General features: G+C 31.7%; 29 protein-coding genes, 1 long non-coding RNA gene and 6 other non-coding genes across 54 annotated transcripts; 15 read left to right on the plus strand and 21 right to left on the minus strand.

Annotated features, from left to right (window-relative positions):
• Positions 1 to 6717: 6717 nt before the first annotated feature.
• Positions 6718 to 12181, plus strand: LOC103486418 (probable hexosyltransferase MUCI70). The gene is made up of 9 exons (XM_008444377.3): positions 6718 to 7515; positions 8057 to 8332; positions 8503 to 8716; positions 8951 to 9060; positions 9134 to 9333; positions 9588 to 9691; positions 10387 to 10574; positions 10655 to 10854; positions 11711 to 12181. Exons 1-9 carry the CDS (start codon positions 7284 to 7286, stop codon positions 11939 to 11941), a joined length of 1755 nt encoding a protein of 584 aa, XP_008442599.2. The 5' UTR covers positions 6718 to 7283; the 3' UTR covers positions 11942 to 12181.
• Positions 12182 to 14395: 2214 nt separating this feature from the next.
• Positions 14396 to 17656, plus strand: LOC103486411 (uncharacterized). The gene has a single exon (XM_008444364.3). The coding sequence runs from the start codon at positions 14632 to 14634 to the stop codon at positions 17452 to 17454; it is 2823 nt and encodes a 940-aa protein (XP_008442586.2). The 5' UTR covers positions 14396 to 14631; the 3' UTR covers positions 17455 to 17656.
• Positions 17657 to 17942: 286 nt separating this feature from the next.
• On the minus strand, positions 17943 to 24201 carry LOC103486403 (callose synthase 11). The gene is made up of 2 exons (XM_008444351.3): positions 18613 to 24201; positions 17943 to 18297 (listed from the first exon to the last, which is right to left on the minus strand). The coding sequence occupies exon 1, from the start codon at positions 23933 to 23935 to the stop codon at positions 18626 to 18628; it is 5310 nt and encodes a 1769-aa protein (XP_008442573.2). The 5' UTR covers positions 23936 to 24201; the 3' UTR covers positions 17943 to 18297; positions 18613 to 18625.
• On the minus strand, positions 20904 to 20982 carry LOC127145038 (small nucleolar RNA J33). The gene has a single exon (XR_007816818.1). It is a non-coding gene; the product is annotated as a small nucleolar RNA J33 (small nucleolar RNA).
• A 6320-nt stretch (positions 24202 to 30521) lies between the features above and the next one.
• LOC103486394 (probable 2-carboxy-D-arabinitol-1-phosphatase) lies at positions 30522 to 34160 on the minus strand. Its single transcript, XM_008444340.2, has 7 exons — positions 33812 to 34160; positions 33463 to 33614; positions 31831 to 31950; positions 31637 to 31736; positions 31146 to 31285; positions 30979 to 31058; positions 30522 to 30830 (listed from the first exon to the last, which is right to left on the minus strand). The coding sequence occupies exons 1-7, from the start codon at positions 33975 to 33977 to the stop codon at positions 30704 to 30706; spliced, it is 885 nt and encodes a 294-aa protein (XP_008442562.1). The 5' UTR covers positions 33978 to 34160; the 3' UTR covers positions 30522 to 30703.
• Positions 34161 to 34893: 733 nt separating this feature from the next.
• On the plus strand, positions 34894 to 37832 carry LOC103486365 (protein LOL2). 2 transcript variants are annotated; one of them, XM_008444313.3, is made up of 4 exons: positions 34894 to 35127; positions 35643 to 35756; positions 36458 to 36567; positions 37410 to 37832. In XM_008444313.3, exons 1-4 carry the CDS (start codon positions 35025 to 35027, stop codon positions 37479 to 37481), a joined length of 399 nt encoding a protein of 132 aa, XP_008442535.1. In that variant the 5' UTR covers positions 34894 to 35024; the 3' UTR covers positions 37482 to 37832. The 2 variants fall into 2 exon arrangements, with proteins under 2 accessions (XP_008442535.1, XP_008442544.1); XM_008444322.3 differs by having other exon boundaries at positions 34916 to 35127; positions 35646 to 35756.
• A 102-nt stretch (positions 37833 to 37934) lies between these two features.
• On the minus strand, positions 37935 to 40709 carry LOC103486349 (uncharacterized). 2 transcript variants are annotated; one of them, XM_008444278.3, is made up of 8 exons: positions 40487 to 40709; positions 40310 to 40399; positions 39843 to 39902; positions 39697 to 39736; positions 39470 to 39563; positions 38868 to 38927; positions 38670 to 38761; positions 37935 to 38568 (listed from the first exon to the last, which is right to left on the minus strand). In XM_008444278.3, the coding sequence occupies exons 1-8, from the start codon at positions 40612 to 40614 to the stop codon at positions 38482 to 38484; spliced, it is 651 nt and encodes a 216-aa protein (XP_008442500.2). In that variant the 5' UTR covers positions 40615 to 40709; the 3' UTR covers positions 37935 to 38481. The 2 variants fall into 2 exon arrangements, with proteins under 2 accessions (XP_008442500.2, XP_008442507.2); XM_008444285.3 differs by having other exon boundaries at positions 38230 to 38568; positions 39470 to 39545.
• Positions 40710 to 47363: 6654 nt separating this feature from the next.
• LOC103486320 (E3 ubiquitin-protein ligase RMA1H1-like) lies at positions 47364 to 50224 on the plus strand. 5 transcript variants are annotated; one of them, XM_051079885.1, is made up of 4 exons: positions 47474 to 47615; positions 47732 to 47790; positions 48038 to 48099; positions 49353 to 50224. In XM_051079885.1, the coding sequence occupies exon 4, from the start codon at positions 49400 to 49402 to the stop codon at positions 50120 to 50122; it is 723 nt and encodes a 240-aa protein (XP_050935842.1). In that variant the 5' UTR covers positions 47474 to 47615; positions 47732 to 47790; positions 48038 to 48099; positions 49353 to 49399; the 3' UTR covers positions 50123 to 50224. The 5 variants fall into 5 exon arrangements, with proteins under 5 accessions (XP_008442466.1, XP_050935841.1, XP_008442488.1 ...); XM_051079884.1 differs by lacking the exon at positions 47732 to 47790 and having other exon boundaries at positions 47462 to 47615; positions 48038 to 48136; XM_008444266.3 differs by lacking the exon at positions 47732 to 47790 and having other exon boundaries at positions 47462 to 47615.
• A 350-nt stretch (positions 50225 to 50574) lies between these two features.
• LOC103486303 (pentatricopeptide repeat-containing protein At2g20710, mitochondrial-like) lies at positions 50575 to 53409 on the minus strand. Its single transcript, XM_008444212.3, has 2 exons — positions 53026 to 53409; positions 50575 to 51981 (listed from the first exon to the last, which is right to left on the minus strand). The coding sequence occupies exons 1-2, from the start codon at positions 53269 to 53271 to the stop codon at positions 50860 to 50862; spliced, it is 1368 nt and encodes a 455-aa protein (XP_008442434.1). The 5' UTR covers positions 53272 to 53409; the 3' UTR covers positions 50575 to 50859.
• Positions 53410 to 53482, minus strand: TRNAV-UAC (transfer RNA valine (anticodon UAC)). Its single transcript has one exon. It is a non-coding gene; the product is annotated as a tRNA-Val (tRNA).
• A 2192-nt stretch (positions 53483 to 55674) lies between these two features.
• On the minus strand, positions 55675 to 58442 carry LOC103486307 (pentatricopeptide repeat-containing protein At2g20710, mitochondrial-like). The gene is made up of 2 exons (XM_008444226.3): positions 58053 to 58442; positions 55675 to 57055 (listed from the first exon to the last, which is right to left on the minus strand). The coding sequence occupies exons 1-2, from the start codon at positions 58296 to 58298 to the stop codon at positions 55907 to 55909; spliced, it is 1395 nt and encodes a 464-aa protein (XP_008442448.1). The 5' UTR covers positions 58299 to 58442; the 3' UTR covers positions 55675 to 55906.
• A 1192-nt stretch (positions 58443 to 59634) lies between these two features.
• Positions 59635 to 66860, plus strand: LOC103486296 (pentatricopeptide repeat-containing protein At4g21705, mitochondrial). Its single transcript, XM_008444200.2, has 3 exons — positions 59635 to 59978; positions 60426 to 61668; positions 62405 to 66860. Exons 1-3 carry the CDS (start codon positions 59736 to 59738, stop codon positions 62473 to 62475), a joined length of 1557 nt encoding a protein of 518 aa, XP_008442422.2. The 5' UTR covers positions 59635 to 59735; the 3' UTR covers positions 62476 to 66860.
• On the minus strand, positions 62472 to 66541 carry LOC103486284 (uncharacterized). 2 transcript variants are annotated; one of them, XM_051079886.1, is made up of 6 exons: positions 66054 to 66541; positions 65097 to 65809; positions 64849 to 64994; positions 64235 to 64759; positions 63282 to 63743; positions 62472 to 62931 (listed from the first exon to the last, which is right to left on the minus strand). In XM_051079886.1, the coding sequence occupies exons 1-6, from the start codon at positions 66539 to 66541 to the stop codon at positions 62614 to 62616; spliced, it is 2652 nt and encodes an 883-aa protein (XP_050935843.1). In that variant the 3' UTR covers positions 62472 to 62613. The 2 variants fall into 2 exon arrangements, with proteins under 2 accessions (XP_050935843.1, XP_008442410.1); XM_008444188.3 differs by having other exon boundaries at positions 64849 to 65809.
• Positions 66861 to 67428: 568 nt separating the features above from the next.
• LOC103486263 (allantoinase) lies at positions 67429 to 79842 on the minus strand. Of its 2 annotated transcripts, none has more exons than XM_051079887.1 (15): positions 79561 to 79842; positions 78872 to 78945; positions 78447 to 78567; positions 77938 to 78011; positions 77513 to 77589; positions 77315 to 77351; positions 77150 to 77235; positions 76677 to 76736; positions 76407 to 76555; positions 74881 to 75007; positions 74442 to 74597; positions 74250 to 74360; positions 68698 to 68808; positions 68245 to 68340; positions 67429 to 67818 (listed from the first exon to the last, which is right to left on the minus strand). In XM_051079887.1, exons 3-15 carry the CDS (start codon positions 78503 to 78505, stop codon positions 67684 to 67686), a joined length of 1278 nt encoding a protein of 425 aa, XP_050935844.1. In that variant the 5' UTR covers positions 78506 to 78567; positions 78872 to 78945; positions 79561 to 79842; the 3' UTR covers positions 67429 to 67683. The 2 variants fall into 2 exon arrangements, with proteins under 2 accessions (XP_050935844.1, XP_008442380.1); XM_008444158.3 differs by having other exon boundaries at positions 78872 to 78956.
• A 2299-nt stretch (positions 79843 to 82141) lies between these two features.
• On the minus strand, positions 82142 to 85229 carry LOC103486276 (sphingolipid delta(4)-desaturase DES1-like). The gene is made up of 2 exons (XM_008444178.3): positions 84384 to 85229; positions 82142 to 83266 (listed from the first exon to the last, which is right to left on the minus strand). The coding sequence occupies exons 1-2, from the start codon at positions 84537 to 84539 to the stop codon at positions 82448 to 82450; spliced, it is 975 nt and encodes a 324-aa protein (XP_008442400.1). The 5' UTR covers positions 84540 to 85229; the 3' UTR covers positions 82142 to 82447.
• Positions 85230 to 88793: 3564 nt separating this feature from the next.
• LOC103486255 (CBS domain-containing protein CBSX5-like) lies at positions 88794 to 90720 on the minus strand. Its single transcript, XM_008444145.2, has 2 exons — positions 90203 to 90720; positions 88794 to 90039 (listed from the first exon to the last, which is right to left on the minus strand). The coding sequence occupies exons 1-2, from the start codon at positions 90541 to 90543 to the stop codon at positions 89184 to 89186; spliced, it is 1197 nt and encodes a 398-aa protein (XP_008442367.1). The 5' UTR covers positions 90544 to 90720; the 3' UTR covers positions 88794 to 89183.
• Positions 90721 to 97854: 7134 nt separating this feature from the next.
• On the minus strand, positions 97855 to 104097 carry LOC103486246 (uncharacterized). 2 transcript variants are annotated; one of them, XM_008444133.3, is made up of 12 exons: positions 103667 to 104082; positions 103471 to 103555; positions 103272 to 103402; positions 103075 to 103177; positions 102885 to 102899; positions 102174 to 102319; positions 101833 to 102031; positions 100634 to 100708; positions 100348 to 100464; positions 99975 to 100019; positions 99633 to 99734; positions 97855 to 98551 (listed from the first exon to the last, which is right to left on the minus strand). In XM_008444133.3, the coding sequence occupies exons 1-12, from the start codon at positions 103948 to 103950 to the stop codon at positions 98531 to 98533; spliced, it is 1323 nt and encodes a 440-aa protein (XP_008442355.1). In that variant the 5' UTR covers positions 103951 to 104082; the 3' UTR covers positions 97855 to 98530. The 2 variants fall into 2 exon arrangements, with proteins under 2 accessions (XP_008442355.1, XP_016899912.1); XM_017044423.2 differs by lacking the exon at positions 99975 to 100019 and having other exon boundaries at positions 103667 to 104097.
• Positions 104098 to 107525: 3428 nt separating this feature from the next.
• On the minus strand, positions 107526 to 118690 carry LOC103486239 (mediator of RNA polymerase II transcription subunit 16). 4 transcript variants are annotated; one of them, XM_008444120.3, is made up of 17 exons: positions 118093 to 118690; positions 117748 to 117816; positions 117293 to 117381; positions 116213 to 116325; positions 115907 to 116008; positions 115271 to 115358; positions 114326 to 114922; positions 113281 to 113899; positions 112811 to 112890; positions 112601 to 112683; positions 112010 to 112246; positions 111396 to 111567; positions 110516 to 111036; positions 110102 to 110278; positions 109357 to 109734; positions 108519 to 108966; positions 107526 to 107928 (listed from the first exon to the last, which is right to left on the minus strand). In XM_008444120.3, the coding sequence occupies exons 1-16, from the start codon at positions 118332 to 118334 to the stop codon at positions 108820 to 108822; spliced, it is 3714 nt and encodes a 1237-aa protein (XP_008442342.1). In that variant the 5' UTR covers positions 118335 to 118690; the 3' UTR covers positions 107526 to 107928; positions 108519 to 108819. The 4 variants fall into 4 exon arrangements, with proteins under 4 accessions (XP_008442342.1, XP_050935846.1, XP_050935848.1 ...); XM_051079889.1 differs by having other exon boundaries at positions 115244 to 115358; XM_051079891.1 differs by lacking the exons at positions 117748 to 117816; positions 118093 to 118690 and having other exon boundaries at positions 115271 to 115353.
• A 6904-nt stretch (positions 118691 to 125594) lies between these two features.
• Positions 125595 to 135598, plus strand: LOC103486231 (putative serine/threonine-protein kinase). Its single transcript, XM_008444106.3, has 7 exons — positions 125595 to 125979; positions 126301 to 126402; positions 126847 to 126959; positions 127751 to 127961; positions 128230 to 128467; positions 134562 to 134712; positions 135057 to 135598. The coding sequence occupies exons 2-7, from the start codon at positions 126327 to 126329 to the stop codon at positions 135381 to 135383; spliced, it is 1116 nt and encodes a 371-aa protein (XP_008442328.1). The 5' UTR covers positions 125595 to 125979; positions 126301 to 126326; the 3' UTR covers positions 135384 to 135598.
• A 2978-nt stretch (positions 135599 to 138576) lies between these two features.
• Positions 138577 to 146696, plus strand: LOC103486205 (wings apart-like protein 1). 6 transcript variants are annotated; one of them, XM_008444071.3, is made up of 13 exons: positions 138577 to 139372; positions 140448 to 140547; positions 140659 to 140998; positions 141717 to 141829; positions 142714 to 142809; positions 142933 to 143026; positions 143120 to 143248; positions 143349 to 143956; positions 144202 to 144467; positions 145198 to 145345; positions 145801 to 145898; positions 145987 to 146068; positions 146247 to 146696. In XM_008444071.3, exons 1-13 carry the CDS (start codon positions 138849 to 138851, stop codon positions 146328 to 146330), a joined length of 2682 nt encoding a protein of 893 aa, XP_008442293.1. In that variant the 5' UTR covers positions 138577 to 138848; the 3' UTR covers positions 146331 to 146696. The 6 variants fall into 6 exon arrangements, with proteins under 6 accessions (XP_008442293.1, XP_008442299.1, XP_050935849.1 ...); XM_008444077.3 differs by having other exon boundaries at positions 143367 to 143956; XM_051079892.1 differs by having other exon boundaries at positions 143120 to 143230.
• A 3643-nt stretch (positions 146697 to 150339) lies between these two features.
• Positions 150340 to 153652, plus strand: LOC103489316 (lysine histidine transporter 1-like). Its single transcript, XM_051079895.1, has 6 exons — positions 150340 to 150482; positions 150895 to 151278; positions 151859 to 152358; positions 153158 to 153249; positions 153401 to 153469; positions 153554 to 153652. Exons 1-6 carry the CDS (start codon positions 150430 to 150432, stop codon positions 153650 to 153652), a joined length of 1197 nt encoding a protein of 398 aa, XP_050935852.1. The 5' UTR covers positions 150340 to 150429.
• Positions 153653 to 157006: 3354 nt separating this feature from the next.
• On the plus strand, positions 157007 to 158735 carry LOC103486194 (uncharacterized). The gene has a single exon (XM_008444064.3). The coding sequence runs from the start codon at positions 157340 to 157342 to the stop codon at positions 158579 to 158581; it is 1242 nt and encodes a 413-aa protein (XP_008442286.1). The 5' UTR covers positions 157007 to 157339; the 3' UTR covers positions 158582 to 158735.
• Positions 158736 to 161287: 2552 nt separating this feature from the next.
• LOC103486188 (uncharacterized) lies at positions 161288 to 163481 on the minus strand. Of its 2 annotated transcripts, none has more exons than XM_008444059.3 (4): positions 163290 to 163481; positions 163033 to 163150; positions 162290 to 162489; positions 161288 to 161774 (listed from the first exon to the last, which is right to left on the minus strand). In XM_008444059.3, exons 2-4 carry the CDS (start codon positions 163117 to 163119, stop codon positions 161519 to 161521), a joined length of 543 nt encoding a protein of 180 aa, XP_008442281.1. In that variant the 5' UTR covers positions 163120 to 163150; positions 163290 to 163481; the 3' UTR covers positions 161288 to 161518. The 2 variants fall into 2 exon arrangements, with proteins under 2 accessions (XP_008442281.1, XP_016901058.1); XM_017045569.2 differs by having other exon boundaries at positions 163395 to 163443.
• Positions 163482 to 170619: 7138 nt separating this feature from the next.
• LOC103489307 (polyphenol oxidase, chloroplastic-like) lies at positions 170620 to 172334 on the minus strand. Its single transcript, XM_008448416.1, has 2 exons — positions 171769 to 172334; positions 170620 to 171709 (listed from the first exon to the last, which is right to left on the minus strand). The coding sequence occupies exons 1-2, from the start codon at positions 172332 to 172334 to the stop codon at positions 170620 to 170622; spliced, it is 1656 nt and encodes a 551-aa protein (XP_008446638.1).
• Positions 172335 to 186483: 14149 nt separating this feature from the next.
• Positions 186484 to 186583, minus strand: LOC127145030 (U6 spliceosomal RNA). Its single transcript, XR_007816810.1, has one exon. It is a non-coding gene; the product is annotated as a U6 spliceosomal RNA (small nuclear RNA).
• A 1482-nt stretch (positions 186584 to 188065) lies between these two features.
• LOC127144224 (uncharacterized) lies at positions 188066 to 189306 on the minus strand. The gene is made up of 2 exons (XR_007815799.1): positions 189157 to 189306; positions 188066 to 188295 (listed from the first exon to the last, which is right to left on the minus strand). It is a non-coding gene; the product is annotated as an uncharacterized LOC127144224 (long non-coding RNA).
• LOC103486180 (polyphenol oxidase, chloroplastic-like) lies at positions 188362 to 192020 on the plus strand. The gene is made up of 2 exons (XM_008444052.3): positions 188362 to 189893; positions 190973 to 192020. The coding sequence occupies exons 1-2, from the start codon at positions 188993 to 188995 to the stop codon at positions 191800 to 191802; spliced, it is 1731 nt and encodes a 576-aa protein (XP_008442274.1). The 5' UTR covers positions 188362 to 188992; the 3' UTR covers positions 191803 to 192020.
• Positions 192021 to 198115: 6095 nt separating this feature from the next.
• On the plus strand, positions 198116 to 198189 carry TRNAN-GUU (transfer RNA asparagine (anticodon GUU)). Its single transcript has one exon. It is a non-coding gene; the product is annotated as a tRNA-Asn (tRNA).
• A 5713-nt stretch (positions 198190 to 203902) lies between these two features.
• TRNAF-GAA (transfer RNA phenylalanine (anticodon GAA)) lies at positions 203903 to 203975 on the minus strand. Its single transcript has one exon. It is a non-coding gene; the product is annotated as a tRNA-Phe (tRNA).
• A 10432-nt stretch (positions 203976 to 214407) lies between these two features.
• TRNAF-GAA (transfer RNA phenylalanine (anticodon GAA)) lies at positions 214408 to 214480 on the minus strand. Its single transcript has one exon. It is a non-coding gene; the product is annotated as a tRNA-Phe (tRNA).
• Positions 214481 to 224176: 9696 nt separating this feature from the next.
• LOC127144225 (polyphenol oxidase latent form, chloroplastic-like) lies at positions 224177 to 226038 on the plus strand. Its single transcript, XM_051079897.1, has one exon. The coding sequence runs from the start codon at positions 224196 to 224198 to the stop codon at positions 225885 to 225887; it is 1692 nt and encodes a 563-aa protein (XP_050935854.1). The 5' UTR covers positions 224177 to 224195; the 3' UTR covers positions 225888 to 226038.
• A 2669-nt stretch (positions 226039 to 228707) lies between these two features.
• On the plus strand, positions 228708 to 230411 carry LOC103489300 (polyphenol oxidase, chloroplastic-like). The gene has a single exon (XM_008448404.2). The coding sequence runs from the start codon at positions 228708 to 228710 to the stop codon at positions 230409 to 230411; it is 1704 nt and encodes a 567-aa protein (XP_008446626.2).
• A 4554-nt stretch (positions 230412 to 234965) lies between these two features.
• On the minus strand, positions 234966 to 239975 carry LOC103486167 (uncharacterized protein At4g04980). The gene is given in 11 exon segments (XM_051079898.1): positions 234966 to 235371; positions 235648 to 235800; positions 235929 to 236093; positions 236187 to 236352; positions 236478 to 237126; positions 237129 to 237986; positions 238067 to 238193; positions 238278 to 238373; positions 238635 to 238829; positions 239201 to 239260; positions 239401 to 239975. Coding segments are annotated over 11 exon segments (2742 nt in total). The 5' UTR covers positions 239467 to 239975; the 3' UTR covers positions 234966 to 235164.
• A 6030-nt stretch (positions 239976 to 246005) lies between these two features.
• LOC103489293 (TIR-only protein-like) lies at positions 246006 to 246936 on the plus strand. Its single transcript, XM_008448391.3, has 2 exons — positions 246006 to 246552; positions 246687 to 246936. Exons 1-2 carry the CDS (start codon positions 246056 to 246058, stop codon positions 246775 to 246777), a joined length of 588 nt encoding a protein of 195 aa, XP_008446613.1. The 5' UTR covers positions 246006 to 246055; the 3' UTR covers positions 246778 to 246936.
• A 10626-nt stretch (positions 246937 to 257562) lies between these two features.
• LOC103486161 (NAC transcription factor 25-like) lies at positions 257563 to 260169 on the plus strand. The gene is made up of 3 exons (XM_008444030.3): positions 257563 to 257871; positions 258375 to 258748; positions 259567 to 260169. Exons 1-3 carry the CDS (start codon positions 257667 to 257669, stop codon positions 260095 to 260097), a joined length of 1110 nt encoding a protein of 369 aa, XP_008442252.2. The 5' UTR covers positions 257563 to 257666; the 3' UTR covers positions 260098 to 260169.
• Positions 260170 to 276903: 16734 nt separating this feature from the next.
• LOC103486144 (serine carboxypeptidase-like 31) lies at positions 276904 to 281451 on the minus strand. Its single transcript, XM_008444008.3, has 10 exons — positions 281097 to 281451; positions 280335 to 280442; positions 279878 to 279973; positions 279614 to 279706; positions 279373 to 279455; positions 278162 to 278452; positions 277933 to 278063; positions 277475 to 277570; positions 277262 to 277367; positions 276904 to 277170 (listed from the first exon to the last, which is right to left on the minus strand). The coding sequence occupies exons 1-10, from the start codon at positions 281413 to 281415 to the stop codon at positions 277024 to 277026; spliced, it is 1470 nt and encodes a 489-aa protein (XP_008442230.1). The 5' UTR covers positions 281416 to 281451; the 3' UTR covers positions 276904 to 277023.
• Between the last annotated feature and the right edge of the window lie 6907 nt (positions 281452 to 288358).

A 288358-nucleotide genomic window follows, 5' to 3' on the forward strand; every position in this document is an offset into this window, starting at 1 on the left:
GATAAATGTTTTAACAATGTTGTCACTTAATTTAAATATATTTGTTGCGATCACTTAGGGAACCACCAAGGGTTCTTTAATTTAATACATTTAACCAATAAAAACGTTTACGCAATGACATATATGAAATTTTAGAATGTGGTTTTTTCACATTGAATTTGAATGTCGCACAAGACATCCTAACAATCACATAAACATTAACAAATCAACAAAACTAGAAGCAATAATAATACATAGGAGCTAGTAACCTAAGTTTGATGATTATAAACCTCCTATGTCTCTGAGGCAGTGTGAAAAATATCACTAATATATTTAAGTCAAATGATTATAACATTGTACTTATATATAAATGATTGAATATAATCTCACACTAAAGTCCAACTTAGCTAAGCACCTAGGCTCCCCCTAAGTATGTGATATTAATCAACAGTATCGAAGTACTTAGGCTCTGTCCCCAAGTGTATGTGACTTCCTCTCATTTGAGAACATATCTTTCCTTCTTATTTTGAACTTCCTTCGCATGAAAACTTAGGCTTCTTCAAGTGTTTTAGAACCCCCTTATTGATGATTGGTACCTTAAGATCTCTCTAAGGTTGAAAAATCCTATCACTTTTGCTTTAAGCTCACTCTAAGATCGAAAAATATATACTTCTTGAAACATAAACGTTTATTTTGAGAATAACATACGTAATTTGTCATCACGCTCAAACAAGCACACTAAAAAAAGTAATCTATATATCGAACTCCAATGATATCACAAAATAATATATGTGGCAACCCTAACAACGAAGATCTTTTTGGCTTAAATAGCATAGCAACTTGAGACACAACCTCCAAGACAAGATCTCACCTAAACAAACTCTAAGACAAACAACAAAAGGCCCAAATATCATAAATCTAACAATATTGAGATATAATTTTTAAAAAAAACATATTTTTTTTTTTAATTTAAAAATGTGTGATTTTAATTTTAGTTCAATAAACAGATTAGAACCCTAAACTTACAAAGAAAAATCAATATATTTTAATATTGAGAAAAAAGATCATTTGAAGTGAACAGTAACAATAGGAAATAAAAAACAATAATTAAAATGAAATTGTAGTTTAAAAGTTATTAGATTACAAAACATGGTCTCAAATTATAATTAAGAACCATAAACTATGGTTTAGATGTTAGTTTATATTTAAATGTGGAAGAAGTTGGTCAACCCCACTAGTGAAACATGAATCACAAAATTCAGAATCTTTCTTTTGGGAAAATTTTTCAAATTTGGATTAACTCAATTTAATCTGCATTTTTCCACTAGAAACACAGAATCTGAATTGCAATGAAATTGCTAAGATTGCATTTTTGAATTTACTTTCGTTCGTTTAGACATTACAATTGTGGGTACATGTAGAGAGAGAGAAGATATAGAATGATATATGAATGTGATTGTGAAGTGGGGGATTGACATTATCATCATAAGCAATGAACACAAAAAGCTCAACCGATTGCTTCAAAAGCAAATCTTTTTGGGTTTTGTTTTGTCAAAATCCACCGACGCCCCAAACTAACTTCATATATCTTCTCTTTTATTTTTATAATTGTCTCAGTTTAAATATTTTCTTTTCTTTTCTTATTTCATCTCTAAATTATAATAATTTGTATTTTAAATATTTAATATTATAAATCAAATTAAAATAATTTACGTCTCAAATATATAAACTATTACAATTTAGATTATAATAACTAATTTCATGCTTCAAAGTTTTTAAGTTCTCATTTGAAGAGTAAAAGAAATAGAGGTCTATATTCTTTAATTTTTTTTTTTAATTGTCTATGCTAACATTTTAATACTTCTATCTTTTAAAATTATATTATCGTATTATAAGTTAGGGATGACATAAAAAATGATAATGAAGAGAACTTAGATCATACTTATCAAACCGTGGTAGAAATTGATATAATCGTAATGAAATTTTATTGATGGATGGGAAAATGATAATTAATGAGTGTGAATCGTAAACACAATTGAATTACTTTTTGATTGTGTATACTTAAAATAATGACTTTTGTAAAATTTATTGTTATATTATTGTTATGTTACGTCTACCTTTGATGATCAAATAGTGTCAATATAAGTAACAGTAACAATAAGAATGACACAAAATAAAATAAATGTAGATGTAACAGAAACAATAACAATAATCATAATAGTAACTATATCAGTAACGGTAATATAGTAGAACATAGTTCTTATGCATAATTCGATTAAACACCCTCAACTCATGAATCGGATTGCATTATTTCATTTCAGATTTGGATGTCTGTTACAATTTCTTAACACAAGTAAAAAACACAAAAGTAATCAAATGGAGCTCACTTTTTTATTCTCATTGATCTATTACGATTTCATTGGGTAAATATGACTTTAATTCAATTAACATAAATATGTGTTATCAATAAAATAGGTAAGTGGTTTGAATTTCGCATTCCCTATTACAGAAATAATGGACTAACCAAAATAAAGAGATCATTAAACCGTAAACTTTAGTTTTGAAATTAACTTTAACAAAAATCACACACATATTATTGATCGTAAGGTCTCAAAAATTCGATTCTTTCGCTATCTATATTTAAAAAAAAAATCATATTAATTATTTTAAGTTGTTAAAATATGCTTTATTCTATTAACATAAAATTCATAGAAATCATGAAATCGTAAAAGCTCTTTTCAATATCTCATATATCGTCAAAATAAAACAAGTATGAGTTTTTTTAAGTATTAGTTATTATTTTTAATTATTTTAATATAATTGTCGAGCTAACCTAGTTTAACTATAATTGATAAAATCTTTCGTATTCATAAACTCATTGAAGAAATTAAATAAAAATTAACTCCAATCATAATAACTTGGTTTCTTTTTTTTAAAAAAATAGATATTTTGAATAAGCTAGTTGAATATTGAGCAGTAAATATCAAATTGATAAAAAAGAATGATTATAAAAGAATGTAATTAGATCAAATATTGCATATATTAATTAGACATTTATAAATAATAAAGAACTACTTACTTCAACGGTTTGTCTTAATCCTCATAATAAACGGAGATCCCAACTACAATATCCCATCAAATTAAAACTAAAATTGTATGCTATTGCTCACATTAATAAACCCCCCATTTTAATATCTTCAATCAATCCAACCCAATTAAATTTCTTACTAATTTTCTTTTACAAAATAAAAATACAAATTTTGTTATTATTTAATAAATATGACCAACCAATACTCCAAATTAATTTGCTTGTTTATCTTTCATTCACAAGCCGGCAACTAACCCCATTTATAATAAATAAAAATTAGGACTCAAACTTATAATTTAATTTTTTATATATAAAAAAAAAAAAAAAAAACTCAATTTTCTTATCATTTTTAGGTACCGGTAATTAATCTAAGATTTTAATTTCCCTTTTTTAAGAATAGAAGTGCTTTAGGTGAGTATATCATATTATTAGATATATGGATAAAATATTAGATATTGAAGTAAATCTCGATTTTAGTTAAAATTATGAATAAAAATCTGATCAAGACTAAAATATTTTTTATGACAATCAATTATTACATTTACGAATTAACAAGTTGGTTTTTTTTTAAATGGTAAATGTAGAAAAGGTGATAGATTTTAAAAAAAAAATAAAGATGATTGGGTATCAAATATAGATGAAATTTTCCATTTTCCGAAAATGAAATGAAATAAAATAAAATAAGATTTTCCACATGGAGAAGTTGTTGAAGCATATTGTATTGAAAGTTTTTCCTAATTCAAATACTTTGTAATTGAAATTAGTTTTACCCAATAGGCTGTACGTTTGCCTAAAAAAGCCAATAGTCTATGAACATTAATCTTTGGTTTACTTTGCACAATAAATAAATTCTTATATACATACATATACATCCCATAATTTACTAGGGAAAAAAATTATATTCAACCCAAGACATAGATATGGATTCACTTCCCACAATTATCCCAACAACAATATTATTGTCTCTTCCATTAAAACTAACATCTCATGCTAATATTAATTTACACATACCTACTTATGACTTCAATAACTCCCAAACATGGGGTAGAACAAAAAAAGGACATATTTCTTCGTATCAAACTCCAATGTGATCGACTAGGCTTTTTTTTAAGAAAAAAGAAACTAAAAAGAACGACAATTAATAGTTAATAAATAATTTATATGTGGATGTTTTTCATCAAACTAAATGATATATAATGTTTTCATACATGAGCACCATGTTCATGAGTCACAAATATTATAGTGGGTGCTTAACGAAATAGGAAAAAAAACATTAATAACACTTTAACGTTGTAGATTGTGATTAGTTTATAATTTAGTGAAAATAGGTTAGTTACTGATATTGATATTATTTTAATTTCGTTTACATATATTACATAAAAGCTTCTTTGTACCTATATTAAATTTGTCGATGATATGATTGAAGTATAAAGAAACTACATATTAACTCAATAAAAGAAAAAGATAGATTTTCATTAAAAATAATAACACGTTTTTAGTTAAAAGAAAATAATATTATACTTTAGAGTTTCCATTTTCTATTAGAAGGAAGTAAAATAAAATAATATCTTTAAAGGAAAAAAAAAATAAAATATTTAGAGATTGTTATATAATCTGAACTACCAAATTATTTTGGGATCAAATCAACTACAAAATAATAATAATAATAATAATTATTATTATTATTATTATGTGTCCCTTTCTAATTAAATGAAAGACTGCCAACTATATTATTCTAAAAAAGACTACTAAGTATATGATGAGATACTAATGTGAAAGATTTAAAATTTTAAAATATCGTAGTTATATAATGTCTAAATTTAAAAGGATATTCATTAAGTCATTTTCAAAAGGTATAATTAATCAATTAATCAATTCAACCACATTTGGAAGTCGAATTGAAACCATTTTCTTGGTGCATTTTAAAAGAGATACCGACAAAAACTTTATTACTATTACTATTATTATTTGATAAGGTAAGATACTAAATCATTTCATAATAATAATATTACTTGATATGGTAAGATACTCGATTCTTTAAATTTTAAGAATTAAAAGTATATGTTATTATAGAAAGAGTTGTTTTCTAAATATTTATAATTATAGTAAAATATTTATTTTTTCTAACATAAATTAATATCATTTATACAGAGTAATAAATGTTTGTTGGTAGGTAGATAAATCTATAAATTTCTTTTATATTTTAAAATATTTGGTAAATATAGTAAAACAAATCAAAATATTTATAAAATATAATAAAAATTTATATTATATTAATATTGATGATAAAAAAAATAACGTTATTGTTAATAAAATTTGAAAATTGATATATTTTATAAATATTTTCAACAACGAATCATTTATAATAATTTCTCATTCTTATACTTGGAGAATTTAAACTTTTATGATAACATGGTTGTATCATAGAATTTGTGTAGGTTTGCATAAATTATTGTGCACTCATAGTTCTAAAAAATTCAATACTTTTAGTTCAAGGAAAATAATACATGTCAAAGTACCAAAAGGTGGTATTTTTTTTCGAAGAAAAACTAATATTAAAGTTAAACAATACGTGTTGATATTTACTAAAATTGTTATTCTTAGAAAAATAATAGTTTAAATCTTATTTTGATCTATCAACTTCGCATCTTGTTCGATTTTGGTCATTGAATTTGAACTTTTAAAAGCATATGTTTTAATCCCTAATCTTTTAAAAAGTGCATATGTCTCTACTTATAACTAATGACGCGTCGTTTCTATATTATATTTGCTCTTAATAATTTAAGATTTTTACTTTTAATTAAAGTCTAAATAGTGAATTCATATTTTATTGAATAACTACAAAAGTAATTTTAAGATTTTGATCATCACCATTTACTTTACTTACTCGACTCATATACTAGATGCAAATTCATCTACATACAATTTTCTTTGTGATTCATTGAGGTATTTTTTTTCTCTCTTCCTCTCCATTATTTCTTTTTTTTCTTAGCATTTTGCGATTCATTTTAGGAATATTTATCTATTTTATATCCTTTTATATTCGTGAGTGATCGGGCTAGCTTAAGGACACCTCGACTCATCTCATGGACAAACCGTATAATCTTACAACATATGTGTTTATACTTATGATGTACTTATTTTATTTTTTTGTCGTAAGCTCAATATTATTGTTTTTATTGTTTCAACGTTTTTCTCTCCATTTATCTCAAAGATTTCAATTTGAAACAATAAATAGATTTGTCTTTAAGATTTTAATTTGAAAAAAATAAATAAGTAAAGAGGGGAGAGGGGAAGGTGAGAGATTTAAGATTTTTTTGGGAATTCATGTGTTGAATATTATGTTTCTTTATTGGTATGAAAGATCATTCGAATAAATTGCTCTAGACTCTCTTTCATATTCAGCAATGTAATTAATACAAGGAAGTATAAAGTTTATAGATCATAATATAGAATAATATAAACATAAGTTTGGTGACAGAGTGTGACGGCTGACAATTAGGACAGATGTCAGTATGTGAATGGAGGTAGGACGGTGTAACCGTACCTCATTAGGTGAGGACTAGAGGTCAAGGTATGATTTCCCACATGGTGCACGTTAGCCTATCAAGGAATTTCTTTCCATTAAAGAAAAAAATTTAAAACTTTATTTTTTTACTTTTTCATTTTCTTTTGTAATTTTAGAAATTATAATTTATATTTGTAAAAAAAAAACATAAAAATGGGATGAATATTCAACCGCTGGATCACTTCCATATCAAATCAACGAAAACCAAATTTAAATTGAATGCCAAAGTTGATTAATTTGGTATTGTGATCCCAGATTATTCTCGATTTCAAAAAACCTAGATTCATTCATTCATTCCCTCCTTCTAATCTATCTGTTTTCCAATCTCTCCCGTAAAAAACAATTCCTCTTTTTCTTCGTTTATTCCCAAGCAACATCGCCTTAGATATAGGGGATTTGATCCTGCTGCTACCCAAACTCAGAACTAGTATTGATGTTGTGAAATCTCAAACTACATTTGGGTTTATAAAGACTAGCGTAATTTTGAAGAACCCAGAGAGTTTGGGGTTGATTTTGTAGAGGTGGGTATCGAAATCTTTGAGCTTTGAAGCACAAATTAGAGAGGTTTTGTTTTTCCTTGGTGGGTTTGTTGTGAAAGAGATTATAAAGGGGGGTTATGAGAAGAGCACATGTTAGTTTGGAGGAACAATGACTGGAGGGTCATTGGGACTTCGCTCAGGGAGTTACGGGGCATTGGATAAACAGTTGAATAACGTAGTTTCGCCGATCCAAACAGCTCGTAAGCCCTCCAAAATGATGAAGGAGAAGGATTATCTGTTTCCTTGGATCTGTAAGTTCGTCGGTAGAAAGAAGGTTGGGATGCTGCTTCTTTGTGTTGTTTCTGCTGCGGTTTTCTTATGGGTACTCTACGTGGGCAAAGGTTCGAGTCTCTCTTTTGCGTTTAGATATACAATCCTTTTTGTCTTTAGTTGTTAGCTGCTGCTGGAATCTTGGAATTTCTGATTGTTTTAAGAAATTAAATTGGTTCTGGCTTTAGTGTTTAGCTGAGAATTTGGATGTTGAAGATTTTTTTTGTTTCGACATTCATCAAATTTATATGAATATTTTACTTTTTTTATGTTTATGAATGTGGGATGAAATCAGTGGATTTAGTCACAACGTTTGTGATGTTCTTGTTGAATAAATTTGAGCTACATTGCTTTCTACTTTTTTTTTCTTCTAATAATAGCATTCGACTTATTTCACTTCTGTGGTAGATTTGTGATTCGGATGGTCAGATCACCGAATGTTAGTAGATTGATGCTGACCTTTTAGGATTTTGCTGTTCCTGCCTATTCTTCTACACTATTCAGTATTTGCTCTTTTCTAATTGCTGGACTTTGAAGATTTTTCCATCCTTTTTTCTTTGTGCATGTTTGCACGAGGTAGTCGTATGCTTAATTTTGATCATGACTCTCCAGGTGAGGATACTCGAGAAGGACAGCAAATCCAACGTGTCAGTATCAACAATAGCATAGTTATGAGTTTCAGGGAATCTTCAGCTGAAGATATTATGGATAATAGTAGTAGTTCTTTGGCAAAGGGGATAGAGACATCTTCATCAGCACCTCCTCCTCCTCCTCCTCCTCCTCCTCCACCAGCACTTTTCCTGGGCTACACTCTTCCACCAGGACACCCATGTAACAATTTTGCATTGCCTCCCCCACCTGCAGATAAAAAGAGAACCGGTCCGAGGCGTAAGTTTTGTTCCCTTCTAACAGATTTATACTCTTGCACTGTTGCAATATTCCACACACGTTATCAATTTTCATTTCTGTTTGATGTTGACCATATAATTTTTGGGCACCAATGGATTCTCAAGATAAACTTCCACCTTGACCGAGAATTTTCTTTTTTTATGCTTCAGCATGTCCAGTATGTTACCTTCCCGTGGAAGAAGCTGTTGCCTTGATGCCAAATGCCTCATCAGATTCACCTGTTCTTAAAAATTTGGATTATATTTATGAGGAAAATTTAAGAAGAGAGACAGAGTTTGGAGGTTCAGACTTTGGTGGATATCCTACTTTAGCACAGAGGACAGATTCTTTTGACATAAGGGAGTCGATGAGGGTCCATTGTGGGTTAGTTATTTTTTGTCTCTATCCTTCTTCTTTCATTTTACTTCAACAATTTTCCGTTGCCCAATGTCTACTTGGTATGGGTTGCCCATATGATATTTTAGGAATACAACATTTTACATATTTATCCCGCTCTCTTGTGGTTATCTGTTATTTTGATGTATTGATGATAAATATTATATTGCTTACATTTTTATTTTATCTTGGATTTATGTGTTCTTTTATGCTTGTTATTAGGTTTGTTGGAGGAATCAAACCTGGTCGCAACACAGGTTTTGATATCAATGACGACGACCTTCATGATATGGAACAGTGTCGTGGGGTGGTTGTTGCATCTGCAATATTTGGTACGATTTTGCAATTTTGTTTTTAACTGTTAACATCTATCATTTGTTGCTCATCAAACTACTTATTCTTCAGGAAATTTCGATGTCATAAATCAGCCATCGAACATTAGTGATTATGCCAAGAACACTGTTTGCTTCTTTATGTTTATTGATGAAGAGACAGAAGCATCATTAAAGGAAGCTGGTATCCTGGAAAGCAGCAAGAAAATTGGGTTGTGGAGAATTATTGTGGTCCATAACTTACCTTACAAAGACGCAAGGCGTACTGGAAAAGTAAACTTCTAACTTTTAGTTGATACGTTTCAATGTCTATGAAACTAAGCTCAGTCAGATAATCATGTCTTCATGGTAGTTCTCAGGGGTCCTTCCTTCTCCCTTTTTCATCTTCTTGAGCAGAAAGACATTTCTATCTGGTCATTGCTCTTGGTTTCATTTTGTGTATCATCACTTTGTGCCTAAAACTGGATGCTAAGATGTATGAATTATGCCTTAAATGTATATTTTGTCCTGTGTTTTTACTGTTGCAGATTCCAAAACTTCTGGTCCACAGAATGTTTCCTAATGCTCGATATTCTCTATGGCTTGACGGCAAACTTGAGCTTGTTGTGGACCCATATCAACTTCTTGAAAGGTACATCTGATTATTTGTGAACTTGGCAAGTTTATTGAGGGGTTCTGTTCTCATAATACTGCATTGAACATTGTGATGGCAGTACTCCGAGTCTTCAACCATCTTAATCCCTTCTGTTGTGCCACTAAAATGGATCCAAATTTCTTCCATGATACTCTTATTGGCAATTTCCCACTGTCAAGATAGTTATTGGTCATGCCAATATATTTGGTTGATTAAATCTTGCTCAATATCTTGGTGCTCTTATTTACACGAATGAGCATTAGATTATATTGATCTTTGACTACTTGTGTTTAAATGTCTTCTTGCCTCTCTTTGTGGCAGTAACTGAAGACTGAAGGGTTGTATTGATGGAAAGGCCTAGAGCCACTCTACGATCCTTTACACAAGAAATGATAATGGAAGACCTGAGTTTCCCCACTCTGAAGTTCCTTCATTTTAATGTGTTACAGTCAGTGGCCTGTTAGTCTTTCGTTATTTCTAATTATTAGGAAGTAAAAAGGTTAATGCTGGAACTCAGAGTCTATCAAGCAACTGTAGTTTGGCCTACGCTATAAATCCTCATTTATATAGTAATAATAATAACTACAACTTCAAATGTCTAAATGCATATTAGTTACACTGTGACTATTGAATGGTTGGAAAGTCTCACACTACCTTTTCAATTTTTAACCCCAAATTGTCCCTAATTTCAGGTTCTTATGGAGAAAAAATGCTACATTTGCAATTTCTAGACACTATAAACGCTTTGATGTGTTTATGGAAGCTGATGCAAATAAAGCTGCCGGGAAGTATGATAATGCTTCTATCGACTTTCAGATTGACTTTTATGTAAAGGAAGGTTTGACTCCATATTCCGAAGCCAAGCTTCCCATTACAAGTGGTATGTTACTCCCACATTCTCCGTGAAAGAAATAAGTTAAGCCAGGGTAGTAAGAGTTGTCTGTTTTGGATTTTCTGCAGATGTTCCAGAGGGATGTGTGATAATAAGAGAGCATGTACCCATTAGCAATTTGTTCAGTTGCCTTTGGTTCAATGAAGTCGATCGTTTTACTTCACGAGATCAAATTAGTTTTTCTACTGTGAGGGACAAAATAATGGCCAAAACAAATTGGACAATTAATATGTTCTTGGACTGTGAAAGACGCAATTTCGTGATTCAGGTAGATTTTCTATACTGCATTTATGCTTTCTTGTAGTAGAAATCTCCCAATGATACTATTGAAAGCAATTAACAATAACCCGAGGCTTACGTGGAAACCCGAGAACCAGGAGAAAAACCACGATACTTTAGTTTTTATTATTTCTCTTATGAATGAATACAATAGGTACAAATCTCTTATGAATGAATACAATAGGTACAAAGGGAGAGAATAAATAGAGTACAATAGGAGTAAGAAAGGAAAAGATCTAAGAAATATTTAGGAAATAAAATCCTCTATATTATTCTTTTCAAAAATGCTCTGAGGGCAAAACCCTACTAATTCTAACAGATACATTACTATTATTATGTAGCATTACTATTATCAAATAACCGTACATATTTCTCACAGTGATCACTATATCAAGGTGCTCTGTATATTCCTACTTTTACAAGAAACCTTCATTAGTAACTGTACCCATTCAACCTTCAATCACATTCCAAACATTAGAAACAAAACAATTGTTGAAAATGTAGCCATTCCTTCAATATTAGAATATCAGATTTTTTTTTTTTTTTTTGTAATTCTTCTCCTGTTCTTTATCTTCCATTTGTCTGATTGATTTATGGATAGCCTTCATTCAATGAATGGGAAAACTTCTTGTATGGAAAGACTTGAGTTTTCTTCTTCTGTTTGAAGAGAATTTAAAAACGTTGTGAAATTTTGTATCAAGTAACTTGAGAATGTCGAGCTGTTGATAAAGTTGTGGAAGCCAAGATCATTGTCTTCAAGTTTTAACTGCATGTACCTACATCCATGACATTACCTCAATTTTTAAGTTTCTATTTTGTACGTTATACTTCTCTTTGGCCTGCAGAAATATCATAGAGATGTACTTGAACAGAAGGCTCAATCTGTTCCCATGGCTGTCCATCCCCCACCACTTCCACCTTCTCCACCATTTGCTGTACTTAATCCCGTCAACGACTCATTGTCCGATAGAGTTTCAAGTTTACCAAGGAAGGCTTCCCCAAGGCGTAATCGAGAGAGGAGGTCTAGGCGCCATCGTAAAGTCGCTGCAGGTACAAAGGACAATGATTTGAGTTAAAGTTTTGTTCAGAAGAGTTACTTTTATGCCTTTTCAACAACCCCATTTAAAATATATATATATACACTGGGGCTAGGATGGTTGTGCAAGATGAGTGCTCTAATTCTATTTCTACATAGTTCATTGTGTCATTCTTTCTTTCTTCTATTGGACTTTCCATTCATTTTTCATGTATATAGAGCAGACCAAACTATATCTAATAATAATTGTTTTATGGGTTGCTCCCAAAGTCTACTTATATTTCACCCCTCTTTATTACTTCCTTCTTTTCCAATTCTCTTATTTCAGGCTTTACTAGTCTTATATATGTGATTATTATTATTATTATTATTATTATTATTATTATTATTATTGATGTTGTTGTTGACAAGTGGGCAAGTTTCAAATTCAACCCTCAATTGGGACCTTCATTGAGAAGAAAGGCAAGAATTGACTATTGAGCTGAGTTTCCAAGCTTCCAACTAATTTCCAGCTTTTGTCCCTTTGAATGTTATTATTATAATAATATTTGATTGTTGACAATTGTGTATAGTCTATTTATTATAATAATAATATTTGATTGTTAGACAATTGTTTGTTTTCTTTTATCAATAGTTCTACCAATTCATACGTTACCACAAATGATTGAAATTCAATTTCTTTATTTCTATCTTCCATTTTTAATGGAAACTTTGAAGGTTCATCTGTTTACCCTTGATCAATGACCTACAAAACCTTTGTAGTGGATGAAATCTATGTATTTTCTCCCCAAAAAATTTATTTATTTGCATTTTCCCAAATTCATTATTTGCTTATTCATCATAAAAGAAAATTTGGTTACAAAAGAAACTCCTTTAAAAATCTACATAAGAGCGAATATTGCTTGAAATGTACATGTTTTACTTTAGAATATCATTTGCATTGTATGTGATTTCTTAAGTTTCTTGAAAGGGACCATTCAATTTTGAAATTTCATAATTGAGCTTTTATAGGAAAAAAAGAGTAGAAGATAAATTTTCACAAATAGAACAAATGTCAAACTATATAAAAATTGTAAAAAGAAAAAACATCGATAAACTTTTACCAACTTCTATCGATGAGACTTATACTAGTTTGCATTGTTGAAGAATATTAATGATAGACTTCTATCTCAAAGTCTATAGCTTTGTATCAGTTTTTTTTAACAACGATCAACGTCTATCAAGGGCATATTTGTAAATTATCATAAATGAAAGAGAATATTACTTACTTTTTCTGCTTTTCATTTTTTGAACTAAAAGAAGAAAAATACGTTTCTTCGTTAGATAGTGATATTGATACTTTATATACCTAAGTTAACGATAATGAGTAATGACAAACAATAAAACAACCTTTCCATTTTCGTTTATTGGTCAAAGAAAATTGTTAGGGAGGAGGACAAATTTAATATATTTTGACTAAGTCCATCGAATTTTTAAAATCATTAGTTCATTTCAAATCAAATGTAATATTTGAAGAGCAGTACTCACATGGACTAGTACTTCTACATTCGACTCTCATCATACATGTTATGTGCAATTATGTATAGGTAAAAAATAAAAATAAAAGTAAAACAAAGAAGTTACCTAATTTCAAAGAACATATCTAACCATGGCAAAAAGTAAAAGTGTTCTTAACATAGGAAGGAAAGACAATTAGGCAATTGGGTGAGGTTGAGGTCAATTGGACTTTCATGGCTTACCGACCTACTTTGGTAGAGGAGCTAGAGCATGGGCCAATTGGGTATTTACAACCCCCTGACCCTTTTTTGTTGAGACGGTTGAGCCTAGTAATCTCATAGAGATGGCTGATCTGAGTCGACTATTATGATAGGAAACATTCTGAGTGGTCCAAACCTACCCCTGAGTATATAGTTTTTCTCAAATAGGAAAAGTAGATTTCAAATTTGGAAGAGAAGGGAAACCTCTTAACCTTATTCTATAGAGTATGACATTTGTCCAAGATGTAAGCTCAACTCCTTCCTAAAAACTATTTTCTCTCACTTTTGGTAAAATATTAACTTAAGTATTATAGTGTTTGTAGCAAGTATCATATCGATGTGTTATCTTTTCTTGAATTTATTATATGACGATTTGAATGACCAACCATGTGGTGCACTATATATAAACTCTTTAATTCTATTAACACTTTCAATCGTTTAGAGAGCTAGAATGTAATCAAGATTACTAGAAATTAGAGAAGTGTTAGAAAGCGTGAGTAATCGACAACAAAAGTAAAAAAAAGCTTGAAACTAGTAAGAAATGAGATAAATCGGATCCAAAACGTCCGATCCAAACATAGGTTTTGCATTACAATATAATAAAATTCATTTCTTTATCACACACTAGTAATAAAATTCATCTTTGCCTTGTGGTTAACACATTACTATTGAACCACATAATTTTTTATTTCGTAATAAAGAAATCTAAAATTTTTCATTTCACAATAAAGAAATCCAAAGAAAATATGGGTCTAAATTATTACCCCTCAAATTTTAGTGATTAAAAGTTAAGAAGATGAAGAAATTAAAACGAAAAAAAAAGAGGCACTTAGGTTCTGGCTTTGCTCACCTCATGTCAGCCGGCAGGGGCTCGGCCTAGCGATCCGATTCTGCAGCTTTTTATGGAGTTTGACCGATCGGTACTAATGGAATAACTCTTTCCGCCATAACCCCATTGCAGTTTCTCATCATCATGTTCTCTCGTTTCTTCACTTCCCAATTCCCATGGATTTCCCTTCCCTTCTTCTTCACCTTCTTCCTCCTTAACATCCCTTCAACCACTTCCATGGTACAATATCGGAACTCCGGCACCGATGCCCTTTACGATCAGCATTGCAATCAAATCGTTCCCAAATCACCTTTAGACATCGACCCATCTTCCTTCGCTGCTCCCACTCCCAGGCTACAGTTCAGGAACAGTTATTTCTCTGGTGGCGACAAGATCATCGGTCAAACCCCAGGTTCGGCCGCCCCTGTTTCTCCTCGATATGTGTTTCTTTATACCCTCAATGCCCATAAAACCGTCACCCCTGGCGTGATTAAACTTCAAGCTAGTTTGGCTCTTCGAGGCTCCACCTCATATTTTGGTTCTTTTGACAATTCCAAACACCGTGGTTTGCGATTGGTTCGGTATCGAGGACCGAAGACTCAGCCCTGGAGGCGGAGAGTGGGATTTGGGCTTGATGGGTTTTGGTCGGAAACATCTGGGAAGGTATGTATGGTTGGATCAGGTACGAGTTTAATGAATTCAGGGGATTTACAAAATTTGAATGTTGTTCTAAAGCTGGATTATCCGACAAACGTTACCATTTTACATAGTTTGATTACTGGAACTTTGGAAAGTTTGAATGACAATAGTGGTCCGCAATTTTTTGAGCCTGTTTCAATCTTGAGTCTAGCACAGGGTACGGATTACAAGTATACCTTTATAGATAAAGGAGTTGAGGATTGCTTGAGTGGGAATCTTAGAGGTTTAAATCTATCTCAAGATGTATGTTCTGTAATTGGTATGCTTACTGATACTTTTGACTTGGAGTATGAGAGTGACTGTGATGATGTGAACTGCAATCCTTTAGGTAAGAATGTCAAAGACTTGCCTGTTTCAATGAATTATGAAGGAATTGAGTGCACACATGAGGGAAAATTGCGAATGTTATTGCACTTTGCGAACTCAAGCTATCATGTCAATAGATATTCGTTGGTACCTAACGACACTTTGATTGCTGAAGGAATTTGGGATCAGAAGGAAAACCGGCTTTGTGCTGTTGTCTGCCGAATTCTGAACTATACACAATCGTTAACCAATGCTTCTGTTGGAGATTGTTCAATAAGGTTTAGTCTGATATTTCCTGCTGTTTTCTCTATCAGAAACCGAAGTACTGTTGAGGGTCAAATATGGAGCACGAAGTCTGCAAATGAGCCGGGTTACTTTAAGAAAATTTGGATTCGCAGTTATAATGAAATGTTTTTAGATCCTTCTCAAATCAAATATGAATATACTGAGGTTGGAGCACAAAGTTCTTGCCCCCAAAGCAAGAACGTTCATGGTAAGGGAAAGACATACCCTAGTGTTAATTCATCTGACATGAGGTTTTATGTATCCTTAAAGAACAGCGAAGGGCAGATTGCAAGGGGTTATGCATCACCATTATTTTATGGTCAGCGTGCTTATCGACGGTTTGCTAACTTTTCTCGATCTGAGGACAGAGAAACTCCAACGGCACTGGACGCCAATGGAAATGGTCTCCTGAACATTAGCTACAGGATAAGTTTCAGGTCTCCTGATTTCAAGTTAGCTGGGGAAAACTTTTCATCAAAAAAAGTGTTGATTTCTGCCGAAGGAATTTATGATAGGAATACTGGTTCTTTGTGTATGACAGGATGCTGGCAACGAGAGTTGATGAAAACTCGTATATTGGACTGTCAAATTGTTGTCAAAGTTCAATTTCCATCTCTAGACGCGAGTGGGATGGATCATATTCAGGGAACAATTGCAAGCAAAAGGTCAAAGTCAGATCCTTTTTATTTTGATGATCTGGAATTATCTTCAGTTTCACTTTATAGAAAGCAAGCTGAAGAATCCTTATGGAGAATGGACCTTGAAATCACCATGGTTCTGATTTCCAACACCCTTGCCTGTCTTTTTCTAGTCTTGCAACTCTTTTACGTAAACAAACATCCGGAGGTGCTTCCGTTCGTTTCGGTTTTGATGGTGATAATTACGTGTTTGGGACACATGATTCCTCTTCTGCTCAACTTTGAAGCTTTGTTTGCAGCAAAGCGTAATCAGCAAAGTGTATTTCTTGGCAGTGGAGGATGGCTTGAAGTGAATGAAGTAATTGTTAGAGTAGTAACAATGGTGGCTTTCCTTTTGCAGTTGCGTCTTCTCCAGCTCACTTGGTCATCAAGACAAGGGAATACAAGTGAGAAAGGCTTGTGGGATTCTGAGAAAAAAGTTACTTATCTGACTTTACCATTGTATGCAGTTGGCATTTCTATCGCTTGGCTAGTTTACAAGTGGAGAAGTTCTTACAATAGCTCATACAGGCCATTTTTCCAACCAATCCACAAAGGGTATCGATTTCTTCCTACTCGGCAGTTTGGGTACCAGCAAAACTCTTTCTGGGAAGTTCTCAAATCCTTTGCTGGTTTAGTCTTGGATGGTTTTCTGGTTCCACAGATCATATTCAACTTGATATTTGATTCTAAGGAAAAAGCTCTATCATTCTCCTTCTATATGGGAACAACATTTGTACGTCTACTACCTCATGCTTATGACCTTTACAGGGCTCATCATACCAGCTGGTACCTTGATTTGTCATACATATATGCTAATCACAAACTAGACTTCTATTCCACAGCTTGGGACATCATCATCCCTTGTAGTGGTATTCTATTAGCTCTTCTCATATTCTTGCAGCAGCGTTTTGGTGGTCGATGCATACTTCCAAGAGTATTCCGTAAACAGGTTCCTTCATATGATCAAGTGCCAACCATAAGCAATGAGGAATTGTAAGATAGGATGACAGTATGTATTTTTATTATTGCAAAGATTCCTTGAGTTTTGAATCATACACAAAAATAGCAGGTTTTCAATAGGTTTTTCTCTGAAATATTTGGCCTAAATTGTATTTGATGGACTGGAGAAAAATTGTTAATGTAACTTCCAGGTAAAATATATAAAGAAAAGGTGTGGGATGGTGACATTTGGCAGAAAACCTATGAATAATTGGTTTTACCGGGAACTCCTCAAATTGTAAATGAACTATAAGCTCAAAGCCCATATTGAACTAAAAATGATTTGAGCAAATTGCAAAAATAACTCTCAAGTATATAGTAATAGTTGCAACTGAATTTGTAAAAATTGATTCTCAAGCTTAAGCGTGGATCCTTGTGTTAGACCCCATACAATAAAAACTTATTTGATCATTCAATTCTTATTAGTTGAAGCCCTAGTATAATCCGTATTTTTTAAACAAGTTATTCAAATTTGGACCAAGAAACTTATTTCAATTACTCAATTTACTGAATCTTGAACATCATAGTAGTCAAAACTCAAAAGTCATACAACAGAATACAAAAATAATGAAGTATGTCAGCGTGTACAGATAGAGGGAAGTTCTATCAAAATTAGTTTTCAATAAACAATACAGTTACCAAGTTGAGGACTGAAAATTTAGTCAGGATGCCCTCGATATGGTTTGGTGATCAACAATGATATAATTCGTGGTCTACTACATTAAATATGAACAGTATGTACAAATCTTGAATGCGGAATTCCCGAGTCCTTTCTTGTGAAGTAGCTGAGGTGTGAATCTCATGGTTCCCAGAAATGCATCGACGATAAAAGCTAGAAGATCTGAGATATTGACAATGGATGAATAAGACTTGAGAAATATTTAGGAATTGTTGTAGAGTTCTGTTTAATAAGTTGGTAAAATTCAGGATGAAGTGCTAAAAATACATGATATGAACAGATAGAACCAGACTTGTAATTTAACCGAATCAAATAACGCAAATGAAAAGATATCTACAAGACTATAACCAAAAGCCAAAGAAGAAAAATGAAAAAACATGCAACGACTACTTTGCACTCAGTTCCAAGTGGGGCCAGTTGGTTCAACAACTAGAGATTGAAAATGAAGTTCGAAGAAAAGATTGATGCGGGGAGTACCTGAATTCACATCTCATACAGTCTTTTTGCCAGCAATGATACGAGATATCTGGAGGCCTCGGCTGAAGGCTTCATTGAATAAGATTCTTGTTTGCATTGACTGAAAACCAGGCAACCATGAGAGCAGTGCCAAAGGGGCCATGACAATCATTCCAAACAATAGATCATACAACCGGGCCAACGAAACGACTGTATCCCATACGACGGTGGTTTGCAAAAAAGGTCTAAGCACCTGCGCTATTGATATTATGCCCCAGCCAGTAGGAATGAATGCCAAGAGACAGGTAACAAGATCGCCCACATTAAACGGTGTAAACTCCATCAATATAACAATCACGAGTACTGTAATCACTATGACTATTAATTGAACCAGTCGATAATAGATATGCTCCTTCGCAGCATACTTGTCCTGAGCATATGCAATAACAATATAAATCCCAACAAGTGCAATCATGGATACCCAGGAAATAAAATATACAGCTATACTGGTGTTGTTGCCGGTAATATTAAGGTGATATACAATGGCATACTGGAAGAAGAAGAAACGAAGATCCAAAATGATCTCTAGAAGTTTTCCCCATAGACCTGTTGATCTCAGATGGCTGTTCTCCTCAAGCCACCATGCTTCCCAGCTCTGTTCTGCTTTAGTGAACACTCCACCAGCACTCCATAACCAATTAATAAAATCATCAAAGTCGTATACTGTTTTCAACCAATCAAATCCAGAAGGATTAAATATGAAGGGGGCCATTATCCACGAAACAATGAGAAACCAGCTAGAGATTGACAAAATGACAAAAGTAAAAGTACTTGTAGCCAGAGGACTCCGGGAAGCATACACTATTAAAATAACCCCAAGCTCAATTGCCTTCACAAAGTGACTTCGAGCATATAGTCTGTAGTTTTCAGCAAAACTCTTGTGCTGCACCACAAACCCTCGTCCTGTTGCTCGGTACTTAGCTCCACCATGAAGAATAGTGCGTCCAAAGAAATGGGTACGAGTTCCCAAAGAGAAAGTGTAAAAAAATGAAGCTAGCTGCAACTGCATTGTCAAGAAGTTCCAAATTGCTGGAAGGAACCCGTGCTCTAGGCTGTTCTCCACAATCATTGGTAATGCAGTGAAAAGACCAAGTTGGATTATAAACTGCTGATTCAATATTGCTCCAAGGGCCCTATTGTTTCCAGTACTTGATGCTATTGCTGCATCCTCAACCCCACTAAGTGCAAGATAAAGTCGTCCCCATAAAAACGTATACACAGACAATACTACAAGCATTGTGTTGAAATAGTACCCGACAGTTGTGTAGAAAACAGAAAGCACACGAAAGAAGTCCAATCTATGACCCAGCCGGTAAATATCCCTGCTCAAAACCTGCTCACCATTGCCACTGGCCACCTTGGCCTCAAACATAGAGATTTGATTAAAGCCAACATCTCTTCCTTTCCCCACCTGTATATATTCATGGTGTGTCACATTGCCCCCTCTAAGTGTGCAATTGAAGCCAGCAAATATATCCTCGCTAATATTGATCACCTTGGAAGCCTTGCTGATTCCACCACGAGTCAAAAACCAAAATCTGTCAAATACATCAGGGTGACCATAATGCATTCTAACCTTTAAAGGGTTTGCCAGAACTCTTTGTGCTAGGGTCACAAAGCTGGTCTCTTGTGCAGACATGAACCAAGCAAGAGAGGACACTGAACCGGTGAAGACATTCTCACGAACACCTAAGATGGTCGGCTTCCTAATACCATAAGACTTGTTGAATTCTTCCAATAAATTGCGCATCTTGAGTGCCTCCTCAAAATAATTATCTTGGTTCATGTCAATGGTCTGAATAGCATCGCCTCGTGTAAAGATAATTGCATGATTCTGGTTTTCAGGTTTCCCTTCTCCAATCTTTAAAGGACCAGGTAACTTAATTCGATAGATCACAACCTCCTTCTGTAGCTCTTGATCATACTTAACAAGAACAGAGTAAAATTCAACCTCATCCCTCCCATGATGAACTTCATCAACATAGGCGACTCTAAGGGATTCATTATCCTTCATTAAATTTAGGATCTCCTCTGCACGAGGGTCTCTTTTTGCTTTCTGTAGTCCGTAAACTTGGCAGGTAACCACATAGGTGAATTTCATAAGGGCAGTCCCGTATTCAGATCTTCTATGTAACCATTCTCCAGTAGATGCTCTATTCAAATCCCTGGAAGCAGGTTGTGTTGAATGTAAACCATCCGAGGCATGCTTTCGGGTAATTGAACCATGTGAAGCAATCTCTTGCGATCCCATTCTGATGTCCATCTCAGATGCAGTATCTAGAAATGAGAACATTTTTAGTGCCCTATGATAATACATCATTCCCCTGACAGTTCGAGACAATGTCTGACCCCTATATGATGCCCAAAGACGAAGGTCTCTTGACTTTTTCGTCCATATGTCATCCTCATGCTCCAAGCCCTCTTTACGCATTCGCTCCATAAAATTCCTCCACTCATCTTCATAGATTCTCTGCAGATAGAACAAAGTTGAAACACCATCCTCATTCTCACTTCTCAACATTTCTTTGCCATACACAACTTCTTCATCGTAGTAAGGGGTCAGAACGCTGAAAGGCATCATTTTTTCTACATATGGAGCACGGGGCATGTTCATAAAAAGTGAATTGCTAAAGAAAGCTATTCGTCTTCTAGCCTCAAGATTAGAAGGGACGTTATGCATTGAGTCTCTAGATGTAAGGATTGTATGCAGACGCTGGACATTCCTATTAAAAAACTTGTCCTCTACACTAGGAAACACAACTGCATTCTCAAAGAGGAATTCTTCGTAAGTGGCTGGATTCCGAGGCACCAATCCTTCTTCTCTCAACTGCTTGGTGGATTTTTTTGATCTTGGGAACTCTCTAATAGAAAGTTCGTACAAGGCCTGTAATATATCAACTGCCTTACTCAAATCTTTCTTAGTTCCAATTAGAAGCTCAACAAGTGAAATTAACTTGGCGTGAATTTCTGGTAGCACATTTGGGTTGTAAGCCTCCATGAACTTCCCCAGTCCAATAGCATTATCTAAGTCGATAAAAATTTTAACAACAATTGAGTTTTCTTCTGAACCATATTTAACAATACTCAAAAGCAAGGCTTTCACACTATCATATGCTTCAATTACAGCACATCTCTGATACTCATTCTTGCATATCTTTAACCAAAGATCCTCGTCAGGTTTATTTGCAAGCTCTGTTGCCTGACTTAGAGCAAGGAGCAGCTCGTTGCATAGGAGGACACATGGCCAACGAATTACCCTAATACTCCAGTAATTGGGTGGAAGCTCCAAGAGATCGAAATCTCTATCGCTGATGAGATCTTCTTCCCTCATAGTAATGAGAATCTCATTCCAAATCAAAGCAAACTTGGTGGTATCTATCCTACTCGATTCAATCTTTTTGTAAGATAAGCCAAGTCCATACCGCAGTTTCAATCGATGGATGGCATCACGAATTTTCTTCAGACGTGTCAGTTTAGGGGTGAGCTGCTGTACCTCTGGCATGAGATTAAACTGCATTGCACTAGCAAAGAACTGAAATCTAAGCCTTAACTGACCAATATTCCGAATCTCACCCAGATGCAAAAACAACCCAACTATAGCACCAACAAACGATGAGAAGATAGAATACCATATCTGCAAATCCATAAGATATATTAGGACAACGGGAGTCCATAACAACACAACAGCTACAATATTAGTGCTACCAAAAAATTCATGCCATTTATATGGACCCTTGAGGTTCAAAAGTCCCTTGGTTGGACCAACAAGGGGCTGAATCTGAAAGAAGTAACTAAAAGAAAACTTGGAGGCCAATACTGCTACCCAGAAGATCGTGTACTTGATATTGTCTATAAGCCCTTCACGCAAGCCACGCCCAACAAAAATTCGAGTATGAAACCACCATGTAAATAAATACATCACTTTCCAATCTAATCCCTCGAGTCCATTCCGAATCCATGGAAGAACAAAGAATATCAAAGCCAGCAGCTCAGGAATGACAAAAGCAAAGACTGCCCGAAGAAAAATAAAAATCTTCGCATTTGCCTCATCTGACCAAAAGCCATCTGAATTCTTCTGATTCCAAATACGCGCATAAAACACTGAAAAAACTATAATCCAAGCAACGGCAGCCAAGCCCTTTAGCAGCATTCTGACTCCTAGCCACATGGTTTCCCTCGAAACCAAACTATACTGAGTTCCAGCATCGAGCACAGCCTGAAAGAACCGCATACCGCTCCAAGTGATGAATACAGTGAGCAACTCCACCTGCACATCCCTACTCTTCAAAGCAATCCATGGATACTGATGCCCCTGCCAAGCAACAATGATAGAAGCTTGTAAAAACAATAATAACAACACCCAAATTTTGTCAAAGCTCCTAAATATGTTCCAAAACGACCTCTGCTCCACAAAACCTGTCTTCCCCACTCGCCTGTTTTTATCTGTCGTGGCAAAGAAATTACTACTTAAATTCAATGGCCACCCAAGACTGCGGAAACACCTCCTACTCCAGAAATATTCATTGATATCGTCGTAATTCCGCCACGCCGAGTGTGGTGCTGAACCATTTCGACTACTCTCCACCTCAATCTTAATAGTCTGGTAAATGGGCATTACTACACTCTTCAAAAATGCACAATCTCCATGAATCGCTGGCGAATATGGCCGACCCGTATCGGGATCTATGTAATCGTCGAGAATCTGGTTAAGTTCCATAGCCATGAAATGATAGATGTAACTTAAACATTCAGGAAGAAATCGAAGATTAGCAGCCTCTCCCCAGATTAAAAGGTAAAGTGAAACATACAGCAATTCTCGTCGCTCCTCGCTCTGGTCTCGACTTGGGAACCGTACATTGGACTTTCGGCCTAAATAAGAGCACCACAAACTGTAACTCCGAAGAAGTTTCTTGCGAAAGTTGCGAAGCACCGTGCGGTCGAGTACATCCGGCTGTTCGGGAGATGAACGAAGCCGCATTTGGGAATTAGCAAGGTGAAGAACCAGATGCTCCCGTTGGTTCCGAACGTTATCATTCTGAAACCCAAAAAATAGTCCAAGCCAGTCCAATAGGTCGTACTTAGGGTTCCATGGAACAAATGAAGGCCTCCTGAGTTCCCCTACAGTGCGTAAAGCGGCGGCGGCGGCGCGTACCTCCGGCAACTGAAGTGAAGGATGGTCAGTGAGAAGATCATGGATAGGGATTATGTTGTATGGCTCCACCGGCGGCGGCGGGTTCGGAAAGCCACCACGACCAGCCGCTTGAGGACGCTGCCTCATATTCATGATAACCAAACTCTAATTTCTCTTCTATCAAAGTTTCTTCAGTTTCCAACAAGCACAAGGTTTCATTATCAGCTTCTTCAATGCCCCGTAACCGTTAGCACCGCCGATGGATGAAAAGACAACGAGTTTCTCGGGGAAGACCGATAAAGATCCCCGGAAGGATAGGCTTTTTACACTTGGTGAAGCGAAGAGAAGAAGGTTAGAAAGAGAAAGAAACTGCCATCTTTTTCCGACTTGTCGTTTCATTTTCCTTAATAATCTCTTTGGGGGAAGGAAGAAATTTTGGAGAAAGGAATTAAAAGCTAATTATTTTTTTCTCTCTTTTTTCTTTTTTTTGTCGATAAATATTCCCAGAAATATCCATCATTTTCAAATATTTATTGTTGAATTGTAAATCAAATGTCATCTGAAAAACAAAGTGTACTTTTAGAACAATTATAAAATGATTTTAGTTTGTAAAAATACGCTTTTTTAAAAAGGAAAAAATATTAACTCCACTTTCTTCCTTTATAACTTATTCTAACTATCAACCTTGAAAGTATGCACTTTGGAATAAAAGGGAATTTGAATCTATAATTTACCGTATTGTTTCGGATATCCATTTGACATTTTTAAATATATCAAAATGAACAAAGTTATTACAAAATATAGTAAAATAGAACAATGATATTGGTAGACACTCACCGAAGTCTATCATGATCTATTAGTATCAATCATTAATTAAACATGAAATTTTGATATTTTTTTGCAAATATTTTCAAGGTATTTGTTATTTATAACAATTTTTTAAAAATTCATCTTACTAATAATTACAATTATTTTTTTCAAATATAATATAGCGTAAAAGGAAACCTATTAGTTTGCGGTGAAGGTATAAATCAAAACAAAATCAACATACAAGAGCCTACGACTCAAAACTAAAGTACAAAGGTCAAGGCTCACATCTCTAGTCAAAAGAAACTATCATAATTTATTTGAAAAATCAAACACCAAGAGTTTAGACTCATTAGCCAAAAGGCAACACCCAACTGTCAACACCACCAAAACATACAAGAATCTTCACTATGATTAGATAAACACTAAATTATACCCAAAAACACAACCCTAAGCTCCTACCACAAAACAACATTCAACTACAGCAACTGTGGCTCTATGATAAAAAAGAGAGAAAACAACCATTAGCAACCCTTGTTAATGACACTACTTCCACAAATCAAAGTTTTTCTTTTTCTTTTTCTTTTTTGCAAATAAGACAAAAGGAAAATGAGTATATATATATATAAAAAAAAGAAATACTAATAATTAATAATGAGTGTTACTTTTGAAAATTACTTTTGCTTTTGAATTGGAAAAGAGTGAAAAAAGGGAATTGGACAGGTTGGCTAAAAGGGCAAGGTGGGGAGGGGGGAAGCGTATATTCTCTTCCCACATTTTCATCAAAATAAAAGGGAAGTATTCCTCATACCCATACATACGCGCAGCACACGGTCGTGGAGGTACGACCACCCATTGGCGTTACCTATCTGCGTCTGACCCACCGCTGATTCATGAAGACAACAATACGTTTCTCTTTTCTCCTTTTTCTTTTTTCTACTAAGTACGGCAATTGAAATGTTATTTTATAAGTTTATATATTAAACACTTCTTTTAACTTTTATTATTATTATTATTATTATTATTAAAGAAAAATTAAAATTGATTATTTCATTAATAACCTATTTACTGATAATAACAACAATAATTTTAAAGTTAAACCATAGTTTCGTAGATGGACAGAAGCATGACAAGGCAACCCTTCCTCCCCACGTGCATCCCACGGTATTTTTGTAATTTTTAATTACCTACCTTCAACAATGTTATTTTAAAACTTTCCTTTATTATAATATTTGTTAATAGTTTTATTTATTTTTTATTACAATATTTATTACTTTTTTTAATATTGAAATTGTTTACCCTTCAAATACATATCATTATAATTTAAATTAAAATAATTTACGTTTCAAACAAAAATCATATAATAACTGTAATAATCAAACTATTTATTTTAAAGGGTCTTTAAGAAATTATTATTATTCAACGATCATCACATGAAGATGTGTAAAAAAACGAGTTCGGGGAGGAAAATACTAGAAGAAAGGAGGAAATTGGAGCAAGCGGCTCAAAGTACTCATTTTGTCCTTGACTTGTTACTGTTTTCTCTTCCGGATGACCTATTTGATCATGTGGACCAAAGAAAAGGAAAAACTGTCATACGACGTACATTTAAAAGATATAAGTAATAAAAGGAACAAATTTATAAAAAATATAGTAAAATATAGTAAAATATTATTTTTATTAAGTAATAAACCACAATGGTCACATCTAACTATAAACGATAAATACCTACTTAGATCTATCGTCGTCTATTATAGATAGAATATAAAGATATATTATATCTATATAAATATATTGATTCAATCTATTGTATTTAAAAATATTTAATTTAACCAAAACCCCATAAAAGAAATAGATAAGAGTAATTTATTGTGTTCATAAATTTGTAAAGAAATTCTTGAAGAACAAGGAAAAATTTGACATTCTTAAATGTTACATTAACTACATATCTTACGTGGCATATTTGTCTGCATGTATCCAACGGTAACTGATCTCTATATTTTGGATCTCCAAGAATGTTCAAATGGTACATTAATTATATATATACATTATATGTCCTTTTTTGGGAAAATAAAATTAATTGTTTTTGGATTTCTTAGATTTTGGAGAAAAAAAACTCTAATTAATTTAATACAAAATCATTGTTTATTTATTAGACAACGAATCTGACTGCCCTAAACCCAATTATTTTAAATCCATTTGCCATGATGGAAACTTACTTTAATTCGAATCATTTATAATATCTTCAAATACGTATAAAGAAAATGTGATGATTTAACTATATTGTCTAAGGTTACATAAATGGTAAAAACAACATTTATGACATATTTGGAGGAAGGATTGTAAAGAGAAAGGGTTGGGTTATGTAATCCAATCCTTTTTGGGAAGAGTTATATAACACTAATTTTAGCAGCTTAAATTTACTTTAATCCTTCTTCCACTATTTTTCAATCATTTCTCAACTTTTTCTTAATTTTTTTTTTCTTCATTTATAATTTTTATATTTATGAGTTTTGTTAATTTTAATTTTTTTTAAATCATAATTTGTTTTTAAGTTATGAATTTGGTACAATTACATTATTAAAATTTTAATTTTTTACTTTACTCTTGAATTAGATAATTTATTGTGATTACACAATTAAATTAATTTAATTACCTTCATTCAGCTTTATGTTTCAATTTATATCGATATATTTGTAAAATTAAAATTTTGATATCAATCTCAACTTTATTGTATTTTGTTAATTAGCTTCAATATCTAAGAAATTTCAATTCAATAAACAAATGGTAACATTTTAACAAACTATAGCATAATTTGATTACAACAATTAGAAAACTATATGGACTATTTGATTAAATTTAAAATTAGTGGGGCTGTAATTTCAACAAACCTATTATTTATAAGTGGTTTGTCTATATTTTTCCACTTTTATAATTTTATTTTGGTTATTAAATTAAGCTTGGTTAAATTAATATAATAAATATGTAGTTGGTAAAAGCGTTGATTGTTATTTTTTAGCTCCGATACTTCGTATTTTCAATTGTTATTTGCACTTATTTACACGTTTACGGATTGCATGCGTGTCACATTCACAAAAACCAATTTATTGAAACGTAACGTATACTTAAAAAATGTTGAAAATAAACATTGTAGTTAAATAAATTAAGGCAAATTGTTTTATGAAAACTAGAACGATTTGGTAAAATAAATATACGGTATTCGTGTATTAGATTTAGAATATGAATTTTAAAAATAAAAAAAACTTATTCACACATAACGATTACTTGAAAAATGCTAAAAATGAACGTTGTATTTAAAGAAATTAAAGCAAATTGTTTTACGAAAACTATGACGATTTTGTAAATTAAATTTACGAAATTTGTGTATTGTATTTATAATATGAATTAAAAAAAATGTTTATATATATATAAAAATAAATTTTATAACACTACCTACATAATCCTTCCCCTAAACACATTTTATCATAGTATTAGGTAAACTTAACCTCTCATAATTCTTATCCAACCCTTTTTCCAAACGGCCAATTAACTTTTAGTTATACTTTCAAACCCTCCACAATAACAATTAAGTCTATAAACTTTTAAAAATGTTATAATTGGACACTCTAAGCTTATAATAACCGTAAAAGTTGAATCTACAAATGATGTAAATTGAATTTTTCAAACTTATACGTCCAATACAAATTATATAATTATAAATTTAATGGTTCAATTATAAAATTTGAATAAATTTGGGGCTTTATTTTTAGGAAATTGCGTCAGATGACAGAAAAAATTAGGAAAAAAACCCATAGCACTTTTTTTTTTTTTTTTTCATATTGCGTATGACAAATATGATAAGTAATTAATGATATCATAGGGCTATCATAAGGCTATCAGAGGACTATCAAAGAGTTATCCGCTTTTAAATTTGCTACTTTTGCAATTTATAAAATGTAGTAACATAAGCGTATTATTATAATTTTTTATTATTATTTTTGCAAATGCCCCTGAATCTTAATTTTAAAAGTTTGAAGGTATAATTGCAACTACAATTATACTTAATTTAAAGGGTCTTCTAAAAAATATAACAAAACGTCAAAATATTTATATAACAATTCTAAAAACGGAAAAAGCCCACAAGCCCATCATGAAAAATACAAAAAATATCTCATCAACAATGGGCGTAATGGTACACTATAGTTTAGATTTGTTTTTTCAATTCTATTGTTTAATTTGGTTACATGATGGTTCAATTAAATTGGGTTACACGATTAGATTTAGTTATACGATCGTGCCAAATCTAAACAATTTTTTTACGATTGTTCATAATTGGCGTCTAAATGATTTTTTTTTTCCAAAATTGGGTAGATTTGACTAAACGAATTTTTTTTTGACATTCTTTATACACGATCTTTTATATTTGGTTACCCCAATATAAATGTCTAAACCATTTTTTTTCAATATTTCTTATACACGATGTTTTAGATTTGATTACCTTAATCTAAACAATGCACGCAACGAACCAAATAAAGGAAAAAAAGAAGAAAAAAGAAAAAAGACATACGCAAAAAAAAAAAAAGAAAAACAAGAAAGACTATCAAAAGAAATCAAATTTTGGTTACCCAAATCTAGCAAGAAAAAGAAAATGGAAAAAAAGATGAAAGGACAAAGCTAAAATATTTAAAATGACTAATTTTATGAATTTTATTAATGATCGTAAATATTTTAGTAGTTTGTTATATTTATGAAAGTTTTACTAATTTAATTGTGACTTTTGTAATTTGTTCTTGAATTTATATAGATAAAAGTTCAATTTTTTTTGGTAAAAGCTAGAAGTTCAAATTTCCTAAAATTTTCGAAGTAATTTAACTATTAGAAGTTTGTTTTCTTCATATTTTTTTTAAAATTGTATGAAGGCTTCCTTTTAAAAAATTATATATTTTTTTGTTAAAAAATTAAGGGTAATTATAATATGTAGCAATTTTTAGAATAATTATTAAGTATGTAGAAATACTTTAAAAAAATTGCAAATATAGCAAAATCTATCGGTAATACATTTCTATCATTGATAGACTCTTATGGTTTATCAGTGATAGACCAACATTTGCTACATGATCTATCGGTGATAGATTCTTATCATTGATAGATTTTGACAGAATTTGCTATATTTGCAATTTTTTTAAAATGTTGCTATATACTTAATTATTTTGAATATAATTGCTACATTTGCAACTATCCCAAAAATTAACAAAGAAACTTTTATTTAAGTAGGCACAAAAATGACACTTTCTAGTGAAGTTTTTTTCACCTCCTCAATACATTCACGAGTCATTCATTTTCTTTCTACTCTAACATTTTCTAACTCTCTTGGTCACATCTCTTGTTTATACACGTGATATCTTAAAGTTCAAATAAAATGAGAATTAATTCTTGAATTCTATGAACATTCTAAATCCATACTTTTATGTACTTCAAACATAACTCTTGAAAACTGGTCTACCCATGTGTTCAAAAACTTTCTACATTAATTAGTAATAGTAATACTTTCTATTTTAACATTTTTGTGCAATAAGTATCATGCGATAATTATCGGGGGCTTCCATTTCCTAAGAACACAAAAATAGTATCAGAGAAAGAGCGTGGGAGAAAACATTAGAATAACAATAAGGCTAAAACATTGATTACACAAAAATCCTTAGTCAATGTGTAAAAAGAAGAATCATAGTGGACAATATTTTCAAATTCTTGTTCAATAGGGGAAAAGTAAATCTCCACCAAGTGGATGATCTTAAGACAAAGTTTCACTCTCAATTGTCCAAATCATCGCCCACCATGCTTGAAAAAAAAAAATCATTATGTTTTTAAACAAATAAATTATATTGTTTTTGAAGTTGGGAAGTTATTACTTAAATTTTGGACTCATTAACAATTATATGAATAAAAACTCAACAAATAATTTATTTAAGTGTATTCATGTAACGTTTGAACAAAGTGGGGCAGTACAACTCTCATTTTTATTAATTGAATCCCCATCCCATTTATTTCATTTTCATGTATATAATAATCATCTTTTATAACTCTCATTTCTAATTCTACATACTTATCTTAGTTTCAGTATAAATAGGTATGATCACTGTACATATGTGCTGTCATATTCAAAGATTGAAGCATTGCTTCTCCTCTTTCATTGAACTTAAACACCGATATTCCCCCGTTGTTTATCTCGATTGATCGGAACCTGAACCATGAAACACATTGACCACACAGTTGTCTTCAAGATTTTGGAATTTGGACGGTGTTAAATATTAACAAAGTATATAATTCTTTTAAGAATTCCAATATTAGTTTTGGTTCGAATGGATATTATAAATGGCAGCATAACATACCTCTCAGGGCCAAGCCCCAACGCTGTGCAGATGAGTGCTCGCAATATAGACTTGTGAGTGACCACCACAAAATTCTCCCCCTGATTATCAACGAAAGACTTGTTAAAAGGCAGTCAAGCTCAAGCAAGCTTGTCATTGATATTATAGATTATGTGAAAACATCTCACAGGTGATAATAAGATTTCCTTCCAAGCCTCTCTTGCTGTTCCCCAAATTTTTCGAAGAGGGTAGACGCCATTTACGCAAAATTCAGCAGGATCTTCTCGCCATGTTGTGTACTCCTTTGGATAAATCTTCTTAGCATCCACTGCCTCCAAATTCTAATCATGATTTCTATGATCGAAACAGAATGTATAGAATGATGTATTCTAAGCAATATTTTAAGATCTACTAGAATTCTAAAATTGCAAACTCAGAAATCGGGTTGTGAGATAAAGAAGTTCCGAGAGAAAAAAATGTTTGTCCTAGAATTTAAAAAGGAGAATTCTCCAAAAACATTCTTCAATGTGATTGTAGATCATGGCGTTTAGTGTTTACTAGCTTGTTAGAACGTATTTACTGATGATAAGTTCAACTTCAAGTTGTTTCCAAACATAATCTTCACGATTATTAGCAAAATGGTGATCATAATTCTAGTATGCTCAAACAGGGGGCAGACCATTTTTCATTCCTTCGAGGAAAAACAGATGGGCTTCCTTCAGAGAATCAAGAAAAACCAGTTCTTCTTCTCTTCCTTGCCATAGAACTTCAGCAGTTGACTGCACTCAAGGAAAGAAATGCAATTGGATATGGAAATAACAGTAAATTATAATGAAGAAAATATATATATATAATCTTTGGATCCCTCTCCACCTTGGCGCGTGATATTGGACTTGCGAAACATCTATCAAAATTTATGTTTGCCAAGGCTCTTCTGCATTTTTCTGCTTGCTGCACCCCTGTTTGTGTTAAGACAGATAAGTCCGAGCTTCCCTGCATGTTAGTTCAACAAAAGTAGGCTAAATGTAAAATAAAATCCATGTGCCAGAACAAGAATGGGATTTGTACATCAAAGTCCAAAGTAGTTGCTACCTTAACGGTCTTCTCAGACATAGAAATATCAAAGCTTCATATTAGTAATCAAATTCAAGCAGGTATTCTTCAAAATAAATTGAAGTCATCTTAAGCGTGGATATTAGCAACTACCTGCATAATTTTCGTATTCATCAAAGAATAACACTTCAGACTTGGCAGCAAGATTAATGTTTTTACAGAGAGTTGAACTTTCCAAGGGAAATATTTGTATAATAATCTCTCTTTTCTCTCCTTCACTCTCCCATCTGTCAAAAATTTTGTGGTGGGATGTAGAAATTTCTTGTGGCACACTTAGCAAGGAAGTATTCTCCTTAGCCAAATATGGGGCATACATTATTTAATCAGGCACCAAATAGTCCAGCATGTTGCTAACAGCTTGTTAGGATATTTCCTAACAAGAATCAAGATCTAAAATATATTAAGAATTAAAGAAAAAATTACAAGATAACCCAAGTACAAAGGAACTTGGAACCTCCTTTTTAAGTGCTCTCACCCAAGCCCTCGATCACTCCACGAAATAGCCCAACTTTCAGTCTTCACTCACTCACCCTCTTGCTATTTATACAACGTCCAGTAAATAGCTTTCCATCTAATGGCCATTGTACCTCTTAATACTAACATACTAATATTCTTATCTAGGTACCTAAAATAGCTCCAAACGTTTCTCTTAATGAATAACTAAACCAGCAAGCCCAAGAAAAGTAGATGGAAACTTGGCTGTTTTAGTCTGATGCAAGTCTCTAGAAGCACTTACTTTTCAATCTTGAAAGTTAGATCAAGAGGTGTGACTTTCCTTTGTACTTATAAGGCTAAACCACCATAATCATAGTAATTCATCCTTGAGACTTTCCATCAACCAACGTCTTCTTTGAACCAATGTGAGATCAACCAACGAGTTTTGAGATGATCCCTTATTGCAAACATTGACAGGGAAAGTCCAGAACAAACTAAATAGCTCAAAAACACAAACAAAAGTACATCCAAGAATTAAACAGACAGCACAAGGCAATTGATGTCAAGCAACCCGAGGACTATTTCGCATACGGCCAAGGTTGAAAAAGCAATATATACAGATTTGGTGTTTGTTTGTTAACTCATTGTCCGACCCAAATGGGTAAATTTAATATTGTATTACTCAACACTCCTCTCATTTGTGGACTTGAAATATGTACGATCCAACAAGTGTAAATCACTACCAATTAGAGAGGAAATAACGGGAGGAAATAATGTTATAGGAGTTTGAACATAGCACCTCCTCTAATATCATCTTAAATCATTGATTGACCTAAAAATTTAAATCAATTTTTAATACTTTGGAATGATTTTCTAAGTGCTTAAAAATGCTATTCAATTACAATTGCAGTTAAAAATATTTTTTCATGCATCCCCTGGAGAAGAAACAAAACAAACCTGTACTTTACTTTCTTCATTCCAAGTGCTAAGTCCATGCCTTACAAGAGTAACCTTCTTTGACGTAGAGATTGACCTTTCAGTTAGCGACGTTGTGGCTTTTCTAAAATCAAACGCTCCTCCAGTCATAGCATCACCATTTCCAAGCTTCTCTGCCATAAGTCATCCAAAGCAAGCCAGCAATCAGAAGCCATTGATATAAATAAAAACTCCACAACTAAGTGAAGCAACAAATAACTGCCCAGAGTAAAATCCGTGTATTTTATTCATCAAAATACACAGATTGGGTTGTGAATTCATGGAACGAGAGAAGAACAAGAGCAGTAGACAGAGGAATCGATAATGTTACCGGTAGCTAGAGACAAATCTCGAGTGAAATTTGAGCAGTGAACAACAGAATTCCCACAGGAGACATTAAGTAGTAAAGGACGACTCCGACGGTAGGATAAGCGGGAACTGTAACTTGAAGTGGAAGTTAGAGGAAGGATGGTCATGGAAACAATCCCAAAAGCCATGTTGTTGAAGGAATGGGAGAGATTAGAGATTGAAGTGGTTGATGGGGTAGTGAGATTTTGCAATTGTGGTGGTTTAGGGGCGTTGTTAGTGGCGGTGGTGGAGCAGATTTTTATGGAAACAACGACGGGGGAGTGGTGGGGAATAGTTGAAGAAGATGAATGGGTTTGATTATATTTGGGTTGTCTATGGTTCAATCCAAATCGCGGGAAGATCTTTTTATCCTCAATTGGGATCTTTTTTTCTTATTAGATTTCCCTTCCTTAAATTAAATATTTTTGTTTAGCCACATCATTCACGAGTTGGAGACCAAACCTTTGACTATTAACTATAACTTAGGTCGCATGATTATGATAACAATTACTTCATTTGCTTCAATGTTTATCTATCAATTGCAACATCCATTTGTAAACGAAAAAAATTTGTGTCTTTTTCGTGCATGTTTGGTTTAATCCTATTTATTTTCTTTCAATACAACTGTAGTCCAACGAATATAATGCTTATATTATCAATTTCGAGGTTAAACGTATCAAACGCTTTAATTACAATATAATTCCAAATAATTTAAAAAATAAGTCATTTTTTAAATATTAAATGGTTTGACAACAATTTGAAATATATATTTTAAACTATTTAGAACTTAAATAATAATGACATTTTTCAATACATTTTTTGAACCCTTAATTTTTAGACACTAACTTTAATATCAATTATTTTAAATAAAAATCTTTTAAAAAAATCATAAATATGACAAAATATTACAAAGATATTGAAATATAGCGAAATCAATCTAAAATAGGGCAAACTTTTACATTTTATTAACGATAAATATCGATGAATTCTATAGATATTTATAGTCGATAAAATTTGTCGTGACTATAATAATAGATTTTAATATAAGAAAATTATTGAAAATATAAGATTTATATTAGATATTAAACCTAAAATGGCATAAGGGGAGAATTGAGAAGTTAGGGAGCCAAAGCGCGGGACGCCGTTGTCCATGGAAACAACAACATGACCGATTCTTAAGGCGACAGATCGAGAGAATGGATGTCCATGAAATCGAGAAAGACGAAGATGACGGCCCTCCTCCTGGATGGGAACCCATCACTCCATCCTTGCCTCTACCGCCGCAGCCGCAACTTTCTCGTGAGTACTTCCGAGGGTTATTTCAGATTTTGTGTTTCCGAATCTTCGTCTTGGTTCTGAGATTCGATGCATTTAATTTCTTCCCCATCTCTGTCTCTTTATACATTTAATTGAACTTCTGCTGCTTGACTTTAAAAACTTAAGCTGACATTTTCCTTTTGTAATTTTTGGACAATATTTTCTTGTGTTCGTGTTTGTGAGCGAATTGATTTGGTGGTTTCTTCCCACTGCTTGTAACTGGCGAATATGTTAACTTAACTTAGCAGGAAAACTCTTTCTGAAAATTTTCCAATTCGAATCTATGCAGTGTGAATGGACAGTTTAACTTTGGTTATTGATTTGCTGCGACTTAAGCAAAATGTTAGTTTTCATTGTTTATAGAATCAATATCATTTGGTATTAGTGCAACCAAATTTCGGTCAAAGCCTCATTCCTGTAAGCATGTTCTGTTGCAAGTCCCAAATATTGTCATTGTATGTATTTAAAAATCTCCTCATTGGAAACGTTTTGATCAGCAGCTGACATGGCACAAATGGTCTGTGGTACATGCCGTCGCCTGCTTAAGTATTTAAAGGGAGCCAGATATGTTCAATGCTCTTGGTGTTCAACAGTTAACTTTGTGTTAGAAGGTTCCTTCTCTTTCCTTCCTTCTTTTTTAGGTTTTACTATCATTCTCTTTCTTAAAAATTATCTTGTTCATATGCTATCAGCTTTTTGCTAAATTTTCACCAATTCCGAGGCATGTCTATGTTGGTTCTAAGATGCACTTGTTTATATGCTGTTTTCTTTCTACTGCTTCCTATTTCATTAGAGGGTTGATTGTTTGGCTGTAGTTTTGAATGGTTGTTTCATGTGGTTGTGCTGGCCTGCTGGGTGGTGCCTGTGGATCACTTTCTTTTGAGCTATATGTAATTATTGAGCTATACATTATGTGATTGCGCCTCCAAACATTAATGGTCTACATAAAACCAAGTATTGTAGGATCTACAATATTTTTCAGATGGGGCATAGATGAGTTTAGCCACCTTACAGACATTCAAATCTAAATAAATTTCCCTCATTTGTGCATTCAAGGTATCCGCACCCTTGTTATCGGTGCCACCTAGTATAATTGTTGAATTCCATCGTCTTAGCCTTGGGACAAGCCAACACTAGTATAAATTAAATAATTGTTCATAGCCTGAAATCCAATGGATCATTACTTTGTCAATTTTTTTTCATGCTTTACTATTCAGCATCAACTCAAGAAGTCTTCATAACGACTTGCTGTCGATGTCTTACGATTCAACTTTTCCTTTTCTTTTATTAATGCCTTGCATTCTCTTTCCAGCTCACGAGGTTGGACAAGTTAAATGCGGTTCTTGTGCGGTGTTGCTTATGTACCCATATGGAGCATCATCAGTTAGATGTTCTTCGTGTACCAGTGTGACAGAAATTGGGGTATGTCAATTTATATTCTGGCAAAGCTTTTTCTAGGAAAATATTTATAGTGGAGTCGAAATCTTTCTGATTGTCTCATTTATTCATTATGTTGAAGCATGATTTGCTGGAAATGCGATTTTTCTTTAATCATTGGGTGAGTAGTTTGTTCCTTGTCTAAAATAAAATCAGTAAGGCATGGATGTGTTGAAACTAATCCTTCCCATCACTCAATGTGTCGGCAATGACCATGGAGCAGAAGCCATTTTTCTACAGTCGTCTTGTTTGATGGAATTATATTGTAATGTGCAATATGTATCGAGGTAGATACTTACCAAATTCATGCCAATTGATAGCATTAGAACTCTTTGAATATATATAAGTTTTAATACTACTTAGGTCCAAGAACTTTCAACATCGATTCAATTTGGTCTCTCTATTTTCAAAATGTTCAAAATAGTCTCTGTACTCTTAAATTCAATTTGATTCCAATATTTTCAAAATGTCACTTTTGGTTCTTGGTACTTTTTGAAAAACGAACATTTTGATCCCTATACGCTAAAACTTAACATAAACAAAAAGAGCTAAAAATAAAAATTAAGATTTAAAAAATGATCGCTTTTTGTAAGTACAATGATCAATATGAAGAGACCAACTTGGACTAAATATGAAAGTATACGAACTAAATTAAACCAAACTGCTCTATATATATAATCTCTTCATTTTCTAGTGAAACAAGGGTGATCATTTGGGGTAATTTCAACTTTTCTTGGCTTTGATGAAGCTTGATTGTTTGTTAATTGTATGAATGAGAAACCATGACAGTAAATTTTAGCCTCTGACGGATTTAAATGGGTGTGCAGGTTCATAATAGACGGCCACCGTGGTCTGTTCAGCAGGGACAAGCAGCCCCTCCTACCAACTTTGTTCAATAGAATTTGTTTTTCTGAGTTTCATTTAGGAAAAGATGTTCCATTTTCTGAGTTTTTCTTTTCCGTTGCAGCCTTAATCAGCAGGCAGAGAAAGAAAAGAGAAAACTATCAATCATTAGTGCCACTTTTATTTCCTTATTATTAGCTATTGAGTTTATGTAAAGAAACTTAGGAACTCACCTTCTTAACTTCCAACATTTTTTTTTATCTTAAGTTTTTTTGACTTGTGACTTGACTTGTTGCTTTATGTTCATTTTTTATTGCTGCTGATTGGAGCCCTTATTAGTTGCTGCCAATCTCTGGGGTGTACTTAATTGTAATTTGTAAATGGTATGAATCTTTTTTATTGTCAAATTGTTGAGGTATAATTTATTGAGATGAACCGTCTAAATATATCTATGATCGTTAAGTTTGATGATCCTTTGAGATATTGGGCTTAAATTTTTCTCATTAGCATTTTCTTTTTTCGTTTGAACTTTAATAATTTAACTTTGATAGATGAGGACTGATTGGGTCTATAGTGTAGATACAGAGTCTAATAGCATATAAAGAAACAAGATTGTCAAATATGCCTTAACAGACAATGCAATTGTCCTTCTAGCATTCATACCTTATTGAAAAGTTGAAATTTCGGCTCTTTGGCATGGGGTGACTTAGAGTTAAAATTCTCCACACGATGTTTCAAATTCAAACTTTCGTTTGGAATTCTAATAGGTTTTTCTTAAAGCAATTTTAACATTACAATTTGTAGAACTACTTTTTAAAGAGGCAGAGCTGCTATAGCCATAGGCCAACCACGACCCTTACGACTCAAATTTGTATTTCAATTTACAATCCAAACTATAAAGAAAACTAATCCTCAAAGAGAGGATCAGAGAAATATGTCTACTAGTATGTATACTAGATAATTGCATCAAATAGTTTGCAAAAGAGAAGAGCGGATCTATTTTTGAGTAAAAAGAGTGATGCAGAGTAATAATATTTCTCAATTCATTAACACCTTTCAATCATCAGCTGGGAAGTCCTCATCTGAGCCAGTATCAAGAAATGAACCAAGAGTCTTCCTCAAAAGGCTGAAAGTCTTATCATCCTATGTTCCAGATCCACAAGTGTTTAATTAAAATTTCCGTTAGCATAAAGGTGGAAGGCGTTAGTTGAGTTCTGATTTATGAATTACAAGTCGTACTATACCTGCTTTTTTCTTTTCAAAGACTCTTCCAATTGAGCAATCTTTTCAGCACAAGCTCTCTCTTGTTCAGATATCAAGCTCCTTTCTCTCTTTCCTGTTACATACGCGAAGGGAATTGGATAATAATCATAATCATAATCATAATCATAATCATAATCATAAAACGTTTTGAGCTGATTGATCAATGACTTCTTGCTTACTCAGTTGTTCATATTTCGCGAACAGCCTTTCTTTCTCCTCTTCAAATTTTGAAATGGTATCTGCCAAAGTCAAACGGTATCTTGAATTACGAAAATATATTTAAAGAACCGCCTTGAAGAAGAAAGAGGTGGCTTTTCTTAGAGCTTCCAAGGGTTTGAGATCATAGGCTCATAGTGAATATACCAGAATATCTGATAGATTGGCAGTAGATAAATGAAATTGACTTGAAATTTCAACCAAATAGTGAAAGGTTCTTCAATACCAATATATCATACACATTTAGTAAGGATTCCAAAAGGCAAAGCAACTAGTATCGATGGAACACACATATTGTAGTTGAGGACCTAATTCCATGGTCAAAGCCTTCAATTGCCACTCACCACTATGATCAGTCTCTCAGAGATTGAGGATTCTTCTATGCTATGGAATGAAACCTAACCTCATGAATGCGATCTTGGAAAATTGTAACGTGGTAAGGATTTACTCATGATAAAGGTCTTGCTCCAGTTGATATTTTATAAATAAAATGAAAATTAGTCAAAACAGTAGTAAATATTAAATAATGCATACTTCTGACTATAATACTCGAAGTGGATGTTACCTTTTATGGCCTGAAGATGTGTAGCTTTCTCTTTTGTGAATTTCTCGTAAAGTGCTTGGAATTTAGCAGTTTCGTCCTTCAAACAGTTTTCACACTATAAAGAAGCCGTATTGATTTTAACACAACATATGGAAAATGCATTAATGGAACGTAACTAGAAACGAAATATAATGACTTCAAATTTGAGCTTGGATGGCCTCTATTTCAAGTCGTGGTTATCCACCAACCTCTTTTGAGCTTTTCGATAGAGCTTTTGCAAAATTTTGCCTGAAATTGGTTGGAGGAATTAAATTGCATTCGTTCGTTTATAACTAATTCAACCAAAATTTGAAGCAAGCAACATCTGAACTCTCTGTATAGTTCTAAAATCTACCTGTCCTTCTCAAGTTTAGATTTCACCTCCTCAATCATTGTTCTCATCTCAGTCGCTACACTGTCAATAACATGAAATTAACATTTAGAACATTTTTCTAGTGCAAGACAAGAAGAAGAGTATCGGCTCAGAAAATAAATGAACTCCTCAGTCAATAAAAACCGGCATGGATTGAAGTTGGAAAACGGTAAAATGTTTGACAGAAACGGTGAGACGAAGCAAGTCTGATCCAGTAAACTAAGTTTGAACAGGCTGTCATTTCAAGTTTAAAATTGAATCACATCAAACAAATCATAAAATCAAACTACGAGTGAGGCCAGGTCAATTCTACCAGAAGAAGAAAAACGAAGGTACAAATGAGTAGCCGTGTACAGAAATTCGAGAATCGGAAATAAATTTACAAGAATACAAAATTTCAGCAGCTCCAGTCAATAAAAGTACCGATCGAACAAAACCACTCAAATTACCTTGAGATCGTCTCTTCATTCTTCTTCAGGTCGTCCTTATGAGCTCTCTCTTTGATCTGATTCAACGCCGACACTATTCCTTTGAGATCGCTGCAAACCGTAAACATCATTTTTAAGCTACTCCAAAACATCACCAGAATTAAAGCGGAACAGAAATGGAAAAAAAACAGTACGTACTCGGAAAGGTCGAGATCAAGGTCGATATCATCGTTGGTTCGCGTCCTTTGTTCGGAGCTCGTGAGATCGGTGTCGGAGACACGCTTCCTGGATCTTGTTTTAGCGGTAGGAATTTTGATGTTCACCATCTAGATGGAGGTTGAAGGAAAAACTTTGGAAATGAAGATGGAGAACCGTTCTGTTTCGAAGCGTTTGGAAATTTTGAATTACTAAGACTTGTAAATATTTGGCGCGCCAGTAGCGCTTCGTTTAGCTGTGAATTCAAATTCTCTTTTTTTTTCTTTTGGAAGGACCAATCATTTGTGTCCACGTTGATACCTACATTACATTTTCTTTTCTTTTTAAGAGTAAATGATGTGGTGATAGTCTTTATAAGATGTAGTATCAACACGAGGATGATTAACTGATATTTGCTTATATTATCGATTTCTAAGTTTGAGATTTAATTCAACACTTAACATTACTTAAAACTCGTTTAAAATCCATGCGAGTCTCAAAATCAAAATTTGCAAAACGATGAATTTTCAAATACAAAAAATGGTCAGTAAAAAAATATCATATTTGATGGGTGTGGTTTCTTTCCTATCCTTCGGTATTAAATGTCCAAAGAATAATTATGACTCAATTTCTCATCTAGTAAACAGTAAAAATATTTTTTAATCATTTTTTTTAAGGTTAAGACTCTTAATACAACCTTTTTTTTTTTTTTAAAATTTAGGGATATTTTTAAATGAACTACTAATTATCTTTTTCATATATACCAACGATGAGTATTTTTTGAACTTTTTGTGGTTTAATGGATTTTTAAGAGCCTTGTTGGTCCTGGGGATCTCATCACCTAAATCCCAACCAAATGACTTAACCATATCCACCATTACTACAAACTAGCTTAAAGGCAAGATCGGGTTGACCACAAAAAGCACGTGAATTTCTCAGTTAAACAATTTAAAGCCCGAGGGTAACTAGAGTGGAGAGTTTGTAAAGGTTTGTCGCAAACTAAACTAAATGGCATGAAATAGAGGCAAGAAAAGAATCAATACGAGAAATTCTAGTTTGGGTTATCATGGAGTTTCCTTATCCAAAATATTTGATTACATAAAATTTCATTATAGAACTAATTGTTAGTGCCTAACCAATTTAATTAGAAAAGCTAATAAGTTACAAATTGAAAAAGAATGAAAAGCATGCAATTCTAATTATTCTTAATTGCAATAGGATCTACAGTCAAGTTCGGTTGAATGTCTAATTTTCAAGGGCCTAATTTAATATTTGATTGGTTCAATTCAAAATTGGTTAGAACAACGCTTATTTGATTTGATATTAGTGAGTTAACCTAAACTAACGCTTTTCTAGATTAGTATGAAACTTAACAACACAAATCAAACATCAACTAAAAGCATCAATCATACAATCCACAAAAGCTAGACATTTTGAAAAATATTCATCAACCACAAAACTGATAGTGACAAATCAATAAGTTTCATTTGAAATCAAACAAATGCATTGAAATAAAGAATAACTCCTAGAAACCCAAGCTAGAAACAATACCATAGCACATAATAATCATAATGAACACTAATTGGAATTGTCTTGATACACGAACAGACCAAAAGAAAGAAGAAACTAGAGAGAAATTGTATCGAAATTCAACTGAAACAACAAATGAAACGATCAAGTCAGATAAAATTGTATTTACAAAAATCATGATTGCATCGTGACTCTAGGACAACGCTCCAACGTTGACGGAAATCATTGCGTGCCTACACTTTGTAGCTTTGTGATGCTATGTACATTTTGCGAATTTGGAGAATTATGCCTTACAACGTCAAGGAATGTCATAGTGCTACAAAGTAAGGGCCAAGATAGGTCTTTCTTCACTCTTTCTTCATTGGTTGATGTTATTAAACTTTGCTATATTTAAAAAATGTCTTTTTTAAACTTTTATAAAAAAAATGAAATATTCATTTATAGTTAGAAAAATACATTCTATTAAAATTCTAGATACCTATATCCTTATTTGATAAAAACTCGTGTATCATGTACAACTATTTGTTAGGGTCGTCCTACGCCAGAAAGGAAAATTATTAAAGGGGAAATTGGGGCCATGGCATTAACTATCTTCATCATACTAAATTGACCGATTTTGATATGAACTTTAGTTAGGGAAGGAGAAAAATATGCAAAAACACTATATTATATATATGACTAAGCCTAAGGTTGTTGTCTTTATTTTATTACACGACCCTACCGATTAAAATCAGAGTCTGGTACTATCCTTGTCCTAGGGAGTAACTTCCAACAATAACAAAAAGAAAAATGTTTCTTTGTGTAGAAAAAAAATGTATGTGCACATTATACGTCTCTCCATAATTGACTATTTTGTTTTTATTTATTTTTAAATACCATCTTTCTATTTTTAAGTTCATTTTATTTTATTATTTATTTTTTTTACCAATGCTTTAAAAAACTAAGTTTAACTTTTGAAAATTAAAAAAAAAAAGTATTTTCTTTATGTGTATGTGGGTATTTTGAAATTTGGCAAAGGCGAATTCAATTCTTGTACTTATGAAAAATAGTAAAAATTGCAAGAAAATGAGAGAAAATAAGCTTAATTTTAAAAAAACTATAATAAAAAATAAAATAGTTATTAGAGAGAGTTGTACGGTTGTTGCTTCGGAAGGAAATATTGATCACAAGGATATTGGTTCACAGTTGTATCCTTTTCTCTAGCATCATTCTTTTGGTCTAGTGAATGTTCTTGTAATAGGACCATTGACAAATATTGATGCTTGTTGCTTTTTTGAAAAAAAACAAATTTGATTTTTGGATGGATCGATGAATCAATAAACTTAAATGTTTTGATCAACCACTTTGAAGCACAATAATTTAATTGAAATCATTGCTTTTATGGATTTTGAATTAAGCGAAAAAGAAAGTTTCTGAATGCAAGTATCATTTATGAAGGATGACAAGTGAATGAATGTTTGGAACAAGTTTTGTGATAATTTCAGATAGAGTAGCGACCTTAAGATTAATTAGTTGTGAAAATAAGTTGGTGATAATGTGGCAAGGTACGTAACATGAAGTTCAAAAACATTATGAAATTGAAGAAGATATCGTAGGATTTGAGCTAATTATTTACGTCTAATTAATGAGTGTCTGTGTGTGGTAGATTAAAACATTTTCTTGTGCATGCATGTTCTAAGTACATTATAACCTTTCTCATGGGTCATAATGCCATATAGGTTGTGTTGTAATTAAGGCTTAAATCTTCTTGTTGGATCAAATTATGCCTATTGCTAATATTTAAATTCTATTTTATCTAAATCATAGAGACCAAATTTTAGCCTCCATACTTTTAATAAAACTTAAAAATAATCTCTATTATTATTAAATCATTGTTATAAAGATAGATGAGTTATTGGCAAAGAAAATTATTAAATATATGTCAGCTGGGACGAAGAATGGTTAAATATCAATGAGTTGGGTTAAAACCCAATGGGTCAAAATATCAAATAGCTAAGTTTCAAATCCGACTAAAATGTAAGCACAAAACAATTGTTACGGATTTTTCTGAAAAGGCTATTCAACATCCATTAAATATGAAGTTCTTCCAACTGAAATTACGGTTATCAAATCATTCTTCATCGTCGTTGAACATCAATTCCATGGGTTCTTTTTTGATTCAATTTCTATTGACCTATGGAACTAGCCTTCAACGACAAAAATGCGATGATGAAAAATAATTTGGTAACCAAAGTTTTAGTTTAAAGACCTTTATATTTGGAATGATGAAGAATCTCTTTAAGAAAAATCTCTAATTATCATTTTGGCCTAAATTAAGTTAGATTTGAACCTATTTGATATCGTGATCCATTTAGTTTTAACCCAAACTCGATTCACTATTTGTAACCATTCTCTATCAAAGTTGGCATATATTTATTAATTTTCTTTGCCAAACTCATCTATCTTTGTAACAATATGATTTAATAATAGGGAATATATATTTTTCAGCTTGGACGTGGACTTGTCCCTTCCACTCACAATAACCCATCTAACAACCTTTTCCAAATTTCTTTTCTAGACCACTGCAGTTGAGGGTTTAAAGTATGTTCTTTTTAAATATAATAAAATTAATTAAACTATTTACAAAAATAGTAACATTATATCGATAAACAAATTTATTAGTTTCTAATAGTCTCTATCATAGGTGCATTTTAAAATTTTGCTATATTTTACTAATAAATTGCCAACAAGTCACACGAGAATCGTTGCTCATCAAGTTGGCTTGATCGTAAGCAACAAAGGAAACCTAACTAAAATACTCATTGTTTTAGGAGAGTTAAAACACCTACGCATGACAAAAACTAGTGATTTGATATTTGAGAAATAATTTTAAAGTTGTTATTTTGTTTTTAGATTTTGAAAATTTTAAAATGTATATATTTAAAATTTCATGTTTCGATAATATAGAAAATTTTAGAAAGTTAACCTAATATGAAATTTTAGTTATGATTCTTCGGCCAAAAAGATTTTGTTCAATATATATCTTTCTTGATATGTCCTAATATGAGATATGGAGTATGGATTGAAATACTATATTGCCATAAAAAGAAAAACCTTCTTCTTTAAGATAGATATTAGTATAAAAACGATAGTTCGAATTTCTGTTTAACGTGAGAAATGATTAAAATTGACGATTGAAAATAAGTATTTGAATGTTTTTATCCATTCCATTTTGATAGTTATTGTAATTACATTTCATTTTAATATCTATCCATAATAGGTTATATAATATATCAGTTTTACCTCTTTAGTAATAGTGATTCCTAGATAAATGTACTTAATGAATTGAGATTTATATGCTTACATAGTTATTTCAAAATTTCAACAAAATTGGTTGAATATTGTGAAATGTAATATATTGATATAAATCTTTTTTATTTTCCTACCAATTTCTTCATTCTTTTTTCCATTTGAATGCAGAAATAGGAAAAAAAAAAAATTACAATTATTTGAATACCTAAATATATGGTGGTTAGTTGTTTTTATTTGCAACTCTAATGTATAAATAATTCATTACAAAGAGACTTTAATGTATAAATAATAAACCATCAATGAAAAGGTAATCAGCTATATATACATATATCATATTGAAATTCTACCTCCTCATCATATCTCAAGTACCCATCAAAATCATATGGACTTTTCTCATTTAAAAACAAAGTTGTGTTTGCTTGAGTGAATTGGAAACCATTGTAGTTTGAGATTAGGTTGAGAGTGTAAAAAGATAGGGTGAGTGTGGAATTATTAAAATTGGGTTGAAAATAAAGAGTTAAAAATTATGAATAAATGTGAATAAATTTTCAAATTTTTAATATCATCTTCTAATAAAAAGTGAGACATCAAACAAATCCAAATATAATATAAATTAAAAATGAGAAAAAAAATATAAATGTATAACTCTTTTAGTTTATAAATTTAAAAATTAGATTTTAAAAAAATAGTGTCACATCTATTCGAAAGAAAATAATATGAGTTGTGTTAATGTTGTATTTATGTTGATTTGTTATTGAAGGATGGTCGACTTCAGAAATTGGGAGCTAAATTCTCTTTAGAGAACTCCTCTATTTATAAAGTTCCTTGGTGTGGTTTTATGACTTGGTCTGTTCAGACCATATCTATGGGCTTGGATTTGGTTCATATTTAATTTTGGGCTAAATTAAACTTATTTTTGGGTTTAATTGAATTTTATACAAATAAATAATATTTAATTAAAATAAAGACATTGTTAGAATTGTTAATTTGTGTCTCAACTTTTAATTAATCCCAAATACAATTATTTTAATAAATGACGTAAAATTTATAATTGGTTCCAAAATTTCTTATTCAACAACATCAACTCTACAAGTAATTAATTGACGATAACCAATAATAAAAGGTTACGAATCAAATTTGATGAATACAATTATAGAGTTTGAAAACTCACAGACTTAGCCAAATGTAATGTAACTCAGAATGACAAAAAGTGTATTTTTCTAAATTTTATCTTTTATGTGAAATTTAAATCTAGGAAGAAAATATAAAACAATCTCTTTGACACGTTTAATAGACTCATAAATTTTAAAATATCTAACATTATTTAAACTATCAATCTAAATTCGTGTGGTTCTCTCTAACGTTATCTTTTAAAATATATTAATGTATCAAATACAAAATTAAAAAAAAAAAACTTAAATATAATTTGCATGCATATATATAGGGTATTATTAGCAACTAATTCTTTTTTAAATATTGAATATGTCAAGAAAAAATATTTGATACAAAATAAAAATTGGGAGATCTAATAAAAATTAAGAAATATTAAAAGATAAGGCATTGTATTAAATTTTCTTTGATATACAATTATTTTCGTATTTTCTTAGGTTCAATGTCTATATTTTTATTTTAGACTTAAAAAATTAGAAAAAAAATATATTACCATTATAAGTATATTAAAATTAATGTAAGTGAATTTAAATTTTCACTTTCATTTCGTATGTTATCTATAAAAATGTCTCTATAATAATTAATATAAACCCTTGGGTATTAATTTATTATTAAAATTATAGACTCTTTAGTCGTTTATTTAAATATATATATATTGAATTATTTGCTTTTATAAACATCAGAAATGTTGATCAACTTCGACCTTTTATATACATTTTCATCCCCATTTTGAACTTTACCTATTATATAGGTTTTAAATTTTAGGAATTAAATCAACATAAACTCCAAGATTTTAGTGATTAAACTAATAATTTATAAAAATCACTCATGAAATATCAATTTAAATATTAAAAATGGAGACCTTTTAAATCCAATTTTAACACTCGTTAAAGTTTGATAGCTCAATTGAGAGTTATAATTATAAGTACCAGATTTTTTAGCAATTTGGGTAAAGCATAAATAATAAGAATAAAGTTCGTGAGATAGGCTTTTGGACTGGGATACTATAATTTTGTCTATAAATTGATTCCGCCTCAAGAGCACTCATTACTCATTACTCCACTTTCTCTTTTACATAAATTCACGATAAACATTTGTGTCCAAGCTCCTCAAATTCACAGCTCTCCCGCTACACCTCTCGGTAACTCAACCTTTCTTCTTTTAACACTTTAAGCAGCTTCCCTCTCATAATTCTCCTGTAAACTCGGTTTTCTTTTTCTTCACCATCTTTGGATTTCCTTCAATTATTGATCGTAGGTTTCGTTTCCGATTTCCGCCTTATTGAGCAACTGTGACTAATTATTCGAATATGACTGGTGTGTCTCTTTGTCAAATGCATTATTTCGATTTATTTTTCAGAGTTGGAACTGTTTTGGGATTGAAATCCGTGGCCGTTCTTTACTTTCTTTTCTTTTCCTTTTTTTTTTTTTACTGTTCGTTCTGTTTCGATTTGGTTTTCAGTTCATCGATCTGTGTGGATTAACATTCTTAATAGCGAAAAATATCAGCCGCTCTTGTTCATCTATATGAAGCAATCAATCCTCTGTTTTTTCTTCTTTTCAGAAATTCGATTCTAACTTTGAAGATCTCGTTTGATATTAAGAATGGCGATTCTTAAATTCTAGGTGTTCACATTGACAAGATTGGATGAAGAAATATCAAGTTCCTTTTTCATTTTTCTTTTAGTGCTTTAGCATCTTCAAACTACTTTCTTTTTCGTATTTGATCCGCAGATTTTCTAGCTTCTACTTAACATTTCTCTTTTCCAATAAAATAATTAATTTTAAAATTGGCATCAATAAAAACCCAACTTGACCATTCTCTCATTCCAAGAGAGAAAAGAGAAGAAAAAAATGAACCTTGACATTTCTCTTGTTCATTTAACAAATGTCTAAGAAATGGGGTTTTGAAGTCAAAGGTTAAGATAAATCCAAAATTTTATGTTGAATTGATTTTTAGAAATTGAGAGTTTGAATTATAGTTAGGGTTTAGTGTTTGTGTTTGATACAAATCTCATCACGACTGTTTATGAGCTTTTTATCAAGTCACCAGTGAATATTTTTTGAAGTTCAATCAAACTACACAATTTAAATACTAGCCTTTAAAATTATTTGAGACTAAACTTGTTTGGTCTAAGAAGTTGGGTATGGGTTTTGCAATTAGAAAATTCTAAATTTATGGTATCAACCTTCCCAACTTCTTAGAGTTAACAATTTTACTTGTTCAATATAACTTTTTATTTTTTTTTTAAATTATAGGAATCAAATTGGTAATTTAACTTATTTTTTTATTAAATATTTGGTAGAAAAAAATATAGTTTTTAAAGATAAACTTTTGCAAAAAAAGTTTGAAATTTACGAGGTAAGAGATCAAAATAGATTAAATAAAAAACTTAAAAATTAAGTCTGATTTAAACTTATTTTTGAAATTATTTCCACTAATTCTAAGATTTTTCAGACTAATATATATTTAACTTTCAGTCAGATAATTGTACATCAATAAATCATAACCATATTAGTTCTAATTATTTTCTAGAATTGGATGGATATATCCTTACCTTCATAAAAGACACAAACTTTTGATCATATTAGGATCTGCCAAAGATTTTTGTGGTTTTGTACCACTTGGCCTGTCAATCTAACCACATTTAACATGGTTGGGCCACGAAAAAGACAAGATTGAAGGCTGTAAGAAAGAACAGTTCCTTAACACATTATGAGTCCGAAATTGTAACTCATTTTTCTTATTTTTTGACCTTTCCTATGTTGAAGTTTCTCATCAAAACGCTTCAATTATTTGTAGATCAAGACATGTTTCATATTTATTCTTCCAAACCTTATTTATTTCTTTTTTCTTTATGTGATGTTGTCTTTTTCAGGTCCAATTTAGTGTTAAGCTAATTTGTAGAAGGCTTATAGAGATAAAATGGCCTTTGAGCACTACTTTTCCCATGGATGGAGGAAGCAAATTCCAGCTTCAATGGCAAATTCTGAGAAGTTTAAGCCTTGTTTTGATTGCAACATTTGCTTAGACTTCGCATCTGAGCCTATAGTTACCCTCTGTGGCCACCTCTATTGTTGGCCTTGCATTTACAAGTGGCTTCACGTCCAGAGCGCTTCCCTCGCCCCCGACGAGCCTCCGCAGTGTCCGGTTTGCAAGGCCGATATTTCCCACACGACAATGGTCCCTCTCTATGGCCGTGGTCAATCAGCCGAACATGCTGAGGATGATGCCAGAGGGACGCTCATACCTCCTAGACCATCAGCTTTTGGCAACAAGGCTCTAGCAACTATCAGATCTAATAATGCTTCTAGCCAGCAGTTTGCTTATGGAGACCTAGATCAAAACCAAAACTACAACTTTGATGTGTATGATAGCTATGAAGAGGACTCTGGCAGCTCGTTGTTTAGCCTCGAAGACAACCCGGTCGGAAGCTCTCATCATCCTACAGCTGGGTTGCTCGGAGGGACAGTTTATGGTAGGCTTTATGGGGACTCGGAGAACGTATACCGACACCCAAATTCTTATGGTTTAAGTGGGAGTAATAGTCCTCGGTTGAGAAGGCAGGAAATTGTGGCTGAGAAATCACTTAACAGGATATCTTTTTTTCTTTTCTGTTGCTTCATTTTGTGTCTTGCTGTATTCTAATTACAATTGGAGATTTGTGTAGCTTTTCATTTGTAACCATTTTTGTAAAGGGATATGAAACTTTGGTACAATAGATTAATTAAACACACCACATTTTGTGTAGCCTTTGATTTTTCTTCGAATAAGGAACTGCCGGTTTGCCGGTTAAAGGTACTTCATCAGTTATTCATAGCAAACAAATCATTAAATATTTGTGGGCTTCTTGGTCGACTAACAAAATAAATTTATAAATTTAAAAAATTATGTTCATGGTACAAAACCCACATTTATACACTTGATACCTCATATACATATTTGATATATTCTTGATGTCCACTCTGATACTCTTACACACTTGATATCCTTTTAAAAGACACTTGATACTAATACAAAATTGATATACACTTGATACATTTGCTATACACTTGATACATACTTGATATATCAAAATTTGAAATATAAGTTTCTAAGTCTAGTCTTAAATCATGCTGATAAAGATTAATACAAAATTCAGTCTTAATACAAGATTGATACAAAATTAATACACTTTTAAGGATAGCCTTAAAAGACACTCGATATACTTAATACCAAATTTGTAGATTCATGGAGGTGCACTTTTCATTCTTTTTCTTTATCCTTTTCTTTTTCGTTATCCTTTTCTTTTTCTTTTCTTTCTAAGAAACAAAATAATTACTAAACACCCCTTCAGTACTTCACTGTTCTTTTAGAACAAAAGTTAAATTTGGCAGATTCAGTCATCATCGCTCTACCAATATATCATGAGCACGAGCAGGATTAAGGTTATCTTTTTCCCTCAACAAATTCACAACTTTCTCAGCTTCTTCCACATCTTGCTTTCCATCCGAAAATGCTGCCAAAATTTCCTTGACGTAGTTCAGTTCTGATGGACACAAACTGGCTGCTTTCTTCAGTGTCTCAACTGCCTGAGGAAGTTGATCTTTCTGAAGATATCCACTTGCTAAATAGCACCACGACTCGACCGAAAACTTGCCTCTTACATTCACTATCTCATTTACAAGCTCCTCAGCTTTCTCAATTAGACCAGCTCTACAATACGCATCAACCAACAAGTTTGGAATCCGCACGTCGTAGGACAGTTTCTGGGTCTCCCATTCCTTGTAAATATCCTCCGCACCTCTGATATCGTCTAATATCAAAAGTGATCTTATCATGCTGATGAAACCTTTGTTGAAGATTTTCTCTTTCTTATAGAGATTCCATATGCGGTGTACCTCGTCTTTCTTTCCATTTCTGGCATATAGTTTAAGGTAGACATTAAATGCATGACCTTTCTTTTTGTCAGTTGCTAGGCGACCTTCTGATTTCTTCAGCATGGAAACGGATTTGTCTATTAAGCCAACTTTATTGTAAGCATTTGCAGCAATGACATAACAGTTCCAATCTAGAACAATACTCGTATTTGATTCCATTTGTTCCATCATCTTTTCGATTCCCGTACAATCAGATGCAGCAGCATATGCACTTAGTCGGATGCTATATGTGAATCGATCGTAATAAACACCCTTTTCTTTCATTTCTTTCAACAGAGAATCTAATCTCTCAAATTCTCCAATTTGATGATAAAGATTCATCATGATATTGTATGGGAGAGTACTTTTAGCATAACCCATTTCCTTGATCTTCTGCAGGAAGGCATTGGCTTTATCCACACACTTTTCATGGGCATAGCAATTAAGAAGAGCTATATGAACATGATACCTTTTCAACTGACTAGGCATGTTATTGAAATAATCTTCTACTTGTTCCAACCCATGAACTCTTAAGATCAAATTCATTCGCGTAGCGACATCATCAGTCGATAAAGGAAGGTATCTTTTATCACTCATCCACTTCGATATCTGAAGATGAAAGAGGGTTTCAAGAGATGGGTCAAAACAATAATACTGGTTAAAACATAAGGAATAATTCAATTTAATATGAAACCAATAAGCCAAGAACTCTCCACAATGTAGCTTCTTTGATAGGTCAGAAAGAACAACATGGAAAGCAAATCACTCTCTGATGTACTCGTTATTCTTGCAAGTTATAGCATTTCAGCAGAGCTAACAAATTACATAGAGAAAGATTTGAGAGGAAAAGCAAGCTAGTTCCATGAAAGTGAACTCTGCAGCACAAACAAAGCAATGGCAGAACAGCAAGACAAACTATCAATGACAAAAGAGAGTTATCAGACGTGAATTTGAGATCAAATGAAGAATCACATGTAATCTAAGAGGAAATAGAAAATAAAATCATCTCCCTCAAGAGTCTAGAGTTGTTTCCTGACGAACTAATTTCATTCATTACTTCTACATTGGTTAGAGCTGATATATGAATAATATTAAAAAAAGAGGAAATAAAAAACTTGGTTGACTTAAGAAACAATGTTACTCACTCTAATGCATAAGTTTCATGAGTAATTGTGTGGAAGGAAAAAACAAATTACTTTTTTATAGAGGCAGCGCATTGTCCACAAGATTCAATGGACGATACTTTGTGAAAATAAACCAAGCTCGACAAAATTTACAAAAGGCAGAATGTTTTACCGGCGAAAAATATTTGGGAAGAAAGGCATATGTATAGACTATTCATCACCATTTGAATAGCCATATCCCTTATGGAAGTTGGTTAATTACGAAATACATTTATGCATGAGACAACGCAACTCCACACCAATTATCACATACTGTCTATTTCAACAAAGAAAACAAAATCCCGGCGGTTTAGCAAGTTCATAGGAGAAGAAACCATGCTGGAAAATAGATGAACACATTATTCATTTAAAGAAATCAACAATGCCAAATCGTTTGGACCCATTTACCTCAATCAACAAAAACATTTCACATGAGTAAATCAAATCAAAACCATCATACTTTGACGAAGTTATGAATAAGAAATCAAACCTCAAGAGCATGTTTGAACCGCTTGTAAACCCTAAGCTCCTTAATGATCTTCTGAAGTTCTTCTTTCTGAACAACCCTGCCTTCTAATACCCACTGATCAAGAACTGGAATTACAGAGATATTAGGGTCACCCACCGGTGAAATCCTTCTGTAAAGGTTATCCTTCACAAACGTAGAGTAGAAATTCACCAATCCTCTCCTTAATGCAATCAAGTTCGTTGGTTTTACAGATTGTAAGAGCTTCATTTGGACAGCCAAAAGAGAGGACAAAAAAAAATGGAGAAACTAGGCGCCGCCCAAGTATCGAAGGACAGTGAGCTCTTCAGCTGATGGGAAGAAAAACGTTTGGAGAAAAAAAAAATTAACAAAAATAAAAAATCAAAATGTTGCTGCCCAGGATCGAACTGGGGACCTTTAGTGTGTAAGACTAACGTGATAACCACTACACCACAGCAACTTTGGACATTTCAATTTGAATCTATTTTAGTAGAAATTTGTGATCACTATTCAACTTTTTGAATTTTATTTTTTAAAATTGTATTACATTCTAAATGGATGATAAGATTGTTGATATACCAATTTATTATACTTTAGCCCGCAACATGAAATTGACAATGTGATAGTTCAAAATTCAATCTCCAAGATAGATTTTATCAAGAACGAAATAATGTTCATGTCTAGAAGGTAAATAAAGTCATAACATCTCGAGTTTGTTGCTTCTCCAAGTTGAGAATTTGTTGTATTGATGGGGTTTTCATAGTTTTATGAAAATTTTATAGACAATACATTTAGCATCTAAAGTAAGTTTTTTTTTTGTTGTCAAAATTTTGCATAGGACACGATTTCGTGGTTTCTTTATAAGAGAACTAAAAATTTTTAATTTTCATTCATTGTTTAAAGATTTTAATTTTCTTATTGAGAAAGAATTTCTAATGAATCAGTAACATCGATATATGATACATCTAGGGTTTATTTACTAATAAGATGCTTAATCTTTCTTGTAAGAATGTTAATACACTTGATTTGTTAGACAATTGACATATCTCAAAATATTGAGTGATAAAACTAAAACAATAATAAAAGAAGTCATATTTTATTGTAAAAACAAGGCACGACAGAATTACAAACATCGAACAAAAAATAGAATTTAAAAATAAATAAAATAAAATAAGGAAATTCTCCAAAACTCTTCACTATCTCCAAATTTCTTTGAATTTTCACCGATGTGTGTTCTCTCGAGATCCACTGAGTGCCTCTATTCATAGGTAAAATGATAATTAGGAGGTAACTTCACAAAAACACTAATAATGCATAAGAATAAGATATATGGATAATACGTAGAGTGAGACATAAGACAGAAAATTGACATTTGGTTTTGTAGCACATTAAGCTTCGACATCTGTCTTACAATATTTTAAAATATTTATAATAGATTTCAAATATTTTGACTTATTTTCAAAAGTAAAAAATAAGGATAGTTGTAAATATAACAATTAAATACAAAATATTAACATATATAATACTTTTTTGTAACTAAATTTATCAGTGATTGACTTCTATTGCTGATAGTTTTATGATTTATTAGTGATAGACAAATACTTATAACATAATCTATCAAAAGTTGTTCTCCATTCTAGTTACCCTACAAACAATCTATAGGTTATAATTTTGTTGTCAATGGCTCAATATCGAGCCATTTGTACAAGACCCATATTCCATCGTATAATTTTAACAAAGCCCATATTTACAAAAATGTTACTCAAATGTCAATTGACATGTTTACTTGATTGTCATTAACTTAAAATCCTTTAATATTTTGTTGTCTTCAATATTTATGTATATAAATGTGTATAAGATGTATTGTGTAACATACTCGCAAATGTTTAAACTCAAATTTTCACCCAGTACAATTACAATTTATTTTCAAGGAACTTAGTTTACTTATAGATTTTGTCCCCATGTTTTGAAAAATGTAGAAATTAAGTAGAAATTAATCCTTACTTTAAAAGTTAGAAATTAATCTTTATGGATTGATAAAGTCTCATAAATAACCTTTATCGTTTGATAAAATCTTCACACATAAGTAATTAGTGTTTTATAAGGTATGTCTTTTCTTTTTTTAATTATTTGAATCATATTTACAATAACTAAATCTTTTCTTTTTTTAATTATTTGAATCATATTTACAATAACTAAATCTTCTTTTTTTAATTATTTAAATCATATTTACAATTTGACCTAAAAGGTATGTCTTTTCTTTTTTTAATTATTTGAATCATATTTACAATAACTAAATCTTTTCTTTTTTTAATTATTTGAATCATATTTACAATAACTAAATCTTCTTTTTTTAATTATTTAAATCATATTTACGATTTGACCTAAAAATACAGGTAGTGATTGTTTGACCAAAGGAATTAAAGGAGTAGAGTTGTCAATTTTACACTTTTTGTAAAAAAAATTTGTAAACCTACAACTAAAAAAATATTAATTCTATATTTTATTAATTCCTTAAACGGTAGCTAATACATTTACATTGGTATTTCTTTCATTTTTTTATCCTTTTTTTTTCTAAGAAACACAATAATTACTAATAGGGGTGAACATGATAGACCGAAAAACCAAACTAACCAATCAAACCGAAGTCGATTGATCAAAAAGCGAGAGATCGATTTCGGAAAGCTTCACATCGAGAATTTCCAAAAAGTATTTTAAAAGTTAAAACGACCCGACCAATCCTTACTCATCGATGTTGATGATGGTTTGACACTTTACTAAACCAACTACGATTAGTTCGGTTAGTTTTTGACCTGGTTAAAGAAAAGAAACTAACCCTTAATTATTACTAAACATCCCTTCAGTAATTAGAATAAAAGTTAAATTAGGCAGATTCAGTCATAATCGCATAATCATGACCACGAGCAGGATGAGAGTTATCTTTTTCCCTCAACAAATTAACAACTTTCTCAACTTCTTCCACATCTTGCTTGCCATCCAAAAATGCTGCCAAAATTTCCTTGACGTAGTCCAGTTTTGATGGACACAAACTGGCTGCTATCTTCAGTGTCTCAACAGCCTCAGGTAGTTGATCTTTCTGAAGATATCCACTCGCTATGTAGCACCACGACTTGACCGAAAACTTGCGTCTTACAGTCATCATCTCATATACAAGCACTTCAGCTTCCTCCATTAAACCAGCTCTACAATACGCATCAACCAACAAGTTTGGAATTCGCAAGTCATAGGACAGTTTCTGGGTCTCCCATACCTGGGTCTCCCATTCCTCGCAAATACGCCTCGCACCTTTGATATCGTCTAATATCAAAAGTGATGTTATCATGCTGATGAAACCTTTGTTGAAGACTTTCTCTTTCTTGTAGAGATTCCATATGCGGTATGTCTCGTCTTTCTTTCCATTTTTGGCATATAGTGTTAGGTAGATATTAAATGCATGACATTTGTTTTCGGCAGTTTTTGCTAGGAGTTCTTCTGATTTCTTCAGCATGGAAATGGATTTGTCTATTAAGCCAACTTTATAGTAAGCATCTGCAGCAACGACATAACAGTTCCAATCTAGAACAATACTTGTATTTGATTCCATTTGTTCCGTAATCTTTTCGATTCCCGCACAATCAGATGCAGTAGCATATGCACTTAGTCGGATGCTATATGTGAATCGATCGTAATAAAGACCCCTTTCTTTCATTTCTTTCATCAGAGAATCTAATCTCTCAAATTCTCCAATTTGGTGATAAAGATTCATCATGATATTGTACGGGTGAGGAGTGGTAGCAAAACCCAATTCCTTGATCTTCTGCAAGAGGGCATTGGCTTTATCCACACACTTTTCATGGGCATAGCAGTTAAGAAGAGCTATATGAACTTGATACCTTTTCAACTTACTAGGCATGTTATTGAAATAATCTTCTACTTGTTCCAACCCATGAACTCTTAAGATCAAATTCATCCGTGTTGCAATATCAGCAGTCGACAAAGGAAGGCATACTTTATCACTCATCCATTTTGACATCTGAAGATGAAAGGAGGTTTCAAGAGATGTGTCAAAACAATAATACTGGGTAAAACATAAGGAATAATTCAATTTAATATGAAACCAATAAGCCAAGAACTCTCCACAATGTGGCTTCTTTGATACGTCAGAAAGAACAACATGGAAAGCAAATCACTCTCCAATGTATTTGTTATTCTTGCAAGTTAAGAATTGAGAGGAAAAGCAAGCTAGTTCCATGAAAGTGAACTCTACAGCATAAACAAAGCATTGGCAGAACAGCAAGACAAACTATCAATGACAAAAAATAGTTATCAGACATGAATTTGAGATCAAATCAAGTATCACATGTAATCTACGAGGAAATAGAAAATAAAATCATCTCCCTCAAGAGTCTAGAGTTGTTTCCTGACGAACTAATTTCATTACTTCATTGGTTAGAGCTGTTATATGAATAATATTACCAAAAAACAGGAAATAAAAAACTTGGTTCACCTAAGAAACAATGTTACTCACTCTAATGCCAAGTTTCATGAGTAATTGTGTCGAAGTTAAAACCAATTACTTTTTTATGGAGGCGGCACATTGTCCACAAGATTCAGTGTAAATGATACTTTGTGAAAATAAACCAAACTCAACAAAATTTACAAAAGGCAGAATGTTTTACGGGCAAAAAAAACTTGGGAAGAAAGACATATGTATAGACTATTCATAACCATTTCACTAGTCATATACCTTCTCGAAGTTGGTTAATTACGAAAAGACATTCATGAAACAATGCAACTCCATGCCAATTATCAAATACTGTCTATTTCAACAAAGAAAATAAGATCCTGGCGGCTTAGCAAGTTCATAGGAGAAGAAACCATGCTGGAACATAGATGAACAAATTATTCATCTTAAGAAATCAACAATACCAAAACGTTTGGACCCATTTGCCTCAATCAACAAAAGCATTTCACATGAGAGCAAACCAAAACCATCATACTTTGACGAAGTTATGAATTAGAAATCAAACCTCAAGAGCATGTTTGTACCGCTTGTAAACCCTAAGTTCCTTGATGATAAGCCGAAGTTCTACTATCTGAACAGGCCTGCCTTCTGACACCCACTGATCAAGAATTGGAACTATAGAGATATTAGGGTCACCGACCGGTGAAAGCCTTCTGTAAAGGTCATCGTTCACAAACGTAGAGTAGAAATTCACCAATTCTCTCCGGAATGCAATCAAGTTGATTGATTTTACAGATTGTAAGAGCTTCATTTGGAAAGCCGAAAGAGAGGAGAAAAAAATGGAGAAACTAGGCGTTGCCCAAGTATTGAAGAACAGCGAGTTCTTCAGCCGATGTAAAGAAAAACATTAGGTCGAAATTGTTTCAATGTAAATAATAATATATTGGAGACGAAAAAATTAACAAAAACCTGAAATTAAAATGTTTCTGCCTGAAACTTTATAATAAACTATTATAACCACATATCATTATAACATATTTTTTCACCCCAAATGCCACCTAAGGTTAATGCAATAACCATTAGACGACAGCAACTTTATTAAGAAGTTTTCACATTTTACTTTTATCCATTTTTTTTAGAAATTTGTGAAATTAGAGAACATTATTCAATTTTGTGATTTTTTATTAAAATTGTATTTCAAAATGGATGATAAGATGGTTGATATACCAATTTATCATGGCCTAGATTTATGAAAATTTTAAAGAAAATATTTATCGGTTAAAATAAGTTTTTTTAATTCTCAAAACTTTTTCTTGTTTTTTCGTAAAGAAATATTTCTTTTTAAATTTTATTTATTGTTTAAGGTTTTTAGGTTTCTTAGAGAGGAAGAGTTTTTTAGATTATTGAATGAACCAATAACATTGATATTAGATACACTGAGATACCTAATATTTCTCGTAGGAATGTTAGTACTCTTGATTTATTTGACAAATGACATATTTAAATATGTAGAATGATAAAACTGAAAAATAAAATCAAATTTTGTTGTAAAGTTAAGGTACAATGGAATTACAACTATCGAAAAAGAATATAAAGTTAAAATAGGATAAGAAACTTCTCCAAATTTCTAAATTTCTTTGAATTTTCACTAATATGTGTTATTTTGAGATCCACTAAGTGTTTATGTTCATAGGTAAAAATTAAAATGACAAGTAGGAGGTGACTTCACATGAACACTAATGTCATGTAAGAATAAGACATATGGATAATAGATAAACAATAGATAAATGAAACATTTGACTTGGGAATATTGACATTTGATGTGGTGGCATAGTAAATTTGAACATCTTACATATATTTTAGAACATTTATAAAAGATTTCAAATATTTTACCTTTTTTTCTAAAAGTAAAAATAAAAATAATTACAAATATAACAATTAAATACATAATATTAACTTAAATAGCATAATTTCTTAAAAATTACAAATATAGTCTAATATACACCAATAAGAGATGTCCAAACTTAACTCTGTTGTCCTTTAAAGGCTCAATATCGGGCCATTTGTACAAGGCCCATATTCCATTGTATAATTTCAACGAAGCCCATAAGCCCAATGACAAAACCTTAGTAAAACCTTGAGCCTCCGCCCCCGTTGGGTATATGATTTCTCACTCTGCTTTTCTCTTCTTCTTCTTCTTCTTCTTCGTCGTCGTCGTTCCAAGACGAGCTCTCTTCGGTTCTCATCCATGGATCAGAAGCTCTTCTCCAAAGCTTTAACACACTACGCTCTAGCTAGCCGATCTTACCACACGACTCGATTGAAAAAGGCGACTTTGTATGCCAAAATTAGTCCACTGGGCGATCCTAGCATCAGCGTGGAGTCGGAGCTCGACGGTTGGGTCCAGGAGGGGAAGAAGGTACGAGTCGCTGAGCTTCAGAGAATCATTCGCGACTTTCGCAAGCGCAGTCGTTTTAGCCAAGCTCTTCAGGTTCGAATTCTTCTTTTCTTGTGGTTTGAGTATTTAGATGTGGAGAAAGAAATTAACTGTATAAAATGATGCCTCGAGAGAGAACAATGTGCCTTTTAGACAATTCTTCGAATTTCGAGATTACGGTGAATGGGTTTGTTTCAAATTATCGATAGATTTAGTTTGGAGGAGAAATGGAAACCACGTAGGTTTTTTATGCTAAAAAATCCGAAGCTCCTGCCTTACGTTCTTTGATTGAGTGAGCTTGTTTGAGTAACTTAGTGAGTTCGCAGAATATGGACTTTTCAGAATGGAATTATGTCATTTCTTCCCTATTAGATCAGGAACTTGATTTCACTTGCAAGGAATTTAACTCTTTGTAGATAATGATATATGAGCTAGAAGTATGTGGATTTGAACATTTTTTTCGTGGAGTTTCATTGTAATTGAAGATGAGTATTACTGCAGGTGTCCGAATGGATGAAGAAAAGTGGTGCCTGCATATTTTCACCAACTGAGCATGCGGTGCAATTGGATTTGATTGGCCGAGTACGAGGTTATCTTTCTGCTGAAAAGTATTTCAATCAGTTGAAGGAGCAAGACCAGAATATTAAAACATATGGTGCTCTTCTGAATTGCTACGTTCGACAGCAGCAAGTGGACAAATCCCTCTCCCATTTGCAAAAAATGAAAGAGTTGGGCTTTGCAACTTCAGAGCTCACTTACAATGACATCATGTGTTTGTACACAAGAGTTGGCCAGCATGAGAAGGTCCCTGAGGTGCTAGCAGAGATGAAGGGGAATAATGTTTCTCCCGACAACTTTAGTTATAGAATCTGCATCAATTCGTATGGTGCAAGAAAAGATCTCGAGGGGATGGAGAATGTCTTGAAAGAGATGGAATCTCAACCTCATATCGTAATGGACTGGAACACTTATGCAGTAGTTGCAAACTTCTTTATAAAAGCTGGTCTTACTGATAAGGCAGTTGATGCCTTGAGAAAATCAGAAGAGAAACTGAAAAGTAAGGATAGAATTGGCCATAACCATCTGATCTCGCTTTACGCGACCTTAGGTAACAAGGAAAAGGTGCTGAGAGTGTGGAATCTGGATAAAACTGCTACTACGAGAATCATCAATAGGGACTACATCACAATGCTTGAGTCTTTGGTGAGACTAGGTGAACTTGAAGAAGCTGAGAAAGTGCTGAAAGAGTGGGAATCATCTGGGAATTGCTATGATTTTCGAGTTCCTAACACTGTCATTGTTGGATATATTGACAAGGGAATGTGCGAGAGAGCTGAAACACTTCTTGAAAACCTGAACCAGAATGAAAAGGCTACCACACCAAACAGTTGGGGTGCTGTGGCTGTTAAATATCTGGACCGGGGTGAGACCGAAAAAGCCTTAGAGTGTATGAAGGCAGCCCTTTCTGTAAACACGGATAAAGGATGGAAGCCTAATCCTCGGGTGATCACAGGTGTATTGAATTGGCTTGGTGATAAGGGCATTGTAGAAGAAGTAGAAGCTTTTGTAAGCGCATTGAGGTCTGTCATTCCAGTGAATAGAGAGATGTATCATGCCTTATTAAAGGTTTATATAAGAGCTGATAAAGAAGTAAATGAGGTGTTAAATAAAATGAAGGCTGATAAAATAAATGAAGATGAAGAAACCAAGAAAATTCTTGGCACTTGGGAAGAAACAACTGAAGGTAAGAGCATTGCCTGATTATTTTTCTTAATTGTATCTCATTATTGATGGTGTCCATCTGCCAAATCTTGCTAGGGTTTCAACAATGCAAAAGCTTGTTTATCAAATTCTTCACTTGAAATGAGTAAAAGTAGCTGATTTCATTTCCAAGTTTGCTGCTTTTGCTTCGCTTAGTCTTTAATTAAAGTTTTGTGGGTTAGTGAAGTGACGTTGCGTGCAGGGATGATTATGTATTTCACACGTACGGGGAAAAAACGTTGAAATGATGATTTTCAATTATGATTTTAAGTTAGATCCTGTCGGGTAATGAATTGGACAAATAGAATAGGTTGAAGTTGCCCAAAATCATCCAATGTGTTGGGCATGATTGACAAATTGATAACCTATCAGTGATAAAAATAGGTTTAATTATCAACTAAGTCGTTTAATGAAGCAAGTCATTACAGATTCTTAAATTTTAAAAATTTCACTTACTAAATCAAAAAAAGTAAAAATTGAATTAGTTAGCTTATTATATATAAATTTGAATTTGTGTTTAATGAAATTTTGAGCTAATTCTTAGTTTAATGAAATTTTGAGCTCACAATTTTTTGTTTAGTAAACTGGTAACATTTTGGTTTTTGTTTTTGAAAATTTAGTCTATCCTTGTTTCTTACAATGATTTGTACTTGATTGAATTTTTAGTTTTGCACTTGATTGAATTTTTAGTTTTTAAAATCCTGTTTGGTTCTTTAAAGGATTGATAGAAGGTAAACAACATAAAAAAGACTTGGAGAAGGAAGAAGAGATCAAAGAACCAAGGAATTAGAGCATGTGCTTCCTGTATTGTTTTGGTTCAACTTCCTTGATCAATAAATATGTACATATACAATTTATGTGATTAGTTAGTGTCCAAACTAAAGAGCAAATGGATAGTGTACTTACCATGACCAAATGAAATCGATATCTACTTGAGAAAAGCAACTGTACAACCATAATTCATGGGACTCTCCTGATCATACTTCGCAACACGTGGATGGTTTCTCAAGGTCTCGAGCACATGTTCCTTGACAGCCCCTGTGCCCATTCCATGTATGATAAAAAGAACTGAATTTGGTCCTCTTGAAGAGATAGCCATATCAAGGTGGTAAGAAGCTTCTTCTACTCGCATACCACGTAGGTCGACCGTATTCTTCGACATCTGCACGACAGGGCCATAGGAATCTCCATCTTTACTATCTTTACTTTCATCTGGACGACCAACAGATTCTCTGCTCTGTCGACCCTACATTGACAACCATGAATTCAAGATGATTTGCATTTGTGTTCATGCATCACAGGACAAATGGTATTGGGGTTTAGAAATTGTTAAGCATAGCAGCAAAACCGTTTCCAAGAATGAATGTTATTGCGGTGTCACTGATGAACTATTGGGAAAGAAAACCTCAACGTCAAAATAAAATCACGGGGAAAAATGAATAAATATAAGGTAAGGTTGCCTAAATTCGGGAATGATTCAATTGGATAACGTTGGAGCTAACTCGGCCAATGAGTAGTGGCTTAATGTGCAGGCAATTAAGATTTACAAAAGATGGTGCGTGTTTAGAGAGTGGCTGTTAATAAAAGATATGATACCTGTTTCTTGGAGTATGGAAGGGTGTTGGCTGCAGCTTTCTTTCCACTATTTGGAAGAGCTTTGACGCTGCTTTTCTTCACTCTGGCCTTAATTTTACCATATTGCACAAGAATCGTTTCCTCATCATCAGACACTTCAACAACAGTGGCTAACTTATTTCCGAGACCACTTACGAACACTTGTTCGCCTAACTGGGGTGTATAAGAATTTGTATTTGCTACACTAGGGCGGGAATGGTCAGTTGGACTACAAGCTTCACAAATTGAAGCAATTGCAGATTCTGCCTTTTTAATCAATGAATTTATTTGATCGGTACCAGAAGTTTTCAATTGCTCTTCGAACTCCTGCACAACAGTTTCTATCTTGGACTTAATTGCAGCAGCTTCTTGGTGAGCTCTTTTAGTTTCAAGAGCCATGAGAGCTCGCTCTCGCTTATCAAGATCTTTTGCCTCCTCTTGAATCTACATCAATGAGTTAAAAGACAAGATGAGTAAGATATGTTCCTATAAATTGATGGATACCATAAGGTTTTGGATTGCCGTTGGTTTTGTAATTCTTTTTATTCGAGAAATTGTATATATCATGCAACCATTCAAAAATTTGCATTCTCTAGAGACTGAAAACTGAATGTTAAGATAAAAAAATCATGTCACGTGGGATCAGCTATCACGATCTGCACAATGAATAGTGCACCCATCAAAACTTTAACTTGATCGCATGGCCGATACAACCAAGACAGACCAGTTGACGACATGAAACGGGGTGAGCTAATACTCAAACAACATAAAGCGCTAAGACACATATGGTGCACACAAGGTATGAACTACAATTGGCCTTTCTGAGACAAGCTTCACTAGTCAACAAATAAGCGACTAGCGAGCAACTGATGCAGTTGGGGAAAAAGGAAAAAATGAATGGATGCCTGCAGATTCACAAATTTCTAAAGACTTACCTCACAATAAAGTGCCGAAATTTCAGCATGAAGAGATGCAACTTTCTGCCTTTGAGCTTCCAATTTATCTCTTTCCTCTATTAGTGATTTGAAGAGTGAACCTTTGCGTTCATCCTGCCTTTCTGGTGTAAGATTCACCATCCATTGCTTTGCACGTTCTATTATGGCGGGATCAAATCCAATACTTTCAGCAATAGTTAAAGCATTTGATTCTCCAGTACTCCCCCAAAGGATCTTATAGGTAGGTTTTAAAGTTTCTAGCGAAAATTCCATAGCTGCATTCTCAAACGAAGAGTCACTATCTTTTATGCAACTCAAATCTGCATAATGAGTAGTCACAATAGCTAGGTTAACACAATTTTTGAGATATCGCAAAATGCTGGTAGAGAGAGCCACGCCTTCTGAAGGATCAGTTCCACTGCCAATTTCATCAATAAGGACTAGGGATTCGTCCGAGGATACTTCTAATATTTTACAGATCCGTGAGATGTGCCCACTAAAAGTTGAGAGATTTTGTTCCAGAGACTTCAATAAAGAAAACAATGTCAGACTTAAGTTTAACTCAAAAAGCTGATAACCTATAAGATTACAGTGGGAAGACTAGAGCATTGTACCTGGTGATCTCCAATGTCAGCCAGAACAAGATCAAACCATGGAAGCTTCGGGTGGTTCTTAGCAGGCAAGTACATGCCAGCCTTAGCCATAAGAGATGCTAGGCCCAGAGTCTTAAGGGATGCAGTTTTACCTCCTGTATTAGGCCCTGAAATCACAACCACTCTAGTTTGATGCATAATCTTAATTTCTATTGGCATTGGAAAATCAGGGACGCTTCCTGAAAATTCTTCACTGACGATCATGTTACCTCTCTTGTCAAATTGACCTACATTTGCAGAGTAAGATAAAACATTATCTGGGGAACTTTTCAGATAGTTGCTCAGCAGCAATGGGTTCTGAATAGCATCAATATCTACGGATAATGTATTGTCAGTTATACTAGAATTTAAGCCTTCATACCCCTTGGCTGAGAAACATGGACAAACCCCACTCATCCATCGACCATATGCAGCCCTGGCCAAAGCAAGATCAAGTTCAAGAATTCTATCCAACAAGCATCTTATATGATTTTCTGACTCTGATATTTCAGTCGAAAGCATACTCAAAATGGATATTTCCTCGGCCTTCTCAGAATTTGAAAGCCTAACTTCCATGTTGTTCAAATCCACTGCTTTCTTGGGTTCCATAAAGTATGTTGCACCAGAACTGCTGGTGCTCAAGAGAATACCATCCGAAACCAAATTCTTGTGAGTTGCTCTAACAGCAACGCACATTCTAGATCGTCGCTTTGTTATAAGAGGACGATCAATCCCACCTGCCTGATAAATCTTAAAGGACACTTCCTTTAACAGAGAATCTAACTCTTCCATATTTCTCTTCTTCTCCAAGCGAATGAGCTCCAAGTCTTCACTAGCTCTATCAAGAATAATTGAGTAATTGCAATCGATACAAAATTCAATTTTTCTCTCCAACTCCACCAGGAAATCGCAATTCTGAAGTATTTCAATCAAGGGCAGGAACCTAATGAATATGGTCAGACAGATTAAGCCGTGTTAACTTCTACCCATATTACCATTTCATGTTTCATTTCATCCAGTAATTTTTCAGTGACAAGAGCAAAAGGAATAAGGATTTCTATCAAGGTTCAAAATGTTCTAAACTTCTGAATATTTATTCTTCACTCCTCTTTCTTGTTTCTTATTATCTTTTACGAAAGAGGGGGGAAAAAAGGCAAAATGTTTCTCAAATTTCACGACAGCATTACCTATCTGAAGAATGGTTACCAACATCCAGAGCCTGCAGTTCCTCAAACAACTCCCTAGCAGCTTTCAAAGTACGCCGCACCGAACAAAGTTCAGCCATTGTAAGCAATTTTCCCGAAATCGCCGAATTCAAAATTCCAGATACATCTTCGATTCCAGAAAAATCCAACCGTCTGGAAGTGGAAACCACAGCTTCAGCAGCGGTCGTCTGATCGAGAAGCTTCTGGCTCTCCTCTCTCGTCCGGCCGAAGCGAACGTCAGCCTTCTGAGCTACGTCAAAACCCATAGAGGTGGAGGTAAACGCGGAGAGTTGCTTACAGATAGAACTCCATTCTAGAACTCTAAGAGTTTCGTTCTGGAGGGTCTGTGAAGTAGCGATTCGAGAGGGCATCAATTCATGAGTGGTGGATAGTGAGAAGACGGGCCTGAGAAGTCTAGGAAAGATGCGAGGAGTTTTGGTAATGGTGACGAAGCTGTAGGTGATCTCCATTGGAAGGATGAAGATGGTGTTGAGTGGATTTCAGAGAGGGCATCTTATCCAGTTCAATCCTTGAGTTTTCTCCATTCACGTTGGTATGAGAAGCTCCAAGCAAATACCAGCGGAGCCATATTTGTTAGAGTTAGCCAGTCCGAGCGCGAGATTTACAAACTTTCGACGACATGTGTTTCGTTCGCAATTCGAAACGATATGTCGTTCTTCCCTTGCAACCAAAAATTGCGTTGGCGGGGGATTCTGAATGCAGTTTTTGTGAAGGGTGAAACTTTGTAATGTAATAGTAAACACATTTAAGATTATTTCTTATTGACAACTTAAAGTGCAATGCAAATGAGTAAATATATCATAAGATACATATAACCATCATGAAGATAAATAACCACCATGAAGATAAATAATTCAACCGTTGCTTTCACAATCGTTAAACCTAAAGAAGAGGTTAGTTTCTCACAATTAATTAGTCAAGATCATCTTGGTCAATTGGTCATAATCAAAATAGTAAAACAGTTAAACTTAGAATTATCTATCATCACACAGTATATCGATCCCATGTTTTTATATCAATTATTGTTTTACAAATGATAACTTAATTTTCTTTTACTTTTTTTTTTTAGTTTAGCAAGTGATAATTGAGATTCGAACATCTACTTTTATCGTCAAAAGTCTAAATTGGCAAATATATAATTGATAATCGGTGTGTTAGAGAAGGTAAGCCTTCCAGATCTCTTGCTCGATGCCTGAGTGCCTCAATTAACTCTATTAAGCAACATTGGCAAGTTGAGCCGGATAAAAATTGAGAGCTTTACCTCATTTATCGAAGTTTGGTGGCTAAGGCCAAGGCTAAGATGTCTATGTGAAAGGTGACACTACAAGCAGGAATCTTTACGAAATAGGGTACCATTGATTGGGTCAATTAAGTTTGATTAAGGAATCTGCTGTCTCCCAACAAAAGAGTGCAGTCGCAACATCCTAGAGCTGATATTAATATGTAAATGAAATCGAGCACAAACTTCAGTATCCTTCATGCTTTTACGATTTTTAGAAAGTATGACCTTTTATTCTTTACAATGAAAGCGCATGGAGGTACTAATGGAAGTCATAATAACATGAAGATTAATGGATATAATATCAGAGTGCTAATCTGTTACTGTTGCAAGGATTGGAGTTCCACAAGCAGCAGGAGCATGCTTCTCTTCGTATACGAGCTGTCCTCTTACAAAAGTGGCCAAAACTTTTCCAGACAGTTTCATTCCCATATAGGCTGAAATGCTCTGAGTTAAAAGAATGACAAGAAAAAGCCAAGTCAGCAGAGTTCAAGAAAAAGCCAAGTCAGCATAGCTCAAGAAAAAGCCAAGTCAGCATAGCTCAAGAAAAAACCAAGTCAGCATAGCTCAAGAAAAAACCAAGTCAGCATAGTTGGCTGCATAACAAGCCAACTCAATCATTTTTGCAACAGAAAACTTGTGACAAATGCCGGCCTATATTGTAAGGAGATTTGGGTTTAATTTCAACGAAAGCAAACTCTTGTTTCATACAGCAACAAGAGTTTCAGTGCTTGGAGTATGCATAGTTTATATTTGATGTTTCTGAATCGGTAGAATTAAAATGCTGGAAATACGATTCAGTTTGAGAAAATTGCAGCTTGAAAATGGATACATGAAGAGGAAACAGTGGTGAAGAGAAAAAACCGGACATACGGGATGTTTCAAGTATACAGGAATGTCATTGACATCGTACTCCTCATCTGGTGCCCATGCAACAATATCTGCATGCTTTCCAATAGCAATAGCACCCTGTAAGATAAAACCAGGCTTTCTTATGTCAACAAGATAGGGATGATAGCCAGTAGTCAAGTATCTCCACTAAACATGGTAATATATACATATATATAGATATATAGAGATAGAGATATAGATATATATTTGCTTTGAAGGTGCAATCAAACTGGCTATAATGTCAGTGTTTCTACATTTATAAGCAATTTGTCTACCGTTAATGAAAACAAGTTATTTAGACTACTTATTGAGATACAACTCGTGATAGATTCATAACATAACAAGCTCGTGAAGAAGTTAATAAAAGTATCTCAATCTACTCTGCCAAAAAGTGGTAATGTAAAATTGACAACAAAAGTATGACAATTTTGTGACCTTTAATTCTAGACCAGCAAGCTTGGCAGGCCGCTCACTCCACCACAAAGCAAGTTGCTCCATTGTTACTCCACGTTTCTTTGCATGTGACCAGGTTGCAGAGAGATCAAACTGCAGATTCCCAAGAATAATTGATGTCACTATTCGTAATTTGGTTGATGGTTAATTTTCTTATCTAAGCATCTATCAACAGCTAGCACAAGGAATCCAAGTCTTTCTATCAGTTTGTCTTTGTACCACGCAGGATATAATTTAAATGCATCTGCCGGTGAAATGTTACGACTAAGGGACCAACCCCATTTCAAATCTCTCAAAGGAAGTCTGCTAGGCCTCCAATCACTCAAGTTTACAAGAGAAGGGGTAAAAAGGGGAATTCCACCCAGACAGCTTGGTAGTTAGGATGGCCAGTGGTCCTCATGACACATGGCAGCAGGAGCACAAGAATGTTAGGAATATATATAGGAGCTTTTGTATTAGGGTTGGGGTATCTTGATCATTAGGCATTTTGGAGTGAACACAGTTCATGGTGGAGAGTACAGCCCTCTTATTTGGCTGAGTGTCTTGTTGGTTTTGTTACTCTTTTGTGGCTGATGAACTATTATCCATACATCAATATAACTACAGCTTACTCTCCTGTTATATAAATTTCTCTGTGAATTCTGCTGGAGTATTAGTGTGTAGTGTGTGCTGTTTGCTTAATATTATTGCAGGTAGAAAGGAGTCCTAACATTGGTATCAGAGCCATTCGACATCCTGGGGAGGTGGAAGAAGATGACGCAAAAATTAATCGAAGAACGATTGGATGCGTCGGAAAAGGAGATTGAAGCCATCAAAAAAGAGGTTCAACGCATACCTGTCCTAGAGAAGACGATGGAGAAAATGCACGCCATGTTAACCGAAATGTACGAGGATCGACAAAGACAGCCTGGCAGTTCGGAACTGACCGGAGTGAGTACGGGTAAACGGAAAATGCGAACGGAAGATGTGGTCGACGGAGACGAGGAAGGGGAAACATCTCTGAGTTTAGAACCGGGGGCAGGGCAGGATCGCATAAAGTTTAAAAAACTGGAACTTTGGTACAATAGAGAATATGGAACGGGTTGCGCGCGATTCTTGGAAACGCTTTCGTTGGGCGGAGAATAGGGATTTTAAATCAGCCCAGAAACCCGCGCCAAAAAATGTTGAAACCCCTTCGACGAAAATAGTGACTTTGGCCGAGAGAATCCCTGCGAGTGTGAACCAAGCAAACAACTCACAGAACGGTGCGACAGGGATGGGCGGACGACGGGATACCGGTTTTCGAAGGTGGACGGATTCTGAACTGCAAGCACGACGGGACAAAGGGCTGTGTTATCGATGCGAAGAACCATTTAGCAAAGGCCATCGCTGCAAAAACAAAGAACTTCGCCTCTGTGTGGTCGTGGACGATCTAGAAGATGTTGAAATGGTGGATAGTGCGTACGAGGGAGAGATGGTGGAAGTTAGCCCGGTGGTAGAGTTGTCCCTGAACTCCGTTGTGGGGTTGACAGCACCGGGTACGTTCAAGCTAAAAGGAACGGCGGAGAACCAAGAAATAGTGATCATGGTGGATTGTGGGGCGACCCATAATTTCATCTCCCTGAAGCTGGTCGAGAATCTAAAATTACCTATGGCGGAAACAACGAATTACGGAGTTATTATGGGGTCCGGGAAGGCGGTGCAAGGCCGCGGAATGTGTAAGGGTATCACAGTGGGGCTGCCGGTGATATCCATAGTAGAGGACTTCTTGCCGCTGGAACTGGGTAACATCGATATGGTGCTGGGGATGCAGTGGCTGCAGAAACAGGGAGCAATGACAGTGGATTGGAAAGCCCTCACCATGACCTTTGTGGTCGGAGATACTAAGGTAATCCTAAAAGGGGATCCTTCGCTGACCCGAATGGAGATATCCTTGAAAGTGTTAGTTAAAACGTGGCAACCGGATGATCAGGGATTTCTAGTTAACTTCAGAGCCATGGGGATTCCCAAGGCAGACCGGGAATTAGTAGTGACAGATGCTGTGGAGGACTATCAATCAGAATTTGCACAGCTACAGCAGGAATTCGGTGATGTATTTGAAATGCCTGACGGTCTGCCCCCGATGCGACGAATCGACCATAGGATCCAGTTGAAAGAAGGTACGGATCCGATTAACGTGAGACCATACCGCTACCCACATGCCCAGAAAAACGAGATTGAAAGATTGGTGAATGACATGCTGGCTTCAGGAATCATACGACCGAGCACCAGCCCGTTTTCCAGCCCGGTTATCTTGGTAAAAAAGAAGGATGGGGGATGGCGTTTCTGCGTCGACTATCGCGCTTTAAACCGAGCAACGGTACCGGATAAGTTCCCTATACCCATGATCGATGAGCTGTTGGACGAGTTAAGTGGAGCGAGTATTTTCTCCAAAATAGACTTGAAATCCGGGTACCATCAAATCCGGGTACGGGATGAAGATATAAGCAAGACAGCTTTCAGAACGCACGAGGGTCATTACGAGTTCTTAGTCATGCCCTTCGGACTCACCAATGCACCTGCAACATTCCAAGCATTGATGAATCAGGTTTTTCGGCCTTATTTACGCAAGTTTTTGCTGGTATTTTTTGACGATATTCTGGTGTACAGCAGGGACGTGGAAACACATCTAGAACATCTGACCATGGTGTTTCAGCTATTGAGACAACATTGCCTCTTTGCTAACCGGCAGAAATGTCATTTTGCGAAGGACCGAATCGAGTACTTAGGCCATTGGGTGTCGGCAAAGGGAGTGGAAGCTGATCAGGAGAAGATTAAGGTCATGATAGAGTGGCCAATACCGAAGAATATACGGGAGCTTCGGGGTTTCTTAGGGCTGACCGGGTATTACCGTCGGTTTGTGGCAAATTATGGCGCCATTGCTACACCACTCACGAAACTAACCAAGAAGAATAATTTTCGTTGGTCGGAAGAGGCAACGAAAGCATTTGAACAACTTAAAAGAGCCATGGTCACACTCCCCGTGCTAGCATTACCTGACTTTCAGCTGCCCTTTGAAGTGGAAACCGACGCATCAGGTATCGGGTTAGGGGCTGTGTTAACGCAGAACAAAAGGCCCATCGCTTATTTCAGCCAAAAACTATCAGAAACGGCCCGAGAAAAATCTGTTTACGAGAGGGAGTTGATGGCCATAGTATTGGCTGTGGAAAAATGGCGGCATTACCTTTTGGGGCATCGATTCGTGGTATATACGGATCAGAAAGCATTGAGACATATTCTGGAGCAAAGGGAAATAGTACCCGGTGTGCAAAAGTGGCTGATGAAGCTGATCGGATTTGACTTTGAAATACGCTATAGAGCTGGACCCGAAAACAAAGCTGCGGACGCCTTGTCCCGTATGCCATTTGAGGCGGAGTTAAATGCCATTACTGTCCCTTCTTTGCTGGACATTACAGTGATCGAAAAAGAGGTACAAGCGGATGAAAAATTGAAGGCCATATTTGATAGAATTGTGGCGGATCCGGACTGTGTTCCCCGATATACGATTCGCCAAGGTAAGCTGTTTTATAAGGGCAGATTAGTTATTTCGAGAACTTCGAGCTTCATCCCGACTATATTACACACTTTCCATGATTCGGTCCTTGGGGGACATTCCGGACAGCTACGCACTTACAAAAGGATAGCAGCAGAATTGTTTTGGGACGGGATGAAAAAGGACATCAAACAGTATGTGGATCACTGCCATGTTTGCCAGCAAAACAAGATCCAAGCGTTATCTCCGGCCGGACTGTTACAACCTCTTCCTATTCCTAACCGTATTTGGGAAGATATTTCCATGGATTTTGTGGAGGGCCTCCCACGTTCCAAGGGATTTGACACGATATTGGTGGTAGTTGATCGCCTAAGCAAATATGCTCACTTTATCACCTTGGGTCACCCATTTTCGGCTAAAGTAGTGGCTTTGGTGTTCATCAAAGAGGTAGTGCGCCTCCATGGATATCCTCGCTCGATAGTATCCGACCGTGACCGAGTCTTTTTAAGCCACTTTTGGCAAGAGTTATTCCGCCTACAAGGGACTCAACTTAAGCGGAGCACGGCATACCATCCCCAAACCGATGGACAAACGGAGGTAGTAAACAAATGCTTGGAACTCTATTTAAGATGTTTGTGCCAAGAAAAGCAAAAGTCATGGAGTGATAAGGTGGCATGGGCTGAATATTGGTACAATACAAATTACCAATCGTCCATCAAAAATACTCCTTATGCGGTAGTTTATGGTCAGCCTCCTCCCCCCATCATTTCGTACGGTCAAACCGGGACAACGCCGAATGATTCAGTGGAGCAGCAGTTGCAATCTCGAGATGAGATGTTGAAAGTGTTGAAGCGACATTTGCAGCACGCCCAAGAAAGAATGCAGAAATTTGCCAATATCCATCGTCGGGACGTGGTGTTTGACATTGGGGACAGGGTATACTTAAAATTACAGCCTTATAGACAGCAGTCAGTAGCGAAAAAACGCTGTGAAAAATTATCACCACGGTATTTTGGACCTTATACTGTGTTGGGACGAGTAGGAGAGGTCGCCTACCTGCTGGATCTTCCGGAAACTGCAAAAATACATCCCGTCTTCCATGTATCGCAACTTAAGAAAGCAATAGGAGACAAACATCCAGTTTATCCGGACGTCACACTGATAAATGACCAAATGGAGTTAGTGTTGGAACCGGAAAACGTGCTCCAACGCCCCTGGAACGAGGCTGAACGTGATTGGGAATATTTGGTGCAATGGAAAGACCAACCGAGCCATGAGGCAACGTGGGAGTCATACGCGATGCTTCGACATCAATTTCCTAATTCCCACCTTGAGGACAAGGTGGCTCTTCTCCGTGGGGGTATTGCTAGGCCTCCAATCACTCAAGTTTACAAGAGAAGGGGTAAAAAGGGGAATTCCACCCAGACAGCTTGGTAGTTAGGATGGCCAGTGGTCCTCGTGACACATGGCAGCAGGAGCACAAGAATGTTAGGAATATATATAGGAGCTTTTGTATTAGGGTTGGGGTATCTTGATCATTAGGCATTTTGGAGTGAACACAGTTCATGGTGGAGAGTACAGCCCTCTTATTTGGCTGAGTGTCTTGTTGGTTTTGTTACTCTTTTGTGGCTGATGAACTATTATCCATACATCAATATAACTACAGCTTACTCTCCTGTTATATAAATTTCTCTGTGAATTCTGCTGGAGTATTAGTGTGTAGTGTGTGCTGTTTGCTTAATATTATTGCAGGTAGAAAGGAGTCCTAACAAAGTCAACCGATAAATGGCAAGTAGTTATTAAGGGAATGGCTATAAATGTCTGAAAACCTAACGATCCAAATCCAAATAGAATTCGATGACTGTTTTATCAGCAACAAGATTATTCATCCTCATTCATCAACTTGAAGTATAATTTTCAGTGTGCATACGTTGTTTCTCCAAGCCTACGAGTGCAAGGAAAAGAAAAAAAGTGGCAGATGGTACTGACGTGAGAGAATCTATAGTAAACATTGAATTCTGACCTGCAAAGATGATATGCCGCCCCAAGCCTTTAAAAAATCCCCAGAATCAGGTAGCTTTAGATCTGGCACTGTGGGCGAATGATCAGAACTTAACATGTCAATATGTCCTTCCTGTAATGTTAGTTGAAACAGATGCAATTTCAGAGAGGACCTAAGAAGTATGTAGCAAGAAAGATCTACAAAAACACCGACCATCAAAGCATCCCATAGTTTCTCTTTGTTGGCTTTATCACGAATTGGCGGAGCACACTTGAAACGAGTATCTCCATCTTTTATATCTTCTTCTGAGAAAGCTAGATAGTGGGTGCACGTCTCAACTGACACACTATCTCCGCTCCTTTTGGCTTCCTGTGAAAATAACATTCTCTGGGTGTTTCATTTTTCAGTCACTTTAGACATTAGATTATAGCTTTTGGATACAGTGGCATAGTACAAAATATATCAAAGCTGATATGTATATTAAATCAAGAGTCAAAGAAAAGACTATCGGACGACATTAAGGAAATCCCACTGCAAAATGCAGACCAAAATTACCTCAAGAGAGTGAAAACTTAAGGGTTAAATACCCAATTTTTATATGCTCATTGGGAATCAGGAACATACATGCATTTGTCAGAGTAGTCTAAAGTACCTTAATAAGTTCTAAGGTAGAACCTGAATCAGACAAATGAGCAACGTGAATATGAGCTCCTTCTGCCGGGCCACCTGGCCTTGTATTATTTGTCACCTTTAAGAGCTCTCTTACAGCTGCCTCTTCCCTGTTTAATGATACAAGAGAAGAATATTACCAAGAAATTGAGTTCGCAAATCAAGTTAAACAGAGTTTTTTCTAATAGAACAAAACTTGAATCTGTAGTTTCTAAGATTTATGATATCAATTATGTAAACATTGTAATGTAAAACTACAATATTTTCTCTCTTATTTGCATTGATGGCAACAAATGATGCCTCCGTGGCACATTTGGGACCACTAAAAAGCGTCATGAGTTTTGAACTTTTGAGAAAAACTAAAGTATAGGAAACATCTTTTATCTTATCAACCTATAGACAGGGAGTACTCGTGGGTTTCCAATCTAGACAAGGAAGGCTATTACACTACCAAATCTGTGGTCAACAATCTTTTGGTGGGATCCTCATCAAGCTGTATGACTTCAAAGAAAAAAAGAATCACTGGAAACTCAGCCACACTCGCCGAAACAACCCAGATCAGTTACAAAAAAAGAAGACACTGGATGACTCTATCTCCTCAATGCTGCAGTTTGTGTAAATCAGATAGTGTCCCAGAAACATATATTCATTTACCGCCCTTTCACTTCAAAGATTTGGTCCCATTTCCTCACAGCCATTTATTGGACATTGACCATCCTTTTGAGGTGCAATATTGGTTGTCTCAAATTCTAACCGATCATCCTACCAAGCTTCAGAAGAATACTATACAGCTTTAGATCAATAGACCTTCCATATGCATTGCTTGGAATGAGCAAAAGTCAAAATGCAAAGATATTCTGTGACAAGGAGAGATCCATCAAGGTTATAGTTGAACACGTCAATTCTTTTTTCTTTTGTTGGCTTTATATCTCTGTAAACTTGTTCCTCCTCTCATCAAATATAGACTAAACTCTTTTATATCCAATTGTAGACTTTCTTTTTGTAGCATAATTAAGATAAGCTTTATTTTTTCTTTTATTTTTGTTTCAATATTTCATACCATCAACAAGATTGTTTCCTATTGGCAATAAATACAATATTTATGAAGTTTCTTCTAAAAATAAAAAAGAATACTGAAATGTTACAAATCAAAGTCTCCTCTTAAACCACTTCTTCAAAAGTATGCTGTAGCAGCTATAATTTTTTTTAATCAATGCAATAAAGAGGAACTTATTACATCATCCCTTCAGCTTGGCCGGTTTGATAGCACAACACGATTGTAACCTTCCATTTTATTAATTATTGTGTTATGAAGAAATATCTAGGAATCAGAACCAACAATGCAAAAGACAAATGTGTCTGCATGATTTAGTGAATTCGGTACACGTTAATACTACTAAAGCTAGCACAGTACTCAAATAGAAAGAAACAGAAGGAAACTAATGATTAAATTCTTGGATTATATCAAAATGCAAACACGAAAGAACGTAGGAAATTTTAATATCTTACCAAGAAGGTGGTCTGGTTGTAAGATATGTTGAGTAAGAACGAGGATCATCTTGACTACCTTCACGTTGCACAGGGCTTGGAGAACTTTGTTCAATCTCTGAATGCACAAGCAAAGGTCTTTTGTATTTTGCTAAAACTGACAGTCCTTCCTAATAAGCATATATTTTCATGCATATGGTGGTGTTAATTTGGAAGGAAAAAAAAAGTGTTCAATCATTCTTCCCGATCAAACTGATGATATGAATATTGCAACTTAAAATGTACATATACCTTGATATGAGTAATATTTGTCATAGGAAAGTCATTGATCCCGGAAGGACACATAAATGACTACAAAACAATGATAGAGGAACCTGTTACGTGGTAGAAAATTGATAAGGTAATAATGATTTTCTGAAAACATCAAGGTTCCCTAGAATTCGTCCTCAAGAAAGGACCTTCTACAGAGGAAAAACCCCTCACTAGGAGTCCCCTGATGAGAAAGTTTGATGGAAGCAAGACATTTACCCTCTCCATTAGTTTGGCATTGCCAATTTGCTAAATACAATGGAAAAGCAATATTTACAACCACACTGTAGTAAATTTTAGATAATGAAAACGAGGGTTTAGAAAGGATCTAAAATTTGAGTTCACTTTGAATTAACATAGGAAGTTGCCTTGCCGCTCATGTGCATTGCATAAGGCTGAGATGTCACTATCAACTATGTAAGCACCAAATTACGAAGAAAAACTATCAAAAATACCTTTAGGCCGAGAGCCCCTGCTTTTAGGAGATTTTCCAGAGCACTTGCGTTGAAAGCATTCTCAGGAACAAGACCTCCCCAAAAGCCTTCAGTTAATATTTAGTAGAATGGAATTAGTCCTTAGATTAAAACAACTGAGTTAAAAAAGTGAAGTTTTGAGTATACCAACGTCAACATAAATTCTTCCTTCAGCAGCCTTAATCTATTATAGAGTAATACACATTAGTAGAATCTGGAAGAGCACTGACTAAGCAGAAAACGAACATGGAAAAATTTATATATGCTTGTGAGAGCGAAGATCATTTGATCGATGAACTTACAACAGTCTAAAATATTTCCAGGAAAAAACAATAAAAAACGAACCTTGAGTTTTAGAGTTTCTTCAGACGTAGTTGATGGAAAATTATTTAATGGCATGTCAACCAGAGTAGTTACGCCACCTATACAAACATATCAATACCAGTTTCAAAGGTTGTCCATACGGCCTAAAGTAAAGTTCATATGAACACATTATTAAAACAAAAAAACAAAAAATTGAAAAAACTTAGAGAACTTATGGCACTAAAATATTCTAAATTCAATAAAAATGAGTCTAGATGGTCAACTAGAAGTCATAAACATTGAGTTGGGACTTAAAAAGAGTCAAAAGACTACGTTCTGTTGGTGGATGACAGAGTCTTCTGGTACAGTTATTCTATTTCTTGTTGGCGAAGGCTTCTAAATGAGGAATTCTTATTAAAAAAAAAAAAAGCAAATACATGAAGAAATGACAAAGGAAAAAATCATACCAGCAGCTGCAGCTTTTGTTCCAGATGGAAACCCTTCCCATTCAGACCGTCCAGGATCATCAAGATGAACATGGCTGCCAAGAAATCGATAGCACAATTACCAATATTCTCATCAAGAAATAGTCCGTGTCCACTAGAGAAAACCCCCCTCAAATGGATCAAACTAATTTAAGGAGAAATATAGACCTAAAGTTATTCTAGGAACCAGTTCCAGTCAAAAGCTCATTTAAATTTCAAATTGCTGTCAATTTAAAAAAAAAAACAATATGATCGTACAGTTGAGATTTCTAAATCATAGAACTTGAAATTTCCAACTAAACATGGAATCTTACTTCTCAGACAAAATCTATCTAATGAACTTTTATCCTGAGAAATATATAGCAGAATGATTGCTGTAGTAATAACTATTTTCATTTTAGTATCATGTAATTTTACGTAATTTTACTTTCTACCAGAAACAACAAATCACATTGATATTCAACAATTGAAAAATGAGTTTTAGGTCTTACACATCAACCAAGCCAGGCATTACAACAGCATCTGCGTAATCAACCACATGATTACCCATAATCTTCCCATGCCTTTCTTCCTCCTTAACAATGGATACAATCCTCCCTCCATTTATCTCAACTGCCCAGTTTAGCATTTGATAAAGAAAATCCATAAGACATCAAGAAAAGAAAGATACAAAGCCATGATTGACAAAGAGACACCTCCTGATTTGTTAGTAATGAACTGATTTATCAGAGAAAAGTGATATTCTTGAATATAACATAGAGGGAAAACAAGATGTTGTCTCAACAGAGTAGAGCGAAGCCAACTCTATGAGAGTCAAACATAAGCTATAGTGCAATAAATGGATAAAGCATGTGGAGTAGACTCCCTAAGATAATATTTCTTTTCATGAGCCTACAGCATTAACCAGTGTACTAACCAGCTCCAGAAATTACTCCTTGTGGCGTAACAATGCGCTTGCTTGTTATCCAAAAGTGCTTGTGAGGAAGGAGGCTGCATTCATTCTGAGAGGGTTGGAACCAAGATGTAAAACTCTTTTCACATGACTGACAAAATTAGTCATACCTAAAACAGTATAAACCCAAAATACATAGGACCCCATCTATGATTGCAACATGAAGTCAACAACTTCCATAACAATAGATATATTTGTAATGTTCTTCTAAAATTAAACATCAGTAGATTCATTCTACCGAACATGTATACAAAACGAGTCCAAAAGAACAACATTGTCATGTCTCAATTATGAATTATTATTCTAATTCCCCGTGAAACTCCTAATTTACTTAAGGACTTAAGTTCCTAGTTAGAACCCATTTAATTCCCAAAATTTCAAGAATTCGATTTTCGAAATTTGATTTCCAACACAAGCGCAGGAATAAAAACATCAACAAGTCATATGCGATATGTAACGACGTTCTTTCTAAGTCTAATATCGTGAAGAAACAAAAGAAACCTTAATCACACAGGAACCAATATTCATCTCTTATGAAACCGAGTTCTTCATAAAGATCACTGGATGGTAGACGGTGCAGACAGTGGTAGATAGCAAATAAGTCAAAAAAGAAAAACACATAACTATACGTATTGAAAATCACTGAAGCTTACCTCGGATGGATCCTTTAAGTAGAAAACTAAGAAAACGGAAGCGAGCAATGTTAATAGAGGAAGTAGCTTCCACTGCAGCAAATTCATCGTAATTCTTTCCGTCTAATGCGATTGGAGTGAACGAGCATGTAGTTGATAGGAATTTGAAGTATCTCAGGCTTCGGCTTAGGAATTCAGCTTATGGTCTGACCATTGATGGGGAACTACGGTGAACCATTTCGCTAATCATATGATTAAAAGTCAAATCAGACGATTATAGTAAAATTACCGATGCTCCCTTCTCAGCTAAACTTTGATTAAGAAGCTCTTAAGGAGGGATTTTTTTAGTACGGCGGGAAACATGTCAATTACTAACTATGCTTCAACTTTTTTCTATTTTTAAATATTTAAATTTATATTTTGTAAATAGTTTTAATTTTCTTTAAAATTTCTTTTAAATTTATCTATAACATATCTAATATGTCACCCGGATATTTAATATAGGTAAAAGATCATTAAATATAGTAAAATTTACAAAATATTTATAAAAGACAAAATTGTGAAGTAGAATTTTGATATTCTATAGTAAAACTTGATAGAAAAATCCATAATTTTAATATTTATTGCAACTTTTATACAGAGAAAACATTATTCCTAAAAGAAACATAAAAATCTACGAATTTACCAAAGTCTAAAGGAAATATATATATTAGTTTATTAATATATATGGAGAAAGTTAAACCCTACACAATGCTCATAGTTCATGTTGTCAGATGGTTTGGATTTTTTGGTCATTTGTTGAAGCAGTATTACTAATTTATATTTCAATTTATTAAATTAAGTAGACTGATTAAGTCATAGTATTAGGAAAAATAAGATTACAAAGTTTATATTCATTTGTCAACATAAGTATGGTTGAATTAAAATCTCAAGGTTCTACATCAAACATTTGTCCTTTGATATCTCTTTGTAAAGTTTATGACAATTCTTGTTGCCTCCAACCGTGAAGATTGGTAGGTGAAAGATTCTTAATGATATTATTCTCACGTGAATGAAATTGTTGAACAATGGTAGATTATGTTGAATGTCATGTGCCACTTATGTGATTGCAAGTCAGAAACGACGATTTAATTTGTCTCTTCTAATAGTTTCATGTGACTAAAATCATTTAACATTATTTTGTTATGGTTAATGTTGTACCTTTTCTGTATGCAAAATGAACAAATGGGAGACCTTAGATCATTTTTGTTGGATGAAGGAGCATGTTAATGTAGATGATTTGGTAGTCTTTATTGTATTGTGGTGTTGTGGAATATTTGTGAACTTCGCAAACAGTGCAGTTTTTCATGAGATAACAACTACATGGGGGCCGTTGTTTGGTTCTATATGATGGTTCATTGTGAGTTATGGGAGGCTGACTTTAATTGGACTTGAGGTGGCTGGCAATTAGGTTGGTGTCAAAGCTAAGGAGCAGGGTAGATGTCGGCCAAGAAGTGTGAGGCTGACCTCTGAAACAATGATTGGCATTATTTTATGATGCTACTTGGGATGCTTCTGGCAAAGAGGATGTAGGTTAGGTGCTTCAGAATCATATGGTTGTGCTCATTGCTCTTGATGGCCGATATATGGAAGAGGCTTCTGATATGTTGTTTGTGGAGATTTATGCAAACTGGGGATGGGGTTCAAGTTTTTGTCACCGTTGAGTTGTCGCCTTTGGTGCAGGAGTATGATATTGAGATAGCAGTTCAGTGGTTGGGTAAAGAGGAGGAAATCTTAACTCCAATCAAACCAGTGGAGGATGATCTTTTAATCATGGGGTGCATCGATTCGATTCAGACATATTCGTCAGTCTCCTAATATAGTTGTTGATGGTATAGCTCATTAAATAGCATATGGATCTCAATCCCGAGGTTGGTGGGATGATTTTTCTAGTTGGTTGAAGCAAATGTGGCCTTGATATCTTTGTGTAATGTTCTTCTGAAAAAAAAAATCTTTATACATCCATAATGTACACTCCTTTTGTTCTACCAGTTTTCTATCCAAACCAAGAAATTTCCAACGCACAAACCAAACCAGACCACACAAACACCACAGTCCAAACCAAGAAAAAAAGATCTGTCCCAAATTGAGTTGAGTCAATGAGTTGTGAATTAGGGAGTTGGAGAAAGAACAAAGTTATTAACTACACTCCTTTAGCCCAAAAAGTTTATGATCCACACAACTTGTATTCCACTCTTTCTCTAAACGCTACATTAATTACACTTTGACACCTTTCCGAGCATTTATTCATTTTTTAAAGAAAAAAAACAGCCCTTTCAACATTTATGCAATTTAATCAACTTGACATATAAAGTAAGAACCAGTAGTCTCTTTATTGCGAGTGGTGACCTGATTTCAAATGTACCTGTACATTATTAACTCAAAACAACATGCCCCACCCACATGAAACAAAACGTTCTCATGATTCATTAATAAGCATATAATTTCATAGATGAACATAGATATATGCTTTAAATGGTCTTCATTCAAAAATTCAAACTTGATAAAAACGAAATCGCATCTAGCATCACGGCTTTTTTCATCTGGGATTTCCGAAACAATGTAGATAAAAATACGTAGGTACAGTCAGCACTAAATTTATAAATTAACCAAAATATCAAACATATGAATCTAGGTTCGCTAATTCTTGGCACCTTTTACAAACCAACCCCTCAAAAAGCCATGAAGAATCGAATACAGTACAGTGAACATGCCTCGCTACTATACAATCTAAATAGAATAAAGAAAACTCTCCACATGTAAGTAAATAAAACAAGGGCACAACCAGCTCAAAGAGAATGATCCACCAGAAAAGATGGAGAAAGAATCGAACAAAAAATATCTAAAAGGGGAGAGGAGAAAGGATCAACTACTCAGACTTCCTTGGCATTCTCTTCATCCTACTGAATGGCCCCACTGTCTTGTCCATAATGTACATGTATATCACCTGGCTCCACGATTTGTATGAATCTAATTCATTGTAGTATTCAGGTGCAATCTCCTTCACTTTGTAAAGCTTGCTTCCTGGAATTCTGGGGAAGTCATGGTGTTCATTGTGGTAACCTACACTCCATGTAAGAAGATTAAGTGGACCGTAGTAAGAATATGTCTCCTGTTTGGGATTGAAGACATAATGTTCGGAAATGAAGTGACCAGCCATTGGATGCATCCCACCACCGACGAATGTGGAGAGGATCAGGTAAGCAAAAGACTTCCAACTCCAGAAGTAAACCATGGCAACATCAAGAGCTATCTGAATAATGAAGTTGATGAACTCCCAGTGACCTGGGGGCTTTGGTTTGAGAAACAATGGGCGGAGTGCATAGAAGAAGAGTTGGAAGATAACCCATATAGCTTTCGAGACAACATTAGTCACCAGATGAGCTTCGGTCTGGCTCGGAACGTCCATATCCATGCCATCCACTCCTTGGAAGCGATGGTGCTCGAGGTGATACTTTTGAAATGTGATGGACATGGGCACTCCAATGGGGAGATTAGCAAAAATCCCGAGCCACTTGTTGTAGTCAGGTGTTGAGAAGGCAAGGTTGTGACTGAGCTCGTGAATGGCTAAAAATAGGTTGTGGTTGAGAAAAGAGCCAAAGAAGTAGGCTATTGCCAATATCTTTAACCAGTCTGCACTGTGAAGAGTCGTAGCAGTCCATAACTGAAGCAGAACCACCATAGAAATCTGCAAGATTGCGAGAATAAGAACGAGAAGTAAAAAATGACCAACTTTTTATACTGTAAGAATAAATTAATGATTGGTTCTTCAAACTACAATAGTTAATTTGAACTTTATGACTACAAGGTCATGCTCGTGAATGTATAAATGGCTGTTCACACCAAGTTCTCATTCTTCGTGATCATGACTTTACTTTTTTCATCAAATGAATCAAAATGCCAACGCAGTTACAATCAATTGCCCTTCTTAACAAATACAACAAGCAATAAAAAAAATCAGCCTTCCCTTTACAACAGCAGGAAGCATTAGTCTAAATACTTAACTTCAACAATTATTCTTCTGATTTCATAAATGGTCTCATTTGAAACTATACAAGCCCTAAACTGCTGCAATGGACTACCCTAATCAAAGGATTAAACATCTGCTAAAATCAGATATTAGAGCCAGGCAACCAAGAAAATAAGGGTCGAGGGCTAATTTCCTCCCTAAACATTTACCAAAAGTCGAGAGAGCAAACAACAAAATTCATCGAGTACTACTAAACTTTACCATTTCGTAGTGAAAAAGGTTGAGGGTTAATTTCCCTCCAGGGCATTCTTTTAAATTCCAAATAAGAAAAGAAGGGTAACTTTAAATAAAGTTTAAACCAAAACAATCCTGAATCAAAGCTTGCCTAATAGTTGAAAAGGCAGGAAAGTTTAGACAAGCGTTCGTACTACAAGGAAGGAAGAAAGGAACAAAAAAACAAACAAATAAATAAACGATACAGGAATGTAGCAAAAAAAAAAAAAAAAAAAACTGAACCAGCGCAAAAAGAACAGCGAAGTGGACAGATCCATCAATTACGAGTGTTCCGAATCTCAAATGTAGATTTTCGATGGATGCAACAAATACGAGTAATCAGAATGATAAAAGAAAAACAAAAACAAAGTAAAACGCAGCAATGTAGCAGAGATGAGGTTCAAAATCAAACATAAAAACAAATATACACAAATCAAATTCAGGCATTGACATGTGTAGAGACCAGCAATACAGATCTAAACACGAAATCAAAACATCCTGACAAGAAAATAACCACAACTCTCTACATTCTCAGAATCAAGAGAGAGAAGAAATGAAAAACCTTGAAGAAAGCCCAGGGGTCAGGACCGAAGAGCTCCCGGATCTGAGGGTACTTAGAGAGAATTTGTCGTCTCCTGGAAGCGTGAGGTTCATCGGTGTAAGACCAGAAGAAGTCAGTGGCCATAACGCCATCATCTCTCTCTGCACCACCTTGCATTGTGTATGTGAGTGATTCCCGGTGGTCGTTGCTCCCAGAAGATGCCCGGAAGAATTTGCGTCTCCTGGGGTGTGGTGCTGATTGGTGAAGATGAAATTGGATGGTGATTGAGAGGAAGAGAAAGGAAGGGATAGTTATAGAGGAAGGTTGTTGAAGATTTAGGAATGGGCGGAGGATTGAAGAAGACCAAATATGGAAAGGAAAATGGAAACGAAGGTGACTCCTAAATTTAGAAAAGGACGTTGCGTTCGACCGGACGCTGTTTTATACGTCGCCGTCTTCGTAGCGTTGCCATTGCCAACTTGCCGCTGGTGGGAATGGTATCTATCTATATTCGATTCTATTCTTTTCTATTCGACCCTTCCTTTATTTTTTATAAAAATATCTATTTTCACTTCATGGCTTATAACTTATGCACCACTAAAAAAAACTTCTATACAATAAATAAATAAAAACAGAATTTAAATATGATAAAATTTGATTCAACAATTTTAAGAATTTCTTTCAGAACGTGAGAACATAAAAATCATACAGAGAAAAAAGAAAAGAAAAACCAACGTAAATACACCCTTTTTTTTTATTATTATTTGATTTGATAAGGGAATTATTAATGGGGTTTTAAAAAAAAGTCAAAAATCAAACTCTTTTTTTTAAAAAAAAATCACCGAGGACAACAACTGCTGTTCTTGATTTTATCATATAATTAAGAGATGCTATGTTGCAATTAATATATACTTATACAGGAGTTTGTTTTTGGATGGTTTGGTGTGTGTTTTAGTAATTGAAAATGAAATCATGGGACTCTTATTTTGAGATCTATTTTTGAAAAATGAAAACATGAAAAATGAAATAATGTTTATTATTTATGGAAGAAAAAACTGATGGTCACAATTTGGCTGAAAACAGAAAATTGATTTGACAATTAACTAAAAATATTCAAATAAAATCAAACTATCAACCCTCTGTTTCTACTAATCAGATAAGAAAACTCGAATGATTATATAACATTTTTAGTATAAAGCAGATTTTGAAAAAACTATTCAAAATAAAAAGAGGCTAAAAAATTAATTTTAAAGTAATGATCACCTATCAACACAAATTAATAAAAGTTTGATTTAGTTGATTTTGTCATTTAATGAACATTAATTTGCTACAATGTAATAAAAGTTTGATTTAGTTGTAAAAATAATCAAATCAACTAAGTTTAAACTATTTTTTTATTTGTATTTTATAATTACAATTTGTGGAAGGTTGTTAAGCTAAACTTACAAAACAAACGAATTGGGAAGTCATGTTAGGGAACAAAGTTTCTAAAAGAAAAAAAAAAATCAAATGCTCGATTTGTAGGCTAATTATGACTCATTGTGTTGAATTAATCATTAAATAATCAAGTCAAGTTCAATTCTGACACTCTATAATCTTAGAGGTTGTTCATCAATGTGACACTTAACCACAAGTGGGCATAGAAAAACGTATCACTTGATATTGATCTGAAGTAAGTAAACTCTAAAGGAGGATTCTAACCTTACTCTTTGTGTTTAGCTACATTATACACTCTATATAGTAGTTTGGTATTGAAGTGTGGTTATCTCGACAATACATTCCTAGATCCAACTTAATTGTTCGGGAAGTACGTCTCTTCAATCTAAATAACTTTTATTGAATAATGAATTCAATCCAATCCAACTAGGAAATTTCGTGCTTCATAGTTGGCTTTGGTTAGAGTTAGTCTCATAACTTATTCGAATTTTTGTTCTAAATTAAGTAAAATTTTAGCATGTAAAAATTTTACTTAATTATTTTCGTATATTAAACTAAGATTAACCGGTCAATCTCAACTTATATTACGAATAAATTTCTTTATCTAAAGTCTAAAAAACTAGTTTTAGCAATCATTGGAAATTTTCTAAAAAGACTCATAAAAATTAAGATAAATAAATAAATAATAAACTCAAGTTTGATTTGGGTTGTTTTTGTTAGTAAATTCATGGATTAACCCAACCTACAATATTTTAATTTTTTTTAATACGATTCAATCGGGTTGGATTGATCAAGTTTTTGGATCATCGTTTTTTTAACTCCCACTAATAATTACTTTTTACAAAATATAATTTGACATGTTGTTACATATCTTGACTAGATTCATAAAGAATGTCACATAGAAAAAAACTTATATGGTTGGAAAAAATGAATTGAAACCTTACGAAATAAAATTTAATAATCTAAAATCTAAAAATAAAACTGAAATGAAACTCAAAATAAATTAAGGACTACAGGTAGAAAATTTGAGGGCAACACTTTGAGATGAATGAAATTAAATAAATAAATATATATATATAAAAAAAGAACTTTGAGAAAAAAAATTCCCCTAAATTTAAACATATACTTTTCATTTATTGTTTATTTTTTATTAAATTTTGGTGCCACCTTCACTTTCATGTTCCAGAAATCAAAGTGCGACAGCCTAAGAGCACAGCCCCACCACGTGACTTCCACTTTCAATATATACACACATTAGAAATATATTAGATTTTTAGTTCAATCATTTTTATAATCTATCAGGTTTCAGATCTGGTTATGGGCAGTACTTAACTTTTAGGTAGGGATCACCATCATTCAACTCTCCTTTTAGTTATCTAGTGAGATTATGAATCTTTCTAACTATTAAGCAACTTATGAAAGATAATTTTGAATTTTGTTTTTTTCTTTTCAAAAGTATTCCTAAACTTTATAGTTGCAATATTACTTACTATAAACGTTTATAACTATTTTTAACATAGAATTCAAATATTTTAAGTTGAAATGATGTGGATATCTAAATTATTGTGTTTGTTTTGCATTAATGTCAGAATTATGTGGTGTACTTGTCGAGGACATCTTCACGTTTTGTATGCACTATTTGAAATTTGAATTGTAGTATGATCTTACTATTATCAATTAAAGATTTTTTTTATAGTTGCAAACGTAGCAATTATATTCAAAATAATTAAGTATATAGCAACATTTTAAAAAAATTGCAAGTATAACAAAATCTGTCAAAATCTATCGATGAGTCTATTAGTGATAGATTATGTAGGAAATGTTGGACTATCACCAATAAACCATAAGAGTCTATCAACGATAGAAGTATATCACTAATGGACTTTGCTATATTTATAATTTTTTAAAAATATTGCTATATACTTAATAATGATTTTAAAAATTATTATCTATTGTAATTATCCTATTTTTTAAAGATTATAAAAACTGTATTAGCAAGCAATAAAGGTAAATATAAATAAGAAAAATGTTGGAGTTTCCATTTAACTTCAATTTTATAAAGATTTTGATAAAAATATAGATAAAATATCATTGTGATATTAAAAATTTTAAATTTATATTAATGAGGAAACATTTAATAATTGTTAAACAAGTATACTGGTCAAATTACATTATAGTCACATTTAATAAAATTTTATTACCTATTTTATATGTAAGTTATTTTTTTTAGTGATATATAATGAGAATCACAAGTGATGTAGTATAGTTGAAAATGTGACAGAAATTTAATCTACTTAGTAGAAGTTTCCAATGTAATAATTAGCCGCCAAATAATTAATGTGGGCAAGTATATAACATTCGACCCATAAATTTCAAACCCTAAATTGACCCAATTCAAAGACATATCCTATCATACTCAACTCGACTCTACCTTCAAATTATTTCAATCATGACACAATCATAAATAATACTATAATTACATGAATTCACTATCACAATAATACTATACTATAGTTATATACATTCTCAATTTATTTTTAAATATTTGGTCACTCCTATGGTTAAAGGAACTTATTTCCTCCTTTCTAAATTTAGCCGAAAGAAACTAACGACATAATCCTCAAATCCAAATTAATCTAAAGAATATGAAAGTAATGAATCTAACCCAAAAATAATAATAATAATAATGTTTGAAGGCATCTCGAACATCACTTATCTTTGTGCATTTTTTTTCATCTCACTTTACTTTAAAAATGTAAGAAACAAAGGTTGTCACATTACACCTTATAGTTAAACAGTTTGATAAAATGTAGGCTAAAAATTGTACCCAAGAGATGAACCTAAGCATTTTTTTAAAATTATTGAATGTTGCACCATACAAATTTGAAAAACTAGGGAAGTATACTTACTTTTCTTGTGCTTCCTATATAACCACACACAAAATCAAGATTATTTCGAAAGTTAAAAGTTAAAGTAAAAAGAATTTGAAACAAATTATAGTAAAATGAAGTTCATATATGTAGATGTGTATGTACATGTGTGTATGTGTATATGTACATGTTTGTATATGTATAATGGATGTACTCAAGGGACCATAAAATATATAGTCGCCATCCTTCGGGAGGGAGTGTTCCCCAAAATATTTTTTTACGAAACGAAACGGTACTTCCTAGTTCCTATGTTGATTGCTTTTTCGATCGGCAAAAAATTGTTATTTTCTTTGTTTTTCTCAAATCAGTTTTAGATTTTTGCATTGAGTTTCAATTTGGAATTTGGTTTTTTTTAAAACTATTTTCGTGTTCAATCTCCAAAAGCCAAAACCATTTTGGGTTTTGGATGATCTAGATTACTCCATAAGCTTTGAAATTTTGTGGAAACGTTATACTATAGAGATTTTAATCTATCCCGGAAAACGGCCAACAATGAAGCGAAGGTGACTGTTCCGGCGAGAGTTCCGTCGTTTTGAATCACCCACACATAGCTAACTCGATGAGCTAAAGCTTGAATCATCACTGCAACCAAAGAATTCCATGGATAACAAACAATCGCCTCAGATCTCCTCATTACTCTCGCTGAATACCCACAAATCCTTCCACTTCTCCCTGATCCAGTACTACTCGATCCACATCCAAACTCATCATCTGAAGAAGAACAGATTGAAGAAGATGAAGATGAGATTGTTAATGATTCTTCCTCCACCCACTCCAGAACCGCCTCTAAGTTTTTCTCTTCTAATCTTTCCTTTACTAATTGCACTAAATCATCCGGAGGACCACCACAGTCTATATAAGCCATGAATTCACCGGCTGTGAGCGTTGCTATAGCCGCCACCACCGTTTCGTCGCAGAAATTGAGCGTTAACGGCGAAATTTCGCCGATTAATTTGTCGTCTAAGTCAACAATGGCGACAGAGGATTGGTGAATCAGCGCTTGCGAGATTAGAGGAAGAATAGACAACGCAGATTCGTCGTAACGGACGGCAAGAATGTTGTTGGTATCAATTATGTTCAAGGAATTGATAGGATTCGCGGCGGTAGAGCTGAAAAGTCCGATTGAGTTGAGGAGGTAACGGATTATATCCTCCGGAGCTAGCCAGCAATATTCTTGATCGTTATGGAGAGAGGAGATGGAATTAGCCGGTGATTTCTTGAGGATGTTTTTCCTCTGACTTGTGCTCATTTTTATTGGGATAACAAGGTTATGTATTCCATCGTGTATGAGGTCAATCGCCTCCATCAAACTGAAAATTACAAAAACAAGATACATTAATAACAATCCATCACACAGAACAAACCTAATATCACAATTCCACGAAAACAATCCATTACACGATTTCAACAACACCAAAACATATAAAAATCCAAATCGAAATCCAGAATGTCTACTATTTGCAAGAATCAAACCTGGCATGAGGTTCCAAATGCTTAACGAGTTCAAATCCCTCAGGAATCAAAACAGAGATCGGAGATTGAAGCCCAATCGCCGGTTGCAACAAATTTTCTTGTCTACAAAGAAAACAGATTATATCCACCATGCATACTTTACCGACGCAGCGACAATGTAAATCCGAATCCGCCTTAGAGGAGGAATGATCTCCACAGCTCCAGACGCTTATGTAGCCTTCGTCAATCTTCGTCAAGATCGATAAGGCATCGGCGACAGTGGCGGAGATGGATATGGATCGAAGCGCAGGTTTTCCAAGGCATAGGTCAGATACCTCGCAGCCCAACAAAGTTGCTGCCATACAAGAGCAATTGAGATTGGAAAATGGAAGAGAAAAAATGGCGGTGAGGAAGAGAGAAAGAAGACGAAATGGGGTCGGGTGGAGCGGAATTTCCGATACGAAAGATTGAGGGGGAAATGTGTGAAATTTATAGGGCGTGATATGTGGTTGGTTACCCTTGGGGTGGCGCACGCGTTTTTAGTTTCTCTTTTTTGATTGTTTCAATTTCCATGACTATTTATTTTAGTAAAAAGTGTATTTATTTATTTTTTTTATATAAAATATTTTATTCCCTAAATTTTGGTCAACCAAACAATTTGGTTTCTAACACTTGTAATGAGATTGAAATGTACGGCCTTCCTTCTTTTTACTTTTTATCATTTCATTCTTCTAACACCCTTTACCTCCTTAGTTTGTAATAATTTAATCTCGTTTATACAAAGTCTATTATGTAACAGTCAAATTTGTAATAATTCAGTTCTTAATATCAAAGAAAAATCAACAAAATTACATCTTAATTAATATTGTTTTATACTAATTTCTATCATAGGAATTAAATCATTACAAACTTTAAGTCAAGATGACTAAATTATTATATAGTAAAATTTAGAAACTTAACAATATTAAAAGTATATGAAATAAATCATTACAAGTCAAAGTTAACTAAATTGCTGTATTTATAAAAGTTTAGAGAATAAAAGTGATTTTTTTACCGGAACAAGAAAATGTGTTTCACTTTATTTTCAACTAAAATGTATGGTTGATTATGTGCAAGTTTTATGCTAATGTATTACAAAAGTTTAAGTTTTCCTTTAATAGATATTTTTTCCTTCTTAGATTGGTTGCCCAAAAATTTCCCCTTTCCCACTTTTAGTGTAAATTCTGGTTTGGATGGGGACTCACATGTTGTTGAAATAAACTTTATTTGAAAACTTAATTTATATTCCTATATTTGGACATTGAATTAAGTTATGACGTTTGAAATTAATGCGTTCGAGATAGAAAGTTTATGTTTGACGTGTTATACAATTATTTTTTATTAAATATGTAAAAAGAGAGAAAAAAAATCAAATTTTTAATAAATATGCAAACTTTAATTATAAGTATTACTACAATTGAGTAAGTTATTTAACGTTAAGTAATGATATTTTGTTATAGTTAAGAAATTAAATTGTTACAAATTTAGAAGTATATTGACTAAATCGTTGCCTCTTACAAGTGAATTCATGAAAGTTCTAAAAAAAAGTGGGTTTTCACTTTATTATTATCAGGTTAATTTATAAATTTAATTCTCCAACTTTAAATTTAATTTGTTTCTACGTCTATTAAACATGAATTGAAAAGTTTAAAATTTTATTATAATAAAATAAAATTATATCTCATAGATTAATGAAGTCTTTTAAAAAATATAAAAAAACTGAAAATATTTACGCTTTATAAATTTCAAAAACGGAAAAATCCTAGAGGTCCACCATGTAAAATAGCAAGAATGCCTCTTCAACTACGCCGTCAATAACGCGTGCGTAATATATTTGTGATTTATATGCGATCGTTTAGATATAGTTCAATATATATGCGATCGTTTAGATGTGGTTCAATATATATACGATCGTTTATATATGGCTATAATTTATACGCGATCGTTTAGATATGGCTACAATTTATCTTTTCAATTATATCGTTTAATTTTGTTATACGTTCGTTTAGATTTGGGGACTCAAATCTAAATGATTTTTTTAAAAAAAATTGGTACACTATTTTTTTAATTTTTTTGCCACACAATTGTTTCGATTTCTTTACACGATTGTTTATTTTTTTTACATTGATCGTTTACTTTTTTTACACGATCGTTTACATTTGGCTAATACAATCTAAATGATTTTTTTTCAATTCTTTATACACATGATCTTTTAGATTTTGTTTTTTTTTACACATAAGATTTTGCTATTTTTTTTGTACACAATCTTATACAAAGTCGTTTAGATTTGGTTACCCAAATGCAAACAAGTAAAAAAAGAAAAGAAGAAAGACGGTGGAAATAAATCGCAGCAAAAAAAAAATATAAAATAGAAAGACGATGAAAAGAAATTGAAGCGAAAAAAAAAGTGGAAAAGAAAAAAAATGATGGAAATTAGATTAAACGACGTAAATAAAGAATTGAAAAATAAGAAAGATAATGGAAAGAAATCGCAGAAAAAAAAGGAGAAAAGAAGAAAGACAAAATCGCAAGGCAAGATCGGAGAAGATGAAATAGAGGAGGAAGACGAATAAAAATGGAAAGGCAAATCTGAAATATTTAAAAAATAGCTAACTTTATGGGCTTTGTTACACGACCAGTAAATAGTTTGGTGTTTTGTTACATTTATAATATTTTTCCGAGATTAATTGATTTTTTTAAAAAATAAAAGTGATAAGTATCTATATATTTAAAAATTAAAATTAAAAAGATCTATAAACACAAAATTAGGAGTTTTGTAAAAAATACTTAATAAACTGGCAAAATATTTATACTATAGAACAATTTCATGAAAAACCCACAAGTCGACAATGAAAAATACAAAAAAATCACGATCAATAAGGGAATGGCCACTCGCCCGCGTAATTTATTTGGTACACGATCTTAAAAGAAAAAAAGTTGGATATTAACACACGATCGTTTAGATTTAGTTACACAATCGTGTACCAATATCCAACGATTCTTTTCAAGATCTTTTATATTTTGTACAAGATTTTGTACTAATATCATTTAGATTTAGCTACACGATCGTGTAACATGATCTTTTATACTTGGTAATATTTTGTGTTTGTACCATTTACATTTGGTATCCCAACGATTTTTGTTCAAGATTGGTTAACAATATCTTTTATATTTGGTACACAACTTTGAACCAAATAACACCTTAAACAAAATAATACAAGATTTATAATTGATTGAAAACAAAGATTATGATTTCAGAAAAACCGTAAAAAAAAAAAGTGGTAAAGAAGAGCAAACCTAAAATATTTTTAAAAAATGGTCAGGGACTTTTTGATTTTGTTATACAAGTGTAAATATTTGAGTGTTTTGTTATATTTATGAAAATTAACCAAGTTACTAAATTTATTATAAATTTAATGAGTAAATAATTAGCCTTTTAAGAATGGTAGTAATAATTAGCCTTTTAAGAATATAATAAATATAATACATTTTTTTAGAATATTGCAAATACGGCAACATTATTACTCTTTAAAATCTTCTTCCTTTTTAGCCTTATCATCTTTAATTCTTCTTCCCTTTTTATAACTCTAATCAACCTTTCTTATAAAGAAAATGATTTGTGTATGAAATTGGTAAGGATTTTTTCAATATCATTTTTTCCTTTTTCTTCTTTTTGTGCCAATCACTCAAATGAAAAATTTTAAGTTTGATTAATTGTTTTGTAGTGGGTGTATTGATGTGAATAAGAAATTTTGGAACCAATTACAAATCGTCATGTCATTTACTAAATAATTGTATTTAGGATTAACTAAAAATTGACATGTGTCCTAAATTAAATTTAAAGACAAATTGGACGATATCACTTAATTTAGCCCAAAATTAAATATCACTCAAATACATGTGATTGAGCCCATGGGTATGGTCTGTGGACCAGACTAGACTCAAGTTCATAAAAGACCATCATAGAACTCTATAAATACTCGGATACAAGCTTTCTTCCAAGACTCCAACTTCAATAACACCCTCAAAGATTGAAGCTCCTTTGAAAATACAAAACTTTCTTTCAAGACTCAAACTTCAAGAACATTCGAAGATTGAAGCTCTTTTGAAAATACAAGCTTTCTTTCAAGACTCTAACTTCAAGAACATCACATGCTTCGATTCCTCAAATCAAGCATAAGCATTCAGCCGAGAGAGAATCAGACGATCAAATTCTAGAGATCGAACCACACCGCATCAAATTAACGTAAATACAACATCAACACAAGTTCAACTCCACGAATCAAATTTTTCTGGAAATCTCGTGTGAACAATTGTAATTATGCATCCACGAATTCTTCTCTTTTATACTGTATTAATCTTGCAATGATGCATTAATTGCAATATGAAATATAGTGGTTGTTGAACATAGTAATTTTTTTGTGATTTTTCTCTACTTTCTTAGATTGTATTTTGAAGTTAGAGTATGATTTCAACTGATTTTGTTTTATTTTTCTATGTTGGTTCTGTTTTGATTCTACTTTCTATATCCATTCTGTATATTAGTGTTGTGATGCACTTATATTATATGTACTTTAGCTGACTTATATATTTATTACCTATTTTTCATTTTTTTCAATAGTTTTGCAGTTTATTATAATTATGGTTAAGGATGCAGTAATTGTTTTTCATAGTAGTTTCAATGGGATGAGCCACAATTCTACGTGGATTACAAAACAAATTGTGTGTTTGGTTGATAGAGTGATGTAATTGTTTGATTCTTTTGTGAACTTGATACATTCTGAAATTCAAGCTTGACGATTGAATCTATTATTATCAACTTTGCATAGTAAATAATTTTATTTTCAAGATTCTCTTCAACATTAACCTATTTAAGTAAATTTAAAATGATTTATTCAATCAAGTTGATCATGTATACAAATCAATGCATCATCAACATGATATCAAGTGTATCAAACATATAGTAAACCAAAGTGTACCGGCAAAGTATATTAAAGTGTATCAGCAGAAAATCAAGTGTATTTAATCAATCGAATGTATCAGTAAATAAAGAAATTGTACCAACAGTACATCAAAGGTATCAAACATATGAATTACATCAAATGTATTAAATCTGTCGAGTGTATCGTACAAAATGTTTATCAGTAGTGTATCACATGTATCAAACTTATTAATTGTATTAAATCCATCAGATGGATGAACAAACCATGACAAGTGTATCTACCATATAACAAGTGCATCATGTTAGTGCATCAAGGGTGTATTTACAAAGTTTAACAAATGTATAAACAACATATCAAATATATCAAACCAATGATATATATCAAATGTTATTTAATTCATCGAGTGTATCAGCAAAGAATAACAAGTATATAAAAAATGCATCAAGTATATCAACAACATATCAAATGAACGCGTCAAAATGTTTATAATTTAAGAGAGTATGTTTATAATTTTGCATTTTTTAAATGTGGATTGGGCTTATATTTTGCAATTTTTACAAGTCTAAAAGTTGTGTGTTATGTACCTAATTTATCAAACTAATTTTGACATATTAGTAAAAGTCCCAAATATTAAATAAAGTATACTTTTTTTTTAACGAACCATATAATTAAACTTATAATTTTACTATTCTTTCAATTTAGTTTGAGCAATCTCATGACTTAAGAAGGCATTTTATTGTGATATTTTCTCTCTTATTTTATTTTGGTCTAAATTTCGACTTTCTAATTTCTAATTGGAAGTATATTCCCCCCCCCCCCCCCCCCCCAAATTGGAACTAAATGTTGTTTGTGTAATTGGATTTGGACATCTTCACACTTTTATTCTTTTTTTATTTATTAATTGAAAATAACATCTTTACACGTTTGGTATTGAAGTAATGTGGTGATTGAATGCACGTCACCAATTAGTTGCCTTTTTACACCATCTTTACCTTCTTTTTCATTTACAATATTCTCTGTATGATTTTAAAGCTAAAATGGTAATTCAATTAAGTAATACACCAAATACATTCTTAATATTTACAGATATAACAAAATTTTATATTACATCGATAATAGATATTGATAAATCTATGAATATTTATAATATTTACGAAATATAACAAAATTTTAGATTCTACCGATGATAGATAGAATTAAAATTTTATTACATTTTGTTATATTTAGTTTAACTGAGATATAGATATATATCAGCACGACTAGTTTATTATTTTATACATATCTAGAAAGATGGTATTTGATATTTTGACCGTGATGATTATAAGGATAATGAGATGATGTAACATTATATTTTAATTTGATGGAGAAAGATATGTATAATATAAAGTAATATAGTTGGTATTGTGTTTCCACAAACAAACAAACAAAGATTTGTGGAAAGGGATGAAACCGACCCATAGGTGAGTGTGAAATGAATTCGGATAAAATGGGATTTATGTTTTCAAGAAATAAGTGAAATGTGATAAAGTGGAGACGTAAGCATATAGGGAGGGTGGGAGTGGCAGGAGGAAATGAGAGAGCGGTCCGTTCGTAAGCCCTGTGTCCGCCGTGTCTACAAGTTGGACCCCTCAACGCAACTCGTGACCAATTATATATTTCACCAGCCTCCCTTTTTGATGGTTTACTAGATTGAGTTAAATTCTTTTGAGTCAAAAAGATCTAAATTTATAGTTGAGATTTAGGAAATCTATGTTTGAGGTTTTAAGTTGAAAAGAAAGATGGATTACTTCATTAAATATGCAAAGAGAAAGAAGAAAAGATAAGTTCTTTGATTAATGTTTGTTATTGAAACTCATATAATCAAGTTATTTAATACCAATAAAGTCGATGAATCAATCATTCATAGATAATTTTTTTAGTTCATATATTTAATCGTATAGTTTATTTTTACATTTGTATGTCAATTAAAGCATATAAAATAGGTGAGCATGATAGACCAGAAAACAGAAAAAACATCGACAACTAATCGAACCAAAAGCAATCAATCGAAGAAGGGTGATCAGTCACTTTTGGTAGGGTGTACATTGTTTGGGTTGGTTTTCGTTAAGGTAGTATCCTAGACAAACTCGAAAATTCAAGTTGACCTTACACCCAAGTGCGTTTGTTATAATTTGTACACATATTATGTTGGTTGGAAAAAGTCCAAATTGAAAATTGTTTTTAAAAATTTTAAAGAAATAAATTGTCTGTTTTTACTCGAGAGTCAAAATCGATTTGAACATATACTAAACCAAACCTAGTCAGTAGTTGTTTAGTTGAAAAACTAATTTCAACCAACAATTGCACACATCTACCCACTTTAACCTGATTGTATAGATTTGTCAGCCACATTGGTATGACTGCACTAACCTTGAGCTTGAAGTTTAACATTTATAATGCCCATGCTAATAATTTTTTAATGGTATGATTAGTAGCCTACTACTTATTCCCCCTATTAAAGCCATCTCTATCTTCTTTGTTTTCTTTTCTTCTTAAACTTTGAAGACCAAATATTAAATATTAGATGCCAACTTCAAACCTTTTTAAGTTGTTTCCCCTCTTTTTCTCACTTGAGAGTAATTTAAGTAATACTAAATAAGCTAACAGTACAAAGAAAAGAAACATAAACAAAAACAGGAATTAAAGAGTTACTAAAGATAAAAATGAAATGTTTTGATAGAGATTCTGATTAGGATAAAGTTGCACGACAATCATTTAATGAGAGACGATAGCAAACCAACAATCACAGCTATGCCAAGGAATTAAGTCCTATTGGCCAATTGTCTATTCATCAATGATTCTAAACAAACCCATGTGCTCAATTAGGTCAAATTAGGATTTTCTTAGGGACCCAAAAATATATATTTGTTTCGTACGGCACCGTGCGGCTATATGAAGTATATCCGTCTCTTCATAACAAGGAAAGGTCACTTCTGACATTTCCTTTTAATGAAAGAAAGGCCATTTCTTTTTCTTTTTTAATATAACACATTGTTACCAACATATCCTCTGTATTGTTCCTCCTTCCCATTTGAAGAAACAATACCAAGGAAGGATCAACATTACTACCCATTTGCCTCTTTTGGAAAGACCATCTTTGCAATAATTTGCAATAATTTACCAAAGAATGAGAATGGAGTAGATATAGGCATCTAATGAGAGTGTTTCTATCGTGCATACGCTTGCGAACGAGTGTCGGGCTTGATCGTTGGTTCCATGAGACTAATTGAATTTCAGGAAATGCAGATCATGGGATGTTTACTTCTGCATCCTAAACAATGCGGGAAGTGAACTCTTGAGAAGACCAGATCAGTCAGAGCCGAGACGTTCATTCCAAATCGACATAAATCTGCAGCCAAAAATGGATTTTGTGAATTTGGCAGTGAAAGTTTATGATTCGAATAGCGTTTCTCAATCAAATTAGGAAATGAGTTAGGCTCACAAACAGAAAATCCCCCCAAACATTAGGAATACTTTCCAGCAAGTATCCCACCTAAGCACCCTATTGCATTGAGATCTCAGCAATATCTAATAGCATACTTCTCTTCTTTCCTAACTTTACAATTTTGATTAAATTGTGTAAATTATAGTACTGCCACAAACACCAAATTATGTAAACGATCTTAGAGATGCAACCTAAGAAGCAGAAACGTAGTACTGCCACAAATACCAAATTATGCAAACGATCTTAGAGGTCCAATCTAAGAAGCAAACGTGGGGACAAGTCATTTCTAAGAACATTAAACAAGAACGGGGCCTACAGTAAACCATATCGTTGAAAATAATTTTAATACTTTTACTATTAATGTTTTGTAAAACAATAAATTATGTGCTGAAAATAATTGTACATCCAATTCTGTCCTTATCGATTCGATTTAAAGCAAATTTAAACATAAAGTGTATCTAATTTCTTTAAAGATATGATACTTTTAAACCAGAAAAGAAATTCAAGTGTTTCACAAAACGAAAAGAATTTCCTTAAGAGTAATTGGCTACTCAAAACATTATTTTCACAAATCCCCCACTTTATTGAGGTTAATCAAGTGAAATTATCTATTCCCTAGAGCCGAAAAGAAAAACCCATCACTTTTGTTTCCTTCTTATTTTATCCCCACAACAGGTTCCCGCGTCTTAATGGTGCCTTACCCTACGTGTTTCCTCTGCATGTACAAAGTTAATGAAATAAAAAGGACACTCCAAATAATGTGTTTTAACACATTTCCAACACCGACACTAGTCGTTTAGCATCAATGCTTCCTATTGGCATCTAAACCAGTTCATTCAGAGCATTTTATCAATAATAGGTATCTCTTAACGTGAACGTGAGCACCTAACATAGAAACTGCAAACGTGTTCAAACAAGATATTAAATTTGTTCACGTGCAAGGCAATGAAAATGATGTTTCCAAATAAATGAGATAAATTTAAACCTCTAGATCTGGCAAAGGGTGGTCATAGGCTTTCTTCTCCTTAGTGTCAAAGACTTTAATGCCTGCGATTCTCTGCACTCCGGGCTTAGTGGCAATGAGGTTCTGGTTGAACAAAGGCAGAAGTCAGAATAGTTTCAGCGGTTCTATATAGAAAAAAAAGTGTCAACATGATGGAGAAGCTCAAAAGGCTATAATTTGTTTCCATCTCAGCCGTCCTGGTTTTTAATGGTTGAACAATACACATGCATAGAATGGCATAACAAATGAGGAATTTTTTTTTTATTTAATAAAATGAAATCACTATCAGAGTGACAAGCCATCATATAAATTTGTCAATCATACCAGGTGAAAATCTGTGGAACCATATGGCTCAACTCTTGGTATGACCTGTTGAAAATTTCAACTACAAAATCAGAAACACGTTTACAAAACGGATGCATAAAGAAATTCTAGTTTCGGCAGCTTTTCCAACATGTCATCCCTCACCATAACACGGTGTTAAGGAACAAATTAATCGGTCAATGTTGGAAAAAGCGAAAGTTCCTATATTTCAAACACAAGTTCAACTGGAAAAGATGCTTGCGCTCGTGACAAACGGATTGATCTGAGCACAACAAAAGAAATTACACCAGCTTCTAACATACGAATTATCAGAAATGACGTATTCTAGTAGAAGGATAGTATACCATAATTAAGACAGAACGAGTGAACATACCACTGTCTGAAGACCATTAACCATAACAACCTTTTCCTCATCCGAACCGTTAGGTAACATCCAGACCTCAAAAGGGCCCAATTCCCTCTCAATCTGTGTTGTGAGACGCATATGTAACTGAAGAAGAAATAAATAAATCAATTCCAAAATATATCTGGGAAAATGGTGAGATTAAGAGGCAGAATTAACGCAGAATCAACCTCTACTGGAGAATGACTAATTAATTTGATTTTATCTACCTTATTAGATGAACTCTTCAATTAAAAAACAACAAAAGGAAAATTACCGTAAAAGGCCTCTCCAATCTGATAACATCTGGCATCTCAACAACATTCAACTCAAGCTCCTTACGAGTAATGGGCTACAAAACAAATATAAACGACCAATGAGAGAAATATAGGCTACTAAATCAGCAAATCAACCCAAGGCTAGTTGATCGGTTATAAAAAATTTAATTTTTAAACACCCTTTCCCTCTTCCTTACTTGTGTGGACTTAGAAATTAGCACAAAAGCCAACAAGTTGGTGGAGATGAAATACCCTGAACATTCAAACACACGAACTCATCCTACACTCGTTTTGATACCAACTTAAATGTAATTCAAAAGCTTAGACTAATAGATCAGGTAAATTTAGTTTCATATCAATACTTCAACAAAATATTAAAGCAACGGGTCATCTTAAATCTTTTATCTCATCTAAATGCATCTCTATTAGAAGTTTCAGTTTGACACATATTAGCTCTAGCCTAGCTATAATTATCCAGAGTCGTAGATGTCATAAAAAGAACTATTAATTGTAGTTTCACGGTCTAAATTAGTTTATACTATACTAAATAGCCAATAAATCCAAAAGTTTAAAGCTCGAATAAAGGAAAATTTTAGTTTCTTAACTCAAGGTAAAAAGTATTAAACATTCACACCAACTATAATAACATGTAACCAATAGATGATGTCAATATCAAATTTTGTGCATCAAAAGTTCAAAATTTATCAAAGTAAACAAATATTAATATTTTTCTTTCCTTATAGGAAAAAATACGAGTGAACCCTACGCATAACTATGTTCTAAATATGATTTTGACAAGACTCAGTTAACAATCATCCGTGCATTTATCAACCATATAGTGGGTTTCATATGAGGCATTCGAAAAGAACAGCAGGGTAATAAACATGGGAGATCAAAGCAAGGTTTTAGAGAAATAAAAATTCTTGATATCATGTGATAAACAGTCGTCAGCAAAATTTCAGACATTGCAAAGTAAAATAATCGCGTCACAATTGGAAACCATTTAAAGAACATACAATGGACACCAGGATTTAAACACTGTTTATTCTTAACATTCCATTGGCAGTAATCAATTGATAAAACCAAGATAAATCTTCCGCAGCACATGAGAGGTTGCTTACCAATAACCAAATCATCAACAAAAGTACCATATAATTGAATTTCTTTTTAAATTATTCTATGATATTAAAACACTCACAGAACCCAAAATCTGTTGTGTTTGCAGTCGTCCAGGTTCACCCATATTTGTACGCCATGTTATCTGAAGTTTACCAAGAATATTACTTCCCTCAACTTTCAGCGGAGAAGAAGGACCGTGCGTTGAACATTTCAATTGATAAAGAAAATTATGGATTCCTCCACCTGATCTGACCAATACAGGAGGCTTGAAGACCTCTCTGCAGCACAAAAATCAACATACGCTTGAATATGAGGGAAGAAATCAATAGCAAAATACTCAACCATGGAACGATAAATTCATGACACGAATTAGTACGATAATCAATTATTTAATATCACTGAACTGCATATGATCCATACCTTGTTGTTGATTTATGTTCAGAGTGATGTTCATCAGCATTTATTATCACTGCATTCCAGTTTGGAGAAGGTTCAAAATCAACTTGGTCCATAAATAGATTTGCTTTTGTATGATTTTCAATGCAAGCTTCTAAAAATGTACTTTCCTGAAATACAAAGATAACTATCATATGATAGCTCTTAGTGAAATTTCCGAACACAGGAAAACCGGAAATCGGAAAGTACAGTAGCATAGCAATAATCACCACTATTGATGCTTTATACAATCAAGATCAAGAATCTAGCATAACTACAAAGTCATAGCACTAAAAACTACTAAGAGAAGGAGCTGAGAGCACTTCACCACATCAACACAAATCATCAACAAACAATCAATAATCAATATGAGTTATAGGCAAACAATTCCTCCCTACTCGAGAAAATCATATAACTTCAACAAATTTTAAAAAAATATATAAAAAAATATGTCCCTAAAATGAAACGAATATTGGCCAAAAATTACCGTTTCTTTTATGGTGAATGTAGAGGAACAAAGAAAAAGAGTTTTCAGAATACCAAGATAAAAACGATTACTTCTATGATATAAAACAATATGCTACAATTGAATATAAGGATTTACTTTGACATCTAAAAGCAATAAATATACTCTAACTTCAATACTTATGAGACATTCTAAACTTACGTTGACTGCTTTTAGTCAGCAAAACATACCTTCACAACTCGGACCTGCAGATGAAGTAATTCGAAGAATATCAGATATCTGATAATAAACCCAGAACTAAGCAACGAAAGCCACTGAAAGGTTTCAATAAAATTTACCAAAGGCGAAAAGAAAAAGGCCACAAATTTTGGAAAAGAAAAGTTGTATGTCGATAATTGTAAGATCCAAAGAGCATATTACCTTTGTTCTGACCGAAAGTGGATTTGCAACCATGAACTTGAAAAACTGTGGAAGATATTTACGCTCACCATCACCATCATTGTACAATGCAGTGCAGACTAGCCTATAATAACGAAATGAAGCATCATTTAGAAGTACTTAATCAGCAAAGAAACCACTTCGCAGGCATAGTAGCCAACTTTCAATCTCAAGCTTACGTATGAGCTCCGAGTTCCTTCACATCGTGTTCAACAATGAAGTCGTAACGGCCCCCAGCACGTATAGTTTCAACAGGGGATTTTGATGAATCCAGAAGAAGAATTCTCTGCCTCTCCGTTTGAATTTCTGCCTGCACAGAAAGCTCTAAATTTAACAGCAGAACGCATTTCGTAATGCCTAAAGGGAATGAAAACCGACCTTGATTATAACGTCCCTGACTTCAAAATTGGAGCTATTATTCACACTGATATAGCTACAGAAAGTTTCGCCCAAATAAATCGCCCTGGGAGATGGTTACCATACATACAGCCAACAGTTAACAAACGAAAGACACAAACAGATCAATTCATCCAATTGGATGGAGGAGGTAGAGAAATAGAGAGAGAGAAAAAACCCGAAAGCTTGAGGGAGTACGAGGAGGCCAGTGAGACCCATTGCATCAGAGGAATCATGAAGAAGGAATCTGGAACTGTAGCTGAGATCGGAGTCGGAATCGTCAGAAAACTGTGCTGCAAGGAGGCGAGGGAGTTGGTTAGCAGCCACAGGATCGTCTAAGATGTCCTCACCGACGAGTAAATCAACGGGATCGATGCGGAGAGGAGGATCAACTTGAAATGACGGCCTACAGAGCCTCATCACCCTGAAGGCCAGGGAGTGGGATCCCTGAGTACTGCTCATCTTGCTCGTTCTCCGTTGAACGAAGAATCTCAAAGAGGAATGGGTAGTAGCTGAAGATGGCCCAAGAACTCAGCAATGGAGATGAAACGAATCGACAAAGGACGACATGTCGGCCTTCTTATACAACTGGTAGATAATCAATTGCCACTGGTCGACTCGTCGTATCGCTCGACAGTTGAGTTGAACCCACAAAGCTTTCTTTTTTCCTTAAAAGGACTTTTTTCTTTTTTCCTCCTAAACTTTTGTTTGGTTTGGGACTAAACATATGCATTATAACCCCATTCACCGAACCATTATAAAAGTCGACCAGTAATTAAATTGCTTTTGATCGTGTTTACTTAAAGTTATAAATTCTTTTAAGTTTTAAGTACAAACATAAGTAGTATTTATGCTCAAAATCTTTTGGTTCTCTTAATGACAATATTTTGATTTTCATTATCTTTATCTTTACCCACAAAACAATGATAATAATAAAAATGTCAAAATTGATAATTTTTCCAGCTAAAACAATAATAATAATGAGATACAACACATTTTCAAATGTAAAAGATTGAACATTTTCTATAAATAACAAGTAAACAACACCAAAAGTAATTAAACGATGCTCACTTTTCTTGTTACTAATTATCTATAACGTTTTTACAATAGTAAATGTGGCAAACGTGTAACTTTAATTTGATTTTTAGTCTTCTAAAATTTTTGATTTTATGTGTTATATATTGAGATCCCCCAATAGTTTGAACAAATACACCTACCTTTTCAAAAAACTATAAATATAAAAAATATATAGTATTGATACACTTTACTTCTGATAGGTTTCTATAGTGATAAACTGTATCACAAACATATTGTTATTAACGATTTGGTACATTATTGACAGACTATAAAACTTATATTTTTTTGTCTTGTGCAAACTCTTTTGACCTCATTGTTATATTTGTAAATGTCTCATATCTCAACGAGTTGAATAATTGATAAAAGCGTCAAAAGAAAAATTAAAGGACAAACTTCAATTTGTATCTTTAAACTTTAGGGATTATATCAATATATACATTTACCTTAAACTAATAATTGAATTACTTTAAACTTTAATTTTTGGAGGTTATATCAATTTAAATCCTAAACTTTTAGTTATATCAATTTGGACTTTTAACTCAAATGGCATAATTGTTATATGATATTATACAATGGATCTTTCTTCTTAATATATTACATAAAAGTCCTAAATGGGCCAATTTATTTCACAAAAGGCTAGGTGAATTTATGTTAATACCCATATTTTTTTAATGTAAACGAAAAAAATTGAAAAGAGAAGTTTTTGAGACGTTGAAAAGGGGGCCGGGTATCATTGCACGTATAAAGAAATAACATTTCGTCTAATGAAAACTACAATCCGCTTTTCATTCTTCGTCTTTCCCAGTCCTTTACAATCAACCATTACGAGCTCACGTTAGGGTTTTCTTCTTCGTCTCCAACAGTTCCATCTGAGCATGAGTCATTTTCCATCACTTCTTCCATTACGGTGATTTATACTTCTTATATGAAATAAAATGGGGTATATTTGCATCAAATTGTATTTCTTTAAAGTCTTAAACCGTCGTTTTCCTACTATTTTATTTAGAAAATGAGACTGTAGAAGCATTTAGGGTTTATTAACATTCATGATTTATACTATGAAATCGATGGATGTAAAGTGTTGTCTCTTAAAACCACAAATTGCAATATTTATATATTTCGTTATGATGTTTATATTCTTAAACTGTTTGGTATGATGTTTTTGAAGTTCGGCTATGTTTCTACTTAAAAATTGAAGTTGGAATCTATAAAACTCATGATATCGTAAATGGTAGTTTATATTGTATCATAATCTGTACATGCAGTTGAAAAAAAATGGTGCGTCAAAGCAAAAGATTCCTAGGATCAAGGTTGAAACATATTAAATCAAACAAGGATGATCCAATTCTGATTGACGATAATACAAAGGTATATTTTTAAGTTTTTGAAGGAAATGGTATAAATCGTTAAACAAAATATAATATGTATATATATGGTAGGAGAAAAATAGATATGAAGAATCAATTCAGTACGAATCGCTACAAACTATATATCATACGATAATGAACAAGAGTTAAGAGAACCTACAGGTACACAAATTGTGGTGTACTAAAATCAGAAATTTGTGAAACCGAATGTTGTCTTTGAAACACCGGAAGCAAAAATGTCAACACATGACAAGAGGAAACAGTTAAAACCAGTAAATATATTATAAATTTATTAAAGTATATATTTCATTTGCTATATGCTAATGTTTTTATTGTATTTATATGTAGATGAATGAAGGAGAAACAACATATGACGTACCACTTAACGATTCATCAAAGTCTAATGAGGTTTATTTATGTTATGTATGGATTTAAAATGATTTATCATACAAATGATGAATTATGATGATTTATGCTGCTGATGAAGAATTAATCTAGATCAATTTTGAAAATTATTTTTATATTAAATGATATATTATTTGATAATAAATTAAAACAATTTATATAAGGTAACTTTTTTTTCATTAATAATTAAAATTTTATATTAATTAAGATAATAATTAAGGAAGTTATAATTTAGATATTAATGATAAATATAATGTAAATAAGAAAAAATATAATTGAATTACCTATATAATTGATATTAATGATAAGGTAAAATTATCCTAAAAACATGTGAATTCCTCGTCAAGTAAAAAAAAAATTATTTTAGCATATTTATAAAATTTCTTAGTTAAATTAAATATTCTCTCTAAATCTTTCTATCAATTTAAATCTTAAACTTTTATAAATACATAAATTTAAACTTGAACTTTCATACATATACCAATTTAAACCCTCACATTAACATAATTGAGAGTTTAAATTAATACATACATATACATGTTCATGGTCTAAATTGATATGCTTGTAAAATTTTAGAATCTAAATGGATGCGATAATTAATTTGGAGTTTTAACCGATGCAATTCATAAAATGCATAGTTTAAATTGATACAATTATCAATTTAAGATTTAAGTTAATACAAACGTCAAAATTCTAAAAGTATATATTGAAATTTTCCTAAGATTAAAAGCAAAGAAGAAAAATGAGAGTAGAAAAACCATATTTTTACGAGGGTATAAATAATTGTCGTTGAATAAGCATGGATTACATTTTTTCGGTCAAAAGTTCAAATGCTCCTATCCCAAATGATAAACCCAGTATCAAACAAAAGTACAATCCAAAAAGTGTCACAAGCCCTTTTGTTTTCCACTCCCATACCATGGGACCCCAAACAAATGCCAACTTCAATGGGGAATCCATGTCCCTCCTCTAACAGTTTCAAAGAACAATAAAGTCGTTCACTTCCCTACAATGAAACAGAAACATTCACCCATCTTCCATTTTGAGTTTCTACTTCTCACTGCATTCTTCCCTTTCATCCCACACCCACAACCTTAAGCCAAAAGCATGCATACTACTAGCTTTTTAATGAGGATTGTCAATCTTTCTAATGACTCATGAGGGTTAGCTTGCAAATGAAGACATACATTCCAGTTCAAAATAATTACTGTTCAATTTAATTTATAGAGTATCCATTTTTATACAAGTCATGTCAGCCACTGTCATCTAGGTGGTGCATAATTATCACTTGTACAACTGCAACCTAATGAAGCCTTCAAGCTTCCATTATCTATCTCCATGCTCAACTCTATTACATAACAATGGGCTAATATGTACAAAACTAAAAGACTGCCTCAGTTACATGCTCCACTGCCCCTACCTCCCCATTTTGATGGCAATGAATCAGGTAGATAGATACGTTCATAGGGGGAAAAATCTTTTCTTGCCTTCTAAGCCAGACATCCTTCTCGTTATATTGGTCACTGTAGTGTGCTTTTTATGAACAAGATAATGGTACTCGTCAAGCTCCCCACGCATGAGGAACTCCACACTGTAATTTCAAAGAGGTACAAAAAGGGTTGAAGACATAAGTAGTACAAAACAACGGTTGGAAACAAAAAAAAAAACCAAAAAACTGTAAGCGCATATCTGTAGTTAAGCATTTCTTAATAATCATAAAATTGCGAATTGGCAGGAGAAAACAAGAAAAAGGAAGTCATGCACAGCTCTAATTTGAGCGTCAACAGGCATAAAACACACGTAGAAGATGACAATTAAAATCATTTCAACTATTTCCATCAAGAGTAGTTTGAAAATAGAGCATTGAAGGAACAGGCTTCCATATTTCATCTCTTAACCTACTAAAGAAAAACGAGAGCCATAATCATTTATTTTCAATATGCGCTGCTTGAATATGTTAAACCTCATGGCACGTTTTCTATTAAAGAACATATAGAACAGCTGCTCAGTTGAAAATAATGACTTCAGTCAATGAGGCTCCCTCTGTCTCTTTGGTATCAATTAAACTAGCTACACTCGAATTAGTAATTCTTTCTGTTTAACTTCTTTCCAGAGGAAGAATAAAGAGTTAGAAATTCCAAATCATCAAATTCAGATAACAGAAGATCGAATACAACATACCTCTGGTGGGCAGCACATGCAGTGCCAAATAAGGTAAAGATGGGGTCCATCCTCCAACTCGTGTAACTGTATTCCCTATCTCATGTAATTGTATCGCTAGTGTAACCGTACTTTATCATATGAAGCAATTTGATTGCATGAACTTGAGCCTTATTTCAGCATCGAGGAAAGGATTTTGAAAATTTGGTCTGATGGTAGCTGAAAGTCTGCAAAATTATAAATGACACAGCAAATATCACTGGACGAAAGTGAGCATTGCGACCCTATTGTTGAAGCCAGGGTTGTACACGGCAATGCATAACTATACAACTCGAACCCATGTTCCACCACACATTGGGCATCCATAAGCCCACCGGCTAATCCACCAAGTCTCCCTCTCGTTTTGAGTAGTATCATTAGTAGCACCAGGTGAAGCAAAAGCTGATGTCTGCCTCAAACATCTCATACACTGCAAATCATAAAGTCACAAGATTCACAATCAAAACAACACAAAGAATAGCAATACATATTCTGCACTAGTCAAATCTCTCTAAATTTATAATAAGTAGTACACTATCAATATGAGGCCAATTAAATCTAGAAACATGTTGCACTAAACTGATATTATTGCAAAACAACTCATTGCCATCTGCTTCCTAGAGTTGAATAAAATTTTAATGTATTGACACAAGTTGTATCCATTTTATTGTCCCAAATATGTAGTGAGATTTTGGAATCTAATTTGTACTGTCTTCAACCTATCAATTTCTCTCAAGTCTCAATACTTGCAAAACAACATCAATGTACTAGAATCATTGATAGAATATGTGAAAAGTGACAAGGGAACTACACATCAGACCTTATACCAAACCCCTTCGAGACCAGTCTTCCAGACAGCAGTCACAACATCTCTACGAGATCCCATTATGCCTAGGAATGCTCCAAGGCCAATGGACGTATTCAAGCCAAAAGCAGCATCTCTTTCAGACATCCTACGCTTCCTAGGCCACAAACCATTAGCTCCATAATAAACATTGCAATTTTCCAATGAGTTGAGATCAAGAGGATCTGATGAATTACTAAGCTTAGAACTATCGTCATTGGGACCCAGGTCATCTACATCAGACCAAGGCCCACCATACATATTCCGCCTGTGCCATTCTTCAGCTGGAGGGTGGAGTTCTAATTCCCGTAGCAACAGACCAGCAGCATCTGCACCTCTAGGCCGGGGCATATTCTGCACAGCCAGGCCATAAGAAGTAGAAATTAATTAGCTCTAAGGTAAATGTCAACTGTAGGACTTCCAGTTACACAGAAGATGTTAGGCCAATATTCAATGTCAAGTCCTACCACCATCAATGTTAGATGTTATATTCAAATACAAATACCAATATGACCTCTCCGCCCATCTCAAGGGGAACGATTAAGTAAAAGAATCAAAAGAGCAACTTCTCTTATAATACAGTAACGCTTCAATGTATTATTAGCCATCCAAGATTATAAGATAATAAAGATCAATTCCTTAAGACATTGCCAACAAAAAAATTTATGGAGAACATACGATACGATCTTCATAATCCCTAAAAGCAACAAACATTATATACCTGCATATGTGGACCAAGAGAAGCTTCCACAACTTCGGGTAATACAGTATAGTTGCCATCAATGTAATGCAGACGCACTTGGATATTACTACTCCCAACCTGGGAAACAGGTAATGGATGTGGAAGACTAGCAGTACGGCGGCAGAGATCTATAAGTATGAGGAAGAGGACTTTCACCTGCAAAGTAAAAATTAAAGCAGTTCAAGCCTTTTTTTGTATAAAATTATGAACTTGCCTAATTAACTTCTTGTCAAATAAGGATCTTTCCTTGCAGATAAAAAGAATTCACCCAACTGCCTATACCATAAATGGTAAATACCACCAACTAGATAGCTCAGGTAAACTGGGAATTATCCCAAGAGGGCTAAAACAGAGTAAAGGTAGATAAAATTTGGAAAAAGTAACTTGTTCTACCTCCTCAGAAGTATATCCTTGACCAGCATTGCCTGTACCAATTCTTGACCTACCAGCAAGCCCTTCTTCAGCACCTTTAGCTCCAGTTACAAGCTGACTAGCTCGAACTATTTGACTTTCATCAGGCTTAACTATATTTTGCACAGGCTTGACAGAATTGGAGTTGATCTCTTCCACTTTTCCAGGAACAGCAGGTTGAGGTTTTTGGATGTTTGCATCAGCATTTCTTTGTGAATTACCAATATAACGGGGAAGCTGAGTTCGGCGAAAGAAGAAACAAAAGAGCAAAAGTTGGCATAATCGGTGTAAGAAATGGCAGTCCCCAATAAGTCGGACAGCTGGGGTTCCAGGAAAAGTTCCAGTGTTGATGCTTATTGGCATAAAGGTTGATGAACCACTAATCGGGTTTGGTGTTGAACTGGTTACTCCATCAGTTGTGCTGCTAATCTTGGCAATTGCCCCTTGTACCCAAGCTTGCATCTGGGTGCTTCCTGTAGTACTTGTTGTACTGCTTTGAGCACCTAGAAACACATAATAAAAATTTAAAATTGCAAGCAACCTAGGTTAACCTAGATGTGGCATGCCTCTATTTTTGCATGAAGCAACCAAGGAGTTGTCTAAGCATCATCAAAGGAAATGAGCCATCTTAAAGCTGCGTACTAATGTATAAATAAAATAAATTTTAATCATAAATAAACAAAACTATTGTTTAATAATAAAAATTTAGAGATAAAAATAAACAAAGAAAAAGGAAAAGATAACGGAACAAGCAAGAAACAATTTGATCGAATTTTGAAAACTTGAAAATTTTCAATGTGGGACAATAATCAAAGAAATCCCTTTCTCAACATTTATTGATAAGACAACAAAGTAAACTCACCCTGGCTTGTTGCAGGAGATGCAGAACTCGGAGTAGGACTAGCCACTATATTACGGTTGCTACCAGTTCCAGCTGTAACAGCATGACTTGCCAAAGTGCGGCAGAAACTAGCATAACGTCGCAAACGTGTAATGAAATGTGAAGCAAGATCAAGCACAGCATCAACATAAGCCTGCATCACTTTGCAACTCTCGAAATAAGTGAAAGAGATGATTTTAATTGAACATAAAAGTAAAAGAGAGAGAACAATTAAGTAATGCCCTTGCCCACAGTTTAATAATCATTAGAAAGTCATAGCCACTCTTATCAGCTTAAAAGTGGCTAGGCATGTTTGGAGGCCATATACCCAAGCCATCGTGATGAAAGACAAAAGCACTTCATATGTTCTGATTGCATTGACTCTAGTTTCTTTACTGTAATAAATATAAAAAGTACATGATATTTCAGGTCTTGGATAAATAGGGATATCTTGGACAAAGTCTTAATTGATTAAGATTAGTATTTGTTTCCTTAATTAGGATTAGATTTACTTTTCTTCATCAATTAGAATTAGCCTCTCCTTTCGTCCCTTGGGCAAACATCAGGTTCCAAGTTTGAAGCTAGACAAATCAAACCTGAATGCTGGGAATCAGTGCTGGTTCTACAGCCATTGCTTCGGGATCAATGCCAGATAATGTTTCACCAGATGCATGCCATGGCTCAGATAGTAAAGCAGATGGGTTTATTAAAGCAGATTCAATTCCTTTACCCAACATATCCAGTAACAACCTTGCTTGCATATCTAAAACCATTGCCCTGACTTCTTGGGCATTAGTGCCTTCCAACAATCTGCATTTTATCCTGTCCAAGCTCTGCATTGTGGACAAGACAGAAAAAAAAAATGAAAAGAAGCTCATAGGCAGTTGAGAAAACAAGTCACGATTCTCTAAAATATGAATAACCAGCTCCAAGGATGAGATGAAGGTCGCTACAGATATTTTTTAAGGAAAAAAAAACAATTCCAAACCTCCAATCAGATGAAAGTAAGAAAGGCACAAGTAATGGGTTCATAAGGTAGCTCAAAACAAGGAACGAAAACAACCAGATACGCAAATGAAAAGCAATAGATAACATGCACTTTGAGATCTGGGGAGTTGAATGTAAAAAGTAGTTTGAAAAGATTTAAATTGCTACAGGCAGTGATAACAAAACAATGGAGAACTTACAGGACCATACTGCTGCCTGTGCTGGCTAGAAGGAAGTGAATGAAAATCAGCATCCAAAACTGCTATGACGCTATTTGGAGAAACTGAAATGACATATTCATCAATTAGAGATGCCTTTTAAAAACTGTCATGTTCTTTAGACAAATCTTGATCTCTCACTTGCACGGTCATTTATGTAGTGACAATAACACAAAACTCATTCATGCATACCAATGCCATCTTCAGCAGCACTCTGTGTACAGCCAACAGCATCCCACCAATCAACACCAACAAGAAGGCTCCACCAAAATCTACAGAAATATAAATTATTCAGAATAACCATGATGTTAAAATTATTGATATAAATAGATCTACTATAACCCATCAGCTTAAGCTTTTGGGTTAATTGGTGATTTAAAATTGTATCATAGTCGGAGGCCTTGGGTTTGAACCCCTCTTCAGTTAATATTGATAGTCACTTGTTTGTTCTTTTACAAATTGTGAGTCCACAAGTCTAAAGGAGTGTTAGAAGTATTGATATAAGATAATTTAATTTACCATAACCCATCAGCTTAACCTTTTGGATTTATTGGAGATTTAACACGACAGAGAAAAATCATCCAACACTTCAGCTGAGAAGTAGCATATAATAATTTCATTAGAATACAAGAAATACCAAAGAATAGCCACCATCAATTCACCTTTCAGCAATTGCACGCTCCCAAGTTGAAGAGTTTGCCTTCAGCTGATTGCTAGGAGCTGCAGGAGGAAGAACACGAATGATCCTCAACATGGTGCAGTCCTTATTTACATCATGCCAAACAGATGCTGAACAGCAGCTAGTGGAAGAAAAAGCAGGGGCAGCAATGGCTGGTCCAACATTGATCTGGTAGTTCTCAACAGGAGCGAAGTTCGGACCAGAGAAAACATGCACCCCACCACAGAGAAAAGCAACAGCAATCTCACCACCATGAGCAGAATACACTATTCGAGCAAGTGTTCTGACATCACTGGGAAGATCAAATGGATCAAAACAAACTTTTTTTGCCTTATCAATATAAGCCCCAGACAGCTTCCGCAGATCAGAGTTTGGCCCCGATACTGCTGATTGATTAGATTTAAAATCGCTAGTTGGTGAAATGCTTGTGTCCACTTTAGATAACCAAACTGTTTGCGTGGGTGCCTGACCACTGAAGCTGGCAGTGGGACTTCCAAAAATTTGATGGAGAACAACAGGCTGAAGTGAGGATTCCCAGCGTTGTACTCTCCAACCAGAAATTGAAGGACCTTCATCTGGATCATAAGGAGACATGTACTGTCCTGCATGAGTAATTAGACCATCATCAAAATCAGATATACAAAAAGGGCTAATTAAAAGAGGTATATGTGTGTAGGTATACGCATGTATTATGTATGTATGTATATGTATGTATATGTATGTGTGTGTTTACATGCGCATGTGATGTATAGCTTGCAGCTACCAAAAGGAAGGGGGCAAAAAAGAGGGCAATTGCAAAAAAAAACGACGAAAGTTAAAGCCCATGGGAAGGTACTATTAAGTTAAAATCTCAACCGAGCCACATCAGCAATCCCCTTTACATCATAATAGAGGCATCTATTTCTATAGGTTCAAACTTCCCACCTAGTGAAATAGTTCCTCTCACAAGAAAATAAACCATAAACAGCAGTAAAATTTTCATGATATGAAAGAGAAGCTAATTGAAAATTCATTGTACAGATAGTTACCCTCAACTATAACAATCGCTATAACAGAGCCACCCCGAGTTGGGTCAAAGGCAACAGCAGTAACTCCAGAACCCCATGTAGTAGTTGTGGCAGATTGAGCCGCAGCCTCAGGGGAGACATATGCAGAAAAATTAGAAACTGGTGAACAATGAAGTGGAATAGTATCATTAACATCTTGATCTGTCTGCTTTTTTCCTTGCTTTAACTCAGATAATAAAAACTCTTGCCAGCTAAAAAGATATGCAGCCAATGGGGCAAAACCAGACCAATTAGGAGGACTGAGTGGGGCAGGGACCCCATTGCTTGTGTTTGTCTTCGGGGTGGCCTGAAACCCATTTCCAGGGCCAGGAGTAACCTCCCAGACAACAACAGTGGATGGATTTACAATTGGAACTCCTGCCACGTGCATGGCACCACTATCTGTTATGATAGCATCAGCAGCCATGATTCCACTTGGTCCAGCACCCAAAAGTCCTTTGCTTGTGCAGAACCATTTTGGTGGTGAGCTATTTTGACTAGGAGGCCACTGGGACCAATGAAGTTGAACAGAGCCTGAAGAGAAAACTGAACAAACGCAAAGAAAATTTGGCCACCTAGCTGAAACAGAAGCAAATTACTTCATTAGACATTTCTTAAGAACATTTGACAAATTCTGGACATATGTCTTTGTGTTTATAATAACCACGGTGTCCAAGGAAGGGCACACATGCCTTGGGTAGTCCCCATAAGACAAACCCCAACTCAAAGAAACTTAAATTTTTAGTTTTCCCTTTTGATCATTGGCCTAATTCAATGTGGACATTTAGGAACATTGGAAAAAATACATATACTTGAAACAATTTTATAATCAACAATGAAGTAGATATGTGATCCTGAACTACAAATCTGCAGAATCGGATATATGTAAAAGTAACTCACACGAAAAAGATTTAAATTTGGAACAACCTGACGTTTGTGACTGCTGTGGAAGAAATTTTTCCTCAAAATTTGGCTTGGAATTTGATGAGTTGGATTTTGACGAAAGCCACCTATACTGATATTGTAAACATGTTAAAAAAATGATTAAGAAAACACCCTAGTTACCTGAATGAAAAAGAAGACAAGTATATGACCTAAGTACAAGATGGAATGAAACTAAAAGAAATGATAAGCACCACCAGAAAAGGAAATCGAGGTAATGGCATAGTTAGAAAATGCAAATGTATGAGTAAACCTCAAATTAAATATTTAACATAATGGAGAAGCTCAGACCGATCACTGAAAACCGAAATGAAACTTCAAATACATTATGCTTTACTTTGTGTACTTGAGCATCAATTACAATTGCTTAGAAGTTTAGTAAAAAATTTGAAACTGCAAATCTAAAAACATTATTAGTATAGAACTTAAGTCTAAATCTTAAAGTAACTTAACTAAGTAAAAGATATGAAGAGACAATTATATCTTAAAATTTCCATAGCAGATATTGGCCTCACACCAAATGCTAAAAAACAATTATTGCAAGCTACAAACTTAACATAAATTAAAAATCTAAATAAACCATTAAAAATGTAAGACTATGTATCATAGATTATAACATACTGCAGACAACCCTGACAGCCACTTTGTAACAACTGCAATATCCTGTCGCCATTCATGCTCAAGCTGCCAGCAGCTAGCATCCCGAACAAGGTTAGCTGGACCCTGGAGGAAAATAGAACGGTAAAACAAATCAAAAGAAGATAAGATGTATGCTCATATATAGTTTAAGAGCATATGCAAGACCACTAAAAGGTAAAGCTTGTGGACATGAACCCTTGATTAAAACACTAATTATTAGGAAATCTTGATTTTGAAAGATAGAAACTACCATTACATTTGTTGAGGAAATATATAATTTGAGCTTACTCGAGAAGGCTGGGTCCAAATAGTTGTCCTCCCATGGAAATTAGCTATTAGCAAAGCACGTGGACAGGAAGTCGGGGACCATTCAATAAATTGAACAGAATCCCGAGGAGAGTCTGCAGAATGTGAAATACACTTTACTGAAAATTTCAAACAAGGAAAATAAAATGCATCTGGGGAAAAATCATGACAAAAAAAATTCCCCGAAACAATGGTGCTCTACCAGGTACCCATTCCTCTTATATCCAAAATGAACTCAACTTTCTCCCAAGTTCTACATGATTTTTTCATGACTTTTCCCTGATATAATGGTATTCTGCCGATACCTCTTCTATCCAAAACTCAACTTTCTCCCGAGTTTTGCATAATTTTTTCATGATTTTACCCTGAAATAATGGTGCTCTACTGATACCTCTTCTATCCATAATAAACTCAACTTTCTCCCAAGTTCAACTCGTTAGACTAAGTAAATAGTCACCAAATCCTATATGACAAACCAATTCAAGGGGAAAAATGTGGAGAATGATTATCGAGAATATACAAATTAAAGTCAACCAAATTATTAGACAGTAAAACTCTAGGATTTTCTTTATACTTTCGAGTGTTCAGGCCAGCTCGCAAAATTGACTATTCTCAAGGAGCAACCATGTATCCCTACTACATTTTTTTGCCAAGGTAACTTGTAGGAAATTAAATCTTGCATTAGTGCCCACCATGGTTTGATTCATTCCCTCCAGGCCATTTACATTTACATGGCCTTGACCACTAGGCCAACCAGTTTAAAATTAGATGTAAATAGCCAAAGCCGAGAGAATGTTATTGAAAACAAGCTAACCGCCTAGCCACCCAAATAAGTTGGGAGTAAACTGAAAATCCAAGATACGGTTGTTACAACTGAAATAAAAATAAAACTAACAGTTGCAAGCTAACAAAGCAAAAGAATACTCATAAAACCAAAATTCTAGGCTTATAGGTTCCCCAGTTTTACAAAATGACATATTAAAATCTCCCAGCAGTAAAATATCACCATAAAGTTAAAGAGTGATAGAACGAGATATGTAAGCACATTAGCACACAGTATACCTGCAATGACATTGAACACAGCACACTCTGTCGGTCGCTCTGGAATCACAATGTGAATGGGGATCCAAAACGGTGGGTTTGCGTTGGAACTAAAAAAAGATCAAAACCATGATGTAACTAAGAAGACAAATTTGACACAAAAACGGTTAGAAAGAAAGTTTAATCGAAAGGGTAACACACTAGAACTCCCTAATTGTTGCACATATTAGAGAAGGGGAAAAATTACTTAGAATGGATTCACCAGCCGTTCTTACATAAATAAGAGTAGCCGTAAGATGAGCTTTAATTATACAACTAAAGTCCTTCAATTCTTGGCACGTATAGAGCAAACAATTTCTAGAAATGAAAATAGCCCAAGATGGTATATGATTTATTTCATCGCACCTTCGTTTGAAATGAAACCACAAACTCACATGACTCATCCAAAACATGATCATAAATAAATGAAAGCTAACCTCGGAATTCTCGCACATGTCTCGGATGCACAGGCAATAGCATTCAACTTGCCACACCAAGCAACAGCACTGAAAAATAAAACCCAGGAGAGAGATGAAATTGAAGCTCCCTGAAGTAAGTAAAACTCAAAGCATAAAACCACCAAACTAATGTTTAAGCCAATTGGGTCCAATTCCGCCCAATTCTCCACGTGCAATAACCATTAGACTAATTAGCATATCCAAATTTATCCCTCAAAGTAATAATCACAAAATTCCAAGTTTAGGAACATGAGCATTAATATTCCAATAACAATAAAACCATCCAAAGCAGATAAAACCGAAAACCCACGAAGCAAAACTAACCTAAAATTGCGACAGAGTTCAGGAACGCTCATTTTATGCTGCAAATTGGATCTTGGCTGCTTAAGCTTAATTCGAAAAACAGTAGCAGGAGTGACCAAGTCCTCGTCCATTGAATCATCAGGCTTTTCCATAACCTCCTCCTGAGCAGGCAAAGGTTCAGTTTTGTCGGACACTTTGGGAAGCTCCAAAGGCTGAACCTGGGGTTGTTCCTCCCCTTCCGTAGCGTTGGAAACTTGAGTCATTGGACAGGAAAGAGAACCCTAATTTATATAGAAAGAGAGAGAGAAAGAGAGAGAGAAAGAGAGAACGCAATGCAAGTGGTGGAAAGTCGCAATTGAGGATGACAGGTATCACTGTTGAGAGAGTAGTGGGGTTAATGTGGGTGGCTTTGGATTTGGCTTTTCTTAAAATATATATATAAATAAAGAAAATTGGTGAGTGGGTTTGTCTTTCTGCTTTGTGCTTAGGGTTTGGAGTTGGCCGAACATCCAGGAAGCAGCAGATTCCTCAATACAGTCGACAGTCGTTTCATGGCCCTTCAACTTCACGCTTCGTCTTCCTCCTCTTTCTTCCTCAATCCCAATCCCAAAACAACAAGTTAATCTATATTCTATATATACTGAGGAAAAGCTTTGATTTCTTTTTCTTTTTTTCTTTTATGGTCATGAGGTTATATAATTTTACTCTAAAATCACATTTTATGTCTAATCTAATTCACGTTAAAAATCACATTTAATAGCCAATAATTTCTACTCCATGTTAAATAAAGTGATTTTTTTCTTTTAATCATATTTTGCTAATATCTTCGTTGGGTAGAGTCAAAGGAATTCCTATATACTAAAAGTCTACAAAATAGTCAAATAACAACATAACATCTTAGAACAATCTCAAATTAAGTGGGATTAGACGGTGCATTACTAGTGCTATCAATATTCTTATTGTTTATAGATACTTTCGGTATTTGTGTATAATCTCGTTAAAACATGATGTCTATAATCTTATGGGTGCTTCTATTATTCTTTTTTGTCTTATTGTACACTCTATATACTCTAATCAAGGTTGGCGATCTTTATTTACTTATGTATTGTTATTTGATAAACAAATGTCACACAATTAACCAAGGAAGTAAGGAAGCTTTTAAGAATAGAGGGGAAAAAAATAGAGAATATTTTAGGAAGAGTATTGTACCTAAGGTATCTTTTTTTTAAGTGTATGTGTATTTTTGAAAATTTAGAAAGTTCACAGATATTGTACCTAAGGGATCTTTTGTATAATTTAGCTTAAAATAAAAGTAATAATTGTTTTAGCATAAATTTGGGTAATGATTATTTTGAACCACATACCTTTTGGTGTTCATTACACGTTTGGATATCTCCGTGAAACCCTTTCAATTACCAACAAATATCTACTTGTAGCACATTTGGGTGGACTGTACAAAAACACGTGGGAAATGCATTCTAGTTAATTTCTAAAATAAAAAGGTTAAAAAGTTAGAAAATGATATAGTTTTAAAGGGAAATGATAAATATAGGTAGTTAATTATATGGAAAAAAAAGTATTTTAATAGTAGAGAAAACGTAAAATTTTGGTGTAAATATGAAAGCTATTCAAGAATTTGAAGGGGAGATGTTTGGCTATGGTTTGTAATGTAATGTATTCCAAAACTTATGTTTAAATTGAGCATTTTGGATCTGATTTGTTGTATAAAATACAATCCAATCATCTTTCTCACCGTTTTCATGTCACACTCACATTTTTATTATGTTTTTCGACTACGCATGTTTTCCAACTCTCTTCGGATTTTCAATAATCTTGATTACATTCCAACTCTTTGAAGAACCTCAAGTGACAAGGTGTGTGTTGCTTTTTTTACTTCAAGTAGCCAATACTTTATGTGCATAGAGGTCACTTTAATAACTATTAATAAAAATATTATAAAATACAAAAAGAAAAAAAAAAAAAAAGTTTAACTATCACATGTGAAATTTGATGGACAATTGAGTATTTCATACTTATCCATATCGAAGAAGACCATAAAATTAGGAACATAAAAATGTGAGAAAAAATAAATTTTCTCCATGTGATAAATTATTACAAGCAAACATATAAATATTTCTTAAATTCCAATTATAAAAAAACACTATTTCGAATCACTAGATTACTCACACATCTGATCAAGTATACTAAGTTTTTAAGTACTTTAAATTTGAATGATTTGAAACTAAAAGCATATATTACGAAAGGTGTGAAATAATTGCTCGTCTAATGTTTTGTAAAAACCCAACAAATTGCATCTTGTCATGATATTTTAAGAACTCACATCTTTTGTAACAATCATGGTTCACCAATAATCAAAATTTTCAACTCCGAGAATTATAGTTCATTCACAATAAAATATTGGATCACTTGGAGTATGTCACAAGTCAATAAATGTTGCTGAAGACTTATGGTGCAACTTCCACAAATTTGGCTCACCCCAAGACTTTTTCACCATCGATACAATTTTCACCATAACCCTACATTATCATCAAGTCAATGTCCGTATGCAAACTTGTGGAAATATGCTAACATTGCATCATGTGTCAAGGTAAAGCAAATATACTACAAGGATGAATTTCGTTTCTTTTCAAACAAAGTCATTGGCTTCTCAAACAAGAAAGACAATCATAGCATTCGATTAGAGCCCTTTATTGAACCTTTTTGTTTTTCATGTGTCAAGACTATTTGCAATCCTAGCAACTTATCTTGTGTGCTCAAGACTATCTTCTTTAAACCTATGATAAAATCATTTATGGACTACACTATACCACTTTCATCGTTTAACTTCCACTCGTGTAATCCTTATTATATTAACATATTCTAAACTTTCACTTTCCACAAGCCAAAATTCATCATTTCATTAAATATCTCCACACTAAACATCGTTTAACTCATAAAACTTGCCACACGTCTGCTTCACTTCTAAAAAACCAACAAAAACATGAATTTCCACACTATTCACAATACCGTAGTACATTTAGAAAATCTTATATAATGTGAAAGTTCTAACAACATTACAACCAAATAACATTCTCATTTAATGGAAAAAAAAAATCATTACAATCACATAAAATTTTATCCCTGACCTCCATTATAAGAGCGCTATCACCAAGCATCATATCACTTGCACAATTGAGCGAGTATACCAAGTTAAAGTCATTTATATTAAGATAATTGGAAAGCAAAAACATTTTTTTAAAACACATTAAACTCATCATTTCTTTAACCTTTTAAACGTAGGATAACCGATCTTCTAATATTTTGACAAATTTTAATACCTTTAAACTTATTACTATAAAATATGGGATACAAATATTCAACTGAATTATTTTTAACAAAAAAGAGTCGCATGTACAATTTATTTACTAGAACTATAGGGATATGGAAAGAAAATTTGTACTCTGACCTAAAATAAGAGGTCCAAATGAAAAATCGATACTTTCTTTAAACCAATGAAAATTGACCTCCTACTCGTGTCATCCTTGGTAAAACTACCACTTTAATATAAAATGCATTATTTTTTCTCTTTTCTTCGTTTTAAAGTTTTTCTCTCTCTTTTTTTTTTCGGTTTTTTCTCTGTTTCTTTTTATTATCTTCTTCTTATTATTATTTTATTTTATTTTTTGCTGTTTTGGAAGATTTATTCTTTTCATTTTTTTCTTTTGCATTTCTACTACCTTTTTCCTTTCATTTGTTTTTGTGTTTCTTTTAAGTATTGGGCATTAAGTCACAAGTATATATAGTACAAGTAAAACAACATCAAATATTGGATCATTGAGTATTGAACATTAGGTAGCGAGTATCGAGGATTTAGTGTCTAGTATATAACATAGATCATATAACATCAAATATCAGACATAACAAATTAAGTGGTATTCTTAGTTGCAAGCGCCTTAATAGTTTTCAAAGACGAATCGGTAAATTTACAAAGTTCATATAAAAAAACCACTTTTTATTAACTCTGAATAATTTTTCATTTAGACCTTGAACTGGGAGCAATCCATACCGATCCTCTCATATTTATTACACACTTCCAATGTGATGAGTATTTTCCTTTTTGAGTTTGACACCATCGTAGTTGTGGTTCTGTTCCCAACAAAATTAGGCTAATTAATTTTTATTTGTTTTCATATGCTTTGTTTGTTTGTTTTTCTTTTTAAGGAAGAGGGGAAATCAAACCATATAACTAGTGATTCATAATGCACATTTATATATGAGTTGCCCTATATGTTTACTTTTGGTTATGTTTGATCTTGTTAAGTTAGTTTCTTTTACTGAATTAATAAATTATTTGAATCTATTTTCCACACTTGATTGAAAATTATCATGGACATATTCTGAAGAGCATTGGCCACTTGTTTGTTCAAAAAGCAGAAAAAAAAAATGGAACCCAATTTTAGACATTTCGGTTACTATAAACATAATTAATAAATACGAGTGTGCAGTGACGTATCCATAAATTTTGTATAGAGAGCATTATATAATAAATACATTAAAAAATGTAAAAAAAAAATATTAATAACTTCAAAGATTAATTAATTTAATATGTATTACAACTGTCCTCTACAAATTTTCATGTTTCCACTCTCTTTTTTCTTTCAATTGGAAAATCCTTCACTAACAAAACATTTCCCTCCTGATTCTTCACTTACTTCTCGTTTGAACAAATAGTAACATAAACAAAATGCAGCATCCTTAGAAATATATTCAAACTAATTGAGATATTCTTTAGACCAAGCTGGATTAATTAGTCTTGACTTTGCCCCAAACCTCTTAAATGGAAAGGTATGATTTCGAAGATGACAAGGATCTTTTTGTAGATATGTTCTACGAACTTGATCTTGAATATTATAATTATATTTAGAAATTCTAGTTTTTTGTTATGAATTTGATAATATTATAATCAAACAAAGTCAAATGACAAGATTGAAGTCATTAGAATTTGTGTTTCATATTTTTGTTATGATTTGATCAATCGTTCACAATTGTCTCAAGCACATCAACTACTGAAGAGAATATTGTAACTAAACTCGTTAAAGTGTTGTAATGTGATCCCCATCGAGTATCTTCTAGTATTTTAATCATTATCTCTTGATTTAATCCTTGTCCACTTGATATTTCACCAATATTTTGCCATTATTTAAAGCTTAAAATTTTTTCATGCTATGTTTTTATCGTAGAATATCTCGATGTTTCGCTGATACTCCAACAACATTCACTAAATTTGTAGCAAGAAAAAAAAGATCAACAATTTCCATAGGGGCAGATTGGCCCTTAACAAATCTGCCCCTGCAAGTGTGTAGTCCATGTTGTCTGCAACAACAAACATCTATCAAACACGTTTGATTAAGAATGACAAAAAGTAGATATAACTTAATTAATATGTACATGCATTTTAATCTTTGTTTGGTAAAATTTTGGTTTTTAGTTTTTCGTTTTTAAAAATTAAGTCTATAATATGATTTCTTCCTCTAAAATTCTTGTATTATTATCTATCTTTCATTAATATTTTAAAAGTCAAGTTGGATAACTTTTAATAAGTTATTTTTATTTTCTAAATTTGGATAAAAAAAAGAGGTAAAACGTGGTAAATAAACTTAATTTTCAAAAAACTAAATAGTTAACAATTGGAGGTCTTAGCACCAAAATGTTTGTAGTCTATTAATTAGTACTTCATCAGCTCCCTTTTAAATATAATTACAATAAGATGTTAAAATCCGTGTTCGAATAAAATACGAAGCATAAAATCAATGAAAAAGATGTTTAATTCAAAACAATAGATAGAGAGTGTAATAAGAGTTACAGTCAAAACCTAAAACCCTCAATCTAAACATAAGTTTAAGATCCTAATTTCTACATGTCGAAAAGTATCATATCAATAAAGGTTAGATGATCCAACCGAGATGAAATAAAAAAACGAAAAAGAAAAAGAAAAAATAGTCCATGCTTAAAGATTCAATTTTTCCCCCTCTCGTATTCAATAAAAATTTAGTTGAAGTATGAATGCAAACAACATTGAAAAGACCATATGAAAACATAATTTAAAAAATAAAATAATGAAAATCAAAGGGCACCAATAACCTCTACTTCCTTGACTTTTTCTTCCTCGCATGTTTGACTTTAATATAACTAATATATTAATAACATGGACCTTCAAAAGTTTTCAAATAGATCATTCACGCATACTCTTTTCAAGAGTTTCCATTTCTCACCATTAGCATACTTTTTGTTTGGTATAATATATATATATATATATCTTTTTGTTATCTTCCATGGGGTTTGACTTTGAAGTTTGAATAAAAGTTTAACTATTCTTTGTTTCACATATAAAGTAACAAAAATTTAAACTTTTAAGTGATATCTTGAGTAGAACGAATAACAAAAATGTTATGTATATTGATAACTTGCGCTTCAAAATAGTAGAACACTAATATTATGACCTAATTCAGTTGACATCAAATATAAATATCAATCTCAAAACTAGTTTCAATTCTTCCTCGATTTTGTTGGTTTGGAAGAAAATGGTTAAATTATAAAATACCTTCCCCAACTTTATGGTTTCTTTAAAAAATAACTTTAAATTTTCGAAAGAATAAAATTATTAGAACTTAAAATAAAAACTAAAATTTTAAGTTAAAACCGTAGTTTAAATTTACATTTATATATCGACATTTCTATTGATATTTTTCACTTTTACGAGGGTCCGATATCAATAAAAGGGTAAATCGATTTTTTCATTACATCATAAAAAAGTTCACGAATCACCAAAAATAAATAATAAAATGACATTAATATAAATAATAAACATGTTTACTCATTTACAATAATAAAACATTTATTTACTAATTTAAGTTTATTTTTGAATTTTTTGTTTTTATAATTTTTCTAGAGATATACATGGAATGAATTCGATCTATCCATCATTGTTAATATTTTAAAGGTTGCTTAAAACATAGAATTCCAAAAAATCTCACAAAATTACAAAATATAAATTTCTCCTTAAAATATACTGAAACAATAATTAGTCAAATAGAAATAATTTTAAAATTATGATTTTAACTTAAAATTTTGATCAGTGAAAAAATTGACGTAGAACTTCGGTTAATAAAAGTATTATTTTGTTGCTAACATAAGCGTTTTTATGAAATTTTTTAAATAGTTTAGATGTATTTTTTAAACAAAATTTTATCCATTTATATTCAAAATAACGGTAAAAATATTTTAAAAATTGTGAGAGTATTTTTATTTTTAGTTCAAGTGTATTTAGGAAACCTTTTAAATAGTTCAGATATTTTTTAAACAAAATTTTACCGATTATTCTTTAAACTTTCGAAAATTTGAGTGTAATTTTTTTTACACAAAGGAGTAATTTATTTTATAATTAAAAAAAGTGGCCAATGAGGATATTTAGCTGTTCATATTAGAGTAAAGTTTTTTTAAGGGTGTCGCTTTCGCTGTGAAGGGAAATGAGGGGTTTGGTCATCCGAGTAGGTGAGAACACGCAAAGAGGAACAAGACGATCTGGCGAGATGAATTTTCACTTACTGGTCGAATTGGGTTGGTTGAATTTCGAGCCAAAAGACTCCACAGCGCCCGCCAATCTTTGTCAAACCAAAAAGGGGAAGAAAATTCTTTACAGCAAAATCTCTTGATCGTCTCTTCTTCCTTGAAATGGGAACCATTGGCTGCAACCACCGATCCCTCTATTTTCTGTGGTGCACTTTGCTTCGAAAAATGATCATCGGTTAGGGACGATCCCTTTTCACTATCGTGGTCTATTTTTCTGTGAATTGGAGAGAGAGAAGGCTTTAAGCCTTCGATGGAGTATTGATTTTTGTTCTACAGCAGGTAATTCTTGTTAGTCAAGCTGTATTTTACCTGCTGAGTTGACTGCATTTCTGGGTTTTTGGAGTTTTCTTATATTATATGCACGATGGGTCTGTAGGGTGATTATTATCATTGTCTAGTTTTTATAGTTTTTTCCCACTTCATTTGATTTGATGGTCTGGATTCGATTTGGTTACTCTGAGCACGAGATTAATTCATTAGTTTAAAGATTTTGTTAAAAGGTTTTCAAATTTTATGTTGGCGGTAGAAATACCATGGTTGCAATAGTCTCAATCTCTGTGTTATGGTAATCGATCAAATGAGACCATTTATTTCCTGCAGAATTTTACAGAATTACGGCCCCAAGTATGAGTTGCACCTGCTTCGGTTCCTCTACTTTGGAGAAGAAACGAATCTCTATACGTGCTGATAAGGAATTGGACAGTAAGGATTGAATAAGCATAGTTTTTTTTTTTGGTTTATGCAAACGTAGATATAGAAAATGCATCACTTCAAAAGTATATCTGGGGTATACAAATGAAAGAATTTAATTGATTAAAGTTGTGAATACAATAGACAAATATTTTATTTATAGCGAAAGCAAACTAATCCTAATTAATAAAAGAAACTTGATCGTAATCCTAAATAATAAAAGAAACCAATCCTACTCCCGATAAACCAAAGAAACTAATCATAATCCTAATAATTTAAGGATTTGACCATAAGACCCTATTCTTACTAGTCAATATCAGCAAATTTATGGATGTATTTGGGTTTCAATTTCCTGACATATATTGTAAAGAATATTTTTGCATGTTTTGTGTTTATTGGGCTTACTAGCGTATGCTTTATGTGGTTTTTCTTTTTGCTTTGTTTTCTGTTGCCTAGTCGACTTGCCTGAGAATGTAAAACAAATCTCCTTCAATGAACTAAGATCTGCTTCGGACGATTTCCATTCGAGCAATAGAATTGGACGAGGAGGTTTTGGAACTGTTTACAAGGTAAAAAAATTTATTGATATTGTCAAGAATGTTCAATCGTCTGGTGTGATGTCTATAATGTGCTGGGAATGGGGCATGCAGAAGTACACTGGGGATGGTATTGGGGGCAGAGTGCATGCCCAATCTCTATGTATTATTGACATACGTTAAGGCATTAGATACTTAAAATCTTCCTACGGTTTCTTTTTTCTTTTTCTTTTTGGAACAGCTGCCTAACCTTTCAACATTTAGGGTCAAGAAAATTTTTAGAAAATTAATTTATAGGTAGCTGACTACCATGGATTGAGCCATTCACCTCTTAACCTTTTATGAGACTATTTCTCCTTACTACTAAGCTAACCCATGATGGTTGATGAAACATTTTCCGTTGAAAGTAACGTTTGACTACCGACAGTTTTTTATTTTTATTTAGTTTTTTATTTTTTATTTTCTGTAATCTACTTTTGAAGATGTTTTTAAAATCATAGTCAAAATTTTTGAAGTTAGAAAAGCAATTTTAGAAAATCTATTCTGGATTTTGACACTTGGCCAATTCTTTTAAAATTATACAAAAATTTTAAAGTTAGAAAAACCACCTTAGAAATAAACCATATCAGATGTAAGCTAAATGGTTGACATTTGTTCTAATTTCTACACAGGTAGGTGATTGTTTGGTGCTTGATATGTTTAAAAGCACTTTGATTTAATGAGAAAAAATATAAACAATATATTGTACAATACCCTCATAATTGGTTTCTTTCTCTTGTTCCTGCATGTGTAATGAATCTTACCGTAAGAACATTTGTTACCAGGGCACATTAAGGAATGGCGTACAGGTTGCGATAAAGAAACTCTCTATAGAGTCTAAGCAAGGCGCTCGCGAATTTTTGACTGAGATCAAAACCATTTCAAATATTAGGCATCCTAACCTTGTTGAGTTGATTGGATGCTGTTCTCAAAAAGCTAACCGGATCTTGGTATATGAATATCTGGAAAACAACAGTCTCGACCATGCTTTGTTAGGTATTTAAGAAGATTTTTCTAATTAAAAAGCACGTATCTTTGCACTTCTTTGTAATTTATTTCCTTGAGAAGTCTCTTTGAGGTGGGGTGAGGCTGGGGGAGGGAGGACCTGATGGGTCTGTTGATTGCCCTTAAAACACTTTCCATGTGGTTTGAGAGGATGTTACCTCTTCCTACCCTTCCCACTTATAGTATGAACTTACAGCTTTGTAGTAAATGCAATACTCTTGCAGCAGTAATAATATTTTCTTCTATTCTTTCTGTGTAGATCCTAAAAAAACAAGCGTCCACCTGGATTGGGGGAAGAGGTCCTCTATTTGCATTGGTACTGCTAGGGGTCTTCAATTTCTTCACGAGGAAGCCGTTCCACATATTGTGCATAGAGACATCAAGGCTAGTAATATACTCCTTGATAAAGACTTCAACCCGAAAATTGGTGACTTTGGATTAGCCAAACTTTTCCCAGATGATATTACTCACATTAGCACAAGAATTGCAGGAACAACGTATGTCATATCACAATCTTTTATCCTGTGTGTTTTTCAATTTGATTATCCGTACTCTTTTTTACGTTGTTTTCATTGTGGTTATGCTACACCATACTTCCCTATTGCATTTTATTAAATTTTGCAAAATCAAGTCTGTTGTGGATAAATTGCCTCAATTTGGCTTAAGGATCCCTCTTCCCTCATGCATTTTGGCTGTGGTTCTCTCTCTTTTGTTTAACATAAAGTTTCTTCGTTTCTTATATAAAAAAACCCTCAACTTGAATGTTGTTCATTTTTCTATTGTAGCAAATGTGTCACCATTGTTCATGCCATAGCATAGCCTAGAGCATAACATTCAGTCATGATGCTAAGTTTATATTGTCCGAGATGCTATCAGCTTTTTATCAACATTAAACACTGTAACCGTTCCAGCTTCTCCAACTTAATTGGCACGTTCTTTACAAGAGGTCTTATAAAGCTAAATTGCACGTGAGTCTATTTTGGTGGAATCGTTTTAATGGCTTTAGTTTTAGGTTAAATTTTTATTCACTAACTTGAACAAGATCTGTTCTATAGGTTGTAGAACTATTTCCTTGAGTTCTATCACCTACGGTTTTACTCACTGACTTAATGCAAGATTCAATGGTCTCTCTTTGGTAGCGTCTTAAGGAAGAAAGATATAATCATTTGGCTTAAGAAATAAATGGAAAATAGAAATCAAATTTACAGATCTCTATCTTCTATTTCATTGGCAGAGAAATAAACTTTCCTGCATGTTTGTGTAGGAGGGTACGGTTTTAGGGGAAATTGTTATGTGGGGAGTTTGTCTATGGAGTTCCTTTTGTTTTGTTTTGCTTTTTGTTTTTTGTTTTTGTTTTAATATAGAAACAACATATTTCAATGAGAAAAATTGAAGTAATACATACAAGAGCATACCGAAAAACCTAACCGATGTAAAAAGGAAAAAATCCTTTACTAAGTAAGATGTTACCTAGAGTACTAACAAGAAGTCTTCGAAACAGATACAGAAACATGGAATCTCACCAAGGACCAAACGTCACCTTGGGTCCTTTTCACACCTCTAAATACTTTGTTGTTTCTCTCCTCTCAAATATGCAACAATAGGGACACACTCCGACAAACCTTAAAACGCAGTCTTCTCCTTGAAAGGTGGATGAAGGAGGAAATCCTTGATCGTTTCCCGAACATCTTTTTGGTGAGCTAACTCAAGATCAAGCTCTTGATTAAAATGGTTCCATACGGATCTCACAAACTAAAAACTCCTAAGAAAGTGATCTAGGTCTTTCTTTGCCTTCCGATAAAGAATATAACAAAAAGACACCATAAGCATAGACATTTTTCTCAGAAGCCTATTCATAGTGTTCACGCGACCGAGTAAAACTTGTGTCGTAAAGAACTTCAATTTCTTAAGGATCTTAATCCTAATAGCACATCAAAGGCTGCCTCTGTAGCAGGAGTGGGATCCAACAAGAACGGAGAAAAGACTTTCAAGAAAAATTCTCGATAGAATTAGGATTCCGAGCATGAATATTCGTTATAAGAGTTTTATAATTGCTTCCTCTTTCTTGTTCTTTGTTGTAGTGCTTTTCTGTAGCTCCTTCGAGAGTTTTTTATAATTTACTTTTTCTAGTGGTTTGTCAGTTCGTTATTTAAAAACAGTAAACACCAATTTCTGACCAATTTCTCCGTTGGTTGAGGTAAATTTACCAATTCTTGAGAGCTATTGACCTACCTCTAGGGCTCTTATTTTCTCCTAAGTTAGTATTCTTTCACTTAAAAGTTACTGTAACACCCTGTACATATTTTAGGAGACCTCAGTATTCTCTAGGTTGGCATAAAGGTTGTTTGATATGCCAGGACTAAACTCTCGTAAGACATAATAGACGAATTCCTAAATCCGTCAAGTCAAAGTGTAAAACTTCGAAGATATAATGGTATGTGTATGTTCCATGGCTTGAGGATCAAGATCTTAGGAGCGTTGGCAGTGACCATGGCCACCAACTAAGAATCTTTTGCCTTATATTATCTATCTTAGTAGGTAGTTCGTACATATCCCATGTTTACTCGTATTATTTCTTCCTTAAGAATGCAATTCATTCTTGGACCTTTTATGACATCTTTTGCCCTATTCTTGATCTCATAGGCTAAGAGATAAGTGGAGGAAATCTTTTGACCAGGGACATTGCCCATGGAATTGATAACCTAAAACATGATCGTAAAGTTTCTGCCTGTTGATAGAATCTCTCCTCTTTTATGCTTTGAAATTTTTTAGTACCAATTTAGTTACCAAGTTTTTATATCCAACAGAGATATATTTCATCTATTAGTATTACAATGTATTCAAGCCAGGGAATTTGTTGAAGCTATTCGGTGTGGTAAGTTTTGATATTTGGTCAAGTGCTTCTGATTATTTCAGATTTCTTTTGCATCTTTGTTGACAATTGCTTTTAGAATTCGCCTTCAATAATTCTGCTTTAGCAAGTAGATGTAGTGTAACGGACTTCCTAGGATAGAGACAACAGTTTTGGCAATAAAGGTGAAAGAGAAAATGGTTGCCATTAGGTAGGGAAGGAACACAGGTTTGGAGGGGATTTGATACCATGAAATTGGTCTTTGTATCTTTTTCTTGTAATTTAAACTTGGGCAACATACACTTTTGGTGTTTGAGGTTTGAGCTTATGTCGATTTAGTCCCTAGAGTTTCAGCCTAAAAGAAAACTTAGAATTATCTATCTCATATTTTGTAGCCTTTTTTTGTCATGAAGAGAATAAAATTAAAAAGTCTAAACCTAAAAGAAAAATATGAAATAAGAATAAAGTTGAACTGGAACAGAGGTAAGTGATGAGTGAGGCAGCAGTGGTGGGAGGCGAGTGAAGGAAATTGGCAAAAAGGATGGTGGTTGGCGCTAGGTAGAGATGAGAGGCCACAGTGAGGCAAGGCCTCCCGGTTATAAGAATTTCCACCCAGGGGGTAAGAAGGTAAATGGACAATAGTAAGTTATTTTGGCAGGAGGGAACACGTTGAACAACCTGACCTGTGGGGGGCTGGGGTTTATATGGGTTTCTTATACGTTGTGTAGGTGAATGTTTTTAGAGACCTGGAGAGCCGAGTAACTTTGTTATTTCTTATTTGCATTTTTGTTTGTTATATAATAGCTTGGAACTCTGTTCTTGATATTGTTTAGTGTATAACCTAATGACCACATAACCCTAAATTGAATATTAATCAACAATTATTTCTAGTCAGCAAGATATTATCACTGACTCAAGTGCCACGTCATTTTCCTTTTGGACTCTGTTTTTGTGTTTTTCTTTATGAAATCAACAACTTCCATTGAGAAAAAAATGAAAGAATACAAGGGCATATAAAAAAACCCGCTCAACAAAACTGCCCCATTAGAAAAAGGGACCAATTAAGTAAAATATTGCCTACGGAATAGGTACAAAAGTTCTTCGAAATCGAAGCCCAAAGAGATGCGCGAATTCTAACCAAGGACCAAATCTCACTATGCCCCCTCTCCCTACCCCAAAACACCTTGTCGTTCCTCTCGCCCCAAATGTCCCAAATAATTGCACACACCCTAGCAAGCTAGAAAAAACCCCATTTATCTCTAAAGGGCGGATGGAGGAGGAACTCGTTGATTGTCGCTTTGACAATCCGTATACCAACAAAGCTAAGATCTAACTCTTGAAGGAAAGAGCTCCACACGGCCGTCGCAAATTGGCACTCCTAAAAAAGATGATCAAGATCGTCCTCCGCTTTCCAACACAACATGCAACAAAAAGGCTCAACAAGTGAAGTTTTCCTCCTAACAAGCCTATCAACTGTATCAATCGGATCAAGCAAGACTTGTTAGATAAAGAACCTGACTTTCTTAGGAACCTTAGTCCTCCAAACCACATTAAAAACCAACTCCTTAGGGGGAGCAGGATCCAACAACAGACTAAACATAGACTTACAAGTGTATCCCCGACTAGAATTAGGGTTCCAAACTCGAAAATCCTTTCTCCCCTCTCTAAAAGATCACCCCTCAAGCAAGGAAAGAAGATAAGCCACCTCCATTGTTTCCCTAGTCAAATTACGACGGAATCCAAAAGAGAAAGACACGGAAGTCTCAGATCTCACCAAAAGATTCAAAATAGTACAATTTTTTAAAGAGGATAAATGATACAGATGTGGAAAAATCGAACAGAGGGAATTCTCCCCAACCCACTAGTCCTCCCAAAAGTAAGTGTCCTTTCTATCCCCCACAAAACAACAAGCAAACTATGAAAAGGTAGGGAGCTCAAAAGAGATATCTTTCCAAGAATTTCGGACCGTGCTTGCTCGTAATAATCCTATGCCATAAAGAATCAATTCAAGATTCAAGATAAAAGCTCCAAAGCCACTTTGCCAACAAAGCTCTGTTACAGATTCTAAGATTACCAATCCTTGATCCCTCTTGACTCATAGGGCGCCCTACCACATCCCAACTATCCATATGGGAGCCGTGACCTTAATCCACTCCCTCCCACAAAAGATCTCTCATGTATTTTTCAATGCTCTTACACACCAAGCTAAGAGCTCTGAATAACAAAAGATAATAATACATCGGGATACCACTCAACACGGATCTAATCTAAGTTAATCTACCAGCTTTAGAGAAGAACCCTTTCTTCCACGCTGCCAATCTCTTATGAATTTTCTCATAGACAGGATTTCAAAAGGACACAACTCTCGAATTACCACCCAAAGGGATCCCAAGGTAAAAGGACGGGAAAGAACCCACCTCACAACCAAACACCTCCGTTCAAGGTTTTTGTGTTGATTAATTCAAATAAAGCTGCTCGTTGTTCTTGTTATTGTGTAGTATGAATTTGCAGGAAATCTTGTTAGATACCTAACAACCACATAACCCTTAATTGAATATTAAATTAATAAAATTTCTAAGTACAACCACTAGCTATTGTCAAAATGTGTTTAAGTAACCATTTAAAACTATCTTCCAAACATGTTGAAGTTTTAGGGACCCACATGAACAACATTAGGACCAAGAATTTATTTTTCTTTAAACTTCATACATTTCGTAGTTTTATACATGACACAACAGCCATACACGATAATATTTAAAAAGAAAGCAGGGAAAAGAACAGCAAGTCTGACCAAAAAGAAAAAGAAACCTAATCTGGAACATTACTCGGGTGCCTTCAGGAAAGAATTATGAATTTATGAGCATTCTACTGTCTGGGGTTCATCTCTGAATCTTATATGTGCTAATTTTTCAGAAACAAATGACTATCAATTCCTTCATATTGATACATTAGACAAGTCTTGTGTACACATTATGCCTCGTATATGGGCTGGTTGAATTAAATTGTAGGAGAAGCAGTATATGCGAATGGAAGGGTCATTTAAACCAGTCAAAAGATTAAAACTCAATACCAGAGAATTTTAACCTGGGGATTGATTCTCTTTTGCTGATAAATACAGTGAGTTTGTTATTTTTTTTATATGTTTTATTTCTTTTCTGTTGGAAGAGAAAGTTATCGGCCAACAAATTAACGATTATATGTAATTTTGTGATAAGGCTATTCAATGAAAACATTACAAATGAGTGGGGAATAACTAGAATGAAATAAGGACATTGAAGAAAGCATATAGTACAGGAATAGGAGTGAGCATGTGGGAGCTGATTAATAGGAGGGGATGTTTGATTTCTTACACTTAGTTGGGGACATGCATTTTAACTGAAAAGAGCTCGTTATGCGAGGGAAATGTCCATGCAAATAAAGAAAAATTGTTAGATGAGTGAAATTACCCACAAGTTATTCCATAGACTAATATATTATACAAGGATCCGTCTTTTATGTTCCCCCCTTGGGAGTTGACACTCAGAACTATTGCATGGTTTGCTTTGTTAAACAGGTTTAATTCAGTCTTACTTTTTTTGCCCATATGTCTTTGTTATGCTGGCCCTTGGGCAGATCTCGGCAGATGGAGAGAACGTTTATCATTTAATATGTTGTGTTGTACTGATGTTCTTAAAGTACAATTTTAAAGAAGAATTGCACGAATACCATTTCTTATCTTCTTGAAACATTGTTTTCTGCAGTGGTTATTTGGCTCCAGAGTATGCATTGGGAGGTCAACTAACTCTGAAGGCTGATGTGTATAGCTTTGGAGTCCTCATCCTTGAAATTGTTAGTGGTAAACGTAGCAGTACAGTTTTTGGGGTAGAAATATCAGTACTCTTGCTGGGAAGGGTACGTTTGCTCATATCCAAATTTATAGCTTCCTTCGTTCTTATGTACCTGCTATTTTCGTTTTATTGGTACTTCACTGCCTTAGCATCGCTGTTGGGTTGGGTACAGCATATACTGATGACACACGTGAAATATGTGAATTTTTGTATTCTCGTTCTGAGTTTGAAATTCTTGAGCATTGAGTGATTGTGCCCCGCCTTAAACCTGTTGAAAGAAATGCTCAATAGATCTATCTAGATAACAGATACCATTTTCTTTTGTGTCTTTCCTCATATGGAATCTCTCTTCTATTTCTTTACCGGCTATCCTGTTGCTTATTACCATCGGTAATTGTCATGAAACAGGTGTGGGAGTTATACGAAGAAGGAAAACTCTTGGATATAGTGGATCCCAGACTAGGAGATTACCCTCAGGAAGAAGTGCTTAGGTACATGAAAGTGGCTCTTTTTTGCACACAAGCAGCTGCAAATCGACGGCCAGCAATGAGCCAAGTCATTGACATGCTCACAAAGAATATCAAGCTGAATGAGAAGCTACTTACTGCCCCGGGGTTCTACGGAGGCTTGGGGACTAGTGACATTCCTTCAGTGAGCAAGAAGACCTCGAACGCTTCCACTAGCAACGAGATGAGCTTTGCAGGCATCTCCATAACTAAAATCACTCCCAGATGAAGAAGATTGAAGTTCAAGACTTAGGCAGATTATAAAAGGTTGAGTTCATGAGTATTAGTTAGTTTGATTTGGTTGGAGCATCTCATTGTTAAAATTGGGTAAATAGTAGAGCTTTATTTTGTTGGGGGTATCGAGTTGCATACACAAGTTGCAACCTCATGATCTTTTATCAACTGGTATGATGTTAATACAATTCATATTTTTCACCATTGAAATGAATGTTCCAATGGCTCTTATCTCTTCTCAGTTTGCTTAGATCCTGCTTTCAAATTGTCTCGAAGGCAGTGAGCGGGGGAAATTAGAAGAGCATTTGATAATTTTGTGTTTTTCTTCTATTTAAATAAACACAACATTCATTATCGGGGAAAAGTAAAAAAAGAGAAAAGAAAAAGGAGGGAGGGCAGATGAGATATTCGCCCATACCAAATATATATAAAAAAAAGGATTACAAAATAATTCAGAAGTAGAAGAGCAAGTAGAAAAGAAAAACCAATTCTAAAAGGTATCATCACTTACTTTCAATATTTATACACCATAATCACTGATGTTTGTTTATAACCAATTAGGTTTTTGCTAAGTAAGTTTGGAAATTAAATCTGTAATTTAACCAATCAAGGCAGTGGCCTACGAGATTCATAGTATGACATATTTTATAATCCAAACTAATCATTTGGACGTAAGTTTGTATAAATTATATCATTTTCAGTTTTTGATGGAGGGAAGAACCAATTTAATATATGGATTCTGTATTTCTTTTTTTCTTTTGTTGGTTTGAATTATTTCTGGAGATTTTTGTACGAATGATCTATGATAACCTATTTCTTGAAAAATATGAATTCTAACATTTTGATTAGATCCTATCAATACATTTTTACAATTCTATCTGGATTTTAAGTTGACAACTTCTCTATCAGTTAAGATCACAATTTGTTAGTATTTTCATTAAAGATGACCATGTGGAGCCCTAACATTATACTAACCCTATCATGATCTCATTTTTATTACTGATTTTCAAGTGAAAAATATGGTAATACGGTCATCCTTTACGCCTAAATTAAATAAAAGTGTCATAGTGAGATTCGACGTAATCTGATAGAAATCTATTTTGTAAGGAGTGAGTTGTCAATCATAAAGTATTCTCAAATAAATCATGGTAAGAAAACCATGCCTTTCGTGTCATTTTTAATTATTTTTTTCAACTACTTTTTTTGTGTGGGTGTATTTTAAAACTTCCATGAACTACACAATACTAATTAAAATAAAAAGAAAAATAGAAAGACCGGAGTTCGAAGACTTATTTACTATTATCTCTTGATTTTATATTCTATTTGTTTTGAAAGGGATTTTATATTTTAAAATATTTAGAGGAATGATCACAAATAGAAAGAAAAAAAAAAAGAGAGAGACTATTTATAAAATATATAAATAAAATACTTAGATGTGCTAAAAAATCTGAATAGTTTCAAATTTTCTGTTATATTTGAGAATGTTTATTAAAGTTTATTTATTAATTATTATTATTTAAATTTCTTCATTTTTCTAAAAAACAAATGGATGGAGATTTGAAACATGACATCTGCATCCTCTTGAATGACACAAATTAATTTATTGAGGATAAATTTAAGACTTCGTCAGTTAAATTATTATTATTTACAAATTTTGAAATAAAAAATCTGTCCAAGTAAAAAAGAAATATACAGATACTTCATTACAAACAGAAGTATTTTTTTAAAAATTAAAATTAATTTTTTGATCTAAATGTTTGATTGATTTTGCTAAAACTAATTTCTGAAACTTACACGTTTTCAAATGTAGTAAAATGTAGCAAAATATTTATAAAATATAACAAAATATATTAATGATAAAATTGATATCTTAATAGGCTTATTAGTGTTTACTGGTGACATGATATATACTAATAGCAATATCTATCATTGATAGGATATGAGTTTTACTATATTTTATAAATATTTTCGATAGCTTTGTCATTTATGATAGTTTTCCATCGTTTATACCGAGATTAACTCAAGTGAATCTAATAATTTGCTTTTCCATTTCAACGATCATCCCAAGTAACTTTTCCCTTCATTTGTTGACAATCAAGTAAAAATTAGTCTCTAACATTTTATAAATATTCGTTTTTTTTTTTGCAAAGGTATTGAACTAAAAAAAAAAACTTAGAACATGAGGTTTAGACACTATGAAAACACAAACATAACTCAAAGGAAAAGGATCCAAGGAAGAAAACACTTGTAAGTCTCTTCAATAGAAACCTCATGCCATTTTGACAACGAAGAAAGATTTAAAGATTTAAGACCGCATAACTTGACTAACCAATTATGGAGGGTTTGGGTAGCCCTATGGACCCACATATAATGCTTACACTAAATATTATAGATAATAACAAATCAAACAACTTTTCAAACCTTAAATTCTCAATCGATTACTCATACTAAAATAACACATCAAAATGAGCCCAACGAACAATCTCGTGGAAGCACGCTCCACTATACCACATAAGATGATGTCTTCTCACCATATACTAATATGATCATACCTATGTAATCAATTATCTCCAAATTAAAAGAGGTTAAATCAAGTCACACATTATGCTTAGATTACATGTATCCTACACACTGACGATTAAAAACACTCTCGAGTGACAAGGAAGCTAGATCACACAATCCTCTCTATCAATCTAAGAATCCCAATCACAGAATCTAAAAACCAACTTTAGAGAGCTAGTTTATCTAATACAATCAATGTTTTGTTTTTAAAAAAGGAAGTTATATATAACATCAAAGCGAAGAACCAAGCACTTTTGAAAAGGATTATCTTTGTCTAAAGCGGAAGATAACAACCCTAAAAAGTTTGCTCACTGAAAAACCTCATCTCGTCTTCCATAGAAAAAGATCTGTTTAGCTTAACAACACCTTCCATCCCATTAACAACAACAACTCGAATAAGGTTACAATTACAAAAGGGAAAAAACATGCTCAAATGTTTGAGCCAAGAGAAGAGAATGGATATCTCAAAAGTTTGTAGACAATTGTCATGAATACTCAATTGGGAAGCGAATTGAATTAATTTAGATTAATTAGAAAAAGAAACATACAAAACCAAAAACATAAAATGACCATATTAGCCTTAAACGCATCACGCCATTCGGGAGAAGAAAACATCTTCCTATTTCCATCCAAAAATCAAAACCCTGAACGGAGAAGGCCTTCAACCAAAGAAATTGGCTTTAATCACACCTAATAAAAGGATTTTATCGAGACCAAGTCTTCGATTGTTCTCACTTCCACCAAACTCCGTTGGATTTGTTTCTCCCTCCGACAATTTCCCCCCGATTTCAAATCTTCTCTTTCCCTCAAAGCTCATCCCTTTTCTTCTTCCAATGTTACGCTCCAGAGCTCGAAGATAAGCTTAAGCAGCTCGCCAATTGTCGTCTGGGATCCAGCGATGATCGTCCGGACGTACGGCCGCCGGAATCGTGGTCTCTCGAGGACTTTCTCCGACTCCTCTGCCGACGCCATTCACGATTCTTTTACTGACTCTCTTTCTCAGGAAAGTTCTCAGGACCCGCTATTTGGCATCGCTTTCTCTTCACAGGACTCCTCAACTAGATGGTCCACTTTCGATTCTGAGCCCTACGGTACGAATTCCTCTCAGGGTTCGTTTTCAGCAAACCCTATAAGGTCCTCTTTTGACGATTCGCTTAACGGGGGTCACAAGAAATCCAAGAAAATCAAGATTGAGAAAAAGGAACTAGAGGTGCTTAGGTGTTCTCAGCCCGCGATTTCCTCTACATCGACTTTGATGGAAGCTCAGGAGTTTGGGGAGATGATGGAGCATGTAGATGAGGTGAATTTTGCTTTGGATGGACTGAGGAATGGTCAGCAAGTTCGGATCAGAAGGGCTAGTTTGATATCGTTGCTATCTATTTGCAGTACTGCGCAGCAACGGCGGCTTCTACGGACTCATGGGTATGTAAAAATTTGATTGTTTTTTGGTTACTCATAGTTATGCTTGAAGATACAAGACTGGAAGGCTGCAAATTATTCTAAGTTCTTCATTTGTTTTGTAATGTTTGAGTAATGCAAGGTTTTCTTCCTCCCATAATTATATTGGAAGTTCTTCTTGTTTCTTATCCCTCCCAAAGAGGGGAAAAAAATAGTAGTCTCTTAGAAGACACGAATTCTTTAGATTTAAGGAGAATTATAAAAGTCTGTAGTTAAAAATTGTGACGTTATCAATGACAATTGAAAAGGTTAATGCGTCCTTAAATTTGAATTTTACTGGAGTTCTCTCTTAAGCTGCGGGTTAACATCTGCTTAGGACCATTCTTGTCCATTTTGACTTTCGTGACTACGTTGGGCATGAAATCTGCTCGAAATCTACCATATTCTTGCATCTGGTTATGCATACAACTCAAAATGTTGAATTTATAAAACGAATATTTAGTGCCTTTTTTCATATTTATCCGTTGTAGCATGCGCGCATATATTGGGAAAGGAAACAGACCTTTCTCTGAAAGTTTCAATGGATAGGTATATAAGAGAAGGAAACAGAAATGACTTAAACAGGAACTCCAATTAGTAGCAGTAAAAAACGTATTGTAAATAGTAGTATGTAAAATTATAAATACAACATCTGAGTCATTGGTCCACGACCCAAAAAAAATACCGTCAACTTCCAAATCTCAGTCTCTCTCTCTCTCTCTCTCTCTTTTGTTGCTTGGGTGGGGGGCGGGTGGGGGGATGCTTATTTGAGGATATTAAAACACGAGGACGTAATGATGCCTTAACTCAGAGCTTGATAGTTTTTTGAACATTGTGTGCATGCAAACTGAATTTAATGTTGGTTTTTATATTTTTTGACAGTAAAGACTTTCAACCTCCATTTTAGGGCCAGTAGGCACCTTGAGTACTCTGCATCCCATGTCGCTTTTCTGATTGCCACTTAGAATGCATTGGTTTCTTTATTTTATCATTTATGTTCCTGCAATTTTTAGTTCTAAATGTTGCAAATTTGTATCTGAACTCAAATATATTCTTTTAGGATGGCAAGGACTATAATTGATGCTGTTTTAGGTCTTAGCTTTGATGATTCAGCCAGCAATCTAGCTGCTGCAACTCTTTTTTACATTTTGACGAGTGATGTAAGTGATCTACCTTATAATGCTCACTTCTTTTGTATTAAACACGCTCAAGCACAGTCTGCTTTATGATGATGATAAGGCTCTCAGAAATATTTCATTTCATAATCTCAGGGTCAAGACGATCACCTTCTCGAATCACCAAATTGTGTTAGTTTTTTAATTAAATTGTTGAAACCAATCCTCTCTATGGCTGCTGAAGCGAAAGGACCGAGAATTGGCCATAAACTTTTAGTTCTTCGAACGGATTCCGATATCCTACCAAGTACAACAAAAAAACTGGACTCCAGTTCTTCTGCAATTTTTTCAAAAGTTGAAGAAATTCTTGTAAGTTGCAAGGAAATAAAATCAAGAAGCATAGGCATTGGCGTGACTGATAGACCAGAATTGTGTCCAAAATGGATTGCATTACTGACTATAGAGAAAGCTTGCTTGACTACCATTTCTCTTGAAGGTAATATTGATGTTGATTCCCATATCTATCTCGCGTTAAAAGTTAATGCATTTTTCATTACCTTTAATGTAAGGATCATTGATCCCATATCCATGGAATTTCAAGCCTTGTTGATGTTAAGTGAAGAACTCATTAACCACGATGAATGAAGCCTCCACATATGGGCATGTGAAGTCTCCCAAGTCCTGATCAATGGGCTTGAGTGGATATATGCTCAACAGTTTTTTAGTCTTTAGATACTTTTTGCATTCCCTCCTGCCAATATTTGAAGAGTTTATTTTGGATGTTTAACTTTGAACATTTTGTTATTAAGAAATCTTTCTATCCCCCCAATATTTTTGTCAAGTAACATCATGTCTATTCTCTTTTGTTGAGACAAGGGGATTGGCTTATTAAAGAATATGCACGCAGTTTCAGTATGTGACCTAACAACTAATTTTATTCAATCAGCTTGCTTTTTCTGGATAGCTAAAATTTAAATTTTTCCAAAAAAGTGAGGGATTCAAATCTATAACTTGAATGTTATGTTTTCTTGCAATGTGAAGTTACTGAAGATGGTTTAAATAGTCCGTGTTCATTCTTGCTTGACAAGCATACTATCTTTCTTTTTGGCTTTTGTTTACTTCATATGTTAGCTGCATGTTCATATGTCTGAACCATGCCAACTCAGTGTCCTTCTGTATTGCTTATTCTTGTGAATCTCCCACAATCCTCTCAGAAACATCTGGTGCTATAAGGAAAACTGGAGGCAACTTCAAGGAAAAATTGCGAGAGCTAGGAGGACTTGATGCTGTCTTTGAGGTTGCCAAGGATTGCCATTCCAATATGGAGGTGTGAGCCTGTATGTTTTTTTGGGATCTCATTATTGTTTTTGTATAGATCTGCAGTAGCAAGCAACGTGGAGAGGGAGATATGGGGAGTATCCATGTTCTCTCTTTTTTCTTTTGTTTTCGTGGGGGTGGGTGGGGGGTAACTTGTATACTTGGCCCATGGAATTTCCTTTTCTTTTCTTGTTTGTTGTAGTTCTTGCTTAAAAGAGTAAAAAAGAAAAAAAAGAATAATCATGTAAATGGGAAAGCATTAGCACTAGGTTGATTTATTTTGCTGGGATGTCCTGGGAGGGATCTCGGAGAATGAATAGGAATACCTTATTGTTGGCTTATTTATTTATTTATTTATTTATTTATTTTTTTTTGGGGGGGGGGGGGGGGGGTGGTTCATTATCAGTTTGCTTCATTTAGAAAACTTAGTTCCGAGTCTATGAATGATAGTGATCTACAAATTTTTTCTCCTTTCTTTCTGTATCTATTGCCACAGTAATTGAATTAGATTTTTCTTTGTTGTTTTGCAAATATCAACGAACATTTAAATCATTGATTGCATAATTGTACTCCAAATTTAGTGCCTTTGATTTTCTTCTGCTTTCCTGCAAATCATAGAAGAAAAAGGAGAATTGTTTGTGGCCATATCATTTTTTTTGGGCCCATGGTTTAAAGAGACGTGCTAGTATGCTACCAGATGATACAAAACTGTTTTTATTTTGTTCAATTTAAACATGATTAATAGCTACATTTCTTGGTATATGATGACTTTGTCTCTCTTTCATTTGCTTGAATATCCTTTTAAATAAAAAATTTGTGGCATACGAGGAAGATTGGCTTTTGGACACATTTTATTTCAGGATTGTGTAAAAATATATTTCACTGTCTACACAGGATGCAAGATATGAGAATTTTCTGCAGAGCCTGATGCTACTTTTGAAGTGCCTAAAGATAATGGAAAATGCCACATTCCTTAGTAAAGAAAACCAGGTATGCAGAAAAGTGGTCTCTCTTTCTCACTCCTCTTCCCCCACCTCTACCATGACATCAAATTTAACGAACAAAATTCTTAGGATTACTTTTCATTTTTTAACCCTAATTTAAAATATTCAGAGTCATTTGCTTGGAATTAAAAGAAAATTGGATGGTCAAGGAACAACACAATCTTTCACGGCAATCATGCTATGTGTCATCAAGATTCTTTCGGGTAACTAATAGCACAGTTTTTTTTTTTAATCTCATCCACTATGTTATTTTTCATAGTCATGTTATGTTGATTGACACCATTTTTTTTGAGTAGGTCTCTATTTACGCAAAAGTTCTGCTGCCGGTTTAATTAATGAGAAGTCAGCTCATCTTCTTGATGGGTCTTGCAATACTTCCAAAGAGTTTGCAGAGGCAGATGGTGAAGGCAATGTTTTTCCAACTTGTACATGCTGTTTTTATATCTCATAGTACAATATTTTATATGTTAAGATTTCTTTTCTGGACACAGCATCTCATATTCCATCATTGTCTTTTACATGTAGTTTCTCTTACATTTGCAGCAAACAGAAAGGTAATTCTACCAAGCTGCAATTCGAAGACAGGGTGCAACACCAAGAGTACCTTGTCTGACAAGAGCTCCATTATATCCCAGAACATGAGGAATGCCACAGCTCGGTTAGACAATTCTCTAACAGCATCTGGAACTACAAGCACTTCGTTGGCAAATACCAGTTTCTTCAAGATGAGACAGAGATGCTCCACATCTGGTTCATCCAGTGTGACATCAAGAAGTACTGATAATGGAGCGACTACATTGAATAATCAAGCCGCAGGGAAAACTAATCTTCCTGATCCTTTTGGTTGTGAGCTTAGCTTTTCAGAGGACCAAGATCCTTTTGCTTTTGACGAAGGGGATTTTGAACCCTCTAAGTGGGAGGTACTTTCACAGAAAGAGAAGAAACCTCGAGCCAAGAAAGGGATGGTCAAATTTAGAGATCTTGAGAATGGGTGTAATTCTAAGGTGATAACAAGAGAGAAAGAATCACTCAGTGAAGAAAGCCATCCCTTCAACGAAACTTCAAGCTTGACATCCTTTAATGAGGAGGAGGGATTTGGTCTAGTAGCTGACTGCCTTCTTACTTCTATCAAGGTTTAGTAATATTATTTGCTCTCTATCTTTATTCAGTATTCTTACGCATTTTTTCTCATTTAGTTTTTTGAAGCCAATTTATATTGACAACACGTATGGGGCCTGGGCTATGATTTGTCCTTTGAGGAGTATGATTCGCCTTAATTTTAAATCTATGACAGTTTTGCTACTCCTAGGATTTGGATGATGTTTTGTAGTTATTTTGTGTTAATTTTTCCCGTCACACTCTTATCATCTGTTTCCAGGTTCTGATGAACTTGACCAATGATAATCATGTTGGCTGTCAACAAATTGCTTCGTGTGGAGGACTAGAAACTATGTGTTCACTGATTGCCAACCATTTTCCTTCATTCTGTTCTTCTTCATCCACCTTAAATGGATTAAAAGTGCATACATTGAGTCTCGAATTTGAGTTTCAGAATGAAAAGCATCTAACTGATCAAGAGCTTGATTTTCTTGTTGCAATTTTGGGCCTGCTTGTGAACTTGGTGGAGAAGGATGGTCATAACAGGTCGGTGTTACTTCAGTTTTTAATGCAGCAGTTTACTGTTTTGGTACATAAGGTTTTCAGGAAAATTCATTGGGTTCTCAATCACTTTTCCACTTTCTCTAACTTTGTTTGTCTTATGTTTAAATTGATCCTACATTACTATGTAACTAGGACAACTGTGATTCCTCTCATCATAAGCACTTGTATTGAATTGCTTGATTGTTCCTGCATTTAGGCATCAGCAGAACGGAAAAGAATTTAATTGCTTGCTAATGCATTTGGTAATTTAACGCTAATCTATATTGTCTTCCGAGGTCGTATGGTGGTATCTTTATATGTGCTAGAATGCCATGCAAAATGGGAAATACTTATGGGGCTTATTTTATTTTTATCAATTAATTATATCCGAAATCCTTTTCAAAATTCTTTTTAGGGACATTTACTTGAAATATCATATGCAACTATTTGGTTTTTCAAAATTCATTTGGTTGAATATATTTTTTTAGGAGTATTTTCCAAAATACAAGTCAAGTTGCTATAAACAAGAAAAAAAAAGAGTAGTTTTCAGAAACTAAGTTTTTGTTTTTGAATTTGGCTAAAAATTCAAATCTTGCCTTATGAAAGATGCAGATCATTGTGTGAAACCAATGGAATTTTCAAACATAAAAAAATCTAATGGCTATTCAAATAGATGAATAAATTAAAATTGCAGTTTTAAACCGTATTTAACCAAATGCTATATCCATTGCAGATCACGGCTTGCTTCCGCTAGTGTTTTGACACCTAGTGTGCATGGACCAGAAAAAGTTCATAGCAACGTAATTCCATTATTATGTTCCATCTTTTTGGCCAATCAAGGAGCAAGTGACGGAGTTGGAGAAGGGGAGTCTGCGCCATGGGTTAGTAGTATTATTCGAGCACTTCTCTTTTTGTTTGTTAACTGGGTGTCAAAGCTCAAAGCTGAAAACTTTAACCTAACTCGAGACACTTGTTGGATTAGACTGCTGCTCTTATATTTAGCTGGAATAACTAAACTAATTTTTACTCACGGGTAGATTATTTGAATATATATTTCATTTCACTTATTGCCTCTTTGGATTTTCTTCTCTTCACCAAGTTATACTTGCTATTCAGTTTAGCCTCTTTGAAAAGAAGGCAAATAAAATCTTTCAAAATGATTTTGTATGTATTTATAAAATCTGTACTTACCCAACTTGCCACCTGAAAATCGAACTTGATGGATTTATTGAGGGTAAGTATTGCAGTGATCTCATTAAAGGATAAACTTTAAGGTTATAGTTTTGGAGTTTACACATGATATCATACCAAACTATACATTTGTGGCATTGAGCAGAATGAAGAGGTAGCTCTTCTGGAAGGTGAAAAGGAAGCTGAAAAAATGATTGTTGAAGCTTATTCAGCGCTACTTCTAGCATTTCTTTCAACTGAAAGGTTAGTGTCTTTCTCTTCCTATATACTATAACCGAATCAAGTTTTCTTCTGGGTTTGTTCAAGGGGTTTTCGTTCTTTGTTTTCACAGCCAGCGCATACGTGATGCCATTGTCGATTGTCTACCAGATCACAGCCTAGCAATTCTTGTTCCAGTTTTGGAGCGATTTGTGGTATGTATTCATCTTGACTTCTCAGTCCTAATGACCACGACTCAAAACCGATTTATGAGAACTTGAAATCTCTCTCGAAATGTATTGATTTTTCTTGGGATGATTATCTGATTGGATGTTCATCCACTTTATGATGGCGATCTGTTCAATCTAGTATTTGTTTTATCTTCTTGGCCAGGCATTTCATTTGACGTTGAACATGATTTCTCCGGAGACGCATAAAGCCGTAACTGAAGTGATTGAATCATGTAGAAGTTCCTGAGAATTAAAGCATGAAAACCCTGTAAATTCTTCACCTTCATTAGTTGGATTGCTTATCCTTCCTTAATTGATACCATAGAAATAGAGAAGCTTCAACATACAGAAGAAGCCATAGGGCTTATCGCTAATGTTGTTGTCTGATTGACCATTGTTCTCTTCTGTCTCCCCATCAGTTGGGGCTTTTTTCATAAAATTTTCAGAGTTCTTTTTCTACCCATTTTGAGTTTTTGTTTTTGTAGCCTTTCTTCCTTCCATTTTATCTTCCTTTTCCTTCAACACCACCATTGTAGCTTATGATAAGATGCTTGTATACGAAAAACTATAGTGGAATGAAATCATTATTCATTTTCGAGTTTGTAATTTACAACTCATGTCTTCCTTCGTCAGTATCAATGTATTTTTTCTTTTTGTTTTTCAATCTCTAATTTAATGTATAACTCTTTCTTCAACAACAATCTACAATTTTGACATTTCATTCACCAATTTTCCCATTTTTGAAACTGCATCAATCAATGTTCGTAGGACTTCGGTTCCTTTCCATTTTCTCTTCCAAAATTTTATGATTTTTGCGTCCACAAAGAAGTAATTTTTTTTTTTGTTTCTGTATTCAGTTCAAAAGTGGAAAAGAAAAATACAAAATTCTTAATTAATATGCCTGAGTCCCACCCCATTGCCTAGAAGTGTACATAAGTTGGGCCTAGGGGTGTGTCCGAGGAAAATTATGTACAAACTTAAAGTTACAAAGGATGTTGCAACCCAATTTAAATAATTTGGGTCATCTCACCGTAATTTAGATAAATTTTTATATTCTCAATATGTAAATAAATACATTGTCATTGAAGTCGTGCGTATGTATGTATATATAATTAAAATCGTGAGTTTATAATTTCTATTCAAAAGGTTTACTTTTAGATTTATATATATATTATATACATAATCGAGTTGAGTCGTGTCAACTCGACCTCTCACTTGCACAACTAAACAATTCGACTCAACTTTTTTTCTTCTTCTTGAATTTTCTAATCCAACCTAACACAAAATTTAACCCAACCGGTTTGGGTTGGATAATCTAGGTTGATCGGGTAATTGGTTTTTTGAACCTTGCTTGCTTCTTAATAAATCAATTCCACTCAAAATGAGTTTACCCTTTATTGTCATTGGCAAAATTGATTCGATCTCCTATTCGTATTATTACAGTTATACTAAAAAAAAATCCAATTGTTAGTAATATTACATTATTGATGATTTATTTAAAAGGAAATGATCAATCAACCAATTTAAGAGGTACAGTTGATAGTTGAATCCCTTAAAAGGGAACTTGAATCATTACTACGCTGTGTTAGTCATTATGTTTAGTAAGAAATGTGATGAGAAGGTGATTGACTTGTTTTGGGAATTGCTCTTGCATGAAATGAATTCCATCAGCCAAATCTACAACCTCCAAATCAGCCATAAATTCCCTCATTTTCTCAGTCTTGATATAGTCTCCAATCCCTGGAATTTTCATAAGATAATCTTTTCCACCCATCATCAACAAAACTTGAGCTTCAACCTTTGGATTGCTCAAGCCCAGCTCTTCATGTTTTCTCCTAAAATTGAACCAAATTTCATCTTTAACGGTGAATCAGGAAAACTTCATACCTGTAAGGAACTTGCAAGGCAGATTCAAACCCAGAATGCATAGATGGAGAGATCTTCATCGGTCGGCCATGGCGGTCGAGGGGTTTATTCATCAACCGTGTCCATAATCTCTCGATCGATGTTTCTTAGCAATGGGTATTTCACTTCTAGAGAAGATAGTGTATATTCTACTCAGAACAGTCTTCACATTATATCTCCCAAAGTCTGCCTCAGCTCTTCCATTTTCCTGGAAAATCATTTGAAAAAGAATCAATGCTTTTAAAATCATGAATTTGGTATAGATAATGGTTTTGTAAGACTTAATTAATTTTAGAGGTTTCATTTAGAAACAAGAAAAGAAAAGGAAAAAAAACAAAAACAAAATCAAACAGGGACTAAACTTTTAGAACCACATCTATTAATAGATTCTTGATTGCAATTTTTAGTTTTTATTTTAGAAATTTTATGATCGTTTTACTTTATTTTTATAATCCAAAGTTTTAATCTTTAATTTTTTGTTCTTGAAAATTAAACTTAATTTGACCACTAACTTATTAATTTTCGACTATATTTTAAAAAATCAAGATAAATTTTGAAAATTAAATTATTTTTTCGTTTGTGATTTTAGAATTTCAATAGAAATTCAAGGATTTCCACTCTAATAGAGAATTTATGGGAGAAAAAGAAGAAAATCGGCCGGACAATACCTTCCACCGACCACCGGAGAATGTAGAAACACTCAGGAAGATCCCGGCACTGTTTCGGATTAGGAGGCAAGAAGGGGACACAAAGAGACACGATCCCGGCGACCGTCGCCGGAAAAAAGAGAGAGAAAACAAGTAAGCAACTCAAGATCCAAAATCCTTTCCGACCAAAAAAGCCGTTGGAATATGAAGAAAATCCAGGATTCCAACAATGTCTTCAACAAAGTCTTCGAATGATGCGTTCTGAGGATGTGAGTGTGGTTCTGAAAAGCCGTAGCTTCTTAAATCGGGAGCAATTGCACGATAGCCGGCCGCCGCAGCCCCAACCATCTGGTGGCGCAATGAGTACCAAATCTCAGAGATCCCATGAAGGAAAACGACGGCGGTTGACCCTGCAGAGAAGAAAAATGGTGAATTGTGCAAAAAAAAAAAAAGCTCAATTTATTTAATTTGAAGCTTCACTTCCTTGATGGTAATGAATTTGGGATGAATTTGATCTATGATATCCACATAGGTTCGTTGACGTTTCTATTTGATTCTTGGAGTTGTGGTAAAGCACCAACAAAAAATTTGTTTGATGGCCGATAGGATTGTAACCTAATAAAAAAACTTATATTTGAATTTCAATAAGTTGTATCCGATTTGTAATATAGATTACATTATCTTTAGATCATATTTAATATGATCATCCAATTCTTATGCTTTGATTTTTATTTTCCATTCATTTATTTTCGAAGATCACGATTACATTTTAGCTCTCCAAACAATTTTTATATGTCGATTTTTATATGATCGTGTTGAATTATCCTAAATCTATTATCTAATGCTCCAAATGACTAAGTACTAAAATGCTTTATCATTTTATACGTGGATATAACTAACACTGTCAATAAATTACTCAATTTTTTAACATTATTTGATAATTGATCTCTGAACTATTCTATCACTCTTTCTCCAAGAAGATGAGAGTGAAAAAAACGAAAAAAAAAAAAAAAAGACTATACCTGTAGTATATTTTTTATTTTGATACTTAAACTCCATGAATGTAACAATTTTGTCTAAATTTTAGTTAAAGAGAGCGGCAATTTTGTCTAATAGTAATAATTTAATAAAATTTCTCACATAAAAAACCAAATATCATTTATAAACTCTAAAAACTTCAAGTTGTTGCATAATAAAAATTAAACATAATAATTTTAACAAAAATTTAAAAGATTTGAAATTTTAAAATTTTTTAACAAACACAAAATTAAACAAAATAGAAACAAACAATTAAATTTTAATCTAAAATAAATTACGAATAACACTTTAGGCCACAAAAAAGATATATATATTTCTAATTATTTATTTAAAACAAATGAAAGTTGACACGTGTCAATTTTTCATTGGATACAACAAAAAGTAAATGGAAAAGAAAGTCTTTAAAATGATAATTTAATTAGTTTCGTAATTAATAAATCAGAAAAGTAGAAAATCTATTCCTAATAGAGAGGGCGTTCGGTTATAGCGCTTTTTATAAATAGTCTTTCACTTTCAACTTCTCCATCTTTCCACGAACAGAATTATCCTGAGCTCAACAAATACTCAAATTCTGAGAAACAGACACATATTGACAAAGGCATTACAATAATGGAGATCAACAACAATGGAGAAGATCGACAGCAGATCAAACCCACGACGGATCAGGTCAAGAAAGTTGATTTAAACGACTGGCTTCCGATCACCCAATCCAGAAAAGGAAACTGGTGGTACTCTGCTTTTCATAACGTCACCGCCATGGTCGGCGCCGGAGTTCTTGGTCTCCCTTACGCCATGTCGCAGCTCGGCTGGTACCCAGCTCCAGCCGCCTTTTTTTTTTCTTCCTCCTTTTACTTAATTCTTCGACTGCACTGATATGTGCATACCACTGTAAACCTACGTGGAATGATTTTCTTACTTAAGATTTTTTTAGGGCAAATGGGCAAAAGCACTTATACCCTTAATGATAAAATTTGAGCCATACATATTACAATTGGGCCCTCGAGTTATTAGAGGGTTTAATTTTTTTTTTTTCATTTACTTTACTTTAATTTAAGGGCAATTTGCTTTAATAACTATATACTTATTACTGATTGATTTTGTGATATAATCTTACGTCATTCAATATATCTAATTCTCTAATCATAAATTACTTCGAAACAAATGATATATTATGTCTTATATTCACTAAATTAATCTATTGTACTGTGTGTTTGGTCTCAGGGGACCGGGAGTGGCGGTGATAGTATTATCATGGATAATAACGTTGTACACACTCTGGCAAATGGTGGAGATGCACGAGGAGGTACCAGGGAAGAGGTTCGACAGGTACCACGAGTTAGGGCAGCACGCTTTCGGGGAGAAGATGGGTCTATGGGTGGTGGTGCCACAACAGCTAATGGTGGAAATTGGTGTGAACATTGTGTACATGATTACTGGTGGCAACTCTTTGAAGAAGATCCATGACTTGGCTTGCCATGACTGCAAGCCCATCAAGACTACTTACTTCATCATGATCTTTGCTTCTGTTCACTTCTTTCTTTCCCATCTCCCTAGCTTCAACTCCATCACTCTTGTCTCTCTTGCTGCTGCTGTCATGTCCTTGAGGTACTTTATTAACACCCTTCTTGAATTTCTGATTCATTTAAAAACAAAAACAAAAATACTCAGAATGGATCTTGAAATGATCAAATCATAAGTAATTGTGTTGAGTTAAGTGTAGTTTGAACTGCACCCTTTCAATGTACGTGTGTACATATTTTCTTAAACTCCATCGTCCAATCATATAGTATGTCATATGCACTTATGAACATTTTTTTAAAAGTAATGAAATATAAAAATGCATGTAACATGAGTTGTGAGCTATACTTATTTTTTTTTTGTCACATCTTTAAAAAATGCCTAAACCATTAAGGTTTAGGGTTACTTTTTAACTTCGAATATTTTAAAGACTAACGATTTTGATTATATAAAGTTCATTTTAATCCCTATATTTCTAGAACCTAAACATTTTGAAACTAGCTAGAGATACCAAAATCAACAAAAATAATGATGATAGAAAAATCAAAATCAACCATCAAACTAAACAAAAACTAAAGTACACAAGAACCAAAGTGTATTTAAACTTATGAATAAAAGACAGCATGTAAATACAAATGCATAATGTTATGAATTTATACAATTGCAGTTATTCAACAATAGCATGGGTAGCATCAGCACACAAGGGTGTAGTTCCAGATGTTAGCTACGGGCACAGAGCGACAACCACAGCAGGCAACGTCTTCAACTTCTTATCAGCCTTGGGGGATGTGGCCTTTGCATTTGCAGGCCACAACGTGGTGCTTGAGATTCAAGCCACCATCCCTTCCACACCGGACTGCCCGTCTAAGAAGCCAATGTGGAAGGGCGTCGTTGTCGCTTATTTGGTGGTCGCGCTCTGTTACTTCCCCGTTGCTTTCGTCGGCTACTTGGTCTTTGGAGATTCTGTTCAAGACAATATTCTTATATCCCTCAACAGACCTGTTTGGCTTATCATTGCTGCCAACTTGTTCGTCGTCATTCATGCTATTGGTAGCTACCAAATCTTTGCTATGCCTGTTTTTGATATGTTGGAGTCTTTCTTGGTTAAGCAAATGAAGTTTCAGCCCTCTCGTTGCCTTCGTTTCGTCACACGAACTACTTACGTCGGTACGCACAATTCATCTCTTCTTTCTTAAATTGATATATCTATTTGAGTAATAATGGATTGAAGTCTACATGCACGTAAGTATTTTTTTTCTTTGGTCAAGCAATCTTTTTATTTTTTTACAATAAACCTAGTGATGTTTAGAACTAGGTGGTTGTATCATAAAATTAATGTTTTTATATATTTTGATACGAAATCCCTAGCCATTGGAATCAGAAAGTTCTTACAGGATAAGAACCCTAATTTTTCCAATTACTAAAACTCCCAATTAATATGATTTCAACTCTAATGATTGAGTTAGACGTAGATCGTTCTTTGTCCCAAGATTTTAACATTCCACACATAAGATGATTAGTCTCACTCGAATGTTCTCACACAATTCAAAAAACGTTAATGCTAGTCTTGAAAATAAGCATAGAGACTGAATTTGATTCATTATAAAAAATTAATTAAAACAACCTAATAGCAAAACTTCATCCCAATCAAAATCTAATACATAAAAAGAAAACTTACCCCTGCATAAAATGTCATACTAGAATAAAACTGAAAACATATTAAAATTACATCGAAGTTATTTAAAAAAGTGCAAACTTTTTTCCCACCTTAGAATTGAAAATGTTGGATTCTCTCAATGGAAAGAAAATTTCTTGGTCTGCACAGCTAAATTGCGGTGTTCGGTGTTTGTCAAATCATATAGTAAGCATATAGTCAAAACTCTTAACTAACATTTATATATAGCATGTGTTAGTAAACTAAGAGGGGGGGTTTGACAATGAATTACTTTATTAATTGTTATTGCAGCCCTCACGATGTTCATTGCTATGACGTTCCCCTTCTTCGGCGGACTTCTAAGTTTCTTTGGAGGCTTTGCATTTGCCCCCACAACTTACTATGTAAGCCTTTGTATTGTAAATCTTTTATATTCTTTATTTATATATGTATATATGTATGTATGTATATTTAATTTCCTTTTAGATGCCATTGCTAATATATACATACAATCCCTTGTAATTTGTGTGTGTGTGTGTGTTTTCATACTTGCAGCTGCCTTGCATTATGTGGCTTGCCATCAAAAAGCCAAAACGTTACGGCCTTTCTTGGTTTATTAATTGGGTAAGAGCTTATAACCAAATCCCCATTTCATTTTAATTAACCCTATAGAAATCAATTAATGATTTTGTAAAATTCCAATTTCAGATATGCATAATTATTGGAGTGTTATTGATGGTGCTGGCCCCTATTGGAGCATTAAGGAATATCATTCTTCAAGCCAAGACATTCAAATTTTATTCTTGATCATATCTCAACTTAAAACCTCTTAACTCTTGGGCTTGATCGAGTCCAATCAAACAGAGTTGTAAATGCTTTTTAGGCAGATTCTCTCCATTAATTTCTTCTTTTTTTACTGCCTTCTTGTTGTTATTGACGGTGCTGGCCCCTATTGGAACATTAAAGTAGCGTTGGAATTGAAATTAAAGTTTCACATAGATTAAACGAGAGACAATGATTAGTAGTACAATAAAGGACAACTATTTTCAATGATATGATACCTTTTGAGTAAAACGATACGTGAAATCATGGAAACCCACAAAATTCATCTTTTTGATTGCAAAGCACATAAAAAATGTCACCTTATGCTTATCAACTATGTCCATCAAGGAAATCAGGCCATATAAAAAAAAAACCTATTTATTTATTATTATTTTTGTAGGGCTTTCAACTAGAATGGCCCAAAATAAGTAGTACTCACATTCAATATTAATATTAGCAAAAAAAAAAAAAAAAAAAAAAAAATACAGAAAATTCATCAAATTATATTCTAGGTAAATATGATAGGTAATTAATAATTAATTCAATAATCTAATCAAAAATTTTCCTCAATTATTTTTATTTTGTAGTCAAAATTCTTTCTAATATACTCTCTCTCCGTCGATGTATGTTTTAAATAATACTTGTACATATTTTAAATAATGATATAATTATATTACATCAATTTCTGGTGAATGCATTTTAAATAATACCTACATGTATTTTAAATATTAGAATGTATATCTACAAGTTTTATGTATGTATGTATGAATCTATTTGAATTTCTCTCCCTATTCCTCATTTCGCTCAATTTGCTTGTTTTTCCTTTTAGTTTCCTTCTATCTTCATTTAGTTTCTTTGTTTTCCTACATTTTGATATAAATTTGTACTTTCACAAAATGTAAAATTTGTTACAAAATTAAAATATAATGTAAAATATGCACACATACATTGTTATCTAATTTTATGTTAAATATATAAGCTATGGTATATAATGATCTATTTAAATTGAAAACAATTTTAGTCACGGTAAGATTTTACAAATTAACTTCCAATATATGAAAATCAATGCAAATTTGATGAAATATAATAAGTATATATAAGAAATTATTAAATTACGTGGTATATATGAAAAACAATGCAAAACAAAAGAAACTGACGTGATATATATACTCGACTGATTGTAATTAATACGAGTATATATTGATCTATTTAAATTGAAATCAATTTCTGACACGGTAAGAATTTATCAAATTAACTTTTAATGTAAAATTGATGAAATATAATTATCATAAATTATGAATTAGTAAAGTAGGTAGTATATATAAAAAACGATGCAAAAAGGAAGAAAATTACATGACATATATATTTCATTCACTGTAAATTTTCTTTATCGAAAAAATTCATTGGAAAAATTCATCAGTAATTTCACAATTTCAATTTTCATACACATAATTAATAATATGAAACAAATATGCACTCACTGAAAAAATTTGAAAGAGATAAACGGAATAAGAAAGAATGAACAGAGAGAGATCGAAAAGTGCGAGAGAGATCAAGAAGAAAGAATTGTTTAACAAAATCACCGAAAGAAAAATAATTAAGAGATAAATTTTGATTACAATTTTAACCTAATATAATTAACCACATACCATATTTACATAGATATCTAATAAATGCAAATCTTAATCACATATCATATTTACCGATATCTAATAAATGCAAATATGAAAATTATATGAAAGTAATTATGTCAATTAATTAATGGACTAAATACATAAGTTTTAATGTAAATAATAAATGTGTAATAAAATATTTATGGTAATAAATTATATATGTTTTGGAAAATATGTAATATTTAAACTTAATGTGAAGGACAAATCGGTCAATACAAATCTCGAAATCTTATTGATGAAAATAAATGAGATTTTATGATATTTTTTTTTTAAAATCATAGCAAAATTAGGTGTTTTCTCTAATTCTTTCTTTTATTCTTTGTATGGTTTTGTCCATGAAGAAAGGGGATGTCCATCAAGTATATGACAAAAGCCAATCAAGAAAACCCTTTTCATTGCATGTACTGCCCATCAACCATTATTCGTATATTGATTGTTTTTTTTCACGGTTGACGTTTTTTATTGGTCAACTAAACCAATTTTTTTAAAATAAAAAATATGGATCACTATGATCGTCAAACAAATCGAGAAATAATCCAGACACCTAGTTCTTTACACAGATACACAAATGACAAAATATGCATCATCCACATACATACCAACTTCAAATAACTCTTACAAAATATCAACAATTTCAAAAAAATCACTCAACTCTGCCACAACTCATGCAACTCCACAACTTCAAACAACTCATACAAAATATCAACAATCACAAATATAAAATCGATATACCATTATACCATATGATTGAAACACAAGTAACATATATTTTATAAACTTACTAAATATTCATTGAATAAACTAAGTAATTTTAACTAATAAACTACAAACAATATTTGTACAAAAAAACATTTAAAAAATAACAATAGAGTTTCTAAAGTTTATAGTTATAAGACAACAAAACTAATGACCAAACTTTGGTTAAGTTATTTACAAATAAAGTAATTACAACTAAAATATTAGAATTATCAGAAAAAAATATATAAATAACTTACTTGATAGGTTTTCAACTTGCTTGAACGAGTTTATGCAAAGACCCAAGACTACAAAACAATTCATTCTAGATGTAAACCAGTACATAAACATTCACTTTTAATTAACGCCAAGTCGAAGTTGGTCTACTAGAAGTGCAAAGTTAGATTAGATGTTATAGGTAACCACTAGAGATAATTCCATATCGTCAAAGTTAATTGCCTTAGTTTGGTGTTGAAGTTGATTAGGGGTTTAGGGTTTAGGATAATTCCATGTCGTCAAAAACCATTCCTTCTAGATGTAAACCCAATACATAAACATTCACTTTTATTACATATTTACACTCAAAACCTCGAAGCGAATATATTCCCATAATTAACACCAAGTCAAAGTTGGCTTACTGGAAGTGTGGAATTAGATTATTAGATGTTAGTTGTCAGAGGTAACCATCAAAGATAATTCTATGTCTTCAAAGTTAATTGCTTTAGTGTGGAATTGATGTTGATTTATTTAATGACCTGAAATGAATATCGATAAACACTAAGGTAGATTTAAAATAAGGTCAATTGAAGTGTGGCCAATGCCATGCCCCCCAAATAAAAAAGCAAACCCAACTATGATGGTCCAAGAGTTCACATAGCAACATCAAATACTCCAAGGAAGAAAAAAGAAACAAAATGCAAAGGCTAAAAAGCCTGCCCACTCCACACCAACAATTCCATCCCTTCCTTTTCACAACTTTTTCTTTGTTTCCTCACAAGCACATGCACATTCCCCAACCAATTCTCTCTCTCTCTCTCTCTCTCTCTCTGTTTTTTTTAAAAAAGAAATCCCATTTTTATTTCTTATTTATTTCACCATTAAAAAAAAATACTCTCCAACTTTCTTGTGTTTCTAAACTCTCAAACACTCACTCACTCACTCACTCACTCCCATTTCTTCTCTTTCATTTGTCAGTTCCTTTCACTTTCTTCAAACCAAAATCTCTTAAACTTTTCTTCTTCTTCTTCTTGTTTCTCCGTTTCCAATGATTGGTAATTTCAATCCTCTCAAGGAATCTACTCTCCATTTGCTCTCATCCCTTCCCACTTCTCTTCTTTCTCTTCTCCTTCTCTTCCTTTTGGCTTACAACGGCCTTCATGTTTTCTCTATTTCCCCACCCTCACCGGAGAAGACAATTTCTCATCCCGCTCCTTTCTCGCCCCAAAAACGACCCACTGCCGATTCCACTTCAACCCATCTTCTGTTTTCCATCCATGAAAACCATCCACCGCCGGTCTTAAAATCAAATTCCTCTGTTTTTCATCATCCCCACCTCAAATCCCGCCCCGCGAAGAGAGTCGGGAAGCATAAGCGCCGCCTGCGAAGTCTCCGGTCGGAATTGAAAGAAAACGAATTTTCAGCAAGGATTGAAGAGTTTTTCGCGGCGAATTCATGTAAGCTTAGATTCTTCATGACTTGGATTTCGTCGTTGGATTCGTTTAGTGACAGAGAATTATGGGCTATACAGAGTATATTCAAAGTTCATGAAAATGGAAATCCCTGTTTGATTATCGTCTCAAATTCCCTCGACTCAACAAAAGGGAAGCAAGTTCTTAGCCCATTTTCGGAAATGGGATTCTCCTTACTGGCAATTTCGCCGGATTTCGATTCGATTTTCAAAAACACGGATGCAGAGTCATGGTTCAATCAACTCCGGCAAGGAATCATAAAACCTGGCGAAATTTCTTTGGGTCAAAACCTCTCAAACTTACTCAGATTAACTCTATTATACAAATTCGGCGGCATTTACATCGACGCCGACGTGATAATCCTAAAGAGCTTCACAAATCTCCGAAACGTAATTGGGGCTCAAACCATGGATTTGAAAACAGGGAATTGGAGCAGATTGAACAACGCAGTGATGATATTCGACAAGAATCACCCACTTCTTCTTCAATTCATCAAAGAATTCGCCACAACATTCGACGGAAACAAATGGGGACACAATGGACCGTATTTAGTATCGAGAGTAATTTCAAGATTGAATCAAAATCCTGGGTTTAATCTGACTATTCTTCCTCCATCGGCGTTTTACCCTGTTGTTTGGAACAAAATCAAAACTCTTTTTCAAGGTCCAAAAGATGCAGTTCATTTGAAATGGGTAATTGCAAAATTGAGACAAATTCAATCCAAGAGTTTGGCTCTACATCTATGGAACAGCCATAGCCGAAAGCTTGAAGTTGAAAAGGGGAGCATTGTTGATATTATAATAAAGATGAAATCATGAAATTATACCATAGAATTCAAAACTTCTTAAGTTTAATTTTCTGGAATTTGGTCTTTTTTTGATTTTAGACAACAAATTTTAATATCAATTTCAAAGTGGAATTAAAAATTGAAAGCGAATTCTCATCGGCCAATCAATGGAAGCCACCTACTACTATGGTTGTGTATTTATAACTTATAAGCCTATGGGTTGTGTTCTTATTAATTACAATATTATCTTCAAACTTTATTTTTGAAAGTGCCAAATTTGTTATAATTTATTGGCCACAACCATTTTATTAGAAAAGATCTTATATTTTAGTATTCAATTTTGTAAAATCAATATTTAAAAGAATTCTATTCGTGTTTGAGAATTGATGCATTAATAATTTTTAAAAGTAATCCTAACCAAATGTCTAAATTGATTCAGGCGTTTAATTTTAATTTACTCAAACTATAAATTCACACTTCATTTAGATGTGTATGTAAATTAATACACTTGTCAAAATTCATCCAATTATTATTTCATGATAGAACATTTTTAAATATAGAAAAATAAATTAAAATGTTTATAACATATAGCAAAATTTTGAATTCTATCGAGGATAGAAACTAATAAACTTTCATTACTGTCTATCAATATTATCGATAGAAACATATTAAATTCTATTATTGATAGAATATGAAGTTTTGTTATATTTTATAAATTGTCAAATTTGCTATTTTTGATAATTTTCCTAAAGAAAAATTATAAAAAATAAAACATTTGACAAAATATTTACACTTTATAGAAAAATCAAATATAATTAATTATATCTTTTTTAGTGGTTTTGTTCTAAGAAGTGTAAATAGTTTGTCTAATTTTCTATTTTTGAAAAATTCATTCTAATTAATACAACTTAAATGTAAGAGTATAGATCGATATTACCTTATAATTACAAGACTGAATTTAAATCTTATTGAATATACATGAACTAAATCTAGAGACGTTTTTAAAAGTACAGTAACTATAATATAAATAGAATAAAGTAAAAAAGTAGTACAATCAAAAGAATAATTTAATGAGAAAAATGTCTTATGATATCTTAAAATACATTTTCTCTAACAAAATATATGCGGAACATATGTTTTTAGGTCACTCGCAAAAATATCAACCAGATCATATAACAAAATGGAAAAGAATTGATAAATATGACATATTTAAATTAAGTTTTTGGAGTTTATCAACATAAATCGAAAGAATTCTATCAGCAATAAAATCTATTATCATTAGATCTTACTGTACTGACAATATTTTTTAAAATGACTGTTATACACTAATCTTAAAAATGCGACACATACCCCTTTAATTTCAACACTGAATAATAAAAAGATAGTGTAGTTTGAAGAGTTTGATTAAGTAGATGAGTAGAACTCAAGCTCCAAGCAACTAGTGAGTGTAGTATCTACTTTAGGACAGTTGGTTTGGATTAATTTAATTAGATAAGACATAAGTTTGGTGTTGATTGGTCTTCTTAAAAGATGCATATTCTACATGTGTTACCTATCAACTAGGCAAAATAAGCATTTATATGAACTTATTTTAATTTCATTCCATGGCAGTAAAATACACTTTCAAATATATTAAATTCAAATGATCTATGAAATTAATGAACAAAAAATATTAAAGGATTTTTTCGTTAGAAAAGTTTGAATTTGAGTGATCTTAAGTTGAGATCACATAGAGGAATATGCTATAGAAATTCAAAGTTTGTGTAACTTGTGTTTGGTGTGTGAATTTTCAGTTGGGTAAATATAAAATAGTATAAAAGATACTTGCAGGTGTCTTGAAATGGAATTTGATGGATTAATCGTCATGAGCCTTAATTTCGATCGTAATTAGATTGCTTCTTGTCAAGTGTATTTATGTGTTTTACAAATGTAGTTTAGTTAAAATTTTCTCCTAATATTTTCTTCTTACCTTGATTGTTATTATTTTTTTTTAAGGTCGATTAGTAGCGGTAGCAAAAATTGTGACTAATTCATAATTTTCCTATCGTAACAATTACTCTTATCCACATAATTTTGAAATACAATTGGATTGATCACTCTTAACTATGCAATGGGATTGTATTTGTTGATTAGGAAGTTGACCGTAAGTCTTAACATTTCTTTACGATTATAAAACATAGGTAGATCTACTTTTCTTTTTACCCAAAATGAATTACGGCTGAAAATGAACATGACCAATATTTCAATTTACATAACTTTAACCTATTAGACATTTAAGAGCAAATAGGCCATTTGGAATATTGTGATCACCGTTGTTTTTGGACTTTGTACTCTCTCATTGATATCTCCCTGTGTTTTGTGGGAAATTTGTTGAGCCCAAACATAAAGTCCAAAAGCAGGCAACAACCAGAGCACGAAATAGGTGGATCAAATTCGTAAATGACAGTCCAAACTGTAGTCAAGTTGTGTTATACTTTTTTACTTTCCTGCTGACTTGTTTGACTCTTGTTAAGAAGAAAAAGGTAAAATTTCACTATTCTTACTTGTTCGGTAACACCCAAGACAAAACTTCAAACTTCCCAACTCAACAAGTTACAAGTTACAGAAAGGATTAACTGCACCCTAACTTCAGTTGCAAACTTTCATGATCTCTAAAGTTTCCAACATTAAGAGTTCAACCTAGTCATGCAAAATGAGGTAGTGAGATGGGTGGTCACTATGTCGATCATGACGATAGTAACAACAACTGAAAAAGGATTCGCTTAGTTATACTAAAGGAACATAGTCATTGACAGACAGCATATACCACAAACCACAATATGAAATCTTCACTCAACTATCTAATCATATTTGTACATCTGTATTCAACATGCAATGTTACTCCCACTTCATTTTTCACATCAACAAACCACACATGTTTGACAAAATCCTGTAAACCCCCAATTCTGGTAAAGTAGCTCCTCACCGTCTATAGGCTTGCCATTCTAATGCCAGTGTCTTTGGCAAAGGAGTTAGTCTCGATATGAGCCTTGGAAAAGCTAACATAGAACAGCTCTGATGCTACACATGTGAAGACGATAAAAGCAGCCCCGGCCCCAAAGACTCCCCTCCTCAGCATCTTGCATGAAATTTGCTCATTCATAATAGAACTAACATATTTGGTATGATAGGCATTTCGCACCGATGCAGCTAGCAGACAGATCTCAGCAATGGCAAAACATATCCTGAAATGTTCAAGCAATACAACCCACCACAAAAATTTTGATCTTCAGAAATTGAAAAACACACAAATGACTGTCTCATATCATAACCAAGCATTGAAAAACAAACTCTAGTTCACATTCTACAGGTAATCAATGAGCTTCATTGATGTTTCTCTATACATTATAACGTGTTCAATGATCTTGACTAACATAAAGTAAGCATTTGAAATCAGGTTATAATGATTATTTGGCTATTTATGTATCACATCGAAGAGCAAGTAAGGACCCAAATGCCTCTAAGAGATCTAAACAAACAGGGATCTTTGTCTAAAACGCCATTTTATACTCGAATGCATGTTGTGTTGGTTTCTTTTCCCACTTCATGAGATATCATATGGGGGTCTAGGCTTAGACCTATCAACCTCATCCTTTAAGAGGGAAGAAGGTGGTTTAAAATCCTAAAACAGAGTAAACTCATACTCAAAGTCAATCACAACAAAATTAGTAAAATTTGAAGGTCGAACAATCATACGTACCAGCAAGTGATGAAAAGAGTAATTGCCCAAGCCCTTGAACCGCCGGGTCGCAACCCTCTCCCACAGCATAAACATCGACTTGCCACCATCAAAATCACTTGGCTAGCAAATAGGATCAGAAATGAACCCACACCTAATCCAGTTGCAATATCAGAATCATAGGCACAGAATCTAGAATTGCCTGATTGAGCGACCGTGGCCTGCCAAAGAAGAATCGGCTTTTAGGAACAAGATACACATTTTATGAGCCATAACACTTCCTTCTTCACATCCAAATAACATTAGGATCAGAATCACGAGCCTTAATATCATAATATCCATTTCCCTCGTGATTAGAAACTTAACATACCAAGCTGTTCATGGATGGTTCAAATTAGAAACACAAAAGAAGAACACAAAAATGGGATTCCTAAGTCTTAAAAACTACTTCAGGCCACAGGGTGCAGAAACAAAAAATCTAATTTGTTTGCTAAAAATTCCCACTACGTCTCCGGTAGATGACATTTCAAACATGTATTGGCCGTCTGAAGATTTGTAGAGTTCATCAGAGTTCAAAATTTCTTCTATTCAGTCACAAACTGGTGACCTAAAGCATTTCTATACAAAACCCACCTACATATAACTAAACCCAAAAATCAACAAGCCATTTCAGCACAATCAATATGAAAATCACAAACCCTTTCAAATTCCCAATAATACTTCTTCTCATTAATAGAGAGTAACAACAAATACACATAACTTACAGTAGTTCTTCTCTGCTCTGCAGCAACAGCAAGTGCAAAAGCAACGAGATCAAAGATAAACACCACAATCAAAACCAGCATACCCATGATTGAAAGATCCAGCAACCTAAAGAAAACCCTACAAACAGAACAAAATTCCTGTAATTACAACGAGAAACCCAAGAACGAAAACAACAAGAAAAACTTTGAAATCGTCGAACGAACAGAAATTTCAAAATTCAGTGAGAAAAAAAAAGGAAACCAACTTCGAAACTTACAGCTGGAAAATGGGTTTTAGTTGAGGAGAGTTATAAGAAGAAGAAGAAGAAGGAATGGGAAAATCAAATGAAATGAAATCAAAGGGCGATGAGCTCTGCAATAACCTTGTGCTTTATTTTAGCGCGGGTAGAAGAAAGGAAAGTGAATGCCATTTTTTTTTTATTATTATTATTATTTTATTTACGATTCTTAGTTTTTGCCTTTTGAATCAAAAAGAAAAGTTAAGGTTTTGTTTTTGGGTCGCGTGGTTGACACGCTTTCGAAAGTGAGTCAATTAAGTTGATTAATGGTAAAGCGTGAAATGCACGTGCAGGAAAAAGTGTGTGGGTTTTGCTTTTGAGTTAAGGAATTGATTCTGAGCCGTCGATTGAGATGATTGATGAACGTTAATTGGGAAAACACAATTTATCACTATCTGACCCTTAATTGGACAAAACGTTCCTTCGCTTCCAATTCTATAACGGTTTCCGTTTCCCTTTAACAGTTTAGCTATCCATTTTTCGAAAGCTTAATGTGATTTTTGTCACTCATTTCCTAACTAAAACGGTTACAAAAGCCAAAGGAAGTAACTGAAACAACAACACTAACACTAAGAAATTAAATTAAATGCAAACTCACCTTACTTTCAAGGTCATCCCCAATGAATTTGTATTTTTGGAAAAAATATAACTTGCAAAACAAATAGAATAACACATTGATGTGATGTTTATGACGAAGACTCAAAGGTTTAAATTAATGTTGAACGCAACGGTTGGAGCAACAATCTAAGATGGAGCTATCGTACTCTATGTATTTAGTTAGGCTAAACATATGGTTTTCTTCATCTTTCTAGCTACAAGAATAAGATTCTAGTTGGAATAAATTTCTTAATGATTAAATTGAGAAAAAGATGACAACATATAGATCTACTAAGAATAGGCTCCAAATAATGAAATAAAGTTGATCTCGACCCTTGAATTCTAAGGTCAAGGTGGGTGGGCCAATCGGCTTTTTCCCTTTTTTCTTTGGCATCCATCAAAAGAAAATGGGTGAATTAGCCCGATCCTCTTCGATCCCTAATTGGGCCAAGCAACACATTAGTTCACCTTGTCAACTTTGGCATCTCCCAAAATGAAAAACAAGATGGCCTTGACCTCAAAGAAGATGAGTTGATTAGACATAACAGTATTTGCATATATAACTAGGAGTGTGTATGGATTGAGTTGGGTTAGATTTAAAGTATTTTTGGGACCAACTTAAAAATTTGAATCAGTTTTGACAACTCAAAAAACACAAATAAAGTCTTCAACCCAACACAACACAACTTTTAAAATTTGAGTTGAGTTGGATTGGGTTGTTAGGTTATACTTTATTTTTTTCTTTTTAATTTTAGAAATAAGTGTATTAATAAGGGTCTCTATTAATAACACATGATTAATAATTAAAAGCTCAATAAATTTAAATATAAAATACCAAATATTTATGATATTTAATACAGAACTTTAAAAAGACAAATATCATAACAATTCTAAAAGAAGAATATTAAAATTTCATAAATTAATCAATAAAAATAGTCAAACTTTAAAGCTGAACGGACAAACCGTTGGATTTATTCTAAATTCATCGTATTAATTTTTTTCTAACAAGTTATCATATTCTTGTTTATCAATATATCATAAACAACGAACATACGATCTAACCAAATTAGTACTTAAAAGTAAATTTTTTGAAAATTGGTTTGTATAAATATATATATTATGGACCAAATGGTATGTTTTGATATAAATTTTATATTCATTCAAATTATATAGTAGATAATGTTTGGAACATCATCATGCAAACATATTTGACCTTTTTCATAAGGTTATTTTTTTTTTACTTTAGGAATCTCATACCTATAGGAAAAGATAAGAAAATAATGAATTGTACTTTCCTTTTTACTATACCTTTTGGGAATCTTAAATTTTCATTTAAAGCTTTTATATTTATAATCCCTTTTTGTAAGTAAATCTTACTAAAATAGGTCTTTTCTTTTTCTTCTCTCTTCCTCTTAATTGTTACTAGACATCACAATTTAAATCATGACACACAAGATAATATATTGTTGTAAAATAATTAAACTTCATTCAACTCTTGTCAAATTATGATCATATCACATGCATTTGATTTAATTTTTATCTACCATAAATGTTTATGATGAACTCGTTATATGATCTAATTGGGTTCGATCATGTTTAATTTAACAATCACAGTAAATTAAAAAATGGCTTTCTATACGTTTTTAATTTTTTTTTTAAATTGTTAATGAATATTGGAGTAAGGCGGGAATCATTTAATTTGACGGAAAAAAGAAATGTAGAGTGGAGATTTTTGTTGGGAGACATATTATTGTTAGATAAAATATCAAACAAATAATTTTGTAAGAACTAATTAAAATAAAACTTTAAAGGATAAATTATATCCAAAAGAAGATGATGAATTTATGAAATATAAGACAATTAGTCGAGGACAAAGTTAAGCCAATAATTCATATGATATTTTGTGCATATATAATAATAAAGTGAAGTGATCACTAATTATCTCTATCCATGTTTTGTGGATTAATTTATATTGAAAATCTATGCACTGAAATTTAGAGTTTGTATTAATAAAACAATTTTAAATAAAAATGGATGATAATATATTAAAAGAAATTGGACATCGATAAACTTTTTGACAGATTGATGTTTACTTAGTTATTTTGAATCCAATCTTTAATACAAATAGTGTGGCATGGTATATGTGTAAAAGGGAGTTGGATTGGTACTATGACTATGAGGCCCAAGTCATTTTAGTTTTCCCTTTGTTCCTAAGGACCAACTCAAGGCCCAAATTATAAAATGCTCCTGTCCAAAAGTGGACATATGTGTGGGATGCCTTATTACTCTTCAAAATTTTTAAAATTACATTTGAATTCACTTTTAATTTAATTTAACAACATCTTCAAATATAAAAAATAAACAAAAATATTTAAATTTTTAATAATAGTCCAGAATTAACAGATACTGATATATATTATTAATATAAGGTAAGATTTTACTATATTTTATAAATATTTTTCTATTGTCTTTAATTTATTACCATAATAAATAAATTTTCAAACATAATGTAGAAATATAAATTAAATTAGATATTTTATATCTCTTATTTGTAAATAATTAATTTTTTAATTTTTTTGTATTTAATAAAAAATTAGCACATGTAAAACCCTCATTTTATTACATATAAACTATCCTTTTATTTTTTTAATTTAATAAAGGATAGTAATAAATAAATGTATTTTTTTAATCAGTTAGGTCAATTAGTATAATATTTTAACATCAACTAGGGTTTGATTATTCCTCACACCACAAATTTTAAAAAATCAATTCATATTTAGCAAAATAGCATTTATTACTTTACTAACAAGATGATTAATTAGCATATAATTATTATAAAGGGAACTTTTTTGGGTTAAAAATTACTTTGGTCTTAGAAACTTACAATTTGTTTAATTTGTGTCATTGGTTTCAATTGCACTATTAATAAATCATAAATTTTATCTCAACTTTTACTTTATTATATATTGATATTTTTAATCTTTTCCTATTAAATAGTAATTTTTTCTACGATAATGTTTGTAATATATTCCCAAAATATATATTCATAAGAATATTATTTATTTTTTTATAATAAAAATTAAGAGCCAATTGCGAAAACCACTACAAATTGTAAAAACCATCTCTAAAGTAGAGTGGTAATTATAGTTACACATTCGAACTATTGATTGTAAAAATTAAACCCTTTAACATCTGCAAGTTAAAATTGGACATTCAACCTCACAATAATTATAAAGTAGATATGTTATTATAAAATTGAACCCTTAAATTTATAAAAATGTTATAATTTATACAATTACGTAAGTATGAAGATCCAATTTTAACACTTACATAAGTTTGAGAGCTCAATCTTTAAAACGGTAAGTTTCAAAATATAATTGCAACAACATCGTACTTTAAAATGTAGTTTTTGAAATTTGTCCAGAAATTAATTTTGAGAAATCAATTTTAACATAATTTACTTGAAATATGTAAAATAAATGTTAATTTTCATAAACATAACAAAACACTAAAATATTTACAGTGTGTGTAACAAAATAAAAAAATCCATGAAGTCGACCATTTTTGTAAATATTTCAAAGTTTACCCTTCTTTTCCATTTTCTTTCTTCTTTTTTACAATTTTTCTTACATCTTTCCAATCATCTTTCTTCTCTTCTTCAATATCTTTGTTTTCAATCAATCATAAATCTTGTATTTTTTTTTCAAAGTGTTATTTAGTTCAAGATCGTGTAAGCAGACAAATGTAAACGATAGTGTACCAAAGAATTTGAAAAAAAAAATCGTTTTAGATTTGGATAGACATGCAAATCTAAACGATTTTGTAGTCAAATGTAAACTATCGATCTTAAAAAAAAAATGATGTTAAAATCTAAACGATCGTGTAACAAATATATTACGTGCGAGAGGCCAACTAATCGCGTTTTAACTAGAGCAACTTTGGTACTTTTTATTGTGGGTGTGGATTTTTTCCATTTTCAAAATTGTTCTATTCACTTGAATACTTAGCCCGTTTTGTTATTTTTTTAGAAAAATCCCCAAAATTAAAATTAGATGGATAGATGAACTGAAATAATATTTTGATTGATTAAGCAATATAAGTCAATTGGACATTGAAATATAAAATTAAATTATATATTAAAAGAGAAATAATTGCACAATTGCTATCAGATGTTAGTAATTAAGAATAATTAAATAAGCACATTGGTCACGATGGAGATTAAGAAGAAAAAAAAAAAGAAGACGAGGTCGGTGAATTAATGGAGAAAGATAGAGATTAGTTTTTGTTTATATCAAAGAGTATTCACGTGGAGAGTTGTCTGCCTACATCGATTAGCCCATGCAATAAAACAAATTAAATACTTCTCCATATTTCAAACCTATAAGTAAATAAAGTGTTGGAAAATTTTTGCTAACTCTTGGATCCATATATATGTATACTAAATTAATTTTTCATTATTTTGTTATCAATAACATCTTCATTTCAAATGAGGTAAAAGTTTACCTTAAGTATTTAAACAATTGAAAACAATACATATAAATGGTTAGTATATTAATAAAATTTTGTTGATTCATGTTCTTCCTACAAATTTTAAAGTATTAATTAGAGAAATCTTGATGAGCTTTTTTGAGCCGGAAGTTTGAGGAAATTCGTTGTGTTAAATTAAATAAATGATTGTTGGTCTAGAAATGATATTTGTTTATTTAAAATTCTTGTTTTTCGTAAGTACAACTGCTCTATTAAGATGATGATAAAGAGAACATATGATATGAGTGTTCATTGGTTTACATTTTTTTTAGTTTTAAGGTCAATCAAGAATCAATCAAATCAATGATTTTTTTTTTTTTAAATAGGAATCCAAACTAATGGTTCGGACGTTCCATAATGGTGTATATATTTTATTTAAAGAGATCGTATACACCTTCTTAGTTCAATTAGATTTTGATTAATTTTTTTTTTATTAGAAAACCAAATCAAACTAAATTAAACCAATGGGTCGATCTGGATTCAATTGGGTTTTTTTCCGTATTTTACCATTCCATTTTTATATATTTAATTAAATAGGCTAATTGTTAGATTTACTTATATTTGTGAGAACGATAAATCGAAGCAAGTTTAAGTTAAAAAAATCATAGTTTTATTTTATAAATTTAAAATCTATTATATGATAGATTTCAACTTTAAATTTCACACAAGTTAGCAAGAAAGTTCAATTTTTTTTTAATTTAACCGTTTAACAATATGTAAAGTGGGAAATTCAAACTTTTAAAACGTTTGATCGATAGTTTTTTTAAATCAAAACTATGATCGTGTTGATATTTCGACATTTACATTAATTATTGTTTTATCTCTTTGCACTTTATTATATTTCATAAATACAATATTTAATATGATTATTAACTTAGTTAAAATATTCGGGTGCTATCTATTTATTTCCTCTTTCCTAATTTAGGTATATCTTCTTTAAAAAAAAAACTAATAGGATTATTAATACATATCAAAATTGCACATGTGAAACCTTAATTAAATATATTATCTCTAATTAGAACAAAACATTATATAATATAAAAGCCACAAAATCTTTTTTTTTATTATTCAATAATACAACACTATTGGGAATATTCTAACAAAAACAAACCTAATCTTTACTTAGTTCAGCTCATGTTTAAGAAGAGACCCTTTAATCATTTTTAATATGTATGATTCTATAATAACTTTATTATTACTGATTAATTTAAAATAATAGTATAGTTAATTATGAATATTGATATGTGTGTAAAAGCAAATATATATAAAGTTTTGAAGTCCTAAATAGATTTGAAAGGTAGAAAAATTAAACGAAGCATCAAGGAAATGAAAAATATTTCGTTAAAAACTAATTTTTGGTCCATTTCTTTAGAATTTGTTTAATTTTATTTTTATGCATGCTATCATTTGCATTTTTAATAATCCATAAATTTAGTTCTTTTTTAGTGACAATTTTATTTATTTTGTTTTTTTTTAAAGATTGAGTTTATAAATACACTACTCCCACCTTTAAAATGTCTTACTATGTTTTCTAGTTTTTAAGAATTTGTTTCTTCCTTCTTGAGTTTTGTCAAATTTATCCTTATGGTTAATCATAACGATAATGGTAACATAATAACTGTAAATGTGTCGTCAAAATTCATAATTTTCTTTTCTATAAAAGTGTAACAATAATGGTAACCATAGTCAATGAACATAATGATAATGGTAATGGTACAACGTATTTTTCGGATGCAGTCAAATTGATCACTTTCCGCTCATCAATTGGATTGTGGCTTTTGTTTATGGAATTGGACATGGGTCCGATGTATAAGTACTTATCCAGAACACAAGTAAACAACATCAAACGTAATCAATAACTGAAACTCATTTTTTAATCACCATTGATTCATTCTGTTTAGACTAGGGTAAACATGGCCTAGATGAAAATAAACCTCTGTGAACGGTAGAAAGAAAAGAGAGATGTAAAAATTTTGATGGAAAAATATGTTTATGATAAAAAACTGATTGTCAAAAAACACAAAATGCTTGACATAGAGAAGAATATTTTACATATAGCCAAACATAACCGCAGTAACCAAATTCATGAGATACAAAACAACAACAAAGCGCACAAAACGGGAATGGTGAATCTCGATCAGACACACCAAATTATTATTCAAGCGAACACTAAATTAAATCAAGTTTATTCGATAGGTTCAATCTGAATCTTGATCCCTCCGACTTTAATTTGATCTCCATTAAGCTTAGGGTCAATCCTCACAGCCAACTTCCGAGCATCATGCAAACCCAAAGCTTCAATTGCCTCAGTTAACACGAAACGCAACGAGGACTTCGCTTCGTGCTTTGAACCGTGTGGGATGTTCTTAAAGCTTCCCAGAAACTCAACATTCCCTGGACAAACATCATCCCCTTCATCAACAACGTCAACAAGCACATTAAAATGCAGATTCTTAGTTGGATCATACTCAATATCTTCAATCACCAAAACTTCTTCTTCATTTTCCTGTGGCTCTACACCACTTGGCCTTTCCACTGATGTGGTTATGGCCGAGCTCAGAGTCTGCGGGAAGTTAATAACCGGCGGCTCGGGTTGGCCTGTACTTCGTTTAGTCCGCGGGACTTGCTTGGTGTTCAACCATGGAATCTCTACATCTTGATAAACATAACCAAGATTTTCACTGTCCAGACAATCAGAAACTTTGATACGTACAGCGTTTCGGTGCTCGTCATAAAACACAAACGTCGAATTCAACCAATCTTGCCTGTAAATGTATGGTATACGTCCAGAATTCATTTTGTTCCAAATATACCACACACGATCCACATTTGCATGGTGAGCATAAAATATGGGATCTCTTGCTGCGGCATAAAAAGCTCCCATGTCTTCACCGTTAGGAGTTATCGGATAATTACCGACCCAATTGTGAACGTTATTATGAGGAGAACTTTCAATCGTACCCATGCCGTCGAGAGTTGGAGTTTCCCCAAGTTTGCACACTTTTCCAAGGAACCGAGTAGGGGTTTTTACACTCATTTGTTTATTCATCCAACGGAGATTGCAATCCACCACATCATAAGGAGGGTTTTCGGTTGATCCGTCATAGTTAAGATCAAGAACTTTTGGTGCTTTGTGTAGGGGGTTACGATTCGCATCGTAAAGTGGTGAATTTGGGTTGCCGTTGTAATGTATAGGCATGTGCATGCCAATGGGTGCATCCCAATTCCAAAAGGGTATGGCAAAATCAGGGTCACCAATAAAATGGCGTAAGATTCTTTCAAAGTAGTAAAGGTAAGCACGGTGAAATGGGAAGAATAAGGCATTGAAATGAACAGGAAATCAGTTTGTTCAGAGCCTATTTGTTTATAAGCACTATCACAATAAGCACAGTGAATTTTAGCTTGTTGATAAAAGTTACGAGGGTCGTCTGGTTTAAGGTTTTTCATTATTTCGATGCCTCTTTCGAAATCGGCGAGTTGCTTTGGTGTTAAAAGTTGGACTGCTGGTCGGACATGAAGTTTTGGGTTGATTGGCTTAGTGAAATCGATGATTTTGTTGATTTTTGGGGGGCAACAGTCCATCGGGCCGACAGGGGTGTCCGCCGGTCCGCAGTTTTGAACATCCGGTGACAATGACAAATCATCATCAGCAGCTAACGCAAATTTATTGCTGCCGAGAGTGGTGACGCCGTAAAGACCTCCAAGTCCAAACAACACATCTCTTCGATCAAATTTGATTTGAGAGTCTCCTTGAGCCTGAGGGTTTTGGTGATTTTTCTCCTTTTGAGGCTTTGCATGAGACATATTAATACTTAATGCCTTGTATTTTGAAGGAATGGAGGACTGGGGTTTGCATTGAGAATATGGAGAAAGTGATAGAAGAGAAGATAGAGAAGCCATGGTGTTGGTTGGAATATTATGGGATGTGTTTCTTGAGTGTTTGAGTTCTCTCTTTAAATAGGAAAAAGGACAATCTCAAAGTTGTGCACGTTGCTAACTTGCAAGGGTGTCCAAGTTTAAAATATCAATGTTCACATGCATATATCTAAATCTTGATTTTACGCCAATTTTGATGAAATGTTAAGTATTGGTAAAATATCAAATATATATGTACGAATATATGTTTAGTAAAATTATAAAAAATGTGTTTTCAAATATATTAAAATCAACTAAATTATTTATAAAATATAGCAAAATTTTCAGATTGGTCATTCATAAACACTCATCGACCTCTATTAATTTAAAATTGATCCATCAGTATCTATCATTGATAAACTCTGAAATTTTGCTATATTTCGTAAATATTTTTAATAATTTTGTCATTTACAATAATTCTCTAAACAAAAAATTTTAAAAAATAAGTTTAAATTAAGGACATTTTTAAATACAGTAAAATAAACTAAAATATTTACAACACACAACAAGATTTTTAATCCTATTAATGATAAACACCGATAGACTTATATTATTGTGTATCAATATGATTGATAAAAGCATATCAGTATTTATCAATGTCTATCATCAATAGAATCTGAAAGTTTGCTATATTTTATAAATATTTTGTCGAATTTACTATTTTTTTTGACAATTTCCCTATATTTTATGATTTTCAAATGAGTAAACGTATCTATTCTTTATATTAATTGTATTTTGACGATGATTGTTTTCTTTTTTTTTGTGTTTTATGGATTTTTTATTATATATATAATGAAAATATTGATTCACTGTTCATGTCAATATTGAACCCATAAGGACGCGTGAAGATATCAACATGTATGTCAATAAAAATTTAATACTATGGGTACAGATGAATCATCTCTAATCTCTCGAGTAATTTGTAAAGGATTAATTTTGGGTGAATGCATCCTCTCTCATCTCTCATACCAAGGGGAAATCAAAATATTTTTAAAATATTAAATACAAATAATTTGTCACGTGTAAAATTATGGTTGGACAATTTGATAAAATGCATAAAGATAGTTAGCTTGGTGATGTCCACGAGGGACTTAAGTATTATTCATTTTTTAATCGACCCTTTTTTGTTTGAAATATCCATTCTACTTGTTTGTACTAAAAATTATCCATATGTCCCTTCGACTCACAAATAAAGATAATTAATATTTTAGTTTAGAGAAAAAGAGTATGAATATATTAAAAAAATACTTAAAAGGCACGAGTTCAATCCCATGATAATTAGAATAACTATAATAGGTAAAAATTTTAAAAACAATAATTGAGTATATAGCAACATTTTAAAAAAGTTGTAAATATAGTCAAATTTATCCATGATAGACTTTAATTGTTAACAAACTCTTATGGTCTTATGGTCTAAGTAATAGACTTTGACAGATTTTATTGCTAAGTGTTAGGGTTAAGACTTTGACAGATTTTATTGTGTTTATAATTTTTTTAAAGAATGTTTCAATAAATTTGCTAATATATATTTTGAACCTAACCGCTATGTTTGCAGCTATTCTATCTTTTTAAATATAGCAAACTTGTTTACGAATATAGTAAGATTTTACTTTTTCTGTCATAGATTATGATCGACATTTGAAATCAATCGCGATAAGTACTTTTAATATTTTTACAATTTAAGATAATATTTCTAAAAAATAATCTTATCGGGGAAATAAATAAGTAAATAAAAGCCTCGTAAGTGTCTAGTAGAGAAAGCCTCGTATCACTCAATGGATAGAAAAATGCCAAGAAGTCACGTTGCACTATACTTTTCATATAAGATATTAAATTTTTTGTCTCATATATATATATTAAGTGATTCCTTGTTGGAAATTATGGGAGGAGAGACTATTCTAGAAAGTAACTAAAAACTCTCATGGGCTATAAAAACACTAAGTTATATAACTATTGTTTACAATACGATGAAATAGTGAAACAGTCAACAACTATAGCTGAATACTTATAATGCTCTTAATTACAATAAATATAATAGTAGAGATAATAACAGAGACAGTAGTAACATATGATATTGTTTATCCTATTCGATGACACAACATCTATCTCGGGGGTTCTTAAGATTTTATTAATTTGATAATCTGATCATAAGCATAACCTTATTATATACAATATTGTGTTTTTTAGATCTTAAGAAAGCACATTAACACTTACGCGTAATCACCAGTTTACGCACAACTCAACTTACACAATCTCAATTTTTTTGTTTCGAACTTCAGCGGCATTGAACAAACGAAAACAACCTTATAAATATACCTCTTGCAAATTCTGATGGCATCTTAGATCTCAATCTCCATATATATCGAAACAATAAAACCAAACGACCATTTAAAAGTAAATGTGATGATGCCAACCATATCCTAATTATAAATAATTTCTTCAACTTCTCACGCATATATTTTCTCATATTTTCAAGATCACAAATAACACGGGCCAATACAGAAAAATCAAATAAAATTTTTATTAAAATAAAACAAAATTTCATATATATGAATAATAGACTTTTATTAAGGTTAACTTTCGTAAATATAACAAAACAACAAAATGTTTACATTTTTTTTAAACATTCCAGGTTTGTTCTTGCTGCTTTTGAATTTGGCGCGGTTACAATTAATTTCTAGCTTCCTTCTTCCTTTCCATCTTCTTCCTACTATTCTTCTTTTGCAATTTTTCTTTTATATATTTTTTTGAAATCATGAACATTGTTCTACAATTATTAGTATTCTTTTTCGTTACACTTCTGCTATTATTATCTTTGTTAATTTCAATCAATCATCAATTTTGTGTTATTTTTTTCAGACTGTTATTTGATTTAAGATCGTGTACCAAATATAAAACATTTTGCTACACAATCTTGAACAAGAATCCTTTGGATCTTGGTACACAGTCATGTACCAATGTCTAAACGATCATGTATCAAATTTAAACGAATGTACCAAATATAAAAGATCTCGGTATACGATCTTGAACAAAGATCGTTTAGATTTGGTACACAATCATGCATCATTAATGATCGTGTATCATTCATACATGATCGCTTATCATGATCGTTTAGAAGAAGATTTGCATGCGCGCATATGGTCGATTGGGGAGTGTAAACTAAAATTTTAATTTTTTAAAATAGCTCAACTCAACAGAGAAGATAATTTTGAAGATCCCGATTCCATTAAGGTACCTCCTAAACCCTACTCTCCAATTATTTTTCTCTAGTGATCCTTTCCACTTTCAGTTTGGCTCTCCTTCGACAACTCCCTCGCTCATGCTCAATCAAAAAGAAAGACTTTGTCCACTTTGTGGACAATCAATCCAGAAATCTGAAGCTACTCATTACTGAAGTGGGGCCATATAAGTCATTTTCCAATGATGTTACCCCTCGAATCTTTAGAATGACTTAAAGCTACTTTCAAAATCCTACTTGATACCCCACGGATGACAAGATACTTCTTGGAAAAGAGATTTGAAGTGTATTGTCTGTGGGTCCAGAAGACATACAACAGAAAAAGGTATATAGCAGAGATATATATAGAGTCGACGACAGAGGTAGAAGATGCCGTATACTCGTTCCTGAAGGTACAGACAAATCTGGATGAGCCTATTTTACAAAGATGTTGACTGTGAAGAAAGAAACAACAACAAAAGACAAATTGACTATAAAAAATCTAGTTAAAGGTAAAAACTCAAGAAGCTCAAGTACAGATACTGATTCAAATGGTAAAAAAAAGAACATATACTAATGTGGTGATAAAGGGCAGTTCATTTGAAGACGACTCTCTAATTTCTTTCAGAATAGAGACAAAAGGGAAAAAAAAAGATGATGTTTAATTAAGATGTAGAGGAGAATATTTTTGTTTGGAACAAAACAATCATTCTTTCAAGGAGATATTTCCACGATGACTGGAAAAGAATTATTGCCAAACTCAGGGAACAACTTGACACTCTCTTTACATACAAACCCTTTCATGTCGTTAAAACCCTAGTGACCTTCGAAGAGAAAAACCAAACTAAACTGATATATAAAAACATGGGCTGGACCACTGTTGGTCGTTTTTATGTAAAATTTGAAGAATGGAACCAAGTAAACATGCCACTCCAAAGCTAGTTCCCAGTTACGGAGGTTAGGTTAAATTTAGAGGAGTTCCATTACACGCCTGGAATATGGGTAGTTTTATGCAAATCGGGGATGCTTGTTGTAGGTTTATTGATGTAGCCTGTGAAACAAAAGACATGACTGAGATTATTGAAGCCTCGATTAGAATCAAAGATAATTATTCCGGTTTCATTTCTACATTTGTTTGTCTGTTCGACAAAAAGGGAGAAAGCCATACTATTAAAACTGTTGTTCAGGCTGAAGGAAAATGGAATTTTGAAAGAAATCCGAGAATTCATGGATCTTTTACCATAGAAGCTGCTATCAATTTCGATGAGTTCAATATGGATTGCAAACAATATCAGTTTAAAGGAAATTTGGCCATTTCTCCAGACAGAGCTTTGTCGGAAAAGCCCTTGTCCGCTATTGATAAACACAACCACCAATCTGTCTCTTCAGGAAAAGGTAATAAAAAATTCAATGCTATGATGAAATTTTTGAATTATGATGTGACAGTGACACAAGGGAGACAAGACAGGGGGATTTTGACAAGAGAACTAAACTTTTGAATAAAAAGAGGGAGAAATTTTTTTAAAAGGGGAAAGTTCAAAAAGTGGGGCCCAAAAAATGCAAAAAGAAAGGTTTTTTTTTCAATTCCCCAAAAAAGATTTTTTCCTTTGATCCGAGAAGTGCTCCCACAAGGTCCATCAGAATCAGAAGCCCAGATGGAAGCCCAAACATAAATCAAAGGGCCACTTTCGGTGTTGTGGATCTGAAAAGAGGGAAGCAGATCTATAAACCAAAGAGCCCAATTACAAATTCTGCCTAGATGAAAAAGAAAAATAAAAAGTAGATTGGGCTTAAAATACAGCTGAACGAAGAATCCAAGAAGCTAGCTGAATTAAAACTAACAGTAGATTTAGGGCCCCTCTCACTAAGATGAATTCATTTCAAGTCTAGAACAGTTCTCCCCCTCTCCATCACTAACTTCAGCAACACACTCAGATATAGTAAAAGACAATGTGGGTCCAATGATGATTAGTGATCAAGAGGAGAAGAAAAAAGAAGAAGCAACAAGAAGATGAGGAAAATACCTTCAAGCAGAAACTAGTGGATTGACTCAGAAATAATAATATGAAATTAGCTCCCGTGACAAATGATGTATTTTTGAATGGTGAAAATGTTGTAACCAATAATAACTTTGATATGGGTATCATTGATATGAAGCAAAATAGTTCTTTATGAAAATTGTGAGTTGGAATACTAGAGGGTTTTGCTCACCCTAAAAAAGAGCACGAATAAAATGCCTACTTATCTGTTATCATCTGAACTTTATTATACTTGTTGAAACTAAGTTGAAAGCCGTCAATAAGAAAATTGTTAAATCTCTATGGAATTCGATCAGTATAAAGTGGCAAGCAATTAACGCAATTGGAAATTTGGTGGGTATTTTAATTATGTGGGACAACCTTTGTTTTAATGTCTGACTTTGTGTTTGGCCTATTCTCGGTCTCTATCAAGATTAATTTTTCTAATAGTCTTAGCAACAATAACTGGTGGTTATCTACCATATATAGCCCAACAAGTAGAAGAAATAGACTAAACATCTGGGATATATTAGAGGACTTAAAAAAATATTTGCATTCCAAATTGGCTGTTGGCAGGGGACTTCAATGTTGTTTGATTTTTCTTTGAAACTTCATCAAATAACTCTGACACTTATAACATGAACAAGTTTAACACCTTCATAAGCAGCTGTTGTCTCATTGATCCCTCTCTCACAAACACCAAATATACTTAGTCTAACCTTAGAAGCCAATTCTTTCGAGAATTGATAGATTTCTTTATTTGGCCAATTGGGAGAGACTCTTCACGATGCATTACTCCAGAACTCTTTCGAGAATTACCTTGGATCATTTTCCACTTGTTCTTAAATTTGAAAATCTTAGTTGGGCCCCCACACCTTTCAGATTCACAAACCACCTCCTTGTCGAAAAAAACTTTCAAAAATTATTTGGAGATTTGGTGGTCAAACACTTCACAAATGGGCTATCTGGGGTATACTTTCATGAGAAGGCTTAAACAGTTGTCAACTTCCATAAAAAACTGGAGCAAAAGTATCAAAAAATGGAATGAAAATGATAGAAAGGCCTGGATCAAGGAGATTAACAAAATTGATAAGATTGAGGCGAAAAATAATCTCAATAAGACCCTCAGTTTGCGCAGGCTGGCGTTAAAAAATGACCTCAATCAATATAACTTTAAGAAAGCTCAAGTCTGGGTACAAAAGTGCAAAAGACTTTGGAATCTTGATGGCGATGAAAATACCTTTTTCTTTCACAAAATTTACTCGACTAGACAAATGAGAAGTCATATATCAAGCATTACCAATTCAAAAGGGGCTTTATGTACAACTAATGAGGATATTGAAAAGCTTTTACCAAGTACTTTGAGGATATTTATAAAAACAATAACAACAACATGTGACTTATTGATAATCTTCAATGGAATCCCATTTCTTCTCTGAAAGCTGATCGTCTTTGTGCACTTTTCTCTGAAGATGAGATTTTTAGAGCTCTCAAATCTTTCTTAAACAATAAGAGCCTCGTCCCAGATGGATTTACAGTGGAATTCTTTAAATATGCTTGGAACGTCTTAAAAGCTGATATTTGCAATATTTTCAATGAATTTCATGAATATAGTATCATCAATAAAGTTGTGAATGCCACTTACATAGCTCTTATTTCCAAAAAAGATAAATACTCCATTGTGTCTGATTATAGGCCTATCAGTTTGACTACTGCACTCTACAAGCTTTTGGCAAAAGTTCTTGTAGATAGGCTTAAAAAGACTCTCCCCAATACCATTGCCAAAAACTAAGTGACTTTTATTCGAGGTAGGCAAATCACTGATGCCATATTGATTGCAAATGAAGCCATTGATTTCTGAAAAGTTAAAAAAAGTCAAAGGGTTTGTGATTAAGCTTGATATTGGAAAAGCTTTTGACAAAATAAATTGGCACTTAATTGATTTTATGCTTATGAAAAAGGGCTTCCCTCTCAAATGGAGAAGATGGATTAATTCTTGCATCAGTAGTATCAATTATTTTGTCCTTATTAATGGCAGGTCGAGAAGGAAAATCTTCCCCACTTATGGTATTCATCAAGGAGATCCTATTTTCCCTTTTATTTTTGTGCTTGCTATGGATTATCTCAACCGACTGCTATAAGCTCTTGAAATTAATAATAAAATTAGGGGAATTTGACTAAATGACAATAAAAAAATCTAACCCACTTGCTATTTGTAGACGATATTCTACTGTTTGTTTAAGACCATGATGAATCTATTGAGAATATGAGATTTCTGATCCTTCTTTTTGAACTTGCTTCTGGGCTTAGGATAAACCTCAACAAATCCACAATTTCTCCTATCAATATGGCTTCTGATAGTGCTGACAAGGTTACTACTTTACGGGGTATCAATGTACAATTCCTTCCTTCCAATTACTTGGGAGTTCCTCTTAGGGGTAAACCTCTCTCCAAAAGATTCTGGACAAACATCTCTGATAAAATTCATAAGAAGATGAGTAGCTGGAAATATTCATACCTTTCCAAAGGAGGAAAAATCACTTTAATAAACTCCTCTCTTGTAAGCCTTCCTATTTACCAACTTTTTGTTTTCAAGGCCCTCGTTTCTACTTACAAAGCTATTGAAAAAACTTGGAGAAACTTCTTCTGGAATCACTCTGAAGAGGATCGAAAAATGCATCTCATCAGATGGTCGGTGATCACTTCTCCAAAAGATAAAGGTGGACTCGGTATCAGTCGAATTAAGGATACAAACGTGCATTATTGAGTAAGTGGCTTTGAAGATTTTATACAGAAGACTCTCCCCTGTAGAAACGTATCAGACTGGCTAAATATGACAACTCTTTTTTGGGAGATATCCCTTCCAAAAGCAGATATAGCAGTAGCAGGGCTCCTTGGCATTCCATCACTAAAGAGGTTGACTGATTTCAATCTCAAATTATGTGGACGATTAGAAAATGGATAAAATTTATTTTTGGCACGGTAAGTGGCATATAAACAACCCCTTATCTTTACACTACCCTAGACTTTTTGCCATCTCCATAAAAAGGGATAGTTTAGTCAAGGATACGTGGATATGTGGAATTGGGATGTCTGTCCTAGAAGACCTCTTCGCAGCTGGGAATTGGATCTTTGGAATGACCTGAAAGGCTCTTGTGCCTCCGTCACAGATGATTCTTGTTGTGACAAACCAGTTTGGAAGCTTAACACAAATGGGACCTTTTCGGTAGCCTCTGCTAAAAAAGCTGTTCATTCAGGTGATCCTGGAGGAACCTCTTCTTTGGGCCAATCCACATTCCAAAATCTTTGGAGGGCAAGTATCCCTAAAAAATGGAAGTTTTTCATCTAGTCTCTGCTATATGATTGCATTAATATTGCTGATATATTGCAAAAAAGGCTTCTTAATCATATTTTGAGACCAAACTGGTGTTTTCTGTGTAGATGAGAGAAAGAAGATAGAAACCACCTCTTTACGACATGCCCTTTGCTTTATTCATTTGGGACAAAATTGTATTCCTTTCAAATAGGTTTAGCTTGCAGCAAAACACCACTTCCCAGCTGTGTTCTTTCATTTGCGGCTGGAATCAGAAAAACAAGAAGAATATCATCCTGGTTGTCTATTACACTGTTGAATGTTTGGTTTGAGAGAAATAATAGAACTTTCAATGACAAAGAGAAGACTCCAACAGATGTATGGGAAGATATAAAAGCTCTTGCCCGTTTATGGTCATTAAGATCAAAGTTCTTCTCTAGTAATTCTGCATCGAGTATAGCTTTGAACTTACATTCTTTTATTTAGTTTTTGTAGGTTGGTTTGGGCTTGACTCTAGCCCTTCTTTCCGTTTTTCCTTGCTTCCTGTACTATTTTCCATATATTAATGAAGCGGGAATGATGAGGGTGTTATGAGGTGTTCACCTAGTGGAGATGTCCAGATGCACTTACTGACCCAATGTATCTTTTTCAAAAAAAAAAAAAAAAAAAAAGAAAAAAAAAAGAAAAAGCTACATTGTAAATAAATCCCTATTGTTTTACTTCTTATATTTTAAATTATTTTTCGATTCCTTGTTTTTTGGAATAGTTACAAATATAGCAATTAGATTCAAAATATTTGCATATACCACTGATAGACTTTGCTCTATTTGCAATTTTTAAAAAATATTGCTATATATTTTATAATTATTACTAAAATCGCTAGCTATTAGGATTTGCTCATTTTTAGTACATGTGCCAATTGAGCTAAGCTCTTGTTGGCATTTCTCCCTCCCTTTTCTAATCTTATTTTATATTTAGGGCAACACCAATGTTATGTTGAAAACACCAATGACGATCCATGTCAAGAATTTGATATTAAATACAAATTTCCTAATATATATTAGGAAAATTATAGTAAACGAGAAAACTACTAAAAATATTTACATAATATAACAAAATTTTAAATCCTACCAATGATAGATATAGATAAACATTAATAGAGTTCTATCGGTTTATATAATAGCATTGGTAGATACCGATAAAAGTGTATCAATATCTATCGGATAAAATCTAGAATTTTGTTATATTATATAAATATATTTAGTAGTTTTGCTATTAATATTACTATCTATTAATTTGATTTTCTTTATGCTAGATTCTTAATATGTTCTCTGGAGATGCTGTCTCACTCCTTGAATTCATTAAACTCTGATCGAATCTCATCAATTATAATGGTTAAGTTTTGATATAAACTTTGATACCATATAATTTATACTTTAGCTACTCAATCAAGAGACACAGAGAGAGAGAGATTTGAATTTCCTTTCAACTCAATGTTGTAAAGCTCAAATAGAAATTTCTATTTTTCTATTCAAAATCTTTCACAATAATGTATCTATTTTTTAACTTTTAATAAAACAAATTTTTTCTGTTCAATTACTTTTTCTCACAATAATGTATCTATTTTTCTATTCAAAATTTTTCACATGACTAAGTCACATATTATTTTATTTGATGGATCAAGACCATTTTTTCAAAACCAACCCATATCATTTTTTCTAAAACTAACCCATCCATACTTAGGGAAAACAATCATATGGATTTGTTTTAATCTTTAAGGGGGAAAAAAAAATCAAAAGGGTGCATACAAAACAAAGAAAACTGATGTGGATCTACTGTGTCAAGCCACCGACGAAACTTACGCACTCAAGTCAATCGAGTTGGAACGAGTATTGACAAGAGAGGGTATTATGGAGTGTTTGATCGAAACAACCTTTGCGAATGAATTTGTGAATAGATATTCTCTTTGAATGAAAATTGTATTAGAAATTCTTTGAAAAATATTGCTGTCTATGGTTGAAATTATATTTTTCTTTCAGAGAAACAAGTGAAAATAACTGGAAGACGATTGAGATGAAGATTTAAATGGCTACATCAGTTCGTGAACATCTGTACCAAAGTTTATCGTCAATTAATATATGTCGTATCAGTACTATGCAATTTTCTCCCTCCAAAAGTCATATCAGTATCAGTACATGCCCACAAAAATCTCAAGTATTCATTAATATACACATAAATACGACACTTGAGTCCTTACAATAAAACACAATTAGTTAAATAGGTTACTAAATAAACTAAAAAAAATATAGACCTAAGCTGTAATCAGACGTAATAATTGAAGGTCATGTTTGGTGTTCATAATGAAGGAGTAATGTAATCCAAATTCATTTTAATCCAACCCTCTTTAATTTCTCACATCTTTGTGTTACTTTTGAAAAAGAAAGGTGAATAATGTGTGATTAGGGTAGGCAGGAAAGGACACACTAGAATTACAAAATTTTCAAACTTTATTGCACGTTGCAATTAATATTCAACTCTAAAATTTCTCTCAATTTGGATTGCGTACACAACTCTAAATATTTTAAAAGGATAATAAAAATTATAGCTAGCGATGAACATTCAACTTGGCCATGGGGAGCTTCCCTGTTCATTTCCACCACCACGCTACCTTTTTTCCTTTTTCTTCTTTTCTCTTTTCCTTTATTATTTTATATGAAAACTAAGCTTACAAACAAATTTTTTTTTCTTACCGTTATTTTCAAAATATAGTAAAATGAACAAAAATATTTTTACAAAATATAATAAAATACTACAATTTATCTATAATGAACCACAATAGATCGAGATAATAGACATATATAATAGTTTATATTTATTTATACCACAAATAAATTATGATATTTTACTATCTTTGTAGATTTTTTAAAAGTTTTTGCTATCTAAAATATTTTCTTCCTTATTCAAATCAACAAAATTATTCACTATTGATATTAATTATTAGAGCTCTCGATGAAATAAACTATAAAATTAGGGATAGTTTTAAATATAGTAAAATAAATTAAATATTTACGACATATAAAAAACTTTTGGATTTTATTTAATGATACACCGATAACATTTTATTACTATCTATCAATATGATATGACTGATAGAAGTATATAATGTCTATTAATATCTACCATTTATAGAATTTGAAATTTTGCTATATGTTGTAAATATTTTATAAAATTTGGCATTTTTGACAATTTTTCATAAAATTATGATATAGAAAATAAACAAAAATATCTAGGTAGAAGATTTATGTATTATTATCTGAGAGGTATCATTTGTCCACTTCTAGCCATTGTTGTGGCTACAGAAGGAAGATGTGGGCAAAGTCAGTACTTCTAGCTAATGAAGTGAACACATTTGTCATTTTCCAGAATCATACTGTTCTAGTATAGATGATGACCATTTTTTTTACTTTTAGTTTGATTTAGATCCATAGATCAAGATGTCAAGCACCAAGTTACAAACCCAATATCCAACATACGAGGAAGCAAAAAGGAAAGAACTGAACATATGAATTATTTACTCAGTTCCGTGTACCCTTCACCAACATCTGGAGGACTGATAAGGGGCTTGAGAAATAAAAAGTTTCACTATGATTCAAAATATTTACATAGTGTGGATATGAACAATAGATAAACAAATCTGACGATCAAACAGATCATCAGAAGACTTAAGCTCTCCTTAAATTAGAAAATGTTTGGTTTAAGATCATCAATATAATGTTTAGGGTTCCCTAAACACAATGCTAACTACTTTCTGATTTTGATGGTCTAGGCTCCCCTTGGACCAACTACTCCTTTTTTAAACTGTTTTTCTTTTTCAACCAATGATTTAAGATAGTCGAACAACAGAGTAAAAACAAGCTTCCAAAGTATATGCCCAACACAATGGCGACTAGGTTAAAACCAGAGGTCAGGGCAACACCATCAAGGAAATAATTCATCAACAGATCAGCAGAGAAACCACAAAAGATAACAAGAACAGCAAGGATGCCAAAGAAAAGGCCAAGATACCAAAACAGATGCCAAGGCCAAAAAAAAAAAAAAAAAAAGAAAACCAACAAGCCAATAAAGCATAATTGAGATGAAACTTCATCATGATATCAAAGCTAAACTAAAAAACAGTTTCGATAAAAAATTTGGTCAACTCAAAGAGACACTACAAAAATATGTTTTAATCTTTATATGATATCTTATGGTTACTCTTATTTATTTATTAGTTTTGAGATGAAACCTCTCTTAAGAATCAACATAGAGGAAGATAAGTTCAGAATCCTCCGTTAGAAGAATATATACATCTCACACAAATATAGAATTGAATCTTAGGTCAGATATATAATTAATTAAAATAGAATTCATATCTGACATTTTTATTTATTTATGGTGTATTTACAATTATAATTCAAGAGAACACACTATATAAAGTATCTAAACAATTTGAAGAAAAGATACATAAATAATGTTTTAGTAGGTTTATCAAAACATCTCAATTATGTGTCCTAAATCGTAAACTCGCAAACTGTTTAGAGGAGTCAAAATTATGTATTTCTATAACATTCTCGTTAATAAAATAGATTCAATTTTTAGATACAATATTAAAGTTTAACATGGTTTCTATTTTTCTTTTCAAGTAGATTTTGTTTTCTAACAAATTTTCTACTATTGCTTTATTTTTTTAATAATTAACAAAACATAAAAAAAGCAAAGAACTAATGCTCTTAAATATCTCAACTGACATATTTGCAACATCTGCTGGTAAAATTAAATTAACTATTATTGTGTCTTTTTACTAATTGTTTTCAACTTTCTTGATTAAAAACTCAATACCAAAAGGGTGTTAGATAATATGGATTAAATTAAATTGAATTACCTTCCTCGGCTAACTTAACTTTTAGAAAATAGATTTTCTTTAAAATGGATTGCAAAACAAAAGAAAATCCATTTATGGTATAATTATATATATACCTATCAATCATAATCGTAGTCGTAGGAATATTTTTAAATAGAGTAAAATAAAAAAATATATTTACAAAATATAACAAAATATCACACGGCCTATCTATGATGAACCACAATAGATTAAAATAGACTACTACATATAGTCTATTTTGGTTTTTCATATATAGATTATATATTTTGTTATATATATGAATATTTTTAAAAGTTTTATCATTTAAAATAATTTTATTATTAAAACAACTCTAAAGTTAAATAAAAAGAATAAATCAAATCTAAAAATTTAGAGACAATCCAAATAAAATCTAACAATTTTTTTCTTCTTTTCCTTCCTTTTGTTTAATTTAGATAGTTTTTCTTTTCATATTGAATTTTGATAATTTTGAAACTCTTTCTTAGATACCGACTTTATTTATTTATTCTTCGACCTCCAACTATTGTGATGGCTGGGAAAACGATGTGGGCAGACTCAATTACTCCTATACCCAATCATATTCACCAAAATTTTATCCATAAAATTAAAAATAAAAATAAATATAAAAGAAGGTATACCTACAGATTGTTTTCTTTTTCTCAAAAACAAAATTGGACAATTTTTCGATTCGTGCATGTCATTCTTGTGTAGGGGCCAGACTAATCGTTCGTTCGTTTAAATTTTATCGAATGTCCTCGAAAGAACAAAAACATAATGATATTATCAAAATTTTATGGAAAAAATGAACTTAGATTGAAAATAAACAATATGTACTCTTCTCTTGAGGTCCGAAATTCAACTTTATTCTAATAATTATTGTACTGAAAATAAGGTTAAAATTTTAAAAGTATACCATTATTGTTTTTATATTTTTATGTTTAGGTTATGTAAATCTAAATGAAAGAATATATTTCCTTTGTGGAGAAAGTTTGTCTCGACATTAGAGGAGTGAAATTGATCGATGTTATCGACTTGAAAATTGTTTCATAATTGGATCTTATAATACTTTCAATGGAAAGTGATATGGTCCTAGCAAGCATATACATGGCCATGGAAGAAGAAAAAGATTAATAACGAATCACTTTGTAATTATTTTTTAAGATTTATTTTTAAACTAGACTGTATTTAAAACACATCCTTAAATGATATATAGATTAAAAAATTAACCAACCGGATTTTGTAAAGCTGCTATATTGGGAGAAATTATACGACGTTCTGGTAGACAAAATGGAGGGAATAGATAGTAAAGTTTTGTTATATTTTTAAATATTTTTAATAATTTTATTATATTTGAACTAACAATGTTATTATATTGGAAAACAACGTAATCATTTTCGACAAATTACTTATAGAATTCTTTGTATATAGTTTTTATTGCAAACGTTGACTCTAAAATTATTTCTCTATCTCTAGATTTGCATAATAAACCTCTCTTGTTCGATGAGTTGTGAGTATTTTGTTAGTAATGCATACCAACTTGTTGAAGTAAATTATATTCACTAGGTATTTATCATACCTAGATGAATAACATAAGGCATTTGTAAACAATCGTGTAGAGGAATTTGATTTATTATTAGAAATTTTAGGATTTTATTGAACAACGAAACATTTTCAATTTCGAAATTTATTTAAAATATTCAATAACTTGATCGATAACAATGAGGTTAATTTATTATTTATGACTTTGTGCGCCGTCCTATTATTTGCACATGCAGTACTCAATACGTATGGTTACCAATATTATTAACTCTTTTTCTAACTACCTTTGCCCTCTAGTGGGAAGGGGAAAAACTCAATATCTCCAAGAACTTCTTTCTATATAAGTTTAGAAATTTATATGATCTAAACATATAGCTTCCCTTCTTTTTTTACATCCTCTTCTTCTTTAATATCTTCGGTACAATAATTTTAGAATAGAAGATTGAACTTTCAATCTAAAAAAAATGTTTAATAAATAAAATTATTTTTTAAATATAACAAAATAAATTAAAATATTTACAAATTAATTGTGATAAATAAAGATAGACTACTATTTATTTGTATCTATCTACAACAAAAATACATGTTAGTTATATTAAACTATTTTACTAAGATAAATTATTATTGGTAGCTATTGGTAGCTATATGTATTAATACATGTTAGTTATGTTAAATTATTTCAATTGAGACCAACTCCACTCCTTCCTCTTCCTTTAATGCGATGAAATAAATGACTATGTAATTATTATATATTCGTACAAGATGACTACATATTAATAAAGTAATAATTGATTTTTTTTTTCAACCTTTTATTTGCGCACGTTGGAGGAAGAAAAAAAGTCCCCAATCTATCAGAGAGATTTCTTACAAAGTTGAGTGTTGAACCAGATAAAGTCGAAGAAAAGTCCAACCCCACAAATCTTCTTCCTGAACATACCCTAAAGTATGGAAAACAAAAATATAAGATCAAACTTGATAGATAATAACATACAAACTTGGTTTAAAACATTTTTTTTTTCATTTAACTTTTAAATAAGCTTTTATAAATCTTTTCAATTTTCTTTCTCTGTACCACTGCTGACAACGACACAATGCTCCCTTCTCTATATTTTTCATCTAACCTCGATAACGATTAAGCAAATAGCAAAATTATTTATTCTTCTTCTAACAAACCACGATAGTAGGTGTATCACACAAACTTTTTTCTGACATCAAACGAACCAAATATAAAGAAAAGATCGTAGCAAGAGGAGTTAAAAGAGAGTATGAGGGGAAGAGTCAAACTGAACCGATTATGGTTTGTAGATTTAAACCTTTGAAATTATTTTACATTGTTATTAATTTGGACTTTTTCTAAACCAACGCTAACTGAATTCTCATTATTTAAAAAGAATTATAAAATTTTATTACGAAAAAGTTATTCAAAATTTTTATTTTTTTCAAAAAGATTTAGGTAATTCGTACGAGAAAAAAATAAAAGAAATCCAATCCAACTTTGACATTGACAAAGCAGTTCAATATTTTATTTCAAATGAAGAGAAATCCTTTTTCTTTTTTCATTATAAATATAACACAAAGTATTGACATTAGAAGAAATAAACCAAAAGCTTTTTGATTCAAAACAATATCAAACCGATGGCTTTTCTATCCCATCCACCATCTCTAACCCTAACCCCATTTCTCCACAAAACAAAAACAATTTCCATTACTTCACGAATCTCATGTAAAGCTAGCAATCACAATGACCAAAATACTTCCAACCCCAAAATCGATAGAAGAGACATTCTCATCGGCCTCACCGGTCTCTACGGCTCTTCCACTCTCTCCCAAAGTCCCCATTTTGCTCTCGCTGCTCCCATCCAAACCCCCAACATCAGCAAATGTGGTCCGCCAGACCTGCCACCTGGTGCCGACCCAACCAACTGTTGCCCGCCACCGGCCACAACTATCCTCGACTTCCAACCGCCACCACCCACAAAATTACGTGTCCGACCAGCTGCCCATTTAGCGGATCAAAACTACATAGAAAAATACAAAAAAGCGATTGAATTAATGAAAGCACTTCCCGAAGATGACCCACGTAGCTTCACACAACAAGCAAATGTTCATTGTGCTTATTGTAATGGGGCGTACGACCAAATAGGGTTTCCGGTGGAGGTGCAAGTTCATAATTCATGGCTGTTCTTTCCGTTCCATAGATTTTATCTTTACTTTCACGAGAAGATATTGGGAGAGTTGATTGGGGATTCGAGTTTTGCTTTACCGTTTTGGAATTATGATGCTCCTGGTGGAATGAAGATGCCTCGAATGTATGCAGAAGAGAAATCTTCGCTTTATGATGAATTACGAAACGAAAATCATTTGCCGCCAAGATTGGTGGATTTGGATTTTGGGGGAGTTGATGATCCTAACATTGGTGATGATGCACAAATAAGGAGTAATCTTAGTATTATGTATCGGCAGATGGTTTCTGGTAGTCGTACGCCTTCTTTGTTTTTTGGTAGCGCTTACGTAGAGGGTGATGAGCCTTCACCAGGTATATATATTTTGCTCTGCCTTAGACTTTTCTTCCTTTTTAGAAAATGGTAAAATGGGGTTGTCTTAATATTTGCAAAGATATTGTATTGATTTTTTTTTTGTCTAGTAACAACATTTTTTAAAATTAATGCTACAAATATCCTGTAAGATCGTTTTCAAATTCAAAATCAAAATTTGAAAATGAAGTTTTTTTTATTGTTTTTTAAAATTAGCTCGGAATTTTCAATTGTTTATATATGAAATATGAAAACAATATTTTTTTTTTTTAAAAAGGGTCATTTTCTTTTCAAATTTTGATTTAGTTTGTAAAAACTTTAATAGAAAATGAATATAACAATAGAGATTCTTATGATTATTTTAAAATATAGAAAATATCTTAAAATTTCAAATGTGTGATAGACATCTAGAAGTTTTCTGTCTACATATAACATGAAGTTTTCTGTCTATATATAACGTGAATTTTTCTTATATTTAATAAATATTTTGTAAAAGAGAGAGAGAAAAAAAAGAAGCTTCCTGTCTATATAGAACTTGAAGTTTTCTTATATATATACTACACTAGAAAATCAATTAAGTCGTAATTGGGCAGGGACAAGTTTGCGGATCTAGAAAATATATTGATGGGGCTAAAAGAAAAATAAATTAATTACATAGGTAAGATTTGGGTGGGAAGAGTGTCACGGTAACCATTAAGCTAATGATAAATATTAATAATTAAGTAGTTTTCTTTATACATATTATATAAGGACAATAAAGTTGAGGGGGCTCGAGCTCCCCTGGGCCTATGCTAAATCCGGTGGACCTATTTATTTCTTTTCTTAATTTGTATTTGAAAAAGAAAATTGAAATATTCAATGTATTTCTTTTTTTCGTACACTATGGCCATCTTTTCCATTGGGAGGTAGATGATGAATTATTGAATTAAGTACTATTTGTCTACTATACACAAAAATACGAAGGGTGAGTTTGCTCCCGTAATCATTTCGTTTCTAGATCTTTTTAGTTTTTGAAAATTAAACCTATTTTCTATTTCGTTTATCTTTTTACTCACTGTTTAGTAACACAATAATACAACAGGAGGTGGTTCAGTAGAGAATATTCCACATGGACCGGTTCACGTATGGTGCGGTGATAACGACCAACCCAACTTCGAAAACATGGGAAACTTCTACTCCGCTGCCAGAGACCCCATTTTCTTCGCACATCATTCCAACGTCGATCGCCTCTGGTCTGTCTGGAAAACCCTAGGTGGGCGACGAAAGGACCTTCAAAACCCCGAATGGCTCAACGCCTCATTCATTTTCTACAACGAGAAAGCCCAACCCGTCCGAGTCCATGTCCGTGACTGCCTCGACTCCAAATCCCTTGGCTACACCTACCAACCCGTCGACCTCCCATGGCTCCAAACCCGCCCCACTCCTCGCCGTGCCCAAAAAACAACCGTTGCCTTTGGCATTGCCTCCGCCCTCGCCGCTGGCCCATCATCCAGCCGCGTCAAACCAGCTAACATCAAGTTTCCGATAACCGTGAAGTCGCCAGTGAGTGTGGAAGTGAAGAGGCCAAAGAAATCGAGAAGCAAGAAAGAGAAAGAGGAGGAAGAGGAGGTTTTGGTAATTTACGGAATTGGATTTGATCCTAACAATGGCATAAAATTTGATGTTTTTATAAACGATGAAGATGACAAGGAAATTAAACCGGATAATACTGAATTTGCGGGCAGTTTTGTGAATGTACCACATAAGCAAGCGCACAAGAAGAAAGTGAAGACCGGGCTGAGGGTGGGAATAACGGAAGTGCTTGAGGATTTGGAAGCTGATAATGATGACAGTATCATCGTCACTATCGTTCCTAAGATTGGAGCTGGGTTGTTCTCCATTGGTGGCTTAAAGATCGAACTTGACGAGTAAACTTAACCCTTTGGGGATGGGGTTATTAATAATATAATTAGGGTTTAATTTATTCAAACCTTTGTTTATTTGAATGTGTTTGAGTATGTAATAATTTGGGATATGTGTGTTTTTACAAGACTTTTTGTAAGTTGTTTTGTTGAATAATTATTACAAAAAGGAAAAAAAACGTGAAACTGCTGAAAGTAATAATGAGATTACCATTGAAATTGTTAAAATTACTTTATTTATATTTAATATCACAGTGAAATATATATACCTTAAATCACTTAAAATCGACCCAATATTTTTTAATTAGCAAAATTCTATATTTTAAAATGGTTTTTTTTTTTTTTTTTTTTTTTTGTATTGATGATTAAAAGAACAAAAACAATAAATTCATAATACAAAGGGTCGTGAAATGTGACATAATAATAGTGAAAGTTGTAGAATGGGAGTTAGGTGTGAGAACATATAGTATAATTAAAATCTACTCTAAAATTTATGGACATTTAATTAAAATTAAATATGTCAATGCATGTGTGCAACTATTTTTACAACTCATACCCATATTTTACATTTCCTTTTTTATGAAAAAGTTTTGACATAAGGATATATTTCAAACATCTAATTGAAGAATTTAAGACAACAAAATAATAGGCATATTGAATGTTTTTGTTTTCTTTTATCCATTTTGAAGAAGAATATTCACATCAAAGTGACTCATTTTTAACCAACCAATCCTAGGCATAATATCGAGAGGTGCACTGATACCTCTTATCTAGTTTCTTCATATTTTCAAAAAGAAAAAGAAAAAACTCTTTTCTTATGTTTTATGAGTTTCTTTGAAAAATAAAATTGAAATATTATTTTGATTTAATACTTCGGGACTCGATATTTTTCATTCTTATTATATTTTCTTTCTATCATTTTCAATTCAAGCTTTTTTTTTTCATTTCTTTCGCGAATAAACTTTTAGAAGTTCATCAAAATCTTAAAAGCATTCTAGTTTTTTCAAATAAATTCTTAATTTAACCAAATAAAGGTAGAAAATAATTAAATAATTATACTATTACCACGAATGGATAAATATTTTGAGGACTAAGGTGGTTTTCTAAATTTTTTTGTTCAAATACAATATTTTTATAAAAGATTCGTGTGGCCCATATTTATTGTAGGTCACTTCAAAAATAAATATCTGTAATAGTACTACATTAAAAGTCTATTCTCTCCAGCAAAATTTCCTTTACTTTATTTATTATATATGTCACTTCAATTGGGATTATCTTCTACCTTATTTTTTTTTTTTAAAAAAATTATTCTCCTTTTCATTTAAGGTACCTCCTTGTTTTGCTCTCTTTAATTTGGGGCAAGTTGAAAATTCAAGGATGTGACAATAATTACAATTATACTTTTAAAATTTTAATTATAAAAATTGAGTGTTGAAATTGATATGAATATTGAAATTAAACTCTAAACTCATAAGTTTGCATTTGAGGTGCATAATATTTAGTCACGAATCATGATTTATGAGAGCATTTGAAGATGACAGAACTTTGAAGATGATGAGAAGCCTTAAGTCACTCATGAGAGGATAATACTAAATCTTGCAACTTTTTGAAGTAGTAGATTAAATATCTTTTATAATTATAATACAACTTCTATATAGCTCTCAATTGGATGACTTTTCTCCTAGCATATTCTCTCTTATGATTGATCAATCTTTATATACTCTTTAGCCTTGTGCATTATTTATTGATATGGTATCCTTTTGGACCAGACGTGATAAGGGACATTAAAAATGTGCGTCAATCCTAGTTGAGATATTTGGATGCACCTATTGATCTTTTAACATCGATTTCTTAAAAAAAAAAAAGGTTTGGTTTATGAGATTGATCATGTATACCTCTTCTTAACTTTCCCTACATCTTTTCCTAACCTCTCCCGGTCTTTTAGTCAAACTTTATTTCAAAAGTCTCCTAAGTTTTTAAGTTTATGTTCGAGTCAAGAAAAACTTTGTAGAAGCCTTGGAATTCCACTAAGTTCTTCGAAGTTGGAGTAAAAAGATGAAACATGTGTAAATAAAATTAAAGAAGTTTACATATATTCCTATCAGTCCTTTTCATTTAATATGTGGAGAGATTTTAAAAGTAAAAAGTCACAATATAATTATTATAGAAAGTGTACTAGATTGAATATAATTGGACAATATTTATTCTTCAACTTCGTTTGTGCAAAGTTGGAAGAAGAAAAAGAAGAAAAAAAGGTTTTGAATGTCGACAATTACGTTTGTGTCGGTAGCAGAAGTGCCGAAGCATATCCACAAAAGTTCCACCAAAAGATAAAAGGAAAAAAGTCCAACCCCATCACCATATATATATATTTTTATTCTAAATTTATGATTAATATCTTTTAATTTTATTTTGATTTTTCCCAATACTTTGAATTTTTCTTTACAAGACTACAAAACTTTTCGGTAAAACACCTCTTTCCCAAACAGAACAAACAACCTTGAAGAAAAAACAAACGAAATATCTTTTTTGATGTAAATGAAAATATATCAACCAAGTTTTTTTTTTATGAAAAAGATACTTTGTGTCAGTTGAGTGTACTCGGGTATCTCTACTAAGTGGACATTCTTATAGCACCTTCATCATTTTTACTTTTTTAATATAACAAACATAATACAAGAAGCAAGGAGATAAAGGACTAGAGATAAGCCCAACAGAAAATTAAACATACCAACTAAGTTTGACACCATGGTTAATTAGTACAAAGGTTATAGAATTGGGATTGGAGGCGTTATAGAGGTATCTTTCCCGGAACAACAACCTTCGCAAGAAATCTAGGTTTCAATAATGTTGGTGGAAACGTGACATTATAAAGGTATGATATTGATTGTAAACTGACAATGAAGATTGATTCCGAGATCTTCTGCACGACTAAAGACTGGCCTACACAACGATGAGCTGAATAATCCCAACTCTCTCACCATGATTGATCGACAAACGATGAACACAATGGAGGATGGAAGGGAATGACAAGAGGATTTGGAGGGAAGTGAGAAAGGAGAGAAGAAAGGTAGAGAAACGAAACGGAGTAGATATTTTAGTAAAAGGAAAAAAATAAATGGGAATCTACAATGTCCATTCTAAACCGATATTGTAGTCTGATTAAAATATTTATTGATGCGCACTATTAAACAGACATTAAGTATCTGTTTTTTCTAAAAGATTATGTACTTTAATTACATGTATAATTTTATTTCTCAAAGAGAGAAACCTTCTCTATTTAATATTGAATTCAAATTAGAACGTTTTGGTATTGAATTCATACTAGAATTTTTTACATGATAGATGTTTTTAAGCGACATATAACTTTTTTAAAAAAGAATAAGAGAGAACTATTAGATGAGAGGATTTCTTTTTTCCTCAAACAACAATTGTTAGGTGAAGGCCTAAACCTTCGCCCTCTAGAAATGAATAGGCATGCCAGTGCGTACTAAATTATGCTTCCTAAGTTTTGTTGGATGTGAGGATTTTCATAATGACTTTTATTGTCCATTAATTATTAATTTTCAGTGGTATGGAAGAATGACCCATTTTTTTTAGGAAAAAAAGTTGGAGAAAGAAAGAAGAAGATGATGGAAAGAGAGAATTAGTTTACGTAATTGACCCAAACTTGGAAGATATTTGTATGTTGCAGTTATTTTAATTAAAATTGTTAAAACCATTTTCTGTCAAATGTAATTTTTACATTATTAAAATTGATTTTAAATGATTAAAAGCATTTATCACGTAATTTTAAGGTCGTCAAAAAGTTATACTTTTGTAATTATTTTAAAAGCAATTGGAGATATGTTGATTTAATTGAGATATTCACATGTACTCATCGATTCCTCATCCAATTTCGTCGTACATTTTTTTAAAGGAAGAAATCGGTAAATAGAGAGATATTGTGCAAAAGTTTTTAAATTTAATTTCGATTTCAAGCTTTACTTATTGATAAAAGTTAAAGTAGAAAACAGAAAAACTTATGAATAGAAGTAATGTTGATAAAGTTATTTATAAAATACTAAAATAAAATAATTATCAAACGACTAAAATTTTTCAAAGTTAAATGTACATTCTAAAAGAGATAGTGTTAGTTTTCAGCTAAATAGCCTTTGGGCATGTGGAAACTAACATATTTTTTAAAAATTAGTTTTAAATTTTGAAAAACTCCATGAATCCATCTCTTATCCCTTTCATCTCATTTAAAAATATTATTTTTGTGTTTTAGACTGATGAGAAATATTTTAGATACGTGCATCTCGAGATAATAAGATGCACCTAATCACTGCTTTTAAATTTGGATAATTATAATGAATAGCAATTTTAGAATAATTATTAAACATGTAGATGTTTAAGAAATTACAAATATACGAAAATTTACTCTATCGTTGATAGACTCTAATGGTTTATTAGACCAATATTTATTACATGATCCGTCATAAGCTCCTATCATCGATAAATTTTTCTATATTTGTAATTTTTTAAAAAATGTTACTGTATACTTAATTATTTTAAATTTAATTTTTATATTTGCAACCATCCTTTTAAATTTTGGTTGGTATCGAGTGATGTTACAAAAATATGCATGTGAAAAGCAACCAAAAAAATAAAAAGAAGAAGAAAAATCTCTTAGCAATTTGAAATCCTCCTTTTTATCGAACCTTTTCAACTTTATTTGATATCTGGTAGGACTCTATAGGGAAAAAAAGAACCTTTTAATAGAAGGGAGATTTCAAACAAAATATAATGAACTTTTGTTGAAAGCCTCTGGATCGAGAATCTCACAAGAATTCATTTCCAAAAAAACAATTCCTTTGAAATGAAGTTTAACATTTTAGTATTTAAATTTGTTCTTAAAAGTTAGTTTTTTTTTAAGAAATCAAAATTTCTATAAACTTCTCTCTATTTTCCCGTAAGAAATTAAACCGAACTTAGTAGATCGACTTGGATGAATGTGATTTATCAACTTTTTCTCTATTGCACTCTCGTAGTGTATAGGACACAACTCAATAAGTTTATGGAGGACTAATCTTGTTAATCGAGCAAACATTATGGTGTTTATCTTCTCCAACAGAAATTCAAACTGCTTTCCACAGTTGAATAGGATTAATATGTTGTACTAAACGGGAGCCAAAGTTGTAGAAAACATTCCGCACCATCCAGGTCACCAGAGGTGCGGCAACAACGAGCAACCTAGCCAACGGTAAGAACAAGGGAATTAAACTTCTACTCCACCGCAAGAGACCCAATCTTCCACACTCATGACTCTAACGTCGATCGCATTTAGTCCATTTAGAAAACCTTAAAGTCAAAGAAACCCTATGCCCCCACTGCCAGCATTTTCCCCTTTGGTAGCATTCAACCAGCAATTGCCGAGACAGACCCCATGATGTTCCCCCAGACTCTTGACAAAATCGTCAGCGTCAAAGTGAAGAGGCCAAGGAAATAGAGGAGTAAGAATGAGAGAAGGAAGAGGAAGAGGAGGCTTTAATGGTTGATGGGATTGAATATGAGACTAACAACTAACAAGGCGGTAAAGTTCGATGGTTTTTGATTAATGAGAGGATGATAGAGAGATTAGAGCAGATAATACAAAGTTTGCCGGGAGTTTTGTGAACGACATACCATATTTGGGAGGGAAACATAAAACGGAAAAGACTTGTTTTAGGTTAGGGATTAGTGAATTGCTTGAGAATTTGGATGCAGATCGATGATGATGATAGTGTGGTTGTTACTCTTAGTCCCTAAGTTTGGATTTGATAAATTCATCATTGGCAGTATGTTAGAATTGATTTAGAAGAATAGTACTTTATGTTTTGAGATCAATATATATTGTATTTTAATTTTGAAGTAAAAGTATTTTGACAAAAAGAATATCTAGAAAATTATATTCTCACATCTTGGCTCTTGGATTTTTGGGCTTTTTTTTTTAAAGCTATCGAATAAAGATGTCCCAATCTAGATATCATTAATAAAAGAAACGATATAGAGAAGCATGGAAAAAAATTGCAAAGAGTTCCCTATTGATGCTAGACAAGGACAAAATATCTTTATGCATCGAAACAGAGTTTCATTTTAACCTTTGATTTTTGAAAAACATTGTTCCAAAAAACATACTTAGAAATCTTTATGTTAAAATGATTTAAGGGAAATTGAATTAGCAACTAAAGTATGATACAATTGAAATTGAAAAACATACATGACATTATAGATACCGAGTATTTTGTTTAAAAAAAACATAAAAGAAAATTAGAGGATTAAATTTTATGTAAAAAGCATGAGCTGGAATAGCTCAGTTGGTTAGAGCGTGTGGCTGTTAACCACAAGGTCGGAGGTTCAAGCCCTCCTTCTAGCGATTTCTTTTTAAACATAAAATTTAAATTGAAAACTATTGTTTTGAAATATGTACAAATATAACAAAATTATCTATCAATTATAGATAAAGTCCATGGAGTTATCATCAATGTCTATCAACATTGATATTTTGTTATCTTTGTAAATTAGTATTTTGGATTATTTTATTATATTTGACAACTACAAAAAATTCTAATTAAATATAAAGAAAAGTGCAAATATTAATATACACCAGAGGTTGTACTAATTAATTAGACCATTAACTAATAATTATATCAATTTAAACCCTAGATTTTAAGGTTTGTATCGATTTAAACTTTAATTTTTATAAGTGTGTCAATTTAAACCTTGCATTTTCACAAATGCTATCAAATGAAACCCCAAACTTACATAAAAATATCAATTTAAACCATAAAGTTTCATAAGTGTATCAAAATTAAGTAAAAGTACATAATGGAGGGTTTAAATTGATACAATCACGTAAAGTTCAAGGTTTACATTGACACATTTAGAAAAGTGTTAGGTCTAAATCGATATAATTATTAGTTTTGGATTTACATGAATATCATTCCCAATTAAAATGATATAATTATTAGTTCATGGTCTAAATTGAAACAACTTCTATAGTTCAGGATGTAAATTGATACAATTATTAGTTTAGAGTTTAATTTGATACAACTTCTAAAACCTAGATGCATTATTTCTAAAGAGAAACTATATATGCTAAAAAAAATTTGGAAAAAGTTTTTGCTATCCACATATATATTTTCTAAAATAATGTACTCTCCGTATTTTTAGTAAGGTTGATGGTAGATTTGAAAGTTTCGTTGGGACATATTGTCAGTATGTTACACCCTAGGATTAATAGGGCAAAACTTTCCTAATAAATTTTTAGGGTAAATATAAATTTACACCTTTGAACTTTGAAAATTGTATCAAGTTAAACCATAAACTAATAATTGTATCAATTTAAACCTTGAACTTTGGAGTCGTTTATCAATTTAAACTATGAGAACTAATAGTTGTATCGATTTAAACTTTCATACGAGAATCAATTTGAACTCTCAACTTTTCTAAGTGTCCAAATAAAACATAATATGGTACATTTATATAATTAGTTTGATGTCGAAATTAATATACTTGTAAAAGTTTAGGGTTTATATCGATACAATTATTAGTTAGGGTTTAATTAAGTTGGACACTATAGCCACGTAATTTTATCCGACATTATTTAAAATTAATTCAATTGCTAGATTAATTTTAACCTTAATTTGGCTATTTTATACTTTTGTGATTAACCAACTTTTGTAAAAAAATATATGTTATTTAATTACTTTTAAAGTTTTGTGAGTAGTTTGATTAGAGTAGCTAAATCAATTAGTTAGTCGAACTAAGATAGGTGGAGAAACACCAAATATGATAACTTTTTTGAATTTGATTTTGATTATTAAAGACTCCATGCTATTTTGATATGAATGCTAAAATTGGTGTTATTTTCAAATTCAAAAAAGGAACTAGCCATTTTGAATTTTTAGCCATTTAAAGAAGCATTTTTTGGTTATAAATAATCCCTTCTTCTTCATAGGGAACAAATAACAACATAAAAGAAAAGGTCACACAAAAAACCCTATAAATTTTTACAACTTTCATATTCTCTCCTCTTCATCTAAATCTCTAACCCTCCATATCCTCTATATCTTCTAAAAAAAAAAAAAAACCAAAAGATCTACGACATCCATTTTATTTTCTCTTCTAGCAACCACCTAATCTTCATCTTTCTCCCTACAATGCCAATAGTCCAACACATAAAAAGCTCTAAGTTACTTGGAGGTGTATAGTAGGACTTTGACCCTAATGATTCACACCTCAAACAATAAGTGAGTTTAGTGTGTTAGGATTTCAATATTTCTTTCTTTTCTTTAGGATTTCAATATTTCTTTCTTTTCTTCTTCAGTTTCTTCTTATTTTGTTTATTTTTTTTCAAAGTTCTTTATTTTTTTCTTATTCTTACTATTCTTATTATTTTATTTATCTTTCTTCAAGATTCCATAAAAAAAATGCAAAACAAAAAAGAAAATAAAAGAAAAGAAAGACTAATTGATTAAATTTTTGCTTATTATTCTTGTTCTTATTTCTCTTATATAATTATTTATTTATCATCTTGTAAGTTTCTCTTTTATATTTTTTTATTTATTACCTATTTCTTCATATCTCGTTGTTATCTATTTTTTATTTATTATTATGTCTTTACTTTGTTAATTTATTAAGTTTTATTCTCTATATATTATATCTTAATTACCTTTTTTATATATATAATTAACATTTTTATTTATTTAATTTTTTTTCTTATAGCATTGATTATTGCTTCAGTAGTATTTTCTCATCTTAATTATTGTCATCTTGATTATTACTTTTTTAATATGTTATCGTCTTTTATATATTATTTAATATTTTATTTTTCTCTTCTTCTTTTGTGGTCAATTTAATATGTTAGCAATTGTTTAAATTTGTTAACATTTTAAATTATTTTTCTTTAAAAACATCCTACGGAATCTAGGAAATTTGGGAGTTCGATTTCTTATAATGCTTGAGGTGAGGAAATCGATTATTTGGAAGTCCGAGATCGATCTCTAATATGTTTTTATTAAAATTTCAATATGTTATTTTATGTTTGCATAATATATTATGATGCTTCTTTACTCTAGCTTGTTTATTTCTACTTTATCTGATTTTCTTATTAAGCCTCGTTTTGTTTTATATTTAAAATTTTAAACTCTTTCTAATTAAAATTTTCAATGTTTTAAAATCTTTCTAATTAAAAAATTCATTCAAGGTTTAAATGGATATAATTATTAATTTAAGGTTTAAATCGATAAAATTAATTCATAGGTATAATTGAAATTTAAAATAGTTCACATTGAAAATAGCAAAACTATGCGGTGAACGTGGATCGAAAACGTGACCTTCAGATCTTCAGTCTAACGCTCTCCTAGCTAAGCTATCCCCCCTACATGTCAATAAAAACTACATAAATATATTTGTACACTAGCCAAAATTCCCTACTTTCGACTTGTAAACAATTAAATTATAATCAGAAACCTATACCGATAAGTCATTTATTGACTTTGTTAAATTGTCATATAATATGTTACCATGACAGGTAATAAATAATACTTATTGTTGAATGCATTGAGAAGTGTTAGGAAACAGCCAAAATAAAGCAAAAAAAAAAAAAAAAAAAAAAAAAAAAAAAAAAAAAAAAAAAGGAAAAGTTGCAAATATAACAATTATATTCAAAATAATGAAGTATATAACAACATTTTAAAAATATTGCAAATATAGTAAAATCAGTCAAAATTTATCAATGATAGGAGTATATCATTGATAGATCATGTAGCAAATGTTGGTTTATCACTGATAATCCATAAGAATATATCAATGATAGAAGTTTATCATTAATAGATTTTGCTATATTTGTAATTTTTTAAAAATATTGCTACATTCTTAATAATTATTCTAAAAATTGCTACCAATTATAATTACCTAAAAAAGAATTAAATAATGTGGCCCATATTTATTTATTTTCTTTAAATACAATATTTGGCCCATATTTATTGTATGTCACTTCAAAAATAAATATCTGTATTAGTACTACATTAAAAATCTCTTCTCTGCAGCAAAATATCCTTAATTTATTTATTATATATGTCACTTTTCAAAATCTTTTTAAAAATAAAGTGAATACAATGGGGTTTTTCTTCTACCTCATTTTCAAAAATAATTTCTCCTCTTCATTTGATACCTCCTTGTTTTGCTCCCTCTTTGGAGGTAGAAGAAAATCTGTTGAGAAACAACTACAAATATCCTCTTAAATTTTTAATCGTAAAGTTTGAGTGTTCAAATTTATATAAATATTGAAATTGAACTCCAAAAGCTTACGATAGCAGTAGAAATTCAAACCCTAATTTAAAATTTTGAACACTAAAATTTAGTCATTTGTTACTATTTTTTATAATTATGTGTAACGTTCATGATCTAATTTTAACACTCAAAGGTTGTTTGAGAAACTATATTGATTTCTAAAGTCTTAAATTAATGTAATTGAAGTTAAGAAGTGTGTTTGGGATGCATAGTATTTAGTCTTTTTGGTAGGAAAGTGTGTTAAAGGTTTGTATAGTTTAATTTATTAAGATAAAAGTACTTTTTTTAAGAGATACGATTGGGTCAGAAGTACTTAATTAGTTTAATTTATTTTTTGAACTCGAGACCCATTTTTTACGATTAAAAGTTTGATTTATGAAAAAAAAACGTTTAAAGATGACGAACCTTTAAAGATGGATGAGAAGCCTTTGGGTCACTTATATGGGAAGAAAATACTATATCTTGCCACTTTTGAGAGTACTAGATTAAATCTCTTCTATAATTATAATGCAACTTTTATATAGCTCTCAATTGGATGACTTTTGTCTAGCATATTCTTTCCTATGATTGATCAATCTTTGTATATACTCTTTGACCTTGTACATTAATTATTAATTGATGGATCCTTTGGACCGGGCCGTTGATAAGAGACATTAAGAATGTGTCCATCCTAGTTGAGATATTCAGATGTACCTATTGATTCTTTGACATCAATTTCTTAAAAAAAAAAGAGAATTTTGATTTATGAGATTGGATTATGCACAACTTCTCCTTTAATTTGACAACTTTTCCTGCATCTTTTGTCCTTCATCTTCTTTAACCAATCCAACACTCAACTGTTTATGGAACTGTACAAACGAAAATATGAAAGAAAAAAAAACAATATTTTCAACAATGAAGAAGGGCTCTCCATACTTATTTTAACAGTAGTGTTGGACGCTATTGGAGAGGGAAATGGAAAGGGAGAGGACTGAATATAGAGTAAACAATTCTTCTTTTAAAAATCTATAGAGAAGAGATGTCCCAATGTATAGATATCATTACTAATGAAAACGATACAGAAACGCATTGACAACTCTAAGAAGTTTTGTTTTAACCTTTGAATTTTGAAAAGAAAATTGTTCCCAAAAACATTCTTAGAAATCTTTATGTTAAAATGATTTAAGGAAATTGAGTTAGCAACTAAAGTATGATACAATTGAAAGACATAAATGACATTATAGATACCATATTTTGTTAAACTTATATTTTAATTTTTGTATCCTCCTCTCAATTTTCTCATGTGTATTTAAACTAGCTTAAAAAAAAAAAAAAGGAACATTATAGGCTATATTAAATTGAAGACTATCTTTATGAAACAACACTGTCTCTAATTCTCTTTCCCTATTCTTCCATATTCATTTTCTCTCCACCCTCACCATCTCTCACATTCTCTTTAAATTCTCAAGGGTCTCCATGTTTTTCTTCTACATTTCCCCTATTTTCTATTCTTTGCTATATCTCTCCATGTCCACATTCTCTCCTTTCTATACTTCCATTTAGTATATCTTAGTCCGGACAATGTTTTTCAAAACTCTTGTAAATCAAGATGATATACAAAATGGAAAATTGTTTTAAATGAAAAAATAGCTGAAAATATATACTTATAAATATAGCAAAATTATATAGAATAGTTTTGTTGGGACTTATTGTTGTATATTACACCCTAGGATCAATAGGGATATAGGGTTTTAATTGATATTACCTTGACTTTGCTTCACATCAAGAATTTATCGTAAAATAGCAAAAATTTATGCGGTGAACGTGGATCGAACACGTGACCTTCAGATCTTCAGTCTGACGCTCTCCCAACTGAGCTATCCCCGCTACATATGAATGAAAACTATATAAAAGGTTTTGTACACTTTTTTCAAAGTTCCATACCTTCTGCTTGTTAACAATTAAATTATAATCAGAAACCTATACTAATAAGTCATTTATTGACTGTTCTATAATATGCTACCATGATAGGTACTAAATAACAATAAATAGTACTTATTGTTTAATGCATTGAGAAGTGTTAGGAAACAGCCAAAATAAACATGTTAGAACTTAAAGCCAGAAAAACAATTAAATAATGTGGCCCAGATTTATTGTATATCGCTTCAAAAATAAATATCTGTATTAGTACTACAATAAAAGTCTCTTCTCTGCAGCAATACTTTAATTTTCAAAATATTTTTAAAAATAAAGTACTGAATACGATCGGGTTTTTCTTCTACCTCATTTTCATAACAACTACGGTAAAAATTGAGTGTTCAAATTTATATAAATATTGAAATTGAACTCCAAAATTTATAATAGTAGTAGAAATTTAAACCCTAATTTAAAATTTTGAACACTAAAATTTAGTCATTTGTTACTATTTCTATAATTATGTGTAACGTTCATGATCTAATTTTAACACTTAAAGGTTGCTTGAGAAACTATATTGATTTCTAAAGTCTTAAATTAATGTATTTGAAGTTAAGAACTGTGTTTGAGATGCATAGTATTTAGTCTTTTTGTTAGAAAAGTGTGTTAAAGGTTCATATAGTTTAATTTATTAAGATAAAAGTATTTTTTTAAGAGATACGATTGGGTCGGAAGTACTTAATTAGTGCAATTTATTTTTTGGACTCAAGACTCATTTTTTACAATTAAAAGTTTGATTTATGAAAAAAAAAAAACATTTAAAGATGACGAACCTTAATTTAATGATCGACGAGAAGCCTTTGGGTCACTTATGGGAAGACAATACTATATCCTGCCACTTTTCAGAGTAGTAGATTAAATCTCTTTTATAATTGTAATGCAACTTTTATATAGCTCTCAATTGGATGACTTTTGTCTAGCATATTCTTTCCTATGATTGATCAATCTTTGTATACTCTTTGACCTTGTACATTAATTATTAATTGATAGATCTTTTTGGACCGGGCCATTGATAAGAGACATTAAGAATGTGTCAATCCTAGTTGAGATATTTGGATGTACTTATTGATTCTTTAACATCAATTTCTTAAAAAAAAAAAAGAAATTTGATTTATGAGATTGGATTATGCACAGCTTCTCCTTTAATTTTGACAACTTTCCCTGCATCTTTTCATAATCTCTTCCAATCTTTTAGTCAAATTTTATTTCAAAAGTCTCCTAAGTTTTTGAGCTTACGGTCAAATCAAGAAAAACTTTGTAGAAGCCTTGGAATTCCACAAAGTTCTTCGAAGTTGGAGTAAAAAGATCAAACATGTGTATATGCATACTAATTAGTGTAGTTTTTGTATAATTGTGAATAAATTAAAGCTTTCAAATTATGGTTTTTGAGTTGTAAAATATATTAAATAATAAAAGTTTATTAATTTCCAACTCTTATAAAATAGTACAATGATTGTCATTCATAACAAATTATATCGATTGTAAACTGACAATGAAGATTGATTCCGAGATCTTCACGACTACAACTACAAGACTATTCTACACGACGATGAGCTGAATCCCGACTCTCTCACCATGATTGATCGACAAACGGTGAACATAGTAGAGTGAGAAAGAAGAGAAGAAAGGTAGAGAAATGAAATGGAGTAGATATTTTAGTAAAAGGAAAAAATAAATGAGAATCTACAATGTCTGTTTTAAACCAACATTGTAGTCTAATTAAAATATTTATCAATTAATGCAATTTTAAACGAACATTAAGTATATGTTTTTTTTTTAAAAAAAATATTATGTACTTTAATTATACGTATAATTTTATTTCTCAAACAGAGAAATTATCTTAGTTTAGTATGAATTCAAATTAGGAGGTTTTGGTATTGAATTCATATTAGAACTTTTTATATAGATGTTTTTAAGCGACAGATAACTTTTCTTAAAAAGAATAAGATCGAACTATTAGATGAGAGGATTTTTTTCCCCTCAAACAACAATTGTTAGGTGAAGGCCTAAACCTTCGACCTCTTGAAATGAATAGTCATGGAAGTGCGTACTAAATTATGCTTCCTAAGTTTTGTTGGATGTGAGGATTTTCATAATGACTTTTGTTGTCCATTAATTATTAGTTTTCAGTGCTGGAAGAATGACCCATTTTATTAGGATAAAAGGTGGAGAAAGAAAGAAGAAGATGATGGAAAGAGAGAATTAGTTTACGTAATTGGAGCCAAACTTGGAAGATATTTGTATGTTGCAGTTATTTTAATTAAAATTGTTAAAACCATTTTTGTCAAATGTTCTTTTTTATATTATTAAAATTAATTTTAAATGGTTAAAATCATTTATCTTCGTGTAATTTTAAGAGGGTCAAAAGTTATATTTTTTAACTGTTTTAAAAGCAATTCAATTCAAAGATCGTAGATATGTTGACTAGTTGAGATATTTCCATGCATTCATCGATTCCTCATCCAATTTTGTACATATTTTTGAAGGAAGAAGTCGATAAATAGGGAGATATTATGTAAAAGTTGTTTTTAAATTTAATTTTGATTTCAAGCTTTAATTTCTCTAGCATCCAAAATTTGTAGAAAAATTGTTTTAATGACAAGACCATTGAAAATATATACAAATAGTAAGTAGATCGCAATCTATTAAATGTAAAACCAAATTGCTATATTTATAAATATTTTAGTTTATTATAGGTTACATTTGAGAGCATCCTTCAATTTGTTATATTTTGAGCTATTCTCTAGCTCTTCCTCTATCTTAAAAATGAAATAAATTATAAAAAATGGCAAAATGACTATTTAACAAAAAGTGTAATGAATTTTTTTCATTTACTTGTTTTTTCATAAGGCGTAAATAGTTTGTATTTTTTTATTATTATTGAAAAAACCCCTTCCTCTAAGGATATTATAAAAAATGATAAGTTGACAAAAATATTTATAAAGTATAACAAAATTTGGAAAGACCTGATGGATCTATTTCTTATGTCTTTCATCTCATTTAAAAATATTATTTTTGTATGGTGGATCGATGAGAAATATTTTAAATAGGTGCATCTCGAGATAATTAAATGGACCTAATCATTGCCTTTAAATTTGGGTAATTATAATGGATAACAATTTTTAGAATAATTATATTGAATATGTAGATGTTTAAGAAATTACAAAAATAGCAAAATTTAATCTATCATCGATAGACTTTTATGGTTTATCAGTAATAGACCAATATTTGTTACATGTAGATTTTGATAGATTTTTCTATATTTGTAATTTTTTTAAAATGTTACTGTATACTTAATTATTTTGAATTTAATTGCTATATTTGCAACTATCCCTTTAAATTTTGGTCGGTAACGAGTGATGTTACAAAAATATCCATGTGAAAATTAAGCAACCAAAAAATAAAAAGAAGAAGAAAAATCTCTTAGCCATTTGAAATCTTCCTTTTTGTCGTACCTTTTCAACTTTCGAAGTAAAGTATTTTGACAAAAAGAATATCTAGGAAATTTATTCTCACATCTTGGCTCTTGGATTTTTGGGTTTTTTTTTTTTTAAAAAAAAAAGCTATCGAGTAAAGATGTCCCAATCTAGATATCATTAATAAAAGAAATGATACTAAGAAGCATGAGACAAACATGCAAATAGTTCCCCATCAATGGTCGGCAAGGACAAAATATCTTCATGCATCGAAACAGAGTTTCATTTTAACTTTTGAATTTTGAAAAAAAATTGTTTCGAAAAACATACTTAGAAATCTTTATGTTAAAATGATTTAAGGGAAATTGAGTTAGCAACTAAAGTGTGATACAATTGAAAAACATACATGACATTATAGATATTGCGTGTTTTGTTAAACTTATATTTTAATTTTTTGTATCCCCTTAACTTTCTCGTTTCGATTTTAACTAGCTTCAGATAAAAAAAAATATATAAAAGAAAATTATAGGATTAAATTTTTTATTAAATATATGAGCTGGAATAGCTCAGTTGGTTAGAGCATGTGGCTGTTAACCACAAGGTCGGAGGTTCAAGCCCTCCTTCTAGCGATTTCTTTTTAAAAATAAAATTTAAATTGAAAACTATCTTTTTTAAATATTTACAAATATAGCAAAATTATCTATCAATTATAAACAGTGAATTCTAATTAAATATAAAGAAAAGTACAAATACTAATATACACTGAACTATGGAGGTTGTATTAATTAATTAGACCATTAACTAATAATCATATCAATTTAAATCTCAGACTTTAAAGTTTGTATCGATTTAAACCTTCAATTTTTATAAATGTGTCAATTTAAAACTTACATTTTCACAAATACTATCAAATGAAAGCCCAAACTTACATAAAAATATAAAATTAGACCATAAACTTTCATAAGTGTATCAAAATTAAAAAAAAACATAATGAAGGATTTAAATTGATACAATCACGTAAAGTTCAAGGTTTACATTGACACATTTATAAAAGTGTTGGGTCTAAATTGATATAATTATTAGTTTGGGGTTTACAATTGATACTACTTTTATAGTTCGTGATGTAAATTGATACAATTATTAGTTTAGAGTTTAATTTGATACAACTTCTGAAGTCTAGATATGTTATTTATAAAGAGAAACTATATATGCTAAAAAAATTTTGAAAAAGTTTTTGCTATCCACATATATATTTTCTAGAATAATGTACTCTTCGTATTTTATCAAGGATGATGGTAGATTTGAAAGTTTTGTTGGGGCATATTGTCGGTGTGTTACACCGTAGGATTAACAGGACAAAACTTTTTAATAAGTTTTTAAGGTAAATATTAATTTATACCTTTGAACTTTAAAAATTGTATCAAGTTAAACCATAAATTAATAATTAGAACCGAAACCGAGAGGAGAAAAAGAAAGGAGAAGAAGAAGTCGTCGCCGTCCGTCGCCGTCCTTCAAATTTCCTTTTGTTCCGCCGTCGTCCGTCGCCGACCGCCCTCGCCGTTGTCCCTCGCCGCCGTTTGCCACTTTAGGTAAGTGAAATATGAAAATTTATTTAGTTTAAGTTTATGTTTTAGGATTTTTTTTTATGAAAATTAGTTTAGGGTTTTTTTGATGAAAATTAGTTTAGGATTTTCTTTTGGAATAGATTTTTGTTTGTTAAATGTATTTTTGTATAGAGTGTGTGTAATTTGTGGTTGAATTGAAATTGAAATTTGAAATTTGAATGGTTTAGGATTTTTGTTTTAGAAAATTGAATAAAATTGAATGGGGGTTGAATTGGGGGAGGGGATTTATTGTTAAATTGAAAATTGAATTGGGAGGGGGTTTTATATTTGAATTGAAAATTGAAAATTGAAATTGGAGGGGGGGAGAGTTAATAGTTAAATTTCCAATTCAATTTAAGATTTGTTTTGGCTATCCTGCAGTTATGGTAGCCTGTTTGTGTTGAATATTTTTATACCCTTATGCGCATGTAAGTTATATCCTTATTAATTATCCACTTTTATTATATATTTTTGCGCGTTACCTAACATAATTTTTAAATTTGTTGCAGAATCAAATGCCGGAACTCCAATCCCAGCCTACCCCAGAGGGTAGTCAGCCACTCTCTGAGGATGAGATATGTGATCAGGTGTTGGGTAGACGACCAGGCTACTCAAAAGGCCTTGGTTGGGGGCCCAAGCCGAAGACCTGCAGAACGACAAGTGCAAGCAGTTCGTCGACATCTTGTTCGCAGTCCACACAAAAAGAGATTGAATTACAAGCTAAACTTCATGAAGCTTTGGAACGGATTGAAGTACAAGATAGAAATCACAAAGCATTAGCTTCATAAGTGGAAGCTATGAAAAAGATGATTGAACACCTAACTCGTGCACAACAGGGACCACCACATGATCCCTAGCTCTGCGGTACGTCGTATATGTCTCTATTATTCTTAAGTTTTTGCAATATATGATTATGTATTAAACTTAGTTATTTTTATACCATTTTTAGGACCGAAGGTGTAGAATGACGCGCATACGCACCTCGTTGGGAGATTTTTCATTATGTTTATGTTTTTTCTATATTGAGAACTATATTTTGTTGTAGTCAACTTATTCGTATTATTAATTTTAATTCTATTTTTTTAATTTGTGTTTGTATATTTATTAATTTATTTTAATTTAATCCAAAACGTCGCGAATTTTTTTTTAGTAATCCGAACATCATTGTGAATGTTTGAGCAAAATATTATAAGGAAAAAAGTAAAAATAAAATATTTTAAAAAATATATAAAAAAGATTTCCCGACGTTCATTACGTCGGGAAAAAAAAATTCAAAAAACAGGTTTTCCCGACGCCGTCGATGCCGACGCATCCCCCGGCGTTCTTCCCGACGCCATTTTGTACGTCGAGATATCCTTTCCCGACGTACTTTGCATTTTCGTCGACGTATTTGTGCGTCGGGAGTACCCCCGTCTCTTGTAGTGAGTTTAGGGTATATATCGATACAATTATTAGTTTTGGTTTAATTAAGTTGGGCACTGTAGCCATTTAATTTTATCCGACATTATTTAAAATTAATTCAATTGCTAGATTAATTTTTACCTTAATTTGGTTATTTTATACTTTTGTGATTAACCAACTTTTGTAAAAAACAATATATGTTATTTAATTACTTTTAGTTTGGTTAGAGTAACTAAATCAAATGTAAAATTAATTTGCTATATTTATAAATATTTTAGTTCATTTTATACTACATTTGAGAGTGATCCTTCAATTTGTTATACTTTGTGCTATTTTCTAGCTCTCCCTCCATCCCTATATCATAAGAGTGAAATAAATTGTCAAAAACAAAATCAACAAACTATTTAGCAAAATCAAGTATAATGAATTTTTGTTATTTAGTGATTTTTTGTATAATGAATTTTAATTTTGTCCTTTAATGGTCTTTTTGTAAATAGTTTGTATTTTTTATTATTATTGAAAAAAATCCCTTCTTTTAGTAGGATTGTCAAAAATGACAAATTTGACAAAAAATTTACAAAGTATAATAAAATTTTAGATTTTAATTAATGATAGACATTGATATGCTTCTATAGTGACACTGATAGACATTAATAAAAAATTTCAATGTTTATCATTGATAGAATCTAAAATTTTACTAAATTTTGTAAATATTTTTGTTTATTTTACTATATTTGAAAACGACAACATGTAGTTGGATAAGATTTTTATTTTTTTGGAAACTTATATTGATTTCCTTTTAAAATGGTCTACTATATGATATTTATTTATATATATTCCAAAGGAAGACTTGAATTTCTAGTTAAATTGTAAGAACAAATTAAAAAATATATTTTTTTGACAATATATTTTTTAGATATGGCTTTATTTTTTAAAAAAAGAAGTAGAAAATAAAATAGAAAAACTTACGAATAGAAGTAACGTTGAGAAGGTTATTTATGAAATACCAAAAATGAAATAATTATTGAACGAGTAAAATTTTTTAAAGTTAAACGTACATTCTAAAAGAAATAGTGTTATTTTTCACCTAAATTTTCTTTGGCATGTGAAAACTAACATCTTATTAAAAATTAGTTTCTCTAATCTCGCCTTTTACTTTTCAAATTTTAAAAAAGATGGGATGTATCCATCTCATGTGCCTTTCATCTCATTTAAAATTATTATTTTTTTGTGGTGAACAGATGAAAAACATTTACCTCACTTAGTAATGTTACAAAAATATCTATGTGAAAAGCAACGGAAAAAAAGAAGAATGAAGAAAAATAAAATCTCTTAGCCATTTGAAATCCTCCTTTTTTGCGTCATACCATTTCAACTTTATTTGATATCTGGTAGGACTCTATACAAGGGGGAAAAAAGAACTTTTGAATAGAACAGCGAGATTTCAAACAAAATATAATGAACGTTTGTTGAAAGCCACTAGAGAATCTCCCAAGAATTCATTTTAAAAAAAGAATTCCTTTGAAACGAAGCTTATCATTTTAGTATATATTAATTTTTTTTTTTTAAAAAGTTGTTTATTCTTTTAAGAAATCAGATTTTCTATGAACTTCTCTCTATTTTTCCGGTAAGAAATTAAACCAAACTTAGTAGATCGGCTTGGATGGATTTGATTTTTCAACTTTTTCTATTGCACTCTCGTAGTGTATAGGACACGACTCAATAAGTTTATGGAGGACTAATCTTGTTAATTGAGCAAACATTATGGTGTTAGTATCTTCTCTAACAGAAATTCAAACTGCTTTATCCATAGTTGAATAGGATTGATAAGTTGTTCTAAACGGGAGCTAGAGTTGTAGAAAACATTCCACGTGGTCCAGTTCACCAGAGGTGGGGCAACAACAACGAGCAACCCTGCCAACGGTGAGAACATGGGAATTAGACTTCTACTCCACTGCAAAAGACCCAATCTTCCACACTCATCACTCTAACGTAGATCGCATTTGGTCCATTTGGAAAAACTTAAAGTCAAAGAAACCCTGCACCCCCACTGCCAGCATTTTCCCCTTTGGTGGCATTCAACCAGCAATCGCCGAGACAATCCCCATGACGTTCCCCTAGACTCTTGACAAAATCGTCAGCGTCGAAGTGAAGAGGCTGAGGAAATCGAGGAGCAAGAAGGGGAGAAGGAGGAGGAAGAGGAGGCATTGGTGGTTGATGGGATTGAATATGAGACTAACAAGGCTGTAAAGTTTGATGGTTTTTTATTAACGATGAGGATGATAGAGAGATTAGAACGGATATAATACAGAGTTTGCTGGGAGTTTTGTAAACCACATACCACATTTGGGAGTAAAAAGTAAAACGGAAAAGACTTGTTTTAGGTTAGGGATTAGTGAATTGCTTGAGGATTTGGATGCAGATGATGATGATAGTGTGGTTGTTACTCTAGTCCCTAGGTTTGGATTTGATGAACTCATCATTGGCAATATGTTAGAATTGGTTTAGAAGAATAGTACTTTACCTTGCAATCGAAACACTAAAAAGTTTCATTTTAACCTTTGAATAATTTGAAAAAAAATTGTTCTAAAAAACAAACTTAGAAATGTTTATGTTAAAATGATTTAAGGAAAATTGAATTAGCAACTAAAGTGATATAATTGAAAAAAACATACATGACAGTGTAGATACTGCATATTTTGTTAAACTTATATTTTAACTTATTTTTATATTTTAATTTTTGGTATCTTCCTCTCAACTTTTTTGTGTCGATTTTAACCAGCTTTAATTTTAAAAAATATAAAAGAAAATTATAGTATTAAATTTTTAATTAAATATATGAGCTGGAATAGCTCAGTTGGTTAAAGCGTGTGGCTGTTAACCACAAGGTCGGAGGTTCAAGCCCTCCTTCTAGCGATTTCTTTTTAAAAATGTCGGGTTTAAATTTAAATTGAAACAACTCTATAGTTCAAGATGTAATTGATACAATTATTAGTTTAGAGTTTAATTTGATATACAACTTCTAAAGTCTAGATGTGTTATTTCTAAAGAGAATCTATATATGCTAAAATTTTGTTTGGAATAAGTTTTTGCTATCCACATACATATTTTCTAAAATAATGCACTCAGTATTTTATTAGGGTTGATGGTAGATTTGATCGTTTTGTTGGGACTTATTGTCGGTATGTTACACCCTAGGATTAATAGGACAAAACTTTCCTAATAAATTTTTAGGATAAATATCAATTTATATTCTTGAATTTTGGAAATCGTATCAAGTTAAACCATATCTAATAATTATATCGATTTAAACCTTGAACTTTGAAGTCCTATATCAATTTAAATTATAAGAACTAATAGTTGTATCGACTTTCATAAGTATCCAAATAAAACATAATATGATACATTTATATAATATAAATTAATAGATTTGTAAAAGTTTAAGGTCTAAATCCATACAATTATTAATTTAATGTTTAAATTGATAAAATAGTTCACGTTGAAAATATAGCACAAAATATCAAAATCATACAGTGTACATGAATCGAAAACCTTCAAGTCTTCAATCTGACGCTCTCTCAACTAAGTTGTCCCCTTTTCATATAAATTAACAATTATGACATAACTAGTTTACTATACTGTGCCAAAATTCCATATGAAAGAAAAAATAGAATAATATTTTCAACGATGAAGAAAGACTCCCACACTTATTTTAACAATGTTGGACGCTATTGGAAGTGGAAAGGGAGAGGACTAATACATAGTAAACAATTCTTCTTTTAAAAAACTATAGAGAAAAGATGTTTCAATATATAGATATCATTACTAATGAAAATGATATAGAAACGCATCGACAATTCTAAGAAGTTTCATTTTAATCTTTGAATTTTGAAAAAAAAATTATCATAAAGTAACAAAAATTTATGCGGTGAACGTGGATCGAACACGTGACCTTCAGATCTTCAGTCTGACGCTCTCCCAACTGAGCTATCCCCGCTTCATGTCAATAAAAACTACCAAAGTTTGATACCTTCCGCTTGTTGACAATTAAATTATAATCCAGAAAACTATACCAATAAGTCATTTATTGACTTGGTTAAATTGTCCTATAATATGCTACCATGACAGGTACTAAATAACAATAAATAGTACTTATTGTTTAATGCATTGAGAAGTGTTAGAAAACAGCCAAAATAAACCTAAGAAAATCAGAGGCAGCAATTATACTTTTAAATTTTAATAATTTTCAAAATTGAGTGTTCAAATTTATATAAATATTAAAATTGAACTCCAAAACTTATAATAGTCGTAGAAATTCAAACCCTAATTTAAAAATTTGTTAAATTGTCATATAATATGTTACCATGAAGATAATAAATGCGAATAAATAGTACTTATTGTTTTAGTTTTTAGCTTTCTACTCTTGAAATTTATGCTCATTTCCTCCGAAAATATCCATACTATGATTTTCACATATATGTTTGTCAGCCGAACTGTATAGAGTATATATAAGGGATCTGTAGTTTATTTACATCTGTGAAGTTCAATATAAAACCATACTCACTGCGTGTTCTTCGAAGTTGTATTTTTATTTGTTCTGACATCAATTTGGAGAGAGTTTCCTTTGTGTTGTGGCTTGACTAGTAGCTGATTCGTTAGTGTATTGTAGAATATTAACAAATAAGCTTTTATAAATCTTTTCAATATTATTTTTAAAATTACTGTTTCATTTTCTTCCTTTTCTCTCCATCTCTTTTTCTCTCTTTTAATTAAAAAAGTATAAAAGAAAATTATAAAATTAAATATTAACTTATAGTCATGAGCTGGAATAACTTAGTTGGTTAGAGCATGTGGCTGTTATCCACAAGGTCGAAGGTTTAAGCCCTCCTTCTAGCGATTTATAGTGTTGTTGCATTTTGTTTGTTTAGAGAAGATTTTTGGAATGATTTCTTTATCATACCCAAAACCTTGCATTTTCTTCATTTTCGCTAAGAAACCAGTCGGAAGAAGACACTTCAAAAAGTTTCAGATAACATATAAGGAAGAACTCTTTCCTTTTCAAATAAATGGAATGAACAAGTCCTGCAACAAGATATTAATATGGTAGAATGAACAAGTGCTTCGTCATCTCTATTAGTTATACATGATAGTAATTATCATTAATGTCTATCAACATTTATCAGTAATATTTTGTTATCTTTGTAAATTAATATTTTGGATTATTTTATTATGTTTGGCAACTACAAAAAATTCTAATTAAATATAAAGAAAAGTGCAAATATGAATTTACTCTATGAACTATGAAGGTTACATTGTATTAATTTAGACCTTGAACTAATAATTATATCAATTTAAACACTAGACTTTAAGGTTTGTATCAATTTAAACCCTGAACTTTTATAAATGTGTCAATTTAAATCTTGCATTTTTACAAATACTATCAAATAAAACCCCAAACCTATACAAAAATGTCAATATAAACCATAAACTTTCATAAGTGTATCAAAATTAAGTGAAACATAATGGAGGGTTTAATTGATACAATCACGTAAAGTTCAAGATTTATATTGACACATTTATAAAAGTTTCGGGTTTAAATTGATACAATTATTAGCTTGGGGTTTACATTAATACAATTTTCAATTAAATTGATATAATTATTAGTTCAGGATTTAAATTGAAACTTCTATTATTCATGATGTAAATTGACACAATTATTAGTTATGCTAAAATTTTGTTCGGAATAAGTTTTTGCTATCCACATGCATATTTTCTAAAACAACGTACTTCGAAGTGGTATATCAGTTTAAATTATAAGAACTAATAGTTGTATCGATTTAAATTTTCATGAAATTTTCTATAATTTTTTTAAATAGTTCACATAAAAAATATATCATAAACTAATAAAATTATGCAGTGAACATGGATCGAACACGTGACCTTCAGATCTTCAGTCTGACGCTCTCCCAACTGAGCTATCCCCGCTTCATGTGATTTAAAAATTATGACATAACTAATTTCGTATACTTGCCAAAAATTCCATACTTTCCACTTGCTTGTTAACACGATTAAATAATAATAAAAAGTATCGTGCATGGAAAAAAGTGTTTTTAAGAATATATTTTCTTTTAAACACTTTCTTTAACATAATAGTTTAAAATTTGGTTAGATCTTTTTATATGTATTTATTTTCTCAAATTTTGAAAAGTCATCAAACACCTTAAATTTTTTTAAAATGTTTTTTTTTAAATTTAAACACTTTGAAGGTAATCCAAACACACTTTAAGTCATTTATTGACTTCGATAAATTGTCATATATATAATATGTTGGGACAGGTAATAAATTTCAATTGATATTCTCTCCCATTTTTTTCTTGTGCTTAAGAAAACTTTTTATTTTTTTGTTTTTGTGTTTATCTTTTGAAAAGGATCTTTTGTCCTTCATCTTCTTTAACCAATCTAACACTCAACTGTTTTATGAAACTGTACAAACGAAAATATGAAAGAAAAAACAGAATATTTTCAACGATGAAGAAGGGCTCTCCACACTTATTTTAATAGTAGTGTTGGATGCTATTGCGAGGGAGATGACTATACATAGAATAAACAATTCTTCTTTTAAAAATCTATAGAGAACAGATGTCCCAATATATAGATATCATTACTAATGAAAACGATACAGAAATGCATTGACAACTCCAAGAAATTTTTTTTAACCTTTGAATTTTGAAAAAAAATTTGTTCCCAAAAACATTCTTAAAAATCTTTATGTTAAAATGATCTAAGGAAATTGAGTTAGCAACTAAAGTATGATACATTCTCTCCACCCTCACATTCTCTTTAAATTCTCAAGGGTCTCCGTTCTCTAGAAGAAAAAATTCAGAACTTGAAAACGTGACCTTCAGATCTTCAGTTTTACGCTCTCCTAACGAGTTATCCCCACTTCATATAAATAAAAAACTACATAAAGAATATTGTACACTTGCCAAAATTCCATATACCTTCCACTTTTTAACAATTAAATTATAATCACAAACCCATAATAATAAGTCATTTATTGACTTCGTTAAATTGTCATATAATATGTTACCATGACAGATAATAAATGAAAACAAATAGTACTTATTGTTTATTGCATTGAGAAGTGTCAAAGGAAACAACCAAAATAAACATATTAGAATTGAAAGCCAAAAATAAATAAATAAAATAAATAATGTAAAATGCTTATAAATCATAGTGGTTTGGCAACATAATTAAGCACCACTCCAATTTTGAAATTTGAAATTTGAAGTGTCTTGTGATTTATTATATCTTGTACTCAAAAGCTTTGAAATTTGAACCTCTATTCTAAGTTAATATTGAGTTGGTTTGTTTTTTTTTTAAAAAATAAACCTACAACCATCTATGCACACAAGAAAAAAAATATCAGAAGTGATTTGATACTTCTTTTAGGTAATTAAATTACAAGTTCTATTTTATTAACTATTTGTTTTGTGTTTAAAAGATTTCATACCTTAAAAAAATAAATCATTAAGTTTTTTTCTAATATATTTTTTACTCATTTGAAAATTTTTGAACTTTTAACAAAAATTTGTTAGATTAATTTTCAAAAAAAAAAGAAAAGAAAAAGAAAAAACTCTACACTTTCATATATTTGACATAAACTCATCCTTATGATTAAATTAAATTTACATATATACATATTTACTCAAAACAATAATTAAACATAGGAGCTGGAACTCTAGAAAATCTTCCTCACTCTCCGATCCATGCTTGGGGTGGCGATCCGAACCACAAAGGTCAGAACATGGGAATCTTCTATACTCCGCCGCAAGAGACCCAATTTTCTACGCCCATCACGCCGACGTCGATCGCGTGTGGCCAATCTGGAAGTCCATGAACTGAAGGCGCAAAGACATTTCCGACCCCGATTTCCTCAACACTTCCTTCGTCTTCTACGATGAGAAAGCTGAACACGTCTGCGTCTATGTTCGTGACTCTCTCGACACCAAAAAAACTCGGCTACTTCTTCCAATCTGTCGACATCCCATGGCTCAAAGCTCCCCCCAAGCCTCACAACAAGTCCAAGAAGTCTATCGCTGCTAGCATTGTCCCGTTCGGTGTTGGTGCAGCCCTTGCTGAACCGAAGTCGATACAAGATAGGAGCTGGCATTTGATTGGACTACACTTGGGACATACTAACATAGGTGCATTCAACGGAGTGCTCGAGTATTTTCCTTTAGGTCATAGCCTTCCAAGATATTTACTGAATAACTAAAGCCATGGCTCCTGTTCCTCCATGTTTTTTCATCAATCAAAATTTTCCATACTTACTCAATTACACATTCATTGTCTGATTCAAATAAATTATTCTCTATGTTGGTTTAATCGATAGATTCATATCTTAGTAAACAAAATTTAAGAAAAAAAAAAAAGAAGAATGTACGTATTGAGAAATTCTCAAAAAGAAAAACAAAAGAGAGGAGGAATGGAACTTGTCATCCACATTCTTATTTGGTTTTAGTCTTGATTTGATATCTTTTGAAAGAAAAACAAATATATTCATGATATTGCCACTTTAACTTTTCTCTTAAAAAGATATTATTTTGACCTTGGAAAAATGTTTTTTAAGATACTATATTCTCTACATCATCCTGAATGAGAAGTTTGTGGGTTGGACATGGACGAAAAAGAAGTGAGTTACAAACCCTGATATTAAAAATAAAATAATGCAGTTTCTAAACCCCAAATTAAAAAATGCAAAAGATTCATAATAAAAAGATTTTAGGGACATTTTGAAATATAAAAAAATAAACTAAAATATTTACAACATATAATAAAATTTTAGTTTCTATCAATGATAGATAGTGATAGATAATAATATAAATCTATTATTGTCTATCAATATGAGCATATCTATGTCTATCATTAATAAAATTTGAAAATTTTCTATATTTTATAAGTATTTTGTCAAATTTTCCCCATCCTTGAGATATATATGAGAATATATATTTAAAAATCAGATATAAATAAATGGAAAAAGGTAAAACTGTCCAAAAAAAAAAATACTAGAAGAAATTTAGGGTGTGTTTGAAACCATTAAAAATAGTTCTTAAAGCCCATTCTAATTAGTGTTTACCAAGAGTGTTTCAATAAAATGATTTTTTAAAAAATATTCTTTTCTCGAGTAAATTCAAACAATCCTTTCATAAAATAAAGTTGTATTTTATCTTTTCAAATATATATTTCGTAGAAGGTTTAATTAAATTGAGTTCTAATTTTAAACCATTATTTAAAATGTTTTTAAAACGTGTTAATGTTTTTAGATATGATTTTGGTCGCAGATTATAACCATTTGTTCTATTGGATTTGAACTATATGATATCTCTTTTCATTTCTATACTTTTTCAGAACATTTTATTGATATCAAAAAACAAAAATAATAATTCCAAATTGTTTAACGAAATATAATGAATCAGTGAGAACTTAGATTGGATTGCAACTGAAATCACAACCCTTTTAGTTTTTGTTTTTCTGAAATAAGAAGTTAATGTTCAATGATAAATTGGGAGTGTTCTAAATCAAAAGGGGTGAGTTGAAAGATATATATTGTCAGACACTTAAGTTTAAAAAAGTCTAAGTAGCACCATGTAAATGTGTTATCGTGCATCAACGTATATATATATATATTCTAATAGCAAAATTTGAAACTAATTGCAAATATAACCAAAATTATCTTCAACCCGTAAAAAGTTGTCTAAACTTCTATCACTGATGGACTACTATTTGTAATATAAATCTATCACTAAGATACTTATTTTTCAATCTTTATGATAAATATACCATAATTTATCTTTCATTGTAATGGTTTTTTTTTTTTTGTCAATTTAACGTAACACTAATAAAGAGAACCGAGAGGTAGAATCAATAAATGCATTAAGACATCTCAACTAGACTAATACATTCTAACATTCCCATCATAAATGCTCCAAGATAATTAAAAGCAACAGAGAATGAGTGATAATTTATATATAGCTTTGAGTTTTGGAGATTTCTAAATTATATTTTGTCAAGATTACCCTTGAATAAGTTTACCAAAGCTTTGAAAGAAAAAACCCAATGAAGAATTATTGCCTAAATTATTGATACAGATTGAGGTGGGAGAATATCAAATATAATCATACCATAAAGTAGATGAAGTTAAAAAATTGTTTCTTTTTTATTTCCTTCATGTTTGAGAGTGTGGATGTGGGAAGAAACGTGGGCTGCGAAGTTATTTTTCACGTTTTTTGTGTATGTCATTTGGTCAAGTTTTATATATATATATATATATATATATATATACATATACATATATTGGGGGTATTTTGACAATACCGTCTAATTACCTCTCATCTTTTTTCTCCATTCCTTCAAGGCTTCAATACACTAATTATTCCCCTTTTTGTTGACTAATCGACACTTGTTTATCTAAAAAGCTACCCATTTTAATTAACGTTTAAGATTTAAATAAATTATTGTACTTATAAGATGAGTGTGTTAATAAACAAATACTTTTCTTCTTTGACTTTTTTATTTTGGAATTTTGTAGAATTTTATGTTTTAAATTTTAAATTTTAGTTTTTATTTTGATTGTTTAGAAAATTGGTGTAAGCTTTATAAGAATTGAAAGATGAAGAGAAATATTGGTCGGATGGATTTTGTATCTTAAATGCAAACCAAATATTTTACCGAATCATCCATAAGAGTTAGTCTTAATGGAAAGATATCAAGTCGAACACAAGGAACACTTTAAATTTCTCAAGAAAATAATTTTTAGCTCGAGGAGTTAACGATGGAGTAGTTGTAATTATAGTTTGTTGCAAATAATTGAAAATTACACGAAATTAAATTAGAAAACAATTAATTTGAGAAGACTTAGCTTGATTTGTCACAAAGTTTTTTAAATTCTCATTACCAAACTTAATGGTGCTTCCACCTGACCACTCCAACTAGAGAAGCTAATTATAGTGCCCTAATTAACCGGTTAGTTTAATTTGAGAAGATGAAAAACATGCTTCTTCAAGCTATTCTAACTGCGTTAAGATCTAGGACATGTTAGATAGAACAATTAACTTTCAAGCACCTAGGTAATGGTTCACATGGTTCAATTTCAAGTTGGTCAAGTCAATACAAATCTTATAGTGTCTTTGGGAGTGATAGTTGGAGTAGTGATTCTAGAAAAAAGGATTAAGGTACAATTGATTTCTAAACAATCAAATTTATGTTTGGTAATTAGTAAACTTTTAAATTAATTTTCGAATATTTAAAATCAATTTTCAATCATGTGAGATTTGATATTGATTTTCACATATTTAAAATTGATTTTCAATCATTTTGTTTGAAAGGAAGAGTGATTTTTAAACTATCAAATTACTAAAAGAAAATATTTTATATATTACGAAGTTTATTTTTTAATAAAATAATTATAGTAAATATCTAATTTATTTATTTATTTATTTTCATTGTTAGATTAGTATATGCATAGATTGATATGCGGGGTAAAAAAATATGCACGTATTAGAAATAAAAGAAAATTCAAAATATGTATCTCAATTCTCATCCAATCTAAAAATGTTTGTATCGTTACAAATTACTTAGTATATATATATATATATATTATCTATTTAAACACAAACTATATAACAAAAATATTAAATAGAAGGAAAATGTGGTGGCATATGGAATGGCTGAGGCCTGAGATGGATCGGAGAGGACGGAGAAGGCAAATGTGAAATTAGATTATTAAATACAACCCTAGTTTACGTATTTCAAAAATTATATAAAATAAGGTCGGTGATTTGCTGATATCACCTTTCTACGATCCTAAGAGAAATGATGCTTCAAAAATCAATTTTTAGTGATTTCTAATTTTTCTAAAATCACTTCCATTAGGTTGTTAAACCAATTTTAGCTCATAATCGATATACCTGACACAATTTGTTTGATTACATAAATAAGATGGAAATTATAACTCTCAAATATAATGTTGTTGATGGATTGGTGGAGAAAAAAGTGAAGAAAACGAATGGTCATACACTCAAACCATGACCAGAATTAAAAGTTATGATGTGAAAATCAGAACTCAACGTTTATAATAGTAGATAGTGCCACAGAGCTATTAGAAATAGCTCTTTATTCTATTACAACGCTGCGAATGGCACCAAATAGCATCTGCGCTCCCCTTTAGTGGCAGTTTTGTAATTTTTTAGTCTTTTAGCCCAATGACTTCTTATAGTTCCGAATACGTGCAGTTTAGCTCCATTTTCTTAATGCTCAATTCTACCTTTTTTACTCTCAATAATCAAATTGAAACATAAAATCGTAGAACAATCCTGAATTAAGCGGGATTAGATAGCCCATTTTTGCTGCTATCAAATATGAGAGTATCTATATGAAAAAAAAAAAGATATCTATATAATTTGTTTTAAAATCGGTTCTTTTTTAACATAACAAAACTTCAAACAAATCACCATATTAAGGACACATACGGTGAGATCCACATATTTTTTTGTTCAAATACTAATGGTGGAGGTATCTTTTTAAAATTTTATTAAGTTAAAGTGTATTTTTTAAAAAAAAATAAGTTGAATGTCTTCTTTTAAGCTTTTGAAAGTTATATTTTTTTTAAACTAAATTTTGTTTAAAAAATTTTACGGTTTCCATCTAAAACTATTGATAATGCCGATACTTTTAATTTTTTTAATTTTTCTTAAAAGTTTAAAGACATTTTTTTAAACTTTCGAAACTTCTATGCAATTTTGACATGCATGATCATACTTCAAAAATGAGTTCTACCTTAATGAAAGTACCTTTTGCATATGCATCATGGAACAAATGATCAGTTCCATTATCATAATGTAAGTTGTCCCTAAGAAGCTTCATGATTAAGGTTAACGAGTTCCATCGATGAACGAGTAAGAGGTTTTAAGGTTGAGCCGTTGGAAAAGTCTCCCTACTTATGCCGCAGGAAAAATATACATAAACTTATGCAGAAAAATCACAACTCACTAAAAAGAAACCCATTGTATAGAATATTGTTTCAATTGCACAAAACATTTCCCTTATGTTCTTAGTTACAAGAGTATTCTCTCAAAATTTGTATGCCACTCACTTCCTTTAATTGTATTCTCACTCTCAAACTAGAGAATACAAAAAAGAATTTAATTAAAGTTGGCACACCTAAGTTTGTTTTTAATTGGGACGATTTGAAGTCAAAAGAATATTAATTCTCTTTATGGCGTTTGAAATCTACAACTTTTTTGGATCTTTTCGGTACATTTATAATCTTTTACAAAAAAAAAAAAAGAAAAAGAAAAAACGAATATGAGTTTGATCTACCTAATATTGGACTAGCAACAATGCTGTTAAACATGTACTGATCATCTAACAAAATAATGATCGATGGAAATATATCAAAATTTTACCAACAATGTGTATATATGTAAAAGTCTTCTCTAAATTCTTGTTCAAAGAGATCCCAGTAAAATATATATATATAATACGATTTTTTTTTTAAAGAAAAATTAGCAAGAGGGACCAAATTAAAAATTATACAAAAGATCAGGGAGGAAAGTGGCAATTTCAGAGTTATTGGTTTCTCCTATTTAAGAGAGTAACACACACAAATGAAACTCAAGGAAAGGAAATAAAGAACAGCCAAAAGCTAAGTTATGGCTTCTCTATCTTCTCTTCTATCAGTCTCCCCATATTCTGGATGCAAAATTCAGCCATCCGTTATTCCTTTAAACAAAAGACGTAGTGTTAATAATTATGTCTCATGCAAAGCCTCTAATAATGGAGAAGATTCTGTAAACAAATTTGATCGTAGAGATATGTTGTTTGGACTTGGAAATCTTTATGGCGTCGCCACTCTCAGTGGCAAGGACATTGCATTGGCAGATGATTGGTCATTGTCGCCCGACGTCCATAACTGTAAACCAGTGAAACCCTCCGCCGTCGGCAAGAAGATGGACTGTTGCCCACCAAAGATCAAAGAAATCATCGAATTCACCCCGCCGGTTGTCCCAACACCCCGTGTTCGACCCGCCGTCCATTTGATGACCCCCGACCAAATCGCGGATTTGGAAAAAGGCATTCAAATGATGAAAATGCTCCCAGAAGACGACCCTCGTAGCTTTGCGCATCAAGCTAAAGTTCATTGTGCCTATTGCGACGATGCCTACAAACAAATGGACTCAACAATGGATTTTCAAGTCCATGAAAACGCCTTGTTCTTCCCTTTTCACCGTGCATATCTTTATTTCTTTGAGAGAATCTTATGCCATTTGCTTGAGAAACCTGATTTCGCCATACCTTTTTGGAATTGGGATGCACCACCGGGGATGTGCATGCCTAAGATATACACCAAACCAAGTTCATCACTCTATGATGAGAACCGTGATAAATGTCACCAACCACCCAAATTGCTTAACCTCAACTACGGTGGAAAGGAAGTCAAAGATCCTGAGATCGTAGATTTCAATCTTCGTTGGATGAATGATCAGATGAGTGTGGAGACTGCTAAGGAGTTCCTTGGAAAAGTCATCAAACGTGGGAATGGTCCTGAAAATGGCTCGGGTAGCATTGAAACGTCTCCCCATAATAACATTCACATTTGGGTTGGAGATCCAGAGGCTACAATTCATGGAGAAGACATGGGACATTTTTACTCTGCGGGAAGAGATCCGTTGTTTTATGCTCACCATGCCAACGTGGATCGCATGTGGAATATTTGGCAAAAAATGAAGGATCGACCAAGAGATCACACCGACATGGATTGGTTGAATTCATCGTTTGTGCTTTACGATGAGAATCGAAAGGCTGTGCGTATCAAAGTCTCTCAGTGTTTGGACAGTAAAATCCTTGGATATGTTTATCAAGACGTTCCCATTCCATGGAAGGACACCCCGCCAATCCGGCGACCAAAGCAGGAAAGAAGTCTAGGTAACTTGCCTCCAACCATCGACTTCCCTCAGATTCTAAGTTCGGACATAACCACAATGGTAGATAGGCCAGAAGTAGCAAGTCCTGAAGATACAATAAACAAAAATGAGGTGTTGGTGCTTGAAGATGTGGAGTATGATCCAACTCTACCATTACATTTTGATGTGCTGCTTAATGTTGGTGATGAAGGGGAGGACGTGCGCGCAGGGCATATTGAGTTCGTGGGGACCTTCACGAACGTCCCGCACGGTCGCACGACGTATCACAAAACCTCTTTGCACTTTGTTATAACCAAGAAGATTCAACAGTTGGGTTTGGAGGGTGATAAAAAAGTGGCTGTGAAGATTGTCCCCAATGTTAATGGAGGAGATAGAATCAAGATTGGAGGGATCAAGATTCAACTTGAAGACATCGAATAAGCTTGCCTTTTGGTGTCTTTGAATTTGTGTTATAGTATTTTAATAAATTTGTGGATGCATCCCATTGTGTGTTATACTAGTACACTTTCATGTACGTACGTGTTGGACTTTAACTTTAAAATAAAGTCAGTTCCTAAATATGTTTACTGTCTTCGTCTTCTCAATTGAAAACCCAACTTCTAATGAAAGTGTTTAGTCATAGATTATAATAATTGATATCTATATATGTATGTATGTAGTAATTAAACTAATTTAATGCAACAATGGAAGGTGCATATACATGTATACAAGGTTAAGAGTTTTAGCACATAAACTTATTTGTGTTTAACTTAATATATAGTTACTAAACCTTAGAGAATGTCCCATACGTTTGTAAATTTTTTATTTATGTGTTTAATAGATTCCTAAAATATCAAATTTGTATCTAAAGTGTCACTTACCTATTTAAAAATTTTAGAAATAATATGTTATATTGGATATTAAATTTAACCTTGTGTTTGATAGTTAATTAACATCTTTCTAAATTTAATGGATCCATTAACTACAATAAAAATTAAGATTAGATTAGACAAAAAAAAATTAAGATAAAAAATCCTCATTTTTGGTCTTTCAAGAATCTTCGAGAATCATCTTCCAAAACTTTGAGCACTCAAAAGATAATTTTTTAAACCCTTGAAACTAAGTGCACTTTCCAAAAAAAAAAATTGTTGTATAAAATAGTTAAAGTTTTTGCCTTTTATACATTTATGAGATTATTAAATACAAAATTGAAATTCATAAATTTATTGAAATTTTAAAGTAAATGGAACGTCTATATTAAAAAATAATGAAAATGTTAAGAAGGTATCCACCTAGTTGTTCGAGTGCACCTCTCGTTCCATTCAATAATGAAATGTTTATAGATTTAATGTTGATAAAAACTTGAAACAAAAAACCAAAGCTCGGTGGAAATTGAACCTAAGCTTGGTGGAGAAAGCGTCAGTATTGGAGGAATAAAGGTTCAGCTTCGGCCTGTAGAATAAATTTAGCTAAACTTTTGTTTGGTACTATGTGTATGTGTGTGTATTGTGTTTGAATAAATTGTGGGTTTTGTGGTTTTATGAGTGTGTGTGTCCGACTTCTTACACCTGCTGGTGTAGGTATGAACATTAGTCAATAAAATCTTACTAGATGTGTGTTGAAAGCTAATATAAAAAGTGAGTATCATTTTATTAGGTTTGATGTTATGCATGCCTGTTTGTCAATAATTTTCCTTAAATTGTTGTTCTACGTCTACTTGCATTAATCGCAATGCCGAAGCAATGTGCATCGGGTAGAATTGAGGATCAAGTAACAGGAAACTGGACAACGTGCATCGAATATATCATGTATGGAGTAATGGAAAAATGCTTTTAATTTTTTCGTAATTTATGAAACGAGAGAGCATGTGTCAAGCATCGAGTAGTGATAGACGACAAGGATCGAGTAGAGAGTGCCCTTGGATGCACGAACTGAATTTAGAGACAAACTTTAGTAACTTTACACAATGTTGACGCAATTAGATTGTCATATTTTATTGAATAATGAAAAGTTGACCAAATTTCGATTGGTCCTTGAAAAAGGTCATCTTAAAAAAACTCCAAAGTGTCCCCAAAAGTTTATGTATTATATTAATATGAAAATATTTCAATGTGTATTATCTTCCTTCTATTTCTGTGAGAGTTCAAAAAAATTTTATGAATATATAAAATAAAATATGGCTTAGTCATGCGTCCAATCTTATGATATGATACATATTGATATTATTCCAAGACCACCAAATTGATTGGAAATTCTATTAATATTGTCCACGAGGACAGTATATGGGGTTAATGACAAAAGTTAGACGATATAGGATGTTGGCTAAAGCATAAACTATGTATTAAGCTTTGTTACCATATTTATATTATTCACTATGAATAGTCCTATGTTATATGATAAAAAGATTTAGAGTAAGTAGTAATTTAAATGATAATAATCAGGCAAATCAAATCAAATCTAAAAAAATTTAGAAAAAACATTTCATATGACCTCTTTTTTGCTTATTGCAAATATGACAAGTAAGTAATTAGATATATATGAGGACTATCTAAAGGTTATTAGAGGACTATCAAAAGATTATCCGCTTTTAAATTTGTTATTTTTGCGTTTTAAAAAATGTAGTAATATAAGTTCTAAATTATTTTTACTATTTTTGCAAACTTATCTGATAATTAAGTGTATAGTAAAATTTAAAAAAAAAAATCAAGTATAGCAAAATTTATTAGTAATAAACTTCTATTCTATCGTAAGTAGACTGAGATAAATATTTGTTAATAATATATATTTATCTGAATCCATAAACTCCAAATGAGGCTAATCAAATTGCATTTGATAACGTTTTTGGTGGAGCTTCGATAATGTTTTTGGTACGACTCGATTCTATTAGAATATGAACATTAAGTGAATTAAGTGTTACATGGACTCCTCATTGTTTTTTTACACAAAAACACATGGGATTGAGAGAAAGTTGAGGAGAGGGAAACTTTCTCCAATTTCATGATATTGATATATAAATGCTAATAACATAGCTAGTTGAACATGCTAGCTAGCAGCTATGACTAGAGAGAAAGTGAGACTTTCTTTTAGAGAGATAGATTTCGAAGAGAGAAGTGATAGAGAGGGAGAAGATAGACATTTTATTTAGAGAGATTGAAACTTAAATCTTCTTTTTATTTATTTATAAGACAGTAGAAACCACAACCTTAAAACTCAAAAAATACACACACCAAGCTTAATTATTAAAGCTTTACAGTATAAACTATGGCTTCTTTATCTTCTCTTCTATTACTTTCTCCCTATTCTCAAACCAAAACCAAATTCTCCATTTCTTCAAACAAAAGACATGTTGTTGTTAATTATGTCTCATGCAAAGCAGCCTCCTCTAATAATGGAGAAGATTCTGTAAGCAAATTTGATCGTAGAGAAGTGTTGTTTGGTCTTGGAGGTCTTTATGGCGTCGGCACGGCCACCGGCTCTGTGTTGGCAGCTCCATTGACGCCAGATGTCTTTAACTGTGATATGGCGCAAACACCTGGTGGAATTAAGGATTGTTGCCCACCACGAATTGGAAAAATCATCCATTTCGTCCCCCCCAAAATTCAACAACCTTATGTTCGACGACCCGCCGCCCATTTGATGAACCAAACCCAGATTGAGGAATTGGAAAGAGGCATTCAGAAATTAAAACAACTCGACGAAGATGACCCACATAGCTTTTCACATCAAGCTAAAATTCATTGTGCGTATTGCGATTATGCGTACAACCAATTGGGGTCTATCACAGAAACTAGATTTGAAGTTCATAGCAACGCGTTATTCTTCCCATTTCATCGTGCCTATCTCTACTTCTTCGAGAGAATCTTGAGGCATTATATTGGGAACCCAGATTTCGCCATACCCTTTTGGAATTGGGATTCACCACCGGGGATGCACATGCCAGAATTCTACAACCGCCCATCTTCATCACTTTACGATAATCTCCGTGATCCACGTCACGATCCACACAAATTGATTGACCTAAACTACAATGGAAAAACCGAAGACCATTCTTTTGACGTTGTGGATTGCAATCTCCGTTGGATGAATGACCGAATGAAAGTCCAAAGCCCTCGAAGCTTCCTTGGAAGAGTGCTGAAAGCTGGAGAAACACCCAAACCCAGTGACATGGGCACCATTGAACAATCTCCACATAATAACATTCACGATTGGGTTGGCACAAAAACCCCTCATTTTGAAGACATGGGATCTTTTTACTCGGCAGCGCTAGACCCGTTGTTTTATGCTCACCATACCAATATAGATCGGTTGTGGAATATTTGGAAAACATTGGACGGAAATCCAAAAGATCACACTGACCCAGATTGGTTGAATTCCTCGTTTGTGTTTTACGATGAGAATAAAAACGCTGTACGTATCGAAGTTTCTGACTGTTTGGACACTGAAAAGCTTGGTTATGTTTACCAAGAGGTACCACTTCCATGGTTGCTCTTGAACAAAATCCCCAGCCCAAATCCGTGGATAAGAACTGAAGAACCCGAGCCTCCAATCATCAACTTCCCCCAGACTTTGAATTCGGACATAACCACAATGGTAGACAGGCCGGAAGAGGCTGGGAGCGGTGAGGAAGTTGATGTGGTGTTGGTGTTGGAAGATGTGGAGTATGATCCAACTACTCGAGTGCATTTTGATGTACTTGTTAATGTTGTCGATGAGGCGCAGGACAGGTGCGCTGCGTTTCTTGAGTTTGTGGGCAGCTTCAAAAACATTCCCCATGGTCTCCACCACCATGATAAAACCTCTTTACGTTTTGTGATAACCGAGGTCATTCAAGGGTTGGGTTTGGAGCGTGATAAAAATTTGGCTGTTAAGATTGAACCTATGGTTGGTGGAGAAGGTGTCACCCTTGGAGGAATCAAGATTCAACTCGAGCCCGTTTTTGTACCTCTCTCCTCATCATTTACGTAAAAAAAATATTAAAATATTTTAAAAAAAGAAAAAACAAAATTTATCAAATGATTAGTTTTGATTAAACAATTCCATAGAATTAGATGATATCAAGTTCGTATGCTTGAAGCTTTGTATGTGTGTTGTCTGTCAATGTGGCCGCTCCAACCTATATTTTAATTCTTGTAATCCAACCTGCCTAAGTTTTTCTGTTTATATGTATTTATTATACGAACATGTATGGCAACTTTATTTAATGTTATTGTTGATGGAATTTTAACTTTCATTGTGTTAGTATATGTTGTAAGAACCCACGTTGCTTGCTTAATTAATGAAATCAGTATCTAGATGTGTTAATTAGTTACAATAAAAACAATTTTTCAAGACTCTAAAAAAACCTGTCATAAATACATTTTTTACTCTTTCAGTCCTGAAAATGATCATTAAGAAAAAGGCATCAATGAGACACATCTGTCATTCTTGAATGTTTCATAATTTTCTTATTATAATCCACAATAAGCATTTACTAACATGCATTACTTGTTATGGTAATATTCTCTATGAAAATTTATAATTTTCCATAGATATAAATTACCCAAAAATGACTTCTTTTTTTTTTTTTTTTTTTGCCTATTAAATATTTGTGTTAGCATTAAAAACTTATCACGAAGAAGGGTCCTTTTTTTTTCTCATTTAACAATAGAAATCGTTACTAATACACTTGCTGTTTCCCCCTAAAAAAAATTGGTTACTAATACACTTGGATGTAAATTATATAGTAATTATTGTTACATTTAGAGCTGTTAATAATATTTTTATCATGATACTTTCTTGAGGTTGTTATTGAAGTACATGTATATGTGCATGCATGTGTATGCATACTTGTATACATTGATACTTATCACTATTGGAGTTACATACTTATATATAGTAACTGATGTTGAATAATTAATTGTGTGCATGTGTGTGCCCGTGTGTGTGAGTCCAATATACTTGGGTGAAAGAAACCTTTGGTAATGTATATCTAATATGGTTTATTTTCACTTAATTTATTAGATTGATTTTAAAGTGGGAAAGAAAAAAGATGATGCAAACCATAGGTTTTTTGTCTTCTTGTATATGTCTTATATCCTTGCACTAACCGAATTGAAATTTTGATGAAGGTGTAATTGAAATAGGTGAGAAAGTAGCGACCCTTTGTAGTAAAGAGAAGACAGTTAAATGAGTTGCTCCAAAATATCAATATATAATAAAATTACATATCATCTTAATTATTAAAAGACTATATACTTTAAATTTTGAGTGATTGCATTAGCTATATTCACAAGAATTCATTTCTTTTCCCTACAAGTATTATAATTAGGATAATTACATTAGTTATCATTTATAGGGATATATAATAAAGACTTGTGTAGCAATATTTACAAAGAATTGCAAACATAGCCTATGAATGATAGCCAATGATATGTCTATTATTAATAGACTTTGAAAACTAAATCTAAATTTTGTTATATCGGTAAAATTTTGTTTGCATCGGACTATATCTTAAAATATTGACTTTTGTTTGCTATAATTGTGACCCACTACAATACAAGAAGACTATTTCAATGGTTAACAACAGTTTTTAAAAGTGTTGGAATCAAAATACAAACCGCTACTATATCTTCATCTATTACATCACTTTTTTATGTTTATAGCAACAAATATTTTATTCTATAGATAACTTTTTTTTTTGTTATTTATAGTAACAAATTGTTTCATTTTAAATCCAACACTTTTTTTAGTTTATGTAAGATATTGATCGCATCCTAAGCTAAGCGATAAGACTGTATAAGAAGTTGTTGACTGGATCAAGTGTTTCTTGCCATTTGACGCATTATGAGTATTTCAATCAAGCGTTGAGGAAGTTCCTATGCATTCTAGTAGTAAGCGACCTAAGATTCCTTAACAAAGAAGTAGTTGGCATCATTCCTAACATATGAAGGGCAGTGATCAGTTTTGACCAAGCCACTAATTGATGATCAGAATTTGGACGATGAGAGCTACGTGGTAGAATGCGATTTGTTGAAACTCACTGTCAAGCAGAAGTAATCATTCTGACATAAAAATTCTCATTGAAAAGTGTATAAATAGGAAGTTTTGGATAAGTTTTAGAGCTTAATCAAAACTCTAAGCTAATTAAGTAAAGGCTGAAAATTTTACAAGGCGATGAGAAAGATTTTCAAAGCTATCACGTGTTAGAGGTTGACAAGGAGTTTGGCCAACTGCTTAGGCCAAAAGGAAGTCTCATCTCGACTGTGAGTAGTTTTTAAAATGTTTTAGAAACCAAAATGATTTTCAAATCATATTTGCACTCTTGAGTACTGACATTTATTTAATATTACCATTTGATTTATAAATGGGTATGTTTTGAAAAAGGATTATGATTTATGCTTGTGAAATGTTTTGGTACCCAATGCAATGAACAACTCGTATTTCTTTGTGATCAGGTATGAGGAATCTTACACTTGTTGTGTGATCTAGTGTAAAAACATCCTATATACTTGCTTTGTGATTTGGATCTAGTATAGGAAAACACTCTATACATAAGTGGTACTTGTTGATTCCTTAAGATTACTCCGCAGAGCCATAACTCGACGATGAGAATGTATGAATGACATCTCAACCAAGGTGGTGGGTACATTTGTGATACGTTTGAATTTATGTATTATGATTTATGTTGAAATGATTTACACGAGGAAAAGGTGTGAATTTTCCAAAGAAAATCTTTATGAACTAAACATTTCAAATATTTGATATAGCTTGTTGGCAAAATAACGGTTTAATTCAGATTTTAAAACTCATATTTTGATAAATTGCATTAGCCTGTAAAATGAATTTCAAATTTATGATTTATGCATTGTTTATGTGAAAACTATTTATTAAAATGAAATGTGTCAAAGAAATCCCCACTCACAAAACATTTTGTCTAATCTTTCAAATGCTTTATTTTATTTTCCTTCCTAGGTAGTGAAAGACATTCAGCGTAACTTGTCATCTTGATCGCCTGTTGTGCCCTTGATGCATCGCATCGTCTTGTTTGTAATCATGACCAGTCTTTGTTAGGCAAAGGGAGGGATATATTGTAATTCAGTTATTTGTACCTGTGCTTTTGGGTACTTGCATTTTACCTTAACATTGACATTTTTTAATCTCTTCTATATATTAATGAAGAACTTTCTTTCTTAAGTTTTATGGTTTTAATGTTTGATGTATTATAAGTTAGTCATTTGAATACGTCGCACGACTTATACTAGAGTTGGTTCATGCGGTATAATATTTAGGCAATATAGCCTTCGGCCAAAGTAAGTGTTTCTTTTAATAAAGTTTTCCACTAAGCTAGCTTAATCTATGGCACGCGTTAAAGAGAATAAATTGTAGAATCTGACTTACTAGGCACCCAGCGTATTATCTCGCAGTGAGATAGACATTGAGTATCTAGGCGGTCACACACCTCACTTGGTTGCATGAGGAGGCCTTGGGGAGGGGCTGTGACAGTTTATAACAATAATGTTTCATTCGATCGCAACACTTTTGTTTGTTTATAACAACAAATGTTTCATTGTATAGCAACACTTTTATTTGTTTATATAGCAACAATTGTTTTAACCTATAACAACACTATATATGATTTATAGAAACAACCAAGGCTTTCTATTGCAATAATATTGAAACGATTGTCGCTATGGTCTGCGACGTGAAGTGGCCAACCTTGTTCCCCAGAAGAGGAAAATAGAGTCACCAACAATTTTGGCTTATAGGGTGTGATTGGCCGGCATCCAATAATGTATGTCAAAATGGTCTAAAGACAAAAATAAAGGATATATTAAGGAGTCTTTTCTGTAATGGAATGGTATAGCACCCCCGCAACACTCACTCAAAGAACAAAGTTTAATTTTTTATCATGACAATTTAAAGAAAATGACCTTGAAGAAAAAAATTATTATTATGAGTGGTCAACGACCATTAGAAAAAATTATTCAAAATAAATTCACCACCTCAAGAATTGACAATCCATGATTTTCACTATAGGAAAAAGAAGTTTAAGCAAAGTGAAAAAAGCCTTGGTGAACTTAAAAATTTAGACTTTACTTCTAAAGATCAAAAATACATTTTACGACAATATTTTTTCAAAACACCTATTTTTTTAATAAATGGATTTTCTTTATAATAAAGAATATGTAAAAGGATAAGAAAAATAAAGATGATGAAATAAAATATCGAACAAATGTAGGGTTCTAACTGTCACTAGCAATGACAACAATTTAGGGTTCTACAACTTTAACCATGAGTTCAACCTCCTTTCATATGGAGCTTAACATATTCTTCAAAATGAAAATCATAACATATAAGAAGACAAAGAAAGGTCACTGATATGTTGATTGATATTAAAACATGTGAAGACTAATTATTAGACTTCCATTTTGTAAATAAGTTGTATATGTATAATATATATGTATGGATAGCATCGTAAGAGCTCATATTAATTACATAATTTTTTACAGGGTCCTATCCAGATAGAGGAAAAAGGTTACGTTTAGCACTTAAACATAAATGTCAAACATTACTCAATAATACCATTCCAAACAGTAAAATGCTAGATATGGTGTAAGACCAACCACTGATCTCACATGATCCAGTGTTTTAAAAAAAATTCTTTTTTTTTTTTTTCTCTTGCAGCCAAAAAGAAGAAGAAAGGAGAGGAAAACAACTTTTTAAAAGAGAGAGGAGAGAATCATAGGTGATGGGATTCACTCTCTATTTCTATAGCCAACTCTCTGGTCAGTCTATCAGCACGCTCGTCGTGTCCACCGGCGAAGGTGTAAACTCGGTATGCGAATTGGAATGCCCTCCATAGCATCTTTGAACGTGCCTTGTTCGAATTTTCAGATCGGCCTCCTTTTCGTGTCTTTTCTGCTGCTGCCTTCAACTCTCTTTTTTCCTACAGATATAAATCAACCACGCGGATAAAATTGAAGCGTTTCAAATATAGCAAAATATACTAAAATATAGAAAAATTTCAAATTCTATAAATGATAGACACTAATTTGTAGACTTTTATTAGTGTTGTGTCTAACTGTCAATGTCTATCATAAATAGAATTTGAAATTTTGTTACGTTTATAAATATTTTTAACAATTTTGGATAATAGTTTAGGAATGAAATTTATTATTTAGCAGTTAAACTTTTAATTGAGTAATAAAGTTTGGGAGACCACCTTCAAAGCCAACTCCATGCAGCCAGAAGAAACATCCACCATTGATTCCTTGATCCGTATTAACACACTGAAATCAAATTGAATACCGTGACCTCGGAATCTCTTTGATTCTTCATCCTTGGTTCGTTCAAGTGCATCGACTTCTCCTTTGATCTGTTTTTCATCGCACAGACAAAAGCAATGGTTCATATACGACATGGTGCAACAGGCTGAGGCTGATGAGATATAGTAAACTCAATCCTCAATGCTTCAAACAAATCTAAATAGACATTCAAAACTACCTTAGAGAAGTAGTTTTCGACTCGGTCGAGAAGCAGTCCCATGGGAGAAACAAACTTCCAGTTCTGTAGTTGATAGACAATTGTATCTAACTTTAGATATAATGCTGCTGCAATTCTCAAAGTTTCCAACTTTTTGATGGGAAATCCTTCAAACCTTGCTAGTACCTTCAATATTGAGAAAATGCAAAATATTCTTCTGAATAAAACAGTGTTTGAAAGCAAGATTAGAAACTTTGAAAAATCAGAATTTGTACAAACCTGTGATTCATCAGTTAAATTCTCTAGTACAGATTCCACTTGCTTGTGGAAAAGGAGCAGGTCATTCATGTCTGATGATTGGAAAGATGAAATGGAAGATTTAAGCGCGGTGATCGATTTGGCGTGTTTTTTAACATCTTCTTCAATTTGCTGGAAGTATGCTGATCTGAAACACCCCAAGAAAAGAAACAAAATTTATGTGTATGGTACATATTTCAGTCCTTTGTTTCCTTTCAGAAGTTTGTTATTCTATTGCATTTGTTGTGCACTTTACGAAAGCGAAGCTCATACCTTTTTGTCATCTCTGCCAATGCATCAGCCATTCCTTGTTTTCCTCCGTTACTGTTTCCGACGCCACCTTTCCTTCCGTTAGCCGACTTAAGATTTTGATTGCATCCCTCCACCTTTCCTTTGAGTGTCCGGTAAAGATTTCCCAATTGATGAGATCTTTTTAGTTTGGTAGAGGTTTTCTTGGGGCGCAAGGACCGTAATGCACCACCTGGTGGAGGTGGTGGTGGAGCAAACCCATTGCCTTGGGCCATCCGAGGAGGGGGTGCTGGACCTGCACTCCCTTTTGAGGGCACCATAGGGGGAGGTGGCGGTACACCTGCTCTCACCATCGTTCCAGTAATGTTTGATGGTGGTGGTGGTGGTGGTGGTCCATTGACTTTGATCACCGTTTCGATTACCTTTAACAATTGTGGAGGTGGAGGAGGCGCATTTGACTCTGCTGCAGCAGGCTGTGCTTTCATCTGAGGCATTGGTGGGGGAGGAGGTGGCTGTGAAAGATGTTGGACCAATGTTGCATTTTGTTGTATCATTGGTGGTGGTGGTGGTGGTGGTGGAGGAGGTGGCTGTGAAAGTTGTTGAGCTAATACTGCATTTTGTTGCATCATTGGTGGTGGTGGTGGAGGTGGTGGCGTTGGCGTTGGCAGTTGCAGGTTGACTATGGAGGGTTGCAGAGCTCGGGCAGGTGGAGGGGGGGGGAGGGGGGAGGGGGAGGGGGAGCCATCTTGGATAGCAGCGGTAATGGCTTTGATACAACAGTTGGTAAATCTGATGTAGGCAATTCTTGAGCAATTGCAGCAGCTTGGGAATCAAAATCATTGGTTCTCTCAGCAATGTCTTCTTGGCTATTTGCCTTGCTCAAACACTTCTCTTCTTCGATATCAATCACTTCAATTTCTTCATTTCTATCTGCCTTTAGACTAGCTGTCCTGCTCAAATTCAATTTTTCTTCTTTGGTATCTAACACTTCAATTTCCTCATTTCCATCTGCCTTTTGACTAGCTTCCTTGCTCAAATCCTTCTCTTCTTTAATATCACACACTTCCATTTCATTATTTGCATCAGCAGCATCAGTGTTTTCAGAGGTGAGCTTGTCATCCACATCCATCGTTGATTCCTCAACGATCGCCACTCTGGTTGGGGCGGGGCAGACATTTACTCCGCAGTGAGACAACCTAGGAAGCAAAAGGTGCTTGACATCAATGGGGTTCAACTTTTCCACTGCTTGAACTCTAAGAGACCATAAAAGAGGAGAGCTACAAGAGACTTTCTCCTTTTCAGAAGATTTTCTTTCACTGCTCCGAAAGTTTGCAAGGACGGACGTCGGAGTTTCTGGAGAAGAGCAGCAAGAGCTATTGGTTTCGGAGCAGGAATCTGTCGAACTCGAGCTCTTACCAAAGGAACTAGTTCTTGAAAAAGAAGAATCCTTTGAGTTAACAAATTCGTCCATCGCATCAAACCTTTCGTTCGCCATACTAACGATGCAATCAATAATACCCAACACAGATTCAACTACAAAAAGGAAATGTTTTTATCAATTATGAATCTGATATTCTCTACAAAATTAAACTCTAGAAAACTTGAAAACTGACCAATTTCTTGGAAGCTGGAGTTTTCCTGAAATGATGACAAATTATATTTAGATTTGTCCCTCCACTCATGGTTCAGCATCCACGAATCGCCAATCGATTTCAGTGCAGTGCAGAAATAGGCAAGACTCTGATACATGACATTATTTCCTCTAAGTTTCTAAAAAACATCATCACGTACACACAAGAACATAATTTCATTATCAAGACATACCTGTTCAATACATGTCGTCTTCATTTCGGAATATTGGATATCCGAAATGATTTCAGGATAAAGCTTTTGAAGATCTTCCATCGTTCCCACCACCAGCTGCAACAAAACCCATCACAAATCAAGATATTTCAAACACACGATGATAGAAAAGCAATCTTTAAACAAACCAAACAAAAACACAAGAAACATCCATAATAGAAGATGTACAGTTCTTGATTCCTTAGCCATTAAGCAGCTAGGAAATCCACATTTCATTAATATTTGGTATTAAATTTAAACAAGTATGATCCAAAAGTCAACTTGAATATCATAAGAAATAGGAAAAAGGAATTAACATAAGAATTAAAGAAAAGTTACCTCATTTATAGAAGCAGAGCGTTCTAAAGAAGGCAAATCAATGATATCTCTAAGAATCAAGATTTTCTTCCTTAGCTCCATCATTTGAACAAAATTATCTTTGCATCTTGAAGACTTCTTACTTCTAGCACCTTTGGATAGCTTTGGTTTCTTAGAATATGTCTTCGAGAACACGTAAGAAGAGTTCTTCATTGTCTACAACAACAAAACATAAGCCAAGTCAAAGGCTTTATTTTCTTCATTTTTTTAATCAAGTTCAAATATTTTTTGGCTGTTTGATCTCATGTTTTGGAAAAAAGAAAAACAAAAAAATAAGGGATTGAAAGTCCCAAAAGAAAAGAAACAACCATATGATGAAAACCCCCAAATTTCTACAAGAATCAATTTTTCTAGGAATCCAAACCAAAGCAAACAAAAACCCCCAATTCCATTTGAGCCCCAAGTCTTCACGTTTGCTCGATGATGATACCAGAAAATCTGAGGGCGCATAAAATTATTGAACAATACAAGGAAAGATCAAAGGAAAGAAGATGGAAAAAAAAAAGAAAAAAGAAAAAAACTTTGACCTTTTTTAAGCAAACCCACTTCCCCAAAGGACAGATGGAAAATGAAAGAGAAGAATGAGTCTGGAAATGGGATTGTTAAACATTAGAACATTCATCATTACACAGAGCTACAGAGACGGGAAAAATGCAAACAAAGCTATAAAAAAATGCTATGGATTTGAGAAATACTAGAGATATATATACGAAAATATAGAACAAACCTCGAGTCCATAGGCCTTTCTACGAAACAACAAAGGGCCTAAACCACACCAGCCTCCGGTAGCCATGAAATGTGACCAAAACAAGCCTTTAAAAAGACTTGAATGGCACAGAAAGAAAAAAAATATATATATTTTTAACTAACGCAGATGATATAGTGGGGTGAAGGGAAATGTTTCAAAATTTTTTACAGAAAAATTTTGTTTTTTATTCCTCTGGTCAGCTGTGCTGAAGGTTTCTCAAGGGGAAAATGAAAACCAACCGTTCACAAAACTTATTTACATAAAATGTTCTATGTACAGATCCGGCAAACAACAAAAAGATATATATTGTAAGGCTTTTTTTTTTTTTTCTTCGTTTTTTGTCTTTTTGTTTTTTTCGTTTGAAGCACAACACAGAAGGGGAAGATTTAAAATGGAATTGGAAGGAAGGAGCTTTTTGGGTTAGGATTGATGGAAGATCCTAGAGAAGAAGAAGAAGAAAGAAGGGAAAAAAGAAAAAAAAGAAAAAGAACCAAATGGAATTTACTGCATTGGAACTTTCTCTATAAAGAGACAAGCCAAGAAAGAGGAAGACAAAGGAGAGGGGATTTTAAGGAGAGGAGCCAAATCCTTCATACAAAAAGGCTAAAATTTAGATTGTTTCTTTAAAATGTTTTTTTGGTTTTTTGGGTAATTCGATCTTTGTTTATTAAAATTGGCATTACAAACGGATAGCCATTCCATGGTTCCTAAACTACAGGAACTCGATGTCTCCTATAAATGTTGGTTTGGTTTGACAGCCAATTCATAACAGTAAACTGATTTCTCCAAACTTTTTGGCTTAGATATTGGTTTTCTCAAAACATTTTCTTTAACAGATTCTTTCTAACTTTCTAAGTTTTTTCCAACTCATGAGGTTTTCATTTTGCCTTTAACCCTTATTCACTCTAGATTATTTTTCTTCTCAAATTAGAAGGTTTAGGATTGCAAAAATAATATCTTCTGATTATAAACCAAGTGCATTACATATAAAAAAAAATTAATATTTTGCTCAAATGGGTTTTGCTATATGTGAAAAAAATTAAGTTATGATTGGTAACAAAAAAATTTTGACAAAATGTTTGAAAAACTACTTCTGATTTTAGTTAATGTGAGAAACAAGAACATTATTAGCATAATTTAAATACTAAATATAGACTTAGATGTTTTCTTTAATCTCTAATTATGTACGGTACTTGTTTAGGGAGTTTAACAATTTGTTGTGGTTTGTTTTAATAGCAATTAACTAGAATTAGTTTTCATTATTTCTTTATATTATCAAATGAAATAGTTTTGAGGGGAAAAAAAAAAGCCAAAAACTTAACAAGATATACTAAAAAATTATTGTTAAAAAAATGGGCTAATATGGAGTGTTAATAAACCATATAAAAAAAGAAAATTGTTAAAAATTATTGTGGCTGACTTTAACAAATAACAATGGATTAGTTAAAATAAGGTATAAGAAAAGAAAGGTCTCAACAGCTTATAATAAGAAAAATTGTTTTTGTAAACAGACATACAGAAACATCGTGGGGTTCCATAAACAGGAAGATATGTTTTCTTTCCCTTTTTTTTCCTTCTTTTTCTTGACCTTATTTCTATAATGGAACCCACATCCCACAGATCTATGGGAGCTAAGAGATATAAAAGAGTGAGTATAGTTTTTTGATCAATATGTAGTTAATTATATTTGGAAGGGGTATTCATGTTTGGGAAGAGGTGAGGAGTTAGACCAATGGATGTATAGTTGCTTTTCCACACGCGCCTCCGTCCGTCCGCCGTCCGGTCGGACGTGGCGAAGTCAAAATAACTTATAATTTTTTATTAAAAAAAAATTCTATTAATTCGAGTAAGGAATGTTCAATGCTACGTTACCTTCCACGAGTCAAGCACAGAACGAATGCACGTTATGTGGAAGACCGTGTCTCGTATCCTACCATTTTGGCATTTGAGGGTTATATGAAAACCTTTGCTTCTCCCTCTCAAAAACACACAGCAAAAAACTTTCCTCTCCTCTCTTCTCTGCTTTCAATCGCCTCTTGATCTTTGTTTTCTTTTTCATTTATTCTTTGTAATTTACTTTTATGAGTACTCAAAGCATCATCATACGAATCCAGAAAAGGTGTTCTCTATTTGAACCATCGATTTCACTGTGGTATATAATTTAATTTTTGTGGTTGTTTTATTCTAAAGACAACATGATAACTTAATTTTTAGAACTGCTTGCACAAACCAGAATAGAGTTGTAAAACGTCTTAAGACTAAATCATTAACTAGTTTTTGATTTGCAGATTTCTATTTTGACGGTCAAGCTATTGTTTCCTTTAATTGATGGTCACAGATTTTTGCTCCAATATTATTTTATCTACAATTTTAACTGTTTTTAAAAATTTGTATCTAAATAATTGATTTTGAAATTGTTTAACAAATTAATTGAAGTTATTCCTCTTAAAATTGAATTTAAAAACGAAAGAATCCATTTAGAATTGATGGGTAGAAAAAATTATTTTTAGGATTATTTAAAGAAATGTATTTGTGATGAATTTTAATTTCAAACGATGACAGGATGAAAAGAAATGTGTTTGTAATGAATTTTAATTTCAAGTTTACGTTTGAATCAAATGTTTTGGATCTCAACTTATAATCTCAAACGGATTATTATCTATTTCTACGTTTTTCAATATAGATGCCTCATGTTTTCATTTTACTCATTCTAACACTCTTTAAAATTCTTAGTAATTTTGATTATTGCATTTTGAACACCAAGACCGTTGTGTTCATTTCTAATTTAGGATTAAGCGTGCACACCTGTCTTAAAAAATAGAAATTTTTTGCATTGTCCAACGATCAAACCCTAAACTTGCAGGGGAGAGACAACTTAACTAGCTTGATCATTGGACCAACACCCCAATGTGATCCAAATACGAAAACAGTTTCGGAAAAACAATATTTTTTTCGTTTTGGAATACAAATATAACACAAACGATAAAAATAAGTATATAGCACAAAAAATAGTAAAAGATTAAAAAGTTCATGTACATTCACCATTTTGAATGTTTCTTTCTGATTTTCTCAAATTAAAAACTATTCATAATAGAAACTATCGTTAGTAATTTTGATTGTTTTTATTAGTTGTATCATTGATAGTTGCTATGAGTGATAACTTTCTATTTAATTTGCCAACCTTATGAATTCTTATTTAATTGATAGTTGTTATGATATGTTGTCTTCACTAATAGATATTATCAAAGAAGCATGTATTAGTTTGTTAGAATTTAGGGAAGTGAGACATATTCAAGTTTGTTAGTATTGAATTGATTGAGAGAGGGCCAACCCTAGAAGGGATCTTCACAGTGTGTAGGTTAGGTCAAGGCCGTGAGCTCAACTTCATTTCACCAAAAAGGAAACAAAGTAAGTCAATCCCCACTTACTCTCTAGACCATGTAATGTAATCTTCACAACATCGCTCTCTCATGCTGACACCACCACCATTGCCCACACCCTCCAATCAACTCTTACAGTACAATTGACCAAACCTATATTTGAAACTGAAATTTTATATTTAAGAGCTCTTAAAAACTCATAAATAACAGCTTGTTTTTATAGAATATATTAAAATAGTTTTCTATATAATTATTTAACCGTTTTATTTTACACTCAAACTCTTTTTTTCTATATCAATAAAATTATTTTCAAATATTTCCAACATTAAAAAAAAAAAAAACCAAGATTTTAACTATGTTGAAAACATTCACCCTGACACACACACACACACTAACTTTAAATTACATTTCATAATAAATAATCTTACTATACATTTGTTGCTACTATTTATAAAGTTAATTTCAACATCAAATTATGGTATTATATGATAAAGGTGAGAACTTTTATTGGAGGTGACACTGTACACCGACAACAGAGGGGGTTACCTTTATGTATTTATTAATTCATTTGCTACTTATTTTTCTTTCTAGAATAACAGACTATATATATATATGATGAAATATAACATTATATAATGGAATTTTAATGTAGGTGCTAAATTAAATATAAAAAAAATTATATGGATCAATTTGCCTAAAAAAGAAGGTAATTCTTGGGGAAAAAGTAAAGACTATCGCAGTTTTCATCACCAAAATATACGATTAATAAAGGGCCCCAATCCCCGCCTTTGTTTACTCGGTCAAACCACACGTGTCCTCCGCCACGTCGGTATATCCCCTTTTGTTCTAATTTCCTCCGGTTTTAAAAGTATATATATATATATATATATTCAATTATTTGTTGAGAGTATAAAATAATATTTTATCGTGACATTATTATAATATTAGATAATATTTACCACAAATACTTTCAAATAGATATCTCTAATATCTATTCTATTTATAGAATGAATATAGATATTTATAAAATATGACAAAATTTTAAATTCTATCGGTAATAGACAAGTGTTTATGGATACCTATCATGATCATTAATGGATTCTAAAGTTTTGTTATATTTCTAAATATTTTTATTAATTTTATCATCTAAAATAATTTTTCTTAAAATAAATATATATATGATCTATTAAGCATTGTTTGAAGGCTCTCGTACTCATGACAAAATTTATAACACATAACTTTGGATATATGTTTGGATTGATTAAAGAGAAAAAAGAAAATTGTAAAAAAGGACAAAGTAGATAAAATATATTTGGACTTCTCGACAAAATTGATTGTAACTTTTATCATATTATTATTATTATTATTTGAAAAAACCCAAAAAAACATTTTTACAAAAAAAAAAAAGGAATTTACTTAAATTTTTCTAATATAGACTATTTAAAATAAACTTTTCAAGTGTTTCAAAAGTCATTTTGATTAGTTGACAAACATTTTAAATTTTTTTTCAAAATTAAACCTTTGAAAAGTTAAATCTTGTCTACTCTTAATAAAAATAAGTTTATCTCAATAGTAATTGATATGACATTCTTCTATCATTATAAGTTAAAAGTTTGACTTCTCTATCGTTTTTTATGATTGTACTTGAACAATGTAAATATTGATATTTTATTGACATATCTATCCATATATATCAACAACTGAAATCTTGATTTCAATATGAACAAATCTCTAAGGAATTCAAAATTTTCAAAAACTAATTGATCGAAATTAAATTTAACTTTAAATAAAATAGTAACTTCAAAAGTTAATAATTTGTCTTAAAAAATAGGAATAAATTTGCAATTTAACATATTATGATTTTCTTTTACCTTTAGCCCACTTTTGTTCACATGCATCTTAAATTAAACAATTTTCTATGTCAAACGTTTGTTATTTTTCTATTTGGTGTTTTAAATCATCTAATTACATGGTGGAAGGGTTGGATTTGAAGGTTAAAACAAAATTTCCATTTATATATAAATATATACACACACATATATATAACTTATATAAACAACATGCATGTGTTTAATTAAATTTCCCAAGAAAATGATTTGAATTTGTAAAGTACTTATCTTTTTACATATATATCTTCTTCTAACAATAAATAAAATTATAGTCAAATCACAATATTATTAAAAATAATAATAATCTAGAGTTGTTTTCATACAATTTCCTCTTCTGACATTCTTCTCACCAAAATGAAGAATAGGACCGAAAATTAATTTTTAATATTTGACCTGGAAATTAAAGCTCAAATTTGATATAAAATCAATAACATTTCATGATGCATGAATAATCATATAAATATAACTATTCTAGTATTATTGAAAATAAATATATACATGAGTTAATACTCGCTATTAACAATATATATATATATATAAACACACACGAAATATAATGGAAAATATAGTGGAAGTTTCTATACATATTGAATTAGTTGAAAACCAAATAGTTTTTCTTCTACATTTACTTTTATTATATAATACACTCTCATATAGATTATTATAATTAACAAAATCTGCATTCCAATTAATGGGTTTAACTTGGTATACCCAAAAATAATAAAAATTAGAACTTTTTCACATAAAGAAAAACGGAAAGTGACCCCAAGAAAATCCAATGAACATTTTATATTGATATTGATATTGATATGTTATAATGTCCCCAAAAGAAAGGCGAAGGGGTCCTCTAATTCAAACAAAGTATACAGTAAAAAGCAATAACTAAAAAAACAAAAACAAAAGAAGCCGCAAAAAAACCAATACATATGTTTAGGACTTTGTCAGAGCAACTTTGTCTCTTTTCTTTTGGTGTTTTTATTTTTTCTTTATTGGACGTGTTTGAAGGGATTTAGCGAATGTTATAGTTTTTAAAGAGTCAAAAATATAACTGCGAAAGGCCTTTCTCTTTATGTGTTCTTTTTTTTTGTTTTTTTTTTTTTTTTTGTCAGTCTTATGAAAAAAATATGAACAATGAAATTCTTTCTTTTCTCTTCTAATAAAATTCCAACCTAATTTTTGCATTTGAATTCTTTTCCTCCTTAAAACTTTCCTTGAAATTCAAATGGTCTTTGTTCATACCGCCCTCATTGATCTATCTCAGTATATAAATAACACCAAAACGAACTCTTTCATTTCCAATTTCATTACACAACAAAGTACAATACCCCTTTCAAATAAACAAATTTGTTGCTTCTCTATCAAGCCATGCAACGTTATTTTTCAACTGTGGCCAAAAACTACCTAACTTCCTCGTCCAAAATCCTCAGTCGTCGCAACGATATCCGATCCTTATCGCGCCAATGTGATGTCTTCATAAACCACCGTGGCGTCGACACGAAACGTAACATCGCCGGATTGCTTCATGACCATTTTTCTAGAATAGGTCTTCGCCCATTTTTAGATAGTAAGAGCATGAAACCGGGGGATAAATTGTTTGGTGAGATTGAAGAAGGTATTCGGAGTTGTAAGGTAGGACTCGCGGTGTTCTCACCACGGTATTGTGAATCCTATTTTTGTTTGCATGAACTTGCCCTAATGGTGGAGAACAAAAAGAAAATCATTCCAATTTTCGTGGACGTTCGACCGTCTCAACTTCGTGTTGAATACAACTATAGTTGCCCCAAGAAAGAGTTGCAAAGGTTCAACTGGGCACTTGGGGAAGCCAAATACACTGTTGGACTCACTTTCGACACTGTCAACGGGTAAATTTACGATCTAAATTTTTTCAATGAAGTGATTGTAGCATAATGCTTTCGATCCTTTTAAACTTTAAAAATATTTTTATATAAATTGTGGTAGTCAAAATCACTCATATGTTGTGTTGTTATTTTTGTAGGGATTGGTCGGAGCTGTTGAGGAAAGCTTCAAACGCCGTGATTGATAATCTAATCGTCGGCGAAGGGGCCGGAGAGATGCCGGATAATTAGGTCACGTAAATGCATGCAGAGTCAAAATAAGAATTATTCAAATCAATATGTTCTTTCTTTTTTTAAAAAAAAAATTCTTTGTTATCAATTACCTCTTTGTAAAATAGGGGCTTTAATTAACACAAAAATTCAATTTAATTTGTTTATTCGAGCCTAACAGCAACCTTTGTACGTACTATCATCAAATAGTATTATTATGTAATAAAATTCGTTCAAATTCTTTGAAAAGTTGAGTTCATGATTAATGGATGGAAGTGTTTTAGAGAACTTTTGATCAAAGAATGTATGAATAGAGAAATTGTATAGTTTTAAATTACAAATTTAATTTGCAAAATTACAAAAGTATCTAAAAGATTCTGGATGTCCTAAATTTACTTTTAATTTATGATAGAACTCTCTGGCAAACTTAAAGAAAACTATAAATTAACTTGTATATATAACATATTAAAGTTTAGAAATTAAATTTTTAATTTAGAAATTGAGAGACCAAATGAATACAAATTCAAGGTTCCGAGTCCACATATTATAATTTAGAAAAGGGTATTGATTAATTGTATATGAGTTCTCCAAATTTTGGTATCAAATAGTGATGTCTTAAGCTTCATATGAGTTTTCTTTTCTTTTCTTTTCTTTTTTTTTTTTTTTTTTTTTTGGCTTTCAAAGGGAGTTCTTAATTAATAGTAGTAAAATATATGATCACTATTAATATGATCTTTCCTTTAATTTAGAGTTCGAATTTTTTAATACGTAGTTGTATATGTGAGTTGGAACTTCAAATTAATAATTTAGATAGAAAATGTCAATTTATACTCAAGTTTAGGGTTTGTGTATCAATGAAACCCTAAAGTTATAATGGTATCAATTTCAATTCTAAATTTTTGTAAGTGTATCAATTTACACATTTCATCATGTTTCATTTGAGAAAACTTTGTGGGAGAATTTTATGATTGTATTGATTGAAGTCCTAAACTTTTATAAATGAATAAATTTAGACTTTTAGTCAAATTCTTCCTTAAGAATCGTCCATTTTGTAAAATTGACATTTAAAACTTCTATCGGAAGTCCTAAGTCTCCGGCTTATGCCGTTTCTCTTTAAAACATTTAAAAAAGACTACAATTTGTTTGAGATTAATCAGTTTGTGGATGATTTTCAAAGGCAATAATAATGTAAAGTCTATAATATTGGTTGGCTTATGAAATTTTTTGGAGTTTAATTGACTCGAATCGAGAGTTGAACATAATATTGGTTGAACAAAATGGGTGAATTTGATGTTGAAAAATAAATTAGATCCAACACAAAATATACATGTCATACATGGTGTTGTAACATGTTTGCTGACAAACGTAATAACTCAATATCAAACAATAACATCAAAGACGTTGGTGACACACTTAGACACAGAGATTAATAATTTAATTTGGTGCAATATAGACTACGTTTCTGAAGTTGTATGCACAGTGAAAAGAAAGTTCACCTGTATAAAGAGCCTAACAATTACAACAGTGTACTTATTTGATACATTATCTTCATCCAATGTCTCATACAACTTCCTCTTCAATTTCAACTTAGGCTCACGTTTGAAATTTTCCTCATTGTTAATATATTAAAGAAAAACTAGCTTTTATACTCTTAATAAATGTACTTAATTAGGCTCTCATCCTAAGTGGGAGATCCCTCTTAGCTAGGGGCAGATTTATTAAGGGGTCGGGGGCACGTGCCCCCTGACATTATTAGGTTTTGAATTTTAATATGAATTTTGGAGTGTTAGATTACAATATATATTAAATAATGTTTTATTTTAATTAAATTCAAATTATGATGTAATGGTTGTACCCCCACCGTAAAACCACCAGATTATGAGGATTTTATTCCAATTATCAATAATTTTCCTTTTCCAAATAGCAAATTGCTTCCTAAATTTTAATGATTTCCTAAAAGGAAGATGATTTTTTAAAAAGAGAAAAAAAACATATTTAACATAAAGCTCTAACTTATTTCCTAGCTCTCATTTGTTATCTAACAAATATTTAGAAAAAATACAACAAAGTTGGTGATCCAAACTTCCACTCTCTCAACAATATTCCATGAAAAGGCCAGTATTACTCTTTCTTTCTTTTTTTAAATGCAATTTTTAAATTCACATATTTACATTATTTATGTATGTATTTATTTTATTTAATTTTAGAATTAAAAGCTACAAGATAAGATAGTTTTGCAACATTACAATAATTTTATTTCTCCAAATACTCCATATGTCAACTTTATTGACAAATTTTAATAATGTCATAAAAATAAACTTTTAAAAAGAGGGACAAAACCTAAATAAGATAAAACCTTAACTTATTTTCTAGTCGTCGTTTGTTACCTAACAAATATTTAAAAAAAAATGCAACAAAGTCGGTGATCTAAATTTCTACTCTCTTAACAATATTTCATGAAAAATGTATTATTATTTTTTTTATGCAATTTTTAAACTTACATTTACACCACAAAAAATAAAGTGAAAATTGCTAGCTTTTTCTAGTGCACCCTTATATAAAATTCCTGAATCTGCTAATGCTCTCAATCGTCTATAAACAAGCTTTTTCCAAACTTCCCCTCAATACAAATATCTAAAAGTGCATTTTGAATTCTTTATATGATTTGCTATGCTCAGAACAATTCAACAAAAGCCTCATTATCCGTTGGAACAAAGTCATATTCAAAGAAGATCAAACTTGTTTATATGACTTTCTTTGAGAAGACCCTAAAAGGGAAGAAATAGATTACCATCTCTCTGCATGGAGAAAGGCAGTAGGCCACGAAATCTGTAAAAATTGTTTGACATATATATATATATATATATATGAAAAAGGATATACTCTACAAAATTTATCCTACTCGGGATGTAAGATCTTATGGGATATTACATGGGACATGATGCACGTATATCAACATATATAGGAAACAATCTCCCAAGCAGAAACAACGTGACATGGAATATGTTATATAAACATTTTGCTTACATAATATAAGACAGGTGTCTCATACTGCAATAACAAACTCCCAACATATACACAATAGTAAGGTTTAGAGGCTTAAATTGGCAAAACTTCAATAATATAAGTATATCAATTGACATTCGTCCTAGTTTAAACTATTAATGATATTCGTTTATAACCTAAACTTTCCTTGCGGTGAATCAATTTAAACCATAATTATATATTTTTTCAAGGATTTCAAAACACATGATAATTTAAATAAATATAATTTTAAATACGTCGAGTATATAACTACTATAGAATTATCCATAAATAATTATTGTATATTGCATATATTTTACGTGAAAACACATGATTTTTTTATATCTTATGCTCATACTTTTCTTTTGAAAACTATTCTTTGAAAGTGATATTTCTATCCACAATTAATGATCATAACATAATTATATTCAAAGTTTTCTACCTGCCTGAAAGTTTCATGAGTGTGAAATAGAGAAAGAGATATCCAAAACTTAAGTATCCATACATAAAAATTAATTCACTTGAAGATTCAATAATAATAGGACAAAAATACAAATGACAAAATGATTTTTAAAAAAATAATAAAAAGTGTTTAATATTCAAATACATCAATCAATCAAGGATTCATGCTGTACATATAATATCTCTATGTGCATGCATAAGGATGTGATATATATATCAGTATTAATAATTAGATGAATTTTTAAAATTGTTGTGAGAAAATTAATAAGTAATTATAATAATTGTAATATAAACACAAACATTCTATTTAAATCTATTTTTTTATATGTTAAAATGATAGAGTACACTAATTAGTATGCATTCAAATTAGAAGTTTCATTTGTCATTTTACAAATTATCCCACAAAAGGCCAACTTGAACAACATAGTGATCTTTTCTTGGAGAAGAAGGAAACAGGATAATTCTATACAAAACGTGAAAGTGATTAATTTGTATGCCAAAATTATTTTGTTTAAATTTTCAATGCATGCAGGGAATATACGAGAAAAATGTTGTAATTCAAAATACTTAAACCTCTCATCCACATTATGTGAATCCAAATGTGTGTATACATATAAAGGTAAAGACACATGTTTTAGGGTGTGGTTTACATTATATTATATATTAAATATAAGTGTAAGTCAATATATTAGATAAATATGAGAATCTTCAACACGACTTTGCTGTTTTATAGACAATGCTTATCTTTTCAATGACCTAAATGTTTTGAAATACATTTTTAAGTGTCGTTTGAGTTAAAAATTAAATCACTTTGAAAACAAATTTAAATTTGAGTGTTTGGCAGCAAGTACTTTTACTTATTAAATAAAAATTTGTTTTTTGAGACACATTTTTTTTCAAGTCACGAGGGGTAAGTATATTATTGAACATGTTATTTTAAAACTATCAAAACCATTTTTGTTAAACCTCGTTAATGCATGTTTTATAGTGATTTTGAAATTGTTAAAATCGCCTCTAAAATATATGTATTTAATTATTATTCAAAACTAATTATAATGAAATACATAAGACTTAATGATGCAAATAAGATATAAAATTAATATTGAGTGGTTAAAAGACAATGTGCATGGAGATTATATTTAACATGACAAAAATAATTTTTACAATTTCAAAATCACTCCAAACTAAACATGCCCCCACACTTAATCATTCGAAATTGATTTATTTTAACTATTTGATTTTCAATCAAAAACACCGTAAAAAATTATTTTAACCATTTTAGGATCACTTCAAAATATGCAATAACAATGGGTCATCAATAGAAAAGAAATATGAAAAAATTGAGATATATCAGCTAAAAATATATACTTTAATTTATTTGATTATATATATAGATATAGTGTATAAAAACCGTTAAATATAGAAGGGGATTGGTCAAAAAGGAAGATTTTAGGAAGTAAATTAAAATTGAAAATAGTCAAAAGTTAAGGCAATATATATTAGAAGTAAAAGTTTTGAAGGTCTATGAATGTTGAATTCAAATTTATTTTTTCTTTAATCTCAACAACAATACTCTTCAAACTTGTGGACTCTTATTTTCGAGGAATGGACTAAGTTTAAGCTTTTTTTTTTTTTTTTTTTTTTAATATATTTCTAATAAATTATTTATGAATTTACACCAACACATTTTTTTGTTTTAATTTTTTAATTTTTTTCTTTTTTTTTTTAAAGAATCATCTTTAATGTATTAGAAAAATATCTTTAGGTGACTCTTTTCTTACTTGAAAATTATTTTTTTTTAATTTATTGAAAATATATAGATTAAAATCATATACAATCTCGTAAATAATCATTCTTAGAGTTGGATTAAATTCTAATTTTTTCTTCAAATCATATATATCAAATTTGCCTAAGTTTAATGATTTAGAAATGATTATGGTCATTCTTATTAATAAAGCTGCCGTCAAGTCCAATTTTTAATAGATAGAATATATAAATACCTAATGAAAAAAAAAAAAGTTATGTTAAGAAAAAAAAGGTTTAGTGACAAAAGTTTCTAATTTATATCTAAATAATCTCCACATGATTTAAAAAAGTTTGGGGGAAGTTTTTTGAATTTAGAATTTTTTTGTATTGGCCCAAATATTTGAGATTTTAAATCTAACTAATCTATCAAATATAAATTTGGATTTTATGTCTGCTGAATTCATGAATTATATAGAAGTTTAAAGTCCAATTACAAGTTTTCCCTACGAAAATTAAGCTTCTTAATTGTTTAGTACCTAATTGACTTTTAAAATTATGTCTAATTGATTATCTCTTCCAAATTAAGTTTTAAATACAAATTTTATGTATGATAAAATTTTAAACTTTTTTTCATTTTGTATTTGATAAATGTGTGAATTTAAAGAGATACAGACGAACGAATTTTAAAATGTTAATCAAATTTATTTTTAAAATATTTTTTAAAAAAATAGAAAAATATTGAAACCATTTATACAAATATATTAATATCTATCCAATTCTTCTGTAGCCTATTTGAGTTTTTTTAATATATATACTTTGTAAATAGGTTTAGTTTTTTTTTTCCTCCGTTCATAACGACTCTCATTTTTTTGACCTTTTAACTAAGATCTAACCTTTTTGTGAAAAGAAAATGTTATATTATTTTAGGGAAACTATTGCAAATATAACTAAACATCAAACTATTTACGGCCGGTATAACAGAACTCGTAAAGTTAGCCATTTTTTAAATATTTCAGATTTATCCTTTCATCTTTATTTCTTTTTCGCGATTCGTCTTCTTCCTCTATTTCTTATTTTCTTTCTTATTTTTCAATTCTTTATTTACGTCATTTAATCTTTCCATCATTTTTTCTTGTTTTCCTCTTCTTCTTTTATTCGCTTCGATTTCTTTCCATCGTCTTTCACTTTTCTTTTTTTTCGTTGCAATTTCTTTCCATCGTCTTTTTTCTTTTCTTTTTTCTTATGCTTTTCCATTTGGGTAACCAAATCTAAACGACTTTACATAAGACTGTGTACAAAAAAAATAGAAAAATCTAATATGTATAAGACTGTGTACAAAAATAATGGCAAAATCTAAAAGATCGTGTATAAAAAATCTTGAAAAAAAATCATTTAGATTGGAGTAGCCAAATGTAAATGATCGTGTGTATTTGAATTGGAGTAGTCAAATATAAACAATCGTGTATATTTGAATTGTAGTAACCAAATGTAAACGATCGTGTAAAAAAAAAGAGTAAATGATCATGTAAAAAAGTAAACGATCATGTAGCAAAAGAATTAAAAAAATCGTGTACCAAATTTTTAAAAAATCATTTAGATTTGGGTCCAGATAAATTGTACTCATATTTAACTATATTACGCGCGCGTTATTGATGACGTAGTTGATAGAACATTTTTTGTATTTTATACAGTGGACCTTTTGATTTTTTCAGTTTTTAAAATTATTCTATAGAATGTAAATATTTTGCCGTTTTTTTATATTTTTTAAAAGATTCCATTGTATTAAAAATAAGTTAATATCTTAGACTTAATTAAAGTTTAGTTCTCAATAACTTAGAATTTATGTCTATTTTAATTAATTTGGTCTTTGAACTTTCATTAGAGCATATATATCAATAAACTTAATCTTGTGTGTTAAATTGGTCATTGCAACTTAAAACACAATGTCCAACCAATATTTAAAGTTTATTAAAATTCTCAAATAATTCCTTAAACATAATCGTTTGTATTCAATAGAATATATAAGATAAACACAAAGTTATAAAGCACTTTTTAAATCTAAAATTTTAGAAAATAATAAAAATGTTGAGAGTCATCAGAAATTCCATTGGAAGATGTTAGAAACTACGGCTACAGAATTAACGGAACTTTCTAGAACAATTCCCCGAAATTCCCTCACCCACCATTCAAATATGTATTCCATATAATTAAAACAATAATAATAATTCCGCTTTTAAACACTCGTTTTTCTTTACTCACACGTTTTAAATATTTTTAATTTAACTCATTACTTAATTTGATTAACAAATAGATATGTAATATAATAATATATAATCAATGGCTTTTTTTTTTATTATTATTATTATTAATAAATTCCTTAGTTAAACCCCAATATTCAATTTCAGTGAATTTCATCATTCAATTTCTAATCACTTTACCATTACCTTAAACAATACTTTTAATCATTCGAAATAAAAAGACAAAAATTAGTTTTATATATTATACCATATAAAAAGGTTACATTAAAAAGTACAAAAATAATTTAAAATACATCATGCAAAAGAAAGGGTTGTTAAGAATAGATTTAAAAAAAAAGAAACATGAAATTCATTTATGTGTTAATAAATTAATTTGAATAATACAAGTTAATGAAAAAGACAGTTTATATAATAAAGGTCATGTCCACCTCTAACTATATTGAGCTAAAAGGTGTCGGTGAGCATGCATGTGTGGAAATTCAACACTCCTTCAAAATTAAAGTATGAAATTCCTCTTCTTTTTTTTTCTTTTGTTCTTTTAGGAAAGGTTTGAAGAAAAGATAACTAAACATGTTTTTTTTTTCTTTCTAAAATTGGGTTTGTTAGAAATTAAATATGGAGTGGTTTGTTAGAAATATTTCGAAAATTGGGTTTGATAGAAATTAAATAAATTTAATACGATATATTTCCTAGAAAATTAAGTAAGAATAATCGGTTCTATAAGAATTAGTTGAGTTATTTTAAAATTTGGGTTTTTTTTTTCTTTTTTTTGAGTCAATTTAGAAAAATAGCAATTTTAAAGTTTGGCTAAGTTGGATCTTGGGTTAAGGTTTGAAAAAATCGGTTTAACCCAACCTAACCCGAATTAATGAATTATATATATTTATATTATAGTTTATAATACGAAGCTTAGAATATTTTTTGATTTTAGAAATTTGGTTCATAATTGTCTCTCCTTAATAATACTAGACATTTTAAAACTTTTTGTTTATTTTTGTATTAATGTGATACTCTAGGCATGGTTTTTTTTTTTTCATTATAATGTTTTTGAAATTTAACAAATATTAAAAATGAGAAAAAGAAATTATACAACCCGATAATCCAACTCATATTTCTAAAATTAGGTTTAAAATACTTTTTGAACATTGGAGTTAGTCAACCTAACCAAGATCTCAAAATAGTCCGATGTGTGAAATTGAAGTCCGTGAATTAGACCATCCGAATCCAACATGTCGGCAGTGCGATTGGGCCACATTGCTTAACTTTGTTGGGCTCATCTTACTACACTTCATGGCCCATTAAACTTGTAATAGATTTCGTCAAACAAAGAAATCAATCAATTAGAAAAATATCATTATACCTTCAGAAAAAATAAATAAATAATTAGCAGCTTGTTTCGATTGTTAGATTTCTAAATTATATAAAAATAATGTATAACAATAATCTACGAAAAAAAGTTTCTTCAATAAATTAATGAATATAATATGTTTTGTCATCAACCCCCATTTAATAAAATAATGTTTAAAAAGTTACCAAAAACGAGCAGAAAGCAATTGGAAAAATAGGTTAGATTCCATCTCTTCTTGCTTCTCTTCTTTGTGTATATTATTAGTATGGATGTGAAAATGTAGAGTAAGTTGAATCGATTTAATGTATGAATTAATGCAAACACGTTTGAGAAAGATGAAATGAAGTGTCATAAATGAAACATATATGAATAATGAAAAAAGTACAAACCAAATGGCAGAAGTGAAGAGAAGAGAAAACAGACTCACTCACGAGCATCCCTCGACCCCTTTTTTTCCATTTGTTTTGTGTAACCTAATTCAATAAAAACAAACTCGGTTTGGCACTCTCTATTGATATCTATCGTAATCACTCGATTGTTATCGCTAATTGTCTATACATACTCCAATGACTTGATTGGAATTAAACCAGTTTAGACATGTATATGTTCGTCCATTATGTGCTCATATGGATGTTCTTGAAGGTGCCATTGTCTCTTTCAATCCAAAGAGTCTGTGTTAAGAAATGGAAGGTTGGCAAATCCATCAACGCAATCTGTTGTTGTTGAACTATATTTTAAAAAAAAAAAAATTAGAGTTGAAGTTAATATTTTAATTAGTTGAACTTTTGAAATACAATAAAAGGTTGAAAAGATGTCACTCAATAATAAATTAAAATACTAAACTAATAGTCAACGGTTTATACCTTATTTAAATTGAAAATGATTTCAACTCTGAAAATGAAAGTCCATAAAAGGTTGTCATATGTTTACAACTATGAACCCCTAATTAATTGAATAATTGAGAGAAAAAATGATCATAATGAAGTAGCTGTCGTTGGTTGACCTATGTTAATATGAATATTCTTTTTGCCACACTTTTACTTGAGTTTTATGTTTCTCATATTCTCCTCACTAATAAAATATCTTCTAACAAATTGCTTATAAAACTTTTTAAGTGAATTATGGACTACCATTTTCAAATATAATAAAACAAACCAAAATATTTATAAAATATACCTAAATTTAAGATTTTTGTATCATTCGGATTTTGTCATATTTTCTTAATATTTTTAATAATTTTTTCACTTACAAATATTCTAATCAAGAGATCAAATTAGAACATTAAATAATGAAACTTAAATTATAAAAACTATTGGTCTACATGAACTGATTATATATATATATATATATATATATATATATATATATTATAGATATAATTGGTGTTTTTGTGTTGATATTAATTTGGTTGTAATCTTGTATTAATTAATTATTTGTCTTTTATACTTTTATAAAATTGTTCTCTCTAACTCTTGGATATGGATTTTTCTTATTAGAACATAGAGCTAGCCTAATACACATAAACTTGCTACCTTAAACTCAAATATACTTAAAAACAATATATAGGTAATTAAGGGAAATCAATAATTTAACCAATAAGATTATATTAACCTTATATCATACTTATTGAAAAATATAAGATATATAACTATCGAGTATAATTTAACTAACATAAGACATACACTCTAAGTAACAGTTTTCAAATATTTTTTACTCCAAATTGTTAAATTTATAGTTAAAGTTAAATATAAACTCTGACATGTTAACCTCAAATTAAAGTATATATAGAAAATTAACCTAACTCATGAGGAAGGTGTATTTGAGAGATGGAGGGTTAAGATGTGACTTGTGGGAAGCATGCCATATGCCTTGATATCAGAAATTTGTTTTTGGTTTCACATTTGTATACTTTCACAAGGGAAGCATGACATCCAAATCAAACAAAGTTTTCAATTCCTCAATCCTTTGATTTCTATTTGGAAATTACACGTGTCGGTTACTGATAAATAAATATTTATAAGTTCTAAGTTTGGGTTTGTTATATTGCTTTTAAGAGAGATCCAGAGGATCGTATGATGGATGAAGATTACATAGAGAGCAGCGATTCGTCGTCAAACACTTCGGCTCATCTCCAGCTACCCCCCGGATTCCGATTTCACCCCACCGACGAGGAATTAGTGGTTCATTATCTCACAAGAAAGCTTTCTTCTTCTCCTCTTCCGGCTCCCATCATTGCTGAACTTGATTTGTACAAGTTCGATCCATGGGACCTCCCAAGTAATCTCTCTCTTCTTCTTCTTTATTTTTTTTTTTCTTCGTCTCACACAACATAAACCTATGATAGGAACGCAGTGATCTTTTCTATCTACATACGTATGACTTTCATGACTTGGTTTTTTTTCTTTATACCATTCAAAAGGTTTCATACAACGGAGAAAATTGTTCTTGCTTGTATGTTCATAACTATTTGAAGCTTTGTTTGTATTCCTTCCTAATAAATTAAACATGGAGAAATTAAAATGGTGATATGTAATATATTAAAAAGTACTTTTTGAGTTAATAGATCATTTATCATAATTTTAATGTGTGATCTAAGTTTATCATCATTCTTTGATTAGATAATTTTAAGGCATTCATGACCTACCTGGAAACTAATTAATTAATATTATATTAAACCTACTTTAGTTTAGTTTAATCAAGATTTTAAGTCGATAGATGATTTAATAGTGGTATCAAAAAGTAGGAAATTTAATATATATTGTGTTTTTGTGGGGTTGTAGGTAAAGCAGTATTTGGGAAGAATGAATGGTATTTTTTCACCCCAAGAGAGAGGAAATACCCAAATGGAGCAAGACCAAATAGAGCAGCAATTTCAGGGTATTGGAAAGCAACAGGAACTGATAAGCCAATAATGAGTTGTAATTATAATATTAACAATAATGGATCAAATAATAATAATAATAATAATAATAATAATAATAATGGAATTCAAAAGGTTGGAGTTAAGAAAGCTTTGGTGTTTTATGGTGGAAGGCCTCCCAAAGGTGTCAAAACAAATTGGATTATGCATGAGTATAGGCTCCTCCATCTTCCTAATAATAATCCCAACCCCCTTCATCCTCACCTCACCAATCCAACAAAACCTTCTCTCAAGGTAAAATTCACTTCAACCCTACCTCAAATCTTTTCCATATATTCATTCTTTAAAATGTTTTTTGTGTTGTACAACATAGCACTTTTTTTAGACAAAGTATTTTTTATCTCTAAGTTTTCAAAATGGTTTAAGATAAGTGAATTTAGATACTAAAATTTTAAAATGTATCTTTCTAATTCTCAATTTTTTTAAAATAAACGCAAAAGGTTCCTACATTAGGTTCCTACATTGTTTCTTTTATCATCTTGAAAACTTATATGACATTTTGAATTCATGAAATGATTTGAGAGAGAAAGAATAAATTTTTTAAATTTAAAATTAACAAAGGGAATTAGACTGTAATTACTTTTTAAACTTATTTTAAAAGATCCATTAATCGAAAAGGTACATCTTGAAAATTCAAGGATTAAAAGGTTTTATTCTAAAAAAGTCCAAGATTAAAAGGATGTTTTTTCTTTTAAATAAAAAATGTCTTGAAATTTCTTTCTTTGATGTAGTTTGATTATTGCTGATTTTAACCTAACATGATATTAAAGTATATAGTTTATAAAATTTAATTATTTTTTGTTCAAAGAAAATACAAATTAATAAGAAATAAATTGGGTTTTTTAGATCATGGCTTGGGTTTGTTTGTTTGATGTATATAGTTTGATGATTTGAACTAGAAATTAATCTAACATGTATCGAAGTAAAAAAGTCTCTAAATTTGAATTATGGATATATAATCTTGTAGTATATATGTGTATATATATTTGTGTTAAAAATAATACAAAAGAAGAATACATTAATTAGTTTTAAATGCTTGATTTTTGATGTAGCTTGATGATTGGGTTTTATGCCGAATTTACATGAAAAACATTGCACAAGCATCCATCATAGACCGTGAAATGGAGGAATTATCGAGAGTGGCAGCGAGGCCACCGAAGACGGTGGTCGGCGGAGGACACAAGGGCACCGGAAACTGCTACATGGACGTGGTGGCTTTATCAACCGAAGGTGATCACGACATAATTAATAATCATCAAAACAATTCAAATAATATCTCGGAATTACCATCATCCAACTGCAGCTCCAAACGCGGCCTTACATGTCAGCTTTGGAGCAGCGGCGGCGCAACCGCATCCAACGAGGGCGGAAAGCCACTCCGGCTTGATCTCATGAATAGCTACAGCGGCGGCGCAACTACGGCCGGGACTGAGGAAAATACCGTCTCGTATATGTCTCTTCTAAACCAACTGCCGGTTCAAAACGCAGCGTTTCAATCCGGTGCGCCACTCATTGGCTCACTGAACGACGGCGTTTTGAGGCAGCACTTTCAACTCCCCACCAATATTAACTGGAACTCTTAAATCAATTTAAGGTATTATTGTAAAATTTAAAAAGAAAATATATGATTATATAAATATCAAATTTAGGGGATATATCTAGAAAATTTCAAAAAGAAAAAAAAAATTATATAATGCTTCATGATCTGTGTAGAAAATATGAGTTGATGTAGGGTGGCTATATATTATATGATATATATATATATATATATATATATTAGAGATTTTGTGGGAGTATATACATACTCTTATCTTACTATTTCTTATAATTAATTACTGAAATTAAATTGATTAATGTGTAGCATTCAATTAGAGATATCTATGGTCTGTATTTTATCAGTTTAATACCACAAATTTGTTTCTAACACAACATATACTTAATGTAAATTATAAATCAAGCAAAACCAAGATGTATCATCAATTAATATCTTGTGTTTTTAGGACTTTCTCTATTCGTTACTTTGTTTAATTAAAATTTCTACTTGGGTCATTAATGTTCTTAATCTCTATAAATTTGTTTTATTGTAATCGCTATATGTTAAGATAGCTCATTGATTCAAGTCCATTTAGTATTCGTTTGTTTTATTTCATTTAGTATGAAGGCAGATGTTTGTTCTACATAAAAAATGATTTCATGTGTGTGAGTGTAAGCAAGAGTTGTTTACTTCTCTTTAATTATTTGAGATTTGTAGAATACCAAATATGAAATAGAAGCCAAAGTTTTCTTTTGTCAAAATTCATAATCTTCTATTCATATTAAGTTGAGTCGAGTCGAGTGAGGTATTGGTGTAGAGAAGTTTATATTTAAACAATAATTTGAGGATAAATTTTAGATGGGTTAATTTGTGGTTATGTTAGTGGGAGTAGTATGATTAATTAATGAGAAAAAGTGAATGGAATGATGGATATGAAAATGTGTAACCCTAAAGATAACACTCACTATCTTTGAGTAAACGAATGTGAAAAAGGAAGAGAGAGAGATGAGGGGATGTGAGATAACTCCAAAATGGCTTCCCCTTATGTATCGATTTGATATTGGCTATTTATAAAAACTACTTTAACTCTATTTGTCGTATTTATAAATCTTTAACCTCCACGTGGTCTTCCAAAACAAATCTTTTTTTCTTTTGTTTTTGTTTTCATGCTCATGGAGGACCCATTCTTCTTTACCATCTACACATAAAGGAACCAAATAATTAGTTCCCTGACGTGATATTACCGGTTGTTTTATTACAAGTTTTTCCCCTTTTTTACTTTTTTATTTCTTTTCATGATAATTAATAACACTAATATTATTTTTCAATTTTTAATGCTTTACCTTCATATTGTTATTTTTCAAAATTTTAAATACAAAATATTTATATTTTCTAAAAAAATTATGTATAAATTTTTTCTTTTTTTAGTGGTTTTGTTATAGAGTATAAATAATTTAAAAGATTTTTTAAATCTTCTTTTTTTATCTATAATTAATAATGATTTTCGCCATATTTTCCTCTTTTGTGGTTTTATACAACTTTCATTTGGAATATAGTTAGTTGGTATTAATTTGACAAAAATTAATATATTTTGTTTTGATAAGTCAGTAATAATCTTTTAAAATATTTACTTAACTTTTTATTACAATACAAATTTATTAAATGGACACAAAGCTTAGGTTAAAATATATTTAATTAAATAAACTACTAGTTAAGTTTAATTACTACAAAAATTCTTTGTTAAAAAATGTTAGGAGATTTTCTCAAAAATAATAAAAGGAAAACAAACTATTTAAATTTTAAATAACCAAACCGACTTAAAAGACAAAAATTTATTATATTCGATTTTCTATTAAGAATAAATATTTTATACATTTATTTTAGAAAGATTTAGAAAAAAAAAACACTATGAAATTTCACTAATGTCCTAAAATTTTATTTATTATCTCAGGTAAGATTTCGTATTTTTTAGGACCATTTTAACCTTCACATCAATATTTAATATAATTGATTTTGAAAAATAGGTAGGAAATTATATTATCTTAATACTATAATGATCATCTCCTTCAACTAATTGATTGAATTTATTAATATTCTTTCTTAAATTATGTAATATAGCATACAATATATCAACTTATCTTTATAAATTTTTGAACTCTTGACCATTTATTTCTTTTTATGATCTGTGCATCCTACAAACATACAACATAAAAAATATCATATAGTTTATAGTGTTATCATATATAATTAGAGAAATTGTACTTGGTGGCAAAATAAAAATCTAATTTAGCAATATCAGCACTAATCTTTTCAATTTTGCAGATATAGCAACTTTTTAATTTTTGTTGATATTTCTTATTTTATTTTTTCATTATTACAAAATTACCCTTATGTTGGTCTATCTTCTTCTTTCGATCCTTTCTTTGTTGTTGTTCTCCTTCAATCTCCATTCTTCGTTTTCTTCTTCTTCTCTTATTTGTCGACTTCTCTTCTCCTCGTCTTCTTCAGTCTCTTCTCCACCGTTTTTCTCTTTTCTCTTCTGTTTCGTTCTTTTAGATTTCTCCCTCTTCGTCGACTTCTTTTTTTTATCATCTTCTCCTATTCTCCTCATTTTTTCTTCAGGGAAAAGAAGAATTATTACTTCCCCTTTTTTAAAGCCCTAATATTATTTCTGTGAATTGCTCATATATTATGTATTAAAATTAGGGCTACGATTTGTTATTCCTCATCTATTTTATTTGTTTCTAATATCTTTTATCGAAAGAGGCTTCGTAGATCAGTTTGATTTTTTTTTTAAATTTGTATCACTTTTTTATATTAGTGGTAATTGTTTATATGTATTTTGTATCACTCATCAATTACATGTTTTTTATTTTCCCTAAATTGTTGCAGTTCATTGTAGTTATGGTTAAGCTTGCGGTAATTGTTTTTCATAGTGGTCAATGGGATGAGCAACAATCCTATGTGGATTACAAAATAAATTGTGTTTTGGTTGATGGAGTGATATCATCATTTGATTATTTTGTGAAGTTGATACGTACTGAAGTTCAGTTTGAGTCATGTATTGAACTTTCGGTTTTGTTACCTATAGATAGATATGGTGTTCAACATGTTCTAAAGATTATTGAAAATAAAGATGTGACTTGGTTCATGACATTGGTTAAGGATCACCTAATATCCTTTAGTTGCTCATTATGTAAATACAATTTTGGATGTTTCAATTGGTTCTTGTTCTTCTTCCATAGTTGAGGTTGATTTGGGAGATGAATTAACAATTTTTAGAGATGTTGATATTACTAATAGTAAGGATGGGTTGACTTTTAAGGAGAAGAATTTGTTTTGTAGTAAAGAAATTCTGCTAAAGTCATTTCGCTTTCTGTCAAGAGCAATTTTGAATTTAAGACATTGAGATGTAACGAAGATGGTTGTTTTTGGTTTGTTAGAGCATCGCGTTATAAAAGAAGTGAATTATGGATGATTCGAAAATACGTTAATGATCATAGTTGCTCAATGATTGTTCATTCTTCTCATAATTCAGAATTTGTTAGTCATTGTATGATTGATTATTTGAGGTATAGTTATTCTTATTCAACACCAAAAGATATCATCCATCATATGCATAATTATGGAGTTTCTGTTAGTTATTATAAAGCTTGGAGAGCAAAAGAATCTGTTATGGAGTTGTTGAAAGGAGATGCTTTGATTCCAAAGTTCTTCTCAAAGCTAAGAGAAATAAATCTAAGTTTATTTTTCTACCACTTAATTTATTATATTGTTCAATTTATTTCGTTTTATACTATTGCTATTTTTCGTTCATTATTTTACTTGTATAGCTGGTATACTAACTAGTTGTATATACCTATTATGAAGTATATTTATTGTATGATGTACACAATACTGATTATATGTTTGACTATTTAGTGTTTTATATTAGTTTACTGATATTCCTATTATGAAGTATACTTGTTGTATGATGTATGCAATACTGATTATATGTTTTACTTAGTATTTTATATCAGTTTACTGATATACCTATTATGAAGTATACTTATTGTATGATGTATGCAATACTTATATGTTTTAACTATCTAGTGCATTTATTAATCTATTTCGTTCCCTTTTTGTAGGTTCATTTACTGCATACGAAATAGATCTCAATGTCTTAAATTCAATATTTCCCTTGACAGCTATAAAGTGAAATGACTTTAGCAAAATTTCTTTACTACAAAACAAATCATTCTCCTTAAAGGTCAACTCACCCTTACTATTAGTAATATCAACATCTCTAAAAATTACTAATTCATCTCCCAAATCAACCTCAACTATGGAAGAAAACCAAGAAAAACCAATTGAAACATTCAAAAAACTATATCTACAGAATGAGCAACTAAAGAATATTGGGTAGATTGATCCTTAACCAATGTCAAGAACCAAGTCACATCTTTATTTTCAACAATCTTTAGAACATTTTGAACATCAATACATGACTTAACCTGAATTTCAGTACGTATCAAGTTCACAAAAGAATCAAATGATGATATCATTCCATCAATCAAAATAAAATTTGTTTTGTAAACCACATAGGATTGTTGCTCATTTTATTGACCACTATGAAAAACAATTACCGCAAGCCTAACCATAACTACAATGAACTGCAACAATTTAGGAAAAATAAAAAACACGTAGTAGTATGATATACTTATATTATTGACTGATACACTTACTACGATATAAAAAACTTATAAAAAACCACTGATATAAGTATCAGTCAATAATATAAGTATATCATACCACTGATATAAAAAACTTATACAAACATAACTAAATAAAACCAAACTGATCTACGAAGCCCCTAAACCCTATTTATTAAAACGAGGAAGAACAAATTGTAGTCTTAATTTTAATAAATAATATTAGGGCTTTAAAAAAAGGGAAGAAAATGTATATTTCTTGTTTTCCCAAAGAAAAAATAAGAAGAATAGGAGAAGAAGACGAGGAAATCTGATAATAATAAAAAAAAGCCGACGAAGAGGGTTCTAAAAGAACAAAACTGGAGAGTTGAGAAGGACGGTGGAGAAGAGACAGAAGAAAACAAGGAGAAGAGAAGTCGACAAATTCAAAATCGCAAAAAAGGACGAAAAAGAGAAGAAGAAACGAAGAAGGAAGGAGATGGAAGAAGAACGATAAAAGAAAGAAAAGGAAGAAGAAGATAAATCAAATAATAAAAAAATAAAATAAGTAATATCAACTAAAATTAAAAAGATTAGTGAAATTAGATTTTGTGCAATAATAACAATTAATCAAAGAGATCCTCTAGAAAACAAGGGATGAAGCAACTTCTGCAACCGGTCGAGCCCTTTCTGTCTCCGATCCCTTTAGCCCTTTCTCCTGCCTGGGCGGTGTTCTTACTGACTTGCTTCCGACCCTGATATTGAATAATAAGATTAATAATAATCATAATTAAATAATAATAATCATAATTAATAATACATTTAAAATATTAATAATTTATAATATTAAGAATAATATTAATAATAATCATAATCATAATATAATTAAATAATTTATAATATTGAATAATAAGATTAATAATAATCATAATTAATAATATATAATACTATATTATTATTATAATATTATTATATTATTATTATAATATTATTATTAATAATTAATAATATTATATTATAATATTAATAATAATAATTAATAATTTATAATAATATATTATTATTATAATATTAAGAATAATAATATTGATAATTATAATAATAATATTAATAATTATAATAATAATGATAATAAACAGACATAGATATAATGATAATAATAAAGATGATAATGATGTTAATCATGATGATCGTGATGATGAGAGTGATGATGATCATGAGATGATGAGAGTGATGATGATCATGAGATGATGAGAGTGATGATGATCATGAGATGATGAGAGTGATGATGATCATGAGATGATGAGAGTGATGATGATGATGAGAATGATCATGATGATGATGAGGATGATCATGATCATGAGATGATGAGGATGATCATGATCATGAGATGATGAGGATGATCATGATCATGAGATGATGAGGATGATCATGATCATGAGATGATGAGGATGATCATGATCATGAGATGATGAGGATGATCATGAGATGAATGAGAATGATCATGAGATGATGAGAATGATCATGATAATGATGAGAATGATCATGATAATGATGAGAATGATCATGATAATGATGAGAATGATAAATAATCAATAATGCATAAATGCAAAAAAAAAAAAAAAAAAAAAACTAATAAATTTTTACAAAATACAAGTAAGCTAAAAAATAATACATCTATACTAAAAGATATAAACTAAAAATGTCCCTAAAAAATATAGCACAACTCACAGGATTAAGAAAAAATGAACAAGATTTAAAATAAGAAAATAAAAAAAAAAAGACCCACCGATAATGAAACTAGAAAAGTTGACTATCGGACAACCAACTTTTCTTAAATCACCTTAAAATTACCAATGACGATATAAAATGATATAGAAAAAGGCAATAATATCTATAAAAATCATAACAAGCAAAATTCCAAAATATAATAAAGAAAAGGAATAGAAAAACCTGATAGGGAAAGCTTGTGAGGTTTTTTATACAACGACAATCTTTGATTTCCTCGATAGATATCACCATTGAGAATCATCATCTTTAGAAGCTTCGTTATTTTTCATTTTTGGAGAAGCGTTTCACATCTAAATTAGCATGTGGTGCTGCAACAAAGTAAAAAACATACAAACATATCGATTAAATATTTTAATTAGATTTTAACAGAGATCATCAAGAACCATTTACTTTGATTTCCTCCGTAGATCATCAAGAACCATTTACTTTGATTTCCTCCGTAGATATCACCTTTGAGAATCATCATCTTTAGAAGCTTCATTGTTTTTCATTTTTTGGAGAAGTATTTCACATCTAAATTAGCATGTGGTGCTGCAACAAAGTAAAAAACATACAAACATATCGACTAAATATTTTAATTAAATTTTAACAGAGATCATCAAGAACCATTTCTAATTCATAATACAAAATGCAAGTAAGCTAAAAAAATAATAGATCTAAATAAAAAATGTCTCATAAAAAGAAATCAAACAACAAAGGAAAAAAAGAAACTCAAAATCTTATAAATGTACAAAATACAAGCAACCTAAGAAATAATACACAACAAAGGATACCAATCTAATAACTCTAAAATAATAACAATGATGATCAATGATGATATTAATAATAATAATATTAATTATTATATGATGATGATGATGTTGTTAATGATGTTGATGATGTTGATGATGATGATGATGTTGATGTTGATGATGATGTTGATGATGATGTTGATGTTGATGTTGATGATGTTGATGATGATAATGATGTTGATGATGTGATGATGTTGATGATGTGATGATGTTGATGATGTTGATGAATTATTATTAATTATGATTATTCTTATTATTAATATAATAACATAAACATTAATTATTATTATTATTTAATAATAATAATAATAAACATAATAACAATAATTAATATTAATGTTATTTTATAGTAATAGTGATAATAATTGATAATAATGATATTGATGATGATATTGATACACTATTATTAACGATAAACAGAACAATAAATCAACAATGCACAAATGAAAAAAATAATAAATTTAAGTTAAAGAATAATGAAACTAGAAGACCTGTATCACACCTGAAGTAAATATAGAAAATTGATTCTCGTACAATCAATTTTTCTTAAATGACCTTCAAATTCAAAAAGAACACTTTCCATAACAAACGATAAAGGAAAAAACGTTATAATATGCCCAGAAATAAAACAAGAAAAAGTTCCAAATATTAAAAAGAAAATAGAATAGAAAAACCCTAAGAGGTTTCTCATGAGAATTAATATGTGCTGTGTCAAATCCAAGATGATGATTTGATGAAATCAGACACCCAAAATGCATGCATGTAATTAGAATCATAATAATAAAAATTCAATTAATTAAACAAGGAAAAGGGTAGGAGGTTCCCCTGCATGATTATGTGTTCTTAAACTTTTCTAACATAATTTGGTTCCAACTTTGAACCCTAAGAAAAAATTTATCACAGGAAGAGTTGGAAAGACATATGAAAACCATACATAAAAGTAATATAAAAAAAACTAAAGCAGAGACAAGGGAGAAAAGTCTTAACTAACCTGGTGATGTTGAATCCGAGAGAAAAGAAAAATAATGAAAACCCTATTAATCTGCATAAGCAAAGACTTGCCCCCTTCTTTGTACTCTTCCCTAATAAAACACATGTGAAGAAAAATGTGATCCAAGGAGGACAAAGAGGATCCTCCTTTAGCATTATTGATTTCCCTAATTGGGGGAATGGTTTGTGGAGCCCTAAACCAGTAGAATGAAAATATTCAAAAAAATCTGTAATAAAAATAATCAAAACTATGAATGAAATTAAATGACGAGTAGAATGAAAATGCACAAAAAAAAAAAAAAAAAAAATACACAAAAGAAATGAAAATAAAAGACTCACAATAAAAGAAAAAAAACCCTCGCAATAAAAAGAAAAAAATCCAATAGATCGTTGGTCAAGAGAGCAGAATAATAGAACAAAGAAAATAAAGAAATTTAAATCAAAAGAAACATATACCAAAGAAGTTATATACAATTCTGAAAAACATCAATAACAATAGATAGAACTAAACCAAAGAATTCTACATTAAAAAAAAAAAAGAGAAACAACACAAAAGAGAGAAACAAGAAGGGAAGATTTGACACTATAGTGTGAAGAGAGTGTCAAAAGAATTTGACCGTCATCACAGAGAAAAGACAACTGTCTAAGAAAAAAATAGATTCCACATACCTCAAAGAAAAACAACCAACCAACAAAATAAAAGAAAGAAAAGAAAAGAAAAGAAAAACAGAGAAAAATAATATCACCGACCGACCAATGGTCACTCCTAGTTGAGGTAATATAGAAAAATTGATTTCCGGAGAATCAATTTTTCTTAAATCACCCCAACATTGATCTCCATAATTAATAAATTATAAAGGATAAAAAAGAATGGAAACCTAGGAGGGAAAGCTGGTGGGTATCAAATCCAAGAGGATGAAGAATAATAATTCGATGAGATTAGATACCCAAAATGCATGTTTACTAATCATAATAAAAATATCACCATCAAACAGAAAACAAAAGAAAGAAAATAAATTTTAACAGAGAATACCAAGAATGAAAGTAAAAATATCCAAACAACAAATTTCAAAATAATCCCTAATAAGAATTAGTCTAAATTAAAAATGTCTCATGACATTGCACATCAAATTACTAGAAAATTAAAAAGAAGAAAAGTAAAAATTAATACAAAATGCAAACTGAAAGATAATAAAACCTAATTAAAAATGTGTCCTAAAAAGGCACAGCACAACACAGAACCAAAAGAAGAAAAAGAATAAACTTAAAATTTCAAAACAATCCATACATAAGCAAGATAATAAATCTAAATTAAAAATATTTCATAAAAAGACATCGCTCAACAAATGACAAAAAAAAAATCAAAATTTCAAAAAACAATCCATAATGTAAAATGCAAACAAGCTAAAAAATAATAAATCATTAAAAATGTCTCAAAAAAGTCATCACACAGTAAATAACAAAAAAAAAACTCAAAATATAAGAACAATCAATAATGTAAAAGCCACAAACTAAAAAATTTAAACTTAAAATGTATCTTAAGAAGACATTCCACCACAAAGGACCAAAGAAAAGAAAAAGAACTAAAAAATTTAGAGCCATCCATATATATATAGAACAAAATGCAAGCAAGCTCAAAAATAATAAACCTAAATTAAAAAATGCATAAAAGAGAACTAAAAAATAATAAACCTAAAGAAAAAGAACTAAAAAATGTCTCATAAAAGAGACATCACGTAACAAAAGACCAAGAAAAGAAATTCAAAACAATCCATAATGCAAATAAAACTAAAATATCATAAATCTAAATAAAAAATGTATCATAAAGAAAACATCGCACCACCAAAGACCAAAGAAATAAAAAGAAGAAACTCAAAATAGAAAACATGCAAAACAAGCTAAAATAATAAATTTAAATCAAAGATGTCTCCTAAAAAGGCCCACACAAAAAGAAAAAATGAAAGAAATTCAAAATTTCAAGACAGTTCAATAGTTCAATAGTTCAATAAGAAACAATCCATAGAAAATGGTTCTCTGGAGAAGAAAGACTAACAATTATTTTGAACAATCCAATAAAAAGAGGGAAGGGATTGAACTTTTTGAATCCTTATGTGCAAATAACAAAGGCCAAAAGAAAATAAAATCTACTCTCCAACCAGAAATAAATATATTAATATTACTCAATCAAATTGAGTAAGATTTAAAATGTAGAAAAATAGAAAAGAAAAGAAGAAAGACCAACAAAGTGAAAATAGAAGACATACATTTAAGGTAGAGTTAAGGTAATATAGAAAAGTTGATTCCCGGACAATCAACTTTTCTTAAATTACCTTAAAATTACCAAGGATGCTATCTCCAAAATCAAAATAAATGATATAGAAAAAGGCAATAATATCTATAAAAAAATCACAACAAGCAAAATTCCAAAATGTTAAAAGAAAAAGAATAGAAAAACCTGAGAGGGAAAACTTTGTGAGGTTTTTTTTTACAATGACAATCTTTGATTTCCTCAATAGATATCACCATGGAATCATCATCTTTGGAAAGCTTCATAGAAGCATTTCACATCTAAATTAGCATGTGGAGCAACAATGTAAAGAACATACAAACATATCGACTAAATATTCTAATTAGATTTTAACCAATCATCAAGAACCATTTCTAGTTCCTCCTCCTCTAAATTTCAAAAAGAAAAAAAAAATCCACAATACAAAATGCAAGCAAGCTCAAAAATAATAAATCTAAATTAAAAATGTCTCATAAAAAGACATCGAACAACAAAAGACAAATATAAAAAGAAACTCAAAATCTCAAAACAATTTATAATACAAAATGCAACAAACAAACTAAGAAATAATAAACACAGCAAAGGACAAAAAGAAAATGTAGAAATTCAAAATTTCATAACAATCAATAATGCAAAGATAATAACTCTAAATTAAAATTGTCTCGTAAAAGAACATAGCACAACAAATGACTAAAGAAAGAAAAAAAACCTCAAAATTTAAAAAAACAATCATACAAGATGCAAAACAAGATGGTGAATATAAATTAAAAATGACTGCAATGAACCAGAAAAAGAAGAAGAAACTCAAAATTTCGAAACAATCCCAAGAAGCTAAAAGAAATAAACTTAAATTAAAAATGTCATATAAATAGACATCGACATCGCACAACAAATTAAAAAAGAAAAACATAAACATGAAAAAGAACATTATGGAAAGTTAAATCGCTGGAGACACAAATACATTAGAAGAAAAATAAATTCTACATTTGTTCAAAGAAAAAAGTATGACCAAGTAAACAGAAAATAAAGAAAGAAAGAAAAGAAAAAACAGGGAATGGCATAAGCAAAAATGTGCACGTAAAAGAGAACAAAAAAAGAAAAACAAAAGAGAAAGAAACTCAAAATTAGAAATAATTCATCACGATAAAAAATGCAATATAAATCTAAATTAAAAATGTCTCTTAAAAATACATCGCACATAAATGACCAAAGAATGGAACTACCAACACTGGGAGTATGGAAGACAATTAAAACACAATTCATATTTTGTCCATACTCGTTAAAAAACTAAGAAAATAGTAAAAAATAAAACTGAAACTAAAGATAACCAAATAAATAAACACTGCACACAATAGTTCAACAAAAAAACAAAAACTACCACACATTAATAAAAACAAAAGAATGTCCGAAAATGAGTATAACCAAATAAAGATAACCAAAATATTAAAAAACAAAAGTGAAACTAAAGATAACCAAATAAATAAACACTGCCACACAATAATTCAATAAAACAAAGACTACCACACATTAATAAAAATAAAACAATGTCACAAAAGTGAGAAAAATGAGTATAGCATCCAGAAGAAAGAGTAAAAGAATGCTATGCAGATTAAAGAGGGGAGAGATCGAACTTTTTGGACCCCCAGTATAGGTGCAAATAACAAAAAAAAAAAAGAAAAATCTACACTCTCCAACAAGAAATAAATATAATGATTATTCAATCTTAGTAACGAAATAAATAAGGTTTAGAACTAAATAAAAAAATAAAAAAGAAAGACCCAACACTAAAGAAAGACAAGTGTCGTCTAATACTGTAAAGTTAAGGTAATATAGAAAAGTTGATTCCCGGACAACCAACTTTTCTTAAATCACCTCAAAATTACCAAGGACACTTTCCAAAATCAAAATAAATGATAAAGGAAAGAAAGCAAAAGTATATGCAGAAATCAGACAAGCAATATTCCAAAATATAAAAGAGAGAATAGAAAAACCTGAAAGAAAAAGCTGGTGTGGTGGTTATTTACAACAACAATCTTTGATTTCCTCAGCAGAAATCTCCACAAAATCATCATGTTTGGAAGCTTCATTGCAGAGAAGCATTTCACATCCAAATTAATCAGCATGTTGTGCTGCAACAATGTCACAAAAGTGTGATTTCTGCATATACTTTGATTTCACAATCTTTGATTTCTGCAACAATGTCCAAATTAATCAGCTAAGTCAATGCACAGATGGGGAATGTCACAAAAGTGGTGCTGCAGAACATACAAATTAAACATAAAAGAATGTCATATTCGGAAGCTTCATTTACTTTTCATCTTCAAAGAATGTCATACAAATTAAACAATCTAATTGTTCAATTATCAAACAGCCAAGACTAAAAGAATATCATATAAATTAGCATGTGGTGTTGCAGAACAAACAAATTAAACATATAAGCTAAATATTGCAGAACAAACAAATTAAACATATAAACTAAATATTGCAGAACAAACAAATTAAACATATCAGCTAAATATTGCTCAAGGAGAAAAAAGTATCGACAGCTATTCATACCCTCTATTTTAGATTCATCAACGTTCTTTGCACTCAATTTTAACAAATCATCGAGAACCATTTATGGTTCCTCCTCCGAGAGTTTCACTTCAAACTCCATCTCATTATTCTCTCCATCAATTTACACACCCAAATCCTAATTTGCTTTCTCATTCATCGGTTTTCCTAGACTCAGGTTCTACACCAATTGTTATCATTCATCAAACTTCTCAACTAAACAGATCATTGTGCAAAACAAAAAACAATGCAATCACAAAATGCAAACCTGAAGTGTTGGGGGCATATCATCGAATGACATAATAATTGGTTCCATTTTCTAATTTCTTGTTTTCCTTTACGGGTTCCATTTTTTAGGCATATCATGCAGTCCACCCATGCTGCTTCTCAAAATTTTCTCGCTCAAAATGCACCACTCTTTGCACAAATGCCACGCCACTAAGCAAAGGCCACTTGAAAGCTGTTCGAGTTGTGTACTCAACAAAAGTTTCTTGCATTCAAACCAACCAAACACCCCTAAAAAGCTAAAAATCAAGACATTAAGGTAATTTATACCTGAAACAATAAAAATGAATTATCTCCCTTACTTTTAAGCCTAACTAACTCAAAGACAGAAATCAAAACACAAATACCTCATCAATTGCTTATACATTTTTGGAGTAGTGGAAAGTGGAAATGAGAATGGCCAAAGCATGGACATGGTTGACACTGACACTAAATTAATCCTAAAGCATCCTTGCCCTCTCGTCCCACATACTCCCTAGAACTTCCTTTCTTCTAACTTTGTTATCAGCATCCATTTCCTTGTAGAGTAACATATTGATGAATGCCATCAACAGAATTCAGAGCAATAGAAACTTAGGAAGCCAAGCCCTCTTGGCTTGAATGATTGTGGACCCATTTTCACTTCCAATTTGCTCATTAAACCTACACTAAATTGATCCTGAACCATCCTTGCCCTCTGGTCACTACTCCCCAGAACTTCCTTTCTTTTCTAACTTTGTTATCAGCATTCATTCCCTCCTAGATTAACATACTGATGAATGCCATCAGCAAAACCCAGAGAGATAGAAACTTAGGAAGCCAAGCCCTCTTGGCTTGAATGAATGTGGACCCTTTTTTACTTCCAATTTGCTCATTAAACCTTACAGCCACTAAGTGGTTGCTTTGCTACATCTTCATACTCATCCCAACAGTTAAGTATTTTCTACCTTTTCTCTCTCCCTTCTTCCTCCTCTATTTCCTTCCTTAATAACCTCATATTAAAGTTGCACAGAGAGATTTACAAATATAAGATCACTTCTTCTGAAAAAAGACCGACAATCATTCGAGAATCCTAGTTCAACAACCATGTGTGTGTCTAAATGCAAGCAAAAAAAACTAAAAATAACATAGAAGACACAACTAAAGTGAGACTAGAAGACACACATGTCTTCTATTAAGGTAAAGTTGAGTTAATATAGAAAAATTGATTCCCGGACAATCAATTTTTCTTAAATCACCTCAACTTTACCAAGGGCGCTCTCTAAAATCAAAATAAATGATAAAGGAAAAAAACAATAATATATACAGAAATCACATAAGCAAAATTCAAATATATTAAAGAAAAAGAATAGAAAAACCTGAGAGGGAAAGCTCGTGAGGTTTTTTACAGTGACAATCTTTGATTTCCTCAGCAGAAATCTCTACAGAATCATCTTCTTTGGATGCTTCATTAATTTACTTTTCATCTTCAGAGAAGGATTTCACATCCAAATTAGCATGTGGTGCTGCAGCAAAGTAAAAAACATACAAACACATCAGCTATTTTAGAATCATCACATCAGCTATTGCTCGATGCACAGATGGAGAAAAATTATTGACAGTTATTCATACCCTCTATTTTAGAATCATCAACTTTATTTGCAGTAACTAGATTTTAACAGATCATCAAGAATCATATCTGGTTCCTCCTCTGAGAGTTTCACTTCAGACTCCATCTCATTCTTCTCTCCATCATCAACTTACACAACCAAATCTTCATCTAATTTGCTTTCATATTCATCGGTTTTCCTAGACTTAGTTTCTAATTTCATATTTTCCTTCACGGGTTCTGCACCAATTGTTATCATTCATCAAACTTCACACCTAAACAGATAACTGCAAAACAAAAAAGAATCATGCAATCACAAAAACAAACCAGAACCATTATAGGCATATCAGGGAACGACATATGAACAATAATTGGTTCCATTTTCTAATTCCTTATTTTCCTTCACGGGTTCTGCACCCATAGTGTTATCAATCATCAAATTGTTCAACTAAATAGATCGTATGCAAAACAAAAAAGAACAAGGAAATCACAAAATGCAAACCTGAACTATATTAGGCATATCACTGACAACATGTGGATAGTAATTGGTTCCATTTTTTGATCTCCCCCAAACTCAAGTTGCACCTCGGCGTGATCGAGTATTAATTGCCTCATCTTTGAGAGCCTTTCTTCTTTTCGAAGTTCTCAATGCAGTTCATGGAAATTCCGAGGAAATAACCTCTGCTTTCATCCGCGATTAAGGTACTCCAGATCTATCAACGTTAAAAAACTCTTGATTCCTTCAACCTATACCAAGAGCGAATATAGAATAATCTAAATTAACTTTCAAAAATCTCCAAAATATTATTCAGATTCTCAACAAGAGCCATAGTTCTAAAAAAAATCTTAAACAAACAATCGAAAATCAAAAGACGAACACTAACAAGAAAGAAGATAACTCGCGGATTGAAGAGTCGCAAGAGTGTCGGCCATGCATGGCTACATTATTAGTGATTTTGGCCGGAACCTTATTCCTCTTACAAAGCTTGGAGTTCTCTCCTTCACAAAGTATGAAAAACCACGGCGATGGGAAGATAAAGATTTGTTTGGATTTGAAATTTTTACGGTGCCACAAGAAATGAAGCAATTCGGTAGTGGAGGGGCTTTAAATAGGAGGATTCTAGAGAAATGTGACCGTTATAGATCGTGAATTTTGAATTTTGAAAATGATGGACTAAGCCAACAGGTTTACATTACGTTTACTTCGGTTTACATACATTTCGGGACTCTTCTTCGTTTTTCTTTTTTCTTTTTCTGACCAAAAATTAGTAATATAATATATTTTTAAATTTCAATCAAAGAATAAAAGCATTCTTTAGTTTAGATTTGATTTACCATGTTTTTATTTTATTTATTCTAAAGCTATCTCTAATTAAAAATCAATAAATAATGTTCAACATTAAAGTTTCTTATTTAGTTGTTAAGTTTTTTTTTTTTTTTTTTTTTGTCTTTTTCAAATTGGTTTAAAGGTTTCAAATTCAGGGAATTAATTGAAGTTATATCTATTTGTTATATCAATTTGTTTGAAGTTTTATATCAAGTTAAAAAAGAATTAATTTTAAAATAAATTATATAGATATTCTTTTCTTTTTTTTCATAGATACTCTCTCATACTAATTCTCTTAATTTCTCAATTTCTAGCTTACACCAATTTTGACTATATTAATGCACGTAACGTATAATTTTATTGAAACATTTAGGTCTTTTTGGACTGGGTTGGAACCACTTGGTGCCCATAATATTCTTATACATATTTAATTTGTGTTTAAATATTATAATAAAATATTGGTTTTGATAATAAGCCAAGAATATAAACTAGAGAGAGAGATCAAGTGAGTAAGTTACAAGTTAAATAAAAGAAACGAACTTAGTGATATACAAAAAATTATTGTGGCGGTTGAATACTAAAGTGGATATGAAGAGAATGGGAAACATTTTATTTATTGTATAATATAATAGGGAGGGAAGAGTGGATATATATTAATTAGTTTTAATTTATATAAAAAAAAGTAATTAGCACATATATTTATATATATAGATGTCATTTAGCAGAAGGTGGTGAATGTCCATTGAGAAATGAAGCAAAAAAGGCCAATGAACTGCTTGGTTTGAAACATGGGACTGCATGCCCAGCTCCTCTAAATGTTGCAAATGTAAGTCCTTCGTATTCCTGATACCAACCACTCACCTGCATTAAATTGTTAGGAACTAATTAAGTGGTTGAATTAAGTTAGGAAGTAATTATTAAGTGGTTGAATGTGAAAAGCAATTTAAATAACCTGTTTTTGATGGTACCAAGGTCTCCATGCTTTGGTAATGGGGAGACTGAGGGATTTGAGACTATATCTAGTGGACAACACTGGCACTCTTCCATCTGTGTCTCCACTGTCCCATATAATAATATTAATTGATGAATTCAACTTTATTATGCTTCTTCACTTCACTGCTAATTCATATATTAATTTCACTATTGTTTATATATACTTAATTACCTGTAGATCCATACTCTAAGCCCAGCTCCAATTAGCTTCTCGTATATTGGAATAATTGAAGGCTTCGAATCATACCAGTTCTCGAATATGGTATTGCTGCATATATGTGTGTTTTATTATAATTCTCCAATCACAATTACAACAAAATTAATTACAACTATATATTATTTTTAGGGCGGAAATATGTTCTCTTTTATGTATAATTGTGTTTAGTCTTTCCGTTTCAAATTTGATTTTGTTTTAATAACTAGGTTATAAGTATAAATCTTGGAGTCAAAGTGACCTAATTGTTTGAAATAAACCTCAACTCTCTCGAAGATAAAATCATAACCGTTTGAAATCTAAAAGACTAAATTGAAATCAAACACTAAATGTGCAATATTTTGAAATCTAAACAAGACTCAAAACTTAAAGAATAAAAAATGTATTATTTTACATAATTTTTGTATATTACGTACTTGCAAATGCTCCAATTCCTTAATTGATGTCCATCACTAACATGAAGCGCTTGTTGCACATCTTGTCTATTATAAAACGTTTTTGCATAACCGTCAAGGCAAGGATCATATCCACCCATCATTCTTGGCATCTAATAAGAAATAACGTAATAGTAGTATCAATACGATGTTATCCATTTTAGAAAAACATAAACATAATGAAGAAAGGGTAAGGAGAAAGGAAACAAACCATGGTAGTAGAGCGTTTGATGGTTAGGGTTTGGACAGAATTGCCCTCAGCAGAAGCAGAATTAGCAATGCAAAGAGAGGTATAAAGGCTATAAATGTCAATTTGTTTGTATTGGCTAAGCAATTCATCCACAGCTTCACTACAATTGTTATTACTCCAAGTGTCATTGCTATTAAAATCACAACTTTCTCTTATGATTTTGTGAGTTTCATCGGATATCACTGCATGGCTCCATGCATAATCCACCATTCCCCTCCAATCATCACTGTCTGAAGTTTCAGGGTTCCCCAGCTGTGTATTCATTTTTCAAATTAGTATCATTCTTCATTAAGAAAATCATATAGTGACCATAATTCAAGAATGATATATAGATCCAAATTTGTTCGTACTAGATAGGGTTCCTTTTTGGGAATTATTGCTTTTTTGTTGTCGTCACAAATACTTTAGGGTTTTTTTTTTCTTTCTCACTTTAAATGTCACCTACTAATGTCTTTCTTCAAATCACATCACTCCCTTTTTAGATATATAGCTACAATTTTGTTGAATTTCAGAGAAAATAATGTAACATGAATTTGATACATTCTTCTTTTTTACTATGTTAATTAAATAAAAATCAACTTTTTATTTTAAATTGTTGTATTGCACTTTTAATTCTTTAATTTTCGATTTTATTTTAATTTAGTGATTTTTTGGTTTAAAATTTTACAACTTTATCCTTTTGGTTGGAGTTCTATTCCAAATTTCATCACTAGATTTCAACAATTGCAAACTTAGTCTTGACATTTTGACTAAATATAGTACTCCATTTTTTTAAACAATAATCAGCTTTAGTTTTTGGCCTTAATATAATTTAAAATAATCATCAAGTGAAAATAAAAGATAAATATATATGGTCATAAAAAAGCATAAAAATCAATTAATTATAATTCTTTTAAATTAATTTATTGATATAATTAGCAAGAGTGAAGTATGTATTTAATGAAAAATAAAGTTTAAAATCAAGAATGAAAATGATAAATTTTTTTCTCGATCAATTCACCTGTAAACTTAAAAGTTAAAGTTAGAGAGAAAAAAATCTAAAAATCAAGAGAAAACAAACATTACTATATAAAAATTGAAACACTGAAGAAGTATTTATGCTCCACATACAATTTGTTACGTATAGTTTGTGAAAAATGAGGCATCAAAATTATATATACAAATGAACATACCAAGACACCATGCAGATTGATGTGAAAGGAAGAATCTTTATTCTTATCGTGGATGAGCTCAGCCAGCTCAGGAACATATTTTCCTGATTTTCAACACATATAATATAATGTATCATTATTCTTTTTTAATAAAATAAAAACAAATAATAAAATATAGCAAAAAATTAGATTTTCTATATATTAATATTTATGAATAGAAATATATTAGTTACCTTAGTAGGATTTAATTAAATTTAATTACCTGCATAGCTCTCTCCGGCGATATAAAAGGTATGGTTTCTGTACGAAGGAAACTTAAGGAACCACTTTTGCAAAAAGTTATATGCATCATTTGCTGTTCAAAGAAATCAACACCAGATTAAATTATTTGATTTATCCAAAACAATAATTATAAACAACTTAATGTGAACAAATCTCCACGTATATGTGCGATTATTTTATAATTAAAGATATAAAAAATAGGGCAAATTGATTATATATTATAATCATAATTATAATTAATTACCTGTAAATTCGTCCCCTAGATTGTCGTAATCGTTAGATGTATTTGAGTATGAAAAGCCAACACCAATAGGAGATTCCAAGAATAGCATATTGGCCTCTACATCATCATTAAAGTGCACCCTTTTAATTCTTTTTGGTTAAAAAAAAATGTATATAGTAACAGATTAGGATTAAGAATGATCATATAAAATGGGACATATCTATACAGATCTTATAGATAATTTGAAAAGAAAATAAGTACAAAATGTTACACCAATTTTAATATCATATAATGAACAAAATTAATATTCTTTGTTGGCGAATACATGCTTTGAGCTAGAGGCATTTTTTTATATGAGAAATATATTTGATGCTTTAATTTGGGGAGTGGAGGAGTAATAATAATAATAATAATAATAATAATAATAATAGTAATAATAAGAAGAAGAAGATATATGTAAATATATAAATATATATACCTTTATTCCAAGAATAGTCATTTAATTTAAGTCCATTTGCATCATTGTCCACTATGAAAGGACCAATCTCTTGTGTTGCTCCATAACCCACAGAGGAGCAGCCAGGACCTTATAAATTAAACAACCCAACCAAAACAAAAGAGAATCTCTTGTCACCTCATTAGAGAACATTGAATTGGAGCATTCATTTTTTATATATAATATACTCAATCAATAGGCTAATAAAATCAGGTCAAAAAGTGCTTTTGGTCATCGGAATTGTGCGAATCAAACCTATCTAAACTCTAAAATTAACCCACTTAATTCATACCCCTCTTCTAAAGCATATTAAGAATATATAAAATTTCCTCTTTCAACTCTAAATTAAAATAGGTTTTTTTTTTAATTCTTTTTCTTTAAATATAATATATTTATACCATCAATAATTGATATATACTCTTTTTCTTAAAATTTAAAAATCTTTATACATCATTTGTTAAGATTTACTCGAATAACTATTCTATCTTAGTTTAGAATTATGCTTATAAATATTATTTCTATTAATTTCTTTGACTTGTAATAAACAAGTACAGATAAATTTCAACGAAAAACATTTTATTAAAATTTAACAAAAAAATATAAAATATAAAAACGAACACAATTTTCGAAATCAAAAGATACACAGTAATATAAAGTTTTGAAGTTAAAGATTTGATTCTCGACTGGTAGATATATTCGATGTTATTCGAAATAAAGATAGAGAGAGCTGGGTAATAATTTTACCTCCATTGAGCCAAAGAACCAAGGGTTTTTGGTGAGGGGAAGAGGCAGCTTCATAAAACCAGTAAAACAATGCCCTACCATGGGACTGATGGACGTTGACATATCCGGCAAAATGGCGGAAACCGACGGGGGGCTGGCCGGGCAAGTTAGTGACGAGGTCTTCTTCTCCGGCGAAGGTGGTGGGATTAAGTGGGCTTTTCTGTAAATGCCATTGTCTTTTACCCAATCCGAAGGAGCCAGCTGGCTCCACAACCACAACAACACACAACACCAAGAAAACTGTCGCCATGATTGAAAAATTCTTCATATTCAATTTCATGGATAATATTAATATGTTTGTAGAGAGAGAGAGTTGGAGTGTAGTAGTGTGTGAAACTTTCGAAACACCTCACTTCTCCATTTATACACACACTCCTCAGATGATTTTTTTATACGATAAATTAGAATTACATCCACGTGGCACAATTATGTTTATTTGAGAGGGTAGGTGTTGTGTGTGTGTGTGTATGTGGAATTTTTTTTTTCTAAGCCTCCTCCCCCCCTCCACCACTGTTCGTTTAGAAGATCCAATAATAATGAATATATACTTTTTATTTTTTTTCTTTCTTAATTTACAATTTTTTTTCCTTCAAATTCATTTGATATGATGGTTATGGAGCAGCACAATGATAGAATTATTGCATATATATACCACAAAAATTGGTAAAAGACTCGAATATCTATTCCTAGCACAGGAGCCGATAATTACTCTAAGTTGATATCATTGATAGCTGCTATGAATAGTAACCTTCAATTTGAGAAATGTGTTATTTATTATTATCAATGAATATCACCAATAGTTTGCTATCATTAATAGATTCCGGTTTGAGATATTTTTTATATATACATATCATTGATAGTTGTTATTAGTGGTATTGTTATTCGTGAAAGCTTTAAATTTTTTAAATGGTACTATCAATTGCAAGCATACTGTCATCACTAATAGCTGCGATGGGAGATGGAAACAGGTGTGTTGAAAGGTAAACTTGAAATTTTAAAAAGATTTTACAAGTTGACCTGTAAATATTTACGAATATTCTAAAGTTGGGCTATATTTTAATATTATTTTTCTGATGGTGCTATTTGAAATAATTTTTCATAGTTATTATACTATCAGTTGCGGAGTTGGATGTTTAATTTCTCTATGCCGATACTGTGCAAAATAAATTATGTATCATTTTTAATTTGTTCAAAGCTTATAGGCATAACTTAATCGATATAATATTTATATTATCAATCCAAAATTCTAGATTCAAAATCTTTGAGGTAATTAAGTACTAAGATAAGATATTCTTAACTTGTCTTTACAATGTAACCATGTTATAGACTAATTAAATCTACAGATCATCATATATCGGTCTTGATAAAGAAATTTAGACTCTAATCACCCACGATGTTGAGTTGATATTCAAAGAGAATGAAATCCGAACCGACCATCAAATCACTTCAAGGATCCTCGACATAATTCCGCTACATATATCACTAATCCACTTTAGCAATGCCAAATGAGACAAGTATATATGAGATTTCACACTCTTCCAATCAAGATAAAACAATCAGCTTTTTGTTAGATTACATTAGATAACTATACAGATATGACTAGATTTGATTTGGATTAGATTTACCCAAGTCTTTGAATTATTTGTTTTAGGATTGTATTTCAAAACACTTATAAATTTATTCAATATTGAAACCCTAGTGTGTGGTGTGTTGACGTCATATTATTATTACTCTATTCTATCCAAATTAAACCTATAGGCATGCATATGAGCTAGATTTATATCTACATCAACAAAAGCCAATATAAGTTAGGATTATTTTTCTTTACGAATGTGTTTTGAGGATTAATTGCTTTATTTGATGATACGTTTCAAAAGCATACAACATTATATAGCTATTGATATTACTTTTAGTACATAAGCGTGTGCTAATATATACAGTATTTTAAAGAATATCTTACAGAACCCACTAACGAGACCACCAAAAAAATCCATATTGATCTCACCCACTGACCATTTGTCCAATTGAAAAGCCATACACACAAAACTGCAGTATATAAATCGCACCCAATTCTTCACTAGAGATAGAGACATATATATATAATATATATATATATGTCTCTCTCTCTCTCTATATATATATATATAATATACACGTGTCATTAAATGGTTGGTTCACTAGGAAAATATTATAATTATATATTGAAAAAAAGAACTTGAAAGTGGTTTTGAGGAAAATTATTAAAAAAAAAAGCCAGATGATCTTTGATCATCATCACAAAGTTGAAAGATGGAATTTTGTGGCGAACCTTTCGTGGGTTTATCACTCTTTTTCAATTTGGATGTCATGATAATTAATTATTGTAACAAAAATAATGAAAACATATAAAATTGTGGGGAGAAAAAAAATTGTTTTTTTTTTAATTTTTTTTATTGATGTAGTGACTAGGATTCCAACTTTTATTTTTAGTTGAATAATGAGATGGAATTCATTTTTCTTTATTATTATTATTCATGCTTTCCTCCCTTTTATATCCTTAAATAATATTAGCATTATTGGGTGGATTTCCACATTTATCCATTTTATTTCTTAATTGGGTATCAATTATTTCTTTTTTCCTTTTCTTTACTATTAAAGATAACATATATATGATTTTCCTTTTTTTTTTCCTTTCTTTTTTGCGGTGATATTACGTTACATCGTTCACTTTTTAAGTTGAAATGCGTATCTAAAGTGTTTTTGAAAAATATATTTCACAAATGTTCAATTTTAGGTATTACGTGATTTTCAACTAAATATATTTTGATTTATTGTTATTATATTTTTTAACATGCTAAATATAACAATTAGAATAAAAAATTTACATAACATAACAAAATCCATTACTAATCCATCGAGACAAGACCATCACTAATAGATTGTTTTACTATATATATATATATATTTTAAATATGTACACTTGATTATTATCTCTAAAGTTTTACTATAAAAATGCAATTTGAAATTTAGAAATCTGTATTGTGAAATCTTAGTAGGATTTAAGTCACCCCACATTTAGTTTTGTATTTTTCCAAATTTGTGGCAGAAATTTTTTGGATGGACATGCTCATTCTCCCTCTTTGGTTGCTCCATATATGTATTGTGTAACCACTTTTTCCTCATTTAATTTCGTCATTGTTGCTTTTTGTTTTTAAATTTAATCTGTTAAAAATGGAATGGATCATGACTTGAAACTTTATTTTGAATTTATGTAAATGTTTGAATTTGTTGTTTGTAAGGTACCTTTTTTTACCTCTGGTCTTTTCCATTGAGCCTCTTTATGGAAGCTGGGGCTCAATATTTTTTGTCGATCAAAATGACTGGCTGACCAAAAAGAGACGAATGGATGAATCACCTTCCAATTTGTGATTTCAAACATAACTATACTTGAAGAATTAGACACAAATTGGCCAACACAAAAGTCAATCTCTCTCTATATATATCATATATATCATGTTGATATATATCTTATGGATAATTTTTTTCTTAAAGTTGAAAGAACTAAAACTTCAAATGGTCTAAATTAAAAAACTAAATTAACATAAGCATATTCAAATCTTATGGTCTATTACTTTAATGGCTATCTGGACATATATATAACCTTTAGTAATATATTTATTATTTTTAATTGATACATTAAGAATTTGGCTTTTAAGATCTTAAACTCAAATTTTTGTGTTATGTACATCCGAACAACTATTTAATTGTTTTTAAAGTTGCATGCACTAGACGTTTAAACATACTTGAAAGTTCGTGGACATTTTAACAATTTTAAAAATTCGTGAACTTAAATAAAACGTAAATCATAAAAGTTTGTGAACCAAACAAGCACAACTACGAGAGTTTTAAATCTAAACTAATAAATTGTATGGCTTGAGTTTTCATCCCAAAACAAACCGTGTTTTGAGAAAAAATGTATGTTATCCCACGTTGAAAGATTTAAATTTGAAGTGCGCTAGAGAGACTTTTATATATATATGGTAATAGTAACCATATTTAAGAAATAACTTCTTACTTGTTATATATAAATATATATAGAAATTCTTTTCCCCTCTAATCTTTTAAGTCATGAATGTGAAGTTGTATCGTAAAGTTTAGGAAGCAAGTGACTATTAATGATTCAATTTTTAAAGTTATGTCTGTATTTTGTTTTCAAGTCCTTGGTTCTTTTACGACTGTACCTACCAACAATCATCTACATTTGAAACTACAATTAGAATGAAAAGTATTGAAGTATTGAAAAGATTGGAGAAATAAAAAAGAAAAGAAAAGATGAAACAGCGGGCGGCGGCGCCTATGGCATAGAGAATGTAATAGGCAACAATGCAGGGGTTGAGTTTGGGCACGCACACGCCGGTAATGGGCGACATTAAAATCCTTCAATATGAATGCTTGTCTGACCGTTTTGGAGCAAAAGTATTGTAGTTTTTGGAGTCATTCAAGTGGAGTTCTTTTTAGTTTTTTCTTCTTTTTAAGTTTCTTTTGCATAAAAAGCTTATACTTCTCCTTTCAAATTAAAATCCTATATCTACATTATTCTACCTATACCCAACCCAATACCTTTAAGCAACCACATACCTTGGTTAATGTTTCACTATCCACATGTTTTTTCTTCTAAAGTTGCTTCTTTTTTTTATCTTTGGTCATCAACTTCTAGGGTTCTTTTGCTTTTTTATCATTCAAAGTTTTGAGAATATTTTTACGCTTTTTGACGTGTTATTGTTTAACGTTTACAACTTAATTTATTTTGAAGAATTCAAGATTAAGCGTACCAAAGTTTATCTTAGCTTTTAACTTTCTATTCCATCTAATAGTACGTTAAATTAATTTAGATAAGTGATATGATTTTTATTTTATATACTTTTAAAGTGTAGATTTGTTTTTAAATTTTAGTTAAGGAGATGATTACGGGATTGCTTTTGAGTGTGGAAACAACTATTACAAAAAGATCTTAACTTTTTGAGAGTGCTCTCTTTTGATTTGGTTTCGAGCTAACATGTTCAATAGTTTGTCGCATTAGTTCGATGTCGAGTGTACTACCTCTCCAAGTTAGTACAAGAAATGCCTAATTCAATTAAGCACAAAAGAAATCGTTGAATTGAGTTATTTATACGACTCTTTCCACTAATACACACAGCTGATTACGACTCCCCCATTTGAGTTCAACTCGATTATTGCATAATGGATATGTATTAATACCTTCAAATTGGTTGACCCAAATCGTAAGCTTGTAGCATTTTTTCTAGGATGTGTATAGACTATGCCTCCTATCAATACATAATGGACATTAGACATTGTTTTAAACAAACCTCAACGCTCTCTATTTTAAAAATAATCTTATATTTAGACCAATTCATTATAAAACTAATGGTATATTACCCATTCTAATTTTGTGTCAACTAGACTTTATGTTGTTAGGCATTAAAGAGAAAGTTTATTAATATGAATTAGTGGATAACAAAAGTTTCGAAAAGTTAAAAATAGGTCTTAGAAAAACTTTTTTATAATAAGTAATGAAGAATATAGTAGGAAAAAAGAGATGTAGATATATATATATATATTATATATACACAATAGGTTATTTGTTTATTTCTTTTTCTAAAGAAAAGAAGAAAAGGCATGAAAAGAGTTTGAAAATATTCGAGTCTATCCTAAATGGATGGGGCAGGGGAAGTGGAAAAGAGACGTAGTGTTTGTTAAAAAGATAAGAAAAATGTTGACTAAAAGTCTTGTCAACACCATTCCCCCACTTACAAATTAAACTTAGCTGCCACCAATGGCATTTGTAAAAAGCACCATTTTTTGCCAAACCTACTTCTTCCTTTCTTTTCCACACCTTTCTCCCACTTACCCATTTTATCTAAATCAACCATTTTCTTTTATTCTATTCTCCAACTTTCCTTCACAAATTTACTACCTTCATCTTTACATATCCATACTAAAAGCTCAAGATAATATATCTTCTCACCTTTACTGTTGTCGTTGGGGTCGTAACAATAATTATGATGTTTTCATAATTGATTTTTTTGTTATCCTCTCTTGGTAATAGTAATGGTTACTTATTTTCCAATTACAAAAAAATTAATCGTCATATGTCGTTCAATCAAATAGTGGATTTTGAGATTATGAACTTTGTTATATATTTCATTCCATAATTGTGGAACACCACATATCGAATAAAATGTAGTCTTCTTTTTATATTAGGTTCTAAACATGATCTAATTAAACGTAACAACACATTAAATCTAGACTATGTAATTTGTTCCAAACAACTCTTTAATATAATTGAAATTTAATTTATTGTACTCTTGAATTTGAAATTTGTCCTAAAAACTTATTTGAGATCTTACGTGGAGAAAATAGAGGAAAAATATGTTTTTATTTTTACTTATTGAGATTTTATAAGATGTATAGTTACTCTTTTTCATGACCGGTCAATTTTGAGACGAAATCTCATATTTATCTAACATAATATCAAGCTCATAAAGCCAAAATGAATATTTGGTTTTTCTACAAGAAAAAAAAATCGACCAACGAGGGTTGAACTCAAAATGTCACAATCTTGAATCTCACATTGAATTGATCAATTACTCATCTCCTTTCAATTGTTTGAGATGAAATCATGTTTAGCTGTAGTTAAGACGATAGTTGTTCATATTACGGAGAATAAAGAGTAGATGTAATAGAAAATATTAAAATTGTTTTAGGAATTATGATGTCATAGTTCCTTTCTTTTTGCTTTCGCATGTTATCCAATTTAACTGAACTTAAAGAAAGAAAGAAAGAAAGAAAAGAAAAAAAAGGAAAGTTAGTGATACTTTGGTTTGGGGGAACGTGGGAAAAACAAGAGCTTTGTAGGGTGTGGAGTGGTAATGGGTTAGTGTAAAGCGCTTTGAACCACTCAGTTCCCAACTACTTTTTTGAGTGATAGCATTTTCACCTTCCCTTTTTGGGTTCGCTTATATCACGTTTTTAGTACATATTTGATGCCTCATGTTGGGACACAAACTCTTTTCTTTACACACAAACACACTATCTATCCTCCTCATTTTTTCTACCTTTTAATCTGTCTTCCACCATTTTTTCAACCTTTTCTTTCTATTCTTTTCTTTTCTTTTTTATTTACTTATTATAATTACAACACTCTTTTTTTAAAAAAATTGAATAAATTTGATTATAAACAA

Source organism: Cucumis melo, chromosome 12, assembly GCF_025177605.1.
Source record: "Cucumis melo cultivar AY chromosome 12, USDA_Cmelo_AY_1.0, whole genome shotgun sequence".
NCBI classification, from domain to species: domain Eukaryota; kingdom Viridiplantae; phylum Streptophyta; class Magnoliopsida; order Cucurbitales; family Cucurbitaceae; genus Cucumis; species Cucumis melo.

Coding starts and splice junctions, on each gene's coding strand:
- LOC103486418 (XM_008444377.3), top strand. CDS start 7,284: ATGACTGGAGGGTCATTGGGACTTCGCTCAGGGAGTTACGGGGCATTG. Junction 9,061..9,133: donor TGTTGCATCTGCAATATTTG/GTACGATTTTGC, acceptor CTTATTCTTCAG/GAAATTTCGATGTCATAAAT. Junction 10,575..10,654: donor CAAGCTTCCCATTACAAGTG/GTATGTTACTCC, acceptor GATTTTCTGCAG/ATGTTCCAGAGGGATGTGTG.
- LOC103486411 (XM_008444364.3), top strand. CDS start 14,632: ATGTTCTCTCGTTTCTTCACTTCCCAATTCCCATGGATTTCCCTTCCC.
- LOC103486403 (XM_008444351.3), bottom strand. CDS start 23,935: ATGAATATGAGGCAGCGTCCTCAAGCGGCTGGTCGTGGTGGCTTTCCG.
- LOC103486394 (XM_008444340.2), bottom strand. CDS start 33,977: ATGGCTTTTGGGATTGTTTCCATGACCATCCTTCCTCTAACTTCCACT. Junction 33,615..33,811: donor AGATTTGTCTCTAGCTACCG/GTAACATTATCG, acceptor GACTTATGGCAG/AGAAGCTTGGAAATGGTGAT. Junction 31,951..33,462: donor ATGAAGAAAGTAAAGTACAG/GTTTGTTTTGTT, acceptor ACTAACATGCAG/GGAAGCTCGGACTTATCTGT.
- LOC103486365 (XM_008444313.3), top strand. CDS start 35,025: ATGGATGTCCATGAAATCGAGAAAGACGAAGATGACGGCCCTCCTCCT. Junction 35,128..35,642: donor GCCGCAGCCGCAACTTTCTC/GTGAGTACTTCC, acceptor CGTTTTGATCAG/CAGCTGACATGGCACAAATG. Junction 35,757..36,457: donor AGTTAACTTTGTGTTAGAAG/GTTCCTTCTCTT, acceptor TTCTCTTTCCAG/CTCACGAGGTTGGACAAGTT.
- LOC103486349 (XM_008444278.3), bottom strand. CDS start 40,614: ATGGTGAACATCAAAATTCCTACCGCTAAAACAAGATCCAGGAAGCGT. Junction 38,928..39,469: donor ACATCTTCAGGCCATAAAAG/GTAACATCCACT, acceptor TGACTTTGGCAG/ATACCATTTCAAAATTTGAA. Junction 38,762..38,867: donor CGCGAAATATGAACAACTGA/GTAAGCAAGAAG, acceptor CGTATGTAACAG/GAAAGAGAGAAAGGAGCTTG.
- LOC103486320 (XM_008444244.3), top strand. CDS start 49,400: ATGGCCTTTGAGCACTACTTTTCCCATGGATGGAGGAAGCAAATTCCA.
- LOC103486303 (XM_008444212.3), bottom strand. CDS start 53,271: ATGAAGCTCTTACAATCTGTAAAACCAACGAACTTGATTGCATTAAGG. Junction 51,982..53,025: donor GGTTCAAACATGCTCTTGAG/GTTTGATTTCTT, acceptor TTTCATCTTCAG/ATATCGAAGTGGATGAGTGA.
- LOC103486307 (XM_008444226.3), bottom strand. CDS start 58,298: ATGAAGCTCTTACAATCTGTAAAATCAATCAACTTGATTGCATTCCGG. Junction 57,056..58,052: donor GGTACAAACATGCTCTTGAG/GTTTGATTTCTA, acceptor TTTCATCTTCAG/ATGTCAAAATGGATGAGTGA.
- LOC103486296 (XM_008444200.2), top strand. CDS start 59,736: ATGGATCAGAAGCTCTTCTCCAAAGCTTTAACACACTACGCTCTAGCT. Junction 59,979..60,425: donor GTTTTAGCCAAGCTCTTCAG/GTTCGAATTCTT, acceptor GTATTACTGCAG/GTGTCCGAATGGATGAAGAA. Junction 61,669..62,404: donor TTGGGAAGAAACAACTGAAG/GTAAGAGCATTG, acceptor GGTTCTTTAAAG/GATTGATAGAAGGTAAACAA.
- LOC103486284 (XM_008444188.3), bottom strand. CDS start 66,541: ATGGAGATCACCTACAGCTTCGTCACCATTACCAAAACTCCTCGCATC. Junction 64,760..64,848: donor CTGACATTGGAGATCACCAG/GTACAATGCTCT, acceptor TCTTTATTGAAG/TCTCTGGAACAAAATCTCTC. Junction 62,932..63,281: donor TTCCATACTCCAAGAAACAG/GTATCATATCTT, acceptor TTGTCAATGTAG/GGTCGACAGAGCAGAGAATC.
- LOC103486263 (XM_008444158.3), bottom strand. CDS start 79,647: ATGAATTTGCTGCAGTGGAAGCTACTTCCTCTATTAACATTGCTCGCT. Junction 77,590..77,937: donor AACAAAAGCTGCAGCTGCTG/GTATGATTTTTT, acceptor ATGTTTGTATAG/GTGGCGTAACTACTCTGGTT. Junction 77,236..77,314: donor AAGAATTTATGTTGACGTTG/GTATACTCAAAA, acceptor TATTAACTGAAG/GCTTTTGGGGAGGTCTTGTT.
- LOC103486276 (XM_008444178.3), bottom strand. CDS start 84,539: ATGCAAGGTGGTGCAGAGAGAGATGATGGCGTTATGGCCACTGACTTC. Junction 83,267..84,383: donor ACCCCTGGGCTTTCTTCAAG/GTTTTTCATTTC, acceptor GCAATCTTGCAG/ATTTCTATGGTGGTTCTGCT.
- LOC103486255 (XM_008444145.2), bottom strand. CDS start 90,543: ATGGCAGCAACTTTGTTGGGCTGCGAGGTATCTGACCTATGCCTTGGA. Junction 90,040..90,202: donor CATTTGGAACCTCATGCCAG/GTTTGATTCTTG, acceptor TGTAATTTTCAG/TTTGATGGAGGCGATTGACC.
- LOC103486246 (XM_008444133.3), bottom strand. CDS start 103,950: ATGAGCAGTACTCAGGGATCCCACTCCCTGGCCTTCAGGGTGATGAGG. Junction 103,556..103,666: donor GTACTCCCTCAAGCTTTCGG/GTTTTTTCTCTC, acceptor ACCATCTCCCAG/GGCGATTTATTTGGGCGAAA. Junction 100,020..100,347: donor TTAATGGTCTTCAGACAGTG/GTATGTTCACTC, acceptor AATTTTCAACAG/GTCATACCAAGAGTTGAGCC.
- LOC103486239 (XM_051079889.1), bottom strand. CDS start 118,334: ATGACTCAAGTTTCCAACGCTACGGAAGGGGAGGAACAACCCCAGGTT. Junction 114,923..115,243: donor CAAATTTAAATCTTTTTCGT/GTGAGTTACTTT, acceptor CTTCTGTTTCAG/CTAGGTGGCCAAATTTTCTT. Junction 111,568..112,009: donor CACTGATTCCCAGCATTCAG/GTTTGATTTGTC, acceptor AAAGTGATGCAG/GCTTATGTTGATGCTGTGCT.
- LOC103486231 (XM_008444106.3), top strand. CDS start 126,327: ATGAGTTGCACCTGCTTCGGTTCCTCTACTTTGGAGAAGAAACGAATC. Junction 126,960..127,750: donor GTTTTGGAACTGTTTACAAG/GTAAAAAAATTT, acceptor ATTTGTTACCAG/GGCACATTAAGGAATGGCGT. Junction 127,962..128,229: donor TCTCGACCATGCTTTGTTAG/GTATTTAAGAAG, acceptor CTTTCTGTGTAG/ATCCTAAAAAAACAAGCGTC.
- LOC103486205 (XM_008444071.3), top strand. CDS start 138,849: ATGATCGTCCGGACGTACGGCCGCCGGAATCGTGGTCTCTCGAGGACT. Junction 141,830..142,713: donor ATTGCCATTCCAATATGGAG/GTGTGAGCCTGT, acceptor CTGTCTACACAG/GATGCAAGATATGAGAATTT. Junction 144,468..145,197: donor GAGAAGGATGGTCATAACAG/GTCGGTGTTACT, acceptor TATCCATTGCAG/ATCACGGCTTGCTTCCGCTA.
- LOC103489316 (XM_051079895.1), top strand. CDS start 150,430: ATGGTCGGCGCCGGAGTTCTTGGTCTCCCTTACGCCATGTCGCAGCTC. Junction 150,483..150,894: donor GCCATGTCGCAGCTCGGCTG/GTACCCAGCTCC, acceptor GTTTGGTCTCAG/GGGACCGGGAGTGGCGGTGA. Junction 153,470..153,553: donor TTTCTTGGTTTATTAATTGG/GTAAGAGCTTAT, acceptor TTCCAATTTCAG/ATATGCATAATTATTGGAGT.
- LOC103486194 (XM_008444064.3), top strand. CDS start 157,340: ATGATTGGTAATTTCAATCCTCTCAAGGAATCTACTCTCCATTTGCTC.
- LOC103486188 (XM_008444059.3), bottom strand. CDS start 163,119: ATGGGTATGCTGGTTTTGATTGTGGTGTTTATCTTTGATCTCGTTGCT. Junction 162,490..163,032: donor CAGAGCAGAGAAGAACTACT/GTAAGTTATGTG, acceptor CTTCTTTGGCAG/GCCACGGTCGCTCAATCAGG. Junction 161,775..162,289: donor ACTCTTTTCATCACTTGCTG/GTACGTATGATT, acceptor TGAACATTTCAG/GATATGTTTTGCCATTGCTG.
- LOC103489307 (XM_008448416.1), bottom strand. CDS start 172,334: ATGGCTTCTCTATCTTCTCTTCTATCACTTTCTCCATATTCTCAATGC. Junction 171,710..171,768: donor TCTGAACAAACTGATTTCCT/GTTCATTTCAAT, acceptor CTACTTTGAAAG/AATCTTACGCCATTTTATTG.
- LOC103486180 (XM_008444052.3), top strand. CDS start 188,993: ATGGCTTTTCTATCCCATCCACCATCTCTAACCCTAACCCCATTTCTC. Junction 189,894..190,972: donor GGGTGATGAGCCTTCACCAG/GTATATATATTT, acceptor ATAATACAACAG/GAGGTGGTTCAGTAGAGAAT.
- LOC127144225 (XM_051079897.1), top strand. CDS start 224,196: ATGGCTTCTCTATCTTCTCTTCTATCAGTCTCCCCATATTCTGGATGC.
- LOC103489300 (XM_008448404.2), top strand. CDS start 228,708: ATGGCTTCTTTATCTTCTCTTCTATTACTTTCTCCCTATTCTCAAACC.
- LOC103489293 (XM_008448391.3), top strand. CDS start 246,056: ATGCAACGTTATTTTTCAACTGTGGCCAAAAACTACCTAACTTCCTCG. Junction 246,553..246,686: donor ACTTTCGACACTGTCAACGG/GTAAATTTACGA, acceptor TTATTTTTGTAG/GGATTGGTCGGAGCTGTTGA.
- LOC103486161 (XM_008444030.3), top strand. CDS start 257,667: ATGATGGATGAAGATTACATAGAGAGCAGCGATTCGTCGTCAAACACT. Junction 257,872..258,374: donor CGATCCATGGGACCTCCCAA/GTAATCTCTCTC, acceptor GTGGGGTTGTAG/GTAAAGCAGTATTTGGGAAG. Junction 258,749..259,566: donor CAACAAAACCTTCTCTCAAG/GTAAAATTCACT, acceptor TTTTTGATGTAG/CTTGATGATTGGGTTTTATG.
- LOC103486144 (XM_008444008.3), bottom strand. CDS start 281,415: ATGAAATTGAATATGAAGAATTTTTCAATCATGGCGACAGTTTTCTTG. Junction 277,571..277,932: donor AGGAATTGGAGCATTTGCAA/GTACGTAATATA, acceptor ACATATATGCAG/CAATACCATATTCGAGAACT. Junction 277,171..277,261: donor CTTGGTACCATCAAAAACAG/GTTATTTAAATT, acceptor AATTTAATGCAG/GTGAGTGGTTGGTATCAGGA.